Consider the following 288,358-nt stretch of genomic DNA (forward strand, 5'->3'; position numbering starts at 1 on the left):
AAGCAATTAGTAATATATAACCCTGGCTAGGTATAAAAAGATGCATTAAAGTAATAGAAAAAGTAAGTTAAATGCATCTGATATTTCAAATGGTTCATTTAGTGACCAATTTATAAAAGTATTAAAGAAGTTGTAATTTGTGTGAGGACACTGAACGATCAGTTGATAGCAAGGGTCAAATTTAACTGAGATTTCCTTCAATTGACAGAGTCAGATTTCTGCTTGAATGACTTGCATGTCATCATATCAAATGGTAAGAATCTAAAGCTGGTGTTGTGAGCCAGAACTGAAAGGAGAATCTGGAGAGCAGAATACAATCAGCCCTGGGATGTGCAATTTATCAACATGAGGTATCTTCAAAAACTTTAAACATGTCAAGACAACTACTTGTATTGGTATTTTGAGACACAAGTGAAAATTTCCCAAGGAGATTCATAGAAACAGGGCCCAACAGTTTCTTAAATCTCTCTGTAGCATCCTCCTGGGTGAGATCTCCAGAAATGTGTACCTTTGGAAGCATCCCCTTTTAAATGCTAAATTTATGTCTTCTGATTTTTTTTTGTCTATACTTATCAATTCTATTTTTGCACTCTGTATATTCTGGATATTTCTGTCCAGGAAAATTGTCTAAAACAGGAAGTGCCATTAACCAAGCCCCTATGTTGACTCCTTACAGGTCTTTTGTTAGAGTCAATAAAAATCAGTTCTAAGGTATATCACCCTGCTCAAGTCTAACATTGGAAAGCCACTTGAAACTGCTCAGACAGCTTGTAAGTAATCATATCACAGAATATGATATAAAAGTGTATAAAAGCTCCCTTTTACACACTTCTGCAAAGCTTACTGTTTAAGAATAAAATTTTAATTCAGAAGAGATTATCTTCCTGAAGTTAAATAAAAGTGAACATATAACAGATTTCTTTTTTTTTTGCATTGTAGTTTTAGCTTAGCTTAATTTTAACTTCTAGTGTAGCCATAAGGTGCAAACTGAAGCAACCTGAGCATGAGTTTCAGAAGTGTTGTGCCTCCTATGAGAAGCAGCTCGCCATTACATTTTCATGACTGTGCGTAATAATCAAGTTCTAAAGCACTGAACAGCCAGAAAAGACAAAGCTCTGTAACTTTTGTGGCTCACAATTGAACAAAAGGCCCCAGGAGTAAAAAGGGCAGCCCACAACCAACCAAGAAGGAAAAGCATATCTTACTCTGACCACAAGCATCAAATCAAGATTCAGTGCCAGGTGTTTCAGCAAGAAATCCCAGCTATGATGAATTCTCATCAAGGTGAGAATTCTTTTCAATTCTCAGGCTTCTTTTTAATTTACTGTTAATTTGCAGTCAATAAAAATTCCCTTAATGGAGACTTCTTTGCCAGTAACAGGAGGCCATGACGATGTCGTGTCCTTTTGGGACCAAACCCTCACATTGGACACTGACAGGAGGCTGAACAGGAGCCAGAGTGTGCCCAGGTGGCCAAGAAGGCCAATGGATCCTGGCCTGGCTCAGGACCAGGGTGGCAGCAGGTCCAGGGAAGTGATTCTGCCCCTGGACTCAGCTGGTGAGGCCACCCCTGGAGTGCTGTGTCCAGCTCTGGGCCCTCAGCTCAGGAAGGACATGGAGGGGCTGGAGCAGGGCCAGGGAAGAGCAACGAGGCTGGGGAAGGGACTGGGGCACAAGTGCTGTGAGGAGAGGCTGAGGGAGCTGGGGGGGCTCAGCCTGGAGAAGAGGAGGCTCAGGGGAGACCTCCTCACTCTCTGCAACTCCCTCCTACAACAGGAGGTTGTAGCCGGGTGGTGGTTGGTCTCTTTTCCCAGGCAGTGATCAGCAAGACAAGAGGGCTGGGTCTTCAGCTGTGCCAGGGGAGGTTTAGGTTGGATATTAGAAAGAATTTCTTTCCAGAGAGGGTGCTCAGCCATTGGAATGGGCTGCCCAGGGAAGGGGTGGATTCTCCATCCCTGGAGGTTTTTAAGGTGAGACTGGATGTGGCATCAGTGCCATGGGCTGGGAACCACGGCGGGGTTGGATCAAGGGTTGGACTCAATGATCTCAGAGGTCCCTTCCAACCCAGCTGATTCTATGATTCTATGATTCTCTGATTCTCTGACACACGGGGAGCAAGGTCCCCACAGCCAGTGCACTCTGTGAGAGGGACACCCTCGGCTTGCTGCCTCTTTCCAGGAATGCACAGGGGACGCTTCATCTCTCCTGACTTGAATGGGAAACTCTAGCCTGAGGAATAACAAAACAAAATAAACAGCCACTTCAAACTGCAAGACATCACTCCAAAACATTTAGCATTTCTTGTTAAAAAACAAAGTACAGAGCAACTGACTACATCATGGTGACCTCTAAAACATTTCCTTGATCTGTAAGGGCAGGGCCAAACCTGATAGTCTGGGCTAAGACTGTTAAAACTGTGAAATCTATTAAAAAGAAATGTTTCTGCAGACAGCTGATACACCATATTAAGAGGAAGGTGAGTTTCTGTTTAGTACAGCAAAGTCTTTTCAAGTTCAGGTCATATTTTCAAAACGTCTGGCAGCTCAGAGGCCAGAACATTCCAGAAAAAGAGTTTTGTTTCTAAAAAAAGGACTGTGCTTATATTAGTTCTGGCATAAAACATCATACAAAAGTTTACACATGCAAACCTGTATGAATCCAAACACCAACCACCTTGGGAACGATCAGATAAAATGCACTTTGATGTTCTGTTCATTAGATCCATTGGCAAGTGGAAGGTAGTTTTACAAGGAAAATATATTCAAATAATAACTAAGGCTTCAAAGACACACCAGGAAAGATAATTGTTCAAGTATTTTATCTGGTCTCTGATTTTTTTTTTTTTAAAGAATAGAATTCAAAAGAAAAATAATAATGTTAAAGCACATTTTCTGAGGGCAAAAGTAAAACATCTTTTGTACAGACAATTTTACATAACAATGGCCATGATACAGATAGGGGCAAAAGGCTCTGTTTGATGTTGTCAAATATTGGCTAAAACATGAAGCAAGAACAGAAATAGAATGTCAGCAAAAAAGACAGACACAACTTTAAATGAAAATGTATTTCTGAGTCCATTCACCTCTTTATACAGTGATCTAAATGAGAGTTGTTGCATTTTCATTAGTTGATGGAACCTTTGGGCCATAGGAATAGTGCTAAATATCCAGCAAGAGACTTCAGAGCAGCTCTTCTCGTTGCATCATAAATGCTACAAATACTTTACATTTATGCCTTGAAATTAAACTTTTTTTTATGCCTGAGTTTTCCACATTTTAAAGTCAAACTTACACGTTCACATAGTTATAATTTCATCCTTATAGTGGATTTTTTTTTCAGAGCTGAGCTTCTACCTCACTGAATTCCTGGGGAGAGTAGCCAAAGTTCTTTTGAATATGTATCTTTGTATGGTGAAAACTGGGATATTTTAAAAAACAAAGCCAAATTGCCTTTCAGCATAAGTTCAGGTTGAAAGATTTATATTTGTTTGTTTCCCTACCTTCAGTATCAGGGGAAAAACCTGTAGCCTGGTGGTGAAATTGTGATGATCAACTATGGGAGCCCAAAGTTGTTTTCCTAAAAGCTGCCACTGGTAAGTGTGGGCTAATTGCTGTTGTAGAAACTTTTCCTTCATCTCATATCATTCTTTGTCCAATGGATACAGCAAAATCAGTGAAACATTCTGGTCATCTATAATTACGGTATTAATAACCCCTACAGATATAGAAATAACAATTTCAGGACAGCTGAACCCACTTTTAGGAACAATGCCTTGGGTTTGGCCCTCTGATTTTTGGGTAGCTTTTCAGAATCAGTATCTTCACGTAAAAATAAGCAAGTAGTATTCCATCATAAAAATGCCATTTACCGGGGGGTTTACATGCATTGATGCAACTACAGAGTAGCTGGAGAATAAAACCCAAATACTGCAGAATCTGGCTAAAATCTGAGTAAGAAACAAACCTAACTCCTGCATTTCTTTCCACTGTGGCTATTGCAAAGTAGCCCCAAGGGTAATGCAGAATAATCCTGCCAAAGCAAGGTCACAATGACACAGAAATGTGACCAACAGGGCACCAAGGAGGCAGAGCTTCTGCTCATTAGGTTTTTAAGAAACTTGATGTGCTTTAGGTTGTTGTATTTATCTTTCTGGAATTTAAAATACCATAAAAGTGTCCTCTTATTAGAACAAGTCTGAAAGTAGTGGCTTCAGATAAGGATTGATCAAAGGGACATAGATAAGACCCATCAGTCCTTTAAAATGATGGTATAAATAAGATTCTAAGTATCTCAGGTGGTTAATAGTAAAAGGGAGTGAAGAAGGTGCACGATTTAGGTTAGATATGACATGCATAAAATCTTATAATGATCAGTAAGGGCTGTGCCATTTCTCTTACAAGATTTGATGAACGCTATCTTAAATATACGATGTAAAAAATTACCTAGATTGATTCACTCCTGCAGCCTATGCATTTCTGACACAGAAGGGAAAGAAAATATATAGGTATTTCAGTCTTTTTAGGTACTTTTTGAATTCTACTGCCAGGAAGAAAGACTATAATTTTTCCTTTTTTTTTGTTTGTGTAGGTGTAAATTAGATGATTAGGTAGCCTGACCTCTCATATATGACTTTCAAAAGCTAAGCTATCAAGTGCATAAGAAAGAAAGGGATTTAGTAGCACCAATTTTGAGGAGTAGGAGAGAACTGTTGGAGGAAAAGTTTTGCATTTAAAATTAAATTGATACATTGGTCTTATCATGGCATTTTTATTTCAGAGCTGTGCATGCAGTAACTTTACACTGAATTGTTGTACATATATGTACAGACATATTTACAGACATATGTCATATATATATATATATCAATTCTACATGTCTTTCTGTATATACATACTTATCTATCACCACTAATGAATCATTTTGTCAGGTTGAATATTCACCCTTGTACACATCATAGAACTAACACTGCTTGACAAACCAAACACAATTATCCTTTAAAACAGATTTCTGAGGTAAGAACCACGGTAATATCTAGCTGGAATATTTCTTACTCAGGGGCTGAAATCTACAGGTAGGATACAATTTCCTTTCTTTGTGCCTTTAGTTGCAATTATGACTAATACAAAATTTTGAGGATTTTTATAAACTGCCCATCTCCACACAAAACTTCTACCTGAAGTTTTTTCCCTTTCTTCTTTCAGCTGACAGGTTGAAACCCGAGGATTTAATCATATGAATTTTTTTATTTTACATCTCTCGGATATGAAATACACGGAATTATTTCATTGCCTGTGATTTAGAGCACAAGGAAAACAAAATAAAGGGACATAAAAATAACACTGTATGTGAGATGTCAGCGTGGTAGCTGGAAGATCAGGAGAGAGACACTTCAATGCACTCATTGAGACCTGTTTTCACTGAATCTACACAACCAAAAGTTGGACAGAATCACAGGATGGTTTGGATTGGAAGGGACCATATAAAGGCCATATTAGAACTATTGCAAAGATATATAAATATCTTTACAACTGTATAAAGACCACTTATAACTTTTGTAACCACCTAGATAACACTGGAACAGGCTTCCAAGAGAAGTGGTCAATACTCAAGACTGTCAGTGCTTAAGAGACGTTTGGGCAGTGCCCTTAATAATTTGCTTTAACTTTTGGTCAGCCCTGCAGGAATTGTGCTTTTTACAAGTCTGTCAAGAAGGCTCATGCCCTCCTTGAAGCATAGAACCTGACACTACCTAGGGGGATAGAACTACTTAGTAGGACAAAATGACTTGATAATTGTGAGATTCAGACTGTTCAGACTAAGAAACACTTCCTGTATCATTTTGATGATTTGAATTTTGAAAGTGAGCTCTTGGTCCCATTTCTGTGGCTCTTTCTAAAATTTCAAAGGCTTTCTTCGAAAAATTTTGCTTGAAAAATTGCTTTCAAAAAAGTTCACTAGGTTCAGCTTCATTCTACAACATAAGACAAATTATAGTCTCATTACGAAGGAAAACTGCACCATTTAAATAATTATGCCATTTATTATTTTTTTTCCAAATATTTTTCCAGTGTCCATTTGAAAAAAAACCCAAATATTTATTCTCTAATAACTCAACAGGACCCATTGTTACCATTTGTTTTTAACTGCATAATAAGATGACATTGCCACAAACTGATAGCACAAACGCAGCTCTTTTATTAATGATTAATCCAAGCCTGTCATTTCAGGGACTTGTCACTGGAAGACTTTTAATCTACCTAAAAACCTCATCGATTTTTTTTTTTTTTCATTAATTGCTAATGCGTCTTCCTTGAATTTCAAGTGGCACACACACTTTTTAATGAATGAATAAGCAGCAGGAAGCCCGCTGAGGCCGAGTCTCCTGAGGTGGAGGGTTCCCTGTGCAGTGCAAATCAGTGAGATGCTGCCCATGGTGTCCATCACGGGAGCTTTCCCAGACCAAAAGAAAGCACTTCAGCCCCATAACTGTGCCCAGGGGTGCCCAGAAGGCCAGTGGCACCTGGCTTGGATCAGCCATGGTGTGTCCAGCAGGACCAGGGCAGTGATTATTCCCCCTGTGCTGAGGTCGAACCTCACATCCTGAGGGGAGTTTTGGGCCCCTCATGTCAAGAAGGACATTGAGGGGCTGGAGGGTGTGCAGGGAAGGGAAGGGAGTTGGGAAGGGGCTGGAGCAGCAGGAGCAGCTGAGGGAGCTGGGGGGGCTCAGCCTGGAGAAAAGGAGGCTCAGGGGGGACCTTCTGGCTCTGCAACCCCCTGACAGGAGGGGGGAGCCGGGGGGGGGTCGGGCTCTGCTGCCAGGGAACAAGGGGCAGGAGGAGAGGGAACGGCCTCCAGCTGTGCCAGGGGAGGCTCAGGTTGGACAGGAGGAGGAATTTCCTGCTGGAAAGGGTGGTGAGGCCTTGGCAGGGGCTGCCCAGGGAGGTTTGGAGTGCCCAGCCCTGGAGGTGTCCAAGGAAGGCCTGGCATGGACCTCAGTGCTCTGGGCTGGGGGACAAGGTGGGAGTTGGGCATAAGTTGGACTTGGTGACCTCGGAGGTCTTTTCCAACCTTAATGATTCCGTGACAACTCTGTGATAACTTACTTCAGTTCGAGGGCTGTGCTCTGAAACAGGCAGCAGAAAGAGAAGTGATCCCAGGAGTCTAAACTCCCAATCCTTGCCCAGAGTGGTGAGAACACACGCACACATCTCTGGTGTCCTGATCATTTCCTCATTTATATACACATAAACCAAATTAAAGTCTACACCTCCCTCTTTCTGCCTTGCTCAAGTCATTGCCTTATTTACATGATCAATTTGCTCTGTGACCTCTCTTCCATTCTTTCTAATATTTGAGAGGTACAGAACAGCATATTAAAAAGAGTATATAACCATCTCGCTAAAGCAATATCTTGGAAGAATATTATCCCATTCGTTACTTTAATAAAACAAAAATGATTAAAGAATAAATTATAATTCTTTATACATTACCTTAAACCATAATAAATAAAATAATTACGATAAATTATATTAAGCCCTGAATTTTTAACCCCTTGTCATTATTTCAAGTTATATTCCCAGTGCTTTATTAGAGCTGCAGGATAGGAAAAGCTTTACTTCAGCAGGAAAAAGATAATTGCAAAAAATATACCCCAAGAATTGGCTATGACAGGAGGTAAAAATTTTTGTTTGACCAAGTAAAGAAGTTTTGTTGGCTCTTTTTTTTGTTGCTTTACCATATGCCCCTCACACACAGTACACATCCAGCCACCATGAATGAACGTGTTCCTTACATCTCCTGGTGGTTTAATATTTTGTATATTTAGATTTTTTTTCCTCAGATATTTTGTATATACAAATACAATTTATGCTCATACGGTTACTTTCATTGTACAGTTTATTTAGATTTTACTAATATATTCTATTTATATTTTGTTTAATTTATATATTTATAATTTTTATGTATTTATAACTTTTATGTTTTTATATATGTATATGTTCTGTATATTTAGTATATTGTCTTTGTTGCAGAATGTCAAAAGTCTGGCTCTGTTGGATTAGAAAGATCCAATTTCTACTATGCCCTGTCAACTTTTGGGATTTTGAGTGTATCCACATTTTCCAAATACTCAGTATAATAAAATATTGCTTTTCATGGGTCTAATGTTATTCCATGCATAAATAATTCCAACATTTTTTAAGAGATGGCATTCTTAATCATATAAATCAAAACAATTTCCCATCAATAACCATTTAACCAACTTTTTCTTTGACTAAACAAAACTTACCAAACCAGAAGTTCAGTGCTTAAATACAGTCTGCAACTGAAATTGAGCCCAATCTTCTCTCCTTTTTGGAATATTTAGAGGACACACTGACTTCACAGAACTGCAGTTCAGGCTAAACCTTTGTTTTTATTGGCCTTCCTCTCCCCCAAAATCCTTAATTAAAACCTACTGAAGTTATTAACAAAAAGAAGCAAGAAAAACCTCTGGTTGCAATTGAACAAATGGTGAGCTCACCATTTGTTTGTTGCTTTTGAACAAATGGTGAGCTCACCATGAAAATCATAATTAAAAAAAAGGTTTAATTGAAGAATAATACCAAAAGTGCATTCCAATAAAAGCCTGGCCAAAATGTAGCGCTCATTAAAAGGGATTGGTGGAAAACAAGACCAAAATCAGTGGGAAATAAGAACAATTAATAAAAGACATTATTATTTTGTCTGTCCTTCTATGGTTTTTCCCAAAGATTGCTGAGAGCTGGAGGAAGTTATCACAGCAGTACAACTCCAGTGATTTTTTTCCTAAGGTTTTGTTCTCCTCTCTCAGAAATCCTGTAAAACTCAGAAGCTCGGGTCTTTATTAAAGAACAACACAAAAACCTGAAAAGAAATAAAAGCCAAGCAGATCCCTTTTTTTTTTTTTTTCTTTCAATGGGATTTTATTTTCTTCGCTTCTCGATTTGTTGATTGGTTCACTGTGAAACTATATGAGCTCTTCAATTTCTTCTTAAAATTTTGAGCCACACAGAAGCTTGGATTGGATTTTTTTTTTCTCCTTCTAGCAATTTTCCCTCTGGTTATTCTTGCTTTTGCTGGCTTGTCTTTTCCTAAGTGTGAGGCTGTTTGAGTGTAGAACCAACGACTCCAGAATTACAGATTCCTCTCTCTTTTGTATTTTCTGCTCCAGGACAAGGTGTATCATTTCTCTGTTATTAAACCACGTGCACTGACTATATGGATGGCTGTAAATAGCAGCAAGACACACAAAAGGTGGGATATGTTTGTGAAACTCCACCTGACTTTGTAATTCTTTTAACTTTTCCCACTCTGCACCTGTGAATTACCAACTGGAGAACATGCAGCCTCCTCCTTGTCTCTGATTAGGAAATGATTTCAGTGATCAGCCACATCTGAGAAACTTAGAAATGACTTAAAAAGCTTGTGCTCATTACTAGTGATGAAAGAAGGTACATCCTGCGTGGAGAAACTAAATTTGGGAATCACAAACTGATCCTCTGTTTGCATAAACTTTAAACATCTTTGAGTTCAGAAGAAACAGCTCAGGTTGCACTCGCTGGGGTTCAATACATAAATTTATTGCTTGGAAGTGATTTAAGATAGAAGGGTGCTGTTAAGTGTAGGGGAACAAATCAGTGAGGCAACGAACCCTTTCTGCCAAATAATGAGTGATTTCTGCTCCCACTAAAGGAGATATTTTTTGTTTGTAATTCGCCTCATCAGGCAACAACAGCTGTGCCTTAATTTTCACAGGTTGCTCACAGAAAATCAAGTAATCACTTAAGATACGTGCACATTGGAATGTAAATACTCTGTGCTTTTGTTCCTTCTCTTATTTATGCAATTAGAGTATCAGGCTGACTAACAAGTTTTGACAGAGAATTACATTATGTTCTTCTTATACATAAACCTCCTGTCCTAAACAAATGTTTTGGCAAATCATTTTATCAGACTCTTAAATAGTAAGAACTTTGGAAACTCATTCCTAGGCATGCCCTTTATTTCCTTATGTGTCCATCCTTGAAAAGTGCTATGGATTATTTGGATCAAAATAAGAATATAAGGCAACCACTTAATAGCCATCACTTTTCTCAAAACTCAGGAATGTCAGGCACATCATGAATTCCAACTGCTAATTTTACTGTGGAATGTATTATACAGCAAGAGTTCCCAGGAACACCTGTGTCTTAACAAGAAGTTTGAAGACATTAATAATATTATCCCTCTAAATAATTTGCTATCTTAAGGACCGAACTGTAGTTTAACACCCTACGGCAAAGTCGTGGACCATTAAAATGTTCTCAAAGATATTTAATTATTCATTAGTCATTAACTCACACCAATTGTTCTATCAAAACAGTAAGTTTTTCATGTAAATGCTGGAATTTCTTTTCATTTCACTATTGTAATGTGTATTTGGAAATATAATGAGTTTTTAATATTTAAGCCTGAAAATATTCTGAAGGGAAAAAAAATTATAATACATTGTTAAACCCTGTTAAAACAGTAGTTTTTTCATTTTTCTGGCAGTTCCTAGAATGATGGTCTCAACATTATTTCTACAAAATAGTCTTTGCTATGGCAGAAGCAGGAATACCCCTATCATTATGTTTTATTCCACTTATCACAGAAAACCGTGTTTATTTTCTTTGCTCACATCTGCTGTCATATCCAGTATGTTTGTTTTAGAATGTGACCAGTCTCCTGTCAGATCTTTTTTATTTTGTCCCCAAACTGATAATCTTTCCAGCCTTTCTGAAGTAATTGTTGTTTTTCCCTGCAGTGTATCATTGATCTAGCTGACATTTTTTTAATGTCTCCTACATTTTAATGGTTCAGTCTTTTTCTCATGCTCTACTTTCCATGAATTCAGATTTATTTTTTCTGTACTCTGTACTATAACTTGTGTTATAAACTTCCCTCAGAGTTACGCTCTTCCACGACATGTTTATTGTGTTCTTCCTCTGTTTATCTGGTTTGTCATAATTTGTAGTGATTAGATTTTGTATCATCTCCTGTATAGGAGAAACTGCCTGGTTATCATCTATTCCTTCAGGCACAGGCATGAGAAAAGCAAGATACCAACACACATTGTGTAAAAAAACCAAATAAACCAACCAACCAAAGACACCTATGGAAAAATGGCCCTGAGTTTTTTAATTATTATTTTAATTTTTAAGTCCCTTTTTTTATTTCAGCAAACTAAAATAGATTCTCTGGTAGATGCTTGGTTGTGCCTTATATCTGTGGATCATGTGCTGATGTAATTGTGGGTGAATATGCAGAAATACAGGAAAATCATGCTCATTTTCTACTATTTTGCTTATGCTTCCTCTCACTTAGTCTTCCTGTACTCTGTTTCCCCCAGAATCAGGATCAAAATTCCTCTCTTTTCACAGAATAAATAACTTTAACTCAAAGCTTCAAATGTCCCAACTCCAAAGGGAATATTAACCAGCAAATACAAGCCATCAAAATCTTTGCCCCTTACTCTAGCTAACAATCTCTGACAGAGAATTGTTATTAATATTATGATATCCTACTGGAGCAGGACTGGAGCAGGAACACAGTGTCATCTTCTACATATGATGTATTCTACAAACATAGAGTTAAAAACCCCCCAAACCAGGGTACAACCACGACCCAACCAAAACAGGTGTGTGGGGGGATGATTGGAAAATCTAAGAATAAATATCTGATGCTTTAACATACATTCAAAAGGCTCTAGTGGAAGGAGACAGAAAAACAAATTTAAATTTTTTTAAGAAGAGTAGGTTTTAGGTCTGATAATTGCTGTCTAGGCCTTTATTACCAAGTGTCCATCTGATACAAAATACGGATTATTTCTCTACATCAAAGAAGAAGTTACATTCCAAAAATTCTGGGTAGGTGCTTGTTTTCAGTTTCAGAAGATTTATTTTTTTACACTGTAAATGTGAGCTAAATTTGAGTATGAGCTAAAGCCTATCACTCCCACTGATATTCAAAGCACAGTTTAATACAAATAAAGCTCCCTGGTAAATGTATATTAATGCCTTTTTCCTTCCAAGGCAGCACTAAAACCACCTGGAAAACATCAAACTCTGTGTTACACGTGCATTTACAGCGTTTGACTCCTCAATCACTGAGTTCCAGATGTTATTGGAGCTTCTTCCCCTCGATTCTCTTACCTATTATGCCCCATCTTAAATTTTTTTCTACAGAAATCCAGCCAGATTTTTTTATATAATTCATTACAGTGTCCCAAAGCACTTGGATCTTTTCCAGGTCTTTGTTTTGCTTCTGTACTTTTGGCAAAAGAAATAAAAAGGGGAAAATTTATGCTGGAAGAATGCCGAGAGTAGCCCATTCAATCAAAATCATGTCTTGGTGCAGAGACTATTAGCCAGTCATATCCACATTCTATCTAAATAATTGACTTGTAACACAGAAATTCTAAATTATTGGAGTGTCCTTGAATTGTTCATGGAGGTTTGCTGCTCACATTGACAGGAAAAAAAAAATCTATTTTTAAAAATTCTAATAATACTTCACCAAAATCTAAAATAGCCTACAAATAGCCTACAGAGAGCATTGTCTGAAAAGTAAAAAAAAAAAAAAAATAAGGTTGATGACTGCTCTGGTGGACCCAGTTCTACAGGTATCAAGGAATTCTAGAATGATACAATTCCAGAATTATAAATCTGGAAAAATTATGAACAGAATCTGATTCACAGTGTTTCTCAGCTGTTCACAGTCTCATATAAAGCAGTGCTTTAAACATAACAAGCTATTATTGATTCTGTGAAAAAAAAGCAATATAAGCACCTCTCGTTAGTGTTCAGCCCCCTGATTAGCACTAAAGGTCACACACAATCTGATGTGTTCCTGGCTTTGGCCATTGAATTTTCCTAAAAGTTAATTCAAGGATTACAAACCTCCCTAGACTACATGAAAAGCTGATAATTATTCAAGTGAGGTCCCCTTGCCCTGTCTGTAGTCACGTTAATCAGCAGCATGGCTGTGCTAGTGCAGGAGCTGTTGGATAATTAACAATACATGGCTGGGAAGAAGTCAGCCAGCAGGGAATGCCCCAGATACCAGCCAGCAATGTAAGTAGAAAGGAAATGCAGAAATGTTTTTTGCCCTTCATCTATTCTCAAAGATCCTTTTCTCCTCTGTATTACGAGACATGATTTGGTTTGTCAATAATATGAGTATTTCTAAAATACACCACTTCGGGTGTTTCTTCACGTTGTTTCTAAATGCCAGAAACGGGCCTAGAAAAGTCTTCAACATCAAGAACTGATTTTATTCTGAATCTTCTGTGACTTGTAACCTGTAGTTCTAGTCTTGAAGGCCTACTTGCATAAATGTTCCATACACTGAGAGGCAGCCATGGACTACAGAATTTTCAGCAAGCAAATGAAGGTGAAAGAGCCTCTTGGACCAATAAAATAGCACACCAAGCAAGTAAACTTAAAGTAAATTTGAAACCAGATATAAACACACAAAAATAGCATAAATAGTGGCAGCCTGTATTTTATCAGTTGAAATTCCTTTGTAATAATTTTAAGACACAGGTAAGCATAAATATGGGGAGAACACACAATGTCTAAGGAGCGAACAGATGCTAATGTTAGAGTCAGGCAAATGAAGTATGGAAAAAACAGAGGCAGGTGATAAAATCTCCAAGATGAGAACAAAGGGTGGCAGGAAAGGTAGGTGATGGAACCAGAATAAGCAAGAAAGAGGCCTAGCAAAACCAGATCAGAACTGTTTCTGATCCTCAAGGTACCAGAAACAGTTGGGACCAGATGAAATCATGTATTTTCTTTTTAGAAGTTGTCTAAGCAGCATGGAATACCAGTGATGAGAAGGAAAGCTGGGGGAGAAGGAAAAAGCCTGCTTGGATTCCAGCTCCCCTTGACCCAGAGATCTCCAGCCTGATCCCTTTGACCTTATCAGTATCCTGCTTTCTCTGCAGCAAATAAGAAAATTTAATTATAATAATTTCTCATTCGTTTTGGAGAACGAGCTCTAGTTTAATATGGCTAAATATTTGTTAATGTTGCAGAATAATCTCCTAAACTGTGAATATAGAAGACGCCATGGCTGAAACAGCTTCATAAATTAGAAAGGAAAACAGATTTGCTTCCATGCAATAAAAGAGTTTAATTTATGTTGTTTTGTAAGATAATATAACTGTAAAACATCTATCATAGAGCGAGTTGTTCAGATCCCTAACTTATGCAGGTACTTACCTACTGAAATTTCCTGAGTTATCGTTGCATTTTGGATACTGATACGTGACTTTCACTGGGAATTTCATAGACACCTTTAAGAGTCACATCTTTCCTGACATCCAAAGGATTTTAAGATCCTTATCTATAAATAACACAGCTTTCATAATTTTAAAAGGAACATTATCTGTCATAATTTTCAATGAAGCAGGTGGCTACTAGGTAGTTAGATAACTACAGGAAGAGTCAGGAGGAGCTCTTTGAGCTGTTCCTTTTTTCGTGTTACAGGGAAGCAGCTGCACCTGGAGAGGGCATGAGAGTGCTCTCCAAAGCTGCTGGTTAAAGGGCTAATTCCTGAAACGGGGGCTGTCTCCTGGACATATGTCAGCCCTTCACCCAACAGCCATCCCACAGCAGTTATTTCAGGCTGGAACTTCTCATCAGCTCTTGAGCTGCAGGATAAATCCCCGTGCGAGGCTGCAGGGAGCTGGGTTGGTAAAGCTCTGTCCAGAGGACTTGCAGACTCCATATCAAGGAGCATTTCTGAATGTCACACAAACAACTGTACAGGAAAATCTGTGGTTTGCTTTGGATGAGGGAGCAGTGGTCTCTTGGCGTGGTTGCACACAGAGCACAAAACCCGGACATATTTTGAGGAAAATAGCAGTACTGTGCTATTTTATCTGCTGTGTGTCAGCAGATATGGCTGGGTTTGCTTCGGGGAATGAAGGAGGCAGAGGCAGTGCTGAAAACTCAAATTATCCTCTGAACTTCTGCCAGCTACTAATAAAGGTCAAGGTAAAAATGACAAGAACGTGACTAAAACAATGTTCCCCTTTTTTTGCTCCTCCATTAGACACTGAGATGAAAAGGTCTCCGTAAATCTACCAGTTACTGGAAATCAGGACAAAGATTCCCCAAAATTGTGTCATTGGTTTTTAACATAATACAGTTTTTCTTCTAGCTTCCAAACCTTTTAGACCTTTATCGCTGTTTCTTTTCAGTTAGAAGAGTGAGAAAAATTCCCTGCTTGGTTTTTGAGAACAAATAAACCTGTGACAATTGTCATACACTAAAATTCACAGATTTAAAATACCAGCTAACCTGCTGCATTCAAGAGCCTGTAGTGGTTTCTGTAGACATGGAATTAGCTGTGATACTCTTGGTTGTTTAGAGAGTCTTAGATTTCAGTAACATTTATTTTTAGAGGTAGCATCCAACAACAACATAGTGCAGCAAAAATATTTTGATTCTCTATTTCAGAGTCTGTTTCACGTCCTTTCAGATACTCACAGCATCCCCAAGATGGCACTATGCCATAGAAATATTAAGAGACAGGACACAGAAGTTAAAGTTAAATAATGGAAAGTAAAAACAGCTACAACATTTTGTGGAATTGATAAAAATAGAATTGAATGAGCATATTTAAACCAGCACATAGAATGCTAAGGAATTGTTAATATTTAATTAACAGAAATCATCAAAAGGTATTTTTACTTAGAATTTTTTTTTCCTGAATGTACTGTTGAAAGACTTTTTTATTATAATGAGATATATATCAAATATATAATAAGCTATATATCAGTTTGTTGAAGGCCCCTGGCAGTGCCAATCACATTTCTTTGGATCATCAGTCTAACAGACTAATCAGTGTTAAATACTAATGTGATCAAAAAATATGTCTTTCTTGAAAGTTTTCTGCATGTGCCTAGCTGGAAAATGCATTGAGGGGCTAAATTATATCCTAACCCTATTTATGCACCAATTAAAATTTGATTGTGGTCTGTAGGAAGGCATTCTTTCTGTTAAAAGTGCATGAACTATGCCATGAGAAGTGTGTTTATAGGGTTCTGTGCTCTGTTTTTAGTTTTTGACTGTTCACAAAATGACATGCACACGGATTAAAATGTGTCTTTCCAAACAGAAAAGTGATGCATAAAGACTTTAACAAGTGTGACAAAATGATTATTGTCTGCCCAGAATTGTTTATTTCAAGAATTCCTGATGAAGCTTCGGGAATAGGAGATGCACTCCCAAATGCAGATCATAAAAATGGAGATAAAAATGGAGATAAGCAGAGTAACCACAGCCACCTGCTCTGAGAAACAAAAGCAGAACAACGTCACTCTGCTTATTCATTACAGTCTGTGTCAATGAGCTACTTAAGCAAGCGAGTCATTTCATTGCTTTCATTCACAGAAATACATACCTGCTTAAAACAAGATGCTGGCAGGGGGAAAATATGGCTAGATATTTCATTAAACTAGATTTCTTAAACCTGGAGTGCTCTCCATTGCCTAGAAACATCTAAAAGTCCCTCAGAAAATCGTGTGTAATCAAGATTTCTGGGAGTGTTCAAGGCCAGGTTGGACGGGGCTTGGAACAACCTGGTCTAGTGGAAGGTGAGATGGACTTTAGGGTCGTGGAGCACAGATTTGATACCAGACTTATTTAATATTTATTTGCAGGCATGGTACAGTGAGGAAAAGTATCACTGACCGTACCCCAGGGTCTTGCTGGTCACCTCATACCCATGCATGGACATCAGGACAGACCTGACTCCAAGGGGTCTCTCCAATCTCAACACACAAATCTCATCAGGGCACAGCAAGTCCAGCTTCACCCTTACCTAAAAATAAGTATTTTTGCTTTCTTGTAGGCCCTTTATTATTTGTCTGCAGTGGGGTTGGAGAGGAGGGATAGAGATAGGAGGGATAGGAAGAAAAAAATCACATCCTTTCCAGCTGGGAGTTTAGAAAAATATTTTTTTTCACATATACCTGTGAGAGGTTGTGGCAGCGAGGAAACTGCTGTGAGAAATAAATAATAGCAATAATTACCCTGGAAACCTCTCTCATAACCATTTAGTCTCAACCTACCAATTAATACACCAGGTACAACACGAAAATGACCTTCTGTTTTGCGAGAAAACATTTGTTTTACTTCTGAAGCAAACCTGCAGAAGGTTCCAGTACAGAATACAGCACCAGTTTGTGGAACCAGTTGGTCTCAACAAGAGTGGAACTGCAAAACCAATGTTGGAATCAAAAGAAAGGCACAGGGTATGTCTTTATGCAGTCACTTGGCACAGATTATTGTCATACCATGTCTGCCAAAAATTGCTAACATATTTCTGGGAGATCTCAAACCAAAGTTTTACAAGCTAGAGGAAAACATTAGTTTTTATTATCTGAAATATTTTCAAATTCAGGATGTAAAATTTAGCCATAAAACTGTGACAAGTCTCCAAGTAAACAAGAGCTTTATGACAGATTTGTCTAAACCTTAGCCATAGACTTACAGAACTGAGTGTCTTTCAGTCAAAATTCTCTAAGAGAATAGTGTCCAGACTAACAAATTTTACATAAACTCAAGATTTTTGCCACTGGGCAATACAATGAAAAATAAAAAAGATTTATGCCTTGCTCTGCAGCAGAGAGAATGCAAAGATGCAGACAACTCTCCCCTTGCTGTTCTGCCTTCCCCTTTGAATTGCAGTTTGAGTTCTTGCTTCCAGATTTAATTTCCATCACTTAGCAATCTTCTGAGTGCTAATGAATGATTCCCATTCCTTGCTGAGTCTTGGGAATTCCTTCCCCTTGCCCCTAAGGCCTGGATGACACTTGATGGCAATATGATACCATTTCTGCTCATGGAATCACAGAACCACAGAATCGTTAAGGTTGGAAATGACCTTCAAGATTATTGAGTCCAACTTTTGAACACCACCAGGTCAACTAAACCATAATGCTAAGTACCATATCCAGTCATTTCTTAAACACTTCCAGGAATGGTGACTCCACCACTCCATCACTTCTGCTACGTATAAACCCCCAATATTATGCAAATAAACCAGATTTTTTTCCTACTCATTCCTTCCCACCTGCCCTTAAAAATGCATAAAGGCTGGAGGGAAACTCCCATGGACCAGAGAACCCCAGCCTAGAGCAAACCTAGTAGAGGTTCTTTCTTAAAGGAGTTTACAGCACAATGGAGATGCAGTTCCCTGAAGAATTTCCTCTCCCAGGCAGTTGAAATTCTTAATGTAAAGTAATCTGAAAGGTTAATGACCAATTAGACCAGGGGAAAAACATTAACTAAAGGGTTTGAAGGAATTTGTCCTTTGGGTTTTTTACTCTTTTTGAGATACTCCATCAAGCCAAACCTTCAGGTTTTAGCTGGATTGAATTACTCATTCAGCGTTTCTTCTAACATGTAATTTTGTCCTTGGGGGAAAAAAAAGTGAAACAGCAGAAACAGATTTCCAATACTCAGGAAAAAAAAAATTACATACATTTAAAACATCTCCCTAGGTGATGGACATATATTTTTCCCTGCAAGAGTTTAATAAGGATAAAAATATAAACACCTACATGTGGTCAGGAGAACCATGACTGGCAATGTTATTATTTGTATTTACTTCATGGGTTTTAGCCCAGTTTATGAATGAAAACTCCAGTGTGGTTTATACACAACACCCCTTCATCTATCACCCAGCTTGTATTCAATTTTTTTTAACACAAAATAAAACTTCAGTCACTTCAACTTTCTAGAGAGGCCTTGCCATCCTGAAAGGAGCCATAGATGGAGGAAGAGCCTAACATACCCCCCGTGTGATCCCTGTGCATTTCCTTTATTGGAAATATCTACTTCCTGAACTTTTGGGAAAAGATCATGGCTCTGCTGTGCTGAATGCATGGGCAAGGATGCCCTGAGCTCCATCTCCCTAAAGTGTCCAGAAATACTTTATTTACTTAGAGGGGATGTAGTCAATGAATCATAGAATTGTGGAATCACAGAATTGTTTAGGTTGAAAAAGGCCTTTAAGCTCTTCAAGTCCACCCATCAACCCAGAACTGCCAAGGCCACCCCTGACCCTTGTCCCCAGGTGCCACATCTACATGGCTTTTAAATCCCTCCAGGGCTGGGGACTCCTCCACTGCCCTGGGCAGCTGTGCCAGGGCTGGACAACGTTTTTCACCCCTGGGCACGTGCCAGTTGATCAGCACCCCCAGTCCTTTCCCAGTGGACATATTTCCAGCCCCTCTGCCCCAGCCTGGAGCGTTGATGGGGCTGTGGTGGACCAAGGGCAGGACCCAGCACTTGGCCTTCTTAAACCTCACACAGTATTTTGTCCACCTCTGTCCTCTGGCTAGGAGGTATTTAACAGGCTCCCACCTGTCTGCCTTGCTGACCTTCCTCCTGAATCTTAGTCATTCCTGTCCCAGGGAGCGAGAGAGGAGGAATGCTGGTTCTAATAATGCTGAGATATGGAACTGCTGAGCTCTCAGAGCATCATTAGGTAACTCACTACTTCTCTTCCCAAAGCATTATCATGCTTTATGTTAGGGTTGCAATTTCAGTGCACCAGAATTTTTTTTTTTTTTAATAGAATGTCAAACAACTGCTTCCATATTCCTAGACAGGGTAGAGGAGGAATTTGACATTAGATGTATATCCGTCAGAAATGCAGATACCTCATTCCTTGTTTGTTGCAATTTTTTGTGAGAATGGTTGTGGCTACACTAGCATTTTGAACTAATTCTGAGGAGACACTCTACCACCATGACTGAACAACAAACCTGTTCTGTAAAGCTCAGGATACTTAGGATAAAACTGTAGTATCAAACGCTGTGTTGCAGGGGACTGCTGTGCAGGATTTATTAGAGTTATTTTAGGTAATAGAAGCAGCTTCTGTGTCGAGGATGGAGTTCAGAAGACTAATATGCTTGTTCTTCTCCACAGGTCTGTTAAACTGCCATAAGCACTTGGTTATGTATTAAAATAGAAAAACCAGCAAATTAGTTCACACTGAGATCCACGCTCTGAGGTAATGCCTGCAAAACCCAGTGGGGAGGCTGCAGTGTGGGGATGTCCTTAGAAACACAAAGCATCTTAAAACCTTCTTGGAAAGGTAGTTTTCCTCATTCAGAATCCTGCTGGTATTGACTTTTAAACCTCATTGTCTTCATCTCTGTTTTTCATAAAGCATTTTCTTAAGGACATAAGGCATTAGGGATTATAAGATATTTAGTTCTCCACATTGTAGCAACAGAACTAACCTGATTTATAGTGGGCTGTGGAAAAAGTCTGCAGGGATAACCATAAAAATTCCAGGGTTAGGATGCTCATCTGTTATCATCCTGGAACTTATTGTAATGCAGTGAAGAATACAATTAATTCAAAAACCTTTGACTGTTTTCTGTGCACTAGAAACTTGAGTCTATTAAACCTACATAAGTATTGGTCATTTATTAGGAATGAATTTCAAAATTGTACAAATCCATTTTTTATATAAATAGCAGAAAGCACCAGAGCTGATTAATGACTAAGGAATTGTCTGCCAAATTTCTTATTTAATTAAAACTTTGTCTTTTCCACTCTAAAAATGAGAAGAAAACTACTAGAAAAGACTCAAAAGCTGTTCTCATGTTATGGAGAAATAGTTGAGCTTTACTACTAATAAAGTTTTTCTTGCTTATGTGTGAATTAGTTTAAAAGGTAGACTGTGCAATAGAATTTAAGATTCAAATTTCATCACAGAAAAAAAAACACCCATCCACTGAAAAATGCAAGGCATATAAATTATTATTGCATCACATTAAAATAAGTCATTATTTTACGCTTATTTGTTTGGGCCAGAGCAGGGTTTCAATGTTCCAGCAGCTCTGCATAGATGTCTGAAAATGCAACACTGTTCCAATAATTTTAGGATCTAAATCCGTGCACAATTGTAGAGGTAGGATTATTACAACAGACACCTATTGCACACGTGGAGTATCAAAGGAGACACCCCATCTCCCAGTCTGACACAAGGATCAGATCATCTGAGTGTTACAGCACACAGAGTAACGAAGAACAAGCCTTGAGTTTTGGACAACACAGACTTCAGAGGAATCACCCCAACATCATGAAGGTCTTCTAGTTTCTTAACATTTTTTCCCAGGTTAACACTGTGGAACTAAGGAACTTTAGAAAGGAAACAGAACCCTAAAAGTCCGCATTAAAAAATAGCTATTTCATTTTGGGAGGGGAAAAAAACAATCACACAGTTCCTCGCTCACCTCCAGTTACGTTTTACACTGTTTGAAGGAGCTGAATGTTCAATCCTCCTTCAATATGAAAAGGTCTCTTTTAACAGTTCAGAAAAGGACTCCAGTATGTTGTTTTTAGTCCAGGCACATTTGCAAAAGAATTCCATGCCCAGCCTCCCATGGGTGTGGGCAGCTGTCCTGGCCTGAACAACTCTGCCTCTGCTCCATGAGGAGCAGAACAGCATCACGAGCAGCATCCCTGTGGAACACGAGTCATGAGGATATACAACAAGATGAACTGCAAGGAGTGACACCTCCCTCAGCAACAGGAGAAAAGCAGCGTCTTCTGGTCTCTTCTTCATGTCCTTTCTCGGCCTACAGTCAGAATCCACTGTGCTAAAACTTAGAACTCTCTTTTCCAATTCTTCTTACGAGCCCCTGGCACAGTCACGGTAGTCCCCAGCAATCCCTCCCCAGGAAGATGGGTAATAGAGAGTGTTATTCGTTATTTGAAGTTCAGAATGCTCTGACAAGGAAAAATAAAGTGCCAATAAGGTTTCCTAATGGCATGATCTCCTCTGCAGAACAACTGTAAAGCTATTTCAAATTAAAGACAATTTCACATATGCAGAACAGAAAACCTGATTCCTTTTGGTTTGGCCCTCTTCCTCACCAGAAATCCTTCAAATGTTCAGCTGGACTGCAGAAGTGCTTCCATAGACGATAGGTTGTTTCTCATCCTGGTGGATCAGTACAGGGGTGTTTTTCAGGCCTAAGGAAAACATCACCCAAGGGGAGTCAACACATTACAGCTCAGGCATTTCAAGGTCACGCCAATCTCTTCATGCTAAATCTCTCTGCTCAGCTACCTGTGAGCCTTATCTCAGCTTGCCTGAGGACTTGTGAATACACTTATGAATAGACTTCTTTGTTCAGTAAGACATAACACTAGAAGAGCCACAGCTACAGCTTTAAAGGAGTGTTTCAGTAACATGAGTGTAGCTGGAATTGTAATAACTTACAGTGTTCCAGGAGAAAACTCTACTTTGTCTCGAAGAGCTACTCAGGTGGCAGGTCTCACCTTCCTCAAGAGCAGACACAGACTTACCATCACTCTGAGACTTTCCTGAGTGCCAGCTACCTCCATCTCCAACTACCACAATGAAACAGGCTCACTGGTGCTTAACACTAAATGAATTATTTTCCCAGGCGTTTTCTACAAACCGGATTGTTTTTATTCTTTCAACCAAAAAAAAGGCACAAGATGAGCTCAGGAAATGCACTGGGGGGGAAAAAAAAAGGTTTTCTGTATATTTCTTCTAAACTTTTATCTTTCCTGACAAGGTTTGTTAGGCTGTTTCCAGCCTGTTGACCTTGATCTCTGCGTTGGGAGGGACAGCCTGCACTGCTGAAGCACGTTCCTTGTCTCAAAGTCGATGGCACTCAGCTGCAACATCAACTACTCAGCTACTCATCCTCTGCCTCTACTCACTGCCAAGCTTTGACAAGTATCTTAAAGGCTCCCTTTGATCATCAAATCCCAGATCGTTAGTTTGATTTATTGTACGTGTTTCCAAAACACGATGTCTCAAGCCAGAAGCATTTATAATGACTTTTTGGCATTCATTCCATTGGGGAATTTTTATCTGCCACCCGTGTTTACCTTCCTACATCTCCTATGCTTTAATTTCAGCCACTCTGGTATATCATTCTTATATATCAAGAAACAACATACTTACTTCATTACACTGAGGTCACAAGAGACCACAAGAAGTCTCTGGTGCTGTTCAGATGAGGCTGTTCAAGGCTTTGTCCAGTCAGGGCTCAAAAACCTCCAAGGATGGAGACAGCAGAGCTTCTCTGTGCAATCTGTTCTGCTCTTTGCCTCTCCTATTTTCAAGCCCTGTGCCTCTGAAAAAAAACCAAAGCTGCTGCTTGCAGGATGCATAGAATGGAAACAAACCAGCAGTGGAAGAATTTAAGAGCAAAAGTAATCATGCATACGATTCCCAGATATTTAGCTATGAAAATACACAGGGAATCTGTTGAGGACGACTAGAGATGGAAACAGAATCTCTTTCAATGCCTGTTTTTCTTGCCCTTCCCAACGATTTGCATCTTTACAACAGATCACATTCTGAGGATGAATCAGCAGTCCCTAAGTTCAAGTGGAATGAGAAGTCTGAGATGGGAGGGGGTCACACTCCAAGAGGTGGCAAGCGCATTAATGTAATAATATTTTTTTTTTACTGAAATATTTTTTAAAAGAAGTACGTTAATAACTTAATAATGACTTAATATTGCTTGGTATATAAGCCTTAGAAGAATTCCAGTGTTAATACATGTAGAAATTCTGAATCTGTTTTCTTGATGCTCTAAAAGTACACACTATAAGTTGCGTGTACTTTTACAAAGTAAAAGATTTTTTCAAAGCATCTTTTTATATACATGTGTTTAAAATGTTTATATACATATACTCAATACAGTAGTATAATGTGATATCTACATTTTGATCATCCTGTTTACTTCCTGTAAGCTTAACAGAGATGGCTTGGGTTTTGAAAACAAGGCGTGAACAAAATACCTACTTGTTGTTTAATTTCACATTAACTATAAATTTTCCTTTCTAATAAATATTCCCCAAAAATACTGCAGTCTTGAAAAATGCAAAACTGAGAATAAATGCAACTGGAAAACTGTTTTGACTTGTCTGCTAAGAATGTCAGTAGTTATGTGGAAGCATATCACACTTAGAAATACTGAGAAATACATGAGGCAGAGCTTGGACTACATGATCTGAAACAGCATAATTAATTATTTAATTGGTACTGATTGATGTATAGCTTGTGTAGAGCAGCTCTGAGCAATCTCATTCTATTGCATCCCTAATACTGTATATTATATAAGATGTATAAACCTTTATTGAGTACATAAGCAGAAATGTGTGGATGTGTTTTTACATACCAGACAAAACAGTTTTGTGCATCACACGAAGATCTGTTTTTAAAAGAATATAGGCTTCCTTTCCCCAACCAAAAAAAAGAAATCTCTGTTCAGGCTCACAATTCCAGGGCCACCTACATTCAGAAGAGCACATAACCTCGTGCCAAGTTCACAGACTTTAGGGAAACTTCGAAAAAAGGCTGGAAAGATATCCTGAACTGCAGACTTTATGGCTCAGACACTTCTCTTCAAACCCCCCTCCCTTTCTTTAGTGTATTCAGATCAAAGTTATCAAAGAAAGTTTCCTAATAGAGAGATTTCAACTGATGAATCATTTCCCAAAGGAAGCAACAGGTCTGGTACAAAAGCTCTTGGAAACAAGCCATGGCAAAATCCTGGCACACACCATTTAGGGACGAGTCCTGCCCTGCTCCCAAGGGATCAGTAGGTGTTCTGTGAAATAACTGCACTCTTTGGATAGACACAACACAATTTGCTGGCTTTGGCCGAGGGAAAGAGACTTCTCTTTTGGACAGACATGAGAATTTAACCCACACTGTGGCATTATGTCCAAAAGATGTAAAAGTCTGTTAATGATTATAACAACGCCTTCTGACATTTTGGAGCTCCAAAGTCAGTGTTCCATCACAGTGAGCTGACAAGTCTTTTAATTTTTTCTGCAAATTCATAGATTCATACCTCACATATACACACATAAAACTCAGTTTGCCACGCAGCCAGAACTTACTGCAGCTGATGGGGACTTGTTATAGAATTCTACATCCTGAAAGAATCCTTTTAAACACCTTTGTTGAGCCAAATGATTTGTAAAGATGTGTCAGGGTTGGTGCTTTTAGCTACATCGTCTAGTGAAGATACTTTGATGCTTTGGCTTGTGCCAGAAGAGAAGATCCAACAAATTCCAACCCCCCTGGCTGGATAGAGTTTACCCTAAAATGAGGAGGGAAAACTTGTTATATCATTTTGATTTCTGCATTGTTAAGTTATCAACCACCATCTCAGCTTTCTCTCTCTGAAAATGTGCATTGGATTAATTGTGGTAAACCTTGTTTAAAATGTTAATTCTGATTTTTTTAAAGACAGGAAAGAGAAGAGGTCGGAGACTAATTAATCCAAGTGACATCCAGCTTGTATGTATCTTTTCAAAAGTAACTATCAGTTTTCCCCAAAACAGGAAGACAAGAGAAAGAACATTTAATCCTAATGACAATCCAAGGTTCAGCAATATTTTTCTGGACGGTGTTACCTAACAGAGATAGATGATGTTATTTTACCTTCTAATGGAAAACTGCAGAAAGATAAAAGGCAATTGAGAAAACAAAATTCTTTTCAGGAAGTGATGAATTTAACTCTCTCTAAAATACAGATAATTCCCCTAGTAAGTCCTTAAGAGGAATGATTATGTTTTCTGCTGCACAGACAACGGAAGGTAATCCTAGGAGATTATATTTTAGCAAATCATTAATTACATAGTTCAATATCTTAAACTATATGGTAAACACAGAAGATGAGCCAAACAACCCAAATCCGTCACTGCTTAGTTGCACTGGAAAGCCAGCAGGTTTTTTTACCCCAGGATAGATTAGTGGGATTTTGCAGCTGTTTATTGTGAAGCTGTGATATCTGAGATCAATAGCAAGGATGCATTTAGGAGGGTTTCAATAGACTTTCCCCTAATTCAAGGGCAGTAAATTGAATCTGGATCAAATACGCTTTTACAAGACAAGTGTAACACTTCAGTAACATACAAAAAGGAATCATAGATTCATATGATTTGCTCCTGACCTGGAGTGACCCACAAGGACCATTGAGGGCAATGCCTGGCCCTGCACAGACACCCCAACAATCCCCCCCTGTCCCTCAGGGCGTTGTCCAAACCCTCCTGGAGCTCTGGCAGCCTTGGGGCTGTGCCCACTGCCCTGGGGAGCCTGGGCAGTGCCCAACCAGCCTCTGGGGGAAGAACAGTTTCCTAATATCCAGCCTAAACCTCTCCTGACACAATTTTAGGATATTTCAGGAAATTGGAAAATATATACACCTTTTGTTATAATTAAGGTCTACTTGGCCCATCCCAGTGGCACATTTAAGGGTTAATAAGTCAATGAAGATCTGTAAAATGTCACAGTTACAGGCATGAATCTAACAGAAAACAAATACTAAGAGGAGACAGTAGAAGGAGATTAAATGAAAAGGTGTGTTTTATGTCTCAATGACTGCACTGAGATGATTTGTGCTGAAATAAGAAATTGGTAGAATGATTTAATATGTCTGATTGGAGGTTAAACAGACATTCAGAAACAAAACCAGGTGCAGTACTCTACCTGTTTTCTCACCCTGTGCAATGGTAGGGCTGCAGTCTTGTTGGGATCATGGAGACATGGTGGGATGGATCTCATGATTAGAGTGTTACAAGGAAGGGATACAGGTTCTTTAGGAATCCCAGGATGGAAAGAGGGGGAAAGGGACTTGCCCTTTATTGTGAGAGAGCAGCTGGAATGCCTGGAGCTCTGCCTGGGGATGGATGACCAGCCAACAGAGAGTTTGGGGCTAAGGATTAAAGGAGGACAGGTCTGCTGTTGTTATATCTGTAGAGGGCAAAAATAGTTTAAATATGTCAACTTTTGAGCTGTAGAGATCTTCTCTACAGCACAGAACAGGTTGATGAAGGCAAAGCATAAGTAAAACACAGAGAGGCAGAATACATTTTTGATTTCTTTGATCCTCCAGATTGATAGTGAAAATCCAGTACAAGAAACAAAAAAAAAAAGTACCACAGAAACCTCAAGACATTAGATATGCAACGCAAACAGACTAATCTGACCTTATAAATCACAAGGAATAAGACATTAGATGCCTAAATTAGCTACAGCGTTGTATAATTCCAATAAGCCATGGGTGAATTTTAATTTACAGTGTGTCTAAATATGAGTGAGAATTCTTGGAAAGCCCTTATGTTTCAGTTATTCTTCAGTTATTTCCTTTTTGGAAAACCAAACTCTAAAGTTCATACGGAAGAAGAGAGCTTGCAAAAATCCAAAGTTTAAAAATAAGCATTTTTAATTTCTGGTTCTTCACAATTAATTGATGCCTTTGAGATCCGAATAGTTTATAATAATAGCGGTCAGAAGCAGCCAAAATGAAGTTTTGTGATTAGGAAAATAGTGATATATTGATGGTTCTGTATGTTTATTTATGTTTGTTTTTGTAATAGCCAAAATTGGGTCTGAGAAGCAATTCTTCCCAGAGAAGCTGTGGATGCCACATTCCTGGAAGTGTTCAAGGCCGGGCTGGATGGGGCTTGGAGCAACCTGGTCTAGTGGAAGGTTTATATAGGCTTGAATGCAACAGCATAATCTGTGAATTCTGACCCCACCTAGAGCAAATAGTCTGTACCCTGAGGTGTGACATCTGGCTTCACCTGAACCTCTGCACATTTGCCTTGGGAAGAGCAAACACAGATCTCCACACTTTGCTGTGGCCTTGGATATAGCTCAACTCACGTCACCAAATCACCCTCAGTGCTCTCTTTTCTCTTCCTGTTGTTACCACGGCAGGTTTAATTTCAGGTACTAAAAAGAAACACTCTCAGGTGGACAGCAGACCCCAGATACAGACGAGCAGAAGGTCACTGGAAAATATGTAGGTGTGACTGTTAGAGAGAAACTCTTCATGTTTTACTACCTGGCTGATTTTCAACAGGATTTCAGTGAGGACACAACAGGAAGAACTGGACTAGGAACCCAGCAGGTCCATTATTCACCAGGAAAGGACCCTCTGCTTAAATGTGAGGCGCAGAGTCATCTGTTGCCAGGCTTATTTTGAGGATTCACTGGATTGCCTCGGGGCCTTTTCTCCTTTAAGAATATATAGAGAGAAGTTCTCTAATCAGCTTCTGCTGCATTTGAGCCACTTAACAGATGCACAGACTGTCCTGGCTCCAGATCTTATCATTAATCCCCCCTCTCCTCTAAAGAGAGGACAAGCACCTTATTTCAGCCTGCATTAGTGACCATGTCACAGTCATTACTTGTCCCAGTTTGTCAGCAATCCAGATTGATTCCCTTCTGACTTGCTACTCTTCCCATTTAGTTTTGGATGAGTTTCCTTCACTTTTCTAATTCGTAATGAATTATGCTGACAATTGTATATATATGTTAACAAAATAATGCATACGGGAATTAGGGGTAAGCCATATGCCAAATTCTGCCTATAATTCTTCAGTACTGCATAGCAGATGATTTTAAGTCCCTTCTCCAGCCATTTAATACACTGCCTGATTTACTTTTGTTCACTGTTTTGGATAAAGAAAAAAAAAGCACTTTAAATGGACAGTGTATAGAGAAAGCTGTTTCAAATTTATAACTTTAAAAGTTTCTATGTTTAAAAGTAATATTCAGCCTATAATACGTCAGTTGCAATAGAAAAGAATTAATTTCTATTTTTGCTACGGGCAATTTTAGCTCTTGCAGGTGTATTTTCATGTGGTTATGCACTGTATTTTATAAGGTGGCATTCATCTGGGAAAAAAGGAACATGAAAGCTGGAGATGAGTGTGGAATAAGGTCACAAAAAGACAAGATTTATTAAAATCACATCTATGCATTATCAGTAGAAGATGCCAGTGATGAGCAGTACTGTCATATTTTGGTCTAGAAAAAATATGTGGACCATAGTTCTCCGTTTATCAGCAACAACTGATAAATTCAGCCTATGGTAAGCTGAAAATAAACCATCTACACAACATAAACCACTTATATTCCTATAACTGGGCCCATTTGGTTCTTAGAAAATCACTTTTCTACAGAGTATTAAAAAAGATCCCATCATTAGAGAGGTAGGGCTAATACTTTAGCTCTGAGTCTTTTTGTGAACACACTCCAAAGCAAAGAAAACCCTCTGTCAGAGACAGGAGTGACAAGGAATACCCTAAAGGGCTGTGGCTCAATTTTAGATGTTTCCAGCCACAAATACTTAAACTTGGTACCTAACAGGAGAGTAAAGGGCTGATTCAGCTCTTGCACTGGGAGAGGGAGGACAAAATTAACAGTAAGGGATAGGAAACCATTTGACCATTTATTCCCTCTTGCATGGACACATACCCAGGTTAGAGGTTTTCCTTATTCACAGTAAGGCAGCAATTCCCTGGAGATTTTTAACATGAATATTTCTGTCTACAATCCTGAAAAAGAACACCAGAAAAATTAAAAACCAGTTAAAACTGGATCTAAATGTTCTATCAGGTATATTATTGGATTAGCAAGTTTATATTTTAAAATTTCCTTTTAAAAACCCTCAGGATGACCTATCTAAAGTAAAGTAACCCAAATAGGTCTAAAGGCACTGACATATTGCACCATAGGTTGATATATTCTTATTAAAAAGCAGCTACAGTTTTCTCAAAGGAAAATCTATGCTCAAAGCTATGGAATAAGGAGACATAATAAAGTTTTTAATAGAATTACTGGATGCCTTGTGATTTGGAGTTCTTTAAAGCTACAGTGAAAATGGCATTTAAAAATAAATCAATATTCAACTCTCTGTCATTTTCCATAATCTTGAATATAGCCAGTGCAAATAATAATTTATCTAAAAATTTAGAAGTAGTGTAGATAATATCTTCAAAGTGCATAGGGACCTCAGCTATAAAACCAACATCTACATTGGGTCAGAAGAGGTTTAGGCTGGATATTAGGAAATTGTTCTTCCCCCAGAGGCTGGTTGGGCACTGCCCAGGCTCCCCAGGGCAGTGGGCACAGCCCCAAGGCTGCCAGAGCTCCAGGAGGGTTTGGACAACGCTCTGAGGGACAGGGGGGGATTGTTGGGGTGTCTGTGCAGGGCCAGGCATTGGCCTCAATGGTCCTTGTGGGTCCCTTCCAACTCAGAATATTCTATGATTCAATGAGAACTATTTATTGACTGATTGGTTGGTCATTTGAGCTGTTAATCTACCTAACAATATTTCCTGCACAACAGGTAAGTACTGTTTTTATTTATCTCTTCTCTCTCATTCAGTCTCTTTTGCTGTCTACTTCAATAATCATCATAATCTGGAAGGAGAATTAAATTAAAGCCATATTCTTGGCCAATACTGAGTAGGAAAACAAACTCTCGTGGAAGTAATTTTTCCTTACTCTAACACTGCTTATTTGTCATAAGAATCATATAATCACTGAATACTTTACGTTGGAAAGGACCTTCAAAGTCCATCTGTTTCTAATCTCCCTGCCCTGGACAGGAGCACCTTCCACTATCCCAGCTTGCTCCAAGACACTTCCAGGGATGGGACAGCCCCAGCTTCTCTGGGCAACCTGTGTCAGGGCCTCCCCACCTTCATCATGAAAAATGTCTTCCTTATATCCAAACTAAACTTATCCTCTTTCAGTTTAAAACCTGTCCTGTCTCTACAGACCTTGGTGTAAAGTCTCTCTGCATCTTTCTTAGAAGGCTCCTTCATATATCAAAAAGGCCACACTAAGGTCTCCCAGGAGCTTTCTGTTCTCCAGGATAACCACCTCAACTTATTCATCCTTTCTTTACGGGGTGGGGGGGGGGCATTTCCAGCCCTTGGATCATGTTCATGACCCTCCTCTAGTCCTGTCCTAACAGGTCCAAATCTTTCTTGTACCAGAGACCCCGGGACTGGAGGCAGCTCTGCAGGTGGGGTCTCACCTGAGGGGGCAGAGGGGCAGAATCTCCCCCATCCCTGCTGCCCACCCTGGGGGCTCAGCCCAGGACAGGGTGGGGTTCTGGGCTGTGAGAGCACATGGCCAGGGCGTGTCCAGTTTTTCATCCACCAAGTCCTCCTCCTTAAGGCAGTGGCTTAATTAATTCATTTAGTAAAGAACAAAATCACCACAAAAATCGGAGCCTTTCATCATCAGATGATGTATTTCCCAGGTGCTGCATTGTTGGAGAAGCTGTCAAGTTGCTAAGTTAGTACAAAGCAGCTGTAGTTACCTCTCCTCAGAATTTTGGTGCCTCAGTGACGTGGCCATCGATATTCCAACATCAACCTGGCCAGTGCAGTGCATCCCTTGGACAAATCTGCACTCAGTCCATACCCCAAGAATTAATGTCAGCTCTAACAGGAGGCCAAATCAAACATGGACAGCTTCCAGGAAAGCTATTTCCTGTTTCTCTACAGTGGACATTATTTACAGCTCCAACATGTAATACACAATTAGAGCAGTAAATCTGTTTATTCGCTGAAAGAAAAACGAGTGCCAAACAAACAGGAAAACTTATGGGCAAGTATTATAAAGGGGTTACTTTTGCTTGGAACACTGTTAGATATTAACAAACAGTTCTAACAAACTGAAAAATGTGCAGAGGATTAAGTGCTAAATCTGCATAAAAGCCAATAGATTTTCAGCCAGGTTGAGTTCCCCTCTGTTTTCATTGTATGCTGCTTTCAGAGGATGGGGCCACACCAGTAGTGGGGTAGAGTTGCCTTTAGTTAACACCACATATGGGTTCTAGGTGTGATTGTTTCCTTTCTTTCTCTTACGCAGTTTGCAGCTTTGGTCATTCTTATCTCAGAAAAAAAAAAAAATCATGGAATAGTTGAGGTTGGAAGGGACCTCTTTGGAGATCACCTTCAATTAAGCAGTTTGCTCACGGCCTTGGCCTGAAATAAAATTAAAGGAAATTTAAACTAAAAAAAATTATAGGAATTGTTCTCTCCTCTTCCCCTATCCCCCCTCCCCTTTTGGGAGGAGGTTCTGAACAGAAGAGATGGTAAATACTGTGAGGACTACATATATTTCACTACATGTTATTTCCAGATTTTCCTATTTCCCTTCAACAGCAGGGAAAAAGCCATCCTACCCAAGGCTGCTAAAGAGCTTCTCTGCAGAGTTCAATTTCCTTTGCTGTTTTAGTTTCGTTGGAACTGAATAAACAAATCAAGTTTATTAAAGCAGAATTGCTAACATAGCTGAACTTTGTCCTGTCTCTGAGTAAGGCTGAAAAGGGTACAAAGGGCTGTTTCAAACCCATCTGTCTGCAGGTTTCCCAGTGCAGTTTTCAGGCCAGCTGAGAAAATAAAAATGCACTGTTGATGCTGAGGAATTATTCTCCCCAAAACAGAGCAACGCGTTCATTTACTCTTGACTGAAACAGAGACACTTGGTAAAATAATTCAGGAGCAGATCAATGTTGTCCATAGAGGAAAGGCCCTTGAGTTCAGGGAACCAAGTGTTTCAGATTTTTTCTTGGTGCCTGAGAAAGGGTAATAACACCTTTGTTATCAAATACACTGCTCTTAGCAGTGTCCAGCTTTATACTATGTGGTAATTACATGTTACTTCAGAGAAAAATTATGAGGCAATAAAAAGAAATATTTCAATATCTGTCATCTCTTACCTTTCCTAACCCCCTCTTCCCTTTGAATTACCATCATATCTGCCCTATCTTAGAACACCACCAAAAGAATGAAAATTTCTGGAGATTAGGTGTAATAAAGTTGATTTTGCACCAAATAACACACAGTCCATTCCTTTCAAACCTTTTTAATTCTTTTTGCTCCAGACATTTCTGACTGTTCCTGCTTAATTTTAACTGTGATAATCAGAGACTCCATAATGACTTTTCTTTACGCTTTAGAGTGACAATTCTTTCAAAGAAAATCTACCTGTTAAACACTAAGGTTTCTTTTTATCAAATTATGAAAAAAACCCACCAGAAAAAAAAAAAAAATCTCCTTAAACCCACCAACCCTCAGCCCTGCACAGGACCCTCCCAAGGTTACAGCTTTATATTTCCTCAGTCACAAAAATGAGCGATTCTTTAAAATTTGCAGCAATTATACTGTGTTCCAAGGGGATTTCAGCAAAAGCACCTCGTGACTGGAGATGTGCTGCAGGTAATTCAAGCTGTCATTGTCCATCCAAATATGCCAAGTGTAGTTAAAGAGTACAATTCTAAATTCAACAGAACAACACAAATAAAAAAAAGCAAATTTTAAGTCTGATCTTACAAACGTCCAAAAAACCTGATATACTCAACTTGGCTGGAAGAAAATCACATTAGAGAGGTAAGAAACGGATCAGGGAGAGATCTCAAGAAATCACCACGCTGCCTGCTTGTCCCAAAATAGGATTTGTATATAAAATACAGTCAATAAATATTTGTCCCAATTTAATACAAAAGGAAGGACAAAGAATCTAACATCAAAAATTTTTCAAGCAGTAAAAAGGCCTAATCAATAAAGCCTGCCACCCCCCTGTAGCATGTCATTTTTCATCTATTTAATAATTCATTGCTCTAATATATCAAAAACAAAGAAGAAAAAAAAAAATCTTAAAGCAATGAGCCTAATGACAAAACCACTAAAATATTAAAATCCCCCCAAGTTTCCTGAGATTTTGAGCACTGTCTTATCAAAGGGTGAACAGAATGCTACTTTCAAAAAATCTTGTGTAATCACTGACATTATTTCCCTAAATATTTAATTTTATGGATCTAAAGCCATGGGCTTACCTAAACTTTGGTATTTTCTGTGTCCCATCACCCACCCCTCTCCACAGCACTGCACTGACTCTTGTCTCTTGATCCAAATATTGATTTGGATCACTGGTAGAGAGGGTGACTCCTTTCCACTGAGCCTGCTGCCCTAGTGCCTCCTCAAATCTTACTTAGATACAGGCACTGACCTGCAGATTCATGTGCAATCAGAATTTTTATGATCATGGGTGTTCATTCATATATAATAACTAAATTGTAAAATGTCGTGGATGTTCATTCTTCCTTTTCCTCCTCCCTCCCTCCCTGTCTTGTTTTGCCCTCCTTCCCCCTCGCTCCTGAGAGCCTCATTTTAATGAAATAAAAAGCAATTAATTTTCAGAAAATAGTGATATGAGAAACTGTATCTTCTATCAGGTATTTATAGCAGAAAGCACATACAAGTGATTGACTTCCAGGGAAAGGATGGCTTTGTAAATTAACACTACACATGCAATATTTTTAATCTCTTCTGTTTGCCTGCCACAGAGCAAGCAGAATTACAAGATTATGTTGCAGTAAATTTCCTTTCAATTATGAAAGAGTGAGGCTCAATTTCATCTGCAATATTCAAATCTATCACTTGGATCCATAACAAAGAGGATAATAGAACTCTTAAGCTTATGTGTCATTATTCAATCAGTAGAAAGATACAGGCTCAGTATATTCAGAACTCAATTCTCCAGTCATTTCACTCCTCTGGAGCATCAGCTTCTTACACATCCCAGTGAATTCCTGCCCGCTGCAGGGCAGGGAAGTATGCAGGAAAAATCAAGAGGTTCCAAGCAAACAAATTGTGAAATTTCTATCTAATTCCACATGACACAGGTTTGGTGCAGCTGAGAACAACTGGAACAACAACCTTGTCCTGGGCAAGCTGCCCTAAGCGGGCTCCTTGAGAAGAGGGGGTGGCAGCATCATCTGAAAGCACTGTCACTGGCTACCCTGTTTTGGTTTCTTTTGGTTGGTTTTGTTGTGCTTGGTGTGTTTGGTTGTTGGGGGTTTTTGAGGCAGAAGAATGGTTGGTTCCACTGTAATCTCCATGGTTCAAATAAACACCCTGTAAACCTTCAAGGTTGCACACGTGAACAATGATGGCCCAGAGTTGTCATTAACTGGATATTAAATGTGTTAAAATTTACAGCCTACAGCATTCAAGTACAAGTAGAAATCAATTATTGTTTCCTATTAAAGTAGGAGTTATGGACTATTAAGCAAAGCCTGAAATGGACCAAGGTTATTACTGGAAAAAATTAATGGAAAACATTCTAACTCGATATGCTCATGAGCTCTCATAGAAAGACCCTTAATAGTCAGTATTTCAAAATGATGTAGCATCACTAATCAATACAGAGGGAAGAGTGACCAGCAGGTTATATCAGACCTCTGTGTAATGAAAACTAATGAAGTTTATGGAGAAGTGACACATGTTCACATGCTTGCAGACAAGCTAAAATAAATGAATTTGCTGCACAATAATGTACAATTAACTAGCAAATCCCAGTCTGCACAAAGCTTTCATTGCACAGCTCAGCTGCTTCTGTCCAATGCACTTCAGATGGGTCTCCAGTGCTCTCTAACCACTGTCAGAGCTTTCCCAGAAAAAGCAGAATTTACAAATCAAAATGGTCACTTAGCACATTTTCACATATCAAGACAATTCAGATGAAAGCTATTTTGAATTAAATCTTCAGTCACAATTTTGAGACTTGGTAATAAAATATTGCTAATATTCAAATATAATAAATATGCTACACTTAACTTATCTACTAAATAGGATTTAAAAAAAAAATAAAATTTGGTTTGTTCATATAAATATCCCGATGCTGTAATTATTCTTTCAGTTTTAATGCAAATCCCACTTAAAGCAATTGAAAATTTCCCAGTGTCTTTGATGTAACAAGATCAGGCTTTTCTGCTTTTAAATTTAGTTTTGCCTGGGACAGAACATCGACATCTACTAAATGCTAGGAAAATGAATAACTTCTGCTTAATTTTAATATATAAAGCCTTTATCTATGTAAAATAGTGCATAATACATTTCATATACAGGTAACTGCAGGGAGATAAGGAAAAGATGAGATTTTCTTACAAAACATCAACTTGAATTGTGTATTAGATGTGTTGTTAAAAGATTTTACTGTAGTCACTGGTTAAACAGTCCTCTTCCATGCCTTTCATCAACCAAAGCAAGATGCAATTCAGAAAAATGCATCACCTTTGAGTCCAAAAGGTAGCAAAAACATCATGTTAATTTAGTGAGCAAGGCAGAAGAAATTAGAAAAAAAGGAATAACATTAATAAGGATGAGGTAGTCCCCTTTTAACCTGTGAACTGCAGTGCAGTTCAGGCAGAAGGTAACCTGGGAAAGACTTGCCTTAAGCTATCTGAAAAGTCTTTGTCCTAAAGTTCCAGTTTTTAATTCAGAGGAGGCTTTAATGAAGGAGCAGAATTCCTATCCCCAACCCCCCACCACAACAGGGTGGCTTCATGGGCTCTGGGTGCACTGACACTCGTCCTTTCTCACCCCTTTTGTCCCCTCTTTCTAAGATCTTCCATCCCAAGGCACTGTAAGGGACTGTCCCATTACAAATGTGCACTGCAAAGCCACTGTGAGCTGATTTCCTCAATTTGGCCAGGTCTGTAATATATTAAAATTAGATACTCATATAATTATACAGTTATACACTTGTATAAGTACATAATCATAGTGTAATTGTCCACTGCTTTAAGAGTTCTCCACACTCAAGAGAAAAAATAGTTAGGCAACTAGATTTTCAGAGCAATTTAAAGAAATTAGTTGTCAGCTCCTTCGAATTAAATAAATGGTGCCTGACAGGAGACCTGTGGGATTCTCCAGCCACACATTCCACACACATACTTACATGGAGCCCTTACAACAACACTGCTCAAGCACCTGAAAATTACTTTCCTCTTTTAAATGCAAAGATTATGAGAGGACAAGGAAACACAGGCATGGCAATGTTGCATAGTGTGGAAAAATTATAAGTACACTGGCTGTTTGTTCTACAGGGATGACAAAGGTTCAGCAAAAAAGGGAAGTTAAATCACTTTGCAGTGAAATTAATTTGAATTAAATAATTCAGTCAGTCCTTTTCAGGCCAAACTGGTCCTTACCTTGTTATTCTGAGATCTCCATAGGCCCAACAAAAATTCAGTGCCAAACACACAGCGTGGTTCAGCCCAGACTTCCTCCCTCACCAATTCCCACTTCTGAGGAAAGAAATGAGCTCACACTCAGGTCTCTTTCTACTTGATTTTTCCCACTTAGGAAGCTTCACCCTGCTGGTCTCACTTGGTTCTTTTAGTACCAAGTGAGCTTTTAGTACCAAGAAAAAACCACCCTGCTCAGAACAGACTGAGCAAGAAACTTCCTTTCTTTATGGTGAGTTATTCCTTTCCAAAAACGTAAGATTGATCAAACAAAACATTCAAAGAAAACGTGCACGAAAATCCCTTCACTTTTGCTCTTTATTTTTTAAAATGTTTGTAACTATCTCTACATCAGACCCACACCCAGATAAAATATCAGTCGCCCTGCAGAAACCTAGGGAGGTAAACTGCAAACGTTTCTTTCAAAGCTTTTCTTTTGGAAATATAAAATATCAAGACATTTTAGAAAATCAGGGTGGAATCCCCACGTTTTCAGACGCTAGTTATTCAACAGAACAAGGCCCTGAGCAACATGAGCTAATGTCACAGTCAGACTTGCTTTGAGCAGGGGATTGGACTAGTAGACCTACCAGAATAAATTAACCTGTGATTTTATGATTCTGCATTTAAAGAGTATAATTTTGTGACAGACAGCATCAGCTTCCTTGGTGTGCCTGCTGTAGTCCTTAAGGGAAAGCTCTGTGAGTTTAAGGGCATTTTGCTTTTCTGGAGAAGCCCATATGTAGGAAAAATGTGACCCATCTCTAGTTGTGGCTGTTGAAAGCACATCATGGGGGGCTGCCCCATGTCCTCTTCAGACAGCAAACTTAGAGAGTTCCTGAGGAAGGCAAGGAGAGTGATAGTTGTTCCATGAAACAAATTTAAGCTGACTTAGGCACTCAAGGCAAATTTTAAAGAAAATAGTGAAAACCTGACTTGCTTTCTCTACCTTCCCACTGCCTTGATTTTTAATTTTATTAAAAATATCTTGGTGTTTGGCACTCTTTGTCACGCTGGGAAATTACATGGAGGTGTGTCTGAACAACAGGAAATGTGGAAAGTGACTTTAATATTTAATACTATGTTTGGTCTTTGTGACTGGAGTGGTTTTGTTCCCTCAGGGTTTTGTTCTGTGTCAGTCACACGTAGAACAGCTGTGACTGCATTTGCTCTGTGAAGAGAATTATTGTTACATCGGGAAACGTGGAATCACAGAATTGGAAAGGCCATTAAAGCTCGTCTCATTCCACCCCTTCCACTATCCCAGGTTGCTCCAAGCCCTGTCCAACCTGGCCTTGGACATTTCCAGGGATCCAGGGGCAGCCACAACCTCTACAGTAGCAGGGGATGATCTTGCAGTTATTCTCCTGTTACTCAAAAAAGCAACCAGGCGGATTCAGGTGACAATCCCTTAATTTCTACTGGGCAGCAATTGAGGCAGGGGGGTGGATTTGTGCCAGTTTCTATCAGCTGAGTTTATCTCTTAGTAAAAGTGCAAGATGCAGAGTGCAAGAATATTGTTGTGCATAAAGAGATGAAACACAGATTACACAGAAAAGATATAAATTGCATACTGATACAGAAGAATCAACTCCTGTCCTCACCTGATCTCATTTAATCTCAAGTTAATAACTGAATGCTATATTATATCTTAAAATTCCTTTGCATAATACTTTAAGTTTTCTAACCTAAATATGCTGTTGTTGGGAAAAAGCTCCAAAGGAAATGCAGTTTAACAAGTGCATATGCAAAATGCTACACCACAGGCAGACTATAACAGAAATATTGAAAGGGGGGTGACTGGAAGATCTGCAAAGAAGGACCTGGGGTTTAGAGAGTCTTACAAACGTGTACATTAATACATTTCTGCAGTAAACAGAATCAAATGTACAATATGTGCTAAGGAATATCACATATCAAATCTATAAAACAACCCTTTCATGCTATTCAGCCCCATTGCACTGAGGATCAAACATCTTCTCTGGGGCTGGCAGTGAATTTCCAGAGCAATACGGTTCAATCTGTCTTTTAAGCTGTCCAAGGCTTTCACTGTCCAAGTGTTTTGAGAAGCTGTAATGGTGTGCTCTAATCTTGATAACCTGCTAATTAAGCGTCATCAGCCTCTGCCATCCAAATGTGTCTCATCCTTGCTGGAAGGAACCAGTGTTTTCACACATCTAAACTCTCATTCGACCTGCCTTCATGCCAGTCTTAATATTTCTCCTGCAAATCCCAACAGGGAATCTGGGCAGGCACATGTAGAATTGTCTTGTATCAACTTGGTGTGGATTTACCATACCTACAAGTTGATTTATTGTGCAAAGAGGCACATGGAGGCAAAGAAGCATGAAAAATAAAGAGGGAACGTTTTACAGGGCATTAAAAGGGTGTATTTACACAGATGAGTGAAGGCTGTTGCATGTTCCTCCTGACTTAAGATTCTTCTCATATGATAGAAGACTTCCAGTCTTTAAGAGGGAATAATTTGAATTTCGCAGGAAACGTTCTATTTTAATGCTGAACATTTACCTTGATTTTAAGCTCTTGAAATGAATACATTTGCTGGGGTTTTGTAACAATCACTAGAAGTCATAGGTGGGAATGCACAGCACTGACTCCTTGTTTTTATGAGAAATATGTCTAACAAAGGATGCACTCAGGTCCAGTCCATGGATGCACACTCATACAGCTTTTCTAGGTTTCCAATTTCTGCTCAGTCTGTTTAAAGACCACAAAGATAGAACACAAATTCTTCTTTCATGTTTAAAATCAGATTCTGGAATATCCTGTGTTGTTCCACCTGTTTCCCTCACAGAGACACATCTGTGTCTGTCTGTGTACATCAATCTGAAAGGGACTCTGCCTCTTACAGTTCTAGTAGATTTTGTTAAAAAAAGAAAAAAAAAAGCAACAAAAAGATTTCTGTTTGCACAGTTATTTTTTCTTTTATATGCTTTAACAAAACCATTTTCACTGAAGACGAAGGTTGTTTCAGCTTCTCTAAAATACAAAAAATCCTCATTAAACATGTCAGAACTGAATTAGCAATTCATCTCTTCTTCATCCATCTGCACCCTCTTTAGCACTTGACTGTATTAACAAGAATACAATACTGGAAAATTGTAAAAAGGGAGTAATATTTTCATTTTCATTTCTCCAGCCCAAGGCTCTCAGTTCAAGGCAAAACACAACCAAAAATATATTATTTACAGCATAAAATCCCTTGAAATTGAATTTCATGAAGTTGATTATCTCCGCTGAATTTTAAATTATCCTTAAAAATTGCCTGCCTAATTTATCCTTTTCATCTTTGGATTCCCAGGTTGGAGAGAAACTCTGCATCTCTCCATGAGTCTGAAGAAAAAAAAAATTAAAAAAATTTAGACTATATTTTTAGATATCTTTGGAATTTTTTTTCATCTTAATTAGTTACGAAAATCTGTATACATAAGTTCTTGTTCTGCAGGAAACAGATTTTTGGGAAAAAAAAAATACTGTGGTGTGTCTCTGTGAAGGAGGGATTTCCTTTTTATATTTTTTTGTTAAACCAGAATAAATCACCAAAATGGACACCTGCAGCTTAAGATGAAATATTAATTAAACACAGTAATGAATACAATAACATCATTCTCAGTGGCCCTAATTAGAAATAAACCTCAACAATCTTCTAACACCACTTCTTATGCTTCACTAATGTGTATCATTTGTAAAACAGTCTATTTTCAAAAAAAATCAACTGAAGCAATTAACTGGTCTCTATTTACCCACTTCTGAAGAAAAAAAAAAAAAAAATATACCCAACACAGAATATGTAACATTTTATTTATTCATTTTAAATTAACGTAGAAGACACAGTCCTGGTAATCACAGAATTCATGGGAAAATAAGGAAACAAAGGGCAAATCTGCTGACTGGTCACTGTGGAAAAGGGAACTCAGATTATTTTTGTGCCTCCTTTACTGTTCCCCTGATTCTGCAGGTAAATTACAGCAATCACCATCCTGCAGTAGTTTAGAACAGGCAGAGCTGATCCCAGAAAAAGAGTGGCCCTAAAATGCCTCTTCTTGCCCTTGACCCGTCCTCCCATGCTCCCTGCTCTGAAAAAAAGGGGGCTAAAGGCAGCTGGTAGTAACCTGTTAGTCCTGTTTCTACCCAAGACTCCAAGGAGTTCTAAGTTAACGTCTCCTTGTGTTTGATCCAAGGACTCAAATGATGGAAAACGGAGAAATGAACGATGACGAAACAAGTGGAGCTACATTGAGTCATCTCACAAGGTGTATTTTTAGTGGGACTCCTGGAAGTGGTACAACAGTTTGAAGTGATAAAAACATTACAAGTCCTAGTCATTAAATAACTGAGTTGAAAATATATGTCCTGCCAGAAGGAATGTGTCCACTTCTGGCCTGTGGAAGAGTCCTATCGAGCTCACTTTCTGCACCTGGAGAAAAGAAAGTGGCTCTTGAGCAGTAAGTGTATCCTGAGCAGCCCAAATCCCTCCCCTTTGTGCCAGAAAGCCACTCAAACCTGCACCAAGCAGAGTGGTGGAGAATGGCTGCAAACACATTTCTACGAGGAGGGGAGTCACAAAACCTTTTTAAAAGCATTTCATCCTGTGTGGCCTAAAAAGAGAACATCCCCGCAGTCTATTTACAAATATTATTGCATCCCCCCTGTTCACTTCTAGTGCTTTGAAGACTTTATTTTCAACTAGAAATACCCCTCCTTTAAACAAACTGTGGATTTTTGGAATATTTTTTGGAATGTTTTTCTGCAATGGGCAGTAGTTCGGTGGTAAATCTGCAAACCAACTGCAGGGAATTTGGGTATCTGCTTGTCATCACTGCTTCACACTGAAGGATAAAATCAGAGACAGGAGTTATGGCATATAAAAGCATAAATGCCAAGAAATAAAGTAAATGATCCCTCACCAAGCTTTCTGGAATGCTATCAGGAAGAAATTGGTGACCATGCCAGCACAGAGGCAGGTATGATATGGAAGTTACAGAATGGCACAAGAAAAAAACTGCCCTGGTTACGTATTTTAACTCAAATCAGTATCACACTTGTTTATTGATTTTTTTTTGAACAACACCTAATGAAATAGCAATCCCAGAGCTCTACATTTATGATCAATATCAGCAATATGACATCTAAATGGCATTACTACACACTCAACAGCTGTTAATAAAACTCTATAAATTTCTAAAGACTCTTTTATTGTATCTTTTTCCCAAAAGCTCGGAGTGTGCCCTCGCAGGCTCTGTCACTCAGGCACTCACACAGACCCACCCCCACACCATGTGTGCTGCCATCACACATCCCCTCTCCTGGCTGGGAGCCTTCCCCTCCCTTCCACAGATTTCACAGAATACTCTGAGTTGGAAGGGACACACAAGTGTCAAGTGAATGGCCCATACAGGGATCAAACCCACAAGTGTGGTGTTATCAGCACCATGCTCCAACCAACTGAGCTGATCTCAGGATCTTTGTTATTGTTAATTTGCTCTTGATCATAATCATCAGTGTTTGGGCAAGCAGCCTCTCAGAGGAGAGAGTTTTGGGTACTGCATTCACACACACTGTTGGTATTCCCACTCCTGGGTTATCCAGGTCACATTCCCAAGAAAAGGTGTACTGGGTGTATGTGGCAAGGTTTTGGTAGCAGTGGGGCTCTTAGGGGTGGTTTCTGTGAGAAGGTGCCAGAAGCTTCCCCCATGCCCAACAAAGCCAGTTCCAAGCAGCTCTGAGATGAACTTACTGCTGGGCAGGGCTGAGTGAAAGCAGTGACTGAGGCTCACCTGCCCTTGGCAGACCCTTCCCAGCTGCCCTCTGGAGAGGAGCCCACGCTGGAGCAACTTTTCTGGCAGGACTTGTGACCCTCCCCTGGAGCAGCCAGTCCCTGAAGGACTGCAGCCCATGGAAGGGACACACCCCGGAGTGGTTTGTGAACTGCAGGCCATGGGAAGGATTCAGGCTGGAGAAGTTGGTGGAAGACTTGTCTCCCATGGGTGGGACCCGACGCTGGAGCATGGAAAGAACACGAAGGAGCAGCAGAGACAGCATGTGATGAACTGGGCTGAACCCCTGTTCCCTGTTCCCTGTGCTGCTCAGGGGTTGGAGGTATGCAAGGTGGGAGTGAAGGTGAGCTCAGGAAGAAGGGAAGGGTTAGGAGGAAGTTGGTTTTAGCCTTGTTCTTATTTCTCATTATCCTACTCCTTTGTTAATTGGTAATAAATTAATTTCCCAGAGCTGAGTCTGTCTTGTCCATGGTGGTAACGGGTGAGTGATCTTCTTGTCCTTATCTCACCCACCAGCCTTTAACCACAGTTCCTCTCTCCTGTCAAGCTGAGAAAGGCAGAATGATAAAGCAGCTTGGTGGGCACCAGAAACCCATCCAAGATCAGTCCAACTCAGGAGGCCATGCAGATTACCAAAAACTGGAAAATAAAGAGACATGAGGAAACAGTAAGGATTTTATTAGTGACTTTTTTAACTTTACAGAAATGGATAACAACATCCTTTCAAAATGTTATTCACCTGAACGAAAAGAGTTTGGAGTTCTTGCTCTGGCAGAGCTCCATCAACTTCACTTTACACAAGGAGTACATCTTGTTACTTCTGACACTTTCTTACAGCCTTAAAGTCAGATATGATGTTCCAGGTGGGTTGCACAACCATGGTGTAACCTGACTTTATTTCTGCCTTATATCATGATGTGACTTTAACATATGCAGCACAGAAACCATATTGGCCCTTTTCCTTTCATCTGGCATTCTGCCTTACTGATGCAGGTTTAATTTGTTGCCTTTTATGAGTTCTACTTTTCTTTCATGTCTCCCACATCAACACTGAATCTCTGAAATTCTGAAATAATTCTTCCTTAGGTGTATTAACTTGACATTTTCCAAGGTCAGTCTCATTGTGTTACTCTTTCCTGGCTCCCGGTATTGCTGCATCCCTTTGCATTCCATTTCCTTGCCTTTGGTTCTGCTTTGCCTGTGAGTGATGAAGGACCACAGTGTTCACTTACCAGAGAGATGGAACAGTTAACAGGTACAGGTGGCATCTTCATCTTCATCAAGCTTCTTCACAGCCTTCTCAAAATCTCACCTGAAATTATCCTACCAGTAAGACTGCTGGGACTTAAAAACAGCTAGCTCAATGTAGTCCCTCATCAGCAATTCTGGTTTTTCTTATGGTGTATAGTTGATTTATAAAAAGTTCTAATGTGTTCAGCAAAACATATGTCTGCTTTCCAGTTAACAAATCAATTAATTTGCTAGTGAGAAAACAAGTTCTTACAGGTAGGCCTCTTGTACCTATGCCAAACTCTTAAATTAATCCAGTCTTCTGACAGAGGCAAAGTAAAATTGACATAATTTCTCACCGTTTATGGTACTGAAAGGCTTATTTTTTGGTAGGGAAATTTTCACTGAGGGAAAGGGCATATGACTATTATCTGTGAGTTGAACCAAAAATACCAAGATGTCTGTCTTTTGAAAATGAAAAGGCACCAAAAGAAAAGGAACTTCTCTCACTGGGTGATTACTGTAGAGTACATAGGCAAACTTTTTATCTGCCAGTAAGGCCAGGATTTTGTGGCTGTGCTCTGAGGAGGGACTGCAGCAAGATCAGAGATGAGATGGCAGGAGGTGGAGGAATTATCATGAATAAAACAGAACCAGCAGCAATAGGGAAGCTGAACAGCTGTGCTTAGGTACTCGATGTTGTTATTCTCTCACTGCAAGATTAATTCCATGGGCAACTCACTGAAATTATTTCAGCTGGCTGGCTGGATTTTCCCCTGGACTTGTCTGATAACTGATTTTCCTTCCTAGAGATGTATTCTGAGTTTACCACTATAAATTTAGGATAATGACTTAGTACAGACTTTACAAAAATCAGCAACAGTTGCTCAGGAGAAAAAAATAAAGTTTTTTTTTGGAGGGGCTGGAAGTACTGTAGTAGAATCTAATCTTTCAAATTTGTCTGTCAATTTTCAATATGTGTGTCCTGTGCATTTTTCTTCTTTCCTGTACTTTCCATTCCCTCTTCTTAGATGCCTTCACAGAAGACTATGAAAGACCTCTGTGGGATTAATTCTGTTTCTCATCTAAATTTCTTACATAAAAATAACCTCTCTGAAGGAGATCCCCGTAGTCTTTCCATTTGTGTTAATAGGTACATTCACAGAACTACAGGACATGCTGAGCTGGAAGGGACCCACCAGGATCATCGAGTCCAACCCTCAGCCCTGCACAGGCCCAGCCCCAAGAGTCACACCCTGTGCCCCAGAGGATCATCCAAACCCTCCTGGAGCTCTGGCAGCCTTGGGGCTGTGCCCACTGCCCTGGGGAGCCTGGGCAGTGCCCAACCAGCCTCTGGGGGAAGAACCTTTTCCTGAGATCCAACCTGACCCTGCCCTGACACAGCTCCAGCCATTCCCTGGGTGCTGTCCCTGGTCCCCCCAGAGCAGAGCTCAGTCCCTGCCCCTCCTCTGCCCCTGCCCAGGCAGTTGGAACTGCACTGAGGTCTCCCCTCAGTCCCCTTTGCTCCAGCTGAACACACCAAGTGCCCTCAGTGTCCTCCCACGGCTTCAAATCAAGGCCCTTCCCCACCCTCGGTGCCTCCTTTGGACACTCTCCAATGGCTCAATCCCTCCCTTCCATTGTGTCCCCCCAAACTGCCCCAATGCTGAGGTGAGGCCACCCCAGGGCAGAGCAGAGAGGGACAATCCCCTCCCTGATGCCCCAGGACAGGGATGTCCCTCCTGGCTGCCAGGGCACTGCTCAGGGCCAGCTGGCACCACCAGGACCCCCAGGCCCCTTTCTGGCTCTGCTTTCCAGCCTCTCATCCCCAGTCTGTCCATCCATCCAAGGCTGCCCCATCCCAGGGGCCGAATCCGGCACTTTCCCTTGCTGAATTTCCTGTGGTTGGTGATTCCCAGCCCTCGGATCTGCCAGGGTCTCTCTGCAGGGCCTCCCTGCCTTCCCATCACTCATCACTGGTGAGTCTGGCTTTGTCCCTTTTCCCCTTCCAAGCTGGTTTAAAGGTCTGTTAAAGAGCCCCACTGGCTCCTGTGCTGGAACTCTTTTTCCCCTCTGAGGAAGGTGCATCCCATCAGGTGTCAGCAGACCAGGTGTTGAGCAGATCATCCCATCGTCAACAAACTCAAATTTTTTCTGCTTACACCAACCTTGGAGCCACTCGTTGACCTGATGGATCTGCCTGTTCCTGTCAATATTATTCCTTGTTACTGGAAGGGTCAACTTACAAGGGTCCCTGCTCAGGACCATTCTAAAACTCTTGCCAGCAAAACTGGATGCCAACAGAAGCAAAGGAGAATCTGCATGTGCGTGGCTCAATTCCTGACAAAGGCAAATCCAACCAGTGGGCTACACTTCACTTCATTAGGAACTGAAAACTGAATTTACTGTTTTGCTAGAAACACAGATGCTGGTGCTTCATCACGAGTCCCTTTTACCCAGGGGTGAGAGAGAGAGTGGGATTTTTGTGAGCAGAAGCAGATGGTATTTCTGCCTATTTTAAAGCAGTCATATTAACAGATGCAGCTGAGGGCTAACTGTGTGGACTTCATTATTTTTTTGGTATTGTGTAAATTTGGAGAGCATTGTCAGCTGATTTTGTCACACTGTAAGAAACAATAATTACAATTGCTGGTTATTTCCAGCTATAAGGTGGTTCCTTTGCTCAATTCTGATATTATAAAAAGAGCTACAAAGGAAAGACAAGCAATTCTGGACTTCTTTAAGGAATGTCTTAAGTTGCTGTGCTGTGTCAAGGAGACCAGAAGAAGACACACAGATTCACATTTCTTTTTGGTTCCCCATCTGACAGTCCAAAGACAGCATTTCTTAAGTTTTTCACCACTAAATATTGTGTCAAAATGTATTAATCCATCATCTTCAGTACCTGAAGGGAGTCTACAAGAAAGATGAAGAGAAGGTTATTTACAAGACCTTGTAGTGCCAGGACAAGGGGGAATGGCTTCCTACTGCCAGAGGGCAGGGTTAGATGGGATATTGGGAAGGAATTGTTGGCTGGGAGGGTGGGGAGGCCCTGGCACAGGTTGCCCAGAGAAGCTGTGGCTGCCCCTGGATCCCTGGAAGTGTCCAAGGCCAGGTTGGACGGGGCTTGGAGCAACCTGGGCTGGTGGAAGGTGTCCCTGCCCATGGCAGGAGGGGGACCGAGATGAACTTTAATGTCCTTTCTTACCCAAACCATTCTATGATTCTATGATCTCATTCTATCTCAGGCTCAACTGTGCCTACAAATATATCAAAAAAAGTCTTTTGTAGAGAGGAATTCGGGAAGACGGTCCACAGTTCATGAAAATTTTTATATAAAGTAATTCAAGGGTTTCAACTGCAAAGAGGCCCATAAAAGGCTGAAAATAGAAAATGTTATGAAATGTCATGGATTTTCTCCTCTGGGGAAAAAAAAATCAAGACAGAATTTTAATTTCAGATTAGATGAAGCATTTTCAATACACATTTCAGCTCACATTAGTATTATTCTTGTTTTTATTATTTTCATCAGCCACCTACCATGTACTTAGTCCAAGTACAAAGATATACTGCCCTGGGATTAGTCCAGGGAATGTGTAGAGGCTCTAAGACTTAGTTGTTTTGCTTCCTGTCTTGCTTAATTAGGTAAGCAAAGCACTGACAGCTTATTAATACGTGACTAAAAGCTCCTTATTTCTCTATACCTTATTGCATGGGACAGCAGATGCCATCCCCAAACAGTGCAGGTCAGGCCATGTAATGTATGTCTGCAGCTACTTTAGAGAGGGAGAGCCACACAGATAGCTCTCTCAGGGATATAAACAAGCATTTTATGTTCCATCAGTCTTCTTGATTTTATTCTCCCTTTCTCCAAGAGAAACAGACTTTGATACCATACCTGTACTGACTTATAGCCCATTATACAGAGGCACCTGAGAAATAAATTTGCAGGCACTCACACATCCCTCAAACCACTCAGCTCTGAGATGCTTCACTCAGCGTTGCCTTCCCTGCAGAATCCATTAATTGACGAGTCTGCTGAAGGCAAAAGCACATGAGAATCTAAGCTGCACAGACTGAGTGTAAGAGAGAGGCTTGAGAGCCTTCAGTGTCATTGTCAAAAGGCTGGATGGCCCAGGCTCTGCTCGGGGGGGCCCAGCAATGGCACAGCAGGAACGGGCAGGAACTGATGCCCAGGAAGATCCACCTGGACAGGAGGAAGAACTTCTTTGCTGGGCAGTGCCCCAGCACTGACCAGAGACCAGAGAGAGGGTGGAGTCTCCTCCCTGGGGGTATTCCAGACCCCTCTGGACACAGTCCTGTGCCCTGTGCTCTGGGATGGCCCTGCTGGAGCAGGGAGGTGGGACCAGGTGACAGACTGTGGTCCCTCCCAGCCTCTCCTGTTCTGTGACAACACAGGCAATCAGACCTCCCACCACATGGGCTGCCCAAACCCCACAACACAGTGCCTGCACACACCCTAGAACTGGCATTTGGAGGCCCATAGAGCACGTGAAGGACCATGTGGTATGTCATCTTACTGTCAACCACCTCACCACTGAGCTGAGCCTGACGTGTCCACTTCTTCATCCTTTCAAGTGAGGCAGATCGTTTTAACAGTCATAAGAAAAGCAGCAATCTCTGTTGCAGCAGTAGTTTGTGGTGGCAGTATCACGGAATCACAGAGCATGCTGAGTTGGAAGGGACCCACAAGAACCACTGAGGCCAATGCCTGGCCCTGCACAGACACCCCAACAATCCCCCCCTGGCCCTCAGAGCGTTGTCCAAACCCTCCTGGAGCTCTGGCAGCCTTGGGGCTGTGCCCACTGCCCTGGGGAGCCTGGGCAGTGCCAACCACCCTCTGGGTGCCACAGAAAAACCAAGATTTTTTTTTGTTTGAAGTGTTCACGTGAATAAAAGGTCTTTACTCCACACAGAAATCTGAGAATTCATATAAACCCTCAGCCTCTTTGTGGCTCTCTTGTATTTGTTTCCTAATGTCAATGACTGTTTAAATCTTCTTGGGGAAGTAAAGAAAGGAGTATCTTGGTTTTTTTCAGTGTGCCAACAAATCCACAAAACTGATACATCTGTCCTTTTATATCATTTTTTGGTCAAAGAAAACTAATTGAGTTTAACAGCCTGCAGAGCAAATAGAATCCAGCCTTAAAGCTGACATTTATTGCCAGCATTTCCAGGCCTATCAGTGTATAAGGAGTAAAACACAATTTGATGTTGCTGCATTTGAATACAGTTCATGGCTAATTAGGTTACCAGTACCACTGACAGGGCTTAGTACTGCCCTTTTAGGACTATTTTTTTACTACACATTGTGTGCAAATGATCACCTTGAGCATTTATTTCATCCTCTCCTTCGTTTCTGTTGCTCTACAAAAATGACATGATGATATATTTGAAAGAACAAAGAAAGCAGTAGCTATGGTTTTGTCCAGTTGCAGTGTATACTGTCTGTCTGACATACTGAGAGTAACCGAAAATTTCAAGACCTCTGAATTAATCCCAGATTTCTCCTGGTCTTCTACAGATGCTAGATATTCCACTAAAATTTTAAGCTGTCTTGTGTACCAATGCTTGTTGTGTTCTATCTCTCTTTAGCTCCATAATATCAGCCTCCAGAGAGAGGGATCAGTCCTGGAGGTGGTGTCTTACAGAACATTTTATCTGACCAAGCTACAGCATGTACAGTCATAGTCATCTTTTTCTCCCCCCCTCCATAACTTTGATGAGACAGTAAACTTTAAATTACGTCAGTATTTTATCTTTTCTAAATCTACATATTTATTTTGCACTGCCTAAAAACTGCACCCCGAAGAGACTGCACTGTCTTGGAATTCCTGCACTGCAGGAATTTACTAAGTGTAAGTAAATATTTCACCACAGTCCTTCTCTTCCACAGAGAAACCCATGAGAAAGCAGAAGCTTCATATCAAAATGACATTAGAAGTCTCTCAATATGAGGCAATAAAAGAACCAAAAGACTAGTGCTGTTTCCCTTTCTCCAGTCACTGGAGACTTCACCTGGCTGTCACGATGTGATGGTTTAGGAACGGTACTCCCCAGTTCAGTGCCCCCACGAGACTCCCAAACCATGCCCAGCTCTCCCTTGGTCTCCTCTTTTCCCACCCTCCTCCCCCTGCAGCGGCTGGAAAGGAGGCACAAAAGGCAAAGATCACGGGGGGGAGATAAGAACGATTTACTGGAAATAGCGATGAGACAAGAAACAAATAGAAACATTCCTAAGGACGGACAGAGGGTGCAAGAAAGAAATGATTCACATGGAAAAACAGATAATACTTGGCTCCCTCTGCCGTGTTTACTCACCCAGAGGGAACCTCTCCTGGCTACTGCAAAAATTAACCCTGTCCTGGCCCAAACCAGGACAAACTTTTAAAATCTGACAGAGAGAGCTGCTTACAAATTACATCTGCCAGTTCCCTCAGGACCCTGGGATGCATCTCATTGGGCCCCATGGATTTGCCTAAATTCACCTTCCTCAGATGATTTCAAACCTGATCTTCACTTATGAGGAGAGGGATTTCTTTCCCCCAGGTCCTGACTAGAGATTTGGGGATTTGAGAAGTGTGAGGAGAGAGACCACCATTGAGAACTGAGGCAAGAACAGTTGTTGAGAACTCCAGCCTCCTCCACGTCCATTGTCACTGTATCTCCTGCCTTATTTATTGGAGGTGCAAGGCACTGGTACTGTTAATTTTTCTTTTCTGCACAATGCACTTGTAGAAGCTATTATTATTATTATTATTATTATTATTATTATTATTATTATTATTATTATTATTATTATTATAATAAAGGAGAAACCTGCTTCATCCATGGCAAGGTTTGGGAGGTTTGCAGGGTCACAAAATTAATGCTATCCGAGATTAACAGGCCTGGAGGTCTGTTTGAAAGTTCTTATAAAGACTGCCAGCAATTTTTGGCTTTAAAAGCTGATCCAAGTCCAGCAATGATCACACTTTCTGCACCTTGTTTATGTAATAAATAAATAAGGGAGCTTTTAATCCCTTTGAAATTGCACTTAGTTAAACAGCTGTAGTGTTATCTGAGTTCATGACTGAATTTAAAATGGCATAGAAATAGATCTCTGGCTGCAACTGTATTTCTCTGCAAACCTTGCAGATAAGAAAGAAGTAAAAAAAAAAAAGAGTCATTATCATCTACTACACAGAATTCTCATGTACTCTTTAGTTAAATGGCAAAAAATATTGTCTGGTCACCTGAGAATCTAATTATTAATCTGGTCATGCTCTGGAATTAATTTCTGTGGTTAATGGGAGGACTGTGTTTTCCTTTCTAGATTTAAAAATATAAGTCCTACAAGGATGTAAAAGCAAAACCTTCTACAGAGTTTTCATAGAGACTAGAAATGTATTCATTTTTTTTCGTCCATTTTAACTGTGCTTTTAAACTCAGGAAAGTAAGCAGAACAAGAAACAGAAGCTCAAACTGTTAAATTTTCTGAATAAGAGCGTTGCTTGATTGTCATTAAAATACCACAAACCCATCACATTGCGAAACACTGCAACACACAGCACCCTTTGGGGGTCAGAGTGCCTTGCCTCAGAATTATCAGCGCTGCAGAATGTTAACTTGAGACATATTAAGCAAAATCAGCCCTAAACTTTGTGGCTTCACTGAAGTCATGCCTGCGTTTCCGGCTGAACCCTCCCTAAACCTTGCCTGAATTTTTTGTTATTGAGGAGTTGGTAAAGACTTTTTTCCCTCATCATCCTCTCTCTCCCCCTCAGAAAGGTCCAAACCCATTAAAACACGATCCTTTAATTTTTTACCGTAGGTTAATTAATGGGATAGTAGAGGTTCAAAACTAGACATTTGTTCTCTTCTTCACCTCTTCTCATCCTCTATTTTTCATTGCTTGAGATATCAAATGCCTAAAAATGGAACTACCTATTTAAAGCCAAGCAGGGAAACATTATTTGCTATTGACTCAGATAATAATTTCATTAGAAACATAATTTCACCTTTAAAGAGAAGAGAAATTTTGTATGAATAGCCTAATAAGTGAGGGCCCTAATTTTGGCCAGTGAGTAGTGCAGATCTTGAGACTTCAGTCTTCACAGTCTGTGTCCCTCCCTCCCTCTATTACTGCACATTAACATCTATTGATACAGAAATAGATCTCACCTATTAAAAGACTGCTTTATGCTCTTATGGCATAAATTTCAGTTTTGTAGCAGATGGTGCTTCTTGTCACTGATGCTGATCACATTTGTTTTCTAGTAGAAAGTGCAACACAACAACAAATTCCATATGTAAAAATAAAATCAATTCCTTCATTCGACACAGAGATGTTAAAGTCCCAGGAGATCTGGCTTTGTCTGACAAGGCACAACCTCAGATGCACTTTATTTTACAGTTTAATTGCCTAAAATATTTAATCACAGCTTTCATCTTAAAACCTCAACTTTTCTTCCCCCTGCAATGCCTCTGCAAAGGCAAGCTGTCAGAGATCATCAGACCTAAACACTTTGGGAGTTCCACCTTTTCTTTCAAATCTTCTCCCCACCCCTTAAAAGGTGTATTTATTCTATAAATCTAACAGAAACATAAACTTTTCTTTTTCCATCTGCATGTATAGTGTTTCAAGTGGACATGAAGATTCCCACTGCTGTAACCGTAAAGCCCTTTTGTGCTCTATGCCTACATTTAGGTATTTCAAACTCAAATACAAGAAAAAGGTATAAATCAAAACTTCACAAAAGCCAGAAGATGACAATTTGCATGCAAGATGTCAGGACAAGTCCAGAGAGTACCAATTTACCTGTAAAAAGGGAAGACAGGTGACAGGAGTCCCTGGTGCCAGGTGGACAGGAGCAACCCCCAGGATCAACGTGGGCAAGGGGATGAGCTGATGGAGCAGCCCTGGGAGAAGGACCAGGGGGTGCTGGTGGGGGACAGGCTGGACATGGCCCAGCCCAGCCCCCCCCGTGCCCTGGGCTGATCCCCCAGCGTGGGCAGCAGGGCAGGGGGGGATTCTGCCCCTCTGCCCCTCAGCTGAGACCCCCCTGCAGAGCTGCTCCAGCCCTGGGGAACAGCACAGCAAGGACATGGAGCTGCTGGAGAGGGTCCAGAGGAGGCCCCAAGATGAGCAGAGGGTGGAGCAGCTCTGCTGGGAGGAAAGGGGAGAGAGCTGGGATTGTTCAGCCTGGAGAGGGGAAGCTTTGGGGTGACCTTATTAAAGAGGGTTTATAAGAAAGATGGGGACAGAGCTTCTAGTAGGACCTGTTGCAATAGGACAGAGGGTAATGTTCTTAAACTAAAGCAGGGTAGATTTAGACCAGACATCAGGAAGAAATTTTTTACAATTATTGGTGGGGAGGCCCTGGCCCAGGTTGCCCAGAGAAGCTGTGGCTGCCCCTGGATCCCTGGAAGTGTCCAAGGCCAGGTTGGACGGGGCTTGGAGCAACCTGGGCTGGTGGAAGGTGTCCCTGCCCATGGCAGGGGGTGGGATTGGATGAGCTTCAAGGTCCCTTCCAACCCAAGCCACCCTGAGATCCCATGAGTCAAAGGGGTAGTTCTTATGCAAAGAAAAGGGAAAGTGCTGCCCCTCTGCTTCTCCCACCCTGTCCAGAACCCTCTCTACTATCTCTGCAAAATTTGCAAACAGCTCTGCCAAGCTGTGAACCAGATCTGCCCAGATGGACTCTGCCAGAGGAAAACAGCACCTACCACTGCTTTTTTCTCAAAGTGTTTATTATTGCTAAGAACAGGAAGCTTTTATTCCATCCTTTTTCCTTTAACCCCTGTTCTGCTAGTTGCTGGTTTTGGATTAGAAATTGTAAGACCTGAGAAGAAAACTAAGAGAGAACTCCATTTGGGAATTAATTCTTCTTAAAAGGGAGAGCAGATCTCCACCTGTTTCTCTCTCAAAATCTCTATTGCCTCTGAGCTCTCATTAAAAAAAAAAAAAAAATACTTTTTTCATCATGGCAGTCTGGTTATGTGTGGCAGCATCTAAAGTAGTCTCTATATAACTAAGATGTTTTGCTTTGGGAATATCTCTGAGCCATAAATATTTGCCTAGAGGTTTCAGGAGAAGTTTCCTTTTGTATCCCATCTTATAAAGTTCAATTGTTCTTTCCCATCACCCCCATCTCCTTCATTAAGTTTTACTGCAAGCCTGTCTTTTGAAACAAGTCCTCAAATTTTTGTTAGGGATGCAGTTCACTGTTGAACTGCAGATTATGTCACGTGTGTGCTCTGCATCACCAGAGCTGAATTGAATCCATTCCAGAGAAGACTTTTTGAACCTGTTAGCAAGGATAGGTTATCAGCAAGATGGGAAGATAAATTTATTTACTTTCCTAAAGTTCTTTCATGGCACAACCTGGCTATAATCAGTAGCTAAGTGCTGCTTTGAGTTGATGCACAACCTTTTTTTACTCTGCAGCATGAAATAGCTATTCATCCACATCCTAATTCCAAATTACTTCAGGCTGCTAATCTCTACCATCATTTAAACTCTAACATCTTTGTTTTTCAATTAGCTGTTACTGTACCTAAATGCCCTGCCCTGGCATCTGTCTTTCCTTTTTAGGGTGTTTTAGATTCCAGATTTTTCTCCAAGGCCTCAGTTTCCTTCGTGCATACTGACAGAGCCTCGTTTCTCCTTCCTTATGAGGCATTTCCTTTAATTCCAATGTTAGTCTGAGTACCTTTTAAAATATTTTTCAACTTCATGTAGTCTTTACATAATATTCTAAAAAAAAAAAAAAGCTCCGGGTATTGCAAATGAGGCTTTGCTCTGTCTATATGTGCGAGTATTTAAGTTTTGATTTATGTATCTCACTTCCAGAGACATAACACATGCCAAGACGTTGTTTACCTTCTTGGTGCTCCCAGACATTGTGCAGATGGCTGATGCATTATCCTTAATCACTCTCAGGACTTGCTACTGCTCAGTTCTGTAGATTAGTATTTTTATTTATGCCGTAAAATTTTCATCGTATAGTTCTGGCCTCCATCTCCACTTTTCCATACAGAGGGATAATCACATCCTGCTGAATCAGGTCGGAATTTAGGACCATGGCACAGGGATGTTTTGCAGGACAGTTGCTTCCTTACCACTGCAAGAAAAATTTGCAAATGGTGTTTCTGCACTTTATACTCTGTCTCCTCCCTAACCACCTTTTTTTTTTTTTTCATTCAGGAAAATACAAGGAGTCACTCCAACTGATGCCTTGGAGATCAAGTGGCTAGAGATGTTTGGGAACATATTCTATATCCAGTAATATAAAATATTGATATTTTATAGCTAATAAAAGGCCTCATTACACCAAGTAGTGCCAGAGGCCAGAAGTTTACAAGCCCAAACACCAGCTGACAGGATTTGCTGGATAAAGCATTCCTGCTGGAGTGCCCGTGTTTGTGCCCGTGTTTGTGCCCAGGGGGCTTTAATGTTACATTTCCACGCACAGGAGCTACCACATCATCTTGGGTCCCCTCCTCACAACGTATTTTCTCACCTAGAAGGATATTAACCGAGCATTTAAATAACGGTACAAGCCGAACTCTGAACGTGAGCTCCTTGAACCCTGTGTTTAAGAGCCCTGGGAGCAGCAGAACTGGGTGTTTGTTATTTGCGTGCCTAAAGCAATTCCAGTTCCCAAACAGATTTGCTTGTCTGTGTGGTTTCTGTCCCTCTCTTCATTTCCACTTGAGTTCCAACAGAACAAAACCAAGCCGTTTAGGAATAGGTTGCGAATTGGCTGAGCAGTTGGGTCACAAAAAGTGGTTTTTGTTTGCAAAACACCCATTCAGAGCCTCATTACTCCAAACGAGCTCCACCTGCGCTTCATTGCCACAGCTTTTTTTCTTTTGTTTTTCAAAGTGTAGGAAAATTTCACCTTCTCTAGAATCAAGTTTGTGAAACTGTAGGCAAAGGTGTTAGATGGGCAAGTTTAAATTAAGGTTTAGCCTGGTGGATGAAACGTAATGAAGAGTGAAGAAGCTGTACATGAAATACTGCAACATTATAAGTAATAGGGTCAGAGGCACATTTGCTGTCAAGTGTCTCCTGACCTTGCTCAGCTTTCAGGCTGCAGAGATTTTATAAGCACAGTGTATTATGCAAGGTTTTGGCAGGAAACAAAAACACTTGGACTATTCTCTTTTACGAGAAACTGATTAATCTCCTTTGATTCTTTACATAAAACAGAGGACGGTGAGCGGGGACACTGGAGATAAAGGCAGGAACCCCAAGGGGTGAGTGTGATTCCCCCCTTTGAGCAAGCCACTGTTATCCTGGAAATTTTGCAACAGACGAAGTTGATGCTTTGAATTTCAACAAATAGTTGATTAAGAATAACTGTCAACTTTCCTCTCATCCCACCTCATTTTCCAAACATTTGTAGAGATGCTTAAGGGGTCGTGAGGGGCTGAAAGCATTTTCATTTATGTCCTGTCCTCCTATTATGTGTTTTTCAACCAGCTTTTCTTCCAACCAGCAATCCAAACCCAAAGGACTGTTTTAATGTGGCACCTGGAGAATATTCTTGTCTTTCAATTTTCCACTTGTTTCCTACCCTTGGGATGTTTCCCTAGGCCTTGCCCACTGCAGTGTTTTTGTCTTAAAACATGACTACGTCTAAGGGTTCAGAGCAGCAGCTACACACTGCAAGGCTGAAACTTTGCTTCTTCAGGGGCGTTTTCCAGTGCATCCTCATGTTTTCTTTCAAATGTTAAAGAAATGCCCTGTGATATTTTTGAGACGTTTTCATACAGCCCCGGTGAAGTCTCCAGCAACCAAACAATTACTTATTCTCTGACCAGGAAGTCTTACAGGAACCCTCTCCAAGATCTTTCACTGTGGAAGTTTAGCCAGAGCCAGCACATTCCCACTAAGACATTTTAATCTTGGGTAAAGGAACATTTTATAAAAGCCAGCATCACCATACTCACAAAGGGTTCCTGTGCAGCTCAACTTGAGTTGAGCCTGTGTAAGCAAGGAAAGAGGCTGCTCTCAGAGTCCACATGCAGGCACTGGCTAGTCAGCTTAATAACTCCTTTTGATTATTAGCAAGACTATTTGAATTGTTTTCCTTAAGCCAGCAGTTATACCCAATTTTTAGAATCTTTCGGTGCAGAAAAAAATGAAATATTTGTTCACCCAAATGCTGCTTTCCTTTATACTTTACCAATAAGATTTTTACTCCAATCTGCCTGAATCACTTATATTACATATGCAAAAATTCATTAATATAGGTCAGATTTAAACCTGCCAATCGATGCAATAACATACGGTGGTTTATATATTTTGGCTTATTGCTACCACCAAATGAAAAAATATTCTACTTGAAAGCAGAGAGGACCCATGGCATAGAATAATAGAAAAAGAGCCAAGGGGTTTTATTAAATTTGACACCTAATCTTTCCATCAAGCTTATAAAAATGAGACTCTTCTGCAGTAGTGACCTAGAGCATAACAGGAGCTCTGCTGCAAGATGGAGTGTCCTAAGCCACTGCTGTAAAAATGTGGGTTTACTCACAACGTTCTTTTAACTGTGTGATAGCCCAAATTTTCTACTTGCTACAGAAAAACCTCATCAATAACACAATGAAAGTTATTACAGAAGAACAGACGTTGCTAGTACTCCTGTTTTCTTTAGCTCTGGGCCTAACTCCCAATGTTCCTCTGTATCCCAAGGCTGGCAGCTCTGGGCTTCTTCAAGGTTTTGGGAAGGGGAGATTAACCACACGCAATTATCACCCTGAGATGTTTTCTGGGAAGACTGGGTGCCTATGGTGAAAGCTTTGTTCTCCTCAGAACCGGGGTATGCCTGAGGCTTTTACTGATTTTACTGGTAATTGTAAAAATCCCATCTATTGGGTTACAAAGTGGTAAAAACTTTGCCTGGTTTCAACAGCTAACATTTTTACAAAAAGCTGATTTTTCACCGTCCTGTTCAACACAGCGATCACGTACTAATGAAAATGTTTCAGTGGATTTTAATGAGTGTGTTTTTTCAAGATTTTAATTTCGGTGCTTAGAGTGGGCCAGGTGCTTAGTTGGTTTAATCCCTCTACTTCTGTCAAAATCAATTATTCTGATACAATACCAGTGCAGGATTGTATCCACTACACTTTTATCAACCTGTGATCAGCAAAAAAACCCTCAACTATTTTTGCTGAGGATGGAGATAAGACATTAGTTTCAAAGGCTTTCTATTTTTAACTGTGGCTCTTGTGTTTTCTTCCCTCTTCATGGATGAATTTTATGTGCTGCTGGATCTGTCAGCCGAAATGACAAATTTCTAACACAGGCTCTGTTAATTTTTTGAGATAGCTGAATGTAAAAATAGTGTATGTAAGTACACAGATTACAGATTTAGTGAGTTTGATTGCTATGCTTTTCCCATTCTAATTTCTTTTTCTACCATTCCTGTAGCATATATGTTCTATTTATCAGTTTTCAAGTCTAACAATTACTGCATGACCTTAAAGTTAACATCTAGTAGAGAATCTGTTTACCAAGGTTCCTTACAAAACTCTTAATTTTAATAGAAAATTTGGACTCTGTGTCAGTTTGCAAGTAAACTGGGGCTTTAAAATAAATAAGCAGCTGCTTTTTATGTGATGACAGAGATAAGAACTTAGGTGATTTGTACATTGTATTGAGTAAAAAAGTCTCCCTGGAAGCAACTGTGTTCTTTTCCTGCACTATCAGGTCACAACATAAACATGTTTTAGCCTTGATACCATGAGGAGACTCCATTAATCTAAAGCAACTGCCATGAAAGGAAAGTCAAGTTCACAGACAGTTGTGTGAGTCGAAGATATAATTGTAGGGTCAAGCAGAATTTGTCTGTCTTATGTTTCTAGTACTTCCTCTGAGAAACTATAAGACAGATGAATTTACTGCTTTCTTACTCTGTTAAAATGCATATTAACAGGTATATACAGGTCTACCTGGTTTGGAAAAGCAGCACAAATATTTCAGATCAGAAGGGAAACCTTTGCTGAAGGTGAGATAAGACACCCATCGCAACAAAGCTATTATTGTTTGTGGCAGATTTACTTCACTTATTTTACAATATTTCCTGTAGAGCTGGTTCTCCACAACAAGGCTCAGCTTCTACTCTGCTGTCCCATCTCCTTGCAAGGCACCTAATCGTGATGGATAACCTACCCATGGCAGAAGACCTTGGACAAGAAACACAGGGAGAATTATCCCAAGCTTATTCAAGACGGGCAGACGGTTCTTGCAGTGTAACATGGGGAACACTACTGGATTAGTGGAGGAGATTAGTCATCAGGGTATACCAATAAAGAGGAGAAAAAAAGTAACTTTAAGGTCGAAATGGATCCAACCAACTAGTTTGAAAAATATGTTACAAACAGCACCGTATTCAACCTTATTGAAGTTCAGTGTAATGTAATGTACGGGCTCCATTACGTGTCCTAAACCCTGGGCCAGAAAACCAACCAAACCAAGACACTGAAGAAAATGGGGGCAGCAGGGGCCTAGACACTTTTACCTAAGGAGAAAAGCCTTTCTGGATGGAAGTGTGAGAGGTGAAGTGCTTGAAATGTTTCCATAACTTCCAGAAAATACCCCTGAGATGAGACTCCCCGTGGAGAAGAGCACAGTGGAGCAGGGAAAAGGTGTGAGGAGGAAGGAGCAGAGTAGAGGAACTGTTATGGACTGACTACAACTTCCATTGCCCACCCCCCTGCGCTGCCCAGTGATGGGGAGGAGGCAGAGAGGCTGGGGATGAAGTAGTTCAGCATGGGAAAAAGCAGGAGGAGGTGCTGGCTTAATTTTCTCTATTTGTTTCTAATTTACCGACTCTATTTTAACTGGCAATAAATTGAATTAATTTTCCCCAAGCTGAGCATGCTTGGGCCATGACAGTAACTCCCAAGTAGTCTCCCTGTCCTTATCACAACCCAGGAGCTTTTTCATCTTATTTGAGCTGCCTGTCCTGTTGAGAGGATGTCACATTGGGGTCTGCAGCTTCCTCCTGAGGGGCAGTGGAGGGGCAGCTCCAAACTCTGCTCTGGATCTCAGGGAAAGGTTCTTCTCTCAGAGGCTGGTTGGCACTGCCCAGGCTCCCCAGGGCAGTGGGCACAGCCCCAAGGCTGCCAGAGCTCCAGGAGGGTTTGGAAAATACTCTCAGGCACAGGGTGGGATTGTTGGGGTGTCTGTGCAGGGCCAGGGGTCAGACTGGACCATCCTTGTGGGTCCCTTCCAACTTGGAATGTTCTGTGATTCTCTGCTTCCATGAGTGGGAGTGGCTGGGTGGACATCTGGCCCTTGGCCACAGTCAGCCCCCCATGAGTACAAACTATTTCTATGACAGGAGGTACATGGAGCACTTTCTGTGTGGGTCATGGATAATTCCCACCACTTTCAGTGCTGAAGAAGGAGGTCATTGGGAATGCAGTTGGATATCTTACCTTTAGTAAGGCATTTTAAAAAAAGTTTTTCTCAAGCTACTTAGAGACTAGGTTTAAATATCTGCTGAGAAGAGAGCGAGCTTATATACTTGCCTCCAGGAAAAGTTTTCTGTGACCAAATAATTGTGTTTCATACTGGTTGGAGACTTTGGTCATTATAGTGATGTGTTTTGGGAGCAAATTCTTTAAATATTACTGGAGAGCATCTGAGTAGGAGGAGAAGAATTCTGGGTGTAGAAGTAGATTTTCATGAAGCAGCAGGATCACTCTGCACGTCCTTTAGCTAACTAGAATGAAAAATCCTGTAAAAAACTTGTTAGGATAATGGTTTTCATTTTCTAGCACTGCAAGATGTTGCAGGTGATGATGCAGTAATTACTGTGCAACAAGCACATTTAGAAACAGCATAACTTGAAATGACTTCATTGTTCCAATTGCTGATTTGCAAATGGAAAACACTCCCAGTACTCTATTACTATAAACAGTAGCTGCATTGGCAGACTTTGCAGAAGAGTTCTTCTTTGCTGCTTGCCAACTTCACAGCCCTACAGGAAGAGAAATTGTTTAACTAATCCCCTGTAAAGTGCACCACAATTACCTGTGACAAGCGTTAAAACATTGCTTTGTTTATTGGTGGTGTGGTTTAACCCCAGCCAGCAACTCAGTACCAGGCAGCTGCTCCCTCACCCTCCAACCCCTCAACCCCAGTGGGATGGGGACAACTGGAGAAAGGCAAAACCCACGGGTTGAGATAAGAACATTTCAACTGTTGAAATAAATGAAATAATAATAATATAAGGAAAAAGAGAGAGGGGAATAAAACAAGATGAATAAAATGCAGTGCTAAAAGGATAGAATCTTAAAACAATGCTTGAAAGACATTTATCTTGTATTTCTATAGAAACATTTAACAGTTAAAAAAGCCCTAACATCTGGTGGCCATCAGTCCTTGGTAATAAGTTCATTTCTTTCCAGGCTTCTAAAAATAAAAGGGCTTTGTTATTTTTAGAATTTTGCAGTTTGGAGGAACTGAGAGATTTGAGTCGTGGTTGTGGTTTTTTTGTTTGTTGGGTTTGTTTGTTTGTCAGTTTGTTGTTTTGTGGAGTTGTTATTTTCAGTTTAGTGGCAGGTTTAAGTTAAATGGAGTTAAAATGCACTACTTGAACTTATGTACAACTGAAGCTGATTGTAAGTTGTCAGTGAAATGCCTGGTAAAATCTGTCAGACATTGACCTACAGAACACGAACATGAAAACAAGGAATTTTTCTCAGATCTAGACTAAAATTTTTGGTTTGCAGGCTTACTTCAGGTAGCCAGCAGTCTACAAGGCAGGGTTCAGGGGATCTGATCCAGCAACAAGTGTCTGTCTGCCCCATGTGAATCCAAAAAAGAAACATTCAGAAACTCAAATATTCAATGACAACCGAAATGATCTGGTGTCTGATGTTAGCTACTGTTCTGATTAAAACCTTGTATGTTTTGTATTATTTCTAATTTCCAAGCAAATCAGGAACAGTTTTACAATCTTATTTTGCTGACATTATGAAAAAATATGGATTTCCATGCCAGCTTGGATTTGTTTTAAAAATTCTTTTAATAGAAACACATAAAATAATGTCTCAGTCACAAAGAGTTGACCGTGCAACTACGATGGATCTCCATGGGATGGCATTCCATGATGAGCAGTATCCTCTCCTGCTGTGCTGTGGGGATACTCCAAGGCACTATTGGAGCCCTGAAGGGGCCACGGGGGCAAACTTACAATAAGCCAGAATTCTTTACCCAAAAAAGCTCCAGCCTCAGCAGGATCAGAGCACAACACGTAAGCACAAGATTCAACAGCAGGCTGGAGGATTGAGGTCCTGATAAGATCCTGCAGTTGGGCCTGAGAGGGGGTGAGGAACCCACAGACAACCAGAGCCAGTTGGGTGCTGCCCAACCACAGCCACATGCCTGGGGTCCCACGGGCTCTTACTCACGGGTGACGAAGCCTTTTCATTTCCCAAATAATTCTCCACCTGCAGAACACCAGACTTAAGCGTCGCTTGAAATGTCAAACATCAATAAATGCTGTTCCCCACCTCCAGCAGCAGCTCCACCAAACCCCTCCCCAGCTCACTGAGCCCACGCACACTTTGCAGCAAAATCCCAGAGCAAGCAGGGACACCTGTGCCTCCACGTTTCTTGGTTTTGTGTGTGTTCAGCCACTGGCAGAGTAGCAGGAGATGTGCAAACTGTGCTCAGTTCTCAAGGAAATAAATGACCAAATGAAAGGAGAAACACGAACAAACAGAACTCACCTAGCAGAGAAACGTGGTGGCAATTGATAACTACTCAGAGAATGAAACACTGCTGCAACACCCAGCTTGACAATATTGGCACTACTGATATGAGAACCTACTCCCACCTCCTTAAGGTTTTGTTCCTGTTTTCTGGGCTTTCCTACACTGGTAAGTATTTGTTTAAGAGATTTTGAGATTATTGAGAAAGGAAAGCTGCATGGAGCTGCAGTATTTGGCAGACAAGACCCTTCTCTGCTTCAAAAACTCCACAACTGCTGAGGCAGGACGACTTCCCCATTTCCAAACCTGGTCCTGGAGGCTGTGCACAGTTACCTGACTGTGCAGGCAGCTAAACCCCCACCCAGCTGCTTGGTCATGACTTCCCTCCCTCCCCACCCCAAAGCAGAATGGGAGAAGAGAATAAGAAAGGCAAAAATGAGAAAAACTCATGGCTTGAGGCGAAGTCAGTTTAATGAGTATAAAAAAGCTACCCCAAAAAAACAACAACAACAACGAAAAGAAAAAAAAAAAACCAATCCCCCAAAAAATCCAAGTGATGCCACAGCAATCCCTGAGCAACTCCCACCAGCAAACTGGAGCCAAGCCAGTCTGAGCAATGGCTCCTTTGGAAAGGTGCTGAGGTCCACTTTGTTAGTGACTCATTTCTTTTGAAGGTGTGGTAGTAGAGCTCTTTTTGTCATACTTCACTCACCTTTTTGCCTCTTACTGTGAAAGGAAAATTCATTTTTGAGGATTCCTTTAATTTTTTGTGAGTAGAACAAGTTGAATATCCTTGCCCTTGGCCTTCTCGTTTTCATTACCCAGAAGAAGAAATGGTTTACTCATTCGGAAATCAGAGAAGCTGCAAATGTTTTCTTCATTTACTTGTAACCGCATTTTTCTTTCTATTTGTGCAATTCTTTGCATTAACAGCACTATGGTGATGACAATTGAATTTGGAAAAAAAAGAAACTCCCATGCTGTCATTATTTCTTAAGAGCAGGAAGTGGCTGGAGCACTAACTGTAAGGTACAGGTCCACTGGCTGATGCCATACCAACCACATTTGGATTAACACACATACCAGCTTCTAGCTACAACATTTATTCAGACTCTAATAGTGCTCCATTGTCTAAAAAAACCCAATTGCCAATATATATATACTCCCAATATAATATATATAATGCCAATTATATAGTGACAATTAATTGTCCAATAACTTCTAGCAGCTGGTTGAGAAGACCTTGTATTGCCTCTAGACAGTTCAAACAGTGCTCAGTGACAATGTTACCTCAGGGCTGCTCTGTTGTTATGCTGTAGGGTTTTTTTTTTTACTCAGCCATTTAAAATGCACAGCTAAAGGGAACACTGAGATTATCCCGTGTTAATACATTTTGTCAGCGTTGCTTTTCGTGTCTTTATCTGAAAAAAAAAAAACAAACCCAAACAAACAAGGTAACAGATGTCTGGTCTCCTAATGCTCCAAGTAGGAACATGACTTAGTGTTGTGCTGTGTCAGAGAGTTCTGCCAAAAAGTGAATGTTATTTCTAGGGCTGAGCAACGTCAAGGCAGATAACTCAAAACTGAATGCATGACTTTTTTTTGAACCAGCTTCCGAGGTTTTATTTGCTTTCTCTCCAACATAAGTTAAAGAAATGCAACTGAAAATTTGGCTTTCTGGAAAAGACATTTGCACCACCTTAAATGTACGAATTCCTGTTGCCCTGTGATTCAGCAAAACACATGCTAAAGACACGAAGCCATCCTTGTTTACTGAGGCTATTTAAATGCGTGCTTACAGCCCAGCAAGATTCCAGAGAGCTTCACAAAAACCCTTTGTGCTGCACTGCTGTGACAAATGGAGAACGTAATCAAATAAATGATGTAAGAGACGTCTTTTTTACTGCCTCCTTTCCTCTGTGACTGAGAAGAGGATCTGACATCTTCCTGCTATGGCCCCCCAGCAGCTGGAAGCAGTAGAAATGTCACAAGGGTGATGGTTGCTGCTGACAGGAGCACATACCTGTTGTGTGCCATAATGACTCAGCCCAGGCTGCTGCAAGACAGGAACTGCAAAAAGCAAAAACCCAATACACAGCTTTATGCAGATATTGCTTATTTTTCCTATCATTATGTTTGAGTTGGAAATTGGGTAAATGGAGTTCATCCATACAAATTCTTCATGCTTTTTCTGTCTCATTAGCTGCACAGCCCAGGCAAATGATAAATGCTCATAAAATTGCTGTATTTTATTATTTTATTATTATTATTCTAGAGACTGGAAATGCATGGAACAGACTGCTCAGGAAACTGTATTGTTCTTATTCATTGTCATTGGTGGCCACGTATTTTGATTCTTGTGAGTTAATGACATATAATAACAAAGGTTATTTTCAAATTTTACTACAGATACTTTTCTTGGCTCATTTCTATGGGAGATAACAAGATCTATTGAGATAATACACCAGATGCTATTCAGGGAATGACTATCAACTTGAACCAATATCTGTAAAATAATCTCTTTTCCAAATGCAAATTACTTTCTCTACAAGCTTTTTTCTTCACAGCATAGCCACCCTAAAACTCAGCAAAACTCTGCCTTTCTAGTGTGCAATTCCTTGACACTGCAAAGCATCAACTGAGACTTTCCCTGATACCTGTTCTTCTCTTCCCTTTTTGGTCCATGACAAATTTCTTTTGTACATTCTGGCAAATACATATTTTACTTCTGCAAACATTCATAAAGGGCAGGTGCAAGACTCCAATCAGGATCCCTTACATCTTGAATACAGAACTGCTTTTCCTACAACTTAAGTCTGTCTTTTGTACCAGGTGTCAGCTGTAACAACACTTCACTGGACTCCAGCACCCCTCAAAAAACTCATTTTGTCTGAATGTGGGTCTTGATTTTTTATGTGCACCACAGAAAATGCATTGAGGGGTCTTATCTTCATTTCAGCACTGCTTCTGTCCTCCACCATTAATTCAAATGCATTTCAGATTCTGACCTCTCTGGGAAGAGATTGATTTCTGACCACACAGAAGTAACACAGCACCAACAGGTAGGTTTTATTGAAGTCTGTGTGACAACACTAAGGTCAACCGGGGCTAAAACTCAATGGAAGCTGCATGGCTTCTGTATTTAAACACAGTACACTGAAATTACACCTCAATTCCTCTACAAATCTGCTGACTCTGTGTCAGGCCAGTGCTTCTCACACTGCTTGTAAAGTCACTGCCTGTGGGAGAGAGGCCTCCATTCTGTATCCATCATATCAACTCCTGGAAGTACATATTACACCACTTCTGTAGGATATTCTTTCTGGTACTGGGGTACTGCAGCCACTGGATATTTTTCTCCTAAGGAAAACAGGCAAACTTGATGCCTAGGACTCTCCACCACAACACTTCAATATGATTTAAAGTGTAACCCCTGCTTTACTTTTGTCCTCTACAAATATCTTTTCGTTTTCTTGAAAGTAACAAGAGACTTCTGTGATTGTCTGAAGTCTGGCTACCTGAACACATCAGAGGTTATTTTAAAAATGCCTGCGTGGCCACTGGTCATGGAAACATGGCTAAGATATGTCTCAACTTAAAAAAATAAAAAAAGATTCCTCCTAGCAGTGTGTGTCTGGCTGTGTCCAGTAAGCTCATGTGAGCTTACAGGTCTTGCAATTAATACCATCAGAAAACAGTAAATACCATATCTTCAAAGAGGTTGTTCTACCTCAGAAAACTGGTGCTTTAATGATAGCAAGAGCCTGAAAAAACCCCAGCCTTTTAAGTTTATCCCTTGCTGCCAAAGGATAGAGCAAGTGAATAGGCAAACATGCTGTATTTCTTTGACTTTTGGGGAGAAATTAAAGAAATTCTACACTACTAGTTCCTTCTCCGTAAGTGAAATGTTGGGAGTTCCTAAAAATAATCTCCTCTGCAAGTGAGGAAAAACTCAGTGGATATAATTTTATTCCAGTGAATCATATCTCTGCTAAAGCAGAAATGTATAGGTCAAAATATGTTGGTGGACAAGGAGTGATCATGAGTCAGCAGTGCCTGCTGTGGCTAAAAGGCAGATGGGGTCCTGGGCTGCATCTGTGGGGACAGAGTGGGATCTTCCCATCCTACTCATCACCTGTCATGCTGCACCTCCAGTCACAGAATGGTTTGGGTTGGAAGGGACCTTAAAGACCATCTGGTTCCAACCCCCTGCCATGGGCAGGGGCACCTTCCACTAGAGCCTGTGGAAGGAACCTGGAGCACCGTGTCCAGTTGGTGTCCCCACAGCTCAAGAAAGAAGCAGAAAGACAAGAGAGGGTCCAAAGGAAGGCCAGGAAGATGATCAAAGGGCTGGAGAACCTGCCCTGTGAGGAAGCACTGAAGGAATCAGGTGTTCTCTCCTTGGAGAAGAGAAGGCTGGGGGGGAATTCAGGTCCACAGCCAAGTGCTCTTGTACAGTACACGGCATGGGGAGAGTGTCCTGGTGTGGGGGAACCTGGGAGCTCTGGGAGGAGGGGAGCAGGCTGAGGAGTATCAGGTAGTATGAGAGAGAGAGCAGCTACTGGACTCACAGCCTGCCTTCCTCTGGGACAGGCCCACCATGCAGATGGGACACATGGTTTGCAGGATTCCCCATCCTCTCTCTCCCTGGCTGAATACAGTGACTGAAGGGATTGGGGGCAATAGTGACAATTCCTGCCCAGCTGGGGTGGTTTGACCTTGGCTGGACACCAGGTGCTCACTAAGCCACTCTGTCAGTCCCCCTTCTCAGCTTCTGTCCCCTTCTCAGCCAGGTGGGGCAGAGAGAATAACTCCCAGGTTGAGATGGGGTAGTTTACTGAAGCAAAAGTTTGTGTGCACACAAGCAAAGAAAAAACCCAAACATTTTGTCCTCTACTTCCCATCAGCAAGAAATGTCTGGCCACTTCCCAGGAAGGGCTTCAGCACATGGAGTGGCTGCTCTGGAAGGTAAATACTGTAAATAACAAATGCCCCCCTTCTTCCTGCTTCCCTTGGCTTTTATCTCTGAGCTGATGTCACATGGTCTGGAATATCCCTTTGGTCACTTTGGGGATAGGTGGCCCAGCTGTGTCCCCTCCCAGGACCTTGCTCATCCCCTGGTGTGTTATCAACACCTTTCCAGCTCCCACTGCAAAGCACAGCCCTGGGAGGGACAGGATGGGAAACCAAGTCCAGCTCAGCCAGACCCACCACAGCACTGCAGTGGCAGCGTCTCCTCTGGGACTGCTCCACATTCCCAGGTGCCCATGGATAACAGGCACAAGGCTCTGCAAGAGGGTGGGAACAAGACGAGGACAATGCTTCATAAAGGTTGGAGGTGTCACCAAGGTTAGTGGTCTGTGCCCTGAGTCAAAACAGCTTCCATAAGGAGAAGAGGTTGGATTATTGTCACAGGAGAATTCCTTCTGCGGGGAACAGAAGGGCCAGTTTGCTGAGCTGACACTTCCTGGGGGAGTCTGCTGCCTCCCTGGCAGTGCCCCATCGCTGGAGGGTTTCAATATGTGAGTGAACAGGGCATTAGATAATCTCATCTAGGCTCCCTTTTCCTTCCAACCCGGGCTGTTCTGCAATTCCAGGTATCTCTGATACGATTATAAAGCAAAATTCTAAATATGGCATATTTGTTTGTGTAATCAGCAAATACAGGACTTGTTTAGACACCCAGTTCAATTTATGGATGCGAATAGTAACTAGAAATGAAACCCATGAGTATATGAAACGTTGTTTCCCAAGAAAAATATGAACACTGGACACAGGCAATTAAGCATTCCCTCTGTTTTCTAGATGAATATGCAAATTTGACATTCAAATCAGACATCTAAAAAAAAAAAACACCTCATCCCAGCAAAAACGCTAAGAACATAAGCAGTCCAAAGTTTAAGTCTTTCTGCTCTAACTTTAATTACTTGCCATAATTTCAAGTTAAGGGCAAGGCACTTTAGTAGGTTATCATTTTGTTCCTCCCAACTGTTTCAAAAGTCAAGTACAGTTTCCCCTGACAAAACACGTAGTGCGTGGAATTTTTAGATGGAGAATTTACAGCAGAGTAGCATGCAGAGAATTCATTACAGCCGGGAGAAGGCACTGCAAGAAGGTGACAGTATTGTTTGCATAATAGGTTTGTCTGCTGGAAACTAAGAGAACTACTGAACTGGCTTAATAAATTACATACATTTTTCGGTAGCTAAAGAGAAGCATAAGCAGGTCCTGGGAGAAAAAGGGTGAAAAGGCTGAATAGATGAAGAAAAATTAAAATATTATGGGATAAGCTGTTAAAACCTGCGTTTACCGACACAGAATCACGCTGCTATTTAACGCAGATTTACAGGACAAAGGAATCTAATGGCCTGTAATTCAGGGCCACAAGGCTTTTAGGATGGGAGGTCTTGAAGTGCCCCTCCCCTCTGACATCAGATGTGCAGCTCCTCAGTTCAGATTGGGTCCCAGTTTGCATTTAGTATTTTGGGGACTGATATAAGTTTCTGCCCCGTTCCATTGCTTGTGATTTCATTATTCTGCCCTAGGATGAGACTCTGTGATATCATATTCAAAGGCCATAGATTATTAACATCATTGAACAAAAAGCATCATAGTCCTCTACAACCCTTTAACTCTGCTTCAGGGTGATTTTTAAGAGCCAAAAGTGAACTGTGGCCACAATTAGGTCTTGGAGTTGACCACTGTTGCAGATCTGTGTTGTAATTATAAAGTAACTTTTTTTAACCTTTAGGTTAAAAAACAACAGCCTGGTCTAGTGGAACGTGGCCCTGCTTGTGTTAGGGGGCTGGAACGAGATGATCTTTAATGTCCCTTCAAACCAAACCATTCTGTGATTCTATAATTCTAGGAAGTGAATAATATCAGAATGTTCTTATTAGATTTAAAGTGGAAAAGGGCCAGCAGAGGTTATGCTAGTTGAGGAAACCAAGTTGTACTGCTCTTCGGGTGAAAGAAGGTGGCAGTGAGGGAAAGAGAGCACAGTGAAATAAAGATCAGACCGTGTGCACTGCACCTCTGGACGCTATGAAATGAAAACACCTCATTGCAAAGCCAAAGACTAATGAAGTCGATCTCTTCTCTTCTGTTGGGAGGGTGGGGTTGGTCAGACTCAAAACTCTCCTTGGCTGATTCAAGCTGCCTTTGGTGTGAAGGAGCTGCAAAGCAAGTTCAGCCTAAGGACGTCGTTAGAGAGAGGACGAAACCTAAAGAGAAGAGCAGAAGAGCATTAGCATATCAGCAAATCTCTTTTCACACCTTCTCTCTCACACCCACACACATATAGGTACATACACAGCTCCAGTGGATCTTGCCAACATTTGCAGCACCAAACACTGCTATGAAGACACTGCTGCCCGTGTGCACCCTGGTGCTGGTGACCTACCCCAGTCACACGCTACGGCTCTTTGTCTTCTGTTTTGCCTGGGATTTCATCAGTCCTAGAAAATGGACAGTGCTCTTATTGAGTGTCTTGAATCCCAAGTCTATTTGATAGTCATTGCAGGCTTGATCTGCAGCGGTCTTTGTTAAGAAACACACAGTCTTTACATAAACAGGCTGACCTTTATAACTGGCATTTTGTCAGGAGGGGCTGAAGGGGAGGAGAAAAGGGGAGAGAGGAGCCTGTGCTACTTGTTGCTGTGAGAGAAATCATATTCTGAGGCAAGGAGGCAAGATGGCATGTCTTTCATTTTTATAACTGCATAAGGCAGCATACATATGCCTACATATTTAACAGCTACTACAATTGAAATGGACACTGCATTTTTTTCACAAACTGTAACATCCTTCCTTCAGTCCTTTTCTTACCTCCTTGCTAATGAAAAAGTCAATAAAACCCCAAGCAGGGCAAATCATTACTAAGATCAGCTCATTTAGCATAAAAATGATCAAACATGCTGGCAGGAACAAACCGACGTGATGCCAGAGGAATCTTGGGTTTCTGTGGTTTCCGAATATTTCGTGACAGATTCTGGAAACATAAAACTGCCAGACTGGCAAACGGCCGTGAACTGGTGCTTACAGAGGTAATGGAGAGAAGACAAAAACTTTCTTGATCAAAAAAATCCGCAAAAATTACCATCTCTTTTTTGAAGACCACATGTAGCACAGCAGACAAGTGCTGGTGTAATGCTGCGATCACTCCGTACTGCCCAACGTATACATCACATAATCGGTATGGTTAGTGTGCTTATTGATCCCGGGAAGCATGAGGTGAACACAGCCAGGCTACACCGCAGGGATGCCAAAGCTCCTGGTTGATCTGCAGGCTGCTCCCGGACACGGACTGGCTTTCGGTTTAGCTCTCAGCCCAATTATACACAGGGAAAAGCGTTTTTATTAGCCATGAACGCGTGTCTGCTCACAGCACGGATGGAGGAGAGGGACTAGGGGTAGGGGGGGACACACACCAAGCTCCATAAAATGCTGGCACTGCCTCCCTCTCCCCCACACACCTTGAGATTCCGCACACATTCCAGAGGCACTATGCGAAGAAAAGGGAGATTTTTCCACCGAGCCAGCTCGTGATTTCCATACAGAGAGCCTGGAAGCGCCGAGAAGCAAGGGGGGGAGGATGAAGAGGGAGATGAAGGGGAGATGCTCCTCTTACCCAGGGCAGGAGAGAGGCACGGGTGATGAGCAGGGGCATTTCCGCTCCCCCTCCCTCCTCCGCAGAGGTTCCTCGCCGCGGTGTCGCCTCCCCGCGCCGCTCCCACAGCCCGTTCCCCGCTCCAGGACTCGCAGCCCTTCCCTGCCGGGCACGAACGGACAGCGGGGAGGGGATGCGGGGAGAGCCCCTCCGACAGCCGGGCTGCGGAATAAATAAAATAAAAGGCTGTGAAACAAAGGGTTGGCCGAGGGTGGGGGCCGAGCAGGAAGCTGGGATGCTCTTACCCGGTCGATGTCGCCGCTGCGGCTCGCTGGAGCCCTACCCGGCTGTGTCGCTGTCCCCGCTCCGCGGCTCCCGCGCCCCCTGCGCCACTCCCCCCGCACCCAGGCAGGTGGCGGAGGCCCGCGGACCCGGAGCCCCGTGGACTCCGAGCCCCCCGAACCCCCGAGCCCCGCGGACCCCGAGCCCGAGAGCCCGACCAGCGGCGTCCCCAGCGCCCCGGCCGGTGGCTGAGCCGCCCCCCGGCCCTCTGTGGCCCGCCCGGCTCGCTCCAGCCTCCCGCTGCTCGGTGCTCCACCTGCCTGGGCAAAGCCCCTCTCCATCCTGCCTGCTGCTGAGATCCCGCAGTTTATTATTCTTTCCTCGAGAATCGCTTCCATCACCACCAAAAAACCCCACCTCAACCCCAGCAAATCCCATTCCTCCCCGCAACTCCTCTCGCTATTCGGGTTTGCTTCCCTCTCTCCTCCTCCTTCTCTCTCCTCCCTCCCTCCTCCCCTCCTTTCCCCGTTTTGGGTCTGGAGCCTCTCTCTGCCCTACACACACACACAGACAGGCACGCACGGTGTAAATGGGTTGTTTCACACACAGAACTGCTGCCGGTTCCCCAAGTCCCCCCGCCCTGCTCAGCCCTGCTCTAGCCTGAAGCCGCAGAACATGGACTATGTGCTCGGAGCCGGGACGCGTTTTGCTCACAGCCGCTTCGCCTCCTGCGATTTCACCCGGTGAGTAGGTTTGATTTCGCGTTCAGGTGGCGTGTCTCCGACAGAAAGGACACTAACGACAGGGAGAAATAAAAATAATAAAAAAAAATAAAATGATAAAAAAAGTATTGCCTCGCCTTGCTCCTGGCCGAGCTGGCTCCACTTTCTAAACTCGAAGGAATTAGGAAGCACCAGTCCTGTGCCCACATCCATCGCCAGCGCCCGGCGCTGTTGGCAGCGCGCACCGCAGCACCGCTCCCAGAGCCGTCCCCATCTCACCGCTTGCTCACCACATTCGATTCATGTTTCCATCGGGCGCCTCACCTGCTCCATTCCCTGGTTTAACCCTTGCAGACAAAGCCGTGGATGCTGGAAGGGCTCAGGGTTCCCCCCCCCCCCCCGTGTAGGGGAAAGGACAGAAATGCTGGTGGCTGAGGGAGCCGTGAGCATGCCTGAGGAATGTCTGGGAATCCGCGGGGGGAGATCAGGTGGAAAAAAGTTCATCGCTCTTCCTGATCCCCTGAAGAACTCGGATTGGATTGGAGGTGGGGAAGGATTCTCCAGAAGGATAGGAAAGGATTTCCAGTCCCGTGGAATGTGCTGGGAGGTGGCAGCGGCTCGAGCGAGGGCGGCCGGGCGTGCGGGGGAGCAGCGGGGGCTGTGGGGGCTCCTGCCCTGCGGCTGCGGGGCTTCTGTCCTGCCGCTGTCGCTGCTCCCTCCGTGCCCTTCCCGCATGTCTCAATCCCAGCGCACCTGATTTTACTTACTACTGTTTTGGGGAATGCCTGTATTTTCGGCCGGCCTGAGGAGTGCAGGGTAGGAGAGAGGCGTCGTCTTCCCAAAACGTACACCCCGTATATCTACCTGGGGCGCGGAGTGTCTCTCGGATGAAGTAGGGGCTTCTTTACTTTGAAAGAAAAATAGAGAAGAACTAAGGGAAATAAACACTCTAAGTCAAAAAAAGGACAAGCGCCTTCAAGAGTGCTATTTGTGGTTAATACTTTGAGGATTTCTGTGTCTCTAATTAGCGTCAGAGATCCACCCACGGTCAATAGCAGAAGGTAGGGAGGAAACGTTCCCTCTCGCTGGGAGGTATTGACTGGCTCGGTGTAGCTGTCATTCGGGTGCAGGGGAGGTGTGTGTGTGTCCGTGTGTGCGCAGCCGTGTCTCCAAAGCAGCGCATGCAGAGATCACAAGGAGGCTGCTGAAGGTTTGCAAGCAGGTGGAGATACCAGGGAGAAATACACAGGATCCGAATTTATTGCTTGGAGGTAATAAAGCAGAAGACGGGAAAGCCCAATGGCCCCTTCAGTGCCCGAGTGTGCTACCCCCCTGCTTTTCCTTCCACCTCCCCTCCCCCCCACTCCCGACCTCCAAATTGCTGGCTGATTTCGAGAAAGGGGAAGTGAAAAAACCTTTCAAGCGTGGGATCCCAAATCCACCCTTCCTCCAGCTCCTCTCTTCTCCCACCAACTCGAAGCCCCCATGCCCACATCTCCTTCCAGCTGAGTGTCCTTCTCTCGTGGACTGTCCTCCGGGCGGTTTTCCCATTCCCGCCGACCTGCCCCTCTGCCCCCACCTCCTCCTGCCCCTGCCTTTTCCACGAGTCTGAGGTGATTAACCAAATCCCAGACGTGTCTCCTGAATTACCCGCCTCTGGCGCTGCTGCTGCCGGGATCCTCCCGCACCAGTCTGCTCAGGAAAGTTTCTGTGCAGTCATACTCCCCTCCCTCCCTAGGTAGAGAGGATTGCAGTGCGTTTCAAAACCTCTACCTGATTTTTAATCTTTTTTTTTTTTTTTTTCCTTAGCATTGAGGGAAAAAAAAACCCCAAAACAACCAAAAACCAGGAATCCTGAGGGATTTAGCTTGCGATGGGAATAGCTCAGCCGGTGAGCATCTCCTCGCCGTGCTGCTTAAATGCGAGCGCTCTGCAGGAGAGATTTATGTGCCCATCAGCAGAATATTTCCCAGGTTTAAGAGCACTCGATATTCCCTCTGCCGACGGGGGTGGGAGATGGTAGGGCACAGGATGAGGGCAGCGGAGTTGCGTAGCTCACAGGCACTGTGACGGATGGCAGTAAAACTGTGTCTGGGCAGCGAGTGACACAGGTTGGAGCGGGTGGCGTTTCTATACTCAGCAGAAGGCGAGGGGACACACACCAAACCCTTTGCCTACACCACCAAGTAAATTAATGCAATTAGTATGGGCTTAATGGGCGATTGCAACAAGCGAGCGTCAGGCATGCTTAATAGAGAAGATTCCTATTACCCCTGATTTCCAGCATTCCGCACTCCCAGCCCAGGGATACCTTCTGCTCGTATCGTGCTGGATGACTCAGAAAAAAAAGAATACCGAGCAGCAGCCAGGCGGTTTTTTCTTTGCTGTAGTGGTTCTGTTGCTTTTTGTACAACAGATTGGCGGCGTGTAAATACCTCCCGAGCCCAATGGCCCATTCCCGAGGGAATGCTCCCAAACAGCCCTCTTCCCTGTGCTTAGGTGTCCAGGCTCCCTGCTTGCCTGTGTCTGTCACTGCCAAGGATTACCTCCACCTCCTCTGCTGTCTCCATCTCCCCCGAAGCCGTGTGGCTTTGGGACTCCCATTTGGCCGGGAGGTAATTTCCCAATTTCCAATATTGGCAGTGGCAGGCGGACACGCAGGGATGTGGCTCTGGCACAGGGAATACCTTTAAGGATGCGTGTCAGCGTCCAGCCTGCGTGGGCAGCCGCTCCTCCGAGCTGCGTGTCCCCGGGGCGAGGTACCAAAAAGGGGCGGGAGGGGACTGGGAGAGGCGGGGGCTGGAGGGGACCCGTCGCCCGCAGCAGCAGGAGGGGCTCCGGGTCCGGGCGGAGCGAGCACCGACAGCGCCGGTCCCGGCTGCGGGACCCCCCGCCAGCCGCTCCCTCTCCATCCTCTCCCCATCCTCGGCAGGACAGGGCAGCTCGTTTTGCAGGGAAGGGAAATCAGCCCCCGGAGCGGCGCCCGCCCGTCGGTGCGGGCTCGGCGGGGCTCCCGCAGGGAAGGGAGCCCTCCCCGCAAAGGGTTAACGAGGCTGCGGGTGCTCCAGGCACGGTCCTGTGTGCGCCTCAGAGATGCACCAGCCAATCCCGGCGACAGCACCATGAACTATATGTAGCGTGGTGGAAGGAGCGAGGGGAAGGAAATAGGGTGTAAACTGTCACCGTACATCGGAAGGCAGGAGACCTGCATTTTTCGGGCTACGATTTCTGTGCCACTTAAAGAGACCATCATGCGTTTAAAAAGGTAAGGGCTTTGTTACCAGCTGTCTGTCTCGTGATTCACTGCCGAGTTCAAGTGCATTTTCTGCGTACCTTTCATTAAGTGCTAAATTCTGTAGTGCAGAGTGGGAAGAACGTGGGATATGTCGTGATTTACTGTTTGGGGATCGTTCTGAAAGAGTACGTCAGCTTCAAGTTGTAATGATTTCGTGTAGAGATTAAGCAAGTGTATGCATGTGAAGTAGAGCGAATTCATGACTGGCAGAAGAATGTGATGTAGGAGGTAAGAAAAAGCTGTTCTGTTGTAGCACCAAAATCAGTTATGGGTCCATATCAAATGAAGGCTAATATGAGATAGTATTCTGAAAAAATACAGAGGCACATCTGACAAGCAAGTCTGACAGAAGAAAGAGAAATGACTTCTTTCCTAGAAAAGCCCATGTCTAACTTTATTTAAATACAGCCTCACAAAAGAATGCTATAAAAAGAAATGAAGTCAAAACCTTACAGAATCTGTATGTTGAGAGATGAGTGACTCTGACTCGTTAAGTGTACAGAGATAAAGCTGGAAGGGCCCTACTTACATTTACAAGATATGAGAAAAAACTTCAGAGAAGCAATCCATTTAGATATCAGACTTCACAGACTTCTGTCATTGCTCGACTCCATCCCTGTGAGGAGTAACTCATTTTAAACAGGTACTCTATCAGCTTTACCATAAGACCAGCTTTGGGAATAGAAACATTTGACTGGATGTCTTCCTCTCTGTATCCAAGCATAGCAACAGACCCTGGGTCTCAGATGCTGTCACGGTGCTGTTTAATCAGCAGGGTTCCATAAAGAAACTACCTACAGATTCTTGCCTCCAACCGTTTTTCTCTCTAAGACATGCACATAATTTAAGCAGGAGAGGCATAAAAAAAAAAAATCTGCGATGTTTTCTGGAAGTTGATCCACCTCCAGTGAGAGCAAACTCCCCACCAGACACCGAGTCCACCGGAGCTGTGCGTTTGTGGCGATCGTTCACGAAATGCTGAAACCCTGTGAGTGAAAACCTTAACTAGGAAACGTGAAAACAAGCAGCTGAATGTTTTTACAGAGCTCACTGCAGAAGGCAGCATTTGTACAACAAGCCAACAAGCCAACGTGAGGATCTTCAAGTGATGTAATCATCCCGTCTCATCCTTTCCCGTTTTTTCTTCCACTACTGTCTGAATGCCTTTGTGAAGAATTAATTACAGGAGTCTACTCACTGTTTACACCAACGTGTGTCTGAAAAGTTATTTCTTTAGTCACATAGATTGCAGTGACTTTTCATTCCTCTCAGTCCCAGACAATGATTTAGGGGACTAAAATCTTTTTATTTCATTTGGATTACTTTGAAATCGAGTAATCGTATCTGACTGTGACCAGTCTAAGATGTTCTTTACTTGAGATGCAACACCTATTGAAAACAAAAGGAAGCTCTTTTTATCAGCAAGCTTGCTTCCTCAGCAGTTTGTCTTGTTTTTTTTTTTTTTAAATCTGAAGGAAAGATTGGAAGATCAAACAACTCACCTAAGTTTTTCTTAGAAGAAAAAGAGAGTAGTGGGAATTATCAGATGACAGTTTCTAGAAACACAGTTTTCTAGCTGCCATTTATGCCTAGTGCAGCCCTTAATCATCCCAAAGCTCCGTCTCCCCTCAAAACCTGAAGAAGACACCGATTTTATTTTTTATTTTCTCTCCTGAAACACTGGTGATCTCATATGGAGAAAAATCACCAGCAATACATTTTGACAAATAGAGCTCAAATGCTCCTTCAGAAAGGTTGCACTGAAGCAAACTGCCCTGTTGGAGCTGCAGGTAGCACCTTACAGTCATTTCATGAAGAAGTTGTCTTGCTGTTCTTTTTGATCTCATCTTATACCACCATAAGAGAGCATTTTTTAAAAACAAATTTTCAGCCACGTTCTCTTCCTAGCTTTGTTCAAGATGTGTATGTTCAGGGAGGGCCTGATCTTGCGCAATTAAAGGAGTTCAGAGCATTGCTATTAACTTTGGAGGCAACATCAATTTCCTAAACAATATTTAGGAACTAAGACGAACTTCAGATTTAGAAGGAAAAAACAAAAAAAAAAGAGGGCATCATGAAGTTACCTGCTGCATACTGAGCAGTCTGAGGCTTTGCATATCTTGAGTCAAATAATATTAAACTACTAAAGAAGTGAAGGATTTTTAACGTGATCTTACACTGGTTGAGGCCTCAGTACTCTTACCACCAGTGATAAATCAACATTTTTTGTTTGAAGCCGAGGAACGTTAAGAGAGACCCCCCATGAGCTGCAGGCAGGCAGCACCTTGAAACTCAGGTCGTCATCCTGCTGAAAACTGGAATGGGAATAATTTGGTCTGGTAGCTCTGAAGTTAGTCCTTCATATGCACCACAGTTTGTGTGCACACACAAAATACAGTCTGTAGGTACATAAGCACGTACAGATATAAATGTGCATGACATGCACTGCACATCTCTCCACACCCAGAGGCTGTGGAGTTACTCTTTTGCCCTGCCTTGCACCATGGCATGGATTATTTAAGCCCAGGCTGTTCCCCAGCTCCCATTGAAAGGCTTCACCTCCTGTATGTGCCACAAAATAACGCCCTGATGGGAGGAGAGAAGGACCCTCTGCCACGCCAAGGCTTTTCCTGTTTGATTGATGAGCCTCTCACAAAGGCCACAGATTCTGTCCCACCTTCAAAAGAAGATTGGCCAAGCACTATATACTGTGAGCTAAATTGAGACTATTAAACTGTAGTGGTTCCTCTTATAATGAGGTGAGATTGTAAGGCTCGTCCATCAGATGCCTTTACTCTAACAGTTACATTAATGGTGATTAGCAGATTCTGCTAATTCACAGTAACACCTTCACTGCCACATCTACCAGCTCTTGATTAATGAGAAAAGTGGTTTGTAAGGCATTTATTACACGTTGGCAAGTAAAGAACTTAAATCTGGGGAATCAGAACACTGCTCTATACCTCTAATTCCATATTATTCATGATGACTATGAGAGGTCTGTGGAGCTAATTTAGCTCTTTCAGTACTTATAACTCTTCTGGAAATAAAAAAACCCCACCTGGTTAACTGAACGTGGGTGACCACTCTGAAATCAAATGGGAATATTAAAATCTGTTATAAATGTTGCTACTTATTTTTTTATTATTATTATTTCCCCCCTTTCTCTATTTGAAATCTCTGTTTCTAAGGAGATGAAAAATACTGCCACATACTGAAAAATGGTATTGTGGAGGGAGGTGGTAGCCCAAGCATATATCTTAATTAGCTGTTTTTCACCTAAAACGTTATTGATCCCTATTCATTAACAATTTGGTGGACACAGAGAACAAATATATGTTACAGTTTTTATCTTCAGTAATTCTGTTTGGTTTGTATACTTAATGTGCTGCCCTAAAGGTTAAAATCGCCGTATTTTAGGTCACAGCTGATACCAACCTCTTTTTCTCCAGAATGGTCAGCATTTCTTGGATGAATCCCCTTATTCCTTAATTCTGTACCACCATTTCCAATGAAGATGCTTGTTTAGGTAAAACAGCAATGTTTATGCAGGTGGGGACTCATCCTGCTGCCAATCTCTGGAGACTGTGGATTTATTTCACACAGAGCCATTAGCTGGTGATGTTCTCTTTTTAAAGTCACTGCTCCTGTGGGATGTGACTCTGACTCATTGGCTTGAAAAGTAAAAGCTTTCATAACTACCTAAGTACCCTTTAAACTCTCTGTTAGCTTAAGTTTATTAGATTGATTCACATTTAGTTGAAGAGATGGTAGTGGCTTTTTTTGAAAGGTACTCATTTATAAACCAGCTTAATTTCTTCGTGCTGGTTTGTCTTGGCCAGGCAAAGCCTAGAACATTGTCTTTCTGGAGAGACAAAAAGACTTTTCTATTATAAAGAAAAGTGATGAGCCTCATACTTAGAGAGACTGCAGTGATCTGTAACTCCTGATAACCAGACCGTCTGTCTCTCATTCTGCACTGTAAAGATACTGGCTGAGAGTTTAGAGCTCTTCAACATTAGCTTTGCAACTTTCTACTAAATAAGGATGTGTTATTCTACGAGCTACGGCAAGAAATAGTGATAATTTGGTACTAATGTGGTTTTAGAGTGTCTCATAGCTGAATTAAAACAGTGGAGAGATTGCAGTTCCTGATGAGACTCTAAAGGCCAGACTTTCTCTCCTTGTAGCATGATGTTCACAAGAAAGACATCTTCTAGCAGACCTCTTCTTCTCTGCAATTTTTTAATTTTTTGTCAACTTGTCTAGAATCAAGCCTTACAAGGCAGCTTTGGTGTTAGATTTATGTGAGACAGAGGGCTGCCCAGTACACAGGACATAATTATTACTTGTTACAATCAAGCTTTATCCATCCTGAGCTGCAATTAGGCCCAGACTGGCTTGTTGCAGCTCGAATCTTTGCTCAGTCAGCCATTAAGTCCCTACTCTCACTATAAAAAATTAATAGGTATAACATGAACATTTAAGAGGATCTGGCTACTGCCCATGTACCAGCTACAGGCTTAGAACACTGTGCTAAGGGACTTAGGGAAAATCATGCAACAGTTTTCAGTAGGAGCAACTGTGAAACCATCTCTTGAAGCTTCTCTGAGTCCTGTTCTAGGGAGTTTGCACAACAGGTGATGTAAGTTTGTTGTTTTTTTGTTTTTTGCTGGCATAAATAGTTTGAGGATGAGGAACCTGAAAGGAGTTTTAACCATTCCATTTATAGCAGCTGAAAACCACCTACACCACCTGTGAAACCAGCTGTAAAATATGCCGTGAGTTCAGGAGCAGTTTTGTCTGAAAGACATAATAGAAGGACAAAATAAAAGCATTACCATTCTATGAGATATCCTTGTTAAGAAATAAAATATATAAAATAGTCCATTCTCCTGACAGTGCATCCAGAAAGGTGCATTCATGCCATTAGACCTTTATGGATGTTATTTCTAACTCCTGATCTGAGCTGTAACCACTAATTTTCACATGAAAAATAAAGTCCAGAAGAGAGTAAATCCTTGATAGCTAAAATTACAGGGCTCTGTGTCATGCCTGAGCCAGAACCTCTAAACAGAGAAATTCATTCTTAGAAATAAAAAACCCAAACCAGCCACATTATTTCAAAATATGAACAGGATTTTGGATTAGCTCAGGTAATATCTGAGGGGATGGAAGTACATGAAACTAGGCTGGATTTTTTAAATGTCCCCACTGCAATCAAAATAGTTCGTTGCTTTTTTGCCCCTCTCATTAAGTCCAGAGAACAGCTAAATACCACTCATTATTGTACAAACAATATTAGCACTCCAACAGCTTCAAAGAAACTTCTATTTTTGCCTGAGACTGACAATTCCTTTCCTCTCCATCCTTTTCTGAGCATTTGTTGCAAAATCTCCAGAAACAGAATTTTTAAGCAGCAACAAAAATAGTCAGTCCCTCTGTTAGTGCAATGAACATCTTCCTTTTACTTTATAACAGTTTTGCCATCCAATAAATTGAAAGTATTCTATAGGCATTGATTGTTCAGGCTTCACACCACCTTTTTTTCCCCCTGATGTTAGGGACAGAAACTGTAATCCAAGGAGGCTGAGGGACTTGTCAAGGGTTATGCAGTAGAATCAGAGCTGTACTTCAAGGTAACTCAGCTCCAAGTGCTCTCCTTCCTCTCTGTAAACCAAATCTTCAGTTCAACAGTCTGTTGGTGAGCAAAGTTTCCTCCCACCCCATCCCATTTTAGTCCTTCTGCATTAATCAGTTATATTTGGATTTGTCCTCAGGCTGGAAAGGCTCTAGAACCAGAGTTTTAGTGCACAACGTGTAAATAGCTGCTTCCTGCCTCTCTAGATGGCCACAGCTGTAACAGCCCTGGGGTTAAAAAGAGTACAAGGATGAATTTAAAGAGGAAAGGGCTGTTTGTTACTCTGCTGTGGTTTCCTGGATACAACCAACTCACATGTGTCTTGGTCTCTTCATAGCCCACTGATACTTAGCTGCTAAATTGGGTCAGGGAACTATCTGAGGACTAAAAGTCATGGGTGAACAGGAGGCATACTGCTAGAACTAGTGTGTCATGACTTCTTAGTGATCAGTTATTATTTAATTTTGGGGTGTGGTACTCAAGAATCCCTAAGGACCAAATTTAATTGCCATTAAAACACACCCAATGAGATTATCATAGCAGAGAGTGCTGAATGATTTCGAGTTAAGAGTTGAGTTTAAAAAAATTCCAGTAAGCTGGAATTCAGGCTTCTAAATATCTGTCTCCCCTTGTGATTTTCTACTAACTTCAGTGCTCCAGTATGCAAAATTGTGTGTCACAGCAACACTTGTTGGTTTGTACCTGAGGAAATGCTGGACCAGAACCTCTCCCTACGTTGTGATTTTTCCGTAGTGCAGCTCCCAGAGTTACCCAAAGGGAGCTTGTTCTGTTTCCCTTCTAACATTTTTCACACCATCAGGTGCTTTAGCTGAAAATTTGTGGGCAGTTTGGGAGAATGTTCTGCATAACTTGTGCAAGGGAAGAGTGACTTAAGACTGAAATGTGCAGTTTTCAAGCAAAGAGTTTTTGCTGGTGGGACCGTCCATGTGCGCCTGTGGACTTGCAAAGATGGAGATTTCATCCCCTATGAACTTTCATGATCTGGAATGTGCAGTCATCCAGCCTGGAGGAGAGTTCAGGCTCTCAAAGGAACAGGTTTTTCTGTGGCTTTGTGGCATCCTGGGTGTTGGTCAGTTGAAATCCAGAGCTCAGTCAAGGTGCTGCTCAGCCATTCCAGAAATGAACTTCATTTTAGCTCCTTGTGTGACTGGCCGATGTTGTCTACCAAGAATTTAGGTACTAGTACCCATTTAAAGACAAGGAACTGAGGCATCAAAGAGACTGGGTGGATTTTACAAGATCATGTAGTGATAGGAAAATGGGGAATGGCTTTAAACTGAGAAAAGATTTAGATTGGACATTGAAAAGAAATTGTTCCCTGGGAGGGTGGGGAGGCCCTGGCACAGGTTGCCCAGAGAAGCTGTGGCTGCCCCATCCCTGGAAGTGTCCAAGGCCGGGTTGGATGGGGCTTGGAGCCACCTGGGCTAGTGGAAGGTGTCCCTGCCCATGGCTGGGGGTGGCACTGGATGGGCTTTAAGGTCCCTTCCAACCCAAAGTGTTCCCTGATTCAATGATTTCTCCCTTTCAGTTATTCACCTACACAGTCACACCAGCACCACACCAGCTGGGACTGGAGGTCCTGGAGCCCCTGGTCAGCCCCTAGAGGTGGGGGGAGGACCCAGATGAGGCTGGTCAGGTCTACTGAGGCCTGTGTGTGCACTCAGAGCCTTGACAGCTAATTTCTTCCCCCCAGTAGGTTCCTTGCAGGAACAGATTCACTTGTTAAGGCAGAAAGACTGTAATGGTAATTTGGGGATGCTGCTCTACATCATCAGCTAAAACACATAAGGATCCGTTTGCACAGGAGGATGAACTTAGATTAAGGCATTTAAAAAGTGCCTCAGGGAATTTATACATCATGATTTGGGCAGCAAAGGAAAAAAATCAGGTCTTTTACAAATATCAGGCATTGAAACAATTACCTGGGCACGCCTGCCAGGCAGCACGGGCTGCACGGGTGAGGGAGATGGCACTGGCTGTGCTGGGAGGCAACAGAAAGCACATGGGTCCGTCCAATTCCAGCCTCACAGGCACTTGCAGGAGTGGAATTCTGCAGGGACAGAGCAAACACCCAGGCCCACTCCCCGGGCAAGAGCTGGAACCTTCAGCAAGCAGCTCTCACGTTCCAGACAGAGCTGGAGATGGTGGCAGAGGTCGGGCTGACAGATACTCTCTCTTTCTGTGCATGCATTTTATTTTTACTCCTCTGCTCTGAAGGCTGGGATGAGGAAAAAAACCAGCAGGATCGTTTTAAAAAAATATTAAAAATCAGACATCCCATTAGTTCTCTGTTTCAGCTTTTGAGGATGTGGTTACAGGGGTCTTGTCCTTGTCTTAGACAGGGGAGAATAAAGATCAAATCTGGCAGTGGATGAAGCTCTGTTTGAACAAAGGAAAGATGCTGATTTAGGGTGCATGTAGTCAAAGCTGATACCAGGACCTGATGTGAAGACCTTGCTTATTTTTAAGCCTGGAATGTGAAACTCACTTAAGGCTTTTAGACATAGAATTATTTTCTCCTTTCAGATTTTTTTTTTTCAGAAGATCGTAGCTCACAATGAATAACAGAGAACAAGGTGATTCAATCCTCCTTGCTGAAAATCACCTGGTGACAAAGATACTTTTTGTGTCCAGGTGCCACCCCACAGTGGCACAGGCTGGACCCTGGAGCTCACGTGTGTCGGATCTGATGGCAGGGAGAGCTCGCCATCCTCCAGCCTGGTCCATGGTACCAGCCTGGGCTAGTGGAAGGTGTCCCTGCCCGTGGCAGGGGGATGGGCTTTAAGGTCCCTTCCAACCCAAACTATTGGGTTCTGTGATTCCAACTCCCCAGACTCCTGTTCTTTGTGCTACCAAATGTACACGTCGGGTCTCTTGTTTTTGGGACTCCAAATCTGAGAGAGCTAAACCTCTGCCCAGCATGTGACTACGAGCCCAGGGCAGAACAGCCCACCCCAGTCCACACATCCTTTTGCTATCCTTCAGGAAGTTCAGCTGGGGAGAGTTTTTTTTCCTGTGGATTTGTGTCTCCTCCTTTGAAGAGCAGAACCCCTGTGATGGCTCTGAGCCCAGAGCAGAGCACAAGGGAGATGCTTTTTTGCTCTCTGCTCTACCCTTCTCCTCTGTAGCTGATACTGATTGCAGCATTTTCTGCTCTTTTCTTCCACAGCACATCATCAGCTTCGTGGCTGTTTCATTTACACTGGGCTGTGTGAGAATTCCAAGGGCAGATGCCTCCCAGGTCTCATTCATTTAAAATTGGTAGCAGTCGAAAAATTGCTCCTTGGGAAAAAAAAATAAAGAATCACTGCTGATAACAAAGTAGGTCCTGTGGTTCTTTACAAAGGTGGGCAACATGATCATCACACTTCAGATGGGGAAGTGAAAGCAGAGACACATAAAGAGATAAACCCAGGGTCTTTGAGCAGATAAGAGTAATCTCTGAGACTCAGGCTATTACTTTATTCTTTATGCAAAATGTCTTTCCATTTTTCAGTGTCAAAATACCTTTGGAAAAAAAATGGTCTCCTGACTTATCTTGCCTTCTCTGAGCTTCACTGCTCCCCATTCAGCTGCAATGGAGAAAATGTTGCTTCTCACCATTGATTTAAAGTTGTAGCAATCTCATTTCATCACAGAGGATCCTAAATTTTCCACTGAGAGCTGGGACGTTTCATCATTTTCTTGGAATTCTGGTGAGCATAAAAAACGAAGGACTTCAGAGAGATCCTGGTCTTCTGCATTTCCACTGGCAGAAGGAAATCTCTGTGGGATCTCAGACCAAAGCCTCAGATATGTCCCAGGCTTGCAGAGTAGAGAAATATTGAAAAAAACCCAACCCTGATCTTATTAAATTATTGTACAGTTATTGTACAGTTATTATACAGTTATTTACTTTGATTCTTGAGAACTGCAGGTAGATGTGGCCCAAAAAAGGTACTGATGAGGCCTAACATCAACTTTATTGAGTCTTCTATAAAAAATTCCTCCACTGGTGAAGCAGTAATTTAGCAGCTCTGTCTCTGCTGTGTGTCAGCACATCTGTTTTATAGGAGACTCTCACCTCTTAGAAAAGAGAAGGCTGCCTGCACTGAGGGAACCACAGTTTTCTTTTTCCACAATTTCCACTTACTGATATGCTTTTTCTTGAGCACTGCTGTGCACACATCTGAGCTGGCTGCACGTTATTCTGTATATCTTGGTTTACATGGTTTATCAATTAATGTTCTGTGAGCAAATCAAGCAGACATTCTCATTTGCACTATTTTAGCTGTGTTAGTGAGTTCATAAGCTACCCATATGTAATTATATGCAATTTTTAATGTTAAAAAATATTCACATAAAAAGGGAAGACTCAGGCAGGTGGGGTTTGCCCTACAACACGATGAAAAAAAAAAAAAAGACTACAGACACCCTGTGTTTTTGTTCCCAGCTGAAATTTGTCCCAGTGACCACAATGTTGGCATTGCACTTGCCAGCACCATATTTTCTGATGACATAAATACATGGATTTTGCCAGTCTTCAGCACCTTTACGTGTTCATGAGAGCTGGGACTCAGCTGTGGTATTTTCAGAAAGTGCTGAGTCAAATTCCTTCTGCACTGATTTCAGTGAGGAGACGAGATTTCTGACAAAGAAGAATTTAGCCCACTGAGCTCCTCGAATTCTCTCTGACCTCAGAATTTAGAAGAGGGAGGACTAAAGACTTAACAGCATTTACAAGTGTTAGCTGGGTGAAACCATGGGGATAACAGACAGCAACTGTGCAGAGCATCTCTATGTGAGGATTGTCCTCTAAGCCAGCACTTCAGTAACAGTCTGTTGACATGACAGCTTTTATGGCAGAATAAATATTGCATCAGTTGTTCTCTGAAGAATGTCTTCTGCACCTGAAAATCTACCAGCTCTGGTACTTAACAGGTGTTTTAGTTCCCACCCTTTGTCTACAGCGAATTTGATTCAGGTTGATTCTTCCCTGGAGCTCTTTGATGGCTGTTGGAACTGCAATCTTTGTATGTTCCATAGGACTGCAACAGTCTTTGAAAAATGTCTTCAGGGCATTTGCATTCACTAGAGAATTTGAGTATTCAAAATTGTGAGATATTTTTCCTACTCTAATCTTCGCAAAAATCCTTTGTCTAGAATTTTCTGAATTATTTTTTTCATAGGAAATACACATTTAACAGCTTAAACCCCCACTTAGCCTCGGTCTTTTCATGTTTCAGTCCCTTTTTTTGTTAAATAGAGGTAAAAGTTTCCTTCTCAAGGGTATTATGGGAATTAATACTATGCAGAGTGATTTTACAGTGACTGGACAACACAGACAAGTAGATAAGTATCAGTTAGAAGTGCACACGTGATTTTACTCTCCTTAAGAACTGCCTGTATATTTATACTCTTTTGAGAAATACCTTCACAGATCTTTAAAACAGTGAGATTATTTTCTTCTGTAACTGCACAGGTTCTCTGGAGGTATTTCACCACTGGTTCACTTATGACACACCACGAGGTGCAGCACTAAGGCAAGAATAAAGTCCTGGCTCTTCATTACTCCTTTCCAAGTGCTCATTTGGACTAGTTTTAGGAAGATGCTACATATACAAAACAATTCATTTTCCAATCCTAATATTATCATTTTAAATTCAAAAGGGACTCAATTAGTCATCATTACAGTTTAATGACCTGAAACAGTTTGAGTGTTAATAAGTACCTGAAAAAGCAAACTCCTACCTCTTCTCATTCAAACAATTACGTGACTTTTTCAACAGGAAAGTTTGAAATTCTATAACAACAGTTGGTATGAAAATTAAAATTCTCATTACACTCTCTGTAGCTCCACATAATGGCAAGAAGTGATGCCCAGGGTCTGCTCATCTGTGCCAAGGATGATGGAGGGTAATGAGAACGCTATGCACTGTATTTTTCCCTGATTAATGATAAGAAGAAACAGAAGCATTTGTGGATTTTCTCTCTGTTATCATGCAAAGGCTGCTCTGGCCTGTCTGGAAGTGACTGACATGTTTTCTCCATTGACACTGAGCTAATTTTTAACAGGAAGTGGCAATGAAATGATGATCATGGCATTTATGGGCCAGAAGAGCAATCTATTCCTTTTCAGTTCTGCTTCTGATCTCTGCAGACTTTTTCATGCACTGGGAGGAAGGTTACGTGGTGGTGTAACCTCAAATGTGTGAACTTCCACCTGTGAAGGAAAAAAAAAAGCACCAGTCTAGGAAGGTGATACTCAAACTTCATACAGTACACAGATATGCAGCTTTTTTGTGTGGAGGTGATGGCTTGGGAGTATAAGTTAAAGGGAGCTCTCTGTTGTAGACTTGTGGAATCTCATTTCAGAAGGATTTATAAAATTAATGCAGTCTGTGTTTTATGGTCATAAACAACTGCATGGCTGTGACTGCTTATGGTTACAACTCAGTGCCTGGGTAAATGCTCAGCATGAAATATGAACAGGGGCTTTCCTTACACATTTATTGTTTGCAGGATCACGTCCCAACCGTGTTACAAACAATTACATCACAGAAACCTTGAGTATTTCTCTGGGTGCACAGACAGGCTGTTATATTCTCAGAGTGTAAATTCCTGTTGGTTCATGTGAACCTCTGTGCTCCTGTGGAGGCCTTTACCTTCCTGCAGCTGATCTGTTTCTAATTTACACAAAAGACTCTTCGGAATATTAATGTCTCATATTAATGATTCAGTGGAATTAACGGGGGGTGCTGAGTGTGCAGTTGCAGGAGTGTCCTGTTGGAGTTATCCTTCTTTTGGGGGGGCACTCACAGATCAAATTACTGGCGGTAAGGAAGAATTTCCCACCGAGTTACAAAAGTTACAGCAGTGGGCACTGTAAAAATGTCATGATCAGTGCTGATTTGAATGAATGTGAATCAAAAATTTTGTTCCTTGTAAACCCATCAGCTAGAGAAATGAAAGCTCTCACATTCATACATTTTAATTCATTATGTGCTGTTTTGTCTTGGACTGAAAACTAGAAATGATTGCTTCTATATATTTAGGAATCTACATGGCCTTTTGTCATTTCAGCATTTCTGAGAACCTCATGCTCTTGCATAGATGTTTTCACAAAATCGGAGCAGGATGTAGAATCATTATCCCATTCCACAGGTGTGGGTCTGACGTATAGAGGGAAACTCTGGCTTGTCTTCACTGAGTTCCTACACGAGGCAATCAGTTCTTGATTTGTGATTGGGCACACAAAAACTTGTTTAGGGTGCATTTAAAAAGTGTTTCTAGGCTGAGCCATTGGGTTGGAGCGAATTGGACTGAAAGCAAAATGCTGCTGTCAGGGATGCTCAAACTTGCAGTGTCTGGAGCTGGAATAACTCCCTGAACTCCTCACTGTGGGCAGCTCCAGAGCTGTCAACCAGAGCAGTCACTGTCCTGCCACGCTGCTTTGAACACAGCAACCACAGCCTGGTAACTACAGGTGGCAGTGAAGACAAGCCACTGCCTGGCTTTTCCAAGGACATTAAAAAACTCATTCAAAAAGGAGGCAGCTGGGTCTTCTGAATCTCCCCTATTTTCTGTCCAATATGTGAACTGTGAGCTTATGCACTGCCATTGCTGAATGATTTTGTGCTGCTGCATCAGGCAAGAGTTGTCATGTTGCGTGTTTTTCATCAACGACTGGCATGGCTGGGAAAAACCCCCAACAATCCCTTCCCTGATGATTTGTGAAGGTTTCCCTTCAACAGTAAATATTATCACTGATGATGTTAATGAAGACATTAGTTTCACAGCATTTGAAGTACTGAAGCACTCCGCTGTTAACTAGCCTAGTGGGGTTTATGCTAATGTAAAATGTAATAAAGTAGAGGCCACTATCTCTTTAAGCTGAAAGAAAGGAAACTTGTTTCTACTTCCAAGGGATGCCTAGTGTGTGCTTATCTAATTGACTGTGTATTTTGTCTAGGTGTTGAGGGAAAGCTAAGAGAATGAAGGCTCTAAGTCCCCAGTGGAAGCATGATATGGCGCTGCAGTGCTGGTGCTGAATTGCTCTCTCTGATGGCTCTATGGGAGTGGATAGCACTGAGTCTTCATTGCTGGGGTTTAGCGGTTGCTGCTGTCTCGGACCAGCATGTCACAAGCCCCTTCGACTGGCTCCTCTCTGATAAGGGACCCTTCCATCGCTCACAGGAATACACAGATTTTGTGGACAGAAGTCGACAGGGATTTAGCACAAGATACAAGATTTACAGGTATGAAGCAAAGGGAAAGCAATTACAGAGGTATCATCCTTGGAAGCTGTAAAATTATCGTTAAGGGTTTCCTTAAGGAAAAGATTCAGTTGTGGGAACGAATCCGTAGACAGCAAATTCATTGTTGAAATATATGCAAGGCCATTTGCAAGGCCGCTGTCTACCACGGGAATGCTGCTTGTGTTTGTTTCTGTTTTTGATGACTGCTTATGTTGCTCTGGAAAACTTTGTTGTTTACTACCTACCTCTGCTCTGTCCTAATGGCACAGTCAAAAAGTGCCTCAGGGATTATTCAAACACCACCTTTGGTTTCAGAGCGCGAACGTGGATCGCCTTTGGTCGTGCACCAAGTTCTGCTGCTTTCAGTGTGGTTCATCAAGACGTAGGCTGAGGCTTTCAGAATGAAATTGTGGCTCTGCACGTGCTGCTGACAGAGCAGGGGTTTCATGGTACAAATGAGGGCATTTCAAAAAAGTGGCTCAAAAAAAAGTTTAATGTTCGTTTATACCAATGTTTTGAGGAACGGTTTTCTCTTCCCTGGGGGACTGAGTGGTAAGAGCCACCATGATTTTTAACAGAGGTTGCAGGTGTTTGGTCCATCCCAAAACTCAGCATTGGATGGCCCAATTCAGACCCAGAAACAAAAAACCAGGGGAAGGCTTCGAAAGTATAGGTCTGGTTGAGAATTTGGGCCCTGCTGTGGAATTGCTTCAATGATTTGTTTGTAACCTGTGAGTTTCTGCTCTTTTGAGACAACACTGGTGAACTACCTTCTCAATCACTCTGCACAGGGTGCACCTCAGTGACATCCAATAGCATTATCAAGGACATGGGAATGAAAAGGAAAGTTCAGTCTAATAGGAGTGACCTAATGGCAGATGGACAGAAGGGGAGAAATGAGAGACCAGGAGAGATTAAGGACTGAGAAAGCACATCTCTAAGCAGAGATATTTTTTGCTTCATATTGTGACAGTTCCCTCCTGGCAGCCAAGAAAAAGTGGGGCAACAGGGCAATACAGGACAAATTTTCAGCTTCCCTAATAACTGTCCATGCCACGAACACAGGCTATTTTGGTATGGGAAGACACACACTGATTTCACTGAAAACCATGAAAGAGTCTGTACAAATTTCATACCTATTTTAAGCTATTACTCTCTAGTGATACCCAGCCCTTTAGAACAAGGTAAGAGTGATATATGCCTACATATATATTATATTCAGTTCAGTGTCCAGTGGCCTGTGAGAAAAGTGCTAGCCTCAGTCTGGAAAGATTTTATTTTTAAGAAACTTGCTCTGTTTTCCTTTCCCAAATACATACGGTAGAGGGCACTCTGTTGCAGGTCAATTTTTCAATGGGCTTCTTTGCCATATACAGACAAATTAAACACATTTTGAAAATAAAGTGTGATCTGGAAATATGCTTGATGAAGTGGCTTGTCTTAACAGAACAGCATTGCCCAATATTTACTGCATTTTAAAAGCCAGCTGTCAGGACCAATAATGTAAAGCCAATAATGCAGAGACTGAGGCAGCATATTTTATTCCCATTATTCTGTATTAGTCAACACTGAACCGAAATTATCTTGCTAAAAACATGAAAGATGGAATTGTATTTCATTTCAGCTCTTACAATCGGGTCCTTGAGAATTTTTCTCCTTTCAGCCATCATTACAGCAACATTGTTAAGTTTTATAGATCTGTAATCATATCGTTAATGTTTATTTGGGTTTGTGCATAGGTTTCAATTTAATTTACACAATCCCACAGAAAGTTTTTCTCATGTTTAGTTCTATTCTCTGCCTGTTCTGTTCAAGAAATGAGCTGAGAAGTCAAAAGAGCTATTTGGATCGAAAAAAGCTGCATAATTTTGATTTGGCCCTTCCAGACCAAACCTTACTGCAAAGTTTCCCCATAAAATATGATCCCATTAGGAAGCAGTGCAGAGCATGGTGACTTTGGTGCGAGCCACACGCTGCAAATTTAATCCCAGTTGCTGTGCTATGAGCTTTCCAGGGCTGTAGGATCTGGAGCCTAATTGGTCTGTTCCTTCCCTCACCTGTCTTTTACCTGATGGAAATGTTCCCTCAGGGACAGGGTCGTGATTGGAATGGAGAGGGAAGGAAGAGCTCCTGCCTGCATTGGCTCGGGATTTGCATCACCAAGGAACAAAGTGGCAGTGCAGCCCCTCCAGTCCCTCAGCCCTGCACTGCAGCCCTTGAGCCACACCTGAGACCTGGCATGTAAAGACTGAGGGGGAAGGGAAGTCTTCTCCCTTCACTTTAACATCCGTGCCAGGTCAGAATCCACGGGGCTGAGGATGAGTGGGATGTGCAGGGTGAAGGACTCCAGTGGGTTGTCTCCCATTTTGAACTCTTCCTGGGAGGATCTTGGTAGCACAGTGGGGTCAGACACAAAATGACTGAAGACAATTTTATTTTTTTTTTCCTAATATCCAATCTAAATCTTCCCCTTTTCAGCTTAAAGTCAATCTCCCTGTTCATATGCCAGTGAGGCAAAAAGCAACTGCTTTGTATCCACACCCTCTGGTCACTGTTGCCAAGTGTCCATCTGACCATGACTCTGTTATAAATTAAGGGATGAAGCCAAAGATTTGCACCAAGGAACGCACTGATTGACTGAGCCCAATTTCTTAAGAGAGCTCATAACTTCAGCATAATATGAATTTTAAACATAAAAGTTATACTTTGCCTTATCTCCTCATCTGGCTTTCGTAGCATAAACCAATCGTGATGAAACAACTGGTGCATCAGTTATGGGGAGACAGCAGTAGAAAAATCCCCAGTCACCCATATTTTACTCTGTGAATTAAAGATCAGTTATGTCCGTGGGCAAACAAGTTGATTTTGGGGTGTATATGTCCACAAAGCCAAGAGTTTCCAGTGTTACAGGACTGAACTGAAAGACACAATAATGTTTTAATCTGTATTGAAGAACACTAAACAATTCCACCTGATGGTACCAACTTTAAGTTGGAAATGGTGGACTGGTTGTGGTGGTGATGTGGCATTCCTTATAGTGTGCTATTCCCTATAATTCTCCAGAGGAAATACCCCCCTGCAGGAAATTTAATAACTGCCACATTTTTTGGTGGCATTCATCATGCCTGATCTGTGAAGAAAAATGCCAAGAAAGTATCTGGATGGCTGCTGAAAACCTCTAGATTCATGGGAATGCTGTGTCAATATTTTATGGAAGGTGACTCCTGTACTTCGTATCAATAAGTATTTTGGCAAGAAAAATTGAGTTTATAATTTGTTATTTAATACACAAAGGGAACGCTGTGCCTCTTATGTAAATCAGCAACCCAGACAAAGGGATTTAAATCCAAACAGAATGAGATGAGAGGTTACCAGGATGGAAAGAGTGATTGTGAAATTATGCAAAGGACCTACATTGTATCAGAAGAGGTAATTTCTGCAGAGATAGGGAAGTATTCATGCTGTCAAGTAAGGTGCTGAGGAAATCTCCTCAGGGATGCTGTGGAGTTTTGTTGAAGCAAAATGATTTAAAATGTGAAACAGATGTGAAAATCAGGGGAAGGAAGAGCCTAGCTTTTTCTTTTAAGGTGGAAATTTCCCCCCCCCCCCTAAATATTGCCAAATGAGAACTGAAAGTGGGTACAATCCTGTCAATGTACATGTTATAAAGCGAGGTGAACTATCTAAACCAAAAGCCATCACTGTCTTAAAACCAAACTTGTATAAACTGGCTATGAATAAATTTAGGCTGGCTATTTAAAGGAGGTTTGTAATCATTAAAGTAATTCTGGGATATATGAAGTTAGAGAACCTTCCCAATCCTATGAATAGGAGGAAAGGTTTATAAGATATGATGTGGATGAAAGTGGACTAGGTTTTAGTGACCACTGAAATCCTTCTGAAGTAATTACACCTAACAAGTGTACAATTCCAGTCTGCAAAAGGCAAAAAAAAAGGAATCTCCTGGACAAGTGAGGAGCTCTTTGCAGCACAGTGTTCATGTGGTTTAAGAAGTGCTCCTTTAGAGGCTGTTTTAAAATGGGTTGTGTTCATGAACAGCTGCAAAAAATGAAAGTATTGGAAAATGAAGCTATTGAGTTAAAGACAAGACCATGTTGGGTTTCTCTCCTGTGTTCTGAATCCCTTCGTGGCTGAATGCACAGGGCAAAGTGAGCAAGACTCCAGACTGTAATAGAACACTCACTAATATGTTTTAACACTTGTGTGGGAACTTAACCACTTAGCTTGGGTTTGGTATATTGTTTTCCCTATCAACTTATTTTTTAGCCCGCAGTTCTCATCAGACTTATTGACACAGGTGTGCTCCTGACAGACAGTGTTAGTAAAAATCCTGGGGGATTCAGTTGTGGAGGTGCACATCAACATGCTCTGATTTACAGTTTTCACCCCAGCATATCGTCTGGAATAATATTTCCTTACGCTCTTGCAAGGTTTATTTGAGCTGATTAATTTGGAATTTCAAATTATGGAGAAGAACCTATAAAAGGTCTTCCACTATCATTTTCAATCCAGTGGCTCACAGGCTGGTAACAGGGAAGAGCAGCTCAAAGAGAGGTTTTGGGATTGTGAGTTGATAAATTTCCAGTAGAAAAACCGTATTTGTAGCCCAGTACATTTTTTAAGAATGTCTGGATCTGAAAAACATCAATGAGTTTAATTTCTGATAGTGATATACTTGAACAGCCTCTCTTATTCCAGTTAGCTGGGCATAACAAAGACATGACACCAGTTAAATGACTGGCTTTGGTGAAACTGCGTGCATAAGCAAAGCAAAATTAAAGCTTTAAATGACCATCTTTCCAGGTCTAGAAACATGGACCTGGATAATGTCCTCCAAAATCATTGAATTTCCAGCCCTTTATCCCAAATGCAAATCCCCTTCGTAGGAAATCATTTTTGTTTGAACTTAAAGACCTAAACACATATCAGGTTGTGATGCTTTACAAGTAGCAATTCCTATTATCAAAATTATGTTAGTTTCTTGATCTATTTATCTGGGGATGGTGTGGAAGGTATGTGCTTGTGAAAAGGTGTAAATGAGGGAACAGATAATTTAGACAGAGAAGCTTTGCATATATAACAGAAAACTTAGGAACGTGTTTTCAGATGAATTCACCCTGCCCTGGGCAGGATGGGGGGCACAGGGCTGGCTGTGCCAGCAGGATTGGGAGCGTTCTCAGGAGTCAGTTTGACAAGAACACGAGCATGTTTCAGCCTGGCAACACAAGAGAATATTGGTGCCAAGATTGCCTTCTGTATATTTTTTTTTCATAACACACTGCAGGAGTCTGTGTTTTGACAATCTCTCTTTGTATTTCTCCTTATTTGTTTGGTGTATTTAATGAAAGATCCTAAAGAAACTCAAATGGCAAGAGGAGGTGAATCTTTTTTTTTTTGTAAACATTATTATAATCTATTTCCAGAATGTACTCACTTTCAAAATCTAATATTTTAAGGACAATTATTAGATCAAACCTCCTACTGATATGTTTCCCTAGAACAGAGAACATTTATTTAGAGAATATGGTGTGTCATCATTTCAGTTAGTGAGTTCATAAATCATTTAAGTTGCCCTAAAAAAATTAGGATAATAGAGGCTGTAACTTAATGGTTTCATGCAATCACTGAAGTAGTATAAAAGCTGTTTAACACTAATAATAGATACATTCTTCAGTCAGCAGGGTAGACTGCTAGGATTTTGGGCATGAAATCAGGTAATTTTCATTAGTCCTTTGAAGATTTTTGGTTAGTTGGGTCTCTGTTCTTTCATTTGCCCTTCCTTTTCATTTTTGTTTCAGAATCCCTGCTGGTACTATCAGTGATGTTCAAGATGTAGGGAATATCAAATGCTCATGACTTTCATAAAGGGGAAAAACAATTACTAAGATTTTTTTTTTTGGTTGAAACAAAAAAAAAGAAAATATTTTTTTTTAATTACTCGAATCAAATTCTTTGTGCTTTTGTTTTAACCCCTATGATGTTATTTTCTCTTACTGCTGCTGAGTCAGTAGCCATGTCCAAACAGAGTGGCTTTCACGTTTTTCTTTGTGACCATATGTTAAGTCTGTATGGGTGGCACGTTATGGCTTACATAGAGAAAAATAACTGAGTAGCACAGAAACTTTGTCTGTATAAAAAACCCGTGGTATTGATTGGAATGTGTGACTCTTTGTATGGAAAGGTATTTGTGTCTCTTCCACACAGAAAAAGAACAACTGGCACCAGATGTGCTCACTCAAGAATTTCTGCCATTTTCCACTGACTCTCATTGACTTCGGGTCGTGGTCGATATCTCCAAATCCAAATCTTAGTTGTCTTCTGGCTTGGCTTGATTGATTCTGCAGGTTTTCACAGTCATTATGCTGGTTGGGAATTTTTATTGTGTAGCTACAGATTCATTCCAGCAGAGACCCTTGTGAAGAAAAGCAATACTTCAAAATAATGTCTCGTTGCTCGATTCTCCCCAGAATCCCAATATGATTGTTATGGATAACAGTGTTCTTAAGGTCATTAATGGCTCTGTATCTCGATTCATCTTCTGATGCTCTCCATTTCTACTTTATGCAACTTGAGAAGAGAAGATATTGTTACTGCCCGGACAGTTTGATACACACAGAGCTCTGAAAAATGCACCCCCAGGGCCCAGCAGCAATTTAAAGTTGTGTATGCGGGTCTCGTGTGCACGGCAGGGACTGCAGCTGGCTTCGAGGAGGGAATGCTAATTTTTCCAGGGAAAAGCACATATAGGGGGTTTGACTTACATGAGTAACGTGATTTAAAATCCAAACATAAAAGACGTTCTGCCAAATATTCAGAAGGATCAACAGAATCCGAGACCTGAGGGAATGTGATTGATTAATTTAAAATAAATATTTGTATTTTAAAAAATTCTGAATTATATTCTTACAGTTCTTGCAAGTTAGCTAATATGGATTTTTTTTCCTTATACCCTGCCTGCTAGCAGAACTGGATGCTTTGCTAGGAACTCAAATACAATATCAGCTTTGTCTATTGATAAATATGATTTAGTAATAGAAAATAAACAAAGGCATCACATTATTATCAAGTTCCATCTAATTATATTTTATTTAAACTACATCTTTAACCATTTACATACTTACTGGCTACAGATTGTCATAACAAAACTAAAGGCTAAACATTACAGCCCAAGCAATATTATAACCTGCATTAACAAACAAAATGCAGTCTTTTGTCTACATTTTACATATTTAACCACACAAAACAAATGTTAAAAATAATTAATAATTCCAGCTGATTAAAATGAAGAACTTTTATTGAGGTCTCTTTCATTCTTCCAATTTTTGCAGTGAGAAGAATACTGTTCATTAGAAAGAAAAACCTATACCTTCAGTCAGGTGTCTGAACAAGAGCCTTTGACCAGTATATTAATGACGTTTGCTGTGGACTCTTCTTCATGGATCAGACATCCAGAAATTCTTCATAACACTGGCAACGCCAAAAGATCTTTCCTGATTAGATCTTTGTATTAAAATGCCTCTGGCAGAAACGTTCTGTCAGATCTTGCTCCATTTTCTTATGCTTTTGGTCAACTCCAGATCACACCTTAAACTTATTCTACTTTGACTACAACAGATTTCTGAGAATCTGAAGCTGAAACACATTAACATGAAACTTCTTTTTCATACTGGGGCTATTATGACTTTCCTTCATTTTTCTTTATCTTTCCATATGATTTTGGGTACAGTTGTCATCAGTTTGTGATGATTTTTGCCTCTGCACGTTTACACTGTCAATCAGTGTGTATCTCAGCAGTTTATCATTTCATGATGTAGCACTGAATATCTCGCCTGTTTGGTCTTAGCAAAATGTTCTGCAGAAAGTGGCCCATAGCCTATGACTTAGAATCAAAACAGGCCCTATGTTTTCTGTTTGCTGGAAAAAAAATTAAATTATTTTCCTGCCACAAGGCTGGATAATACCTTTTAATCATTGCAGAAAAGAAATAATGGAGCAGAATGAAAGACTTCACACTTGTTATTTACACTTTGGCTGTTACCAGCTCTTGAAAATCAGGGACCACTCTATCTCTGTAACACCAATATTATGCAAAAATGACATGACCTGTGAATTAGACTTGTGGAGTATTAAACTCACTGTCTGAGATGAAGTAATCCACTTGTGGTTAACACAGAGGGTCTGAACTGACAGAAGTTTCTGGGCCTAGACTAGCATGAAATGGTATGTTGATCTTCATTGTAAATAGACAGGCTTACACAGAGGAAAATATATAAAAGTGTAAATGTGTCCACTGTGGGCTTGATGCTGAGACTAATCCAGCAAAAGGATTAGGATTTTGGATTTATTTAACTCCTCTCTGACACAAAGAGCGATGATGGTTTTGTCCCTGATAGCGAAGGGTGGAATTTGGAACAGTAGTATGGAGATTTAATTCTCCTGCTGTGAAATGAGGAACAGTCACGCTCCTCACAGGCAGAAGCAGAAGGTGGCCTTCACAATCAGTATGTTCAAGGACTACACATTTGCTTTCTATGAGATCTTCAGCTACTGCTGAGTGCAGTACGAAAACGTGGATCTGCTGTTGGGCAGGAAGGCTTTGCAGAGGGATGTGGACAGGCTGGATCCATGGATCCATGTGCCGAGCTCAGTCATGTAAGGGTCAACAGGGCCAAGTGCCAGGTCCTGCCCTTGGGTCGCAGCAACGCCCTGCAGATCCAGGATGGGGCAGAGGGGCTGGAAAGTGCCCAGTGGGAAAGGACTGGAGGTGCTGGTGCCGGGGCTGGACACGATCCCAGGGGTGCCCGGGGGGGCAGGAGGCCAATGGCCCCTGGGCTGTGCCAGCCATGGGGTGTCCCAGCCCCAGGGCAGTGCCCGTCCCTGTGCTGGGCGCGGCTGAGGGACCTCCAGGGCCGTGTCCAGGGCTGGGCCCTCAACAAGGGACACACGGAGGGGCTGGAGCGTGTGCGGGGAAGGGAAGGGAGCTGGGAAGGGGCTGGAGCAGCAGGAGCGGCTGAGGGAGCTGGGGGGGCTCAGCCTGGAGAAAAGGAGGCTCAGGGGGGACCTTCTGGCTCTGCAAGTCCCTGACAGGAGGGGGGAGCCGGGGGGGGTCGGGCTCTGCTGCCAGGGAACAAGGGACAGGAGGAGAGGGAACGGCCTCCAGCTGTGCCAGGGGAGGCTCAGGTTGGACATCTGGAAAATTTCTTCACTGAAAGGGTGGTCAGGCCCTGGCACAGCTGCCCAGGGTAGGGGTGGAGTGCCCACCCCTGGAGGTGTTCACGAGGCACTTGGGGACAGGGGTCAGTGGTGACCTTGACAGTGCGGGAGGAGGGTTGGACTCGATGAGCTTAGAGGTCTTTTCCAGCCTTAACAAGTCTATGATTCCATGATTTCTCCAAGGTATTTCCAGGTTATTTGAACACCTTTTCATCCTAAACAGTATTTTAAACCACTAGTTTCACTGAAGTCAGTGATATAATTTACGTCTTACCAAAAGAAATAAAACTTTGGACAATATGTGTGAATACATGTGTGCAGATTTTGGAACCTATCTGGAGGCAAATAGGATGTTAGACACACACACACTGTGTTCCTTGTGAAATAGTTGGTAATCATTTCTGGTTTCAACCTTTTTTTGTTTGGTTTTTTTTTTTTTTTGATGCTGATAAGCTTAAATTAGAAGTTCCAGGAAGAAAACAACTGTCTATTATAAACACCTCCTATTTGCCAGTTTTTTCGAATGCACTCATGTCATTTCTGCTGTGTAAATCTTGCCATGTTGGTGGTATTTGTGAAAGGATTAGGCTTATTCCATATCTGTCTCCACTCTAGTGCCAGGGGGATTTGATGGTACAAGATGATTTTTTAATTCCAATCCTGGCAAAGCATAGAGGAACCCGAACACACTCCTTGCTATCCAATAATACCCTGAAAAGCAAAGAAACTCACTTTTGCCATTTTACTGCAGTGCTTGTTCCTACTTTTTTTTTTTTAATTATTGTTAATTTTTATTTTTGCCACAGCTGCAGTTTGCAATGGGCTGCAGAAGTGGATTCCCTCCCCCAGCTATAATTGGCATTGCATTCTCTGTTTCAAGATTCCCAGTCTCGAGGCCATGCTAACTGTGGCTGCAGCACTTCCAGTTGGTGTGGGGGCTTTTACACATCCCCTGGTTCATTGGGGAAAGGGATCGAATATTTCATGATGGAAATTGTCCAGTTGTGCCTTTACTAAACTGGAAGAGTTAGTCAGACGTGTCAGATGAATAGTGTAAATTCTAATTTTTCCACTTATGTGTTTAGCTGGCTTTGCAGGAAGGGGGATACTCAAGTATTAAATATTCTTGTATCTCACTCCTAAAGTACAAAGTATTTTACGTTTTCACACCCTTTGCTTTCATGATACTAATAAAGGTAGGGTAACAAAGCTGGCTGTGAGTTTTGTATTAATCAATAATAAAAAGAGGTCCATGTAAATTCTTCTATACACTAAACCATCTCTTACTGTCAGTATAGACACAATTCACCAATCAGCAGCAATAAAGCTCTTTAATTGCATACTTTTGTTGCACATATTTCTAGGTAAGCATCTCCAAAGCATAAAAAGCGTAATTAAAATATGTAATTCAACTATCTGGGTCCATTGATAGAAATATAGCCACATTTTAAATGAGCTTTAACAGTTTAACAGCTCTGTGCTTCAAAGAAAAGTAGATTAATACAAATAGCCTGCAGGGAAAGATAAAGGTTCAGATCTCAGCAATCTGAAAAACTTTGCATTTCTATGGAATCCAATTTCAGGCTGCACAAATAAAGTTAAGAGGATGAGTAAACTTGCTGCATAGAATATTTTGTTATCCTAACCATTGTTGTGCATTGAATTAAATTTGATCATTCTGCTGAAGTTCCATTTTTGCTTCATTCCTCACGATACAGATATGTTCTGGCTTTGATGTTCTCTAAATGTCAGTGAAGCTAATGCCATATCAATTAAATATGCTGTTTAAGTACTATTTTTTTCACTAGTCAATCACTGACATTTTCTATATGGCTTAGCATTAGAAGTCAGAAACAGATTTTCAAAAGAACCTCGTATTTTCAAGACTATAGTCCTTGGTGTGCCATTTGTTTGTTTAGGTACCTAAGGAGAGCAGTGGCTGTACTGAATAAGGTGGCTTAGCAGCTTCACATTAATAACTGGGATGGTTCCACTGTCATTAGTGGAAAATCGTGTGAACAGTTGATATTTTTAACCAGATTATACCCCCTGGTTTGGATTAGTAGGTTCAGGTCCTGATTGCAAAAGCTTTGAGACAGAGAATGAAAGAGGAATAAAATAAATAACGATGTGAGGCTATAAAAATAAAAGCAAAAAAGCTCAGTCTAACAGGAGGAAACCTTGATGATTTGGTGAGTTAGAGGAATGTAATACATGGGGATGAATTCCTTACAGGAGGTGACAAAGCACTATGGATGTGATGATGAGGGAGCACAGAAGGGATTTGCAGAACAGCAGAACTGATACAGAACAATGAAATCAGAGGTCCTTAAACTGAAGTGGGGGAAAATTTACAGGTGACAAGCTCAGACAATAGATCTGTGATTGAATTCAAAAGAGTTTTTTGCTGTATATCTTTGCATAATATGAAGTGTATTGGTTCAACAAAATTTTATATAGCTTGTGTCATCCTGCCTAGAGTAAATTTTGCCCCCTGTTGTGGCAGTGAATGACACTGTATTGCTCATCTAAACACAAACGCTTTTCTTTTGTAAATTCCTAAAGTGTTACTTTCAGTGTTGCCATTAACCACCTTTTGCTATGGAATTGGGAGGTAAGGTTTCCCTTCACCTTTCCTAGGGCTCTGAACCCTTGGTGTTGGCTTCTGACAGTGGCACTGGCAGTGACCTACTCGGCTTCCTTGCAAAGAGATGTCAGTGTCTGATGTGGAAGAAAAGAGGAATCCTCTTCCCTCTGGTTCCTAATGGCACACTCTACATTTGAACATCTAGAATTGCAAATTAACTGCTCTTCAAAGACATGAGTTATTATAGGTTTTATTATTATATTAACTATTACCGTAATTATGGTTTGTACTTATTTAAAAAAGACCCATCCAACACCAAAAGCATTTCAGTTCTGTGATCATGTGTTTGGTTGCTTACTTTCTTCTGGGGACTGGTTTATTTCTCAAACATTCTGGACAGGTCGAGAAGTGTTTTGGAGAGGAGAGAAATATTTTGGCTGAAATTCCACTGTTATCTACTTACCAGATCTGTGCCTCCTTTATTTCCCTGGTATAGATGGATCCTAGGAAAAATTTTTTTCACTGAAAGGGTTGTAAAGGGTTTGGCACAGGCTGTCCAGGGAAATGGTGGAGTCACCAGCTCTGGAAGGGTTTAAAAAGCTTTAGATGTGAAACTTAGAGGCATTAGTTTATTGGTGCACTTGGCAGGGTTATGTTAGTGGCTGGACTCGAAGATCTCAGAGGGCTGTTTCCAACCTTCATGGTTCCATGATTCTCTGTTTTATGGGCAGTGGTCTGTAGTGCATCCCCTACCAAGGGGTTAAGAGAGCATTCTGCATAAACAGTGCAGGGGCACAGAGGCAGGAAAGAGCCCTGCACGTCTTTTCCATTCTCTAGAAGAGATTGCCACACGGGAATGAGGGACTAAACAAACCCAAGAAAACTGACAGCTACAGGACTGTGTAACAATCTTTTCTGCATGTGTCGGTGAATGTGGATTCAAACAGGGATTGTTTAGGCTTTTAGTTTTTGGCAAATGGGTTCTAGAGCTGGATTCAGCAGGGTTAGTTATAGATGAGACTGTGGCCTGATTGGGGATTGCACAGTAAAATATCCCTTTGTGGTACATTTTTCTTCTGTGAAAACCACTGCTTGGTTGTAATTGTCATTAAAAAGTCAATCTCTGTTTCCATATTGAATGGGAGTGAATTGGGCTATTCCTTTCATGGGTACTCATATGTAAATTAGATTAGAGCTGAATTCGTAGCCCAGCTAAATAACTGGGTGCATTAATGGCAAATCTGTGGTTGCCTGACACTGGAGCATAAGCAGATAAGTGAACCCTGTGCTCTCTCTGCACAGGATGTGTCTTGTGAGGCCAATGGGGGCCATAAACAAAGTGCTCTGCCAACCTGCTACACCTCGTTAGCGGAGACAAATCAGGGGGAAAAGGTTTATCTTGAGCTTTCTGAAACTGAATATTGCAGGTCAGTTCCTTTTGGGGAGAGCAGAACTGAGGTGTCCCAGTATTTTGCTAAGAAAATGTGAAGAAAAGCAGTAGCTTTGTTGGATCTGTGTGAGGTTGGTGCTGTGCTGGGGACTAACCAGGTCAAGCAGAAATGTTGGTCAATTCAGTCAAGCTTTAGAGGTGTAACATTAATTCATAAGTACCCTCAGCTACTCTAAAGCATTTCCTCCAAAAAACTGAAGCGAAAAATTGTGCCAACGTCACGGCTTTGTTGAACTGCTTCAGGTACTGTCAGGACTGACATTTGCTTTGGAAATCTGGAATAAACATAATCAGCTGCCTGACTGCCATCTCTCCCTTTATGGAACAGGCTGTGATGCTAGGAATGCTCTAATTCAGAATGTCAGATATGCAATGCTGATAATTCCAACGGTTATAGAGCTTTTCCCCAGTGTCTTTCTGCCATTTAAAAGTAAAGTTATACTGACAAAATGCTGAAATAAATGTATTAACATTTCTCTTGAGTTCATTAGGTTAACTTCAAGTAAAGAGTTGAGACTGATAACATGCAGGCAGAAATAGTTACAGAAAGTCCCAAAGAAACCAAGTTTATTAAAAATTTCTTCCTGTCAAATGATGAATGCCAAACACTTCCTTGTGCAATGGTTTTAGTTCTACCTGAAAGGAGGGAATAGTCACTATATACCCAAAACTTCAGAAATGATGCTGCTGTAACCTGTTATGCTCCCCCAAATCCCTAGATATAGATTCTTCTCTGCAACCATCTGGATGCAGCTTCCTAGAGGTTTTTATAAAACACACTTTCACCTCACAGTTGAATTTAAATATAGCCTCTCTGTTGCAGGCTTGCAGGATAAGTGTCATTTCCCTGTAACAGCCAGCATATGGTGCTTGGCGAGGGAGAAAGGAAATTGAAGTTGAAGCCAAGTTGTCAGGAAGCTGCGAGCGTGTCCCTGAGATAAACTGCAGAGTTCCTTCGGTACTCTGGGGCTCCTTTCTCACCTTACCAGTATTCTGGTATTTATATCTATATTTGACACTTTTAGAGCGGTCACAGGGTATCCTTGGAGGGGAAAGGAAAAATTATTCCAACACTCCGGTGTGTTGGCATATGGAATTAAAAAGAGGTTGAGACTATTGCTGCAGTTAGTGAGCAGCTCTTACAAATTGCAAACCTTGGATGAAAATGGAGTGTGTTGAGCAGAGGGACCCCTTTGAGCAAGGCTTATAGGTTTGCTTGCCCATCTGGCCTTTCCCAGTCACATATGCTCCAGATCTCACAAACCACTCGGCAACAACAGGCGAAAGGACAGGTTTGACCCAAGACATCCTTTGGTTTTCCATTTATCTTCTCTTCTGAAACAATATTTTTTACTGTCTGCTTCTTATCACTTTGGTTTCCTTACAAAAAAGAGAGAGAGGTAATCCAACAGTCTTTTTCAGAAGAGATGCTGCTCTTATAAGGGAAAGAGCATTGCCTGGCATTACTAAATCACAACATTACTCAACATCTCTTTTGCTGGATGAAGAAACCCCACACGTTCAGATGCAGCCACCCAACCTTCCCATCGTGCATATAAAGTTCCCTGAAAGGGACAGAGATGGTGTACTGCAGTTTTAAGGTACTTTTATTAGTTATCTATGTTGTGTAGGTTGGATGGAACAGGCTGCCCAGAGAAGCTGTGGCTGCCTCTGGATCCTTGGAAGTGTCCAAGGCCAGGTTGGACGGGGCTTGGAGCAACCTGGGCTGGTGGAAGGTGTCCCTGCCCATGGCAGGGGGTGGGACTGGATGAGCTTTAATGTCCCTTCTAACCCAAACTACTGTTCACAAGATTTGGTCCCAAAACTACATTAGCATTTTCTTAAAATTTTCTTAAAATTTTTCTTAAAATTATTTCATTTATGCACTCATTTGAATCAGTTGTTGAGAGCTAAATACTACTGCATGAACTAAAACTGGAATTCTTTCCTAAATGTTTATTCCATAGCTTCTCATGGTAGTTTCTGGAATTATCTAATTCACTGTAAAAACATCAAAAAGAGTGAACTTACTATGACGTAATGGTAACAAAAGTGAACCATATATAAAAGATGTTTTGTGATTCTGCAGAGATTTAGACTGTGAGAAGTAGTTACAATACTGAACAAAAAGTAATTAAAATCCTAATTTCAGCGGCACTCCAGAGAGAAAAGCATTCCACCTGCTTGTGTTAGTTCAGATTTTCATTTTGTGAAACTCCTACAGGTTGATTTACTTAAGAATTAAAAAAAAAAAATAAATCACACCAACCAAATAATCTCTTAGATTAATATCTGGAGAGAAAACTAATGATTAACATCCAAACTCTTCCCTTTCCTTTCTAAAGTTATATGTAAATGAAATATGCAACTGATCTGAAGTCTGAAAGTTTCCCACCCTCGGTGCCTCCTTCTGTCTTTAGTATGACACTTTTCATGAAAGAAGGAAAAGTGAAACTCTTGTGAGGAAGACACAGTACACTGTCTGTGCTTCTAACAGATGAAAAGCATTTTCTTGTTGCAAAGTGTTTTAAAGCAGAAAACCCCTTGTCTAGCTTCGTTGTTCATTTCTTTCAGAGAAAGGATATTCCACTGTATTTTCTTTATGTAGGGCTCAAACATATCTGCTTCGTGGAGTGAAAAAATAGGCAGTGGTATATGTATGTGTTCTGGGAGATTTATCCCTGTGGGTTTAAAAGAGTAGGTCTGGTCTTTCCTCATTTAGTTCTAGAAAAATGCTGATTTATACATCTCATTAAGAGACTCAGAACTGGCTGCTACCTGAGAAAATATGAGTGACTGTGCCTTTGTTTGAAATAGGTTCTGAGTCTAGGGCTTAGAGTGCTTTTTGCAACTTAGAAAACTTATGCCCAGATCCCTTTTTCCTTGTAGAATCACTGTGTGACCATGCACAAATCCTTTAGTCTGCTTTTCCACAGATAAAACCAATTTCCTGCCTCGCAGGAATCCGTCAGAAGGAATACATGTAAATGTGCCCAGGTACTGTGGCAAGGGTAGGGGGCATGGAAATTACCTGAACACCACTTTTGCTCAGCCTGAACTTGTTTGACCTTTCCCACTTAGAATTTAATTTTTATACAGGTGTAAGGGGGTTGTTTCCCATACGTGTCTGTGTGTATCTTCTCATCTGAATCCTCTAGAAATGAAAAACATGGTAGGAGACAGTAATAGTGATTATAAATTGAGTTTATGATGAACAAGTTTCCCTTCTGTTGGCACAGAGGGAGGAATTTAATTTTTTTCAAAAGCATAACAACATGTTGCATGATTTAGTTCTCGGCATTACAGCACTGTTGGGATTTTTGGTGTACTGTAGGTGTGTTATAATGTGCACTGTAGGTTTGAATTCTACTCAAGGTGTTGTTTGCTCTTTGTAGAAGGAAAAGCATAGTGGTGGATGAAAGATTTCAGGACAAATTTTTCCAATTCTTTCACCCGTCAAGAAATAGGATCTGGCTTCCACGTGATGGCTTTGGGAGATGGGAGCTGCAGGGGTGTTTCCAGCACAGCTCCACGCAGATCCCTGGATCAGACTCTTGCAGCTGAAAATGGGGAAGTGCAGGGGCACAGGGGAAATACAAATATCAGAATAGTCTGATTAGAGCTTTCCCTGGGCTAGAAGGTGGAAGAAAGGAAAGCTGAAAGGAACAAAGGGTTACTGGGGATTATCCAATAAGCATCAGTTCCCAATGTAACCTGGCTGCATAACAATTTGTAGGCATTTATTGGACTCCATCACTGTCTTCAGTGTCTTTTGGCACTGCTAGCAAGAATTAGATTTAGAGTGCTTAATTTATGATTGGATTTACTTAAGATAGTAAGTTCAGCCGTGGTTCCTGAGGGAATGCCATTCACTCACACGGGAAGGAGGAATCTTTCTCTCTAAAGGTGATGACAACAATAATAAAGTCACTCTAGGAAAGTTTCTCTCATTGATCTACTCGGACAACAAGGATCAAGATTTTGCAGCACAGGGTCTTAACTTTGGAGACAGGCAGTGATAGTTAAAAAATGTGCATGAAAGGTAAAAGAGTCAGGCAGTTCTTCAGGCAGATTGAGGAGACTGGTAAGTGATTTTCATAATTGCCATCAAAATTTGAATATTTCTTCAGCAATCAGATGTGCAGAAATAGAGCTGGGTGTGGAGATATTCTTCCTTGTTAAAAATAGATTTCAAATACTGGAGAGAACAGTTCAAATAAAAAAGTGTTTGTGAATGAACAATCCATTGAGGAATTATTCAGTTCAGCTGAAGGTCTTTATTACATTTTTAAAGTGTTGAATTTTGACTTTTTCACCTCATTACTCGTCCCATTTTCAAGATGACTTGAGAATATGCTGAACAAGAGAGATCTATGTGGGACCCAATGATAATCTCCCCTGTGCACAACCCATAGTTTCCCCCCTGTTTTTGTTTCCTGTTTTTTAGCGAGTTACTAATCCACTAGAGGACCTTTTCTCTTGTCCCATTGCACCACAGCTTCTTTATGAGATTTTGGCTGGGAAACTTCTCTAATGCCTTTGGAAAGCTGAATGCTCTAAGATTAAAGCGAAGCTGTTTCTGTTTGGGTAGAGGAGAGAACACTCTCCCTCTGGTAATCCCCTCCAGGAGAGCTGTAATGGGACCAAGCACAGCCAGTGTCATTACTACAGCAAAATCATCAAAGCCTGCCCATTTCTCTCTCCACACTGCAGTGGTATCCTGGGACAAATCCTGCCACGGGCAGAGCAACTATTTGTGCCTCACCAGAGACATTTTGCCTTATATCCACATAACACTCCCTGCTGCAGTGTTCAGACCCCACTCCTGCTTTCCCGGAGCCTTTCATCACAGCTCACATCCTCAGCACTAAAAAAAAACCAAAACCCTTTATCAGCTGAGCCAGCACAATCCAAATTCCTGGATTTAGATCCTGAACCAAAGTGAGGAGTCAGTGCTGGGTGAGCATGTGTCTTTCCAACCTCCTCGGATCACGTCTGTCTCGTTTAGTTTGGAGCTGTATGAGATTTAAGCTGTAAATGAAAAGTGAAAATTGAATTTCCAGTTCTCCTCAGTAGGCAGGCCAGATTGCCTGTAGGCTTAGCAGCAGACGTACAATAAAACAGGTCTCAGTACCTTTCCAGTCCCGTTTATGGTGCACAGAAATCTGCAGGACCCTTGGAATACCATAAGGCAACAGTGGGGCAAACAGGGAACAGAGAAAAAAATCAAAAAAAATTCCATGGAATGTGTTGTATCTTTTCTTCTCCAGAAGATTTCCTGCAAATAATCTTGGGCAATACAAAGAAAACACACTGAACAACTACAACAGGCAATAGTGTAAAACATCCACGTATTTTCATGTGCCCTTTGATCCTGGTTAAAAGATGGCACATGGAATTTTCACAGCATTGTGAAAAAATTGCGTTATGACACTTTATACAGACTGTTTATAAAGACTGACTTATTTCCATATTTTTCTGCCATGGATCTTGAAATCTCTTTTAAAAGTGAGTCAACTAAGCCCCAGTTTGATGCCAAATTTATCCTTGGGAAATCAGGCTTTTCTCCAAAGCAAAGCACTTGTTTGTGTCACATCAAAATATCAGTTGGTTTTTATTTTGCATGTTATCATCAGTCAGAATATTATTCATACGGTACACAATGATCTCACTGAGTAGAAATGAATTCCATCCCCTGGATTTAGAAATGAAAGCTGCAGTTCTGCACAAGCTGTGCCAAAACTCATATTGTTGCTGTCTTGTGCCTTTTGCTGCCTCCAAGGGGGTACTTGTGGCATTAAGTTAGTCGTGTATTTAAGATATCAGAGGGGCAGGAGCCAAGGCAAAGGTTGGAAGGGACCTCAAAGTTCTTCTCATTCCACCCCCTGCCACGGGCAGGGACACCTTCCACGAGCCCAGGGTGCTCCAATCCCCACCCTTGAACACTTCCAGGATTCCAGGTCCTTGGATGAAAAAAAAGAAGGCAGGATATTGAAGAAGTACAAGTGACAATATGCAACTGGATGGTTGGAATGTGCTGCCACAGGATAGCAGAAGGAGAAATACTTGTGGGAATGTTTCTGTGAGTGACACTGGCAGCTGTACATTTTCCTGCATAAAACTGACAAAGCTGCTGGTGTTCCTATTTTGGTTTTTAAACTGGTAACCGACTGGGCAATGAAGAAATTTGCTCCCATGGTAAAGTATTGCACAATTAAGGCTTCTCAGTTGAGTGTGGAATGCCTTCAGCTTCCAGGGAAGCTGGATATCTCACAGGCTTCATTCCCTGCCAGATGCTCTGTAGATGTTAATCCACCCATCTGTGAACCATCCACTCTACCCCAGCTGGAGGTGGGACACAGAAAACACTGGAAAAACAGCCTGTTAAACCCTGGTCATTCCCTGTACTTGCACTGAAAAAGGACAGAGAGAGGAGAGATTTAAGAGAGTAACATGTTATTTTATTTTTTTCTCCTAACATTAATGTTATGAATTTGCTGTTGATGCATTGTTTTTATTTAGCTCATTCGGAACTTTAGGAAGTGACAGACTACTTAAAATATCATCCTATGTATTAAAAGGTGAGGCTCACCTTACAGTTTGAGCTCAGCCAGAAAAAAAAGCAAATAAAGGGTCTATCAGCCACCAATTTTCAGAACATCCAGAATATTTCACAGATAAAATACTTGGATTTTGAATCGTCGTCAACTGCCAAACTTTCAGGAGATTTGAATGTCATTCAGACTGCCTTGTGGCACAGCAGCAGGTGTGTTAAAAGAGCCACTTGACCTTGGAGAAAGCATATGAATTCCACTGTTCAACTGGTAACATTTATACTTTCTGCAGAAACCAGCTTTTAATATATTTCCTGTCTCGCTCTGTCTTTTCCTCTGATGCTTTAGATTTTGATATTTGTCCTCCTCTAGGCAAAAGTAATATTTTATTTGGGTGTTAAGAGGAAAATATACAGATTTTAAATGAGAAGAAAAACTGTTTACAGGCTTTAGACTTCCCTTGGTTTCCAGCCCGTGCTGCAAAAAGCAATGAAGGTTACTCAAAATACAAAATACCGTTTGCCTTGGACATCTCACCTCCATTTCAGGTAGTTTTGCACCTGACACTGAGGTCATGATTAAAAGCATATTCAAATTGCCTTTTCCAGAATACTGTCCTAGCTCAGTAATAATTCTCCCCAGTCAAGCAAAGAAATTCATACGATGTTGTCCTTGGTTTTTTTTCAATAGAAATTGAGAAATGCTGTAATAGGTTATATGCTTTAATCTCTGTAAGTCTTGCAGCTCATCACCACTGTAAATTGTTTTCCCATTATTTTTCCATTCCATTTATTGCCCCTTCTGAGCATTATGCACTAAACATGTCCCTCTCAGAGTTTGCTGGATGTTTATAAGATATCAAGTAAAGTTGCTGCTCTGCCCTTTCCAGCTGAGAGCCTTGGTCAGGCTGTTTGGAAGCCAGGAGGAGGAAAACATTCCAATAATTTTTACCTGTGGGACACAGCAGAGGAAAAGAGAAACCTTTGCACTCTGCCAGGACACTGAGCAGAGCCAGAACCAAACAGTCTCATTCCTTGGGTTTCCTTCCCAGTAAGGTGTGACTAGAGCAGGGAACTCTCATCTTGCAGGGCTGACCCCTCAGTGTGAGAGGAGGAAAAGTGGTATTCCACTTTTTATTCCACAAAAAACTGTTCTCTGAAGTGAAACCAAGCATCTCTGTGTTTTTGACAGGCTGGAGGGCCTTTGGGTGACTATCAGTGTCTGCCCATGAAAAATGGAAATAAAAGGACATTTGCAGCAGAGGAATTTGAACAGGCTCTCAATTTCTTGTCTCCATATCAGATGATTCCCATACATGCATCCATAGTTTTCTCATCTGACCAACTCTTTTTCTTTCTTTCTAGCCTCTGGTAAACATAATTGTGAGCCTATAAAATCCCTCTCCCTTTATCTTTTATGGGGATGCAGCCACAGCTTTCAGCAGTTCACGTATTCTCAAGTCAGTAAGTGATACTTGTTCTAATGTAATAAGCTTAGAAATTGCATTTATTTAAGCAGTTAATGACTCTTGCTACAGTAGCTTGTTTTTTATTTTCATTTCATTTTCAAGTCCCCTCTGTTGTGCAAGGAATAATGAAGCTTGGGATAGTGGCAGAAATTTTTGCTTCACTTTGCTTCACAGCAGCAGTTCTCTGAATGCCCTCAGGTTGCAACAGGAGGGGTTTAGATTAGCTATCAGGAAAAATTTCCTCACAGGAGGGGTTGCAAGGCATGGGAACAGGCTGCCCAGGGAAATGGTGGAGCCCCCATCCCTGGAGGTGTTCAAAAAACACGTGGATGTGGCACTTGAGGACACGGTTTAGTGGTGAACAAGGAGGTGGTGCTGGGCTGAGGGATGGACTTGATCTTAAAGGATTTTTCCAACCTTAGTGATACTGTGACTCTATGATTCTACGAATCCTCAGTTTTCTGAATGTTCTGCCCCATTCTGCCTTTCCCAAAATCCCGTGGGTACCCTGGAGGTCAGTGAGGCACATCCTAATCAAGAACCCCTGTGCTCACGTAGAGTCTCTTGGAAGTTCTTTAGGACATGATCCCAGTGTACAACATTCAAGGACTTTGCCCATGGAAGCATGACCCTTCTCCTCATCCCACAATTAGTGCACTGCAAATAAAATTGGTTGTTGTTGCTCTTTGGTACTCAAATTGCTTTTCTGGGATACTTACAAGTGCCTCAAGTGGCGTGTGCAAGGGCTGCTTCTGTGACCCTCCTTTGCAGTGATTTTCTTAGTCCTGACACTGGCAGGCTGTCAATCAGTCCTCTCACCTTTCCCACCAGCAGTTTCAGGTGACCCCAGAGCCTCTGCTTTGGAGGCTTGTTCATCACCAATAAGGAAAGCAAGAAAATGAATTCCAGCCAGTATAGATAGATGTGTAACCACAGTAACAATTTGTTTGTGTGAGATGTGGAGTTCAGCTGACTGTGACTCTGCTGCATCTAAATCACCCTGCCATTCCCTGGAAGTGGATTTAACCAGCCTTTTCCTACATGCTACGCTGAAAAGTCTTAACAATTATGTAATGATTACACTTTCTAGGCAGGTAGAGCTTTAGTTGCTGCTTTTCTATATAAAACCTCATATACTTCAGGACATCCTGACAGTTTAAAGCAGGGCATTCTTCACTAAATGCTCCCTGCTTTGGAAGTGTCCTCCAAACCACTGGGATTTTGTGTCTGTCAGAAATGCTTATGCATTTCTCTGTGCCTTTGTGAGGTTAGAAAGGTTAGCAGGATAGAAATATGTAACATGAGACTTTTAAAAACATTTCTTTAGATCTCGGACGTAAAAGTAGATATTTGTTTAGGGAACAGGTAATGAACAGTGGACATAATAAGAAATCAAAGCCTGCTTTGAGCAAGTATAGCCAAGAACCATATAAATACTGTAGGAAAATGCAATGTGAGCTGCACTGCAAGGTCTCACTCTCAGTTTTAGCCATACTGTGTTCTCTCATTAAAACAAGGAGCAAGAAGTAGGTTGTGAAGCGACTTCAGAGTGTTTCCTGAATTGACCTCTCCTTTGGTGCCAGTAATAGAACTGGGTCTTTATTAAGCCACTGAGTGTTCCTGCCTCTTAACGTGCCCAGCTGGGCCATGTCTTTTTGAGCACTTATGCCATTTGCATCACAGTGGCAGGACATGTGAAAAAAGTCCTGGGGCCATGCAGCTGTCATTTCTTTAAACTGCTGCCACTCCAACACATTTAAGGCATTAAACAGAATACATTCCCCTCTGTGTTCAGACCACAAAATATAAGCTGACACGTTGGACTAGAGCGCTGAAGACCCCTTTGTACCTGCTGAGATGGAAGAATCTGGAACAGAAGAGATGAAGGAACATCTGAGCTCCTGGGCAGCCCCAGCTGCTGCTCCTGGGAAGAGTGAGCAGCCTGGACAACCCACTTCTTCCACGTGCCAGCAGGGAGGGACATCTCCCTGAAATGCAGGGGAAGGATTTACTGTTTTCTTGGTTAGCAAATGTGGTTCTGCTGTGGGTTGGAGGCTCTGAGAGAACTGGTATCTGAGATACCAATTCAGCACATCTCTCAGCGTGGGCTGATGAATAAACATACCAACAGGCCAAATTACAGCAGATGGGGTGCAAATCAATAGTATTGAACTATTGCTGTAATAGATGTGAACACTCCAGTCATTTCTTATTATAGATAGAGAGAAAAAAGTGTTCATATGGTTGAAAAAAAATCCATCTGTAGAAATAATCACGTAGGACTGGAAGAGACACAACCTGTAAGCTGCCTGCCTTGACCCAAAAGGCCAAGAAAAGTAGAAGGAAAGGGATGTGGGCCCCAGAGCCTGGATCCCTTTCCATTCCTGACGTTTATTTTCCCTTCAGCTCTAGATGGAAAAGCTGTTCTTCAGTTCCTTTGCTGGGCCTGACTGTGCTGCCATGAACTGAAAACCTCTCATGTTTCACAGCAGCAGAAGTTTCACTCCGTCCCTGGAGCTTCCATATACCTTCAGGTTTTTCTAGGACCTCAGCACTATTTTGGATTTAAAAGCCTCTACATAACTGAAAATTGTTATTCCATGTTTATCAAAGTCAAAATGTTTACTTACTTTAGTTGCCCTATTCTCAGTGAAGGAAAACACAAACAGTGAAAACTTTAAATACTGTCCTTCCTGGAACAAAATATTGTGTCTATATCGAGGTGTTCTGTTTTTCTCTTTGTCTCTTTTCTCCACATGTCAATGCACTGCCCCATAACTGCATCCCTGTATCATTAAATTGGCTTGAGCCAAGACCAGACAATCAGTAAATGATGGTTCCCCCTGCTTCCTAGTAACTAGAAAAAAATATATATAAAAAAAGTTGCTTGTGTTAAAAAAGAATGAAAATTATTTTAGTTTATGGTAGAGATTAATTAAAAGAATAATATGGAAGAGGGTTATAAGGTTAAATTGCACCTGGTACAAAAGGGGAAAAGAAATCTCTTGATATTTCAAATTAACAGAGCAGAAAAAGATTTGTTTTTCCTTTTCCTTTTAATGTCAAGATAGGTTAAAATGAACTATCTTGACTGTTATTATAATCTTTTCTGTACATCTTGAAGTATATGCTGAATACCTCATTACTCAGGTTAAAGAGGAGCACATAAACTGAGAAATGAATGCACAGCAACCAGGAATCCACTCTGAAATATGAACTGTATTTACAAGAGCATCTGGGAATGTCTGGGTCTCACTCACCTATCTAAGGGTACTCTCAGAATTAATTTGTGGGATCCTATAATATTTCAGTTAACTTGGGATTTATCTTTGGGCAAAGATAAATGATAAAATGTTGGATAAAATGATTTTAATGGGATTGAATGAATTGAAATATTGAACAAACATGCACAACAATGTCCTTTATTTTAATAAAGTTGTGGGCAGTTTTTGTAAGTTCAGTCTTCCGATGTTGCTTTATTTTATGTAGATCATGCACATACCTGTGCATGTGGATTTTATTTTAAAACAGTTTTTTATTTACTCACATTAAAAAAAAAAAAAGCAGGAAACACATCTTTTTTCTCTCTACAGTTCCAGTAAAATTGCCAGACATTATATAGGACATTGTATATGACATTGTTTTCTGCTGTAGGACAAGTTATAGCTGTGACAAAACCATATGATTGCACAGACAGCTCTTTATAAGAATGGAAATTTCTTTGGATATAAGGAGGTTACAGAAAAGGTACAATATAGAGCTATAATAAACCACAGAAAATGTATTCCAGGTGGTATAAAACAAAGAGCAGAAATTACTGAAGAGTGGACAATAGAGATGTAAAATGCAAAACCTGGAAGGACTGTTCCACCTTTTCTCATTTAATTGCACTATATGTTTAATTTCTTCATCCTCTGTTAGACTTCAGTTATTTTTATGGTTTAATCTCTCTCCCTATAGTAACTAATGGGTGATATTATAGAACTAGACTATTTAACAAGAAAAACTTTAGGGTTGTTATTTTAAATGTGCTGACAAGAGAAAATAATTTGTTTTGTGGGAAAAGAAATGCAAAGAATTCTGGTTTTGGTGTTTATTTTTATACAGATATTCTTGCGTTGAAAGAGAATTACCATTTAGAAAAAACATGGAAAAACTGTTACCAGACAAAATCAATTTTACTGAAAATAATTGGAGTTAATGTATAGTAGGATACGGCAGAAATGGAAATATATTTGGAAATGCATTGGTGTTTCAAAAGGCTTTATTTCAAATATAGTGTTTACCATCCCATATAAACTGACAAGGCTTTATTTCTGTACTTTATGGTTGAATCTATTAAACTCCAATGTTCTAATATTTTTATATTTGGAGACAGAGGACTTTGTTATAAACTTCTCTGCTTAATGATTGATTACAAATTTGTTTGGTCTCCCTTCAGACTTGCAATGATACGTTAAGCAAATTTTGGATATTTTATTTGAAGATTCTGAAGATCCTAATTCTAAATATTAATTAGGAATTAATTATAAATATTTTTTATCCTTATTTTTGAGACAGATTTCAATGTTTGCCTTTGCTAGAGTCTGCCATGTTTTATTTTGAACGTCCAGAGTCCTTAAAGGCATATAAGGGATTCCAGTCAAGAAAAATTAAAACTGGTGTTATTTTTTTAAAGATTATTATGAAATAAGTTTCCTACAAGTTTTTAAATTAATTTATTTTTAAATAGGAACCTTTTTGTCCTGTATGAACACCGTGTTTCATCCTACTGCACTTTTATAGAGAAACCAAATGTGTTTCTACTTACAAGATAGCCAAGACCAAGCTCTGCTTAATGGATCCTGACGATGAATTTCCCCTGGTTTTATTCCCCACCCCCCTATTTGTATTGTGCTTTTGTAGAAGAAAACCATAGGTCGAACCCTTAGGGGTGAGGAAGAGATTGAGAAAGCTGGGAGAGAGTTACTTTGAGAGGGAACAGTCAAGTGAGTTAAGGACTTTCGTGACTTCTAGTGGAAGGTGTCCCTGGCCAGGACAGGGGGCTGGATCTAGATGAGCTTTAAGGTGTGATTCCTTAATGAGAAACTAGAAGCATGAAGGGGGCAGCCAGACTGTGGAGATGAGGGAAACCCCCTGAAGATGCTGGGAAATCTCTGAGGGGCTCAGACTCAGCGTATCAACGTGTGCTTGCTGAGAGCTGGTAAAAGGAAATTAATTTGTCATTTCTGTCTTGCCCTTTCCAGTTGCTCTGAGTTTTCTGAAGGCAGGCTTGGGCTCAAGCAACTGCTCAGTCTCCTGCTGAAAGGTACCATTAATTTTCAGGATGAATTGGAACATTGCAGGGGTTCTAGTGTTTTTTTTTTGGCAAATGCAGCCTAACGTCTCTTTTTGAATCTGAACAATATCCCGGCGCGTGGTCATCTGAAGGGTCTTTTCCAGCCTTAACCATTCTGTGATCCTCTGGAATGCCATCAGCAGAAGGATAAGCAGAATTTAACTGCTTCCAGGGTTTTAAAGCAGCACCCAACCTACTGGTGTCGTCAAACCATAAAAAGGAGGATTTTCAGCAAACTGACATTAATCTCATGCAATTTACATTAATTTTCCTTTTGTGCACATACTTCTCCTGGGCTCCAGGCAACACAGGAGGTTTTCACGAGAAACATTAAAGGCAGTAAGTTTTTATTGCAATAACAGTCCCTCTACCAGCTCTTATCACTTTTTAAGCCAATTTCTGTTTTGTAAAATTAATGAACACTGACCTCCCTCATCTCTTTGAGGGAGATATTGCAGATAACTGCAGGTTCACTGCAGTTATCTGCAATATCTCTACTACTTTTCTCTACTACTTTCTAGTGCTTACCATGAAAAGTTTTAATTATTTCTAGCAATACAAGATCTTTGGACATTTAGTGCCATTAGATAATTTTTAGAGGACATTCCAGTCCTTTTGCTTTCTGCCTGCATGGACTGTAAATATCCTTACTAGAGTTGAAGTTCTCTCAATCTCTTGTTTCCCCTGTTCATTTATCTTTCCTACAGCAGTTGAAGTGCTTTTACAACATACTGATAATTTTTATATATTCAGCTCATATGTGTTTCAAACATTTCCAAGGGTTTTGCTGATCACTCTTCATTGCAAATATTCTTTTTCATGGACTTGCTTGGAAAGGATTTCTCATTTTATATACACTTTTGATACAATTTCAGTTATTGTGATATTGTCTCTGGCTCTCCTTGCCATACTCTGAAACCCAGTGAGCAGGACCTTGCTCCAGGCATGGCTCACTGAATTCTTTTGGCTCATCCTGGGAGTGGAAATTTGAATGGAAAAAAATGCTTTTCTTCATGGCCTTGCAATAATTCAGGAATCAAAGCAGATGAAACTCTTATCCTTGTTTTCACCACTTGTCTGGATAAAGGTCTGGGTAGCCTGGTCTGACCTCAGAACTGCCCCTGCTTTGGGCAGGAGTTGTCCTGAGAGATGTCCTGAGATCCCTGTGACCCTGTTCATAGAAAAATGTTGTGTGTTTATTTTTTAGTACACTCTTATCAGAAAAAAAAAAAATTAAATCAAAACCACTTAGCAAGACTTTAAACACTTGGGTTGTTTGAATATTTTCCTGTCTATTTCTGTAATTAATTTTTTATATATATATTTTTTTAGGAATATATTTCCCCCCGCCCCCCCAGTTTTTGTACACTACACAACAGGGGCTTAATTTTTCTCATGTCTTTTCTTCAGTTATTAATTCCTGGATTATTCACAATGATCCACTGATCCTTTGGAAGTAGGATTCAGAATTAATGTATAAAACAGCTTTTGCTTTACGAGATTCAGGAGTTTTGTACGGTGGTTATAAATGACTTTTTTTTTTTTTTTTCATTAATAGAATCTACGTTTAAAAGTTTACTTCTTCTATTTTCTGCTTAATATTTCGGCCATATCCTTTCCCATCCAGGATTCTGAGTGTCTGGTTTTTCAGGCTCTCTCAGTTCCCACCTCAGGAGGGGATGTTAAGGGTCTGAGCACCCCCCTGTTACAATTCCTGCTTTGAAATGTGTATCTTTCGGTGTCATTACATGATATTTATGTGCATGAAATTTAATGAATCTGTCTTTGGGAAAACACATTGGCAACCGTGGCACTGCCATTTCGGGATTTTCATCAGAAGGAAGCACATTTCTGGGAAAAATTGTTATTTCTCAGCTGCCTCTACCACCTTCAGTGCTCAGAGCAAGAGCAGTGTGTCATTTTGAGCCACAAAGCAAGTTCTGCCAGGTGATGATTAGTTCACCAGCACAAAGGTTAAGTAGACTGCTTTAGTTTTGTGTTTGATTGTGTCTACTTTTCACACTGGAATAGGGAGGAAATCCACAGGTTACTTACACCTACCCAAAAAAGTGGAACTCAGATTTAAGGTGTGAAACTGGGAAAAGCCCCACATTTAGTTCCTCAGTTTGGGATGTGATTCACACAGAATGACACATGTTCTCAGGCTTCTGCTGTTTGTTTTCTGTTGGGGATGAAAGATTTCAGCAAATAGACAAGACTTACAACACCATCAAGGAGGGGAATTACATGGGAGAAGGGATATTCTGATTTACACTTTCAAAGGTGAGATAATATTTAAAGTACTTATAGCTGAGTGCAGTAGGATAAAAGGTACCAAAGCTCAGTAACTAATGGATAAACCTGCAATGATCATGCCCTAAAATTCCACTATAGTCCAGAGTGAGCTCCACACGCTCTGAACACATCCTGCTGCTCCACTTCCAAAGGGACAAATATCATCACAATCAGGCACCCAGAAAGAAAGACTCCAAATCCTAAGTAATCTCTTATAATTCATAGAATAACAGAATATCCTGAGTGGGAAGGGACCCCTAAGGACCATCCAGTCCAACTCCTGGCCCTGCACAGACACCCCAACAATCCCCCCCTGTCCCTCAGAGCGTTGTCCAAACCCTCCCGGAGCTCTGGCAGCCTTGGGGCTGTGCCCACTGCCCTGGGGAGCCTGGGCAGTGCCAACCAGCCTCTGGGGGAAGAACCTTTCCCTGAGATCCACCCTGACCCTGCCCTGGCACAGCTCCATACCCTTGTGCACAGTTCTAAAGTTTCTCATTCAGATATTCACTCCAGCATACATTTCCCATTTGAATAGTTTCAATTTTTTTTCATTACAATATTTTTACTTTTTCAAGAAAATTTAATAAATAAATAAATTTAAAAATATTTTTAAGCCCTAATGTTATTTGGTAACTGATGCTATAATAATTAGCTTATTAAAAAATCCAAAGTTTAAGATATAACATGAATCACAGAGTCATTAAGGTTGGAAAAGACCTCTAAGATCCAGTCCAACCTTTCATTGATCACCAGACTCATGCTATGAGACAGACTAAATAAAAGACAATTAAAGACAAATAAAAGATAGTAAAGATCTTAGATAGCAAAGGTGACAAGGTTTTCACATAACCAAAATATGCCAAATGAAGTAATGTCTTTCACTTAATGAAAGGTGTGGCTACAACCATTGGGAGACTGGTTTTGTGGTTTTCAGCTGCTTAATCTGCTTCCAGTTGTCAGGACAGATGCTTTACCCATCATCTCTTGCTCTGCTGCAGCAGGTAAATAGTGTTTTATTACCCTTGAAATTAAAAAAAAATTGTAACTTTGGATCCATATTTTACCAAAGCAGCTGATTTCATATTCAGGAGGGTTTTTTTTAACCTTCAGTTTTATATACTTTCTAGTTTCTGAGGATTTAAATATAATGAGTTTGAGAATCTGTTATTACAAACACAACAAATTATTCACAGGATAATGGATGGAAAGTGATGAATTACTGGAACATAAATCTATAACATTCACTCATGGTTGGTAATAACAGAGGAATGGCAAGGCTGATTTATTACTTGCTGGTGTATCTATTCCTGTTTTTGATTGTTAAAATTATAGTACATAGAAAAATTTAATTAAAGTTATTAAAATGAGAAACCTATTTTCCGTTTTCTATTCCATAGCTGAAAAAGTTTTTCATTTGCTCATAAATTTAGGAACAAGTGTAACATTCATCAAAGTGTAAAGAACAATGTTAGGCAGGGAGCTTATTGTAAATCTCATATTTCATCAACAGAAAGGAGAGAGAGTGCAAGAACTCGGAGCTTTAGAAAGCCAAGCAGAGACAGAAATCATCTTTCTTAAATATCTGAAATCCTCAGACAGACAGAACACATTAAATCCATTTAGATGTTAAAATAATGCAGATAATATTGGCATGGATTTTACATCCTGTTTGAGCCAGGACTCTTCAGTACACTGGAGAAGTCTCCCTGTAGTACATTTTGGGACCTCTGTCTCTACTGTGCTCTAAATTCTCCCAAAAAACAAGAAAGCCAGCAGTGGTCACCTCTGGTCACAGTTCCATAAGTGACTGTACCTGAGAGGGAACAACATATCCTTTATTTGATGCTCCAACATGATCCAGATCTACAGGAGAAAAGACACTTGCAAGGAAATCCTTCTAAACCTACTACAGTCCCTTTTCTATCAGACTATTCAAACAGGTCATAGGAAAAAAACCCCCAGAGTTTAGAAATGGGTTTCTCCTTCCTCGATGGGCTTTTGTTCACAGAGATTTTATTTGATTGATTTCTAACCTCTAGGTAATTTGAATGATTTTTGCAATGAACCATTATGAAATCTCTCTTGAAACAGCAATTTTGTTTTACTCAGTGAAGGGAAATACAACAGGCAGTTAGATCAGCTTTCAAAGCCTGGAGTAAAAGACAGGCCAGTTAAGATTTATCCTCTCAGACAGTGCCCAGCTGTGATTGGTTATCCAGAGGAAAACTTCAGCTCAGACTTAGGAGATATTTTGCCAATTCAAGACTTTTCAGCTCTGCTTAGATGGTGGAGCTTTTGTTCTCACAGAGGGGATCTTTCTGCTGAGCCAAGGACATAAAACAGGCTTTAAATTCAGAGCATTCCCAGCCCTGCCTGTCCCCCCCCCCCTCAAAAATAAGATTTATTAGCTTTTAGTACCACAGATAGTTATCCAAGCTGCACTGGCAGAGCTCTGGGAGGAAATGCAGCTCTGATGGGCAGCCTGGAGAGGAGGGAAAGAACGAAGAGTTTGATAAATCCAGGCAAGATCAGGGAGCTGAACAGATGAAACAAGGTCCTAAGGAGTGAGTAAAAGGGTGTATTTGCTCATACCTGACCTGAAACAATTAGCTGTGTTTCCCAGGAATGTGTGTTCCCGTGGTGTTTGCCCCTTTACAGCTCCTGGGGGATCAGGGGGGTTTCCTTAGAGAATTCATTTCAGAAGATGATATTTTAAATTCAGTTGATAATTTCCCCTGGAGCGATTTCTCTTTTTTTTTTTTTCCCTTCTTATTTCCTGTGAGATGTTTCCTAGTTTAACCTTCTAAAAAGTCTTTTGCTCTACACTAAAACTACTGGGGATAAGGTTCTCCTACGTTCTGGCAAAAAATGTTGTTGAGGTGAGGAGGAACAGCTCCCACAGGCAGCCAGGAAGAAGAGGGGGAGAAAATCAAGTGAGCTGACAACAGTAGAATAAATCCAGGGAAAGCACCTTGAATGATCCATAGTCTTAGCTGATGAAGTGAAGATTTTGACCAGAGTACAGATGGCACAACTCTGAGAGCTGCTTAAAAACTTCGTGTAAAAACTCCAAGTGTGGTGCATATCTCTGTTAGAAACAGTGCACTGTGCCTTGCAGGAAACCATCTGATTTAAACATGATCATTTGAAGAGGATGTAACAGCCTATTTGTATTTACAAAATGTTCTACACTTTTGCAGTTTTATTTAAGGACAATTTCGCATCCTTGGTTGTCAGGAATAATTCTCACTTGGATATTTGGGCACTCTTGGGAAAGAGTGGAGCAATAGGATATTAGAAATTGATGTAAATATTCCCCCCTTTTAAAGGTAAGGGAAGTAGGCAGAACGAAAGGACCTCTTGGCTTACTGTGAGCTTCTGAGTCTGCTCAAATCTAAAAGAAAGTGTCCCAGAGATGGACAAGCAGTCACACACCCACTGAGAACTTGCCAGGGTGTGCAGAGCTGCAGTTAGAAAAACAAAAGCTCAGCTCAAATTGAAATTGGCCAGGGATGTCAAAAACTACAAGAAAAGGTTCTTCAGGTGTTTAAACAACGAGCAGAAACAGAATTAAAATATGGTCCCACTGTTAAACAGGAGAGGTGAACTGGCCACCAAGAATGCTGAAAAGGTGGAGGTTCTCAACACTTCCCTGAGAAAGTCAAGGAAAGTCCTCACAGGTACAGTTTCCTAAAGGAAAAGCCAAAGGTCATGCATGCAAGCAAAGACAAACCAAGATTTTATTCTCCATTTCCCCTCAGTAACACACATGCATCATTCTTTTTTTTCTGTGTACCATCCCTGAAATTTCTGTTAAGAGCCAGATTCCTAGGCCCAAATTCATAACAAATAATTATACATTTCACAGGTGTCTCTCCCACCTACAAATACATATGGTATTTAAATCAAGAGTCTACTGAGACACGCCGTGTGGCTGTTACATATTTGATGGCAGTGAAAAAAAGCACCAGAGAGTGTCTCCCAGCTTCCTACAATAACTTAAACAAGCCTGTGATATCAACATTGTTTTCACACATATCCAAGCTCAGCCCCATACCAGGTGTAATGAAGACAATTAACTCTGTCCCAGCCAGACCCAGCACAGAGACACATTCACAGTGGTGAAAGAGTCATGGAAAACTTCTCTTTGAAATGCAACTCCCCAGTTGGATGCTTTATGAGGGCCACCTAATTCAAAACATGTCTAATATAGAGCAGCATCTGTTTCTGCAGTAAACAGACACACACTGAGAGGGCTCATGGCTGGCTGAGGCTACAGAAGAAGTAAGGAAGGTCAGTACATGGATTTGCGTGGGAAAACTGTCCTGCTTTGGATAAAAAACAAGCTGAAGTTATTGAAAATATACAGAAAATAAATAGGGCATAGACTGGACACCATGTGTTTTCCAAGGGCAAGATTACTAGAAGCTACATGGATTCCAGACTTGCTCAAATTATGTTCATTTGGGTTTGTTTTCTCTGTGGATATGAAACATTTGCTTTTAGATACACTCCTCAGCGTTTCAGGATTGGCTTTTAAGGGCCCTGGATGAAACATTTGCTTTTAGATACATTCCTCAGCATTTTAGGATTGGCTTTTAAGGGCCCTGGCATCTACCAGGAGTAGACCACTGCCCTCTAAGAGGGTTTAATTTAGCCTCTGGAGGCATGGCTGTAGTGTCCTTATGACCTTACCCTGCTCAAACCGGTGGGTTCATCTGATGAAGTAATATGCTTAGTTTTGATTGCCATTATCATCCCTTTGACTGGGAGAGAAACAGTGCTGGGATGCTCTGCTGGATTGCCTGGAGTCTGCCTGGTTCTCAGAAGGGAGAGTTGTGAGAAGTGAGCTCTCAGCACTGAGATGATTGTCATCTGTTCACAAATTTTACTTGGGGGAGGAAAGCAGCTGAGAGAAGCTCTTCAGCCAGAGGATGCTGATAAATGGCCTCCTGGATAGTTTTGTCCCATTGTCCAGCTTTTTTTTTTTTAGCCATGTACCTGATTCCAGCAGAACTAAGCTTCAAATTGAGCCTGGGATCATTAACACTTGATCATGTTACACTTTGGGGTACAATGGAGTCTGTTCTCTCACCTGGGGGACTGATGGTGTTGCTGAGACATCTGAAACATCTGATCTGGCTTTGGAAAATCACTGCCAAGGAGTCCCTGATTAGTGACTGACCAAGTTGTAACTTAGGAAATGCATAAAATTTGACAAACCTTCAGAACTGCTGAGGGTGTCCTGAGGTTGGGCACATCAGTGTCTTGGTACCATGAGGAGTTGCACTGGTTGTGCCAGGAGGACCTTTCCAGGTTGAAAGTTGTCCAAATGGTAATGAATTGGAGGCAGCAGATTTCATTCATTCCAAGAAGAAAAAAACCCCCAAACTGATGGGGATGGACAAGGACTATATTTTCATGAAATAATCCTTTCTTGGCTTCTCTGCTAGAGAAAACTTGCCTGAAAGCTCCAGAAGCAGATTAAGTAGAAGTTAAAGGCTCTCCTCAGTTTTCAGTTGTGCTTATTATTGAATGACTTTTAGTAGGTTCTGGGACTCTGTTCAGACACACAGCCATCTGCTGACAATCCAGCAAAGATTTACACTGCTGCAGTCTCACAACTCAATTATTGTAATCCTTTTATGCTTGGTTATTGGTGAGGCTGGTCCACTGAGTCAGAGTTAGTTCCAAAGACAGCAATTTGATTCCATAAATTTTTATAGCTAACTCGGCCTAGTTTGTGTATCCATCAATTGAAACTGCTGTTTTTGATTGTGAGAACTATGGAATGTTTTGTTGGAGACCTTTTTGTGTCTCTACCTGGTGCTCCTGTATGAACAGCTGAATATCCATGATAAAAACTCTGTGCACTTTGGAAACAGATGTTCCTTGAAATCCAGAAAATTCATTTTGCTATGCTTCTAAAAAATACCCACCATGATTTTTCCAACTTACCACCTCATTCACTTTATAGTCTCTTTGGTTTTTTTTCTGATTTCTTTACAGTTTTGATGACTTTAAGAGTGATATGTAACAAAAAATTTGGTGTTTGCTTTTGTTATTCAGCATCTCAAGTACAATTACCCTGTTAAGAGGAAAAAAATATTAGTTCAGGTCTGTCTATAGATGTGGCTGTTTTGTGTTCTTGTTCAAGCTCCCAAGGTGAGACTTTAACAAAAAATTCTTCTGAAAAGAAAAAGAAATCCTGTGAAAGCAACAGGGTTTTCAAGAGCAGCGTATCTTTCTCCATTAAAGCATGTCAAGTCTTATCTCAAGTGTATTTCTGAGTTTGCCACTTTCCATTCTTGTTCTAGTGTCACTGAATTAACCTTCTACACACAGTATGATCTAAAAATCAAACAGTTGTTAACACCTTGAAGGTAAAACTCTAAAGATATCATATGTCTTCAGAGAATTACTTGTCTGAATGGAGCTGTCTTCCTTTTTTTTTTTTTCTTTTCTTTTTTCTTTTAAAGAAAGGGAAAAGTACATTGTAAAAATACTGAGCTTCATAGTTGGGAACCCTGTAATTGTTCCATGCAGAAACCAAGTGCTCAGCTCTTCTGGAAAAAGAGATTGTTTTGCCATTAACAAAAGAGTCATGTTCAGGACTCAGTCCATGGTCACTAACACTGAGTTACCCCAGCAGCCACTAGCCTTGGTTGTACAGCTTTGCCTTGGGAAGGGGTATAAAAATAAGGAATAAGTCCCCAGAGTTCTGTTTGTGCCCTCCAGCATTCCCTCTGCAGCCACTGCTGCCACACAAACTGTCTGCAGGAATGACTTGCTAAACCTCTCAATAATTTAAAACTCAGTGTTGTGTCTATGATAGAAATTAAAAATGTGCCCATTCCTGCAGCATCTCAGTCTTCAGTGCAGACATCCTCGTATTCCTTGGCAAATAGGGGACTATTAGGAAGGCCTTATGAAGGGATAGTCAGTGATTGACTGGCACTACTATCCTTGATATAAATGAAATTGTTTATAGTTAAAACTAGCTAAAAAAACCCCCAACGAAATAAAAAGAGAAAATAACTCCTCCTCATAGAGCAACAAGGAATGTCTTGGTTCTCAAGACAGTTGAGGAAACACGGATTGGTCACTTTTTTTCCTTTTTATTTATGTTTGAAGTTTGGATTCTCTTTGCCAGAACTGGCAGCTTTGTCAGCTAAGTCCAGAAAACTGGGCTGAACAAAAATTATTCTTAAGCTTTATTGTTTCAAAGAGGGGGCTGTGGTTACCAGACCTTTCTCAGAAGAGAAGTAAAACAGGACAGGAGCTCTGGCAGGGGAGACAAGATCCATGCCAGTAACCATGTGTATGGAAAGCTGGACATGGGTAAATAATTTGAAAATTTGGCCACTTCTCTTAATATTTGCTTCATAGCTTTCCCTGGAACATCATGGAGTTTGAAAGCTGATGCAAGGCTGGTGAAATAAAGAAAAAATTATGTCATTCATTTCTATAAGTTGCCATCTAAAAAGAATGTTTCTAAAAAGAATGCCTACACAGAAAGGGGACACGCAGTAATTGCTCAAGTCCCATCATTCACAAAGAAATACTGAAGGGTAGTGAAAGCACAAATTTAGAAGAAATTCTCTTAAAAAGGGCATTTTAACACCCAAATTTGTTGTTGCTGCTACCTATGATTGAATATGAGCTGTGTAGCATTAAAAGATATCAAAAGGTCCCAGAAGTGCTATCATCATGTCCCTGGGGAAGAGATGTCTCTCAGTTTTGGACCTTTTTCAAACAGATGTCTAACAAACTGATCCCAGTATTGACTGCTCCAGCAAAGGCAAATGTTTGCAGGACTTTGAATCAGAAGGGAAGGATTAGGGGGTTTGATGCCCTGTGATGTGCAGCAACAACCCCTTTTTCTTGGCATTTTGTCATCCTTCAAATCCTACAGTGAGTCATTAGCATTTGTCACATCTTTTTCTTGACCTGGGCACCTCTATTCCAGTATTTGGTCAGTCTCCAAAAACACACAACTCACCTCTTGCAGCTGAAGGTTACTTTAGTAAAAAAAAAAAAAAAATCAATTTATATATTGAGATCCTGTGTCCACCGTAAAGGCTGGTGACAAGAATAAGAAGAATTGAACTTTAATACTCAAGTTGGCTGAATTACGACCCACTTTCCTGAGAAATTGTATCACTGAGTATTCCTTTGCAGTCCAAAGAAAAATTTATAATGCTGTGCATTCCCACACCTCCGTGCACACCACAGAAATATGGCACGAGGGTGAAAGGTGCAGCTGAGCCTGAGGCGTGGGTTTGGAGCAGGGTCAGACCACAGGATCTTCCACAGATCTTTTTTCAACCCCCAGGGGCTGCACTCAACTGAGGGGCTAGGAGCAGTGGCTCCTTGCCAGTTCATGCTGCTTCAGGAAACAGTTTTACAGCCGATTTTCTTCTGCTTCCAGCTGAAGGGAATTGAAACAGAATGTGAGAGAAGCTGATCCCAAATATTTTGCTTTATTTTATTGTCATGGCCCATTGAAAGAGAAAGACAACTTTAGTTCGGTCTAATCCTCCCTACTGTGAATTTCTGTCAATACACCCCCCCTTCAAAATGCTTTTTCATTATTTACAAGTGATGGAATGCACCCTGTAATTATCAGTTTATCTGTTGCAGAGTTGACCTGGCTGAGTTGAAAAGCTGTTTTCACTGACACAGACAGGCAGAACTAGCCTGGAAATGTTTATGGAACAATCTGGTGTGTAGAAGTGCTCCGACTGTAAACATTTTTCTACAAGGAATGCTCAGATCCAAACTGTGGGCTTCCAAAAGCAGGCCCTGAGATGTTTCAAGGCAGTTGTTTTAAATCTGTGAGGTCACTTTTTGATACAGGACTACAACCACATTTAAGTGAATCTTTGTGCTGTGGTTTACTGAGCACGGTGGGATTCTGACCAGGGTTGGACTTGATGATCTTGGAGGTCTTTTCCAACGTTAATGATTCTATGGAGTGAGGTAATGGAGCATTGTTTTTTCTTGCAATCATATATTAAAAGTGTATTTTTACTGCCACCGTAAAATATCCCCTCCTTCCTGCACAGTGCAGCATTCCTGAGCAGGCATTTCCAAAATGGGAGTGTCAGGAGTGCAGACTGAGCTGATGCTTTTGATGGGGTAAAAGTCTTTCACCCCATTTAAAATTGATTAATGTGTGTTAATGAGTACAGAGACACAAATCCATAGTTTTGAATACAAGCAGACAGCGTTTCTCCCAAGAGAGAATTCCACGAGTTCAAAGCTTTGTCCAGCTGGCTGAACCAAGAACAGCTTTCTTTTCCTCACCACTGTGCACCATGTTTTATTCAAGTCACACTTGCACAGAACTTTCAGACTATTCCCTTGTTGTCTGAGATAATTTACTTTCAGCTTGATCTCAAATAACTGGCCAGAGCAGGTTTTGTTCATCTGTGGAACAGAAGGTATTACATCAGGGCTACAAATGCTTATGGAATGCAAACCCTGTGGAAATGCCACCAGAAATAGGCATGCAGGGCAGCAGTAGCACTTTAAGTTTCAGCTGCTGAGGAATTCCACATGAGCTTTTCAGGTTCTTTGAGCAAGGGGGAAGTTCTGCTTCTTCCTAAGAAATTCCCAGACATGTGCAAGTGAGACAGGGTTACACTATATTGCAGAATATATATGTTGTCACTATTTTACAGCGAAGGGGAAATGGAAATTGTAACTGCTCAGCAGTGTCTGTAAGGAATTGTGGAGTGCCACAGCTTTGTGGACTCTTGTAGAACTGCTCATGGTAGTAAGACTCCGCCCAATGCATTGTTTGTTAAATCTTGTGTTTGGTGGTTTTGGCTTTTTTTTTTAATATTTAAGCACAAACATGTGTTTTATTTACCTCAAGGGGTACCATAAAAATTCCCCAACAGTCCTGTTAATGTGATAACAGATAATTGGAAAGGCAGATTTTTATGATGCCAAGTTTCTGCTATGGATTTTATATCTTTTTTTTGCCACTACTGACTAAGAGAAGAGAAGGTTCGGTTTAGGTATTAGGAAATTCTTCCCTGTAAGGATGGGGAGGCCCTGGCACAGGTTACCCAGAGAAGCTGTGGCTGCCCCTGGATCCCTGGAAGTGTCCAAGGCCGGGTTGGACGGGGCTTGGAGCAACCTGGGCTGGTGGAAGGTGTCCCTGCCCATGGCAGGGGGTGGGATGAGATGAGCTTGAAGGTCCCTCCCAACCCAAACTATTCTGTGATTCTATGACACTTGTCTTATCCATTTTTAACTCCCCTTGCCTCCCTTCCTCACTGCCCATCTCATCTGATTTTATTTCTCAGTACAAAATTTTGCCACTGCTGCTTCTTTTGTCCTTCTTTCTAATTTTCCTCTGCCTTGGGTCTTATCATCAGAGACTCCATCTGCAGTGACTCATCTTAGGCTGTGGCTTTCTTTGAACTTTGCCTTTGCCTTTGTTTCTCACAACAGAAGAGTTGGGATTATAGTCATGAAAATGTTCCTGGGGGTGGGGGGCACAAGCTGATCTTCATTAGGAAGAGAAACTGGAATCCTATTTTTTAACACACAGAGAAATCTGTTTGATACAATCCTATGTAATCCTTGCTTGAAAAAAAGGAATATGAGTCCCCTGTTGATTCTGAAGAGTTATATCTAAACTGAAACTCAAAAGGGAGAAAAAAACTTCCAGCAGTTTCATATGCAAAACAACTTTTAGTGATGCGATTTTAATTAAATTCTACCATATTAAAAAAGAAAACCCTGTTTTTTCCCCCAGAACTTCAGAATTCTGAACAAGATACTTCATTGCAAATGTCTTGCAACAAGGTTATTCATAAGCAGTATTTCCTTGGACTTGTTTAAATGGGTCACTTACAAGTTACATAATTCCACTTTACTAGTGTATGTGAGTTCCCATTCAGGAATGCAAGTACATTCCAGCAGGCCATGGATGGCACTCACGCAGCACATGAGGAACAAGCCCTTCCCCAAGATCCCTTTTGAGCAAAGCAAATCTCACAAAAGGTTGTCCTGTCTCAAGGAGAGTAAAAGATGAGGGTGTGGAAGTTAAATCGCAGTCTCACAACAGCTGCACAGGCTTTGAGTGACAGAGTGGCTGCTCTTCTGCTGGATGACCTGCAAGATAAACCCCACGGAAGAGAACTGCAGAGCTGCAGTGGTTTGGCATCCTTTGTTACCCTATATTGTGGCATCCTATGGAAGCTGTTGAACTGGAGAGGGAGGTCAAGAGATAAGGAGACCCTGCAGTCGTGTTTCCAATTAATCCTGTTAAAGTTTGTCCCGGAGACAGTTGTGTTCCCTGTACAGTCCTTGTGGGTGAAAATTAGCTTCAGTTCTCTTTTTACAGAACATTTGGCAGACTGGAGTCTTGTCCTACAAGTGAAGTGTGCAGACACTGGTCTGATGATGGCACCACAGAACTGAGCAGCACCGTGATAACAGCAAACCTTACCCACACCCAAGGGAGCAGAAACCTCACCTTCATCCATGCCCAGACTCCGTATTTTTGGGAAAATAATGTTAGCAAGTTTGCAAAGAGAGAACCCAACTTTACTCCTCAGACACCCCAGAGCTTTCTTTTGGTGGCTCAACAAAAAGCCCTTCCACTTCTGTGCTCTCAGATAAATCTCAGCCACAAGCCGGCCTTGCTTGGTATGAGAGCGGGGCCTTTTCACAGTGGATTTTCTTCTAAATCCAGGGACTTTCCTCCGAGTTCATCCCTACAGTTACATTCTAGAAGATACTGTGCAAAGGAAACTCTCTCAGCAATCATCCCAAATGATTTATGAGATGTTGGAATCCAACACGTATCTCATTCACGTTAAGCCTTGATGCAGATCTGTCTGAGCAGAGAGCAGGCAAATGCATTCACATGCACCGTAATAAGGCTTCCTACTCCTCCAGGAGCTTTGAAAAGATGTAGACTACTTATCCCATTTTTGTTCATTGAGGCATCCATCCTCGAAGCAAAAGATATTACATTTCATAGCTTCAGCCACAAGGACCTCCAGCCTCGACGAGGAATTTTCTGAACCACTGACTCTAATTTCCATATTCTGGGGAGAACAGTAGAATGCATTAGATTAATATCTGAACTTAGTAAAGCATTTGATCTCGTAGTTCACAGGAATTATTCATGAAAATAATCTGTCTTGGCTTGACTATGATCCTTTGGAGGAATTTATACTTAAAAATGCTTAAATGTAAATGTCTGTGAGGATGTAGCTGACCTAGGGAGCCATCACGTCAACCCCAGCCCTCAGAACGAAAATAAAACTAATGTCATTTATGCAGTCCCTTATCCTACTCAAGGGAGGAAGTTTAGGGTCACTACAGTGCTTGAAAAGTGCTTTGCTATATATTTTGGTTGGCATTCTGTTTTTCAGTAGTCTCCATTTTCAGCTTACTTGCATTTAAACACACGCTTATTTTCCCCAGGAGGCCTCTGGGTGCATTTATATCAATTAAAAGAATATTATACACACATTAACAATGCTTTGCCGACTAAAATGAAAGCTGCCACGGTGCCACTAGTGCAGAGCAAAGGGCACCCACATCTTTTTTGTTCATTATCATTGCAGGGAAAGAGAGACCAGCAGGTGCCATTCCCATGGGCTTCTGTGCCCATGGCAATGCAAATGCCATGGAACTGGGAAAGGGAGGAGATTTGCTATGACCAGTTCTGGGAGAGAAGCTCTTGTCGTCTCCCGAGGTGATGTGGAGGAGGAGGAGTGTCAGGTCATTCCATTTGGGAAGGTCATCTGGGAGCCACTGTTCCATGTCACAGAGCAGGAGCAGTCTGGGAGGAGGAGGAGGATGTGCTGTGGTATCGGGGTTGTGGCTGGGAACCAGTAACACTCCCAACCTGCCATCTGCTGCTCCAGGGAATTGTTGTAATCCGGGAAATCACACCAGAAATTACACACTTCATCTTTGTCATTAGAGCAGAAAGAAGCAGGAATAAACGTGGACACTGGATTTACTCCAGCTCTCAAGTAAAAAGGTGAAATTATGACCATTGAGAATTACTTAATTTAATTAATTTATAACTAGTTGCTTTTAGCTTTTTTAGCTTTTATCCTTGCTGATGGATAGAAAGGCATTCATACCCATTAGCTTAATCACTTTCAGGAGTTTCTCTTTTCTAAGAATTCCCTATACCCAGAATCACCTCTTCCCAAAATCCCCTATAGCCCATCTACCACTAACACAAACTGGAGAATTCCGGACTTGAAACTTTTTAGAATGAAGGCTGAGCATGAATTTGCCTTTTCTTGGGGCAGTAGAATTTGGTGCTTGCTAGGCTGTTTTACTGATTGAGATAAATTCTGTGCACCCCATGCCTTAAAAAGATAGGAATTATCAATTTAAGGAGAATTCCACTTGCTGTAACTAAAGTGCTTTGCTCATTTTTTTGTGTGTGTGCCACGATCAAGAACAGCATCAGGGACACTCATCTGTATCTTTATATTTTAATTGCATGTCCGCATATGTGATTGACTAAAACAACTGATAAATTTGACGTCCTAGAAAACAAATAGCTTTAAAAGAATGATACAGACCAGATTTTCTGTTTGTTGCCTTATTTCCCCTGCAGCAAAACTCTGTGCAGCCCTGTCAGCGAAGATACAAGGTCAGTGGAGATGCTGACATTTAATGCCAGTAGTAAACATTTCAGCATACAGAAAGCAATTATTTACAGCCCAAGCAGCGAGAAATTACAAAGCTTGCCACTAGACCTTGTGGCTTCTTGGCTGGTATTTGGAAAGGAGATGGATACACAAAGGGATTTCTTCGCTGCTGTATTTTCTTTACTGTATTCTCTGCAGACATTATTGTGCCGAACTTTCTGAAGGCTAATAGCTCACAGAACACAATAAAAACTGGTTATTTAGCAACACTTCAACAGCTATAATACTTTCTGTCCCCCTTCTAATGCACCTTTTTAATAACTTCCAGCTGAAAATACTGCCCTTATTTTCTAAGAGCTCCTCACATTTACTAAATCACCAGTAGGTATTGTTCTTTTTACAAACCTCCCCACAAAAACGACCTGTAAAATACTGTTATTTCAAGTAGCAATTCATGGGAACAGAGCAGTCCCTTGCACTGAGCAGGAGAAGTCATGTAGTAGAATGCAAACTTCTTATTCTTTTAAATAGTAAGTCTTTTTTAGCAGCTTCCATAGTTGTATTTTTTTCTATAATAGTATTTTTGAACTCTGTGCTGCACTGGTGGAAATTGCCAACACTGAGAATTTTGGGAGCTTGCCTTTTTTTTACTTTACTTTTTCATTCCTTCCATCTCTGAAGCACTCTGGACAAGGAAAAGGTCACAAAGGATAAGTGACAACAGAAAGGGCCAATAAAAAGGTTGAGCATAGCAGGGATGTTGTGTGGTTACAACGTCTGAGAACTTGGCAGCTTGGTACAAGTCATTGAAATGCAACACAAGAAAACAGGAATCAGGGGAACTAAAACTTTTTCTAGGTTAAGGAAGTGGTGTATAAAAAAAAGCAAGAACTATTGGGAAAGCCAGGAAAGTTGTGGTGCTCTTCAATGCTCCGTTAAATCCGTATTATAAATTATTTTGAGGTTTTTTAATGTGGTGGTTGATTGACCTTTGGCAGCTCCCAGCTGCCCCCCCTCCTCAATACAACAGGGGATGAGAATAAGATGAAAAAGCTCATGGGTTGAGATACAGGCAGGGAGCCCACGTACCAACTACCATCACAGGTTAAATAGGGAAAATTAATTTCTTTTATTGCCAATTAAAATAGAGCAGGAAGGTGAAAAACAAAGACAAAAACTCTCAGACAGTTATCTGAGAACACTTTACTGTTTTGTTCAAAAAAACTGTGATTTGTCCTTGTGTGTGGTCTGTTCCATTCAGGTTTTTTTCCCTTCTCTCTCACTAGCAAACACCTCCTCCATCAAGAAGAAAACCCCACCAACACTTCATTTCCTTCCAGCTTTTGAAAAGCTTGAGGTGGCAACAGTAGAGGGATACAGCTGGATATTCCCTTTTGGGGAAAGAGGACTGGGACATAACAGTCATAACCCTTCATCTTCAGGAAGGACAAACCTGGAAGTCTAGAAAAAAGCTGTACCACCCTTGGCAGCTGTACTTGGGTTCAGTCTTGGCTTCCCAGCAGTGGGTGCCCCAAATGGCCAAATCCCACCTCGAGTTTGCAAACTGGATGCACAGGACAGGTAATTCAGGCGAGGAGGTAAAATACAGACAAGACAATCTACCTTGAGCTCAGGTAAAGATGTCGTGAGCAAATTTTGGCCCAGGTGCCTGACTGGGGGATAATCTTGTAGCTCGCTGTAAGTTCTGCTCCTCCAAGAGTTATGTGGTTCTTCTTTCTATTTATTTGCATGTGGAGTTATAAATTTCTGAGCTTATTTCTTGCTCGTGGGATAAATTCTCTCCCAGTGCGTTTTTATTCATGCAGGGCTTTCATTTGATCCTGCTCTGAGCTTCTCTCCTTTTCATGGACTCAAAAAAATTGTAGCTCCAGCAATTTCTCTGGGCGTGTGATTATGCAGCTGCTCAACACTCCTGTCTTTCTTGTCGTGCTTATTCTCCTTCCCGGTGCAATCTCAGGGACAGGAGTTATGACACTGGAGCCTCTTAAATCATCAGCCAACACAAGCGCAGTTGGCAGAGTCTGCAGGCTGAGATCAAAGGCACAGGGTCCCCTCACCGGGTGTGTTCTGGGCTCTCCTCGGGCTGCCCAGGCTGGGGGGTGTCTGGAGCTCTGCACTGGTGGGAAACAGCCACGTTTGCTGCTGAATTTGGGGCACTGAATGAATGCAGCATTTTCAACTACCACTTAAAAAGCCCAGCTAACAATTTGGACAGATTCCTTGCGCTGCCTTTAAGTTCTGTGCAGGCATTCCTGGAAAGTTGCCTCAGAACGCTCCCAGCTTGGGAGCTTCCAATCCTCTTGCTGTCACTGACACTTAGTTGTGCCACCCCCCCTTCAGGTGGCTGAAAGAAATGGAAATAACGCTTTCAGAGAAATAAAGATGAAATTTCACACTCCACTCCCTTCTCTCTGCCCTTGTTCTTATCCTTTTGAGAAGCTGCTGTCTGATTTGTCAAGGTTACACGCTGGGAAGTACCTAATGCAGGTGTTGGGAGTTGTCCAGCAGCCTGGAAACATTTATTTGTACCACAAACAAATTGCTCATTTAGTCCTCAGACTGTTTAGCTCCCTTGCTCCTGACATTTTCAAATGGCAGCAGTAAAAAATGAATGTGGTGAGTGGAGTGGAGTTGTAGCTGCTGGTTTATGTACTGCTTGAACAAAGAGGGTAATGAATCCCTTTTCTACGGTGTGAGGTTATGAAGTAAAGCAAAGAAAGGCTTGTGGGGGTGGAAAAACACTGAATAACACAAACATCATAAATCAGTTCCTGAAACATGACTGGTTTGAAGTGTTCTAGGAAGAGGTTCTGTCTTCTGAGCTAAATTTGATAGCAGAGTACACTTCCTCCAGTGTTAAGAGATCCAAAACAGATCCAAACTAGGACATAATATTTTAAAGGACACTAAGAAAATTACTTAGATAAGGAAAGGAAGGAGAGATCATGAGAGAAAGCTTCTCCACTGGCTATACTATTGATTTTTTTTTTCCAAATAAACCTTCTGTCATAAAGGACACTCGTCCCACCTCCAGCTTTATCCCATATAACCAACCCCATGGGCTTCAGAGCACCTGGTGCATCACTGACACAGGTACACCTGCTGCAAAGCAAAAGTGGTTTCATGAGATTTAAATCAATTTGAAACTGAAAAAGTGTACTGATGCTAAACAGTTCACTGTCAAGATACATTCAGGGTCAATACTGGTAATGCAATGGTTAAACAACAGTGCCAGACACCTACAAGTAATAAATACAGACCTCTGATTTCCATAATTTCCAGGTATTCTTCTACAACTCATCCTGGGAGCTTTAACCTGACACAGACACAAATATGCCCCTGTCCCCCAGCAAAAAGTGAAGTAGCACATATAGAAAAGAATGAATTCTTTGGAGGAAACTGTAGCCAAAGTAATAAATAGTAACATTGCTATTGCTGGATCTGGAAAACAAAAATCATATTCAAGAGAGCAAACCAGAAAACAGATACATTTTAGCAGCTCATCCTGAATTATTATATAAAATAAAAATATTCTTATGATAGAAAATATCTAAAACTTTAAGGAAAAGTTGAGCAAATGAGGGGGGAACCTGTGGGATTATATGTATGAAGAGGCAGAGTAATCAGATTATTTAAATTATCGTTTAGCAGCAGATTAAAGAGGTGTAGGGTGCTGTTCTTCTATAAAAACAAAGTTAAAATAATACATTTGTAGCAAAATTTGGTATTGTTGCTACAATAAACACAGACTGATCAAAGCTTACATATCCTGTTCCTTGGACATAGGGAAGAAAAATAATGTCCCTACTACTCAAAATGCAAAAAAACCCCTCAAAATAAAAAGCTTTTTCTATCTATTTCTGTTTGATCCTTGCTTTTAGTCTCCCTAGATTATTTTTGTTTCAGTTCATAAAACCAGTAGCCCCTTTAACACAGGAGACTGAGCAATTATTTGTATGACTAAGCTCCTACAAGGCTCGTAAAAGGAGTGAAAAGTAATTATTTATGCCAGGTAAACAGAGTGGTAATCAGAGAAAAATTGACCTTATACGCAGTCTGCTTGGATTTTAAAGGGATTTCAGTGTTTTACTTTAAAAAGCAGAGAGAGATTAATGATGATCTTTTCTAAATATGAAAGAACATATGTTTTAAGTTTGGTTTCTTTTTCTCTCCTTCTCTGCCCAATAAATGACTCATCCCTGGTCACTTTTTCCTCACAGAAGTTATTTTTCCTACATCAGCACAGAAATTGGGAATTCTCAACAGCATCTCCAGAGTAACCCTGGTGTTGCTGATCCGGTTCCCTGGGTGCTGCTGGCCTTTCACACTGTCTCCACAAAAGGTCCCCAGTGCTGTCTTCCAAATATTTATGAAGATTGCCTTTCTCTCACATAAATCCCATTAAGCCCCCGAAAATCTGGCCATTCCTAACAGCACTATCTGTAACTATTTTTCTCTTCTCACTGTGCTATTTGTTACAGCCAGTAATTTCTCATCTAATTCCTGGTGCTTTCCCAGCCCTTCTCATTCAGGGCTTAGTCATTGACCTGTGTGCCTTAACACTACATGTCCTGTTCTCTGGGCTTTTGGAAAACATCAAGTTAAAAGAGCTGTAAAATTAGAAGAAAATTTGAAAATTAAAATAATGATTAAATTTTAGTATCTTTTTTTCCTTTATTGCATACTGATACACTTACCAGAAAATACCTTGGTAAGTCCAATTTAATTTTATTCTTTGTTCCAACCTCGTGCTATACCAAACCTCAGAACAAACTGCTGTATCAGGAGGCTGAAAAAACATGTCTGCTAAGGATATAAACTGAAAGTTACTTTCTTTTGCTTCAGAAAAATTCATGAATCCAGTAAAATATCGATCATATTATATGTAATTTCCATCATAAGCAATGAATACATGACAAATTGATTTAAAACTGCAAAAAGCCCTCTCTATGTGTGCTCTGTTGGTTGACATGGCAATAATACTGGAGCACATTATTAACCATGCAGCTGAATGTGGTGTCCCAGTGATTCAACAAAAGCCACATGCTTTGGTACAGCAGAAAAAGCTGGAATCACTGGCTTCCCAAGCTTTGTTCTGTCACATCAACGCTGAAGAGTTAAGGACCTCAGCGTGACCACCCGATCCAGAAAGCTCAAATGTACAATTTGTGACTTCACAGAAAATGTACAATCACCAGTTTGAAACCCAGACATCCAACCCTCAGGATCGACCCAGAGGGACAATGGCTTTGAGCTTCTTGACACTGAATTCCCACAAGGACAGCCTTGGATTAAGGAGCTCACTGGGCTTGTGGCTCGTTACCTTCCAGTGGTGGTTGTTGAGCCATTGGCTTGCAAAACATTCCCTGTCATCCCAGCAATCTACAGATGCTGTTCCTTTGACCTCAGGGAAACCTGTGTGTACTCAGCATCCCCTCAGGAAGAGGTGCTGAGCCAGGAGTTTACTGCAGTCCTGGGCTGTCACCTCCAGCCAGCAGGCAGAGAATCCGAGCTGGAGCCATCCCAGGGGCCTTCCCCTTGCCCCTGGTGCCCAGTGCCAGGGACACACATCAGCCTCCCTTGGGATTAAAATATCCCTGACGTGCCACAGATACCATGGGAGGCTTTGCAATGAGCTGCAGCTTATAACCAGTCACTTCACAAAGGCCTGACACCCCTGTGAGCATCATAAATATTCGACTGCCACAGCAGCTTTTGCCTTGGATTTTTCCCAGCAAGCCAGTGAAACTGGAATACCGGTCTCCTGGCAGGCTGTTTCCTTGGGCTGTCAGATCAACAGGCATGAGCTGAGGAGGAACTGCACTGACAAGCCTTGAGCTCTGGCTCAAGCCTTAAAGCACTGCTGATCCCCTCGTGGGGTCCTGGACCTTCAGGCACAAACAATAAGCTGAGTCTCACAATAAGCCTGGTTTGGGCAATATTTCAACAAATAAAAGGTGTTAAACTTGAGGCTGTATAGAGGAGGTCTGGACCTTTGAAAAGCTCCAGATATGAGGTCTGCTGAGGTGCCCTGTGCCTGGCAGTAAACTCAGAATGAATGGAATGCCAAATGCCCAACCTGAGGAACACGCAGTTAACACATGACAGCTGCCCAGATGGTGACCATCCTTCTACCTGTGCTTTGGCCAACTTGTATCTGTGTATACAGCTTTGACAGCTATTAAATTCTCTTAGTTTTAACACTGGTTTTGGAATGCATTTAATTTTCATACTAAGAGGCCCAAATTGCTGATGTGGGATAGAATCCAAAATGCACTGAACTCAGCAGAAAAAAAAAAAATTGCAGACTGTCTGTATCTTGGAAATCGTAATTAGTGACTGAAACTATTATAACTGACATCACACTCTATAATAAATGCAGTAGAGTGTTGATAGGAAAGACATGGACAGAACTGCATTGCCACATGTGATTCTTCTCCATTTATTGTCTTGTCTTACTGGGACTAAACGTGACTGAATGTGAGGTGGAAGGTATTGTGGTAGGATACCCTTGGTTCAGTCAGCTTATCACACCAGGCAGTTTAACATCAATATACTGTGCAAATAAACACCTTTGTAAATGGAAAAAAACCACATTTCTACCCTTTTAGCACTCCAGAGCCGCAGCTGACAGGCAGCATTTTGGCTTCCTTGATGTGGAGAAATTCATGCTGTGCAACCGTACTGCATCTCATAACCAGGACAGAGCTTTTAAAAGGTGTCCACTGCTGCAAAACCCTGTGTTTTCACAGCCCCAGGAGCTGACAAAGGTGTTCACAGTCACCTACAGCATTGCCTGTGTTGGCATTTGGAAATATGGAATCATAGCATTGTACGATCACAGGATGGTTTGGGTTGGAAGGGACCTTAAAGCCCATCCAGTGCCACCCCCTGCCATGGGCAGGGACACCTTCCACCAGCCCAGGTTGCTCCAAGCCCCGTCCAACCCGGCCTTGGACACTCCCAGGGATCCAGGGGCAGCCACAGCTTCTCTGGGCAACCTGTGCCAGGGCCTCCCCACCCTCACAGTCAACAATTCCTTCCTAATATCTAAACCTAATCCACCCCTTTTCAGCTAAAAGTCATTCTCTCTGTCCTGTCCTTCCAGGCCCTTGTCCAAAATCCCTCTCCAGCTTTTTTGGAGCCCCTTAAGATACTGGAAGGGAGTCTAAGGTATCTCTGGAGCCTTCTCTACTCCAGGCTGAACAGCCCAAACTCAGTCTGTCTCCAGAGCAGAGGTGCTCCAGCCTCTCCTATAAAATTTTATTTCATAAAATAAAATTTTTTTTAATTATTTTTTAATGTTTGGATACAGCATTTTCTTGTTCAAAGTGTTTCCACCTATACTGCAGCTACCAAGGCAAAGCTCCCAGGAGCCTGGCCAAGTGGTGTAAATCAGTTCTCTGAGTCACAGGGTGAGCTGGAACTTGGAGGACTGTGGGTCTCTCAGGCCAGGCCAGGCTTGGTTTAGTTTTCTGTATAAAATCCATTTCAATTAAAAGCCTTGCTGACAGTAGCACCATTATTCAAGCTGGGAAGTCATTCTGTGTTGATAAAATTGGATTTCTTTGTCACAGTCTTTCAGACTCTGTCCCCACAATGTGTAGCAATTTTGCACAGAAAAAAAAGAAAAAGAAAAAAAAAAAAAGTAATTTAATCCACTGTGGTTATTGCAATTACAAATAGTGTTCACAAAACTGAATTCATAATTCTCCAAAGCGTCACACTGCCATTCAGCCACAGCACAGCTGGGCAGAAGAGTGCTGAAGAAGCTGAGCAAAATAACTGCTTTGGGTGATTACAATGCAAATGGTTTATTATTGCACACAGCAGAAATTACCCACTTCCTCCCCTTTGGTTTTTACTGTGAAGTCATAACACAAAACACTGAGCTCCTCCTGAGGAGGCACAACAGTTGGGAGCTGAAAGTCTGCAAGGAGATGTCACTGCTGGTGTGTCCTCTGTGGTCTGGGAGCCTAAAAATGGCAGCAAAGCCTGAGCTGAAGTTTAAGGAATAGAGGTGGAAGTGTGAGGGATTTGGGCATTTGACTAAATCTTAAGATATTTATGGCCATTCCTGGAGTATTAATCTCATAATTGTAGCTACATGTCCAATCCTGGCCTTGGACACTTCCAGGATCCAGGGGCAGCCACAGCTTCTCTGGGCAACCTGTGCCAGGGCCTCCCCACCCTCCCAGCCAACAATTCCCTCCCAACATCCCATCTAACCCTGCCCTCTGGCAGTGGGAAGCCATTCCCCTTGTCCTGTCTCTTCAGTTCCAAGGTCCAAAGCTGCTCTCCAGCTTTTTTGGAGCCCCTTTCTGGGACTGGAAGGCCACACTAAGCTCACCCCGGAGCCTTTTCTCCTCCAGGTGCCCACTGCCCTCTCCCAGCCTTTTCTCCCAGCAGAGCTGTTCTGTCATTTCACAGTCATTGATGCCCTTGCTGGTCGTGTTAGTTTTACATGTGGACATGGAGAATCTCCTTTGCTTCAGGGAAATCAGAATCAAAATATACTTTTAAGCACAAATTAAGCAAGCCTTTTGATTTCTCTTATATAATTGGTCCTTAGGACAGCAAAGTGGGGCTGAACAGGCTCTGCTGATGCTTCACTCCAGCTGGCTGAGGTTACAAGAAGCTCCTGCCGCAGTCAGAGTGTTGTGGGATGAGTTACCTTGTAAAGAAAACTCCATTTTTGGTGAATTTTTTCGTTCCTGTAACATAAGCAGGGGCAGTGAGGCCATGGATGTAACTTCTGAGAAGTACCAATAATCTGCTTTCTAGAGCAAGCCATTGAAGCACCGTGAGGATTAGTATGCAACCTGCCAAGGGTGTTGAAGAGGAAAATATATGTTTATTAATTATTATAATTATATTAATAACTATTCTAAGAAAGTATGTCTCTCTCTATCAATAAGATTTTTTCATTTAATAGGATTATTTCTGTTTCTCCCATAACCTTATTTGGAAATGCAAACTGCCAGAGCAGAAAAGGAAAAGACCAATTAGATGGGGAAAAAATTTGCCTTCCAAACCCCAAGTTCCTGTCATTGCTTAGACTTCATTAATTCTCCTCAGTTTGCCTCCTCTCCCTGCTCCTCCCACAAGTTCAAGCTTTTTCAGAGTAGCAGAAGCTATTCAAGCTCTGATTGATCAGCAACAAACATAAGAAGAGGTCAGAACCTTGAGTATCTCAACATACACTTCACATAACCACAACAATACTACTAAAAATACAAATTTTAAGGATCATAGTGGATATCTAAAAGCTTTCTGTTTCTCTGAAGAGCTACAGAGACTCTACCTCTTATTACCAGGCATTTTAAACCTTTAAAGGACTTTGAAAGCAGCCATTCTTCTATGAAATAAAAACTTCTGCAGAAATTAAGCCTCTGTTATAGCAGTGCAACAGTTCTGGCTGAACATCACCTGTGCACACACCTGTGTTACAGAGGCCCCCAGCCCAGGGTGCAACAGCCTTCTCCCCTGAATAGAATTATTTTAAAGTGGTTTTTTGAGCACTTTTGTTCCTTTGAGTATTTTTAAGCTTCCTTCAGACTCTGTTACCGTTGCTGTTGAGTTTTTGGAAGCTGGAAACCACCTCCTGTCTCCCCTGGATCCACGAGGGACTGGGATCTGATGGATTCAGCCATCTAGTTTGATCAGGGTTTCCACAGTGAAGTCACACTACTTGTGTCTGATGCCATAAAAACAACAGTCCTGCTTTTCTCCACAGACATTGTGGAAACCTCAGAGTTACAAGTAAAATACCCCCCACCAACAGCTCCCCAAACATGCAGGGGCACATTTGTGTTCTCTAACCTTGGAACACATTTTTCATGTCTTGTTGTTGAATCAGCATGAGCAGTGGTGCAATTATTAGATGCTCTTCCCAGCACCCAGTGGTGCTAAGAAGAAGAAGAAAAGAAAGCAGAAGGGAGAAAATCCCTTTTTGGAAAGTGTAATTTAGTTGACTTTGTCCTCCAACAATATCTCTGAATATAACATGCAGGGAATATGTGTCCAAGGCTGAAAGTCGAATTGAAGTCTTACCATCTTAACTTTTATGAGCTAAAATTAAAACTAAGCCCCAGCTAGGAGGGCATTGCAGTTCTGTGTCTGCCAGTTGTCCCCTGCATAGCCATGGTCATTTCCCTTACTAATATCTCCCCCTTTATTAAGGGGGGTACTGCTGTTACAGGTAATAAATTGATTCACCAATTAAAAATAAAAGAAAAAGCAGTTAAAGATGTGAGAGGAAGGTCAGGACTGATACTCAGGGTTGTCTATTTAATACTGATTTGCTGGGTAACTGAACTTGGAAACACACTTCCTGGTATTTGGTATAACATTTCCAAAACACATAAGCTAAACCCATCAGCACCTCAACACTGCAAAAGAAGAGGGTCATAATTATAAGAACATAATTTGTATGAAAGAATACATCCCACCTGGTACATCCTGCGTAATTTCAACAGCACCAGCTTTTCTGCTGCACTATGTCAGCACTTCCATTGAAACCCTCATTTTAATGGAAATGCTGTTCATCTGCAAAAAGTGTGTTCTAAGCAGAAAACAGGAATATCCGGGATCAAACACAAGCACACCATCCCTTAAAGTAGTATTCATAATTTTAAAAAGAGTCACTCGCCTCTTTCTGAAAACACAACCATTGAGAATTGAATTTTAATTTTAGAAGATTTGTTAAATCTTGTCTGGAAATCCAGCCGGTCCATGAACCACTTTTTAGAGAAATATCTGCTACCAGGGAAAGGGGTGGGCTTGGGGAAAAGATCTATTAGACCTGTTCGATGTTGTTAACACAAATCAGGAAATAGTGACAGTCTGAAAATGCAGGATACAACAAAAAACAACCTAGCAAAAAAGAATGAGTATAATTGGCTCTGATCCTAAGATGCCACTGGGAATTTTCAAATGGGCCCCAGGGGATGTGTGAACACTGATCTTCAAAGAAAGAGCACACAGGGCTGGTACAAATTATGTAGAACCTGATAAAGCAAGTTACATGGTCTGATAAGGCAATTATCTGGCAAAAGTACCATCCTTAAATCCACAGCAGTCCAGAAAGGCACTGGCAGGAGCATTTTGGCCCAGCTCCACCTGCTGCTAAGCAGGAGGGGAGGAGGAGAGAGGGCTAAGCTCGGGTTCTGGCACCCAGGACTATCACAGCCATTAATTCACTGTGCTGTCAGCTGGTGGTTTCCAAAGTGTGACCGCCCTAGGAAGTGTTCATGTTGCAGTTGTACAGGATGGGCTTCACTCTCAAGTTTCACATATTCGAATGCTGATGGTAAGGAAGTCACTCCAGAGGAGTTCGAAGCTGAGGCAGCACCTTCAGCTGCCCCTCGGTGTCCCTGGATCCACTTGGGGCCGACCTGTGTGGGCTCCACCTCTCATCAGGGCAGCCAAGAACCACCTCCTGCACAGAATGTCAGTGCCTCCCACCCATCACAGCTTGTTTCTCAGCACACAGCTTAGGGACACACTTCCAAAATGTTTTTTTCCCTGGCTACAGCCACGAGAGCACGGCCACCCAAAGAACAAGGGCTGTGATTGCAAATGGAGTGGTTTCTTCAGCAGGAACTTTTCTCTGAAATGTACCCATTAAGCATCTTTGCTGTGATTTGTAGCAGCTGGTGTGTCTCCATGCCAACTGAGGGGGGAACGGGGAAGGGCACCTCAAAGTCAGCTCGGAGCTCTGCAATATCTTACGAAGAAAAGCTCATGATTATAATGAGAAAATAATTCCTCGCCGTGAAAGCTGACTGAGAGCAAATGGAGAAAAGTAGGACTTTCAACTAAAGAAAACCTGACTAGGATTATCACCGTACATGAAAAAGGTGGAATTGCTTTGGAGATGAGACCTTCCTCCTGCCCCTGAAAGCAGCTCCTGGGAAGGGCTGAGAGTTAGCTATTGTGAGTAATCTTTGTGCCAGTGCTTGTGTGGGGATAAAAGACACAAGGATTTTGAGTGACTTTCCTTGCTTGATAATCCAAGCCTTTTACCTGAGGACAATGGTGAATTTTTGGCAGAGGTGTGTGTGTAATTGCCTCAATGCTGATGGCAAGTGGGGACCGGGGAAGTAACACACGAGTCCTAATGACGAGGGAGAGCAAGAAACTCTTCAGTGCCTCCATTAAGGCCCAAGTATTTCAGAAATGCAATAATTAAAACAGAAGTTCTCTGCTAAACTAGAACTATGGTGACAAGATAGACACAGAGAGCAAAACAAACCCGGGGAGGACAAGCTAACATTGAAGCAATGACACAGTTGCTGCATATGCAGCAATCTCAGCACATTCTCAGCTGTGTCGATGTTGTTATCCCAGACAATGCATTTAAGTATTTGCTGCAATGCTATTTAGCAGATGATAATGAAATAGCAGGAAAATATGCATGAAAGAAGATGGAAATATCTTGTGCCTCCTCACAGGGAAGCTATCAAGCATAGGAACAAGGAAATGACAAAGAGAGCACTCAGAGGAAGGCGATTGCTGTTCGCTGCTTCTCTGCTCTAAATTGGGCACTGGGGAAAAAAGGCAGAAGTTCCACTGAAGTGTAACAGAGGGCAATGTTTGCCACCATGTGTCAACAGTGCACTCAGGGAACGCAGAGGCATGAACTGCAAGAGGCACCAGTTTTAGAAATTCATCTGTAATTACTTTCTGATGCAGAGGACAATAATAATGAATAGAAAATAATGAGGAAGGTAAAGAATGATGCCCCTCTCATTTCACCTTCAGTCAGCCCTAGTTATGTGTGTTCTGCCCCCCTCTCTGTAGTCTCTGCTCTAGGTCTGGGATATAGAGTTAATTTAAAATATTTTTGTGGACAAATCTACTGACATAACAGTCAGCATCAGCATTTAGATTACACTGTCTAATGATACCTGTAGTGGAGGGCTTGACTTTCTAACTTTAATAACAGATGACAGTCATTGGTCACATGAGATCATAAGACCTGCTGAAAGAATTGCCTTCACCAGTGGATTTCTGCTACATTAAGCTCATCTTGAATTTTGCATTCACTCTCAAAGTTGAATTTACAGAATAATAAAAAGGATGCGTGCACAGAAAATGCAGGTAATATAATTGTGGTATGAGGTGGATACAACCAAGTGGACTTCACAGTGGCCTAGAAGCTCCCTCAGCTTTGTATTTTGAGGGTTATGTACAGCTGTGACTTCTGCATTTAGTCCCACTGTGCTTCTAATGAAAGGGTTTGCTTTTTCCCCCCTTTTTAATGTCAAAATACACCTGGTATCATTTTGTCCATTTACATGAGGTTTGATGTGCCTCTCCTTTACCATTCTGAAGTTGCTGGACAACTTTAGCTCAGGAATTACAGATCAAAAGCTCTGTAAGTCCTTCCCTGAAAACAAAACTGTTGTGAATGCCCCACGTACATAAAACTCGTTGTTCCACGCAAAATGGAACCAGGCAAAGACTACACAGCCTTACTTTTCCTTCCCAGTAGGTTTGCTCGTTGTCAGGGAGCTTCCAGAGGACATTCTGACCAAACTCTTCTCCCTTTTATCTGCTTATGGTATTGCTTAAGAAGAGGTGTGAGTAGCGTTGGGAAATACTTCTAACAACCCACAGTTCAGACTCCAGTGGAGAAATGCACAGATTAACTGGCAGTGACCTTTCTGAGTCAACATTCCTGCACTTTGAAATTCAAGCATTTCTAGTTCTGCCTTTTTGCCTTTGATTCTGACCTGGTACAGCTGGAACTAAATATAGATGTGTAAGGTAAAACCCCTGATCACTGTACTTCAAAAGTGTCTTTCAACTTCCTTGCTAGAGGCCTCAAAAGCTGTGTGGTACACTGGTGATCAGTGGGCAATATTAATAGTCACATCTCCTCAGGATAACTCAGGATAAGGACACTTTGGGAATGTGTTTCATTTGACATCACCAACCTTTTTTTGGAGAGACAGTGTCCTACCATTCACATATATTGTAGATGCATATTGTATCATCTTACGACAGTGGCACAATATTTGTAAAATAAGACAGCAAAATATTTTACTTTTGCTTATTAGTACTTATTTTACTTATTAATAGAAGACTGCATGAATTTCAGTTGCAACTCACCGTGGTGTGTAATTTATATAACAAACCTTGTTAGTAATGTAGCTTAAGGTTCTGGGACACTGCTAAAATATAAATAACAAAGAAGAACAAATCATATCTGAAATCACCAAGGCTGATATATTCAGAGGGTAATAAAAAGTCATTAGTTATTCTGTTAAAGTCATCTGAGCCTTTGGTTAATAAAGCAAAAACTTACCATTTGTATTCAAAAATGGATTAACAAACAGGTACACAATTTTCATCACAGAAAATCAAATTGTTGGTTAAAGTCGAATTTCTTATGTACTTCAGATGAAAAAGATCTAATACTATACTGTCCTCTAACAGGAAGAACTGGAGTCACATCTGTAATGAATGGGGTACAGCTCTGGCTGTTGTCCAGCTCTCCATAAATTCTCATAGATCAACAGGAATAGACAAGTGAGCCAAAACCAATGCAGCTAATTTTAGTTGGCTGAAAGCAGCACCATCTGGATTTCTGGCCTTGGTAACTTTCTATTGATCCAATTCTTGCAGAACAATTTGATACCGAGTGCACAAGGTGGTTTTTCAGATTCACAGCTTGCAATGCTCAGACATCATCCCCTTTTGAGGGTTTCAGTGAATTATCCCAGCACAAAATACAAGGGAAATATTCTCACCACATTCAAATATTGAATAAGTGACAAAAAATAATCCAAGACTGGACACACCGTGAACAAAAAGAATTCAAATTGATCAGACATGGATTGTGAATAACTTACTCAGATATAGTTTGAAATGAATTTTAAGACCAGAAGGCTAGAAATACCAGTTAAAAGTTTCATGGCTTGTGGATTTATTTTCTCTCTCTTCATCTACTTTGTATTGAGCTCTCACAGAGTAGACTTGGATATCATGAAATTTAGGGTGAATTTTGCCATTTTCAATAAAGGTAATTATAATTTTAGGACTTGATATGAAAAATAATTTGCATGTGCCGACTTTTTCATCTCTTTTAAACTCTAAATATAGTAAATAAGATGCTCTAACCTCTGTGGACTGTCAGCTTTTCAGTTAGATCTGGGTTTTAATTTACTTACAGAGAAGTTAGGGTTATCAACAGAGCTCACTAATTGCATTATCTGTCCTTAATGTGGGTGTTCCAGTGTATCATTAAACTACATATCCTACACAAAACCTAAGTGTACATATACACTTATTTATACCTATTACAAATTAATAAATAGGCACTTGTAGATTAACTTTTTTTCTGGTGACTTGATGTCCATTCAGGACGAAAAAACCATTTCAGCTGCTGGTATTTCACCAGCGTTGGGTAACTTTGCTTTTGCACCACGTTATTCAGCGTCACAACTCCTTCTTAACGGTATCAGAGGGTCTTGAATCCTAAGGCTCAAAATAATCTTTGCCCAGCATCAGTGTCCTGAAGCTTATTAGATGTTTATTAGACACTGCACCAGCCCAGAAAGTCGCCTTTCTTTGATGTTGATACAAACACCCACTCGTGCCTCATTACTGAGGAACCTCCAGGGGCTCAGGCAGATTTGCATCCTAACAGCAGGTGCACAACCAACCTTCTTCACTCCTCATTCCCCAGCCATTTCTAACTAATCTTTGTTTACTTCATTAGCCCTGCTTCCAAACTCGTATTTAGAACAATACTGCTTTTATTTGAGCTACTGAAAGGATTTTGAAGGCTCGTCCTTGTAAAGATGCCTCTGGGAGAAGTTAGCTATTCAAATGTCTAGGTGTAGATTAAAACAAAGGTGAGCATTTACAATTTTTTATACCTATTTTAGATTGTCTTTAATCAATTAAGTCAAAAGCCAGGTGGGAGATGGAACGGAGAAAGAGAATTATAGACAGTTAGCATATTTACTCCTTACTGAAGCAGATGCTGAATTTAGAAGACCAGACTCTACCTTAAATTAAAATGACTCTATCTTTAATTTTAATCATTCTTTTTGACACATTTTAAATGCCTGGGTTTTCCAGAGGGGTTAATTTCCATAGACTGTCTCTATTCTTTGATTTACCTTGATTAAAGTAAGATATGGGCAAACTGATCCCCCTCGGATAATAGCAAGTTTACTGTTCTCTGGTCTTCTGCACAGCTCTGCAGTGCTTCTGGCTTTTACCATTACTTCTGTTTGTATTTGTGACATATATAGAGAGAGAAATTAAAGTCATCACAGAAGCCCCTGAAATATCTGACTTTTTTTTTTTTTTAATTGTGTCAATAACCTTGTCACAGAAGTGTCCCACGTGTGGGTGTGAGTGTTTGGCCACCAAACACAAAGTGCCAAGCAGTTCTGTCTGCTCTGAGGTAAAAGACTTGTTGCAGTAAAGAGCAGATAGAAACCAAAAGGACTTAGCAGGCAAAGGGTTGTACTGCTCTCTCCTGATTCTGTCTGTCCTGCATCATCTGTTTGAAGGATCCCTTTTTGTTCTGGACAATTTAGCTCCGACAGCTCCAGCTGCAGTTTACAGTAATAATGTACAAAATTATAAAATACAGCCATGTCAAGCAGCCCCCTAATCTCAGCTCTGGTGCTGGGAATAAGATGCCTTTGCTGCTGTCAGCAGTTTGAACACCAGCTTGCAAGGTGTTCAGACCAGCTGAGCCATCCATCCAGACTCATGTGCACCTTCCCAAAAATGTTCAAGGCATGTGTAAGTTCGACTTCAAGGTGAGATGTAGAATATTAGAGTCTTGAATTCTAGAGACCAGGGTGTGGCTGGAAAAGAATGGGTGGATAGGTTCCTCTCCAAATTGTCCTGGTTTTCTTTTACTAGGTTCTGTTATTCCTGAGTTGCAGCTTGTAAAATCCTGCTCCTCTTGTGTTTGAAGAAAGGCATTAATTAAATTCCCAATGCAGACATTTCTGATTACAGAGTGTCACAGAGTTGTACTTTGAATAGTATTTTACAGGTAGAGGTATTATGACTTCCATAAATGTCTCAGTATCTATCATTTTCCAGATGGGAAAACTGAGGCTGAAAGGGGTTTTTCTCTATGTTTAAACAGGTGCAATTGGCGATGACCTTATGACAGTCTTAAAACATATTTTGCTCTTAAAACCCCTGAAGGTGCTCAGGTCAGGTATATACTGATTAGTCACATAGCTTGTATTCCCGAATACTGCTGGAAAAATTAAAATGTTTTTTTCTGCTAGAGTGTAAAGGTGTAAGGACATAAAAAACCTACAGAGAGTTTGCTTAGTTCCTCGTGAAAATGAGATCAGAGCTCTTACAGAGATGCCAGGTCTTGTCCACTGCACAAAAACATTTTCATTCCAGTTTGTTGCCTGAACAAATAGAGTAGAAAAACGTGTTGAAAATAAAGTCTGAAGGTTATTTAAGATAAACACAACCTTAAAATAGCATTTCAGTTATAGTATCCCGAGATATTATAGTGGAAGATATAAGGCAAAGTGTTCCTGGAGACTCAGCACCTCTATAATGCTCTCACCTCTCATCTTGTCCAGCTCCCTTGCAAGGGTTGTGAATGTTTAATGGGAGGTCAGTGCCCTCTGTTTGCAGAAATGCTGTGAGGGGATCACAGCCCCCACAGCCCTCTGAGCACTCTCACAGTGCTGTGCCAGGGAGAGCAGAGCTCTGGGAATGCTGCACCCTCACCTGGCTGCTGCTGCTGCTTTTCCAAGCTCTCCTTGTCTTCTCTCCTGGCAGCACATCCCAATTCTACCAATGTCTCCACTGGAAGAGCTGTTTGTCAGCCCACCTCCAACTCTTCCCTGAGATCCAGGCACAGGGAATGATCGTGGGACTGAAAGGGCAGCACAGCTACTGCAACTGAGTTTATAAAACACCCATGGAAAGTCTGCAAATACTGTTTCCTAATAAACAATTCTCCTCCAGTTTGAAAGAGACATTTTTCCTTCTGTTTTCCTCCCCACTGAGGTCACCAGCTCCCAAAGAGTCACCTGTTCTCAGAGCATTCACCAGAAATAATCCTTTATAAGGATTAATCCTTTACAAGGTTTATGATATGACTTCATTTTCATGACTTGTATGATCACTGCTAACTGTCAGTGATGGAAACAAAATCAGCACTTTGCATGGTCATGCTTCAAACAATTACTGAACAGTGTATTAGAAGGATGCAACGACAAAACCCAAGTAAGACCTGAAGGAAAAAACCACTTCATGCAAATTAAGTTTTGTGTTGTGAGGTTTCCCTCAAATCCCCCAGTAATAACTGTTTACTTTGCAAGGGCAAGGCCGTGTGGGAAGGACAATGTGTGTCAGGAGCAGGGCTAACTGCTGCTCTTTCTGGGGCTTCAAACACAAAGAATTCCATAGTTTCAGAGACAAGGGGCAATTTCTTTCTGAGTGCTGCTATTTGTATGAATATACTTAATTTGTTTCCCTCCTCTTCCTGGGCGTGAGGTGAAATGATAAGTCAGAATCTTAATAATAACTGAACTGATTCTAATAACCTCAGAAACTTAATAGCAACTAAAAAAAATACACACATATGTGCTTTTTCTTATTTTTAATCCCATAAGGATAAAAATTTACATTGCGTTGCTTTCAATTGCACAACCTGTCTGTAATTAAACTGACATCTTATTGGTGTCTCTGAGCCAAAATATGTCAGGTTTAGAAAAATATTGGTCTCAAGAGAGTGATAGTTGATTAAAATATAATCTTGAAATAGTCTTAATATCACTGAAACAAAACATTTAATCTAAGCATAGTAAATCTACCAAAATGCTGAAACAGGCATTTAGTACTTCACATTTGACATTTTCAGAGAAAATAACATTCTCAAATGCATGGCTCCAGACTCCAGCTCCGCTCTGGCACTTCAGAAACAATTCTTCCTTCATACTGTACCATCCATTACACTTTTTGAAACATAACAATTACAGTTAGCACTTTAAAATTTCTTTTATTCTATATTCTTGTGTCAACTTGCAGCAAAACTTGCCCCGCATAAAATATGATTAAACCCAATTCTTTTGCTGACAGTGCTCTCAGCTGCTCCTCACACGGCTTCAAATCAAACTCTTCATATCAAGGGCATCTTTGGTCTCATCCAGCTTCAGACCAGGAAAAATTGATGTGAGATTTATGGAAGGAATTCTTGGCTGTGAGGGTTGGCACAGGTTGCCCAGAGAAGCTGTGGCTGCCCCTGGATCCCTGGAAGTGTCCAAGGCCAGGTTGGACGGGGCTTGGAGCCACCTGGGCTGGTGGAAGGTGTCCCTGCCCATGGCAGGAGAGTTGGAACTGGATGGACTTTAAGGTCCCTTCAAATCCTATCTTTGTCACCCAAAATTAGCCTGGAGAAAAGGAGGCTCAGGGGGGACCTTCTGGCTCTGCAACCCCCTGACAGGAGGGGGGAGCCGGGGGGGGTCGGGCTCTGCTCCCAGGGAACAAGGGACAGGAGGAGAGGGAACGGCCTCCAGCTGTGCCAGGGGAGGCTCAGGTTGGACAGGAGGGGGAATTTCCTCCTGGAAAGGGTGGTCAGGCCTTGGCAGGGGCTGCCCAGGGCAGTGGTGGAGTCCCCATCCCTGGAGGTGTCCAAGGAACCCGTGGACGTGGCACTTGGGGACAGGGTTTAGTGGAGAACACGGTGCTGGTGCTGGGCTGACAGTTGGACTTGATGTTCTCAGAGGGCTTTTCCAGCCTTAACCATTCCATGATTTTGTGAAAATGCTGGCAGATGCTGGCGGTGGAGGCAGGAATGGGAGGGAGCAGCTGCTGTCAGCGGAGCAGACACTACAAACTGACAGCTGGGGCAGCCCCTGAACTTTGCTCACATTTACAGGTCTAGATTGGCAGAAATGTAGTGCTTGCTGGGACAGATCTGTTGTTCAGCCTTCTTTACCCCAAATAAGGCTTGTTTTTCCTAACTGAGCAATTGTTCAGCTCCTGTTGCTGAGTAACATATTGCAAGTCTGTTGTCATGTCCCCCAGAAGCTTATGTTCCCTCGAAAAAATCCTGGCCAGCCTTTCCTAATAACGATTTTCTTCCACTGCCTGTTGTTTTGAAAAGGATTTAAACAGGGTTTTTTATTTTATTTTATTTTCATTTATTTTATTTGATTTTTAATTCATTTATGACTCTTCGGGGGCACCATGACTGGGATCTTAGCAGACCTCTGGAACATGACATTTTGTCACACAAGCTATTTTGTTGTTATATATAAAACATTCTAGTTTTATGCAAGAATTTTTCATGATTGCAGCGGAATTCCAAAAAGAATTAGTGGACCTTTTTGAAATGTGTTCTATTTTACCATGTTTCTACTCGTTTAATTATTTGTTTTCATAAAATCATAGAGTCATTAAGGTTGGAAAAAACTTTTAAGATCATCTAGTCCAACCTTTGCTCAAATGCCACCATGGCTACTAAACCATATCCCTTAGCACTACGTCCAGTCATTTTTTGACATCTTCCAGGTTGATTGCTCAGCCTCTCTCAGTGAAAACATTTTTTCCTCCTAACCTGGACCTCCCCTGGCACAACCTGAGGCCGTTTCCCCCTGTCCTGTCACTAATTGCCCTGGAAAAAAGGCTGGCCCCCCATTTTGTGTGTATTCAGATGTATTTTTCACCACAGTACCAGGCCTTTTTATCCCATGCCATATTTTCAATTTTCAGCCACTTCTCTGGTATCTGTAAATCTTCCAAAGCACTTGCCAAAGCCCTCAGCTCAGTGTATTTTATGGATATAATTTCTTTCATTCTACTCAATAATAAGAATTTTAAAAAAAGACCAGGTTCAGGATAATTTCTGCAAGATCCCCTGTAATGTGATAATGTTCCTCTAACAACAAACCCTTTGCAGGGGATCTGGGTCTTACTCCTGCATTCAGACAAATGACTGTAATCACTCTTCTGTGCCTGGATACACAAACCTTCATCCTTTATTGGGGCAGTGGATGGACAGTAATAGATCAAATTGCAGCATGAGAGACTCCAAGCTGATCCGTAGCACAGAGGTTTTTCCACTTCAGGATGATTACTGGGGCTAAAGTGTTCCTGTGGCAAAGGACAAGATTGTGGAACCTGCAGTGAGGGCTTAAATTATTCTATGCAACAATCTTTTCTCTTTTTGCATGTTGTCAAAGTGCAATTTGTGTATACAGAAATAATTTGTGTTTTATATTTTTAAATATTTTAAAATATTTTTTATATTTTTTAATATTTTTTCACATCAGCCAAAAACTACTAAACTATTAACCAGATAATAGATTAAAAGTTACAGTATAATTGAAAGGTATTTGATTTATAACCACTTTAATTTTTTTTTACCTTTTATACTTTTAACTTTTCATTGGTTCAGTATGGCATGGATGTAAAGATGTGGAGGATATTTTTTCCTGTAACTTTCTTCAGTTTCAGAAATCTCATTATTTATCACACGATGCAGCAATAACACATAGGAACGACACTTACAACAAAATCAAGCCTTTTAATAACAAAAAAAGGCTTGGATTGCTGCAACTCTTTTTATTTCTGTTTCAAGGAAAAATCAGAGAGGAAATTAAATCACCTGCTGTCCCAATTAGCATTTAAATAGTCTGTGTTTGGCAGTGAATTTCATGCTCTTATTTAGGTTAAAGGGGTGAAGAAAGCCTTTGTTCCTGTCTGTGCAGCTGCTGCTGGGTGAAGTTTCTCCTGAAAGGATGCAGGGATTCATGGCTGTGTTCAGAGTCGTTGGATCTAAGACTGCTCTAAATTCTTCAGATCAAGGGCATCTTTGGTCTCATCCAGCTTCAGACCAGGAAAAATTGCTGTGAGATTTATGGAAGGAATTGTTGGCTGGGAGGGTGGGGAGGTCCTGGCACAGGTTGCCCAGAGAAGCTGTGGCTGCCCCTGGATCCCTGGAAGTGTCCAAGGCCAGGTTGGAGCATCCTGGGCTAGTGGAAGGTGTCCCTGCCCATGGCAGGGGTGGCACTGGCTGGGCTTTAAGGTCCCTTCCAACCCAAACCATTCCAGGATTCTATAAAGTAAGATAAATATGGGCCTTACTTTTTCAGACAACACATTTAGCACTTGACTGTTCCTGTGGCAGAAATTAGTAACTCGTCTCCCATCCAATGCTTTTATTTAGTTAAGAGCATTAGGAAGTTCTGTGTTTGTAAACTGGAACTATATTGACAATTTTATTGCCCTGATTCTCTGTTCAGCTCACTGGTGTAATTCCACTGTTTCTTTGAGATATTTACAATTGACTCCACTGGAAAAAAGAAGAATGCCAGGATTATTTTTAATAAACCAGCACTCCAGATTTATTCTGGAATCAATAAAAATAGTTGTGCTTCAGTAGAAGCATCCTTTGTTGTGATAGAAAAGAAAACTGAAACATTTTTATGTGCTGAATAAGAATTCCTGGCTTTATTTTTTTGTGTACCAGGAGAGAACAGAGTATTTCCTTATACCATTGAAACAACACTTAGATAGGTGGATAACATTTAGATGCAAAGAAGATAAGCAGCACATTCCTCGAAGAGCTAAGCCATAAACAAAAAAATAACACACCGAAGTACTTTCAGAAAATATTTTGTTTTACATTCTGCTGCTTTCAACAATTTGAATTGCTACAGACAACAATAGTGCAGCTGTTATATTTCACAATATCAAGACAGCATTTATGCATATATGTGTGAGATTTACACTTGTGTGAAGCCAAACTTATCCCAGGGTGTTGGGAGAAACAACTGCCTTCATAAATTCAAGTGCAGGTTAAGTGACTGCCATCCCTCCGTGCTGTAAATAGCACTGCTGGAATGTGCTCTGCTGGAATAGGGGTGGAAATAAGGGGGAGACAAAACCCCAATTCTTTGGAAGGGTGAACTTGTGAATTGTTTAGAAAAGGAGCCAGATAATCTCCACTGTAGAAGACTAAGTCTATATAGTGTTCTTTCTGGAAAAGGAACAGTTCTAGACATTATGTACGGATTCATAGATAAGGCTTTGGATCAGTGTTTCTTTGAGAATGTATTTGAGAATATATTGAGAATATATGTTTTGTCTGAACCATTTAGGAGGTTCAGACAGTCAGGAGGAACATCAGCTTTTCTGTTGAGTAGATTGGGAATTTGGTGTCTCTGTGGCACCAACCATGAGCACCAGTAACATCCCAGAAACAAGCAAACCCTTTCCAAAGAGAGAGCTCGGGCTCTCTGCCACACTATCCAGGTCAGAGGGTGTTTTAACTGGTTCCAAGTGTGGGACAGGAGGAGGTTGTGGCTGCTCCCTGTGCTCTGTGAGTGCCCTCAGCACTGCTGGGCCTCACTTCTCCGAATGAGAACCGAGGTGAACAAAACACTGCCTCAAAATTTGAAATCACTTCTCGCAGGGTGGGTTTCTCTGTGTTCCTCTCCGTTGCCCAGCACTACAGAGCAATTTGTAGTTCTGAAACAGCAATTATAAAAACAGTGATAAAAGACAGTTCAAAGACTTTGAGACCACAAGCACACCTCGAATATGAAGAATTTTAGCAGTTTGTGTTTCCCCTGTGATTCATCTGGGAGTATCCACCAACACTGAATCTATGAATCCTCTATTATGTTTTATTTTCTCCAGCAGATCTTTATGCTGATTCATTCTTCATAAACTGTCTTTTCATGTGTTGATTTATGCACTAAAACACTCCACAGATTCAGCTTTCTTCCTTGTCTCTACAAGAAACCTGGTCCATTCTTTTTATTTTTAGTCAGGACAAGAAGAGAAGGAAGAAGAACATGATTTTCACGTTGATTTTGAAGCAGTAACAGGTATAGTCAAATCTCTAAAGCCCATCCTCAGAGAGAGCTCCAGAGATTATAAGTTTCATTTTCTTAGAAATTTCCAGAATCATCAGGTTTTGTTCAGGTTCAATTAACTACAGGGACAGGACTATGATATCTATTGGCTCTGAAGGTCAGGCAAAAAGGCTGTAAATAGACCTTTCTGCTTCTCTTTGTCATAACTCTTCTCATTGTGTCGAAAAACTCTTTTCCAGGGCAGTCTTCTCCATTTTAAAGGTTAACTGCTGTTTTAGCTCGAGGTAAGATACCTGCTCCTCTGAAAGTGTTCTGGGAAACAGAGTGAAGGTATTTAGTGCATTGTGGAAAAAATGGGAAACAGTTTTTACCCCATTTACGAAGTTGAAATCCATACCTTCTCCTCCCATTGAATGTCAGACAACATTGGGTTTTAAAACAGTTGCAAATAAATTGAAAGAAACACAATCTTCCAGTCAGAGGGATTTTTTGGATTTCATTTGTCTTCTGCCAGTCTAAACAAATGCACCATTTTATCAGTCATGTCGCCTGAATAATAAATGATTCCTATGAGCAGGTGTGAACTGAGAGAAAAGGATGTTTTGAGCTTGCCAAACTCTCCAACAGACTGTAGTAGGATTAGATTAGTCTGAGCAATGCACACACAAGGCATTGGAAAGTCTCTTGATATTGTCAAGGGGAGAATGAAAAGTTTTCTTGTCCCTCTAGGACCTGTGATAAACCATGAAATCAATATTTCTTACAGGGAAGAATAAATATACAAGCCAGTGACAATAGATATCTTGGTGGAATTTGGTTTTCTTATATTGGCAATATTATATACCCACTAGAAGGTACCTCCCATATGTATTCACAGGGAAAAAGCTCTGATTGCCATAACCAAGCCACATTTGGTTAAATGTAACCAATTTGAATGCATTTGGTAGAATGTGACATGTAACCTGGACTATTTGTTGTTGTTTGGATGGACAGCTACATGTGACTCCAAAAATGCCCCCAGCTTACCCAGCAGGCTGTAAAACCACATTTTAATTGTCGACAACACAGAATCCCACAATGGCTGGGGCTGGGGGTGACCTCTGGAGAACATCCAGACCAACCCCCTGCTAAGGCAGGGTCACCCAGAGCAGGTGGCACAGGGTCACATCCAGGATGACACTTTGAATGTCTCCAGAGAAGGAGAATTCAGTCTTTGTGGGCAGCCTGTTCCAGTGCTCTGCCCCCCCTCAAAGAGAAGAAGTTTTTCCTCATGTTCAGGTGGAACTTCCAGTGTTTCAGTTCGTGCCTGTTGCCCCTTGTCCTGTGGCTGGGCACCGCTGAAAAGAGCCTGGCCCCGTCCCCTTGACTCTGCCCCCTCCAGAGATTGGCACGCACACAAAAACACCCGCAGGCCAGGGCACATCTGAGTGATCAAAGCCCAGAAATATAGAAAAGCTGCAAAATCTGTGTCCTGCTTACTCAGGCTGTGAGAAACACCTCCCAGGTGTGCCGGTCGTTTTCCATTTCAGATGTAGGCGCGGGTAGCTTTCACTAGGAATTCTCCCTTTCCTCTCTGCTCCCTGACACTGTTAACAGATGCAGAGCTAATGAATCATTTCCTTGGAATGTAATGCCTGTCTTAAAAGCCTGTGCAAGCTGGTGAGATTTTACAAGCTCGTTCACCAGTTCCTCACTCTTGGGTGGTTCATACACACACCTTTCAGTCCTGAAGTGTTTGTGCTCCGCCTGTACTCGCTGTTTAACTCCTGTGTAATCACTACACACTCCTGGAAGTGCATTTCTCCAGGCCAGTCATTCCTCTGCACTGCTGGCGTGATCGAGCTGCTTTCCCAGGCAGGAGGTAAATAAGATTAAGTCATTAAGAGCTGTCAGTTTTGTGCAAATGCCTTTACGTGCACACAGGGCCAGCTGAATGTGGGGATGGTGAGTTCCTGAAGGAGCACTCACAGAGGTGTTTGAAGTGTATCACAAACTCATAGTAAAAGGCAAACACAACACCACAGGACAAGATACGGAAATAATTCCCTCTTGGATTTCATCAGAGGAGGAATTTTTCAGTACACGTGTTATGGAGACATGGAAGAAAAGGAAAGCCACCTTTCTTTCTCTTGTGTCCCTTTGATGCTCATGACAGAGAAGTTTCAAATCCCTGATGTCACAGTAGCTGACACAGTAATCTGACTATGAGTAGTCATAAAAAAGAAATACATCCGAGTACATTCTAGGTATATAATATATGCTTTTTATTAAAATTCATTCATTCATTTATACATATTTCATATGCATAATGCAAGAAGATAGTGAAGCTGATACTGATGAATTGTAGTTCTGGAAGTAGAATTTCAAGTGCTAGGCGAAAAAGACATAGAAAGGCAAAAAATGACAAAGGTGCTTCAAAGGGATAGTATATTAAGATAAAAAGAAATCCTAATGATAGTGTTTATTCATTGTCAGGTAAAAAAACTGTAAACAATAACATGGAAAACATACATATGTTCAGCAGACTTTTCTGTTTTGACCTTGGGAAAATTCCAGACAATTGTGAGCATATAGTTAACGAAGAAACACTTTCCATTTCAGCAGGGGGAAATATGTTTAAAAGATCTTATTGTATCTTGAATGTTTTTCTTTCTGATCACCACATCTAGATAACTGAAATTTTAAGGGACATAGATGAGATGTGTTCTGTACTATCAGGCCCAGCTTCTTCTCTTCCCCAAGGGAGGCTGCTCTCTTTGCTTTGCTCATATTGGTGTCTTTTTCCCTATCAGCAAGATTTTGTACAAAGGTAGGTATTTTTGGAGGGCTTCTCAGTCACTATATAACTAAATCCCTTCTTCTTCACCTTGAATAGAAAAATGAACCGTAACAAGCATTTAGTAAAGGTTGTGGCAGATTTCTGATTATTATTATTATTATTATTATTGCTTACCTGATCATAATAAACATTGAAAGGTTTATGACCTGTGCTGGTAAGGAGAATGTTTTCACTTGACAATCTGTGAATAACACAGCCTTGGTTACTACCTGATCCTGGGTGAATCCTCTCTTTAAAAGCCTTTTTTTTTTTTAATAACAAATATTTTCTGTACTTACTATGTTAGAACTGCCAGTAGGTAGCTGTGAGGTAATAGGATATTGCTGCTATGAAACCCTCTTTTATCAAACTGGTAGGACTGTGGTATAGCTGGGGCCCAGTGCTGCAATATAAGGAAGGAATTGAGCCATTGGAGAGTGTCCAAAGGAGGCAACGAGGATGGGAAGGGCCTTGATTTGAAGCCGTGTGAGGACACTGAGGGCACTTGGTGTGTTCAGCTGGAGCAGAGGAGACTGAGGGGAGACCTCAGTGCAGTTCCAACTGCCTGGGCAGGGGCAGAGGAGGGGCAGGGACTGAGCTCTGCTCTGGGGGGACCAGGGACAGCACCCAGGGAAGGGCTGGAGCTGTGTCAGGGCAGGCTCAGGTTGGATCTCAGGGAAAGGTTCTTCCCCCAGAGGCTGGTTGGCACTGCCCAGGCTCCCCAGGGCAGTGGGCACAGCCCCGAGGCTGCCAGAGCTCCAGGAGGGTTTGGATGATCCTCTGGGGCACAGGGGGTGACTCTTGGTGATGGACCTGTGCAGGGCTGAGGGTTGGACTGGATGATCCCGATGGGTCCCTTCCAACTCAGCATGTCCTGGGATTCTGGGATCCTGGGATTCTGTGATTCTCTGTACCTACACAGCCTGTCTCCTGTGGAGGAATTGGCCTGGGTACAATTTCCCCCAAATGCTACAGTCATACATGGTTTTTGTGTTGAGTGGGACGGAGGAGATGTGGTTGATGGTGCTCTGACCCATCAGTCAGACAGCTGAGCTGCCCCTGGCTGTGTCTGTGCAGCTGCCAGCCCACCCCACTCCAGTCCCACACCGGGGCCTGATGCAGATCACGAGCATTGTAATGTCTCATTGACCTTTTTCTTCTGCAGTTGGATATAAAATGAAATGTATCTCATCTTGCCCTTATTCAAGCCATGGCTTCAGGCACTAGAAATCCTCGAGCTTTTTAGGAAGGTAGCAGGAGAAAAACACCATATATTCTCTCATTGTGCTCTTCTGCCAACTTGCAGCTGCAAGGGAAAGCACTGGATTCAGAATCCCACTGTCATTCCAGCCCAGTCAAAGCAGACACGTTCCACCACCCAGGTGTGAAGCTGCCTCATTAGGAGAAAGCAACACAGAAGAGTTCTTTTGTATTAGAAGTGATGTGGAGTTCATTTTCCCAGAGTGTTCCCCACACTACGTCACAATGTTGTTTGACAACATTTATGCTTACTGGCAATGATACTGTTTTATAAAACACACAAGTTACTTACAATGAAGCCTAACATTGCTAATTTTGCCTGGGCTCTCTTCTGTGTGTGGTTGACCTTAGGAGAGGCTGTTGTAGTGAAGAAGAATCCATCAGACTCACAGTAAACCTCTTTGTAGGCTGATTCAGTCGTCTGCAATAGCAGAGATTATATTCCCATTTTAGATCTCCTACACACTACAATTTTAAAGTTCAATGGTATTTTTAAAATTTCTTTCATCTAGATGTTTTATACAGAACTTTCCCTATATCTCCCTGTACCTCTATGATTTAAATGAGTGCAGTGGTAGAAGCAAATGTATAATTTATGTACACATTTGGAAAAAAAACTATAGCTTGAAACTCAAAGGACACATTGACAGCCCTTGTTGGCCTGCTGCCCTAGCAGTCCTCTCAGATCCACCTGCAATTTAAGCTTCTTTCAAGATAAAATCTTGTCCACAACTTGTATGGTACTTTACTAGGGAGTGTTTCATGTCAGAATGTTAATTGTTTCTTGAGATTAAACATCACTCTCAATGTCTTCGAATAGCAACGGGAATCAAAAACGTTAGGAAATAATTAAAGAAAAGAGTGTTGAAATGACAGCTGTGTTTTAAATTGTGCTGGTTTTCACCCCACGCTGACTCCCTGACTGGTCATTCTTCAACCCAACCTTCTCTGAGTAGAACTGATGGCAGGAGAGCCCCTCCAGCAGCCAGAGGCTGTGCCATCCTGCAGTCCAGCTGGTCAGAGATGGCACTGCTGGGCTCCAGGGCTCCTGTGTGTGCATTACCCAACAGCCAGGAGGCAGATTTTGGGTAGGACATACAAATCCATGGTTCTGGCGTGCAGGAAGATGGAGAGAATGCTGCCCATGGCCTCTGGCACTGCCTATGATAATAACAGGATTCCATTATGGGCTTCATCCTGGGAGCCAGACTGACTGATTTCCTCTGTCCTGTACAAGCCCAGGAACTCTGAGCCATCATCCCTCTCTGCACCAGGCTTTGCCCTGAGCATTAAGAACTCCATCCAATGGGTAACATATTGTTGGGGCTGCAAATCTCTGGGAAGCACAGGGGGTACCACCTGCTATTCACTTCTTGAGCAGCTGCTGCTCTTGGCTCTTGCACAGCAGAGGAAGAGGAGGAGTAGGAAAGAACGAGCTTCTCATATCTGTGGTGTTTGTTCTCAGTGGATAATTGGTTTTCTTGTCCAGCAGCCAGCACTGATGCCATGCTATGCTGTGGGAGGTGTTCTCCTGATGAATGGCACTCCAGCCACTTTGGAAGGCAGGATTTTCTCTGCTCAGATGTTTATTAACTCTGCCAGGCCTGCTAGCCTGCCTCTGGCAGTGGGCAGGAGCATGATTTCCACAGGGGAATAATGCACATTTGGTACCAAAAATTGTTTGAGGCTGGAGAGTTTGTGCTGAAGAGACTACAAAGGGTGATGAGAGAGAGGGAATGAAAACAGGAGAGAATATACCACTGCCTGCAATGTGAAATTAAAATAAAAGAGGGAAATTATATGGATAGCTATATAAATAAGCATATTTCTGTAAGTCATACAAAAGAAACATAAGGATATGGTTTAACTTACAGTGACATGGCTAAAAAGAGAAAATAGCTCTAGTTTTGGGATAGTGGTTACTAGTGACTCTCACACACCCAGGAAGCATTTGTGAAAAACTCCCTCAGCATTCTAGAAATGATGCAGCACAACCCCTCACCCTGAACTCCAACCCAGCTTTCCCTGCTCCTGCACTTCACCCTCATAAACCCAGTTCCTTCTGAAATCTGAAATGTTTTCTCGGGTTTCCTGTTGGGGAAGCTGCTCATCCCTTCTGGCTTGTCCACGTCCAGCATCCCTGCTCCTGCAGACAGGCAGCTCACTCTTGGTGTCCTGTGTCCCTCTTTTATCTTCAGAGGTGAAACTTCTTGTATCTCCCAGAGGATTTAGGGCTTCGCCTTTCCATATTCCAAAATATTTCATTTAGGAAAGACTTCAGCAAAAATAGAGAAGCTGGCTTTTAAAATCTCTAAAGGCTTCAGCTGAGTCTGTGGCAGAAATATAAAGCTGTCATCTTTTGAAAAAGTCCCATCTTCCATATTCTACTCCCCCAGATTCCTCGGCAGTGAATTTCCAAGGATGATTACTTGCTGCACTAATAATTTGTTTGCACTGATATGTTCTGAGCAGAAAATATTGACAAAACTTTTACAAAAGCATTAGCCTACTTCCTCTCTTTGATATAACATAAAATAAAATAAAAAAAAAAAATCCTTCCATAGCAAAAACTGTGGAAAGAACTCAAATTTGCTTCAGCCAAACAAATTTCTATTAGTGCTGGAATAACCCAGTCCCTGGATTAGGTCAGGGGAGCCTGAACTTGGAAATTCTTCTGAGTTTGTTGTGGATGAGGCCATTGTTTCCAGTTTAGCTCCTCCAAGAAATGATTTGCTGCTTCTGGAGAAGGGCTGCAAGACATGTCTGAGCCCATTGTGCACAAGGACACACAAAGAAGGCAAAGAGCTCGGTCCAGAGTTAAGAGGGGATTCAGACTGGAGCTGGAATTAGTTACTCAGCTATTATGTGTCTAATATTTAGAATAATTTTCAATTGCCCAACAATTGCCAAAAACTGGCACCTGAAATTGGCAATGTTCAAACTGAAAATGAAATGCACTCTGTGTAGTTAAATACCACACCAGACTGGTGAGAAAGTCTGAGAAACCCTCAGCATCTAAGGCAGGATGAGATGTTTTTTTTCTGGGAAACAGTTTCTTCTTGAGTCCCAAACGTGTGGCATGGGCAGCCAGAGGGGTTTTGGTGAGATTTATTTTAAGTGCATTGAAAAGGGGGCAGGTGAGGGGATGAGGGTGGTCTTCTCTGTCCTTAAATGCTCTAAATGAAAGTCGAATTAAGGGTGGCAGCAAACCAGCTTTTGTAAGAGTTGCATCTTTTCCATTAATCTTGTGGTGGAACCTTAGCTCAGTGAGCAAGTTTAGAAGAAAAGGTTTCATCAAGGTATAAAAAATGAGTATTTTACATCATAAAGCTTGCATTATTTTCTTGGTGTCAAAGCAATTCTATCTCGATGGTCTCTTCAGGAACTACAATTAACCTGTATTTTCTGACCTGTTCAAATGGATGATATGACTAGAAAGCTCAGAATTTAAACAAAAAAGCATGGGTTTTTTTTTCCTGTTTGTTTGTTTGTTTGTTTGTTTTTCACATGAAAATTGCATTTACAGTGCAGGGTAATTCACTGTTTCAGTGTCTGCATTAACGTGGTCAAATGCCCATCTTTGATTTCTTTGCTTGTGTGAATTTTTTAAGTGAATGTTGCTCTGTATTTAGCTGGGACCTTGGTAAGGTCTTTTAGGCTGTCTTATCTCTTTGCTTTCCTACATCTTATCTAAGAGGAATCTTGATTGACATGACTGTAGGAGTGACTCAACAAAGTGGGACCTAAAGCAGGGTCTTCAGTTTGCTTGGACTTAATTCTCAGAGTCTGCAACCAAAACAGCTACTGCTGTACCTTGGAAAAGCAAAGCTACTGCCAGGGCTGTGTGTCTTGTCTGGATTTTGAGGACAAGGAGTCCTTCTCACTAATAACTCTATCTGGTATCTTAATTGGTAAGTAAATGAATAAAAGATGTGTTTATTGCTGTGCAGTGAGCTTGTTTGTTTTCCCTGCTGTCATTGATTTATTTTGGAGAGGGGAAGGGGACAAGTCTTTGAATTCATTTGTATCCCTCCTACATTTGAAAAGTTTTTAGGAGTCAGTCTTGCTGTCTGTGTGTTTCCTCAAAATGGAGGCCAGAAGTACAGAAAACCTGAATTATCATAGTAAGGTCAAGTATGGTGTGATAGTGTTTCTCTAGGTTATTTAAATTATCCAGCTGTGCACGCTTTGTTCTGCAGAGAGTTTGGCCGCTGGAAAGTGAACAACCTCGCCGTGGAGAGGAGGAATTTCCTCGGCTCTCCGCTGCCGCTCGCCCCCGAGTTCTTCCGTAACATCCGGCTGCTGGGACGGCGCCCGACCCTCCAGCAGATCACAGAGAACCTCATCAAGAAATATGGGACGCACTTCCTGCTGTCAGCCACCCTGGGAGGTAGGGCTCGTGCCTGGAGGCACTGGGGAGGAAAGTTTGGGTCTGTGCTGGTTTAAAGGTAAACCAGCAGGGGAAATGAACTCAACTCAAAGGAGAGATTGTAAGATTGTAAGTCAGAATAACAATTTAATAAAATAATACAATAGGATTATACAGACAAACAGTTGGTTTTAACCCACAAAACCCAAATGTATAACCCAGCACCCTGGGGCATGAACAGAGTGGTGTTTGTTGGGCCCCCTGAGTCCAAAGGAAAAGGAGAGGGGAAAACCTGTTGGTGAGAGTGCTGGTGCAGTCTGGTTGAGAGTGGTGGTCTGCAGTCTTCCTCTGGATCCCACAAGTGGCTAAAAAAGTCCCAAGACTCCAAGATTATCTATCCTCCAGTTCAGGCAGGAATGCCCAGTACCTCTCTCAGGGCAGGGAGTTCCACAATGGGTGTGAGGACAGAGTATCCTCCTATCTCACAGGCCTCTTAACACCCAGTTTACAGCCTGAGGAGTCAGGGCTGCTCTGGGCAGAGGGTGTAAATGGTCTATTGATACCAGTTTCTGGGAAATGGCATGGAAGGCTCTAGAATACCCAGTTTTGGGTAACACCCATGCAGTGCTGAACTGGCCCCAGTTGTTCTGACTAGGACAGGGTCACTGCTGGTTCCTGTGTAGAACCGGTGGCTCCTCAGAGGGGCTGGGATCAGCAGCTCTCCGGGCAGCAGGTTTTGTTACAAGCCTGGTGGCTCCTTCTGCTGATGTTAAACTTTGCTTTACTGATGCTGTATAAACAGTTTCATTATGCACAAAAAGAAAAGAAATACGGTTGCTAAGATTGAAGTGCTTCACCCGAGTTCCTGGTGTGCCCCGTGGCTTTTGGGGGATGTTTCTCTGCACTGAGGTGGTTAAGGGGAGGGATGTTTTTTCTGTAAGGGGTCCTTAAAATAACAACAGATTACAGAAATATCTGGGTCCTTTACAGCCCCGCAGAAATAAAACCAGAAAACCAGTATCAACTATTTCCATCGAATCTTTGAATCCATGAGACTTTTAAACCACTTTGCTGGGAAATCCCTATTTGCCACTCTGCCCTTTTTAGAACTAGTTTCCACTTAACCAGTGGCACTGAGTTTTCAAAATGGGCTGATGAGGCTTTGCCATGTGATTCCCATTATCTTAATGGGATCTGCGTGCCTCGGTCCCCACAGACTAATTTGGAAAGGGTAGCCTGATGGATAACTGGGATCCAGTCACTGAATGGATTGAAGAAATCCAGTGAAGAGGCCTAATGTTCAAGGGAGAGCATAAATTGTTCCGAATGAGAGATAATTAGTACCTGTGATTACCCACCCAGGCATTACAGAATGAACTGACATTTCAGAAATGCAGCTTCATCCCATGGTGGGCGATTGTATTAAAGGCAATTCCGGTGATTGAGTGTCCTTCCAGCAGGACAGGCTTGTTGAAATCCTTTATTCACCTGAGGAATGGTTTTCTTTAGTGCATCTCAGGACTGAATCCCAACCATTTGTGAAGGAAATAAAAGCTTTCCTGGTCTGGCTGATAGCTGAGACCTGTAACGACCAAAATGGCTCACAGAGGCCACCTTTTGGAAGTGACCATCCTAGAAACAAGGTGAATTTCTGTCTTGCTGTAGTGGTTTTAAAAAATAAAGAGCTAATTCCTATCGTTATTTTGGGAACTGGTACCTCTACAGCAAATACGTTCCCATTAGAATTTTAAGAACAAATCACACCTGTTGACCAGCAATTTGAAATAAAAATCCCATAATTTATTTTAATTACTTTGAATATTTTTGCATGTGAATATACCTTCTTATAAATGACTGTGTGTTCTCTTAAGTATATGACACATTTGCATAGGAAAACTAACTGCTGAAGATAAAGGAAATGTTTATTAAAATACAATAATTAAGGCTTTGGCTGCAGCATGTATTCTGCTGCAAAGATTATCCAGTGGTTAAAGTTTTTTTTCAGTGTTACTGGCTATCTGCTCGTTACTAACTCATGTAACTAGCAGTACCTCAGCCATACAATGAAATTAATTTTCAAGGTGCAATTGGATCTAACAACTCTAGGAAAACAGTCTAACATGAGAATAACTGATCTTTAAAATCAAAGCACCGGTATCACGCTGATCATAAAAGAGCTACAGAGTTGACACCCTTTAGGAGGTCTGGACCTAAGTAAAAACTAACACTGAAATGATATTTTTTTTGAAGACATTTGAAAATCGGAGCTCAGACATTCAATATCCTCCCCAAAGTGTCAGGAGGCACACCTGCTGCCTTCCATTATCATTGGATGGGTGCTGAATACTTAAAAAAATTGTTTCTATTACAATAATTACAGGGAATTAGTGATTTCTAAGAGCTTTCATGAGGTAGCTAATAAACCCACACTTTCCTGTATGTGTTAGCTCTCATTTTTGCCTAGATTGAATGGGGATTCCCACAGATGCTTGTCCACACTTTATTAACATGTAATTAGATTTTTTTATCTTTCAGTAATGTATTAGTACTTACCCTTTAATTACAAGTTGTTTTATTGTGAAAGCTTTGTCACTTATGCAGCTTGTTAAAAGCAGAAGACCAAACTGACTGTGCACAGTACTTTCAGCTAATGAATCCCCAATCATCTGTATTCATGGACAGAAAGGAAAACTTGGCAAATGAATGAGGATGTGGTAAGATTTGTGTGCCTCTGTGACCATTTGGCTCTCATGAAGATCCCTTTTTGAGCATAAAGGGAACTCTTGCACGTGGTTGGTTGTGATCCGTTCCCGAGCCTTTATTCACAAACACAGAAATATGCTCCTCAAGGGCACTGGGAAATGAGAACTTGGGGAAAAGGGTTCTATATTTCTTGCTGCCACAAAATAATCCGGAAAGTGACATTTCCCAATGCTTTTATTTCTTGTGGAAATTTTCTCTCGTGACATAAGCCCATCTGTCCCTAATGGGCAGCTCAGTCATGTCTGACTCTACGAACTGTATTTCTAAATTCTTCATCAGTGTTCAGCTACAAGTTCCAAAAAACAGAGGTTCTCCTTTGAATGGGAGACAGCACACAGTCTTACATTTCCTCCTTTTGTTTTGCATTGATATTTTTTTGCCTGCATCAAACAGTGATGGTCCAGTTGGCTGGAACTGCATTTTAATGGTTTGTAAAAAAGTCCTGTGCAGCAGTGAGTTCAGAGCTGGAGGGTATTCAGGAGCCTGGGGCCCCACTGCAGGAGAAGTGTAAGAGGACAAAACCAACAATGAATCTCACCTTAAGGTGGATTATCTTAAATGATGACTTAATGAACCTAAACGATTCACTTTAATGTTGTTCCTACATACAAAGGCTATTTAGCAAACCTACAGAGTTGGTGATGAGATAATTACAGATAATTAACATACCACAATGAAATGACAGGCCCTTTTTCCAGGCATTTGGGTGAAGTGAGGCTGATTTGGGTGCTTTGCAACACTCAGAGAGTGGTCTTGATGATCTCAGAGGTCTTTTCCGACCCGGCTGATTCTATGATTCCAAGATCCTGTGACTCTGCAATGAGTCCTCCTTGCATCTGGAAACAGGGGGACTGCTCTGAATAAACCAGTTTGCTGGAGAAAGCGAAGGATGGTGTAAAACAGTGAATCTGAATGAATTCTGAAGGATTTATTAGCACTTTCACTCGCTGCTGCTATGACCTAGGCTTTCTATATTAGAAATTAGCATTATTTCTATAATGCTCCTTTCAAGGTAAGATGCAAACTACTGGCAAATATGAGAGGGAGAGGACAGTCTCAAATGGCTGATGTGAGAAAGAAACTTGAAAATTTTGCATCAGACTTGCAAATATCCCCCCCTCTGGGGATGGAACTTTCCCAGCATTTAAGATTATGGAAGCCAAGGGGAAGAAAAAGAAAGCACAAAATATATTAACTTTCTTCTCCTGCCTCCTCAATGAAGAAAACAATGAAATCCTCAAACAGATGGTTTGTATGGAATTAATGTTCCCTGTTATTCACCTGAACCATGGCAATGATACCACATCTGGCCTGGCATGAATTTATATCAGTTTGGAAGCTGTGCATTTCCAGCAGCATCTGCTGAAGTTTGGGAAAATGACCTGATAAGACCCTAACAGTCCATTTGGTGATCCAGACAGGAAGAGATTTTGCATGAATCTCTGAAGGGGTGAGAACTGCTTGGATCACTGCCTTTTCCTACCACTACCCAGTCTACAGATGAAAATATGAAAGATCAAAGCCTATAAACCCTTCATCATTACAAAGATGTGGGTACAGGCAAACAATCTCTCAGTAATTGAGGCAGAAAATAGCACTAAGTATTTAAATCACATGAATATGTATTATTATGTGTAACAAAGTATATTTACTCTTTCAATAGATGGCTATATTTAGTTACAGTTGTTACAGCATTATTCCAATTCTACCATGTTGACAGTGGTTTGCATTTTTAATTTAAATAATTCCTGAATATGTTCTTAAGATGCACACAAAATTAATTTCTAATTTCTAAATGCCATTTACAAACTGTTGGTTAGGAGTCTTACATTTAAATGGCCAGAGATATATCGGGGTAAATTTCTTTATATATGTTTTATTTCATATTTCTTAAAAAAAACCCAGCACGTGGAATAACTTTCTCAACTCAGGAGAGTGGCTGTCAGTGGGAGCCTCTCCATGGCCATAAAGCATCCGTGCAGATACTCTGCTAATTTCTGGAACCAGTCAATCCTTGGATTACGTGGCATCATTTTGTGAGCATAACTGAGTGTTTTCATGCTATTTCCTTTAAACCTGAGAAAGTGAAGTTAACTGGCTCTTGAATTTCGTGCTGGAGAGTAAACTCTGCTTGAAGAGCTTGTGAAAAGCACAGCTGGGAGAATTCCATGCTGAGTAATCACATTTTCTTAGTATTCACTGTCATTACTCCTTTTCAGTTCTTAAAACTCGTAACTTTCTAAATCACACTTGGTTTTTTAGCTGATGTTTGGACGTCTCCTTAGCCTGTTTCATGGTGGCAGACTGTAACCAGTGGAAAACAAGATTCAACCACGCTTTCAATGTGACAAAAGAGCCTCTTCTGGCGTGGGTTTCATTTTCTAGAAATTAACTTCAAACTCAAATTGTCTTTCCCAAATCAAATCTGAGTCAGTGGTGTTAATTCCCAAACCCAGGAGTTCTGGGTGCAGTTCTGCAGGGATGTGGGTGCCTGAGCACCACTGTATGGGGCAGTTCTTGGGTTTTTAGTCCACCTTTTCTAACAGGAGCTAAATTGGCTCTGACAGATGAAAAACTCTGTCAAAATCCTTTTGAACAGCAACTATTTTTGAAACCCACTTGACTGCACAGCTACAAGTGCCTGGGAATGGCAGTGCTGAGCCAGGACATGCCTGTGTGAGATTCCACATAAATGCCATGCAGGAATTTTTGAGGGGGAAGAACTTCTTCCACACTCACACTGAAGGCCCTTCACTGCAGCTGCCTTTGCTCAGCCTTGGGAGATGGGAGTCAAAGTAAACATTTCAACCTGGTCACAAAGGATGAAAAACAGAACATCTCTGTCAGGGAGTGGGACTGAGGCTGCAGGGCTGGGGATGCCAAGGGAATCCTGCCTGCCAGAACACACCCACCACCAACTGCCGTGGAAAGCATGGGATCAAATGGGACTGGGTTAGTAGGATGATGTGACAACTGTGATGGGGTTTAAAGGCTGTTTTCCTGAGACTTTCCAGTCAAAACAACACAGCACAACACAACACACAAATGCTTTTTCAAGGTTTGTTTGTTTGTTTTTGAAATGGGAATTTTTATTGCGGTTTCGCTCTCTGCCCCCTGGAGAGCAGGGGATGGGAAAATCCCTGGAGGTTTTTTGACAGTTAAAAACAAACTTTGTTTTAATAATAAAACTTAGCAGAACTCTGTTGAAGTCATCTCATTATCTCTGCTAATGACTACACAGATCAATCAAAAGTGTTTGTAGCAGAGAAAGATGGGGTGGATGCTCAGAGGGCTGGAGCAGCTCTCCTTTGGGCACAAGCTGAGGCAGCTGGAGGTGTTCAACCTGGAGAAGAGAAGGCTCCAGGGAGACCTTATTGCAACCTTCCAGTGCCTAAAGGGGCTTATAAAAAAGGAGGGAGAATGGCTTTTTACATGGACAAATAGTAACAGGACAAGGGGGAATGGTTTTAAATTAAGAGAGAAGAAATTTAGGTTAGATGTTTGGAAGGAATTCCTGTCTGTGAGGGTGGACAGGCCCTGGTACAGGTTGCCCAGAGAAGCTGTGGCTGCCCCTGGATCCCTGGAAGTGTCCAAGGCCAGGCTGGACGGGGCTTGGAGCAACCTGGGCTAGTGGAAGGTGTCCCTGCCCATGGCAGGGGGTGGCACTGGATGGACTTTAAGGTCCCTTCCAACCCAAACCACTCCATGGTTCTGTGGTATCAGAGAGGACAACATCAGAACTCAGAGGGGTAAATATTGTGTCAGTGACCAGCTCAGGCTGTGCAAATTGGGTGCAAAATTTAACTAGGAGATTTTTCTCCATGTTTTCTCCTCTTCCAGAGGTCTTAGGTAGTGTATTTAGAATAAAGGGGCTTTTGAAAGCTCAACCACCTTTCTAGTAGAAAGATGAGTTGTAAGGGCCAAGAAAACAAGCACTCAAAGCTGCAGAAAATCTCTGAAAACCGAGGGGAGAGAGAAGTTTTCAGGTTCTTTGTTTTTTTTGTTATCACAGAACCACAGATTCGTAGAATGGTTTGGGTTGGAAGGGATCCTTGGACCAGGCTGCTCCCTCTAACCTGGCCTTGAGCACTTCCAGGGATCCAGGGGCAGCCACAGCTTCTCTGGGCAACCTGTGCCAGGGCCTCCCCACCCTCACAGGGAAATCTTAACATCTGTTCTAAACCACATCTTTACAGCTCCACAAACAGCTGCACGAAGCCCACATGAGCCTCTGGCTCAGCTCTCTGCCCACTCCATTGCTTTTCATCTCAGGAACACCTTTCCCGCTGGCTGGATCCCACGGCAGGTTGTGCCAAGGCAGGTTCTGTCGCACGGGCAGAGTTGAAAGCCAACGGTGCCGGAGCCTGGATGTGGCTTTGGTGGCACATTTCTCTCGGAGTACAGGTCATTAGGGTCTGCTGTGTTTTCCCAGTGCCCTGCTCATGGCAGCTGGCACAGCTGCAGCACAGTGTGACAAATGTCCCACCTGGCCACAGCGCTGGCACTGCCTGAGGGTGCAGTGAACCCTGTGCCCATCCCCGCCCTGCCAGGCACCTGGTCTGCTTTGCAGGAGGTTCTGGCAGTAGTTAAGTAAAACATGAACCCCTGTCTAACTATTACAGCAGAAAGATTGGATAACTGGGCGGGAGAATCCTCGTCTTTATGGACGCTGCTTTAACTCCTGGTTCTTCGGAGCTCCAGGCAGTGAATCCCTGCATTGATGGCTGTGTGCACAAAAAAAAAATGACCCATTGTGACACCACAGGAGGAGAAGTGTGAGTGTAGTGGTGGAAACTGAGGGAAGCTCCAGCTGGAATAGCCACCTGTCCTGGGCACAGCTGTCCCTTCCAGGACAAAAGGAACAGACTGGACAAGCCCCTTGCAGGGCTAATTAGATAAAAGGCTCCTGGGTAATGGCAGTTTTGCCTTTCTGAAGGGCCTGACTGTCCTCTGAATTTCTGAGAGATTGGGAAGCACGGAAGGTACATTGGGGAAAGAGGAGTGTGCTCATGTTAATTAAAGACAAAGGAGCTCTGTGAGCCAGACTTTGCTGACAGATGTGCTCCCCTGCACGGAGGCAGGAGCGTTCTGCACTCAGCACTGCTCACCACCAGGATTATCTCCCTCTAAAGATGATGTCATGTTTTCATCCTGCATTTTATCCCTCTCCAGCTATTACTTTTTGGCACATAAACTCATGTGAAGCTGGCATCCCATCCCCTGCATGGGCACAGTGCCACTGTAGCAGATGGGTGAGCAGTGAAACGAGCACAAGTGGCAAGTCAGACCCTGTCAGGGTAACTTCCTTTCCAGGAACAAGGAAACAGCATTCAGTGGAGTTGTTCAGCACCTAAAATACAGGTATAATGACATTGTAATGACAGCATAATCCATCCCTGAGCTAAGTTTTGAAGAATGCAAGTTACCAAACACAGGCTCAAAAAGTGAGAAAAGTGTTTTTGTAGTGACTTCGGACATAAATTGCACAGAAGAAAATCCTGAGTCAATAAGTCACTTTTCTAATTTTTTTCCTGAAGTAAGGAGTTTTGCCTAAACCCTTTACTAAATGAATGAATGCTTGCTTAGCCTGGAACACAGGTAAAAGTATTCATGAACTAGACAATAAATGTGGAAAATCTGTCGGTATTAGACGGTCTAATCTGGAATGGTTCCTCAGAACTAATTCAGTTAAGCGAGTCAGATTTTTGGTTTTCAACAATCCTACAGAAATTAAAATTTCGGACTTCAACAGTATTGATCCATGTCTCTATAAAGAGAGAGGAAGTGAAAAAATCCACCACGGGAGAGGCCGGATCTTCTCTTTGCTTTTGGAAGAGCAAGGGCTTTCCAAAGATCCCACACTTTTCAGCTGTATAAGTCTGGTTTAAGACAAGTGTTCTATCACATTTCAGGCATTTTAGCATTGCTGGATTCATTAGAAAGCACAGGGTTGCTTATAACCAGTTGTAACCTTTCTTCTGATATCAGCTATGATACAAAAGAAAGAAAGAAACAAAAAAAGAGTCTTGTGTATTACACTGGTTTCATTTTCTTTTAATTTACATTAAATTTCATTTACATTAAATACTGTAAAACGGACGTATTAAACCTTGGAAATAAACATATTTTTTACGTGGTTCTGTGGGTTATCTCTGTGCTGCTGGGTGTTGCTGCTGACTGCTGGGGGGTTCCTCTTGTCTCCCTGCCCAGGAGAGGAGTCGCTCACGATTTTTGTGGACAAACGGAAGCTGAGCAAGAGGTCGGAGGGGAGCGAGCCCGGCACCAACAGCTCGGCGGTGACGCTGGAGACGCTGCACCAGCTGGCAGCCTCCTACTTCATCGACAGGGACAGCACCCTGCGCCGCCTGCACCACATCCAGATCGCCTCCACCGCCATCAAGGTAGGGCAAAACCCCCCGCAACAACCTTCTTCACCGGCTGCTGCCCCCGGGGGAAACGGGGCTTGATTAGTAAAAAAAACACAACAACCTAACAAAAAAATAGTTCCTAGCAAAATAATGATTTTTTTTTTTTTTTATTCCGAGCTTTTTTTGACCTGAATCGAAGCGTTCTCGATTTATAAGGAAGATTCTAGTTTAGAAGAGGGTCTGAAGATGCAGCAATGATGTTAGTCTGGGTGAATGGTACATAATTTGGTTGATACACCTTTATAGGTGTGTTTGGTCATTGAGGCAACCTCGTGTACATGTATGCTCAGTAACTGCTCTTACAGACACATTTCTATTTCTCCTACTTCTTTTCTTCTTTTAATTTTTTTTTAATGTGGTTATTGTACTCCTGTGCCTGAAACATTAATTTTATTAGTGTTTAGTCATTGAGGCAACCTCATGTACATGTATGCTCAGTAACTGCTCTTATAGACACATTTCTATTTCTCCTACTTCTTTTCTTCTTTTTCCTCTTCTTTCAATTTTTTTTTTAATGTAGTTATTGTACTCCTGTGCCTGAAACATTAATTTTATTTAGTGTTTGGTCACTGAGGCAACCTCATGTACATGTATGCTCAGTAACTGCTTTTACAGACACATTTCTATTTCTCCTACTTCTTTCCTTCTTTTTCCTCTTATTTTAATTTTTTTTTTTTAATGTAGTTATTGTACTCCTGTGCCTGAAACATTAATTTTATTACTGTTATTTTTTTTTACTGCCCTTTGGAACAATCTGGAGCTCTTGGCTCTACAGCTTTAGGGAGAGCTGTTATTTTCTGCTAGGAATTTCTCTTAGCTCAGTTTGTCAGTGAAAGCATTCTGTCTACTGACTCTGCAGGTCACTCATAGGAAGTCTCCTCACAGGAGGATGCTTGGCTAAGATCAGAGTCCCCCAGGTACAGTACAAAGCAACAATTTTCCTTTGGAGTAGCTCTATAACTTTATTTGAAACAACCTCTGTCAGTCCATTTCCAGCACGGAAGAGCAAATAAAATTTTAGCTTGCAGTTGAATATGCAGTAATTATGGAAGCCTTAATGTAAAATGTGATTTAGAATCCTTTCTGCTCGTTGGATCTTTCCACTGGTAACCAAGATCTTCACTAAAGACCACCTGAAGCCAGATGTAATTTCCAACTACCTTGGCTGTTAGTCAAGCCAATATGAATTTGTGGATTGACAGCACCTGTTCAGTTTGGCTGCTGGTACATGGAGGATATTCCTCCTGTCCCATCCATCCAGGAATGGTGGCAGGGCAGCTCACCCAGCTGGACTGTACCATACTAGCAGAGTTGTTTATATTTTAGGAAGAGAGAACTCAGAGTATTAATAATGTTTCATGTAACTCATCCTCTTCCTAGGAAGAATATAACTATCCTTTTGGGAATGTGTATGTGAATAAAACGAAAAAAAACCCAGTATGCTATATGGAACAGAAAAGGCTTAAAACACAAATCAAAAGCCATGATATTTGCAGTTAAATCAGAGCACTTCGGTGCACAAAGGAGATCTGCCACTCCAGTTCCTGCAGGTTTGGACTTCGACAGGAACAGGAATAATTTGCTTTGCTGTTTGACTGGTTGGTTCGTCACAGTTCCTGTGACTGGGCAGCCTGAAACTGTGACAGGAGTGAAAAAAAAATTGCACAACTGTTTGCACAGCAACAGTATTTGGGGACTGTAGTGTCCAGAGATGGCTTTCTTCGTGGCTGGACACCCCTAAAACATTATTTGAGAAGAGAGATTAAAAAGACACTCTCTTTCTTTCAGAATTATACAGACACCCCCTCTCCCTCCCATAACCAAAGCCAATATTTTTTCCTTTTTTTTCCCCCCAAATCAGTATAAGACTCCCTTTTCAAGTTAAGCTACATCACTCTCACACCTCTTTCTTTCTCTATTCATATGAAAAAAATGGCAGGTTTTCTCCTAAAAAGCAAAAGGATAATATTTATAAACACCACAGCGTATGTTCTAAGCAAGTTACTTCCTTCATTCTGTGTCCTTCCTTGTGATTTTTTGTTTCTCCTGATTTTTCTGTGTTTTAGGCTGTCTGGTTTGTGCAGTGTAAACCAGGAACACCTTAATAAGGTTTAGTGATCATTTATTTATCAACAAAAAAAAAATGTAAAAATAACAATTTGGAAAGAAATATTATCTCATCTACAGCACCATGAAATAGTAAGGAAAAAAAAAAAAAGCATTCAGCAGCAGAACAGAGTCTTGAAGCTGCCTTAAAGCACCCCCAAGGATGGATTTATTTAGCACAGGAAAGAGGATGAGCAGCTCACCCCCTCACAAATCAGGGCTGTGTCCAGGTTTGGCCACTCAGTTCCTAATGTTTCCATCCTCTCAGACTAATGAATTCTTCCTTAATAGATTAAGGTCTAAGGTCTTTACAGATGGGACACAGAATGAGATCCATTAAGTCTCTTGAGTTACAGAGCCCAATCAACAAGGCATCAAATATTAGGTGAGAGTGATCAAGCTCAATTAGTCTTCTGGAAAAAAAAAATAAAATCAACAAGAGATGTCTGTTTTCCTAAATTCTAAGGATGTCTCTTTAGAAAGCAACACATAATGAATAAGTTTTTTCTCGCTTATGGAATTGAAACAATTAATACTGGAGAAGTTCTTATCTTCTTTGTTCAAAGTCACTGAGATATGTGATTGCTGAATTTTCTTCTCACAATTCTTGTTATATTATTTTGTGGGACTGATGCAGGAAGACAATATTTTGATAAGTTCTATAATTAAGCTTTTCTATCAAAAAATGAAGTTGTCACAGAGAAAGGAAAGCATTAAGAAGAGGAAAGTGAGAATTAACATTAAAGCCTTCATATTTAGTTTTTATTTATCTCGGGAGAAACAACGCTATTCATAGCAAAGTCTGCTAATGTGCAGTATGAGGAAAGGAGTGGGAGAGATGAATTTGATGAGTCAAGTTTGTTAATCAAATTTGCCCGTAATCAAGTTTGTTACTGTGACATAATTACCCTTAAAAGCAGCCCTGAGGCTTTGCATTAATCACACAGACAATACATTGCTTAGTCCACATTTAAAAAGGTAACATCATCCTGCTACAACATTATCTGACTGGAAATCAAAATGTCCATGGGAGAAACCCATAGCTTGTATCAATATTTAACTTATTTAACAGTCCCTGAACGTGCATTCCTTTAGTATTGTATTAATTCATGCATTTTAGTGTAAGGCCTTGGGCTCATGTGCTAAATCAACAGTTTGGAGCCTCAAGGGCCTCACTGGAAACTCCCCAAGCTCCCGAGGGCTGTGCCTGGTTTGCAGGAACATTTCCACGAAGGCGCATCCCGGTGTGTTTGAAATATTCCAGGTCCAGCATCGCTTCCTCCGCGTGCTCCTTTGAGAAGCATTTTCCCAGGAAAAGTCCCTTCAGGTGCAGGGATGGCTGTTAGTTCTCCCTGTTAACATCCCGTGAGGATGGTGGGGTGTGCTCTAAGAAAATCCCGGCCAGTTGTGGCAGCAGAACACAGGTGAAGGCAGGGAATTCTTCCCTTTCCCTGGGGGGTGTCGTTATGAGAGACATTCCCGGCTCTTCCCACCCGGTGCTGGTGGGACACAAGCACAGCCAGGCTGGTTTGTACCCACTGAAGGTCCAAACAATTGTGCAGAGCACAGAAAACCCACGTTGGTTACGCAGTAAATTGAATATTACTGAACACTCTCACTGCGTTCTGCAAAATTAGAAACAGAGTTATGTTGGAACACGGCCATTAATAAAGTGAGGCTGTTACAGTATTTGTCTCTTGGGGGATTACAGTATTTTTCTTTTGGAGGATATCACCTTCCATCCCAGAATTCATCTCCTTTCATGGGAGCTGGGCCGGGAGGCCACAGAATACATGTTATTTTAGGGTCCAAACAGTTGTAGGACAGCCACAGTGCAACAAAAGAACAGGAGGCAACAGAAGAACAGATGCATAAATTGAATTTTCCACCAGCTATTTACAGCCAGATTACAGCCCATTTATTCCATCTGAGTGAGAAAGAATAAACATCCCTGAGAATGTGCCCTCTAATTTCAATTAAATTTTATTGTGCAATTTGCTTTTTACTTTCCCCCAAACACTTTTTTTTTTTTCTTTGCTATGAGAGATTTAAGCATTTTGTTGTCTTTGAAAACTTTCGATTACAATGAACAGGGCTCTATTGTGATGGTAACTGTATCTGATTATCTATAATTAACCCGTGAATGACTCATGGTGGGCTGTTAGAGAGGAAACTTAAGTGTAATGAAATTAGTTTCTCACTCAAAACTCAGCCTGAAATACAGACCTTTTTTTTTTTGTGTGTGTGTGTTTCTTTGTTTTGGAGCTTGCTTGATTCAATATTTTTTCCTTTCATATCTCACATTTGAAGGTGCTTTTCCGTGGGTTCCAATAGTTGCTGTAATCAAAAGTAGAAATGCTGAAATACTATAAAGCCATGTGCTTTCGTCAGGTTTCTGGCAAATTCAAAATCTCAATTGTTTGCACACTTTTGTACGAACGGCCAATTTTTTGGAAGCTTTTGAAATCCAGATCTTGAACCCTTCTTGCCCTCATTTTATCCGTTCAATTTGTGGGTAGAATTTAAGACTGTGCAGCTGAGAAGCCTCGTAAACAACCAAATATTGAGATACAAAATTGTTCAAGACCATTATGAAATTCCCAGTTGTCCACATCCTTGGGAGATCAGAACTGCCTCCATCCGAGACCAAAGCTTGGAGTTTTTCAAAGGGGGAGTTAAAAATTAGGAAATACACAGAAATTGTGATCTCGAATCTCTGCCTCCCATGACATTTCTGTGAGAATTGAATGCTTTTGCAGGTTTCTTTGGAAATTCCACTCAATATTAAAAGCTTCACAAACCCAGCTCACTATTTCTGTAGCTAGAATTTTAAATTTAAATTTAGGTCATTATTTAATCTTACCAGAAGACCTGCAATTAGACCCTGGGCATCACCCTTCAGGTAGCAAAGAAGTCTCTGTACCATCTTCTACAGCACAGGGTTTGTGCTTGTCTCATTGTAAAAATGAAATACAGGAGGTTTTATAGATTTTTCTCTGGAAGCTGTTGGAAATCTTTGGGTTAAATTCATCACAGGTGTAATGAAATCTTGTGACTGCCACGTGTGGATTATTAACTAATTCTGAGAACACGCTAAATATTATTAAGGCTAGGGATTTATTTCCATATCTTATGGAGGAATTTAAGGTGATGATATTAAGAACAAGTTTAAGTCATTTGGACAGCTGAGTTTTAATTAATCTGAATCTCCAGGGCTGCTTTCTCTGAAGGGTGACAGAGAGGTGAACTCTTCAGTGGGTAAAGCAACACGAGTCCTGGGAGAACGTGGCCCTCACTGTTTGAGACCATGAGAGAAAAGGGGGGAAAAAACCTAAAGTATCTAAAGAGGGCTTTCAAGAAGGCTGGAGAGGGACTTTGGAAAGGGCAAGCAGAGAGAGGACAAGGGGTAATGACTTTAAGCTGAACGAGGACAGGGTTAGATTAGACATTAGGGGTAAATTCTCCCCTGGGAGGGTGGGCAGGCCCTGGCACAGGTTGCCCAGAGAAGCTGTGGCTGCCCCTGGATCCCTGGAAGTGTCCAAGGCCAGGTTGGACGGGGCTTGGAGCAACCTGGGCTAGGGAAGGTACCCCTGCCCATGGCAGGGGGTGGAATGAGATGATTTTTAGGGTCCCTTCCGACCCTAACCAATAAAATAGCACATAATAGAGATGCTGGGATATGCCTTTTGGAGAGAATTTAGATAACTGTTCTTCTTCGCTTAGGAAAAAAAAAAACCAGCATCACGAAACAACAACAAAAAGGGATAGATCATATGACATGATAAAGCAAAACAAATTGAAGGAGTCTGGTATATTAATTATTTAGTTTAGTCAAGAGAGAAGAGTAAAAAAAAAACAAAGCCAGGGAAATAAAGACTGCCAAACCCTGAGCAGGCTATAAATATCCATATGTAAATGAGAGACCTTAACAGCACTCACACAACACTTGGCATCACAGTTGTCAAAAACCTATAAACAATTCATATCACAGTTCCTTAAATGTTCCATATTCTTTCTTTTTTTTTTTTTTTTTCCCTAAAAACCCTGAAACTAAAGTAAATAAACCCAGAGGATGGGGAAGGGTTTTAATACTGAGAGATGCACAGTGAACATATTGAACAGTGCAGTTAGAGCAGAGCACTCCAGCACGAATGTGGAGGCACTCAGATTTGTATGGATTTTAATTTGATCTTTATTCTGGCTGGGTTGAGAAACTTGAGCACTCTGCCTGGCCTCCGCTCTCTAATTGGCAGCTACTGCCTGTCAGCAGGTCAGAGAATGTCAAGCAAGGACTATAAAATTCACAGAACATTTCCCTGCCTGTGAACTCTCAGAAATACGAGATATCGTGTATCAACAGCTTGTATGAACACAAAGGTCAGATTAGGAGGAATATCTCAGAGGAATAGAGACTATGAGGCAGAAGAAATCAGAGCAGAGAACAATAAAAGGCTGTGCCAAGTTTTCCGTGTACGTGTTATTTTTCCTAGAGAATTTTTGCCCATAATACATTTTTGCATGTTTGCTGTTATAGTTTGGGATTCAATTTGCAACCATCCTTTTCAATCTATCCACTTAGTGTGAAAAAACCCTGAAAATATCCTTTGTGTGAGAATCCTCCGTAGGTAACTGGCACTGAGAGTCACATCATTCTGCACTCCACCCTCATTTCTATCCTATAGACCTCCACGAGGTGCTTCAGCAGGATTTCCATGTCTGACAGCAAAACTGTAACCTAATCTCTTACAAGATGACACATATAATGCCTCTCTACACTGTAGCAGGAGCTGGGTTTAAGAAAGGTTCAATTATTCACCCAGGGGACTTTGTGTATTATAGAGTGATCTTTACTTTCAGATCTTTAATGTCTTAAAGGTTGGAAGTTTCATCACTGTTCTCTAGACTTCGTAACCGAATCGGGTGAGTAAAATAAAAGGTGTTTCTAATTTTACCTGGTGAGATTCTGACCTTTTTTGATGAACAAACTCCACTGATGTCAGAGGAGTGCCTTTGCACGCACATCCCTATCACTGAGATCAGAGTTTCACAGTTCAGCCCCAGCTATCTCTTCCCAATCTATCAAAATACTGTTCATTATCTCTGTAGATAAGTAATTCAACCCTCTCATTCCCAGGGAAGAGTTCATACATTTCATGGCCTTTGGGTATTTTTCCTTTGATTTCTATTAGAAGTAATACAAAAATAAATAATATCCCCCCCCTTTTCTTTCACTGTCACAGTAATTCATAATTTTCCAATATTTATAATAATTCCACCAAATGGAGGATATGTGTATGCAGTCTCCCACTAAATAGGTAGATTTGTAAGGAAACTTAATTGTATCTTCTCCAGGAGTACCCAGAGCCTGGAAAAAGAAATTTCATGTTTTTCCTTCAACTTTTCAGGAAATCCTTAAGGTGTAAAAATAAGTTGACAATAACAGAGAACGTGCTTTGAAGGGGACCATATTTTCCAAATATTTTCCCTGTCATGTTTTAGTCCACTGAAGAACTTTGTTCTTACTCTGGTTCCCTGTTTGAAATCTGACATTCTCAGCAATACTGAGCCATTTGTATCATTGTCAGAAAGAAACAGCCCATGTTCCTTCAAGCACAGCAGTTTACAGACTTGGTTAAAGAATGGTGCTTAAAGATGTGGGTCTGCTTTTCTGACTCTGATGTTGGTTCACACTGGGGAGGATCTGTCCTTCCTTGATGAAAATGTACAAAACTGCCAAGTCTACAGTGTGTGATTTAATTTCTACCCTGCTGTCACAGTGTAATGGCTTAGAAAGAATTGTGCACTACAGGCAAGATAAACTTTCTGAGAAGTAAAAGGGCATGAAGAAAATACAGGGTGACACACGTGAATTTACACATGTTTACTTATGTATGACATTTAATTGAGAACAACTCCTGTCAATAGGTTTTTCACCTCCCACATCATGAAAGGAGCTGGACACTTGGATACCTAGAAGTGCCCTAACTTCCATGTTAGTCTGCATGGGAACAAAACAAAACCTGCTGGTGGTTGAGTTCCTTTCGATTCTGAGCAGAACAAAGTCCTTTCACTCCACAGGACTTCTGCAGTCTGGATAATAAGTGCTGCTCTCTTTTCATATGTTACCTCTTTTTCCTTCTGAACTTCCCTCTTTCCCTAAATTCTCATGCTCATAGGAGCTCGAGCTCTTTCTTCTTCTGTTTTTCTGGTGGAAGAAATGCTCTTGCCCTTCTGATGCGTCGTTCTTTGCCCTCGGCGTTGTCTCATCCATGTCAGGACCAGAAAGAAATGAATAAAACCCTTGGACAAGATTCTGTATTCTAAACATCTTTTGCAAAATTCGTATCAATGCAAGACCCATAGTAGGACACATTCGTGCACGTTTTAATGAACAGATCTTGATATCTGATAGGTCTTTCTATTCCCACGAATCAGGATGATTTGAAGGATTTGCCAGCTGGGCACAGCAGTCTGTCTGGATAACATTGCCCTCAGAGCCTAATTCTAAGAGCAGGCTTCTGTGCATTTAAATATCTCTTTTTATTTTGTGCATGAAATAACAACGTTGAGAATCACTCAGTTATTGGCCAAAACTTTCCAAAGAGCACTCAGCTCGTTCACCCACAAGTCTTTCAGGATGGTGAATGAGCTCAGGTCCAAGAGCAGAGTTTGATGAGCCAGAGCCTCAATGCCAGAGGTATTTCCACCTGCCAAAAACATGGAAATGCCCATGGTGCAAATCCACAATGTTCCACTACAGGCAATGTTGATTTGCACTGGGGAGGATCTGGTATTTTCTTGAGGAAAATAGAGGATCTCGGTGTGTCTGCAGGGGTTCCCCACCCAGCTGTAATTCCTATCTCTCCAAATGGCTTTTATGTTTGAATTCTTTGTGTTCCAGTTTCCTAATGGTCTCTATTACTGTAAATTTGCAGAAATACCTGAGTTACATTTGCTATATTTGAAGTTATGAATATTTTGATTATTTAATCAAAGTCAGCAAATTTATGAATTCAGTTTTTGCTTTTATTCTGAGTAAGACTTTAATTTTTATTTTATCTATCATAGTGCTTATTATCACAGCAACAAAAATTGTTACCTGAAAAGTAATTTTTACTTATATACATATAATTGATAATTAGAAGGGTTGTTTGGTTCACAGTGGAGAGTTCTAGGTAGAACTGTGTGAATATTTGTATCTTGATCAAATACACCCTCAGGTGTATTTGCCCTCATCTCAGGCTTGCAGCAAGTTGTCCTAACACAGGAGGTTTACATCCCAGATAAAACACCTCCTTTCCCACTCATTCTTACCTGGTGCTTCCTCAGCTACTTCTGTCTGCAGCCAGGCTGTAAATGCTGATGGTTCTGCATTCCAGACTTAGCAACTGGAATAGCAACAGAGAGAACTTGGGAGAATTTTCTTCTGCTGTGAATAATTTCAATACGAAGATTAAACGTGGTAAATGAGAACCAGTTTTCTTCTTTTCTGACCCCTGGGGTTTAAACTGTTTGCAGATAAGCCCTGAAATTATAGAATCCCACAATGGATTGGGTTGGAAGGGGGCCCATCCAGTCCCACCCCCTGCCATGGGCAGGGACACCTTCCACTAGCCCAGGTTGCTCCAAGCCCTGTCCAACCTGGCCTTGGACACTTCCAGGGAAGTGGTTATGGGCATTGCTCCTTTAACTCACTTAAATAGTTTAGAAAACATCAGTGTATGTGCAGGCATCAGAATAGATTCAGCACTAATCTGTTTGGTTCACTGTTCTTCAGCTAATTCGATATTGGCCTTTGGAGTTTCAAATGCAATTGCAGATAAATATTCGAAGATGCTTTTTTCCCCTATCAAATAATAAGAAAGCAACACATACATTTTCATGGTAGGTGCCAAAGATTTGGTTTCTGAATCTTAAGTCTGTTATGATTTATACAGCTCTCAGGCCCTGGCACAGGCTGCCCAGGGAGTCCCCATCCCAGGAGGGATTTAAAAGATGTGTAGATCTGGCACTTGGGGACATGGTTTAGTGGGGGAACTGTTGAACTCAATGGACTCAGAGGTATTTGCCAACCTAAATGATTCCGTGGTTCTATGATTCAGTTATTCTATGGTTCAATTATTGTATGGTTTTATGATTCTATTGTTCTGTGATACTATGATTACATAATTCTGTGATTCTATGATTTGATGATTCCATAATTCCATTATTCCATGATTCTGTGAACAAGTTTGTCAATCCTAATGGCCTACTTTGAGTAAGATTCATATAATGTGGCCATGCCCTATGCATGACATACATACTGACTGCAGCAGTGTTTGCACATCAGATTCCAGTCTCACACCTTCTTTCCATGTTTTTTTATGAGTCTGTGGGATTTAAAGGCAAAGATTTGCTTTCACCACAGATTAACCTACACAATCATCGTGTAACAACATAATCAATCAAAGTTACAGAACAACAGACCTAAATTACTCATCTACCACTGAGAAGCATCCCTGTGAAATGAAGTTTAGAGCTTCAGTATTGAATTGCTTTTCTTTTCTAATACAAATTTCACCAAGCTAAACTCCCTTTAACTCAAACATCTGATAGGGGTTTAATGGTTAAATTATAGATCAGTTGTAGCTGCTGACTCTGTAGGTAGGTCTTCAAATGTGCAGGAAAGCATTAAAACCAGCAGCATAAAAATAACAGTTTAGCAAAACTATAAATGGAGAGTTGGCAGTACCAGTGAGACAGAAAGGGCAAATGTGTTACAGTCATTTACCAGAGGGAATAAATGGGTGGGAAGTAATGAGGGTAGAACCTAAAAATAAATCCCTACAAACACGTATGTGAGGCAGGCAGAGCGAGCCAGCAGAGAGGCATGGACAGGAATGTGATTTCTTTGGAGAGGTTGGAATGACAACCCCACGAGGGGGAGTCTGACTGGAGGATGGGAAAATAAAATGGGCGTGCAAAATGTCCTGCTGGGATGTCACTGGGAGAGGGGCAGAGTGTTCAGGGTTGGAGTGCTGGGAACTGCAGAAATAAATCAGGAGTTTACACGTGCACCCAGGCAGGAAATGTTAGAGCTGGAAACAGCTTCAGCTAGGAAATTGTTAGAGAGATTGCTGAAAAGGATAAGTGATGCCTTAAAATCTATATTGTATAAAGTTTTAGCGTGGCTTGTTAGTACCTTTAGCCTGCTAAACGTCTTTGTACCAGATTTCTAAAAATGCTGTTTAACATTCTTTGTTAAGGGTTTCAACGCACAAGGGATTTTAACGAGGTGAAGAGCTCCTTGTCTGTGAAAAATGCACTGGGAAAGAGACCCACCAGAGACATAACACTTGGTAAAAGTAGTCAGAGCCATTCAGGGGCCTTGAAACCATTCCAAGAGGGTCAGAGGAGACGAGGTAGACAAAGAAGATGAAGGGGTGGTCATTGTAGGACCACAGACTCAAACTGGGGAGGCGTGGGGAGGGCAGTGCTGTGGGAGGGCCGGTTTTGGGAGTGGGTGTAACAGATGTCCAAATATTGTAATCAGAAACTGAATATTGTAATTAGATGATTGTATAAAGTTGCAAAAAGCCTCTGCAGGCGGGGTGTGCAGTATATTTTTGTGCACCACCGATGCCATGTTAAAGAAGTGCTTTTTTTTGCCTTTCGATACTCAAAAATAGTCCAGAGAATTATTTCTCTGTTTTAGAACTGCACAGAAACATATAATCCTAATAGGATCTCCATGGAAAATTGGGTTCTTAATTAACCTGCCCTTATCATTTTGATTTTTGAGCTTCAGGTCTTTAAATGCGTTATTTTTAGGATCTAATGTTAACCTGTCACACGTTTTCATTAGCACAAGTTTCTTCTATTTTTTTCCTCTTAAAAAATAATGCATATATAATTTTTGAAACTGACCCCTTTGGAGGTAAAATGTTTGCAAATGATCTAAAGCTAGTTTTCATATTTACCAACATGATCTTTTTCCTTATACTTCACAGAGAAAAGGAACATTTGAACTATTCATTGTAATTAAGGAAGGATTACAGTTTTTCTTCATACTTTCCCAACTTAAAAAAAAATAGGTTTTTCATTCAACTGCGGTATTATTATGACTAATAACCTCTGTGAGTATTATAAAGGGACAAATCATCCTGTCTTCCTGAAATTAATGGGGACACAGTGAAAAATCCCAGTAGCCTTAGCACTGGATATTGGAACTGATCCATGAAGATATGAATCCTATTCCTAATACTCTTGGAAAGTCCTTGCCTGGGATTTTGTAGTTAGATGTAAGAAGATGGCCTCCCTTTACAGTCTGTGCCCCAAAATTTCTTTGTCCTTTGTATAGTAATGGAATTATGTTTGGAAAAGGATGCAAAGTTAGGAATTGGGTTTTGCTTCAGTAGGCAGCTTTGCTTTTGCTTTCTGCAGATACCTTGAGGTTTTTATAAACATGAAATATCATTTTAATTTGTATCTGCACTGTCCTCTCTGCTTCTAATTTTATCTTTTAAACCAAATATATAGATTTCATTTACTGTTTGTTGCTCAGCTCTCTCTTTAGGCCATAAAAGCCCTGAAAACATAATATTAGTGTTAATTTAAGTAAGATATGAGCAAGTAGAAATAGCTAAATGGAAACTGAGACAAAATAGTCAGTTCTTATTACATTTTTGCCAGCTCTGCTGCTTGTCCATAAAAGAACTTCACTGTCATCTGTTCTTCAAGATTAATTAAAAGAGATAACCTGTTCTTTCAGAGAGAGTGCCTGTCCTCATTCTCTGTATGAGGCTGATGCACCTTTGATTTCTGAAAATGCAGGAAATAAAGGCTCTGGCAACACTGCCCTGACTGGTTTTCCAGCGGCCTCATTTCCTGCAAACTTCCTGGTTGCATTCCAGAAGGATGCCACGGGAACGTGGCATCTCACAGGCGAGGGATTAAAAATGTCCTTGAGAAGGGGAAAACTGTGGCTGTGATACCAGGACTGTCAGTGCTGCCAGACTCCTTTCAGTGTTCTTGTGGATTCTCTGGGAATTCACAGACAATAAATTACTCTCTATGATAGTGGGGAATAGACTTGAGAGATGATTGCTCCCTATCACACGAACCTAAACAGCCTTTAAAAAAATATCATCATATTTTTTAACAAATGCAACAAGGGAGCAGAATTCAAACAGTGGGAGTTTATTTCTAGTTCCTAGAATATTCTGATTTCTGGAGTGTTTAATGCTTTATGTAAGGAGAATACATTTCAATCTCATTGTAGTGGAACAGCCTGGTTCCCAGTAAATTCCCGAGAGCACAATAAAAAAGGAGAGGGAATAGAAGGATTAGACTGATCTCTTGGGAAGCTTAAGTGTTGCATTTGGTAAAATTCAGCATTGTCTCCTTGCCCAAAAACTTGAAAAAAGTCATTATTCCTCTTGTAATGAAGTTAATGGAAATTTTGCAATTACTTCTCTTGCAGAAAGATCAAGTTTACTGTTCCTATTCCGTCTTACAGATGACAGAAAAATACAGTGGGAGCATTTCCAGGTCTCCTGAGTTAGTGGGCTCTTCAAACTGAAACATCAGCCCTATTCTGGTAGAAAATGTGCTGAAAGCATTACATGCCTATGAGGTATTGTTTTAGAATGCTGGCAATTGGTGAAGTGATATTGAAAACGTGAATCCAACCCCTAACATTGTGAATGCTGCTGGTTTGTCTGTACCTCCTTCAGAAAAGCCCATAGCAGGAGAAGTGTCCTTGGAACACTCAGAAAATTTGATTTATTTTAATTACCCACTAATTAGCGGGAGTTTTTTAATACGTTCAATGACATAAGTAGGGCAGCAGAGCAGCAACTATTGTGTGGCAAAGGGAAGTGCTGGTAGAAAGGTGCTTTTGTGAAAAACTGTCAAGCCCGGGGGAAAAAAAAAAAGAAGAGAATTGGCAGGAGATCCACATCTAACCAGAAAGTACATTTAGTGCCTATTCATTTGATCACTTTTTTTAAGGTGAAATGAGCATTGACTGCAGAATGTGCAGGGATTCCAATTTGAGGGAACAGGGGAGGGTGAGGTCCAGGGGAGAGTCATGGAATCATTAAGGTTGGAAAAGACCTCTAAGATGAACAAATCCAACCATCAACCCAACACCACCACCATGTTATTTAGGAGAATCCTGAGGACTTCAGGTTTTCTCCCCACTCCAGACTTTACCCTGCCTTCTGCCTGCACTGGTTGCTCAGAACAGACCTTCTTCCATCACGTGTGTACAATGAGTTTGCTTAAATAATTATTTGAATGTTCAAAATATTAAAGAGGTTTATGGGGATGTGAATGTGGCTGCCTGTTCTGAAGCGACCAGCATTGTCTCATCCTCCTTTGTGTTGGTTAAGTTCTCTTCCTTAGAAGCCAAATACCTTTTTAAAGAGTCTCTCAGAAGAGGACAGTGCTTTATGAAGGCAGCACAGCGTTAGGGATGTCAGCTCTGTGCATGGAAAAGGACACACCAGGAGCAAAATCTCCGCAGAAATACATTTCTCTTTTATTAGGAATGTCTTCTCTAGGCTTAATTATCATGGACACAAAAAGCAGACTATTTCCCAGGGAAATACTACCCACTGATATCACAAGAATTCAGCCCTGCTGAAGTGCCGGGAGTTGTGTTCTCAGTGCACTTATAATCGGGTCGTTATCACCATGGTTATGAGATTTAACTGACTCAAAACTGTAGGCATTTGTCTCATTAATGCCAAATTGTTAGAGTTTATTTCTGGGAGCTGAAAGCCCTGCTGCCCAGGGAAACCTGTTCTGTGCTAATCTCTGCAAACAAGGCTGGAGAACAGCCTGCCTGGCTCGTGGCAGAGATTTCACCCTTGTTTTGTTACCCCTTCTTAGGGGGTTTGGTTATTAAATAACTTTGTTCTGTGGTGTTTGGCTTTGTGAGTTCGTGTTCTTTGTCTTAACAAACCAAGGATGTGGTTCTGGTGCTCTTTGTGCATATTCAGTCCCCTTTGGACCATCTCAGCATAATCTGCATTTAGATTTTACCTTTCCCTCTCCTCTTATTGGTTCATCTTTTTTTGTGCACTCTCAGACAAAACAGTTTTCAGCTGTGATCTCGGGACTGAACACAGTCACACTTCTCTGCCTGGAAGATAATTAAAGACGTGCCATTGCCTCTCCAATTTCACTTCTGTTGTTCCTGAAACAAAAAAATGTAAAATCATCTGTGATACCAGTAACACTAAGATCAAACCAAAAGTTTAGAAAAAGTCCTTGTTTATTGTCTGATTCATTAAGCATTGTCTTTTATTGCTGTCATTAGAACTATATTTTATTACTTCCTTGTAACAGTCATGAACATCTCTAAGTCACATCCAAATTTAACTGTCCTCGACTTTTTTTCATAGAATCAGTTTTCTTCTGAATCAATGTATTTATATAACCAGTCCCTAATAGTAAAAAAACTTTTAATGGTGATTTTTTTCCCCATTCTGCCTCTTGGCACACCTAAATACACCAAGTGCTCTCACTCAAACCACTGGTAGTCTCTACCTATGTTTTGCATAATTCAGATGGAGTGAAGAAACATGAACAAAAAGGGCACAATAACCAAAAAGCTACTTACTAACCTTCCTTATTTTGTGATTTCAGGAGACATAAGAGTAATAACAATGGATAGGAATTGTAAGATTTGCTTTACAGTTTATACATTTCATTTGGCTTTGTGAAGCTCCATTGCCTTATATTCAAGTGGTTGAAAATCATAATAATATACAAACAAAAACAACACTAAAATAAATGGAGCTTTAAATAAAGAATTGCACAGATGAAGGCTGAGCATAATATTTCTGAGCTAGGATAAAACTCACTGCAACATTCACCTGCCTTTTATTGTCTTCTGGCTGTTCTTCTTGTTTGATCTGGGTAACTCTCTTTGTTATTGTATAAAGAGATTGGGATTCTGTAAACGGGCTGGGGGTGTTACCAAAAAAGGAGATTTTAGAGTGGAATTTTGGACTCCTTATTGGCAGAGGACTGAAGGATCCCAGGTAAATCACAGCTGTCATTCCAGCTGTGTCCAAGCCAAAATGTGATGCCTGTGCAAGAGTCTTTGTGTTGCTTTTATTCCACTTCCACTTTCTTCTTTCTGCCTGGTCTTGATATAAAGGAAAAGGAACTACAAGCCAATGAATTTTCCACAGCACTCAATCCAGTTTAAAAATTGTGAGACCGTGGTACATCCACCTCTGCTGAGGGTTTGGGCTTTTTGTTGCTGCCTGTTCTGCTGTGGTGCTACCCAGCTGCCCTGGGCATCACAGCCCTGCTTCACTGCTCAGAAACTACATTTTCATTTTAAAAATAAATTCCCCTTTATAATCACTTCGTTGACGCTTAAGAATTATCTACAATATCCCAGGAAGCACATAAATTATTATTATTTTTTTAATTTTAAATATATTTACATGGGAGGGGTGTGTGTGTGTAAATATACCAGGGGGTATTTAGGTTGGATATTAGAAAAATTTATTCACTGAAAGAGTGCTCAGGCACTGGAACAGGCTGCCCAGGGCAGTGGTGGAATCACCATCCCTGGAAGTGTCCAAGAGAGGTGTAGATCTGATGCTTGGGGACGTGGGTTAGCGGTGGGTTAATGGTGGGACTTCACCACCTCAAAGGGCTTTTCCAGCTTGAATGATTCTGTGATTCTCTGATTTAAGTCACTGCTCTTTTCCAAACACAATCCTCAGCTGTGAAGCCAGAGCTCTGCTGGTGGTGGTTCTGTTTGATAAAAGCAGCTGGACTTTGGTTCTGTGCCCATGGATTTGGTGACTACAACGGACAGTGTCTGGAATTTTGTGTCTGATTTTACCTGACACCCTTCCCTGATGAAGAATATCCCACCACTACCACCGTTATAGCTCATTAAAGGTTTTTACTTCCATATCCTGCTGGGCTTCACTGGAAAAGTCAAAGTTTTTTCCATGATTTCAACAAGGAGTTGTCACGTGCACAAGTTTTGACAGAGCAAATCCCAGTCTTCGTGTTTGTAAACCTTGTAGTTCCCACAGCCATGAGAAATAAATAGTGTTTAGACTGTTGGTTGGCTCTTGGGATGGCATTACACTGCTACAGCACTGTACTATTGTAGTATTTGTATAGTGTTGTGATGTTATAGTGTTTGGGAGGATTCCCTGCGATGGAAAGATCCCTTCCTGCAGTTTGTGGCATCGGTGAAACATTTGCAGTCCTCCTTTTTGCAATTAAAATGAGTTATTTCGCCCTGATTAAGTCTGAAATGCATTGCTGGCCTGAATTAAAGGGAAATTTCACGAAACAATTTTCTGAACTCCTCAGTTCTGCTTCGAATAATCCAGCAGGTGCTTCTCCCTTCCCCTGCCACAGGTGACAGAGACACGGACGGGGCCTCTTGGCTGCAGTAACTATGACAACCTAGATTCTGTCAGCTCAGTTCTGGTTCAGAGTCCTGAAAACAAGATTCAGTTGCAAGGTACGGAGGTGCAATTTCACTCATTTGTTTTGGAACGGGGTGACATTTATCACACTGCTTGTTTTTCTCTCTTTCCCCCCTCCGTGAAAGGTCATTTTTCCTAATTTCTGTGTGTGTGTTTGTGCAATGAGACAAAGTGAAGGAAATGTCAGTACCTCGTGTTGCCTTTGAAATAGAAACAATTTCTGTACCCGTCAGAAAATAATTTGAATGGCCCTGTTAACATTTTGCATCCCTATTTAGCCTCCTCCACTGGCACACTTTTTAAACAGCCTGAATTCCCAGATTCCACCAAGCAGGGGGGGACATTTGGAGTGCACATCCTGAGCAGGACCTTGCACCTCATGCAGTTGTTCCACCAAAATTCAGGGAGTCGCCAGAGGGGCAGGATATACATTTTTAAACACTCCAAATAAGGAGGAGTCCAAAAGGCTCCTCCTCTGGGGAATTTGGAAGGTTAAGCATCTCACTCATTAGGAAAGTAGTGGTAATTATACACATATAAAAATGAAAAAGGAAAAAAATAGAGGGAAATGGAAACAGAAAAAGGAAAAGGAGGAAGAGAGTCATAATTTTTAAATATTTTCTTTTTCAATTCCAGGAGATGCATTTCCCAACCTGCATTTTAGGCAGATAAAAATTTCCGATAAGTCCCCTTGTACAGGATTAGACTGCTAAGAATTGCTATATCCAGTTACACAGGTGAAGCAGGAACAACTTATTGCTATGAAAACACACTAAATTCTCTTTAATGTATGTATTTGTGCAGACCTCTGACTAAACACCATGAGAAAACAATGCAATTCTTAATTTGCAGTTGCAGGGAGATATGATTTCCAATTTTTAAACGTTTCTGTATTGATTTGTAAATCAATTGGACAGAGTGTGAAGTTGTTGGTGACTACAGAGAACAGCTCTCAGGGATGATGATCCTTGTGGTCCCTTCCCTCTCAGGATATTCTCTCTGAGTCTTGCTTAAAATATCCATGTGTTTTTTTCTCCTTTTTCCTTTCTGTCTCCTCAGAATAAATAAAAAAACATAAAATTATATTTTTTTCCCCAGATAGAATGTATATTTAAAAAAAAATTCATTTCCCTTGGGATGTAAGGAGTATTTTCAGAAATAATTTGTGATTTTTAGTGGTTTCCAGCACATTCATGATGTTTGTCTGTTCAAATCCAGAAAGTAATCTTCTCATCCCTCAGGCAGTGGTTGGTTGCCATTGGATTGTCTTTAGCAGAAATACATTGTCAGAACTGTGTAAACTATTTAGTGGAAGAATGGAACAAGACTCATGTTTGTTTGTCTGGGCTTTCTTTTCCTTTCACAGCTCTTCACAACCATACAAATACATTGAAAAATTCACTCAGGGAACAGCAGAGTTTTACAAATTTTGACATGAGATAGAAGAAAGAGTCAGACCTGGTTTCAGCAATTGTAATATGAGTTTCATCTTGGAAGGGTTATGAAATTACTGTTACAGTTATATTTTTGTATAGACCTAAAAATATGGGATGATTCTATGAAACTGCCCAAGTGCTCATGTAAAAAAAATCTTGCATCAGAAATACCCAACTCATATGCTGAGAAATTACCTGGAGCACAAATAAGCTCCACTGCTTCCAGAGAGTTTATTTTTGTCACAGAAAATAAGAACAAATAGTAAATAAAAATGCATAATTTACCTCGCTGTGGCTCTTTGGTAGATCACTAATGTAGCTATAAAATATTATATATGCGTAAGATACTCATTCCCATCACTGGGGTCCTCATAAATGATGGTCAGAGTTTTCAGACGAATAAATCTAAATTTCTGGTCGAGATTTTGATCCACCTGCTCTGTTCTGGTCCATCAGTGTCACATCCAATATGTCATGGCAGGGTGAGGGCACACAGCAGAGGGATTTGTGTTTTGAAACCCCCTTGGAGCTGAAGTAGCCCCCTTTCTCCTTAAGGAGATTTAAGAATGTTTATTTTCTCAGGGTTTTGTAGCCCATCACATCCAGTGAATTATCCCAGAGAAAAAATGAACAGATCAGCTAAATTTTATTTTTCAAAAAGTCCCTCCCATCCAATTTTTTCCCATCCTTAGCTTACCCCTACAGAAACATGAGAGATAATCAGAGTTCTTTAGACAAACTATATCTTGCTGTATCAAAGGGAACATGGCAAACAAGCCCAGTTTAGGATGGCAGTGTTCACCCTCACACCACTTGTCCTGGTTATCTCTTTCCCTTCATCAGTATTTTTGTTTTTCGTGAGTGTTTCTCTGCTTGCTACACGTGCTGGGGAAGCTGCTTGGCTCCAAGCATTCCTTTGTGTTTAATAACATAATATTTTACTCCATTTCCTTCAGGCCTCCAGGTCATCCTGCCCGAGTACCTGCAAGAACACTTTGTGCAGGCAGCCCTGAGCTACATTGCCTGCAATTCCGAGGGGGAGTTCATCTGCAAGGACAATGACTGCTGGTGTCAGTGTGGCCCCAAATTCCCCGAGTGCAACTGTCCCTACATGGACATTCAAGCCATGGAAGAAAGTTTGCTCCGCATAAGTGAGACTTGGAATGCCTACAACAGTGAATTTGAGGAATCTGGTGAGATTTTGGCATTCTTTTTTCCCCTCTTTGGCTGTATTTTGTACAATGGTTTGGGTTAGAAGGGACCTTAATCTAATTCCAACCCATGCACAGGGACAGCTTCCACTAGACCAGGCTGTATTTATTCAACAAATGTCTCCAGAATTCACACATCTAAAGGTAAATGTTTTAAAATTCATCCTGGATCTGAGTGGAAGTTACAATAATAACAACTTTCTAATCATCAGCTCATGATGATCCCAGTCTGTTCACTCACCTCAGGATTTGGGTAGATGTGTTTGACTATTCTTCTACTGTGCTTTGTGGCATCCAGGGCTATGAGAACTTGGTCCCTATTGGAGCAAGAAGTGTACTGGCAGAAAGCAGAAAAATGGGAACAAAGCCAGGTTACAAACTTTGGATATGCATTCTGAATATTTGTTCTGTACTGCAGCTGAAACAGCTGCTTTATTTCACATCTATTTTTCAGTGTGGGGTCAGAGTTTCTCCTGCACTTCCCCTTTATCTTGTCCCTCCAGCAATGTCATAAAGCTGACATGGAGAGCAAAGCCAGCCCTTGATTGACTAAATTCATCCCATCACAGATGACAAATTGCTTCTTCCTTTGATTTCTGTTTGAACTGGCCCTGTCCATGTCGTCTCTACAACTTGCTTGTGCCACATTAGTTTTTCTGTAAGGCATCCAGGTTTGTTTCATACATCATTTCCCCTGTCCTGATCATCAGAACTCCCAGTCCCACAGAGAATGGGAACTACAGGTAAAATCAGTGTCTGAACAACTGTTTTCACAACTCACTTGCTCAGTGGTATCAGTAACAGCTGTCTAACCAGATGGTGGGAAAAGTTAAGGAGAGCTCAGCAGACCTGGGAAAAATCACTGAGGAAGAAACAGAAATGAGGGAGATAAGAAAGAGTCAGAAAAAAACATAAAAATCAGAGGTTCTAATGATTTGTGTTGGAGAAAGAGAACAAATCAGTAGCAGAGGGAGGGAAGAAGACTATACAGTGGTCATGGGAAGAGCAGGATAAATATCAGTACAATACTTAACTGTGAATGGACAGTACTTTAGATACAATCATTTTTTGTATTTGTTGTTTTATTACTGAAGACTGATTCCTCAATTCAGGAGAAGTGAGAATTTCAAGAGACCCAATATCAGTGCAAATTTCAGCCGTTGCAACTTTTAGCGAGACTTGATGCCTAAACCTGAGTCTGTTTAGAAGATCTTGGGCCCTTTTCCCATCCCTGTTCTCACTTTTAAGCAGGACACCAGGATTTACAATGCTTCCCCTTGGAGGATCACAGACTTCTCTGATTGTAAAAGCCTGAATTCATGCTTTTGTTTTGTGAACGTTTGGGTGCAGTTTCCCAGTGACTGTTTTGACCCCTTTAAGTATTTATGGAGCTGTGCTGTCATTTATTACTCTGCAAACTAGGACAAGTGCACTGGCTCTACAGAGGGACACATATTTTACCATATTTTGGCCTGTTTGAATGGATGTGACACTGTTCAGTGCCCGAGGAATGTCATTTGAAGGAACCTTCCTAAGAGGAATTTTAGTTAAGCTGGAAGAGCACACACACCTGAATCTGTGCAGGATTCTTATGGCAAGCCCTATATGGGCATCAAGTGAATTATGAGTGGGAATTGTTGTCAGTCCTGTGTTCAGGTCTGTGACATGAATGTCAGGGGAAAATTGGGAAGAGTTAAATCCTGGGCTTTTAAAAAAGACTCTTTAGCTGTGCTGTGTGAATCACTAAAATGCCAACTTCACATATATCTGTCAATTAGGTAATTGGTGGTAGGTGTGGTTACTAAGAAGTGTGAAATTTAGGTTATTAACATCATTAAAACATATGCCACACTCCCCTCTTTAGTCCTTGAATTATTTAAATCATTTTTAACCTAATAAATATACCAAGCATGACTTCCATATCTCAGAGGTAGCTGAGGAAATTTCTGCTTTTATCTTAGAAACTGTTTTGCATAAAGATGTTCATGGGAAGGTGAGCTGGGTAACCTTGTATGGGTCTGTGCTTGTATAAAAGTCAGCATGGGAACTTTTGATAGATGGTTTAGTCCCTGTGCATTCAACTCCCAATAGAAACTATGTGTTTCCACCTGAGCAGCTCTTCCAGTGCTGTCACACGTGATCTGAGAGCATTTCCAGCCACAGTGATATAGATACAGATATTTTTCTAACCACTGAGACATGTTTTGAAACGTTTGGAGATTGAGCAACATTTAAATTATGAAAAGCACTAAAATATCAGTGTGCTCTGATTCATGTTAATGGCTTGTTCTGGGAAGGAGAGGGTCCTTTACGCAGCAAAACTAAGGAACTGTTAAACCCAGTCTTTGTCTAAATCAGTGGAAGTCAGCTTTTGAGTGGAGTACGGTGTTTTATTCTAATCTATTTATAATAAAAATCAATTAGCTAGAAACAAAGCCAGATTATGTAGTAATTTCAGTCTGAGTAGCGAGGGGCAAGATAATCCAGAGCACTGACTGCTGGCCCAAATAGACTGCTGTTAACAGCAGGGGCACGAATGAATTCGTGAATTCTCTTCTTTGGCACTCTGAACTCCAGATTCAAGCAGAGTAAATACAAGCGAATTAATTCTTTGACTTTTCTGCCTTCCAAACCCTTTCTTATCTTACATATTACAAAATAGTCCCCTGACTCCAGAAACTAATCTTGTCCCCTAATACAGACCTGTAAGACTTACCAGGTTCACTCCAGGTCGTGCACAGTGCCTGTGGACAGAATTTAGTTTAAAGAGGAAGGACTAAACATTCCATTTAAGATGGTTTGTTTACCCTGGGTGTTATCTCTCCTCCTGTCTGTTCAAGATAAAACAACTGAGGGTTTTTTTTGAAGGGTGAGAAGGCTGGGATGGTTCACGTGGAGAAGAGAAGGCTCAGGCACCGCGTGTGTCAATACCTGAAGGGAGGGTGCAAAGGGGGCAGAGTCAGGACAAGGGGCAATGGGCACTAAAACACAGGAGGTTCCCTCTGAACCTCAGTAAACACCTTTTCACCATGAGGGTGACCTGGCTGGCCCAGGGAGGCTGTGGAGTCTCCATCCTTGGAGTCATTCAAGGTGACTGGCCATGGTCCTGGGCAGCTGGGTCTGGGTGGCCCCTCTTCAGCAGGGCTTTGGATCAGATGTTCTTTCCCATCTCATCCTGTTGCTCTGTGACCAAAGAATTTTCCTGTTTTTCACCCTGGAGGACTCTGGTCTGGAATTTGGGCTTGCTGGGAGTGACAGCCCTCTTTTGAGCCACTGTGACTGTCACAAATTAGATGACTGGGCACTTTCCAGTTCAGAATGTGTTGTTCATCGCTGTGTGCAGATTGGATTCCACTCAGGCTCTTCAGGAACTTTTTAACTACTCAAATGCCATTTTGGAGGATGTGGAGCAGTATGTTATTTATCTCTCAGTAAATCTGGCTGCCTTTTTCACCTCTCTAGATGCCCTCCAGCAATAAATACTTGATCACTATTAGCTCAATGAGCTTCATATCAGTTCTTTAAGTCAGGTTTTGTGCTAAGTTCTCAACGAAAATACAGGAGCTACTTCAAACTGTTTACTCTGAACCATCTGCTTATTTTTTTATCAGATCTTCTGGCCTCCAGACTCAGCTACAACCCAAGCAAATGAGCAGCTGTTCAACCTTTAATAACAAATTTCATTCGTTTCTCGAGGCCTTGGAATTACTGTGTAAGCAAAGTTCTCCCTGAGACCACCACTCCAAGAAGTTGCGCTCTTACCATCCAAAATGAGGTCTAAAAATGTCCCCTCTCATGGAATCAAGCAGTGTTTCATTTACCCTCTCTCAAAGTGCAGGAAAGTGGCCTTCCAGGGGGATCTGTAGCCTGAGACACAACTGGATAATGCAGTTGAGCTGCTGTTACCACACGTCCCTGGGTTGCACTGACATTTCACAGTATGGAGCCCACCCATGTTAGTTGGATTAAAGATTAAAGCACTGCAATCCTCGCCACACTTCCCTGTAGCCTCCCCACCTTTACACTGTGTTATTCTTTAACATTGCCAATTTTCTTGTACCCCTTCTGCCCCCAATACCAGCAGCATGTACTTGTCCAGGTGCTCCTCCTACCTCATCCTCTCACTAAACTCTGTCTTCCCATTTCAGGAGGAAGCTTTGCCCTAAGCACTCGAGTGCAATTAGTTTCCCACAATAAAGAGCATCAAAAGATTCCTTGGAAAAAAAAAAAATCTCAAATTTTGGAAGTCTGTAGGACTTCCACAGCTTATGGTTGCAGCAGTGTTGAGGATGGTGTTGGTAAATATGTTGTCTTGTTACACATCACTGCTCTGGGAAGTTTTTGAGACTGTCTTGTCAAGCCAATGTACAAAGAAGCAAATTCTGACCCACAATTGTGACTGGCAATTTAACATTTTGCAGAGATTATGACCCACTGCTCTATAACACACAAAAGTCAGGAAAATCCCCAGAGACATCCACAGGCTCTGGATTCTGACAGCAGGGATGAGAAGATGATCACACATTGCCTGTACAGTGATCTTAGTTTGGTTGGCTGCTGAGTGCCTTTGGAAATCTGAACACTTCATTTAAACAATTTAAAGGACAGCAATTTTCTTTTAAGGTGATCTGCTTGTTGACATCAGAAAGAAATTTGTAGCAGTCCCTGTAGCAACTTAATTTCATTTTTCTAAATAAAAAAGGCCATCAACATAAAGAAGGACATGGATGATGGGGTTGCTCAAACAACAGAAAATGGTAAAAGTGCATTTTCATAATTTCTTTTTTTTATGCCTGGCATTTATGAGGCCTCCTGGAAACATGAAAAGAAAATCTTCCATCAGGCATTTATTTTCCCATATCTGGTATTCAACGGCAGCTTCTGCCTTCCCTTTGCACATTCCCCAAGTGCTGGGAGTGGAATAACTTTCTCCCCCTCAAAGGTAACAGAATCTCTTTGGGAATGTTTCCTTGATGTGCAACAAATATTGTGAGATATCATTTCAAAGGAGCTTTGAAATTAAAACCTCATTCTTTCAAAGGTAGTTTAAGCACAAAATCCTGTGGAAGGAATAGCAGGCCTGCAACAAACTGGACACAAGTTTTACTGCCACGGTTGGGCTTAAAGGGGATTCAGTGATGCACTGAAATATGTGCCTTTTGGAATCCTTTGTAGTCCATTAACTTTGGATTTGACTTGTGTGCTTGGATGTCCAGCACCAGCTTAAGCAGATCAGAGCCAGAGCCATGGAGGACTTTGCAGAGCTGGGCCAATAACACAAACTCTGTTTACTCAACCAGACATGTGGCTTCAGACATAATTAAACATCAAAAGTCACCTTGTAAATATTTTGAAATGTATCCTTCTACAGCCTTAAATGACAAACAACTCCTCAAAATGTCGAGTTTGATTTTTTTTTCAGTCACTTCTGTGTCTGCTTTACAGAGATAATTCAAAAGGTAAATTTCAGTATCACAGAAAGTGCCAGTGATAGAAGTACAGCCAAAGTAAATTGATATTAACTTGCACATTAATATTTGCTGAAACTATTTTTCATTGTGCATCCATCCTCAGTCACTGCTTTGATTGCAAAAGCACTATCAGAAGTGAATTGCTGTTGCAAGCTATTCTTAAATCCCTAGATTCACTGCCTTTGGATTTCATGTCTAATGCATTTCATAATTCCCTAATAACTCTGGGATGTCTTGCTGTTGGTCATTGGTTACTTTTTACATGTACTGACTCAAAATCACCTGAAAAAATCCACAGTTTTGAAAGGTTCACCTAAAACTTCAGTCTGAATCCTCAGTTAATGTGTAGCACTGCAAAGCCGTTCCCAAAGTTTTCTTGTTTGCATCAGCAGAGATTGCTTTTGAGACTTTGGAGTCCTGCTTCCTCAGTTCAATTATATTTTTCCATTTCTTTACAATGATTGAATTAATGATGTTCCCAAAATCTCTTGTATAAAAGAATTGGATTTAAAGGGCTGCAGAAAGTGAGTTCTAATAGAGGAGATGATAAGCTTATTACTGAATTAAATATCGGTAATACTAAAGATGAGCAAGTTCAAGCATGCCATTTTTGGGGGGGGGGTAGCATTTGCATCTTCTATAATTACTTTTATGTAAAATCCACAGAAAGTAATAGGAGAGATCATCTCCAGCATTTCCTAGTCCTAGTCTGCAGTGAGATTTAGAGAATTATCCATTTAATAGTGTCATGAATTTGTATCTCCATCTTCAAAACTGCAAAATGTGGAAAACCACCATATTTTGATAATACACTTCCCGAACTCTCTCCCTTCTCCTTCAGCTCACATTTTCCCATGTGAAATATGGCCATGCTGTAAAATGCCAACCTTGGACAAGAAAGGCTCTTTTCACTAAGCACAGATCTGCAGATATTTTTTTTTTTTTTTTAGTAAACCTAAGCCCAACAAGAGCCCAAAGCTGCTCTTGGAAAAAGTGAAGAATTAGTTTTCTCTCACTCTTGAAGTTCATCTGGCCCTTAATCAAGAGAGACTCCTCTGCAAATTCGGCCGGTATTTTTGCTGTTGAATCTTTCTAAAAGACAAAACATGTTAAAAATCACACTTTGGTGGGATGGGTGGTGGTCCTGAGTCGTGATTCCTCCAAGGATTGACCAACCCTTCGTGCTCCCACTCCAATGTCTCTATAAAACAGGACCGTGCCCTCACTCCTGGCTCCAAAAACTGCTCTGCTCTTTCTTGTGAAGGACCCCGGTCCCCATTTCCACGGTGGAAGTTGTTCCCAACACCCAGGCTGCACAGGGCTGTAAAATAAAGCAAAATCCAGACTGAAAACTGCAATTGGCTCCGAGCTGGAAGTGCAGCTGCTCAGGGGAGAATTCTCTGCGCTCCCTGCCAGCCTCATGGATTTGTTACAGATGGACAGCATTGCCTTGATGGTTATTGAGGCTGTAAAGAAGCTGTAAAGGAGGAATTCTAAGATTGTTCCAGAGTCAGAGACAGTCACACAGTCAGTCAATACATCCACCCATAGCAAGTGATCAAATTTGAGCTCAAAATCTGCACAAATCTCTCTGTACTTCTCAGAAGAGAGAATTGCATAGTCGCTTTTCGTGCATGTAGATACTCTTGGGTGCTGAGCACACTGTAATACAGAGTAAGACATCTGTTGGGGCATTTTCTTCTGTTCATTTTATGTAACAATCAAAAAATAACAGCCGCAGCCAGACTTACTTAATTTGCTAAAAATATATTTATGCTTAAATAAAAAAAACCCCAAACCAGGCAGTTAAACAAAATGTGAGGTTAAATCCTTGACTTAGATTTAAATAGACTAAATTTAAAGTAAAAAAAAACCCATGTAAATAAATTTAAACAGATTGTCCAGTGCTGAAGATGGAAATCTTAGATGTCTGGTGTACAAAATGCATTGTGATGAGAGCTAAAGACAAACTCATATCTTCAAGGTCAAACGTGAATCACAACATAAAGATGCAGGAAACCTGGGGGCAAGAATTCCACATCATCAGTTAGGTACTGGCTTTTTCATCCTCTCATATACCAGTGTCAGCTGAAGTTCTGGAATCAATTATGGGTCATATAATTCTCTCCTGGCAGTGCATTAAGGAATGCAACATTGTCCCTCAGGTGGAGCTTTCTTTCTCCTCCTCTCCATCAGACAAGTATTTTAAAATACTGCTGTGATTATGGTGTGTTGGGTTCTTTCTGATGGAGGGCTCCAGAAAAGCTGCAGCCAGTCTGCATTTCGCCTGTGATGTTTAACCTCAAAAATCCCTCTCTCTAGGCAGAAAAATCCAGTATAACTTTGTTTGCCAGCCCAGTTAAGGCACAGATTTTTGCTCTTGCTGTGGCACAAATTCTTTCTTAAAATCGTTTTAGCAGAAGTGGACACCACGGGATTCCTTTTGATTGCCTCTCACTATCTTCAAATCAAAGTCACCTGGCTGACAAGTAAAAAGGTAATTCTTCCCAGCTGCCAACTTGCAGATTGACTCCATCATGTAGACACTGACCTGGGTTCCAGCCTTCTCCCTTCTTACCAGCGGTAATAATGTTCTTAACAGTGCCCTCAATAACTCCTGTATAAACTACAGTGATATTGCTTTAAAAAATTTCAGACTGCCATTTAATCACTAGCTAAAAATTATCTTGGCATTGACAGTGTTCTCTGTGATTCTTCCAGCCCAGAAGAGAAAATAACCAGCAACTCCCCCACCTAAAACCCACAAAAATACTCAAAGAGAAACTGCATCCTAGGACAGACATTTTAAAACATAGTTAATGTACCAAATGTCTCGTTTATATCTGTTCCAAATGACTAAAAGGCAGTAAAAGGGCAGAAGGTAACTGCAGGCACGATTTGGAAATGTCAGTTTAAAGAGAGGTGTTACCGTATGTACACTCTGAGCAGAAGAAACTTATTGCATTTATAGTGGAAGAAAAGTGCCCAGACTGACTCTTGATCTCCATGTTGAGATTTCAAATCTTAAATAACGTCACAAGATGACTGGCTTTGGCTTGGCACCCCAGCCAGACTGTAAACTCAGAGGCCCACACTACCATTTGCACTGAAGACAGTTCCCACTAGGAGTTCTCTCTTACACAGTCCAGTGACACGTTCCTGCTTTTCCAGCTGCTGTGATTCAATTAAAATGCACGTGAAAGGAGCTTAAAAATTAAACCCGGAATTAAAGCTCAATGCTGGAGGATTTCTTCAGTTTATAAACTCGGCCAGTTTGACCTTGCTGTCTAAGAAGCTTTGTGTTCAGTGACGGGGGAGCAGGGGAACGTGCCCCTCAGAGGGTCCTTGGCAGCTCCGTGGCAGGGACACCCCAGGGGTGCTGGCCCAGGGCACTCAGGTGGCACAGCCTGTCCCTCTGCTGACCAGAGCAGACCCATTGCCATGCAAAGTGAGTCTCGCCCAAATCCTAATTGAAGGACTCCTGGTGAACAGCCTGGACTGACTCACTGGCAGCTGAAGGTGCTTTTTTAATCAGGGAGAATAAAGACCTCAATCAATACGGTTCAAACCGTTTGCCCCCGAGCAGGAGAGCCGTGGTTTGCTTTAAAACAAGTGCTCACAGCTTCGGGCTCGAGGCCAAGAAAACTTAGCCCTCCTGAGTTCTTAATATAATTATTGTTTTCGCTATTATCTTGCAAGGGTGTTAATTTGCCTCCCAGTAATTAACTTCCCTCTGTGGTTGTCAGGAAGTTTAATCAATAACATGAGCAGATACACCAAGCTGCCCTTCCTTCTGTGACCAAAACTCCCCTCCCCAGCTCTCCCACCCCCGTGGAGGTGTCACTGTTTTAATCGAGTGAACAGGTGGGATGTGCATAATTTCTTCAGAGAGTCAGTGTCTCAGTTGTGCCTCTCCTACTCCAAAAAGTAGGGTACAGCCAATACAATTGCCCCTGTTCCAAAAGTAAAAGCGCTTTACAGCTCCTGCTAAAGCAGCACCTGGCAAATCAACTTACTGAAAGTTTTACATGGCATTGCACTCCCAGATCCTTCAAACATTGTGGTGACATTGTAATAAGAGGAGGAGCAGAAGGCTTGATCTAATATAATTCTACTTATGTCCACCATGTACAGGACATAATGTAATTCCCTTCAAAGCTAGTGACAAAACCCCCTCATTCTTGGTGGAATTCCAATCTGCCTTGGCAGCTTTGGGCTTGCTTTATTAAGAGTGATGTCACTCTGTGGCCTCTCTTTTCTTCCAGGGCAGTGTTGTCTGTTCTGATTCATAGCTTCTTAAATCTTCTCCTGGAACAGCTTAACACTGCTTATTTACTTCAATGTGTTTTCCAAGAACACTTTTCAGTTTCACTCATTCTCTTCCCTCATCTATCCTTCTGTGAATCATTACATGTTTATTTACCCTTCCCAGTTTGCAAACTGCAGGAGTTCCCAGCATGATCGAGATCAGAGAAGGTAAATTTTGGACTGACAGGAGTTATGCCTACTCAAAAGAATTACATCTTATGCACTGAGTGCATTTATAGCTCTGTAGAGAGATAATGATAGACACTGGAACATCCCAGCTGCAGGACTACTTAGAAACAATACTGAAATCATCAAAGTGTTCACAAAAAAAAAAAAAAATCCAAAGTAACCCATAGATAGATTTTTGAGACATTTTTCGTGAAAGCTTAGTGTGAATTCCAAGGAACATCCCTTTGAAGGGTAGCGATAGAAACATTTTTAAAAGAGAGATGAGCCAAATTCACACCCGAAAGAAAACCTGACAGGATGAAGGGAACGTCCTTCAGATCCTGGGATTTACAGGGACAGCTGTTGGAGTCTGGCTTTTTGGCTTCTGAAAAGTCAGCTTGCTGTCAAGGTCATATTTATATTGAGAATAAGAAGCGAGTCACTTGATTATAGGAAATGTGAGTCCTTCCAGCTCGTAGCAGAGCCCAGGGAAGGTTGTTTGCTGCTGCCCAGCAGAACTTCTGAATTAATCCACAATTTACAGGATGATATTCTGGTTTTACTACCAATTTCGACTCTGCCATTTTTTCGCCTTCATTTGGCACCAGGAGAGTTTCAAAGCTTGCAAGGGGAGGATTTGTGGTTTCCTGTTCCTCTCACAGGTTGACATTACCTGCATTAACTGTGTAATATTCATATCTATGCACATGTGGGTATGTATATAACACATGTAACATATGTCATAGGATCAGAGAATCATTAAGGTTGGAAAATAACATCCATACGTTTCCTTCCTTCCCTGTGTCCTTCAGAAGGTTTAAAGTAGAAATCCTTTGCTTTGGAGAAGGAAACATTTTAATTATTGGGGGAGCTGACTAATTTAGCTTAACAAGGGGGAAAGGGGGAAGGAAAATTCAGATTTACTATCTCTTCTATCAAGAAAGAAAGTTGTTTCAAGCTGCAGTCTTCTGCTTCTTTGAGTTGGATTATTTTCCAACATATATTTCTTGGAAAACAGCTGCTACTTCTTTGACAAATTGAGTAATGCATCATGAAGAACTAAAATTCACGGCAACATAAAAACAAATATATGTTCATTTTAGGACTTTGTTCTCCCCGGGCTTTTGACTCATGGAAGGATGTTTTTAAAAACATCTATCTTTTATAAATCTCTTTAATAACACCTACACAATTTGGAGGCAGCCCTTTAATGAACAGCAATCCTGGAAATGTAGGTCCTGCAGCTTTACATCCTCTCAGGACACCAGCTTTGTGGTTTGATTTACAGCTGACACTGGCATTTGACTTGCTGTCATATTTATTGCCCTGATTACAATTTGAAAAGCGTTGTTATGGGAGGGGAATGATAACACCACAGTCACACGGTGAGAGCTGCAGGTTTTCACAGCCAGGACAGTAAAAAGTGTGATAAAAGGGGGATTATGAGATCATTCCTCCCAGAATTCTTTCTCCTCACACTAATTGCAGCTCCCACAGAGGGCTCCAAGGAGGGGGCAGTTGCCTGGAGCCACAGGCAAATTTATTGTTATTATTTCTAATAAATTGCAACAATTAAATTTGGGATCTATTGTGCTAACTGCCCTATAAAGATATAATAAGAGCCAGGCTCTTCTCTGAAGAGCTTGCAGTCTAAACAGAAAATGCAGTTGCACTGTAGCAGAGATAAAGATTTATATCCAGAATATTATAAAACATTGAGGCAGCTGCTCTGAAAAAAAAACAACCAAACAACCAGGAACAATCTTCCAGTAATTGCAAAATTATGGGTTTTTTTGTTTTTCTGATTTTTTTTTTTAAGAATACAGTAAAGCTTTTGACCTTCATTTTGCAATGTTTATTAATTTTTGTCATTTTTTTACCTCATAACTTTTATGTTATAACACAAAATTAAAGGTTGACGTAACCATAAAAAAATTTCAGTTCTGCCAAAATGAAGCATTTTGACTGATTCAAAGCGAAGTAAAAGAGGAAAACTTCGCAGTGTTCCCTTTAGGAGGGTTTCAGAGGAATTAGATGCATTTGGAGAATTTCAGAAAATCTCCAAAGATTTAAGACAATTTTGGAATGCTAAAAATCCTTTCACAAGATGGCTTTTCTTTTTCTTTTCTTTGCACGGTTGTTTGTCTTTGTGGTGACATGAGGAGCTCTAGCAGTTTCCCTGAGCTTTGAGATGGGATTAATTGACAATTAATTCTTTCCAGCTTCTAACCTGTGAGAAAAATCACCCCGTATTTATATTAAATTTAGGCTAATTTACAGCCTCAGCAGACAATCAGCCCTGAGATGGACACAGAGCAGGGCTGGATGGTTTGCTTTGCTCCTCTGTATCACCTTCCCTGTGGGTAAATAAACTGCTGGAGCTACTGGAGACACTTCCAAAGTGCTTCTCAAGGAGAGCTTTTGGTCTGAATATTCTTCTTGGTCCTGACTGTTGCTGCTTTTCCTTATGCAGTCCTATCTGTTTGTTTTGGCTTGGAATGAATTGTGCCAAAGGAAGGCTGGAGTGGTATTAAAACAGGGTGTAGGCAAATGATTAACACAGGCAAGGAGGCAGGTTACTGTGAAGGAAAAGCACACCACAAATGAACTAAAACTGCAGCTGATTCTTTTTTTTTTTTTTTTTTTTAATTAAAGTTTCAAGTTCCTTAAGTAGTTTTTCCTGTCTCAGGCAGGAATCTGGAAAGACACCCGCCTTACCTTTGGAATATCATCTCATGTTGGAATATCATCTCCCTGTTCAGAGAGGGAACAGAATTCCCTCTACAGAGCCCCGGGGAAGAGGGAGAAAAGAGAGGGGGTGGCAGAGCCAAGCACGAGCCCTCACTGCACGGGGTGGGGGGTCTGTGCTCCTTCAGGGGGCACATGCAGCCTGTCAGGTGGGGGAACAGGAGCCTTGTGACTCCTGGCACCGGGAAAACGGCTCCTTTTCCACCCCTGGATCTGTGAGTGTGGAAGAGGTTGAGTGTCCTGGGGAGCCACTCGAGCCAAGCTCCTGGGGGCAGCAAGTCAGGGGGAGAGAGCGTGGTGGCCTCACAGTACCCAGGGCAGCACATCCTGGGGGGGACCAAAGAGGTGAAGAAGGACCAGGAGATCAAGGAGGGGAGTAGCCTCAGCACTTCTGAGCCCACATTCGGACACTGCAGCCAGTTTGGGGCTCCACAGTGCAGGAAAGGCATCAGCAATCCAGAGGGTGGTCAGTGATGACCCCAGGGAGGTGGGGGCTGGAGCAGAGGCCCCAGGAGGAGGGTTTGGTCAGCCTTGGGCACGGAGACTTCAGGGGACTCAGAGCATCCCCCTTGTGTGCAGGGAGGGATCCAGAGGGAGCCAGGTTCTGTGTGCTGAGAGGCAACAGGCACAAACTGAAACGAGAGATTCACACTGGGGATAGGGAGAAATGTTTTCTCCATGAGGGCAGTTGAGTCTTGATTACAGCAGTTCCCAAAACCTCACTGGACCAAGCCCAAAACCTGACTGGGCTCAAGCAAGCTCAGCTGCTGTCAGACCTGCCTGGAGCAGGAGATCGTGTTTCCTTGGAAGTCTGAACTCCCACGTGCTCCTCTCCTGGTGGTTGGAGAGCAGAGCTGGTGTCCTGCAGCAGCTCTGGAGACAGTCGATGGTCATTTGCAAGTGATTCTCATCAGGAGAGTGGGAAAAGATGAAATGCCCTGGAGAACATGAATCCACTTCGGCTGAGTTTGAAATTGGTACAAAGCACACTCATTTTACCAAAACATCATCTTTGTTCAACAAAGTATCACACCCTCCCTTGTTAAAGTCGATTTTTGTCCATTGGCCTTAATCCTCCTGTAACACTTTTGTTAGAGACAAAGCAAAACAGTTTTTCCACGAGGTATTAAGCCCTTCTAGACTGGGAGGGCAGAACTTTCATACCTTTAGAGCAAGTGGAAGAACTCGATTAAAACCAGAGGATTTATGCACAGATGACAGATGTACAGATTTTTAAGGGAGAAAAATGTTTTGTTAAAGCATCATTTAGAGAAATGACAAAGCAGCCCATTACAATTGCTGTCTAATGGTGGATTTTGACAGCACAGTATGATGTGAAAAGTGGTTTTCTCCTACAGACATACTTTTACTGAACTTTGCTAAATGGAAGAACCCACTAAAGTCCAAATTGTTATAAATTTTAGAAAGTACATAGACTATATGTAAGCCTGTTGTGAATAGTATGTTTCAGTCAACAAGGGATTCTTAAACTTTTTCAGTTATTGTCAGGCTACTTTTTCCAAATTTTGGAATATTCTTTTAAAAAAAATAAAATTAATTTTGGGTAGGTGATGTAATCCACTATTAGACAGGGTTATATATTTACTGAAAATTATGTTGTAATTCACAATGTTAAAGGTTTTGTCTCCATAAGATTAAATTATTTCACTTTAGGTAAAAAGGCTCATCAGAATATGACATTAAATTAAACAGCAGAATAAAACTTGATGGAATGTCATCTTCCCAGAAACTGTCGTTTCTGGAGACTGAGAGAAGGTGGCTGACATTTCTTTCAGTTTACTCTGCAGTGAAACAATTTCTTTCCCAACATATCAGCAAATGCAGATTATTTTCAAGCTGTGTTTTGCTTTACGTTCTCCTAAATCGTATCTAGATTTTCCCCTCCCTTTTTTTTTTTCACATGTGCACATATGTCATCATTAATTTCAGCCAGAATAGGAGCCAACAGGAAAAAAAAAAGAAGAAAAAAAATAGACATTTGGTAGCCTGGAAAAGTTCTACAAACCACCCAACCTCAGCTAGAACAAAACCAGAAGTGTGCGTGGTCTTGTAGGTGGGATAGTCCTTGGGGTAAAATACCAGGGCTATGTAAAATATTCCCTGCAGAGAAATCAGGAGATTCTCTTGGTTCTCTTCCAACACAGAGCAGGCACCTTTTTTTCCATGTAGCAGAGCACTATCAACCCCCTTGATGAGGCTTCCTGTGTTTTTGTGGCCTTTGCCAGCTCCATGTGCAGAATATTAATCACTGCCTTGAGCACTGAGCCTGCTCTGGTACCAAATAACAGCGAGTTACATCCCTGCAGCTCTGGGTATTTATCACAGCCTAAATATGTCTGATACCCATCTGATTTTAGCAGCACTCTTCGGTCCCATTATGATATTTCTCATTTATTCTTTCCCCCTGAACTATTGGATGCCATTTCAAACTCCAGACGCTGTTCATACGAGGAAGATTTACCTGGCAGAAAGGGGGACGTGACAGACAGACACAAACAGTCAGAAAATGCACTTGTTTGACCAGCCATTTTTACCTTGTTTGCAATCAGTTAAGAATATATAAAATTGACAACGAAAGAGCAGGTGCAGGAATCAGATTGCTCGTGGCATCAGGTGGCAGGGTGGGATTCTTGGGTGTCCTGTGCAGGGCCAGGAGTGGCACTCAGTTATCCCTGTGGGTCCCTTCAGCTCAGAGTGTTCCATGATTGTGTGTTTTAGAAGTATCCGTTCCTACGGCCCCCAGGACTGTAATACTGGCTGTTAATCCTCAGGAATGGCTGGCACAGTGTGTTGATTAGAGTGTAATAGTTTAATCATCTCTCGGTGTTAGGAGTTCATGTTGTAGTTTCACAGATCATGAAATGTGTCTGTTTAAGATATGGGCACATTATCTTCCCCTTTTTTTTTTGCATGCAGCAGGCACTCTGTAACAGTGCTCCTTTTATCTCTGCCTCTCCTTTACCTGCACTACAGAGCTCATTAACAGGATCAGAGAGGGCACAGGGGTAGCCAAAGATGATGTTTATTACAGGGAGAAAAAGAAACCTTTTCTTATTGGCAATGCTGTTGCAGTGCAAGTGGAAGAGTGTAAACCCTCCTTATCGCTCCTAAACACTGCACCCAATGAGTTGTTGGCTGTAGAGCTCAGTGCAGGGGACAGCAAAGTGACAGTGTTCCTTAAATAAGTGATTACAGCAACATGAGAGCTGAAAAGGCATCTTCTGAGCCTGTTGTCTCTTCAGGGAGCTGGGTTTGTTTGGGCTTCGTGGAGCTCATTTTAAGTAGATATCCCAGTGTCTCAGAGGGGCAGAAGGGAAATGAGAAGTTAGTGATTAAAACAGGTAGTCAGGAGAGTGGCTTTGGGACCTAATCCTCCCAAGGTGTCAGAGCACATATATATACACACCCCCCACTCCTCTCAGTTTAGTAGAACCTGTCTGATTTTTACAAACTGCAGATCTGTGCTTAACCAAAGGACATACTTTGTGTCTGTTCAGTTAACTTTATTTGCTATTATTTTTTTTTTTTTAAAAATACCAGTTTTTTAAAATTATTAAATCTTTAACCTTGGAGGACTTTACCAATGTGACTGTGGTTGCTTCAGACAAGCCAGATATAACCCTCTCTCATATCTTCTGTGCAAACCCTGAGGGCAATTGAGGACTGGAAGGGCAGTGTGAGGAGACAGCGACTGGTCAGGTTGATTGGGGCTCTAAACAGCCTGATCTAATGGAAGGTGTCTCTGCTTATGACCCTAAAGGTCCCTTCTAACCCAAACTATTCTATAATTCTGTGAAAGGCATGCTTGTCACCCGGGAAGGAGAAAACAGGCAACCAGTTTTCCCAAAACTGTACTAAGATTCACAGAGATGCTTGTCTGGTAATGTAGATTTTCCAAGTGTTAAGTTGCCAGGAAGAGATCCTCTTGTTGGACCAAGAAGGATTAAAACCAACTTAGACAAAATTAAGGAATGGGAAAAGCAAAAGTGGGACTGTTCTGCTCCATCCGTGCCCCGTGTCCCTCAGGATGTGGTCAAGGGCCTTTACAGCTTATTTACAAAAGATGTTTCTTCTCCACCACTAAAAAAAAGAAAGTATTTTTGCCTGCTTTGTGTAAACATGTTAAAAAAGCTGAAGTAAAACCAAAAGACTTATGAGCAATGATGGTAAGGGAGTGTTCTTTGATGTGAGCAGACATTTTCCCCACTCAGCCCTCTCCCACGAGCATCCTAAAATTACAGCAATGTTAAATATTATGATTATTTTAGTTTTAAGAGGGAGGCTACTTCAGGCACTTGGATCACTTTTTGTCACATAGTCTGCTGAAGTGCAGACTACCCAAAAGGAGCATCTGGCAGGGTGAAAGCCAAACTGTGGGATGAGTGACTTTGCTGAAAGAAAAAAATGGATTGTGAAGGGTGGAAGGAGAGCAGGAGGCAGGAGGGCAGACAGGGAAATGGGCTAATCCATGGAAACAAGGAGGAAAAGGGATAAACGTGCATTCGAGTGTGCTACTTGTTCTCATATTTTCCCCCCAGTAATTAGAGCCCTTTTAATGAACATTTATTTGGGTTCAGAAGTTATAAATCAACTTGCAAATTATCCTACTTATGAAAACAGACTCACTGATTAATAAACTTCTGTTAATAAGGTTCTCTCCACGTGTCTTATGTGAACTGAGCTACCAGAACAAATCATAAAGCAGAGCAGGTTCCCAGTACCAGTGACCTTGTGATTGAAGAGCTCCTTTTCACCACTTTGGAGTCAAAAAGAAGTTATGGGGACATTCTTGAAGTGTCATAAAATTCTGAAGTATCATAAAATCCTTTGAAAGGCTCCATTTTAATTGTAAATGCTTTTGAAAGTCTGATTTAATGGCTTGTCTCAGGTGAAATAACATGTATATAAGAGAAATGGCCTGTAAAATCACATTTATTTGCATTTCCTAAGCATTGGAATACACTTCTTTTAAAACAGTTTCTGATCCTCAAATGAGTCAGTATACATCAATCATTAAATGGGCATTTACTTTCAGATCCTAGATTTGAAGGTAAGAATCTCTGTTTCTTACTTCATCTTCATATTGTTCAGGTTTAGAAATAAGTGCTTGTATTTGTTTTAATATCAGGTTAAAAATGACATGAATATTAGATATTAGAATGGCTTCATTCTAATATCACCAACAAAAGTGCAGTCACCCTTCAGCTTCGAAAAAGTTAAAATTTCAGAAGATCAAATTTATAAAAATTAGCTCAGGAAAAACCAAAGCAGACATTAATTTCCGCTGCAAGAATAACCACGATACGTCATTAAAGACCATTAATTGTTTCTTTCAGATGAATTCAAGTTGTTCATGAAGAGGCTGCCCATGAACTACTTCCTGAACACCTCCGCTGTCATGCACTTGTGGACGATGGATTCCAACTTCCAGCGGCGCTACGAGCAGCTGGAGAACAGCATGAGGCAGCTGTTCCTCAAGGCCCAGAGGACGGTGCACAAGCTCTTTGGCCTCAGCAAGAGGTGCCACAAGCAGCCCCTGATCCGCATGCCAAGGCAGAGGTAAGGGAGCCCATGGAATGCCGGGGGATCCCAGCTGCTCTCTTGACCCTGAAATCTCCTCGGGGCGCGGATGCGGGAGTGGCGCAGGCACAACGTGCAGTCCTTGTGGTTGTGGGGAGTCCCACCTTTCAATATCCCTCTGTTTGTGTTTTCCTAAATATGGTGGCAAGGTCAGGATAAATCCTCATTTGTTTGTGGCTGTGGAGTACATGGGGCAACTCAGAAAGCACGTGAGTGCACACATTCATCCCACTTGGTCCCCCTGTTTTCCAGAGCCGTGTTTTCAGTGGCACTGGGCCAGATGTGACGGTGCCAAACACTCTCACAGCGAACACTGAGCACCTCTCCTGGAGTGAGCAGGGCTATTTTGGGACCTTTGTGGGTCGTTATCCAGCGTACACTGCACACAATTGATTTCTTGTCTCGTTTGTCAGATATGAATTAGGTTCGAAAGGATGCCTAAGGAAAGAAAAGTGTTTCACTCCTTCCTAGAAACAGAGTTCCTGAAAGGCAGCCAGTCAGATCTACATTAGCATAAAGTGGGGAGAGGTGATTGCTGGTCGAAAACTGCTTTGTTGAAATTAGTGGAGTGACACTGTAGGAAATGTGGAATGAATGAGCTTTTAAGGACATTGTTCTTCTGAGCACAAGCATCATGGGATAGTCCAGTAACTCCTGCATTTAGCACGTGTCTCCATTGATTTTAAAGAAATCTAGTTTTGGGTCAGTGTTCCAGAACTGCCAGGGCTACTTTACACTCCCCTGCTTTCAGCTCTTCATCTATTGCAAGCTCAGGCTCCATCAATCCCTCTTTGCCTGCTGGTGGCCCTTCCCCTTCTTTCAGGAGACAGTTGTTGTGGCTTTCATGCTGCCCTTCTTCTACATGTTGTGCTTTGTGCTTGAAACAAAAAAAATGTGGTTTTCACTTGTAGGGTCATTTCATAATTAGAAAACATTCTGCTCAGAAGGGTTGTGCAATCACTGCAGTGCTTCAGTATCCTCTCCTGTGTGTCTTGGGCACAGCCTGGATGAGCATCCTGCCAAAGAGATGATTCACTTCAGCAGGAACCCAGAGCTTTTTAAAGCACAAGAAACAACCCAGCCTCAGTATTTTTTTTTCCCCACCGAAATTTAATATAATATATTAAAAATGTTTAAATAATCAGGTCTTCCAAAACAACCTCTGCAGGGTTGTGAGGCAACCTTTGGCTGCCATCAGTAAAGCAGTGAGTTTGACTGTTTTACAGGGAATTGCACCAAACCTTCATCCCAGTTAAATTTTGCAAGGCATCTCTAGCTTAGGAATACCACCATTTTTTAGTTAATTGTGTCTCTTTATAGAGATTATCTTAATTTTTTTCTAGTCAGCACAGAGGGAAATTGGTTGTATGATGGAATGATGATCAGCAGATGACTCAAAATCAATGTTAAAGGCAGGCTTGGGAATATGTAGCCAGTGGGATGTGTTTGCTAAAAGGGAGCATGTTCAAAGTTGGATTCCATCTGCCTATCTGGGAAAATTGCCTTCTGACATCCAGGCTTTTATGGCTGATAAGAAGAGCTTTAAACTGAGAAGCAAGGGGAAAAGGTCAAAAGAAACTGGTTTAATGTCCAAACCTGGTTAAAAAACCACTCTGATAGACCAAGATAAAGAGTGGCTAAAGGATTATCAGTGGTGAAAAGACTGAGAGGGAGGAGGAAGGAAACACAGGTATTGACAGAAGAGTTTTCAGATACTGCTCATGATGAGGATACATCTAACCCAAATAAGGTCCTGAATTTTTTGATACCTGTCAACAGGTAAGCAGGCAAATGAATAGCAGGTGATGCAGTGGAGAATGAATCCCTGAGTCATGCCAGGGAGAAACATGAGCCATCCCTCAGGCTGTAAAATCAGGCATCTTGGCAGGCAGCGAGTGTGAGAAGAGAACCAAACCCCAGGACTCATTTTTTTTTCCTTTGTGTTTACGGGAAGATAGAAATAAAAGCAAAAAAACCCACAGCTTCATGATCTTTAAGATTCCTTCTAGCCCAAGCCAGTCTATGATTCTGTGTGCCACGAGTAGTTTGGGCTTCAAAGAAACAAGAAGGGGGAATTGGAACAGAAGGTTTTCTAAACAGCTCCTTCAGATTAGTGTTTGGGCTCTGCTAGTGATAGTTAAGGGTGAATTTTATTATGGAAAGGGAAATTAGACTGAGCTAATGAAGGTGTAAATACTATTTTAAATTGCATTTTTTAGGCACTTGTCTTTTCAGATGCAGATTAAACAGGCAATGCTTCAGTTTTCAATAAAGGTCATGGTGCTGGCAGTGAGTAAAAAACAACTCTGCTGATGTTGACTTTTACACTGTATTTCACTACTCAATAAAAGACATGTACAGAGGATTTTTAAAGGAATATGTCAAAAGTGAGAGTTGATTTTTCCCTCTCATGAAACTGGGAGGTATGTCCTAAAAGTTTAATGTAATTCATGAAAACTGACTCTGAGCCTTGAGTTTTAGTGGGGTTTATCTGTGTAGTCTGCCAGAAATCGTTTGGTCATGCTTGGAGGAGCTCCTACACACAGTCAAGGTTATCATTAATTACTGAAAGTACTCTTCTCTTTTCTCTGGCCACAAAACTTTTTAACTGAACATAAACCAAATTGTTGGCCTGATTGTTTTTAAATGAGACTTAATTAATGAGTTAGACAGAAATTCTTGTAACTTATTTCATGTTTCCTGAGTTCCAGGCCACTTAATAATCATGAGACTAAATTGCATTAATATTTTAATTTTCCAATCCCGAAACCAGAATAGCATTGAATCCTCTCCTAATGTCGTTGTTCATAGCAAAAAAGACTCAATTAACTTGCAAGCAAAGAAACTCCATTCCCGTGTCTCATTTTTGAAACAGTTCATGTTCTTCAGCTGGAATAAAGTATAAATAGTTTTCTTTCAGTTTCTACTTGCGATCAGAGCAATTTACTGCAGCAGTTTTGTGTACAGGGGGGTCGGGAACAGGATTAGTATTTTTGTTTTATTCTGTTAATTGCAAATCTCTTCAAGTTCCAGATGTTCTGCCCAGCTTTTAAACTTGCTTTCATTAACATGTTCTTTTTCCTGAAAGCCAAGTCACGCCAAGATCCATCAGAAGTCCATAGATTTCCATTATAAACCATTATGGCACTGCTGAATGTAACTCTTAAAATTCACCTGAATTAATGAACCCTTTTCTGTAATCAGTGCAGTATTTAGTGGTTGTCTGAGCTCAAGGAAAAGCACCAACTGAAAACTCAAAGCCAACAAGGAGCAGGGAATTTGCTGTGCAGGTAACCCGTTCCCATCTCGTGCAGAGGGACGGAATGATCAAACGTTCCATTTTGAGTGATAAAGAGAAAAACAAGATTAAAAAAAAAAATAAATAAAAGAAACTCGTTCTGCGGGGTAATAGGATGAGCTGCTGCCTCCATGAATTTGAGGCTCGGCTGCTTCCAGAGGCTGGAGCGCTCGTTACCGGCGTGTTCTCGTCGCACTGACACATCAGCCTGACAAACCTGCAGTGTCACCGGGTTTTCTTGGCCAGGGGCCACCTCATGCAGCAGTTGTTGTTCCACTAGATGGCCAGCTCCTGCCGCAGTTCTGGGCAGCGGGGTGGGTGGGACGGGGCTCGGGGTGCTGGGCAGGAGCCCGGAGGTGCTGGGGAATGCAGGTGGGAGGGGGGTTGGAGCAGTGCTGGGAGCAGGACGTGTTTTGGTGTGCAGGAATCCAGCTGAGGTGTAAAACCACGCGTGTGCCCCGAGCTCCCCGCGCCGGGTTAGGACCACGTGTGAGGAACTGCAAAGGTCAATAATGCTGTGAGGATCCCAGGGAGGCAAGAAAACTGGAATCCTTTGTTGGACATAAAACTTTATATTTAAAGGGTTTAGGGCGTACATATTTAACGGAGGGGTTTACATATTCATGTATTAAAATTGGGGGGTTTCACAAGGATGACATGAGGGGAGAACCGAGGTTAATACATCTTGGGGTCTTAGGAGTTACCTTATGGGAAAAACCTTACTTTATCTTGAGGGATTTTACAGGGGGGTTAGGTGTTGGGTCCACAGGATGCCAGGGATGCAGAGTATACACGTGCAAAGGGGGGAACACAATGGGTTTTATGCAGAGGTCTGCTGAGATCAGGATGTAGATTCTCTGACTCAGGCAGGGCATGTGATAACATCATGTAAGGAGTCTTTTTACATCCCGTTGAAGAAGGCAGGAAGAGCCCACAGAGATGAAGTCTGTGAAAAGGGGTTTTTCCATCTTCTGTTCCCCATGGCCTTCTGCAGAGACCATTCAAATTTCTGTCTGCAGATACCATATTTTGGAACTCAACAGGGAACAATTATTAATCTTGGGAAACAGTTTGCACGTGGTGTCTGTTGTCAAGTGCTCCTACCCTGAGAAAAGGACTATCCTGGTCCTTAAGTTAGTCCAAGCTCTCCCTCCCAGCAGCATCTTTCTCAAGGGAGGTCAGAAAGTGGTGTTCTAGTACAGGCTTTGCTGCCTGTGAAGGGGAAACCTTCTCACAGCTTGGGCTGAGCACTGGGACTCCACCAGCACTGCAGGGGCACATCTGGGAGTGTGTCATGCCATCATCACCTGCAGGTCGAACCTTTTCGTTTTTCAAAGACAAAATAAGTGAAGGGAATAAGGAAATATGATTGAACTCCATAGGGATGTCAGCACAGGTCACACGTGGCAAGGGGAAGAGGTAAAGCAGAGTCATGGCTGTACCTTGGTCACTCTGTTATGGGGAGGGAAAGTTGGGTTTCTTTCTGTTTGGGGTGACACCGCAGCAAGGTTTCGTTTCAAAGGCAGTGACTACGTGCTGAGAAGCTGAAAATCCCAGGAACAGACCCTTGAGCTGCTGGCAGTGCCTCAGAGCACCCACACCCACCCACGTCGTGGAACCAAAGGGGGAAAACCGGAATCTCTGCGCTTGAGAGACTTGGTGGGGAAGGAGAATCTTCACTTTCCCAAATATTTTTTTGAGAAGGAGAGCAATGGTTTCCTCTGATTTGATTTAATAGTCAAACACTACTGAAAGACATTAAAGACTGGGGGAAGCTTTCATTTCTTCCTTCAGAAGTGCCAGTCTAGCACTTGATTTCACTCTTTTTGGTGTCATTTCAGTGGGTTCCTTGACTAATGTCATCCCTTTGAGTGAGTGCACTCAGTCCAGTACATTGCTCTGTGTAGGAACCTTATCTGTATGCAGTTTAAATCACTTCATAATGAAAAAGCATCTCCTGAGGCCAAATTTAATCAGCACAAACTGTGATTTAATAAAGACACAAACAAAAATATTAAAAGGAGAAACATAATGTAAATCCAACAATAGGTCAGTGCAAAAAAATTTGCATCTTCCTTGCATAATAACAAAGTGAAAACCCGCTGCAACAAACTGCAAATGAAGGTTATCTTAAGTAAATAAGAATTTCCATCTTAAAAGACCAAGGTATGACACGTGCACACAAAAGCATGAAGTCTTGAATAAACTGTTGGTATTTGAATTTTTGAAAAGTCTGGATGCTTAATATTACCATCTAATTTACAGTGAAGGGGGTGGTTCTACCAATAGTCCAGCCAGATATTTAAAGGATCTTATTCTGGTAACAGAAGCTGACAATAAATACAGACAAAACTCCTTAATAATTTTGAAAAAGATTAATAAATTATTTTAATATATAAAAAACTCTCTTTCTGAAAGAAAAGTCATTCTTGGCAGCCTTATGTTTGAAGCATGTCTTTGTCTCCACAAAGGTTATTTTTTTTAAGGAACATACTCTGAATCTAATGCAGACTTAGAAGGAGTTCATCACTAGAGGCAGTGAACAGCCCCATCAAACAGAAGAGCTTCAGAAAGAATTCTGCTTTTTAAAACCAGATTTTTATTTTGGAATTTCCCCCAGAATGCACCACAGGCAGCTATGACAGGAGGAAGAGCCAGGAATTTACATTTTCTCATTTTTCTCTTCATTTTGAATTTCACAGAGCAAAAATTTCACATGCCCTAGAAGGGCAACAGGGCCTGAATACTCTAAAAACACGTCAGAGAAGGGACTTGTATCTTAGTGTTCCCTTCAGTCCATGTGCAGAAAAACATTTAAAATGGATGACTTTTTTACAGCATCTGTAACACGGTCCAGAAGAATGTTGAGGCCTTGAAACCTGTTTCCTTCAGAATGTTTCAGAACAAAATACATAAAAAATAAAAAGGATAGTGCAGATTAATCCCATTCCCTCAGGATGTAACCCAGGATTAGTTCCTTACATCCCAGAGCTGGTTATCAGCTACTGTAGATTGCTTTGCTGTGAGTGTAATTGATTCACAGGCACAAAATTAGTAAGGAATAAAACCTTCCACCAGGGTTCAAGATGTGAAAATTTCACAGTGCATCACGCAGAGAGTTTTCTTCTCAAAGCACATTTGTGGCATTGGATGTAAGAGAAAAAAAAAAATCTAATTATCCATCACTTAACAAGCTGCTGGAATGAGAGCGAGCAGTGAGTCTGGATGAAAATTGTTATGGAAAGGGGGTGTAAGGCAGCAAAAGCTCCTCTGGTGTAGATGATGCTTCTGAACAAGAGGTGCTGAAAAACCAATATTTTGTCTGGTTTTTGAACATCTTTTAATAAAGTACAAAGGGCCATTGAGATGTTTCTAAACAAAAATCGTTCCAGGAAAGAACAAAGAAATAATAATAATAGATTGTGTTATTATAGTATATTTAATAATAATTATTGTTAATGTTCCAATTAAGAAACTTCATTTGGGAGTTAAAAATGGATTTCCAAGTTTCAGTGTAAAGGAATGCCCCTGGCTTGGATCTGCCAGCCCAGGTGCACATCTGAAAGTCGTGTGCCACGGAAGAGGGAGGTGATAAGATGAAAGTGTGTGACATAAATGAAGGTCAGTTTGGCAGTGGTTGCTTTACTGACACGAATAATAAGTCAGCATCTGTTCTCAGAGGAAATCAAATGATCTGCTTTGAGGTGATACCTTTAATTGGATTGGGGATTAGAGTTATTTAAAACTAACGTGACACACATAAAAATATGATCCGGAGCCCTGCAAATAACAGGGCTGATAACAGTGAGGAGATAAACTCTTGGGGGTGTGTGTGTTTTCACACGTGGTTTAGGAGCTGTGTGTACATGGGGCAGCTGCTCTTGGCCTCTGTCCTTGTAGGAAATTTCTCTCAAGGAGATTTGGTTTCCTGGTGTTGCAGCACTTTACTACGGCACTCAAAGAGGCTGTTCTTGACCACCTGCTACACGTGAAAATGTTTCCAGCCTCCCCACCATGTCACTTTTGATGTTTCTGATGAATAGCAACGTTAGAATGAAGTAATTTCAGCACATCAGAAAGTGCTGTGAAATGAGGAGGCACTTTATATTAATGTCACAGGGCAGGAGCATTCCTGCTCCCGTGCTCTGGAAACACCATCTGTGCAATATGTGGAATTAAGTCACGTTTCCACGCCCAGGTTTTGCCCTTTTAAACTATAAAATACTTACCAGTGCAACTGTCCCCTGAGAGCAGTGCTGCAGCAATTGTGGTTTACATTTTGTCCCAGGATGCTCAAAAGAGAAAATCATCTCGGTAGGAATCATCTGACAGGAAAGAAGTTCTACAGGTATAGTCTGATCTGATGTGATATTGATTCAATACTGCAGGGTGCTGTATTACAGCTTGTTCCAAGGCTTGCAACACTAAAATCTCATTTCTGAATCTCCAAACACTAGTGCAGTGGCAAACAGTCTGTCCTGTAAAAGGACAAAACGTTGGCACAGCAGATGGGACTCGCCTTGCCCACGCATTTCATATCACTGCTGGATATTTGGGCATTTTGAAGGACACAGTGCATAGAGGTGCAACAGCAGAACAGGGCTCAAGGAAGTAATTTCATGACTTTCTTGTGGGCTTGTTTCTAAGAGTAACAGGGTTATAAGAAGGGAAATCACATATTCTGTTGAAAAGCGAATTTCCTCTGTACAGTCCAGTTCTGAGAAGCAGAAAGTTGGGCTTTGTTCCCCCTTCTCCCTCGTGAAACAGTATCTGGAGTATCCATTTATTTCATATCTGCTGTACTACTACTGTAACTAATTCACTACCACTGCAGATCGCCTCTGTTCCTTCCACAACAGGAGGTTGTTTCCAACCCAAATGTCTAAACTGTCTTTTTTTTTTTTTTTCCCCAGACAAATTTTGTACCGGAGTCTGAAAATTTGAAGAAAATTAAACAGAAGGAGCTTAAAATAATATTTTATTTTGTAGATATGTGGCATAAAAAAAAAAAAAAAAAAAAAAAAAAAAAAAAAAAAAGCCTGGGTTAAGAAAAAGAATTTCAGCTATAAAGTATTCAGCACATTTAATCCCCAGTGTAGATCCACAGTACTGAAGGTCTTACTTTTAGCCTTTGCTGTGACCAAAGTGCTGCAAAAGACTTTCCCTCAGGCCAAATTTAAAGATATCTTAATCACCTATCCACATGAATCATTTGCAGAGCCAGCACCAGAGCCAGCACTGCGGTGACTCACAAGGCTTGGAAGTCTACGCTTTAAAATAATTACTTGACACGTGGATAGATCCTGGCACACATTTCTGGGCTTGGCAGCTTCTGTTTGCTCCTGGCCTGATGACCATCTGTCTGTGCAGTCCTGCCATGTGACAGGATGGCCATGAGCCCCTCCAGACAGCACCACCTTGGAGCTTTGTGACCACGGACACCACAGACGCAGCTGGAGGTCAGGCAGGGACACCACAGGGACATCCTGGATCTTGGAGCACCCTGGGCTTCAAGGCTGTTACCACATCCAGAAAGCTGGGGTGTCTCCCAGGTTCCACCAGCATTATTTGAACAGACAGATTAGAAAATGTACCACAAGGGCACATCTTTTCTCATCTCTGAGTTATTAAATAAGACATGTATGGACTCAGAAAGGATGGGCTTTGTCTCCAGCATCAGGAATCCTCTGTGGAGTCCCCCAAGTCCCTCAGCCTGTGCCCAGCAAGAGCCTGACTGTATCCCATCCCTCTTGCTCTCTTTCTTCCCTTGTGTTCCTTCAGAGTGTGAGTATCTGTGCAGCTCCTGTCCCAGCTGTGACAGAAACACTTCTCTGGGCTGTGCTGTTCCAAGGAAAACCCTGTGCCCTCTGTGGGATCGTGGGATTGATGCACAGCACAGGAAAGCTCTGCCACGAGGGCGGAGTGAGAGGAGAGATGAAGCCCAGGTTGCTCCAAGCCCCTTCCAACACAACTATAAACAACAGATATTTTTGTATCTGAAAAGATATTCCAAGTGTTTAATAAGAAACAGATTCTCAGATCTTAATCTGGGTCGTATCTCTGTGGCAGTTGGACTTGATGATCAGAGAGGTCTCTTCTAACCTTTACAGTTCTCTGATTCTTTGAATTTTGGAGTTAGAAAACTTTCAAGAGTAGGTTCTGCTGTCCTTCTTTGGGTGGACCGAGTTGCTTGTACCTGCAACAGGATCAGTTCCTTTCAGACTAAGCAAAAAAGAGAGTAGAAAATCTGTGTGACACAAGTTGTCCCTTAGAAATGTTAATTGTCAGTGCGATCATTAACTGTGATGGGTGTTTGCAGTATCTAAAAACTCATTGTCATATTGATATGTAAACTTTATCATATGTTTATATGGTCCTGGAAAGGAAAAAAAAATAAATCCTTGGGACGTTCCATAAATTGTTATTGTAGCAAATTCCCCCCAGATATTTCTCAAGGTTTTTATTCTTTTGGAGAAGTGCCATAAATATACCACAGAAAATGAACATAAAGCACCATGTTATCAGTAACATCCTTTATAAAAATGAAATTTTCAAGCATTTTTTTAGGCAGAAAACAGGAAAGCTTCAGGTTGAGAGAATGCAAATGAAGTTTTATTGAACCAACAAGTGAAGGTCAGGACCTTAAAGCAACATTTGAAATGAAAACAAGATTGCCTTGCTATCAAGCTTCCTTCCTCCACATTCACATCCTGACCAGGATTTTGGAATTAAACAGTTATGTCCATATTCTACAACTGCACAGCCAACAATGACGAGGAGAAAATCAATGTCTAAGACATCAGAGTGCCTTTGCTTCAACCCACACTTTGCTGAGGGAATGGCAGGAAGGGTTTTTTCACAGGAAGGTGTCAGAATTCACATGAAGGAATCAGAGAAATCCCATCCTGGGATCCCATGGGATCTACCCCGTGTGGCTGACTCAGAATTTATCACCTGTTTACTCCTTTTTTGGGCTCTGAGACACATTATCGAGATACAATCAATACAATAGTTTAAAATGGACATCCCCAGATCATTAAAAAAACCCTTAAGTAGGAGATGATAGAGCACAGCTGCAGAAGGAATTAATTCCAATTAATTTGTAAGGAATTTATCCTGGTCAGAATATTATCAGGGTTCTAGAAACCCATCTCTGAAACGATAGATGATGATAAGTATAAAATAAAGGACTTATATATTGCAAGGAGCAGAAGTAATAAAATTTGTTGGCACTCCAGACAAAAGGTGACACTTGCTAATTTTCTAATATAGTTATATTTTATTACCTTTAATGACTGACTTCTCTCAACTGTCAAGATATTACAGTAAGAAGATGAATCAAACCAAAAAAAACCTTCTCTGAAGTCCACCCAGAATCACCTTCTCTTTGCTTACTTTGCAATAATAAATTATTTGTTTAAAACTCAAGAAATCACAAATGTAATTACAATCTCTACTGAAAGGAAAGCTTTTTGCCCCATTGTGAAGCTGCTGCCATATGTACCCTAAAATTTATTTTCTCCAGGTTTTTGTTATAAAACAAAACCGAAGTTTCTACTTCAATTCTTTTTATTTTCCTCTCTGGCTTTTTGGGCATTCAAATTCTTAGATAATTAGTTCCTGTCCTACCCATAGGACAGGAATAACTTCAACATACCTTCAAACCTGTCCTGTTACATAAAAGTACAGCCAACTTAAGGATTTGTAGCATTAATTAAAATTAATATACACAAAAATATACACAAAAAAGTGTGTTTTCAAAAAAGAAATTTGGAATGAAATTAACTTTTTGAAATGCATTTCCCTCTAAAAAGCAATTGGGAATCTCTCTCCACATTGCATAAACTCTGTTCATCATATTTCCAAAGACTCCCCTTCCTTATTTCAAACAATGATATTTTCAATAGAATCTGAACTCAGGATTTTTATCTTTAACATTTATTAGTTTGTAGTGGGTTTGTTGTTTTTTTTTAATCTTCCAAATTAAAGAAACTGCTCCTTGTTAGTTGAGAGGAAATCCTGACAAGCTCTTTAAAGTGACCACAGAAGAACCCAAAGGCACCCTGCCCTTGAAATTGTGCCTCTATTGTTCCACGGATTTTTGAACAAAGCTGCCTTAATTTTGGAAAAGCCCGGGCCCAGTAAGTGATGATTTCTGCGATGTGAGCTGATGGCTCACCATCTGCGGAGATGCTTCAGGATCTGCAGCAGCACCACCGGGCTGGGAGGGCTATAAATACAAAGCAGGCAGGTGGCAAATGTGCCCGGGGATGGGCAGGGCACCGGGCAGGGCACGGAACGGAACGGAACGGAGCTGCTGACGGGGCTGCCCCACCGCGCTGCACTTCAGCCAGCTCTGAGCACAGCCCAGGGCAGCAAATCCCCAGCCAGCAGGAGACTTTGTGTTCCATCAGCTCAGCCCTCCGTGCGCCGCAGAACGCTCGAGCAGCAGTTTTATCTCGCTGAGCCCAGCCCGCGGTTTAATGAGTCTTGCCACTGCTATGAGGTTGTTCGACGTTAAGTGATTTTTTTATTTCTTCTGCTGGCCATCTGCTGCATCTGCCAACTGCTCCTCTCTGTGCAGCCACGTTCGGGTATCACATCGACTGTGGCACAGCAAACGCTTCGCTCGTGGATTGAGAGACGAGCAAAAAGTTCCTAAAAGCCACGATCCTCAGCTCTGAATGGCAGAAGCAGAGGAACGAGTTTGCAGCCGTGAATATTTAGAGGAAGTCTGTACAGAATAACTGCATCTGGGCTTCCAAGCCTTGCTGCAACTTTGGGTTGGATTAACTTCAAAGACAAAAATAGCCCCTCTGTCCAGGAAAGGCAGAATTTCTCTGTGCTTGAACAGAGGTTAGTGTCCTGACACTGAGGAGGGGAGCTTTGTAAAGAGGGTTTCTGCAGGAGGCACCTGTGAATCTTGGCAAGTGATGACTCCAGAGCCTGTTCCTTTTTGGTTTTTTTGTGCTGTTGTTGTTGTTTTTTTTTTTTTTTTCTGAATAGCAGGCAGTCATCTGGTTATAGAGCTCTATAGACAAATTCAGCTGAATGGTGCCATGCAGTTGTGAAATCCATGACACTGCAAGTCTCATAGTCTATGGGATCACAGATCTCACACAAGCTTTCAAATCTAATTTACGGAAAAAACCCTCTTTTAATCTATTTCACCTTTGAAGTTTGCAAGAGCGTTCACCACATCCTTGATACCCTGTGTTTGATGGTGATAGTGAAATGGAACTCTTATTCTATGGCTGTGAAATTCACAATGTTTTTATTTAATTCCCACTTTAAACGTCTATCCCTCGTAGTAAACATAACTAGAAATTCCTTGCAATGTTTGCAGATCATCAGCCCTAATCATAGGTATAAAAAAATAAAACTCTGCAGACACAAAATCGTATTCACGTGTTCACTGAAATTTAATGAATAAAATTAAGGAGAGCATTTGCAGCACTCTCTCTCCAACAAAACTGTACAATTTTCCTTTAAAATTCTCAAGGAAAAACTTCTTGAGCACACAAGTTAAAATTCACAAAAGTTTGCCTCTTAAAAAAAAAAAACAACAAAAAAAAACCCAAAGGAAATTATTTCCTAAATCCATCCCCACGAATTTTATAAAACTGCCCTGGTGTGGTTTCTGCTTTTACACTTGAATAAGCTTTGTTTTAGCAGGTACATTGCAGATTGATCCCTCTGAGTCAGAGAACTTCCCATACTTTGGAAGAAAGGGCTGTGTTTTGGAATTCCAGAATGGTTTGGGTTGGAAGGGACCTTCAAGCCCATCCAGTGCCACCCCCTGCCATGGGCAGGGACACCTTCCACTAGCCCAGGTTGCTCCAAGCCCCGTCCAACCTGGCCTTGGACACTTCCAGGGATCCAGGGGCAGCCACAGCTTCATTTCTTTATTGGCAATATCAGTCTAGCACGGATTCATTCCTTTAAACCCCAGATAATCCAGTCTTTTCTGCCCCCAGTGGTGTAGGTTTACCACGTGCTGATTTTGGGCTTGGTACCCTCATGGGAAAGTACAGATCCTAAATCAGTTCAGATGATCTGTAATGAAACAAAATAATTGACCTATGTGTGGTTTTGTTTTTGTGTTTGGTTTTTTGTTTTGTTTGTTTTTTCTGTGGTTAACACTCTATGTTCAGGTCTGGGAGCTGGCACACTGCTCGGGTTTCATTTGCTTGCCCAGATTTCCAGGCTGTTCTGTGAATGTTGTTGACATCAGAAGGTGCTGAATTAACATCTCCACTGGAGGAAGGGAAAAGATTGAGTGCTTAATTTCTTGAGAAGATAGCTTTTAAAATGCAGTTAAGGTGTGCAACTGCCAGCACTGAGGCACCTGAATGGCAGCAACACTTTGCATACTTTTAAAGCTGTAAAGTAAAACTGAGTGTGATTAATGGGATGGCTTTGCACATAACAGCACAGCTGGGGATTATGTTATTTTATATTCATCTTCCAAACTCCCATAAAAGTAGATTGTTGTAGCATAGCACTTGTGAATAGTTACGTGATGACTGGAGTTCTCACAAAGGAAATGCACTGCAGAGGAACTCAGCCTTCCTCTGTGGAATTCACCCTTCGAGGGTGAATATAAACAGCTGGAAGGTTGTCTAGGGAACATTGGGGTCATCATAAAAGTATTGGAAGAGGTGTAAATATTTGGCTGAGCGTGGGAATATGCGAACAGGGCATCTGCTGAACTTCTGTGGCCCGGGGGGACTGTGGAGAGGTGAAGGTCCTGCCTGGGGTGGGGGTACCAGCATCACACTCTTCACAGCTGGACATGAGACACAAAGCCACGGTGAGGGTGTGCAGAAGGTGCCTCTGTACTTTTAAGGAACATATCTGAGCCTGAAGACACGCCCAGGGTGTCTGTGGGACTGGATATCCACTGATATCATGGCATGAGAATAAGAGTCCTCCTTTAAAATGACTATTTAATTAAAATGCCTTTCAATAAAAAAAAAAAAATCAATTTTTCCTTGATTCATAGTCTTTTTTTCAAAGATCCTGTTATTTGTGACCAGTTGAGTCACAGGAAGAGAAATTTCTCATCACTTAAGTTCTTTGCCATTCCTCTTTACTCTTATTTGTGAGACAGTATAAGGTTACCAATAATTAAATAGTAATACTTTAATTTCATTTATTTATTTATTTAATATTAATACTTTAATTTCATTAATTTAATTTCCATAGCTAAAAGGATTCAGGCTGATTGTGCAGCAGCAATTGTATCGATCTGCACAACAGCTCACTCTCAGCCTGGCAGGTATCAAACAGATACAAAGAATATTAACAACAAGCAATTTAAAAATGTCTAAATTTCCTTTACACAAAATTTATTGAGCAGGACTTTAATTTTTTTTAAAAAAACTTATTTTTAGTAAAAGAATAGTACTCATCAAATCCACATTTCTGGATGTTAAGGACCAAACCAGTCATGGGCTCAGATATGACTTTCCTGTACTAATTTTTAATTTGTCATGGATATGTTACAGGCACTTTAAGTGAATGAATAAGAGAAAATGTTAAATGCATTTTAAACCCCCTACTTTTCTACGAAAAATCTCCTTTTTGCAGCTGTTTGTTTGTAAGCATATGGTATTGCACACCTTTCCCAGGGAATGAGGGTGTGCTTAACTAAAGCTAAACACTGAAAACTGCTGTTATTTTCCACATATTATTGCAGTGCCACTTCTGTGCTCCTAAATTTCTTAAAAGGATGGATCCTGCTTAAAGAGAAACTTAAGTTTAATAAGAAATACTTGGCAGGTCAGAAGGAGATGAATAATAATTGGTGATATATAGCTTTTCCTGACAACAAGAAGAAATAGTGCAGATATACAAACCTTAACATTGGAATGATAAATAATGTAAATGCATATTAACAAATTGAGATCTACAGTTAAAACTATATGCTCTTATTCCTTATGCTTTAAAAAAATACATCACAATAATAGTTGAATTGGGGGTTTTCAGGAACCTTTGTGATTTTTTAAGCAGTTGTTGCAGAAAAAAGAAAAATCAAGGAGGTGTAAGTTTGACAAGCAGTTATGTGGAGATTTAAGAGTAAAGGTAAAGAGAAAGAGCAAATGTACCTTCACACGGGTATGGAGTAATTGTGTCAGTGCTACAGCAAAATTCCTCTTGTCTCTACAAATTCTTGGATATTGAATGGAATGATCCATCAAAAACAGACACACAGTTAATAGGGAATGCAAAAGATCAGTTGAATAGAAAACCCCCAAGCTTTAAAAATCATCACATCTCAAAAAAAGCCACCCCAAACTGTAAGTCTGAAGAAATAGATGAAACTGGGAAACCAGCAAAGTCCCTCACAATGTAGATGATGTAGGAGCAGAATCTTAGTCATCTTCTTTAATATTTGTAAATCAAACCATCAGGGGAGGCTTTGCCAAGTCAAAAATGGAAGAATCATTTTGCCTGTCTATAGTAAGTTCTCTAAAGTAACAAACACAAATCCCTTCTATATACCTAGTGATCTGGTGGAAAATTGCAAATTTAGTGGCAGATGGCAGGAAATGGAATTTGCTGTCTTATCAGGACAATAAAGCTGAAAATAGTTGGGGTAAACTTGTTACAAAGAAAAAAAAAGTTGCAAAAGAAAATAGGACAGATCCTCTAGTTCACATTTATAGATTCTATTGAGGACAATCTGTTTTTAATTGGAGAGGGCTCCCTGAGCCTGAAAATGTAGTGTCTGAAAGAGCATTTGCAGATTATTGTCATGCTGAACACGAGTGCTGCTCATGCACTAAATTAGATTCACTGCTCAGAGACTCCACAGCTCTGGTAGCAAAGGAGGAGAATCATGAGCAGTGTCTGGAACAGCATCTCCACAAATCACTCACCTTGCAGTGGAGCCTGAGGAGAGAAGCTGCTGGTTTGTCCAGCTGAGCTCAGTCACTGCTGCTCAGGGGCTCCGAAAACTCCCCCCTCAGGTGACTGACCTGCTCAACGTGGCTCAGCACGGGCTGGAAGGGCCTGAAATCCTCTCTCAGGTGGAGTGAGACATGAGGAATTCATGAACCATTCTCAGTGCCAGTGAACTGGCTGCAGGGAAAGAGGAATAAATAAATGATGACTCCCAGTATATGCAACAATACAGGGACAGCCCAGTTTTAGGGGCCACCCCAAATGTTTGCGCTTCTAAACGTTGCACGGTTTCTCCTCTCTTTGGTTTGGGTGTTGCTGTTTCAAAGTTGGTATTTGATGAGGAAAGGGAAGGGGAGGAAAGATGCAGTGGTAGCTCTGAGTTCACTGTGATGTGACCTCATATGACCCTGAGAAGGAGCTTTGGGTCTCTGTCCTGGGCAGAGTGTCCTTGGGGGGCAGAAAGTCCCATCCATCAATCATTTCTGAGGAGTAGCTCTGCTCAAGGAGGAAAAGAATTGTAGCTGTGTCCAATGTCTGAACCAGTCACTGACAAAAGAAAAAAAAAGTCGTCTTTTATCCATCCCTTTCTATGTGATGTGAGGGCAACAAGCTGCTTCCACTCCCCTCCCAAATAAGGAGCTACTCCATAATTGCTCTGAGTCTAAAACTTGAATAGGTTATCTCTCAGCACAATATTTTCCTCAGTATTTGCCAAGTTTCCCTAGAAAAAGCTTGTAGACCATCTTTTATGCATTAGTAATAAATCTCCCAGTGACATTTAGAGGAAAACCTGGTCACTGTTATGTACAAGGTGTTCATAATTAGCACTTTGTTTATAAAAGTTATTGTCACTCTGTGCTCCGAAGGGATCATACATAAATAAAAAATAAAGAAATACATAGGAAACAAACAAACAAAGAGAAATTAAAATTAGCCAAGGAGAAAATAAAAGAATGCTTTCCAATACTAAAAAGAAGGTAATTTTCCTGCAGAGCAGCAGAGAGTTGAGAAAGGTTATTTTTCTTTTTTTGATGCAAAAATGCTTTTGTGTTTTTGGTCATGTGTTCTTCACCTTGTGTCCATTTCACCTGAAGTCCAGTGCTCTTATTCTGCTCCTAATTCCTAATCTGAAATTCCCTGATTCCAAATTGTGAGTGCTTTAGCAAAGGACACGGGAATCAGCTCTCAGAATTCAGCCACTCTCCTGCTTTGTGCCTTCTGTTCCTGCACATGAGAACTACCCTTGACTCCAGGATTACCTGGAGGAAAAGCACCTGGATTTGAGGGTGGGAGATTGTCTTGGCAGTGCAGGTGTTGCTTTTGAACTCCCTCTAATGGGTTTATGTTTTACGTGCTGAGCAGCATTAGCTGAATGCAAGCTGGCTAAAAACCACAGTTGTGATTTTCATGGTTCACAATGTAAGAGACAAAAAATATAAACGATGTTAAACAGTTCAAAGTGTAAAAGGTCTATAAAACAACCTCCTCAACACCCGTGCTCAGCTTCAGCAGAAAATTTGAAGTAGAAAGGATCAGTGAAACTGCAGATCAGGAGGTAGGAAAGCAATGACCCCCTTGGCAAGGCAGTTCTCCAATAGCAACCCTGTCCTCCTCTCTTTATAATAGCTATTTTTACCCTGATATCATCTTCAACTAGAAGTTGGGAAATTCTTTCTATCCTCAACCTGCAGGATTTTGCAGGATGCACTGAGGATTATGCCGTGGCACTTCAAGTTTTCTTCCCCAGGCTCAATCATTTCGTGCTGGGAAACGAAATGGTCTTTGAATACCCAACAAACCTTTATTTCTGGAGCCGAGGGTACAGATATTTCATTTGGAGTTCAAGTACCCGTATGTGGACAGGGTGTCTATGCAGCAATTCAGTCCTGTGAGACAAAATAATAATTGAATATTGTTCCCGTAGAAACTGAAAACAGCCAGTGGAAACTGCTATAGAGTATTAAAAGAATTCAGTCAAGTTATATTTGAGTAAATAAGGAACACTGGCAATATACTACAGGTTACAGGACAGGTGGTGCTCTTAAAATTACTTTTAAAATTACATCCTAGAGCTGCAACTTCTGTGGTTTCTCCCAGGGTCACAGATTGGTATTAAGTAAGTGATTGATCATGAATGCTCTCAAGTTAAAGGGGTGTTTTCTACCAATGCCATCATTTTTCTTCGAGCAAGTCCATGGTGAGGTAAATTAAATAGATTAAGGGAGCAATAAGCATTCAGCTGACAGTAATGTTTGACAGAGCTATGTTGCAATAAGCAGCAGTGATTGTAAAACTCCTGCCAGATATAAAGCCAAAGTTAATTTGCTTTCCTTATATCCCAGACAGTTTGGGTTTTTGAGGGATGAGTGTTTGGCTGTTAAGAGTTAAGTTCAAAATTTAAGAGACGAGAAATATTTGGGCAGGGTCAGTTTAACTTTATTGTAATGTCAATTCTGACTGTCTCGTGTGAATTTGGACTCCTCAGCCCATTTGCCAGCAGAGATTGATTGTGGGGCAGAGGTGAAGTGACAAACCAGTTCCTTTTGCTGTCCCTCAGCAGCACCACCAGTGGCAGCAGCCAGGGAGGAGGGGAAAGGCTTTAATGCCTTGAATCCACGTGCCCTGGCAGGCAGGCTGAAAGAGATCCCCCCAACATCTGCCTGCCCCGTAAATGCTCCTTTAATAGAAATGCTAAGTCACCTCATCCATCAAAATCCATGTGAAAGATCCCTTCCAAGGCCATGGGTATGGATTGTGTGCTGGACAAACAGGAGGCATCATGGATGGTGTGTTTGCCTGAGGGCATGAGTGCTGTTTTTGTGGCTATTTCTTATTATTCAGTGCTATTCACTGGGCACAGTAGGAAACCCTCTGCAGGACAGAGGGAATATTAAAGCTCCAGACTTGTATTTTAGCTGGTGGCTCTGCAGTTACCTCCTTCAGTCCTCCTCCTCATCCCACAGCTCCAAAACCTCTGTGAGCACATCCTACAGCCTGTTTCTATTTCTATTTCTATTATTTCTATTTCTATTTCTATTTCTATTTCTATTTCTATTTCTATTTCTATTTCTATTTCTATTTCTATTTCTATTTCTATTTCTATTTCTATTTCTATTTCTATTTCTATTTCTATATTTCTATTTCTATTTCTATTTCTATATTTCTATTTCTGCTTCCATTTCTATTTCTTTTGTCTGGTTTGCACTTAGATTGGAAACTCTTCAAGGCAAAGACTCTTGTGGCAGATTGGCTTTTCCGTAAGGATCCTGACTTCAGGCTTTTGTTTGTTGGTGCTTTTATTATAAATACAATAGAAGGTGCAATATCATTTGTGGAGTGTTGAGAAAAAATGGATGGAATCCTCTTGGATTTTGGTAGTGCTGTTACCCTGGTAATTAAACAGTTAAAAACTATCACTGTGACATTCCTCATGTTTCATGACCTCATTCACAATCTTCCAATCTTCCTTTTTGAGCTTCATGAGTTTAAAATGAAAAGATACTGAACTACAAGCGTAGAATTCTGTACAAGGTGGCAAAGGAATCGAGCTCTTTGCTCTCATTTCTCTTTCCCCAGGGGAAAAAAAAAAATCAGTTTTATCTCACTTTCTCATTCCTTTCCGTTAATTAGTATCATCATCATTCCCCTAATCAAATCATGACCTTTGTTCCCTTGGTTCAGTTACAGCTCCTGAGGCTGGGTTTGGGAGGACTTGTTTTTTCAGGGGAATTTCATAGTTTGTTTTTATATTTTTTTTTTTATATTTTTTATATTTTTTTATATTTTCCCCACATGCCCAGGGTATTAGGGAGGAGTGTGTGCTTGTACCTATATATATATATACATATATATATATATAATATATATACATATGTATATATATATATAAATTATTAGAGCCCTTGTTCATGATAGATTTCCTCCAGAGCCTTTGGTATCCCACTGTGCCTATGATCAAAGATTCTTCAAATAATTATTTTGGAAATGCTAATTATGTCTTAAACATATGCTGTTGTAGGCTCTGAAACGTTGTATGTCACTTGTCAGAAGAATATATTCTCTAACAGATCTTTTTTTTTCTTCTTCAAGGAAATCTTGTCTACTCCAATCCACTTTTGCTTATTAATGTTAACTTTTAAGAATTCTTTGTGAAAGACAGGGTCCTTAATTTAATTACTTCCAGTAGCAGCCTGTTACTTTTACTAAGGAAGAATTTAAAGGGGACTAAAATGTTTAAGAGTTTGATTTCGGGTTTGGTTTGATTTTTTTCAGTTTTGTTTTGTTTTGTTTGTTTGTATGTTGTTTTTTTTGTTGTTGGTTTTTTTTTGTTTTTGTTTTTGTTTTTGTTTTTTTTTTTTAAATAATTCTCCCTTAAATAAAAATTGCAAGGTATTAGGGAAGCTGTTCTGCTTGGGGAGATTTTCTTTCCACCCTTTAATATTATGGCCTATAAAAACAAGTAATACCAAGCAGAGGATCATCTCATCAGAATGAGGTTAACTAGATAAAGAGCATATCAGAAATAACAGGTTATTTCTTTGCAATAAGAGTTGTCAGTGCTTCAGGGTAGGATTTTTAGCTGATATATAATATGTATCAATGTACATATTCCAAAATAAATCTGTCCAGCCTCCCAAGGCAGGACTTTTCTTCCTCACTGTTTTATCTCTACTAATTTTATGCAGATCAACATGTAGAAAATGGTTCTTTTTCTGACCCAGTATCAGCCTTTCTATCACCTTCTATGTTGCATTTCAGGCTGAGGGTTTGATTGTTTAAGGAAGACAAAATGTCCAAAGAGATGCAATCACTTGATATTTGTTAAAAGCATCATTTTGTTCAGCCTGGAGAAGAGGATTCAGGGTGACCTTCCAAGACCTCAAGGGAACTTACAGGAAAGATGGAAGGAGACTATTTACAAGGGCCTGGAGTGACAGGACAAGGGGAAAAACGGTTTAGATATGAGATATTAGGAAGATTTAGATATTAGGAAGGAATTGTTGGCTGGGAGGGTGGGGAGGCCCTGGCCCAGGTTGCCCAGAGAAGCTGTGGCTGCCCCTGGATCCCTGGAAGTGTCCAGGGCCAGGCTGGACGAGGCTTGGATAGTGGAAGGTGTCTCTGCCCGTGGCAGGGGCTGGGACTAGATGGGCTTTAAGTTCCCTTCCAACCCAAACCAGGCTGGGATTCTCTGATCACTTGCTGGTCTTCTGTACAGTTGGTAGTTTTACCCTGATTCCTAGAAGAAGACTGCATTCACATAAAGACCATTATCAAATTTAGTAGCAATTACTGCTCCTGTTTTGAATCAGAGCACAGAAACCAAGTACTTGGAGCCTAATTTGTCCTTCCCGGGAGATGATCCCACAAGATCAAGAGTAGGACATTTTAGAGAAGCCTGTGAGTGCATTTGGTGTTGATGTTGCTGTCTTACAGATTTATATTAGACTTGGCCTCCAAAGGAGGGGAAAATAGGTGATGGGTATTTTACTGCCCATCCACTTCTTGTTAAATTGTCTTCATTTTTTCACTTAGCATCTGCCTTGCTGAGTACTCATCATCTGCTCCTGAGCCAGCTGATGTACAGCAGATGTTAAGCACTTAGTGAGGCAGAGAAGGAGGTAAAAGTGTCATATCATGATTAAATAGTTGCTACAGCTATTATATAGGGTGACCATACTGCTCTGCTCTTACATTTAAAGTCACAGTGTGCTGAGCAGGAGGAAGCACATGTTTTGGATCAAGCCTGCGACTGCTACTGGAAAAATATATATTTTTTTTAAAGTAAAGTTTTTTCGTGATTTAAAAAAAAAAAAAGAGGACAAATATTTTAAATATGATTTAGAATTAACATTTATGTTTCTCACTAAGGTGTTTCTTGAAAGAAACTTGGTGATTGTTGATAATTCCATAGGAGGGACATGTTCATCCACACAGGAGACGTGGTTTGTGGGACTGGGAACTCCTTGCAGTCAAGGAGGAGATTGAGAGCCCAGAATAAAGGAGAGCCAGTTTAGGGGGCTTAACTAAAGGACAGCAGTGTGTGGTTTGTGTGGGGTATCTGGCTCAGTGCTCATGAGTCAGAGCAGTGTCTTGATCACTTATTTCCTATAAAGGCAGCATGTTTTGAACTAACAGGACAATCAATATTCATGTTTTCATAGAAACTCCACCTGGACTTTGCGTGTTTTTTGTAAATTTGTGCTGGTTTTGAAGGGTTGATTTCAATGACTCAATTTTAATAAACAAAAGAGATAGGATAAAAAAGCTTTTGGGTCAGGATCAGAACAGCTTTGACTGGAACCAGCTGGAACTGGATGGACTCAGCTGTGTCTGGGATGGGGCAGCCCCTGGCTTCTCCTCACAGAGAACATCACTGTGACAAAACCTTCCCAGTGACACCCCACACACCCCAATAAATCGATATTCAAATATTCACTCATAAAATCTCTTCAGTTGTTTGTCCTCCACTGAGATGAACTCAAACCCACAGCTGTAAGCTCAGAGTTGGTCTGTGTAAATTGAGGCTTTCTGGAAACGTGTTCCATGGATTTCTGTTCCCAGCAGAGGTGGAAGAGGATGCTAAAATTCATGGTTACAAATCCCATTGATATCAGCTGCTGAACATGCTCAGCCTCGATAGAGGAGTCCTGTGGTACCACCTGGGTGTAACAATACAGGCAGAAAACTTGGAGATTAAAATGCAAATTACATAGTCTTGCCCTCTGCCCAGTTATCTGTCCAATGTCATAAATCAGAAGGTAACAACTTTATGAAGGCTATTGTGAAGCAAATGGCATAACCAAAGATTTACAGGAAAGCAAATAAAGCAGAGTTTTCTATCTTACATCCAGCAGCTTTTGGGACTCAGCATCAATTCTTTAATAAGCACAGAGGGCCATAAAGAGTTAGGGAGGAGCTGTAATGAGAGATTTTTGAAAGGTGAGTTTTCCCTCCTTAGGACAAGAATCTTCTCTGTTTTGGTTGCTGGGGGGCCATGGCAGTGAGAGCTCATCCCACCATCCCAGGTCACAGCACCCCTGGGAGCTCTGGGACAGCTCAGGAGGGGCAGGTCACTGTAAAAACAATCCAGAGCTTCCCATTCCACCTGGGAGAGCACGAGCTTCGAGTCTGCTCAGTTTTGGAATAACTTTTAGGTTGCAACATTGACCTTTCTTGTAGAATTGTGATTTTTAATCAGGAAATGAAGGGATAAACTCGCCAAAACCCTTTTGGCTGATTCTGACTTTCAAACAAGCACAAAGAGGAATAGTGGTAAGGCACTCAAGTCCTGGATGTTAATATATGTACTTATGCTTCTAGAAAACACCTAGTGACTACATGCATATAAAACCCAACCCTAAACAACCAAGGTTCCAAATCAAAAAAAAAAAAAAAAAAAAAGGAGGAAAAAAAAAGAATAAAAAAGTCACCAGACTATAAGTCTGACAATTGATGTAATTTTATTGAACTTCATTTTCATATTTCTAGAGAATTACTAGAGAATCAGACTTTGAGATGCCATAGATGTTTAGTTTTATCATTGATTTGAAAGTTAGGAAAAAAGAACAACAAAAAAAAAGAAGCATCTCTCCTTGAGACAAATTCAGATGTGACTTAAAAAGTAAGTCAGCAGTAAATGAGACTCTTGCCTTTTCTCACTGAAACAATGCAATGAAAAGGGAAGAAACTGTACAACCATCATCATTCATGTGGCAACAATAGATCTGACTGCAGCAGACAAAACAAGTTCTTTAAAGTGTGCATTGCTGGGAATAATAAGAACTGAAAAATACAAAGAAAGAAGATAATTTTTCTGACTATTTCCATGTAACTCTGCTGTTCCCATTGTCTTTCTTCTAGTGACTCTGTCTCATCAGCCTGAACCGTTGGTTTCAGTCTGTTTTCCCAGTGGGATGTAGGACATTAACTGTTTCTTCTGGTGAAACCAAAATGAAATGCCAAGAAGAACATGAAAGTGATATTTTAATTTTGTCTCCAAAGATGCAAAATAAACACAACATGTTCATTCTTGTCTTCCTGCAGAGACATTGTAGTGCTGGAAGTTATCAGAAGAATTAAGGCTGAATTTGTCTGGGAGGGGTGCAGGGTCCTATTTGCTATTCCAAGGAAGCATTTTGGCTCGCTGTCTATGAATCAGTGCAGCTCCAGCCAGTACCCAAAAAAACCTTCAAAATAAAATGGAGGGACAGCACAGTTATAGACACTTAGATACAGACAAAACACCTTGTGTCCCAAATGGAATGGGGAAAAATCATCTCAGCTGGGCAGGATTTCAAGAAGTTAATGTGAAGACAATTACAGAAAAATGGCTCTTCGTCAGTCCTCTTTGACAGAGGTACAGAGACAGAAAATACACCAACCAACTGTTTCTGTCGTGCCTGTGAGTTTGTAAGGAAACTTTTCCTTTGTGATTTTGCATTGTTAAGAGGCAATTTATCCATGCGTTTATGTGACAGCAGATGCTGTCATCTGCCTATGGTGCCTTAATCTGATACTAAAAACAGCTTTATTTTTCTCTTTCTGATCAGCTCTAACAGAGTTGTGTTTGTCGTGTGCGGGTCTCTCTTTGTGTTAAACGGGCTCTTTTCCCGTTGCAGGTCTTCCAACTATTGGCTCAACCGCATCCAGTCCTTCCTCTACTGCAACGAGAACGGGCTCCTGGGAAGCTTTTCCGAGGAGACCCACACGTGCACGTGCCCCAACGACCAGGTGGCCTGCCAGGGGTTCCTGCCCTGCACGGTGGGGGACGGCCCCGCGTGCCTGAGCTGCGCCCCCGACAACCGCACCCGCTGCGGGAGCTGCAACGCCGGCTACATGCTGAGCCAGGGGCTGTGCAAGCCCGAGGTGGCCGACTCCACCGAGCACTACATCGGCTTCGAGACCGACCTGCAGGACCTGGAGATGAAGTATTTGCTGCAGAAGACGGACAGGAGGATCGAGGTCCACGCCATCTTCATCAGCAACGACATGCGCCTCAACAGCTGGTTCGACCCCTCGTGGCGCAAGAGGATGCTCCTCACCCTGAAGAGCAACAAGTACAAGTCCAGCCTGGTGCACATGATACTGGGCCTCTCCCTGCAGATTTGCCTGACTAAAAACAGCACCTTAGAGCCCGTCCTCGCTGTTTATGTCAACCCTTTTGGAGGCAGCCACTCTGAGAGCTGGTTTATGCCTGTGAACGAAAATAATTTCCCAGACTGGGAGCGGACTAAGCTGGACCTACCCCTGCAGTGTTATAACTGGACGCTGACTCTGGGCAACAAGTGGAAGACATTTTTTGAAACTGTGCACATCTATCTGAGGAGTCGAATAAAGTCAAACGGTCCAAACGGCAATGAGAGCATCTACTACGAACCCCTGGAATTTATCGATCCCTCCAGAAATCTGGGCTACATGAAAATCAATAACATCCAAGTGTTTGGCTACAGCATGCACTTCGACCCAGAGGCAATTCGAGACTTGATTTTGCAGCTGGACTACCCCTACACTCAGGGCTCACAGGACTCGGCACTTTTGCAGTTGTTGGAGATCCGGGACCGTGTAAATAAACTCTCTCCCCCCGGCCAACGTCGCCTGGACCTCTTCTCTTGCTTGCTCCGTCATAGACTCAAGCTGTCGACCAGCGAGGTGGTGAGGATCCAATCTGCTTTGCAGGCCTTTAATGCCAAATTGCCAAACACAGTGGATTATGACACAACCAAATTATGTAGTTAACCATAAATGTGAAGCACAACACAAAACCTTGAAGGAGTTTTTACAGTGCTTTTGTGGAACAGTTTATGTTTGGAAGAGTACATTTAAATTGTCTTTTCAATATCTGTCTTATATCAGTCAATACTGTTGGATGGCAATTTACACACATGAACTTGCTGACAATGAATATATTATACCTGCAGTTTTGGTTTATGAATGAAATAAATACTGACACCAGTCTAGAAGACGTTCTACTTTTTACAATAAATTTCATTTGTAATTTTATATGTTCCGTGGCAATGCTTTTGTGCATTACATCCTCTAGAGGGAACATAGAAGGATACCAATAAAATTTTGTAGCTGAACAGTTATTACAAAGAAACGCTGTGGGATTCTTCTTTCTTACACAAAAGTTGTAACGTTGATACACTTTTGTGTGGGTTGAACCCAGGAGGGGGAGGTAAAGACAAGAGAGTGACTCCAGATTTTAACAGGAACTGCAGGAAAGTCAAAGCCATAGAATATTTTATTTTTAGAACGTGCATCTGCAAAAAGAATTAAGCACATGCATATGTTGGCTCCTCCAAATTCACACACTATAATATTCAGAATTATCTCCTTTGAACTATTTACCTAAATACAATCCATGCTGTTTAGATCCAAATTCATTTTAAACATTTCCCTGACAATGCAACTGTTTAGTAGGTGGATATATTTTTTCCCACTGGTACAGATATACTTTCACTGCAACATTTTTCAGTTTTAAAAAATAAAACTTGCAGATACATGACAGCTATCAAAATCTAGATCTAGTTTATAAAGACTAAAGTGCAAATAAATGTAGTTTTAAATTAATGACATTAATTCAGTGTGCATGTCTGTGGGGCAGAATCAGGTTCTTTGCTATTTTACACATCCCAGCAGCAAAAAATCCCATCTAAAACAGAACTTGGGACTCCCAAGAAGCTTTTGTTACCTCTTGCAAGAGAACAGAACAAATGGCTGGGCTCTCAGAAGTCCTTGTTAGTAACTACAGGGAAAAGTGAAGGAAATTGATACAAAATGTTTTAATAGCACCTCCTTACATTCAGTCTGAATCTGTGTCAGAAATTTAAAAGTCAATTTGTGTCTTTAAAATGGGAAAGAATTACATATGAAACTACCATTTTGTGAGCAAGCACAGAGAGGAAAAAACCCACCATATTTGGTTCATACACAATTTTAATTCATCTAGACATAAATTGATTTCAATTAAATTCATTTTTATTCCTTTCAATTGGTTATATTACAATTTAATTCAGGTACACTCCTTACTTCTGGCTGGACCACAGCAGCACCAGAAAGGCAATGCTTCAGAAGTGAATGTAAGCAAATGAAAATACAAATGCACAAATACTTTAGAAAGCCACTGCCAGGGGAAACCTTCTGTTCTTCAGTGATTCCTGTCTCTCCTGACTTCACCAATTTTTTAGAAGGATTCCTATTTCACCACCACGCCTTCAGATAGTTCCTCAGACCTTCTATACTAGGAAGTCCCCAGAATTAAAAGCAGCAATTTTGGGGTTTTTTTTGGCAATCAACCTCTAGATGAATTTCTGTTTCTGTTCTACTTACAGCTTTCTTTTGCTGATAAATTACATATCTCAGCCCCTCACCTGTGTGTCCAAATTTTGGCCTGCTCTTGCATTGGCAAGACCTTCCCAGTTCAGATTCTCACTATTCCTGTTTTCATCTCCAAGTCTTCCTTTTGCTCTGTCTTTGGCAACTGTAATGACTTGTAAAATTAGATAGTTGGATTTTACTACTCAGTACCTCATATAGTGTTTTTAAATAAATGAAAAACTCTGATGTTATAAAATGAACAAAAAGGGAAAAAAAAAATAATCCTCTTCTGCTTATAGAAAGTAAAAGTTCCAATAGAAATGTGGGGCATTTGTTATGTTTGTTAGGAAAAATGCTAACTGTCACAGGAAATGGGCTGAGGGGTTTTCTCCCCTTCTTTCGTGCTCCTTCCTAAAATAGTTCCTCAGTGTCTATTTTTCCTTTCCTAGTTGGGTTGGATTTTGGAACCTGCAGGATCATGGAGTAGGGAGAGTTTCTCCTTTCCCAGAACTGGATTCCATAAAAACAATAGGAGAAAAAACCCCAAGGGAACAGTGAGAACGAATAAGTCACAGCTTTATCTGGTTCTCAAGTACAAACAGGAGACAATAATATTTCCCTTTTGGTATTTTTTTACCAACTGAAATCTTTCTGTGTTCTCAAAAAGAAACTCCCAGCGGGTGTTAAAAAAAGAGCAGTCAAAGCACTCAGTGACTTGATCCATAAGAAAATTTTGTACTAATCTATGCACCCAATGGTGGGGAAGAAAGAACTGTGGCTCCATCTGTGTGCTCTACATATCTACTGTGTGCTGGACATCAGACCCTGGTAGTTTTTAATTATTACACTCTCACCATCCCGCTGAAGTGAAGGTTTGTCTGATCCAAAACTCTTCTAACATCATTTTCCAAGCACATGCAAATTCAGGTCATGTCTAAAGTCTGGGAGCCAAATTAATGTCTAGAAGCTTGATTGTGGGAAGAGACTGCAATAAGGATAGGGTACCTTATCACTACCTGAGAACCAGAATTAGGTTTCTCAGACTGATCTAAACATCTGGGTGACAAAATTCAGGATACAGTGGCTGATTTGAATCATATTAAAAGCATAGTAAAGAGAAATAAACTTTCATTTCTCTCATTTCTTACTAAAAAAATATAGGCAGGAGCCCAATGTGTTCAAATTCCAGTTCCTGAAGTTGGAGAAAGCTAGAATTGCATTTCAGGGTGTTTCTTCCCCAAATTTGAGGGAGGGCATTTGCTGCCAAAGGTGTGCATGTGCTGACTGAACGTCTTGGGAAAGTGCTTATCTGGCAGATACTTCAAGTCAGCAAAGACACAAAAGCCAAAAAAAAAAGTCAGTTTTCCTCAGGCTGAGTGAACAGCTTGTGCAGGAGAGAGGATGGAAACAGGAAGGAGAGTGCCACAGCTGTCAGAAGGTCTTTTGTTTGGAAATACAGCCCATATTCCAGGGACAAAACAAAACACTGTAGAGCACCGAGGAGGAAAAGGGCTCAACTCCCCCATCACTGCCGTGCTGAGCTGCATCTAAACTTGGGACAGCCCAAGGCCCATGGGATGTGGGGAAGGAGCAATCTTTTGCAATCCAGCAGCTGTTGTTTCTTTGGCGGGCAGTGACAGAATGGGAACTGTTGTGCCAGCACAGTCACCCTCGGGAACAGGAGCACACTCCGGGTGGGGGCAGCTCCTGCCAAGGCAGTTGGAGTGCAAGGGGGAAACCAGGGAAAGATGTGGAGAAAAAAGGAACCAGGATCTCATTTCACTGTGCTTTTAAACAAGGAAGACAACCCCTGTGTCCCACTGCAGTTAAACCCAAGATCTCCCTGGAAGGAGTTTGGTACCAAGGAATGTTATGGCTCCTCTTTAGTGAAGGTCAGTGACCCCAGAGTTGGTGCTGACACACCCAGCTCAGTGCCACCCAGCCAGAGGCACTCCAGGGGCTGCACAACTGCCTTTGGGTCTCTTCACTCAGCTTCATATTCTGAGCACGAAATCTATTCCAGATGTAGCACACATCCAGCACTGCTCTGCACACACAGAGCACTTGTGGAGCAGCCCATAACCCTGGGTCACAGTGTGTAAAATGTCAGTTCTCCACAGGGCACAGGAGCGTAGGGATTCCTCAGACATTCTGGGTTCACAAATTTGGCAGCGTGGCCACACCACAGATGACACTGCCTGAGTGCACAAGGAGTAATAATTTCTTTCTTTCCCTGCCAAACCAAGAACATTAAGGTGTGAATTATGACTAAGGAAACAGTTTTGCCTCCCAGAAATGGTGCAGATTTTTCCTTGTCTGCAGATTAGTTCTTGGGTGGTAACATGCATCTAAAAATATCAGTGTATCTCGTCAACACACTTCCACATTCCTCTATTTTATGGAACCTTTTGGTCCAATATATCCATATTTGAAAGAGTAACACAAGAAATGACAGTGGGAGTAGCACCAGGTGATGCTGGAGTGTCTTTCCTCTGGACACACCAGGCATTGAATGTCTGCCTGTGCTCTCCTCTCCAACACACAGAAAACAGAAAAGAGCTTAAAACCACCTGAGAGGCAGAGACAGCTTTGCTCTGAAAACAGTGCTCCCCCAAAAGGGACTAATCCAGAGCGTGACCAGCTTGGTTATTTCAGTTTACCAGTTATGTCTTAGGGCATAGCTCCTTTGCCTGCCTCCAAAATTAAGGCATCAGAACATGAGAGAAAGTTATGTTTGTCTAAGATGTCCAAATAGTGTTTAAATGACTATTTGTCTTGCATATAATTCTAAATTTTCCAAGTGAGTCCTTCCTCATCATCAAACCAAACCAAACCAAACCAAACCAAACCAAACCAAACCAAACCAAACATACAAAACAACTAAAAACCCACAAAAAACCCCCAAGCCCCCACCCTAATAAAAAAAAAGACAATTTTTAGAAGGACAATATGATATATTATATATAATCTTGCTCAATGAATAACTGACTCTGTTTGCAGAAGCTGAAAGTGGTTCATATTCTATTCTAGGAGCATAAGCAATATATCCCATCATTTTGTAACAACAGAAATTGTTTTGGTATATAGGTGTGGTTTTAAAAGATGTGATAGATTAGACAGTAATTCTACAGTGTATCAGTTCTTTGAGATTTTTTTTATTTATTTATTATCAAGCTGGTTTGGTACCACTGACTTTCCATGAATTTAATTCCCCTCTTGCTGTCCAGTGTTTAACATTTCCCTACCAGAATCAGTATTTTTTGAAGGGACTGGTTTAACAGCTTGAGATGTGCAAGTTCTTGTTTAACAGCAGGACACATCACAGCTACCTTTTTAATATTTAGATGTATGAAGTTGAGAAGAGGACTGAGCGTTTTAAAATGCTGACTTGTCAACACGAAACAGAAAATGGAAATTCTTGGCTATAAATTTTATCTGGACTGCAAACATTAGAGTCTCTAGTCAATCAGAATTTAGTTATAAACATGTAAAACTGCCAAGCATTTATTTTCATACATAATTTCTCAGCTTTAACAAACTCAGAGAGCAAAATGAACAGATGAACTGACTGAGATCGAAAACATGGGTGCTATTTCTAATAAGCCTTAGGTTAAATGGAATATATTGATGACAGCTTTCTTTTCTTCATCAGAAAGATGTAATATCCCTGTCATATCCTCTTACTAGAATAAACCGGAGCAACTCTATCACTTCAGTTCAACCCACAAATATATGATTTTTTAATGTGATTATTTACTAAAGTAGCTGGGTTATATACACACACACACAGACACACACACTTATTCAGTGAACTTACCCAGTTACTTTTTTTCTTTAAGAGGTGACTTTTAGTGTCTTTGCTGGAGTTGGGAAAAGCTATTCTGTGAAGAACTGGGAATCACTGAGCAGTAATCCCCCTGCAAGGCCAGATATTTGACTTTCAGGTTAATAGATGTCATTTCCACCTGAGCACTCTGGGAACAAGCAATTCCTGAGCAGCTGAAGTGGCTTTGTAAGCTCTTGGTCACCCTTGGGAGAAGGTAACACACATTTAGGGTGGCTGAAGCCATCCCTGCTCACGTGGAGCCATCCATGGGAAAACTTATGGCATCTGTAATGAAGGGTTAAAGGTAGAAGCTTCTTCTATTTGCAAGAAGGCTCTGAAGGGCAATTACAGACATCTCAGGAGCCTACAGCTGTCCATCAGCCATCCAAAGGTCCAAGGCTCCTCACCTAGATCAGGTGTACAGTGCTGGGCAGTCACATCATTGACACGTGCAGAGAAAGAGGCAGAAGCACTGAGGGTGTTACAGGAAACTCTGCTGAGCCTGGGGCCATCCTCTGGGAAAAAAAATCTGCAACATAAGTAAGAGATTGGGGGGAGGAAAAGCAAAAAAAAAAAAAAAGGAAAGAAAAAAATACACCAGTCATATATATATATTTTAAATAGCACTTATTAAAAAAATAGTAAGAAGTGATTAAAGGTTACATTTCACTACTGTGTTGAATCTCAGGATGTTTTGGGTTGGAAGGGACCTTAAAGCCCATCCAGTGCCACCCCCTGCCATGGGCAGGGACACCTTCCACTAGCCCAGGTTGCTCCAAGCCCTGTCCAACCTGGCCTTGGACACTTCCAGGGATCCAGGGCAGCCACAGCTTCTCTGGGCAACCTGTGCCAGGGCCTCCCCACCCTCACAGGGAACAATTCCTTCCCAATATCAAACCTAAACCTCCCCTCCTTCAGTTTGTACCCATCCCCCTTGTCCTGTCACTCCTGTTCCTGCTGAACAGCCCCTCTCCACCTTCCCTGGAGCCCCTTCAGCCCCTGGAAGGTGCTGTGAGGTCTCCACACAACCTTCTCCTCTCCAGGCTGGACATTCCCAGCTCTCCCAGTCTGTCTCCATAGGGCAGATGCTCCAGTGCCTTTTATAAACTTTGTGGCCTCCTCTGGACTCACTCCAACAGTTCCATGTCCTCCTTATGTTGGGGACACCAGAACTGTCACAGTGCTCCAGGTGGGGGTCTCACAAGAGCAGAGGGGGAGAATCCCCTCCCTCGACCTGCTGGGGCCACACTCCTTTGGATGCAGCCCAGGATTCCATTGGTTTCTGGGCTGTAGGTGCTCACTGCTGGCTCATGGGGAGTTCTTCATCAACCCTCACCCCCAAGTCCTCCTCCCAGGGCTGCTCAATCCCTTCTCTGCCCAACCTGTCAGTGTGTCTGGGGTTGTCCTGACCCAGGGTTAGGACCTTGCACTGCACGACAAGGATGTGGAACAGAATCCTGCAGGAAGGTTCTTCAGTCAATGCATTGAAATTCAGCGAGGTGTGATGCAGGTTAACGTGAAGACTGCAGAGCCAGACCTCGAGGAAATATTTTCAGCGCGTTAGGAGAAAATGTAAAATCCTCTTATGAAATATGATGTTTGGATTTATAACTGAGTTTCCCCTGGTAAGTTCTGGGAAATTTCCCTAAATCAAATTAAACTCAGGGAGCTGAGCCGGCCTCATAAATCAGTTGTCTGAACTAGACTTGCTTCAAGTGCTGCACGTCCCAGTCAGGGAGCGTGACGATAAATTTGATGGCACGAAATGAGCCTGTTAGGCCTGGATAAACTGAGAAGAGGCACTTTTTATACCTTGCCTAGACAACTACAAATGAGGCTGGTGTTTGTAAAATGCTCGATGAAGTGCCCACGTGTGCAACTACGGCCCCACTGGGTCTTATTCAAAGCAATGAAAAGTTTTTCTGCTCGAAGAATTTTGGAGGTTCAAAGGTGAAAATGCTCAGATTGACATCAGGTCTTGGATATCCACTTCTCCAATGTCTGTGCTGTGAGGCAGGAGGGAATTCAACAGGCAGAACTCTATGATTAAGGGACTGGAGCATTCCTCAAGAGGAGAGCCTGTGGGAGCTGGGCCTGGTTGGTCTGGAGAAGAAAAGAGAAGACTGAGAGGGGATGCCATCAGTCCATACAAATATCTCCAAGGTGAGTGTCCAGGGGATGGTACCAAACTCTCCTCAGTGTTGCCCAGTGACAGGACAAGTGACAATGGACATAAAGTAAAGCACAAGAAGTTTTACCTCAACGTGAGCAGGAATTTCTTTCCCAGAGAGTTGCAGAGCCCAGGAACAGCTGCCCAGGCAGGGTGTGGAGTTTCCCTCTCTGGGGACATTCCAAACCCACCTGGAAATTCATATTGTGTACGAAAAAAGCCTGCAACAAAAGCTTCTGTTTCAGAGTCTGTGATTCACTGGCTCCAATTATAAGACACGTTTTACAAGGAACTACCAATTTCAAAACACAGTGAGAAAGTGCAGGAGTTCTGCAGAGAAAAATCTGGAAGGTTTCATTGGAAGAACTCTGAAAAAGTCCTGTTGTGTGTGAAGTGTTGCTGCCATGAGGAAAAAAGGATAGGTCAGTGATGTATTTTTTGTAGTGTACAGACATGTTTTTTTTCGGGAAATCACAAAGTTCTACTGAGGAAATTATCTCTTCCTTCCCCTGCATGAGCTGGAGCAAAGGCTGGAATTGGGACTGGAATTGTGGGTGAGCATCTCCCCCCACTTTCTTTAGGGCCTGTGGACAAGAAGAAAGAGGAAGTGTGTGAACATTGTTGAAATACTTGTATTCCAAGAAAGTTTCAGAGCTGAGGGAAAGAGTAGAGTGGTCTGTTATCTGAGAAAATAATTGAATCACTGTCAAATCATTCCTGCACGCGTGACAAGGGACATACAAATCCTCAGATAATGCCTTTTTTCTCTATTTAACAGACAATTTTCCTTAAATCTTGGTCAGAGAATGGTGGCTGGAGAGAATAAAGCTGAAGTGTGAACAGTCAAACATTGGTACACTCAAAAAGTGCACGTAAGGACACAAAGGTACAGCTGAATTCTACCTGAAGTAGCCACTTGGTGTGTAAATCCTCTCCAACAATCCTAAATATGAAAGAGCCCCAAAATCAAACAAAACTCAAAGTGTCCTGCTGAAATCCATAACTTCCTCTTCGTATCAAAAAAGACAAAAATAAGAATTCAGGTGGCTTTCTCAAACCATAGAATTCTGTCCTGCCTTCTGTTTCTACCCTAAACAATCAGTCTGCAGTCCAGAATCCCAGCATGGATCAGGTTGGGAGGGCCCACAGGGGCTCATCTGGTCCCACCTCCCTGCTCCAGCAGGGCCATCCCAGAGCACAGGGCACAGGACTGTGTCCAGAGGGGTCTGGAATATCCCCAGGGAGGAGACTCCAGCCTCTCCCTTGGCAGCCTGTCAGTGCTGGGTCACTGCCCAGCAAAGAAGTTCTTCCTCCTGTCCAGGTGGAACTTTCTGGGCATCAGTTCCTGCCCGTTCCTCCTGTGCCATTGCTGGGCCCCCCCGAGCAGAGCCTGGGCCATCCTCTGCCATCCCCCATAAAGGATCTGTGTGTGTATTTAATCAAGAATTTGGGCACCAATGGAAAGAGTTATGCTCTATGATTTCAATCCTGGACTGCAGAAAAGCCAACAAAAGTGTGTGCAAAGTGGATGGGAACAGCTCCATATTCCTGTGACAGCATCTGATATTTTAAGGTCTGCCCAGTCCACAGCTTGGACTGGGATATGGAGCAAACATCTTTTTGTGATTCTTATGGGTGATCTCCCTTCCCACTTTTCCCGAGGGAGAGGGCAGACATTTAACCTCATATTCCCAAGGCACTCTCAAGCTGTTTCTGCTTTTCCAGACATCCCATTGCATTGACTTTCAAAATCTTATGAGGAAAAGTCAGTGACTACAGAAAAAAACTGTTGCTTTGGCCCAGTGAAGCACATTAGAGACCTTTTATGTAGATACACCTGGGCCAATGGAGCCTCCCCAAGACATCCAAGATGCTAGAAAACCTCGCTGTTTTATGCTCTAAACCACAGAAATTTGAGTCTGTTTTCTGAAGAATCATCACTCCACCTCTACAAAGTGAGTTACAAAGTCACCCACAGAAACACACACACAAAGACAGAAATTCATCTTCCTCCTCCCACCGGGAAGAAACTGTGACTTCTCCAAAGTGTTTTATTGCTGAGACGTCTCCACTGCAAAGGGTTAGGAAAAGACAGCCCAAAGTGATTATTAGTTGCCTCTGTTATCGCTCAAAATCTTATTATGGGCAACAATGGAACAACATTAAAGCAAAGAATTAGTTACCAGAATATTTAAAACCTTAACAGAATAATCAGAGAATTAGTATTAGTTCAGACCAAAGTATCAGAATAAAAACAAAGAGGAGAATACTATTACACAGAAAATAATAATAATAATAGCAAAACCAATAATAAAAATAATAATAGTTAAACTTATTATCTGGCTTCAAGTTCTTGTATGTGGCTGGAGGGACATCAAGTTATCAGCATCCCATTTCCTTTGCTGGGAGAAAGAGGATTTGATTTCCCCCACCCCCAGGGACAGACTTGGTGTTCTCATATGCTTTCCAACAAGCTTCTGTACCTTCCTCTTCCTTCCCAGATGGGAAGGTTCCTACTCCGAGTGAATTCTCTGCATGTGGTGCATCTTGTGTAACTGGGATATTTGTGGTTTGCTCTCTTGTTACTTCTAAACAAGTTTTGTCCAGCTCCAGTTGGAATACAGAGTGCAACATGAATACCTGCATCTGACTGAGATGTATAAATATATATATGTATATATAAACATACAAATGTATATTTTTATATATTATATATATTTATATATGTAAATATATAAAGATGTATAAAGATTCTAAAAGAAGAAATAAATTCTCTCCTGTAACAGGATTTCTGATGCTACCATGATGTACCCTATGAACACATAAAAAGCTCAGCTCACTTTCAGGTATTTCAGTGGGGCTCTGATGGTCCCGTTTCCATTTAGAAGGATGTTGGCTCGCCTTTGTTTTCATTTCCAGAGTGCTTCATTAAGTTTACAAATGTTTCATTAAGTTTTATTAAATGCATTAAGCTGAGAGTAAGGAGCTGCACTTTGCACACTGGGTGAAATGGACTCCCTGCAAAAAGCCCATTATCAGGAGTGATCAAGATTGATCTCGGAATGCTTTGGCCAATTTGTGGCTGGAGGGAGGCTGATTTTTACTTGCTGCTTATTTAAGGGAATGAATCATACGAATAAAAATAAATCACCATTTTAATGGGCTGTTTTCTATCCCTCTTTCTTTATTTTTAATTTTTTTTTTTTAAATTTCCCTGTGCAAATGTCTATCTCCCTGTTAAGAGGCAGGTTGCACTGACTCCTTTAGGAAGTACTGAAGTTTTGCCAACTCAGGGATTTTCCTGTAAGTCTGAAGATACTGGATTTATATTTTAAAGGCCGGGTCTTGGAAAGCTGTCACTGAGTGAGGCTTTACTATGCACACACGGAAAATTTCTCATCCTCAAGGCTAGAAATGGTGATATTATTGGTGATATGATGGGAATGTGGTGGGGAACAGCCTTCCAGATGGCATGTTCTGCACCAGGCTGAGCTCGAAGACAAATCCGAAGATTTTCAAGCTGCCAAAGGCATCAAAGTTTCTGATCTATAAAATCCCCCGTTTCTGTGGCAGATAAAAATCTTCTCACTGTCCTTGCTCTGAGCACAACTGGTATCTGGGGGCCAAACTCCCTGGTTGGAAAAATCACAACCAACACACTGAACGAGTCCAAATCCAAATTTACAAAGCTTTTTAAGGCAGATTCCAAGGATCAAATGTGTGTTGTTTTTCTTATTATGCTAATTCTGTGTAATTTATGCTAATATATTTCTGATTACTGGTGGGCTTTTTTTACTTCCAAGCTCACAATTAATCAAAAAAATATTTCTATCCTTGGCTGAACTTTAAACATTATACTCAAAAAGTGGTACCTGCTATAATGTCTTGGCTCCTTGAGAAGACACTTGTTTAGAAGAAGACAAAACTCTTCATTCAACATATTTATCATTTTTGTCTTGGTCACTTATGTGACACATTTGTGTATCAACATGGTAAAGCCTCCTTGTCTTGTAAAACATATTTGTGTATATATATATATATATATATACATGTATATAAATATATAATTTACATTGAAAGGATCAACACTACAATCAGTAATAAAGACTTTTGAGATCTTTTGCCTTGTGCTTGCCAAAGCTTCTAAACATTTCTGCAGCATGATAGACTGCCTGAAAAGCACAAACAGCTCTTTCCACAGGGGACCTCCATCTAAAATTCAAGAATGGTACCATTTGCAAGTTCCATAGGATAGAAGATCTATGGTTCTCATGCATAAAATAACTATATCTCTCCTGTCCCGTACCTCACATCTCACAGCCTGTGTCTTATTGTTATTATTGATGTCTCTCTCCAGGCAGCTGCCACTTGAGCTAAATCAGAACTTTTCAATCATTGCCATCCATGTCAACTCTCTGTCAGACATTTATTTGTAGATGGACACATTTTTACCTCGCAAAGTTTCCACCAGGTTCCAAATGACGCTCTGGGGGTGTGTAAGGGAGCACGGATGTTTTAGATTCCCCTCTGCTCGTGGGTGTTGCTGTGTTTAAACCTCTGCATTTGAACACAGCCACGGTCCCTGCAGTGCTGCTGGAGGCTGGGGGACCTGGGCACGTCACCCTCAGGCTCTCACAGGGACTAAATTCAAATTCAGAGGGAGAGTCTCTCACTTTTCTCTTCCTCTGTGAATCGCTATTTGAGCCTGCAAGCCTTGCTTGAAAGAATCCACATTAATTACTACTCATCAGCTTTTAATAGGTGACAGCTCCTGTTGGCAGCCCTGTTTATTTTGTGACCACCTTTTCAGCTCTGCTGTCAAATGGAGACTTTTTTCTTGTCCCCAAGAAAACAACCTTTCTCTGTGACCAGCTGCTGAGAACAAATCTCCCCTCCCTCCCCTATCCAATCCTGAATATGCCATCCTTATTTCCTTGCCAGTGAAATTCTGACTTTATAAATAGGCTAGAGTCAGAGACACAACATTTTAGGCTGCTCAAAGGAGAGAAGGTCTGCACTGCTCCTCTGGTTTTCCTCTGCCAGACATTGTGATCCAATTGTCAAAAAGTTTTTAATTTCCTGTGACTGTGTGAGGTTTCTGTCTCTACAGAAATATTTCTTTTTGTAGTGGTTTGTTTGGAACTCTCTCTACCAGCCTACTCAATGTGAAAGTCCTTTCTGATGGAGGTGATATTCAGTAATTACATATTATTTATTGAGTAAACCGAGCCTGAAAAAAGAGTGCCTGGAAAGCTATAAAACAAAATATCTTTTACCATCCTTTTCTCATTAAAAAAAAAAAAACAACAACAAAACTCTCTCAATATTCAAATAATAATATCCAAAAATGTATCAATATTAGCTGAAGAAGGAAGGAAGGAAGGAAGGAAGGGAAATCAGAGAAAGCTCTTTTAAAGCAAAACAGGAACATATTAATTCTCAATCCCTCTACTCGTGTGCATGGGTACAGGGACAGATGGGGGAAAACATGATCATTTCTTACATTTTGAAACCTTAAACCTCTGTCCTAAACACATTATGCAGTTCAGGTTAACCCACTAGGACTTCCACAAACTCAGACTGCTTTGGTTGTTGCATTTAGGTTACTCCATAATGGTGCAGAGGTCAGAGTTACAGGCCAATCCTACTGTGAGAAGCAACTTATATGAGACCAGTGACCATTCTTTTTCCTTTTGCTGTCCATGATTTCAAGCAGTTAGAGCAAAGATTTTGACACATTCTTTTATATTTAAGTTTCCCCCTTGTTTCTGTCAAATTTTCCACACTTACTTCGTGTTTTCAGTCACTCAGAACTCTGTCCTTTGTCTTTGTCCTAAGAAAAACTTCAGGTAGCACCCTGAGCAGGAAACCCCAACATGTTGTGATTCCCCCTTGGCAGCAAAATCAGAAAAGCAAAAGCACTCAGAGGGAGTAACAAACCGAGCAGCAAAAGACACTGCAGCATTTTAGTCTTAATGTGCTTCACAGTGAGAACTGAGAATTTAATTTGGGCTTTACTACAATGCTGCATCATTAACTTCCAAACACCTCTAGAGCTCCTCCATTTCCCTGACTCCATTCTTAAGTCTGGAATTAGGCTGCATTAGCCTTTAGTTCAGGTGCAGCATCTACCTTAGTCTTATGCAGCTGTTCCACTTCTCTTCCTTCGGATGAATGTCCTACTTCTCCTCCTCTCTTCTTCCTGGTTTATTTATTTTTTTTTATTTCTGGAAAGTCTGAGATTAAATCGTCTGTATTAATCCTTACTGTCACATCTGAACCACTAACCAAGGACTGCAGGAAGATGCTGTTCAACAACTATGTGAATAAGAGAGATGACTAACAGAAGAAAAATACAGTTTAGTGATGTTTCCAGTTTTTTCCTTTCTGCTTTGGACAAAATGTTGAACCTTAAAATCTTAAAACCAAATCAACATAATTTTGCAGATCCCCGGGGTTTGCTTGGAGGGGTTTGGTTTTCATTTCATCTTCTCCACCAGTTATTTTTACCAATACTACTGCCACAATCTCATAAAACTTTCAGTGACAAAGGCTGTCAAAACAGGGAGAACTCCATGAGAAATTTAGCTTTCAATGAAATGGATTTTTCTACCGAAAACCACCTTTTTTTTCTGACTAGCCTTGGTGAATGATAACAATTCTGACAGATCTCTCATGTGGGAAGATTTAAGACAGTGTATGTGTCATATGTACATTCACCTCAGTAACTCCTTGTTCTTGTAGTAACAAGATCTTTCTGATTCTCTCACCAGGCTCTCCATCATCACCTGAAAGGAAAGCTGGGTGTCAATGCCAAACCTGAATCAATAAAGAGCTGAAGTACCTGTAATGGTGCCAGAGGTAATGTTTCAATTAATCTTTCAAAATTAATGTCTGCTTCATTTCCAGGAAGTCCACAGGGGTACGTAATGGACCCATTTTGTGCTGTTTAAATAGGATGAGAAAAATGTTGCCTCTCTAATTTGGATTACACACCTGTGTTGGAGAAACATCACCCTAAGCCACTTTGATTCTGGAAAAGAGCAGAGAAAAGTGCAATTCCTTTTTATCCTCTTTTGCAACCAGGCAGAAAAGCAAAGAGGAATCCTGTGCCTGCACTGTGCTGCCCCCAGGAGCAGACAAATTTGCTGCTAATTCAGCCTGAAATAATCACTGCACCTGTGCCTGGTGGATTCGTGACATTGCAGCTCTCCAGCTGATCTCCTCTCAGGGTCTGGAATATTTGGAGCATCAAAATCCTTTGGAGAGAGGGAGGGTTGTTGAAAACTGTTGGACATGTCCAGGTTCATGATGGTGTCTGCAAGAGCCTGGTGCCCATGAGCTCTATAATCACCTCAGGGAGAATGAGCATCCTGTATAGAATGACAGAATCCCTGGAAGGTTTGGGTTGAAAGGGACCTTAAAGCCAATCCAGTCCTACTCCCTGTGATGGGCAGGGACACCTTCCACTAGCCCAGATTGCTCCAGGCCCCGTCCAACCTGGCCTTGGACACTTCCAGGGGTGGGGAGTCCACTTAAGATGAATTTGCCTTCTAAAGCTGTTTGGAGTAGATGCCAAAATCTGGCCTGTCAGGGCACTTGCACAATACACAGGCATTTCCTAAGAGGATTATTTTGCACAAAGCATTTCCAGGGACACAGAAACTTTTATTAAGGACCAAATCTATACCAAGCCTTCCTTTCAAGACCGGGAACTTCTAGAGCAGCTCTGGGCCTTCATATTTTCTCACTGACAATCTCAGGGGCTCTGTCAGAAGTAATGAAGTAATTAACTGTGTTTTTTAAGTGGTGACATGCTTGTGAGTAGAGAGACACTTATACAAATAACAGTTCATGAAGGCTGGTTTGGGACAAGGGAGCGTTTTTGTCTATTTTTTAAAGATCTGTTGAACTTTAGTGGGTGCTTTTCTGAGGCTCTGTGCAATTACTACCAACTTCTGTTCAAGGCATTGACATTTATGAACATTCTGAATTCACTTACGAATTCTGTACATGAAGTGCTCTAGCTCAGACTCATCCTAACAGGAATGTGAGTAGGGTTAGGAGTAAGCTCAGATATTTACTCAGCAATAAAGAACAGTTATTTGAAATATATATAAAAAAAATCTCATATGGGGCGTTTTGTGCAATTCTAAGATAGTCTTATATATTTTTCTTATTTAATCTTTGCAAAATTTGGCAAATTGTATATAACTAGGAAAAACAATTTTGGGAGTGTCAACATTGTTATTTCTAGAAGACATTTCACTTTTGCTACTCCCATTAATCAGGGTGATACACAATCCTGAGGCTACAAATGACCCAAAATCCAAATGAGAGATTTATCCAAACATCAGCTTTATTACAGTGTCTTAAAAATACAGCCAGAACTTTGTAGTGTGGTTAATGGTCACTCAAAAACTACCCCTCTCAACTACTCCACTCTGTCCTCCCAGGACACGAGTTTTCTCTCTCTTTTTGTGTGTGCAACTGATGGAAGCAACTCATGAATAATTAGCTTCATGTTATTAGGTTTCCAAATGCAATGATGAGAGACAGAATGGTCTGTCTGTGTGTTCCTTGGAGCTACACCCTACTAGGGTGGAATTAAAGCTTGGTCCCAAAACAGCCTCACATCCAGCAGCGTTTCTTCCCATTTCTGATGTTGCCACTGATCCCACAATTGATACCAGGATGTGGCCATAAGCACTCTTAGAAAACTCAGTTATGATGTAGCTCCACTGTAGTTTGCAGCCTATAAGGCAATAAATGTTTCCTCCAGAACAGCTTATAAATTCTGACTCTCACAAATAAAAGTGTTATCACTGCTCCATGAGGGAAGGCCAATAAATTTTGACAATAACCAAAGCAAAAATAACGCCCTAAAACCCAAGTGAATGAACTGTTTCAGCAGAGCTGGATGAAAACCAAGGAAGCACTAAGAAGCATAAAAACCAGGACAGTGCAGTGCTTACAAATTTGGGTTACTTCAATCCTCCAAGAACCAAAAAGCTTCCGAGTTGTCTCTGCTTTATGAGAACAGAATCTCTCCTCAGATCTCACACACGTGCAAATGCACTATGGAACAAAAATATTGACAGTTAAGTACCAAGGACACCAAATCCTATTGTCAGAAAGACAGATCTGGTGGTTTGAAAGTTTAAGTACAATTTGGTCATTCCAAAGCTCTAAACATACCCTGTACCTCGTGCTGCTTTAAACCAAACCAGTGCAATGTGCCCCCACCCCCCAAAAAATAAATGACTGAGATTTCTCTCTTGTGAGGGGCAGGGCTTATCCAAAACCTGCCAGAGAACATGCACTGAGTGCCCCACTGAGCCTGCCTTTGCAAACATGTCACTGTTCAAACGAAACGCTTTGAGGGACAAACAATTATTGTTTTGGCTCACTGTATCCTGTCTATAAACATTAATCTGCTTGCTTGTACGTTTTCTTGCGTTGGACGAGGTCACAATGACTGGCACATCCAGAGCCACAGAAAATGGGGCTGCTGGAACACCTTTTAGTCCATTTTCCTGCAGTGAGGCAGCACCAACCACCCAAATGCAGTTGCTGGCAGATGGTGGGTTTTACTTTGTTCTCACGGAGCTTCAGTGGGGGAACTTCCCCAACTCTCCCCTGGAATTTATTCCAGCACTTCACAGCTCTTGCATTAGCTAACCAAACACGTTTTTAATATCAAACTGTATCACAAAAAGGTTATGGTTTAAGCCATATGTTTCTACTCCCTTCACAATGGACAGGAGAATGGATAAGTTCCTTTCCCTTTGAAGTTTGTTGTGGAGGCCATTGTTTTCCTTCCAGAGTAAATATGTAGAAGAAAGTTACAGAGAATTAATGATCTCATAGTCCCTCTAAGGACATTGAAATAATCCAGGTAGCTCTCACTAAATTAATTATTGAACTTTCTCTAATTAAAAATTGTTCATAAGAAATACCTCCCAGCAACCCAAGGGAACCTTGACACGCCTGGTGAAAAACTGTGCTTGCCCCTTCAGCATTTGATTACCAAAACAGAGTGAGAGGAACATTTAAAATGCCTCATAAAAACCCAAACAAAGTTTCTCTGCAAATACAATACAGTGCTTTCTTAAATGTATTGATTGCAGTTATTCAGACAGATCTCCTCATCCAAGGATTAAAAAGCTTCTCTGTTTCACCTCTGCTAGTGCTGGAAATGGTTTGCACCCAGGGCAGGCCAACACTCCTCTTTTCTCTGAGTCCCACTGCCTGTTTCACTGGTCCCAGCACAGTTTCTTTGGCAATTCTTGATTTCTCATGTTCAGCATCAGCAGGGAAGGGCGGGGGCAGAGTGGGAAAGGGGAGGCTGAAGTGGTCACGGCCCCGATGCTGCCAGAGCTGGGGAAGGGTTTGGACAATGCTCTCAGGGACAGGGTGGGATTGTTGGGGTGTCCTGGGCAGGGATGGTCCTTGTGGGTCCCTTCCAACTCAGGACATTCTGTGATTCTGTCCCATGATTCTGAATTGCTCCTTTGGCTCAAGTTGTGCAGGAGGAGGTGTGGTGCAACTCTCTGGAATTGTAACTGCTGCAGATGCTGCTGGATCATCTGAATTACGGGTGGTGTGAAGCTCTGCTCCCAACAAAAAATAGGAATCCACTCCCAACGTTATTGTTCCACCTTAACCAAGGCTAGAGCTGCATGACACTGGAAATGGAACCAACAGCACCATGTGCAAGCAGTAGCATTTTGGGGTTTTACCACTGCTCTACCAGTATAACCAGAACCATACTGGTTGCACAGATTTGGAGAAGGACGAAATTTTGGAATTGCATTTTTTTTTTTTTGAGAACTCATTTTATCATTCAGCAATCTAGAGGATTGTGTAATGTCTGGTTCTCCTCTTCAGCGACACAAGAACTCACAGGAAGACTGAGATTTAGACAGTTTTAATTTTTTTTTTTATTATAGTATTGCTATCAAATCACTAAGGTTGGAAAAGACCTCCAAGAGGGAGTCCAACCTTTGGCCCAGTCCAGCCTTGGACACGTTGGGAAAGCAAGAGAAGGGGGTTCCAGGTGAAGGACTGAGGGTATAAAAATCCAGGTAGTGCTTAGAAATGCTGCAAAAAATGTATTTAAAGAGTAGAAAGGTGGTTTCCAATTCTTATTTAGAGAGGAACACTGTCTACTGCTCTAACTTTATACTTGCTGGAGAAAATATTAAATATACAGATGAAACTGAAACCAGTGGAGGCTGGTGGTTTCCTTGTAGTAGCCAGAATAGACACATTTATTCAGACTGGAAGGGCACATTGCCTTTTTAAGGAGTTGTTCATATCTCTAACATGTAAAAAAATTTATTTAGGAACAATTTACATGAAGAACACTTTTAATTATCCTACATTCACTGTTAATTTATTTAGTGTAAGTGCTGTATAACTGATAACTATTTGACAAAAAAAGCTCATTTTGTCTCTTTAGCCACACAATCATTCCTCTAATACATGACAAAAGGTGTCTAAAAAGAGATCAAAGAAGCTATGAGGTTAAAGAATTACATTTCTTCTTCGGTTTCAGGAGAATTAAATTTTCTTCTGGATGTTTAAAACTGACACCTTTTAGGCTAATAGCAGGGATAGAATATATATCGAGCGTAAAAAGGAAAGAAAGTAGCCAAAAATATTGAAAAAAAAAATATTAGACTCCTAGAATGATGGAATCATTAAGATTGGGAAAGACTTGCAAGATCATCAAGTGCAGCCTTTGCCCTGATCCCACCATGGCCACTGACCCAGAGCACAATGTGCCACGTCCGTCTGAAACGCAAAATATTCAGGTACATTTTCTAACCTCAGTTTCTCTGATAGCGCCTCAAAAATGTAGTTCCTCCTGAAGGAGGGCTCTGGAAGTCTGCAGGGATTGTATTCCCGAGGAACATTCTTGGCAGAGTCCTCTCACAGAGGTGCTCCAGTCTCTCCCTACACACGAGGAATGGAAACCTCAGGCGGCAGGGGCTTCGAGGAGTTGCAGAAATCATTCTTTTGGTTTAGAGTCCGTGTTTTCAAGAGAAAAAAGATTGAAATATTCGCATCAGAAATCCCATGTTTTATATTATAAACCCTCCAGTCGCCCCTGGGGAGAAGCTGCAGCTCGTGAACCTGTTTGCCAAGTGCTCAGCTCAGTCACAGCTGAGATAGTCCTGACTGAATAAACCCACAATTTAGGCTTAGATCAACCCAGATCGACCAGGGCAAAGCTTTGGGAATCAGCACGAGATTGCAAGAACATTACAAGCACAAAGGCAAACCCTTCCTGCTACCCCATCCGTCTCCCTGCAAGGAAAATATTGCTTCTTTTTAATTCACACAGGCTGTTTGATCCAACAGTATCATTATCATTTAACAAATTAGCATCGGTAATCAAAGGTTGTTTTTTTTTTCTCTTGCAAATTCTCTCTAAAAAATGTGCATATTTAATGTGTTTAGTAACAGTTCAGATGAAAAAATAAAGCACAAGTCCTCAGTCTCCAAAGCTATACAACTAAAAGCAGTTTAGCTCTTGGAGTGGGGTCAGTACACAGTACAATGAGTATGTAAATCTCTGTTTGATGGCTCAAAGTCATCCCGAATTATTTCCGTCTAAAACACACTGTCAGATTTGGTCGACCTAAATATCAAATTAAAACAGGCTTTAACTTCCCTAATAGTTGGTGGTTACCAGTTCTAATCAGGAGCTTCCACGGTTTCTAGTGAATGGAATTTCCTGTTTAATGCAGAAATCAGAAATTCATGTTAACAAAAGACATACCCTTGAAAGAGAATGTATATTTGCTAAAAATATCTCTCCTATTCTAAAAAGAATATGATGAAAAGGTATGTGAGAACCATGAGAAGATTTTCCCACAGAACTCAAAGCTGTAATTTTTTGTGCACCATCGAATTTCCAAAAGTTGTCATCAGAGGAAAATATTGTTTCAACAATTGGCATTTCATTTTCAACCGATTTAAGCAAGAGGTTTAAAAATATTGTGAACTTGCATATATATTTTATATTCTCTCATGCTTGTTCAGCAAGTAACAAGATCCTAAAAATGACATATCAGAATAATATAGTAACAGTGTTGGGATGAATGGCTCAGAGACTGTGACATACTGAATATGTTATGTATTTTGGATAAACACTGATACAAAAATATGCTCCTGTCAGTGCAGCAGCAATTTTTTGCTGTTTAAAAAATATATATTGACTCATTATCTCGCACTCTGCCATTGTCACAATGTGCACCACTACAATTTTATCACAAAATGTAAAAAAAAAAATAAAAAAAAAATCATTAAATTACTGAATACTAAAAAAATACCCTATTTTCACCCCCGACTTATCCACAGCTGCCTAACTATGGGAGTTTCATCTTGCAAAAAGCTTATTTTAGCAAGATCTTTCCTCCCATCTGAAGCAATTTATTTTTCCAGGGAGAATTTGAGGGAAATGGTGCTGTGAGCAGTGTCTGTAATCCCCATGCACAGGAGCTGGTGAAGTCTGTGGTAAAATCCAGTTTACCTCGGGGCATTGTCTTGCAGAGCTGCTGCTGCATGGTTTGGGTTAGATATATCCTGAATTATGTGAAAATGCATTCATAACTTTTAGGTTTCTCGGTAAAAAGAGAACCTTTCAACTTTATTAAATCCTGCACATCCAGACTAACAAATCTTACAGGCATGGTGCTTTAGGGCTGATTGAAAATACCTCCAAGTCAACAGGAGTCATTTCATTGACTGTAAGTGGGGTTGTAACACCCACTGGGAAAAAAAAATGGACCTTGAATTTAATATATTCGTTTATTTTATTTTATTTTATTTTTATCATTAGATAATTTTCACTTACTATATTTGTATGCTGAAAAAACAGCAAAAGTATTTTCCTTTCCATTTCCCTCTGTTCCATCATTGCATCCAAACTCTTTTGCTGGGGTTCCATTCTTCAAGGTTTCATTGGGATTTGTGCTGATGCATGACTGGCATATTTTTTTTTTCTCCTTTCTATTTCTTCTTTCCCTTTATAATTAATGTCCAATGATTTATGAGTAACTCAAGGAAAGTACATAACTAAAGCAGACATTTTATGGAAACTCTGGCTTTCCTGTTTTAGAAGGCTGAGAAGGGCATAGAAAGAATAATGGAGGCTGCAAACAGGTAACAGAAAACTGTGAACTGAAAAATGGGCACGTGTCTACAAAACTAATATCACACAGTCAAGGAATCACAGAATATCCTGAGCTGGAAGGGACCCCCAAGGACCCTTTTCTCTTAAACCATCTTCTCCTCAACCCCTGGGTTTTATTTCAGGTGATGAGAGGAACAATAGACACAGTAATTAATAAATTAGAGCAGTGCAAATTCTTGTGTTTTTTCTCATCAGTGGTGTCTCCTGGGGAGGGTTTGTGCTACAGGGATGTGGGGTTTATTTTTTGTTCTCGTTCTCTCCCTGATCCCACCGAGCAGGGAAGGAGTGAGCAGCTGTGTGGTGTTCAGCTGAAACCACAACAGTCCCTTTTAGCACCCAACATGGGGCACAAAGGGTTGGGATGACGACAGATCTAATTAGAAAAAAATTTGTTAGACTCATTCATTCTATTATTTAAATAGGTTCTGGTCACAATGTTGATTTAGTTGATGTCAGACTTGCTGTGCTTACCCTCAGAGCTGTGCCAGTGCTACATAGCACCTTCCTTGCTGTACATGTTCCCTGTTGTGCTGTTTGTCACCTCTGGGGGCTGGATTAAGGTTATTAATTTCCTGTACTGTGTAACACTGGCTTATTAGATGAGAAAATTCCTGGTTGTGAGACTAATCTGTGTTTGTATTTCACGTTACCATCATCTCTGCAGCTCAGGAACCATCTCTTGGAAGCTATTCATAGTTACTCTCTTTACCTTTTCTCCTCAGAGAGCCAATCTGTGGGGGAGTCAAGGGGGACACTTTCTTCCACTCCTTCCCTTCTCCTTCTCCTCCAGGCCAGTTACACCGGCTCTTGAGAACTCTGAGTGTTCCTGGGATGTTCAAACAGCACATTCCTGTTGCTGTGTTCCCTGAATGTGTCCTGCTGAGCCTGATCCTTCAGAGGTCTGTGAGACAGGCAAAGATTTCGTGACTAATCCATGTGAGAGTAGGGAAGCCAAGCAGCTGGAACCACATTCTAGGGAATGGGGCAACGGGCAAGTGAATGGAAAGGGGGCACAAGCCACAGCCTCTGGAGGTGACTTCTGTCAGGTGTGAAGGAAAGGTGTCCCTTCAAGGGAGATGTGTCCCCCAGGACATGGAGAGAGGAATTCGGTACCTGAGGGAATCAGCCCTGCTGGGGGTGATTTAGGATGACCTGGACAATGAGCTGTTATCCAAAGGTATGGAAGAAGTCAAGTGTACCTGACCCGTGTGACAAAAGTTTGCGTGGAGGACACTGTCCCTCTGTGCCAACTCAGTGGCAGCAATGACTGAGAGGGCTGAAAACATGGGATTGGCCAACTCCAGCACTATGGAGAAAACCTTTTCCTCCCCGTGGTCTGAGTCTTGGCTGTGGAGAAACTGGCAGGGCAGACCCAGCAGTTCCAACAGGATGAGTGCTGCTCCCCACCTGTATGGAGCAGAATTCCAGCTATCAGCAGTAAGGTTCCTCTGCCAGAGAAGCTCCAGGGGAACTTGGCAAGATAAAAGCAGATGTGGTGAGATGTGTCCCTGTGTGTGGCAAATTCCTTGGGAGTATTTTTCTCATGGAAAGCGGATGCTTAACTAAAAAGTAGACATAGAGAAAAGTTACTAAAAGGAATTTACTGCTGATGTAACTGGGGCATGCAAGGGCTGTGTCAAGTTCTCCCCCACAAAAAACCAACCAACCAAACAAAAAAAGGTGTTTTCAGGCACAGAAACAATCAAGGTTAAACACTGTGCTTTTTTCTTGCTATAATGCTAGTAGAGAAGTGTTATCATTCTACCCACAGTAACTATTATCAGATTTAAAACATTAAACCTACCTTTTAAATTCTAGCCACTGCTGAACCACACAAAAAAAAATCCCCCTTTTCGCTTGCTGTTACTCAGCCAGCACTTATCTACGTGCATGTAAAATAAAATGCAGAACAGGATCTGATTGCTGAAAAATGAAAGCCTTCTAAATCACTCACAATGAACAGTACCTGCAAATAAGCACCTGAAAATATCCACCACGTGTCATCTTAAGGCACCTCAAATTAACTTTAATTTACAAAATGAAGACTTTACCTTTGAGCTCACACACTGGTCCCTTTTCTCTGATCTCTCCCTGGTCCCAACTGGGCAATGGCTGAGCTGCCACGTGGGGTTTGGCTCCTATTTTTATAGGAGCAATGCTTTGGGTTTCTTTGGGTTAAAAATTATAGAGCAAGATTGCACAGACCTTATTCAAAATGATCAACTAAGAAAGGTGTTTAAAATACCAGGAAGTTTTTGAAGTTCAGCCTTTGAGCTCTATTCCTGATTTCATGCTACTTCTGCTAAAAAGGGACTTTAAGGTACCTGATTTACAGTACTTTTAGTTCTAAATTTCTCCCATTTGAGTACAAGTCTGCTTTTTTTTCTTTTTTCCTTCAAAATCAGGATCTTTATGACATCCGTACCAAAAAAACTTTAAATCAAATTTCTCTTACAGGAAGAAAAAGAAAAAAAAAAAAGAAATAATAATATTTGCTTGCCTGGGGCACTGTTTAACTGTGACAGCACTTTACTTACTGTGTATGGACAATTGCATTTTCTAATGCAGGAGCAGGCAAATATTGATCTCTCACTGTAAATAAAATTCAATGAAATTTTCATCCAACAGAACATATATGAACAAAAATACTAGCACTGAAGAAAGTCTCTGACTTTATTAGACTCCTCTTAAGACAAAAAGAGATCAAATAATCCACGATGGCAGCAGTAGGAGACTGGTCAAAGCTTTATGTTTATAGGCATCAAGACAGGATGTGGAAGCACTGAAGATTAGGTTTTGTCAGATTTGATCTAATCAAAAGGATGATTTTTGTTGAAAGTTTTGAAAAAGAGCAGAAGAACAAAGAAGTAAAGATTTCATTAGAGTCTCTTTTGTTTAAAAGGTGGTTCTGGCACAGGTGCTGCTGAGAATTTGGGCACTGACTGGTTGGGGTTTTTTCCTTTCTCCCAGGTGTTGAATTTACTGCAAGAAACAAAGATAAACTCCCACAAAATATCATGCAAGCACCTGTTTAGGAGCCCTAAGAAGTGTAGAAATGATACCTTAGTTTTATTAGAGTGAGTAACTGGCAGACCAACAAACCTGATCACGGAAGAGATGTATTTGTGTTCCTGCCAGTTCCCTGCATAAATTGGTTCACTATTAAAAATTCACCCTTTTCAAGTCACATTCTTTACTCTTCCTGTTATTTGTCAGCAAAGATGGTCTTGACAGGGCAATGATTTTTCACACTCTTGTTTGACATACTTATGCTGGTAAAACCTCCAAGCACAACTCAAGCCAGGAAAGCCCTGGGGAATATTCCCTGAGCAAAACAGAACCGAACAGAAAATTAATAACCCTTCGTTAGATGAATTCAACAGAGGACAAGAATTCAATATTTTTCAGTGCAACAGCTAAAGGAGTGATTCAATGCTTTTATACTATTCAAGGATCTTTAAACAGCCAATTCATTCATTGTTTAGCAGGAGCCAGTGCAAGTAAAACTTCACTGGAATTCCCTCACAGCCTAAACCTGTGGGTCCAGTTCAGACAAAGTGCCAATTGACTTAAAAGGCAAATCAGAAACACTCTTATCCCTATGTTTGGTATAAGAAGGAGCAATATTTTACAAGGTCTGTTAAAGCAGCTCCCAGTTCCTGGTGCAATATTTCTGGCCTCTGTTACTTCAGTGTGACGTTTCCATTGGCACCGTAACCCTTCACACAGCCATGGAAAACTGAAAAATGGCTCTGTGCAATCAGAATGACAGATACAGATCTACAGGATCAGCCTTCAGCAAGAGTCCATGATCATAAATCCCGTGTTTCCATCGTTTCCTTGCAAAACTGATGGTGTAGTTTGGCTCAGTTTGTGACTGAATGCCGAACACGTGGTCAGCAGAAGAATTCCACAGCTCTGTAAATGATAATCCCTGGGGTTCTTTTAGATCCTGAAGATTTGTCCCAGTGGGAAGGTTTGCAGCTTTACAGAAGCTGACTGGGCAGTAATTTACTACTTTATTTAGGCTGTCTATTGCAGTTTTATTGGGGTTTGGTTATTTATGATTTATTCCAGACGTCTAGAAAAGAGCTGCTAGAAAAGGCTGCTGGACCAGAGCCATGTTGTGCAAACCAATGTGGGAGTTCTAAATCACCAATATACTGAGGTTTTTACACTGTAAAGGTTAAATAAGTAGCAGGAAGGGAATGCATATGGTAATATGAGAAGATTTTCCTTCGACAGGAAAAGGGTAAAAATTATACAAACCACAGATAAACCCAGGAATACTCCTCGATTTCCTCTCCCATCTCTTCCATAATCTTATTCATAATGCATGTCAATCAAATCCCTAAGCCCCCTCTGATGGAATTTCCTCTGTCCCTGCTGTGTGTTTTCTGTTGGAAGGAAGGAATCTGGAAGGATTCTGGTCATCTTTCCTAAGCCTCCAATTCTGCTCCTTTGCTGAACTCACTTATTCCATCTGACTCCTCTAATATCACACATGGCATAAGGGAAGAATTCACAAGATACTCAAAAGATTTTATTTAAAGCAAAGCCGGTCATGACCTTCACTTTTTGTGTTTTCAGATTAAAAGCAACATTTCGTTGAAGAGTAATTTTAATACACCAAAGAAACACATTTAAAATACACATTTCCTGGAGCTGTTTTCAGCGAGAGTTACTCACACAGAATCCATTCTCTGGGATGGACAAAGAAAAACATTCAAATTTGTATTAAGAAAGGTCAAGCAATCTTGACCATTTCAGATGGGTGCACTATTTTAACATTATCAGTGCCAGTGCTTTCTTGTGAAAGGCCTCTCCTGCTTAACTTGACATCTTGTGCTGTGTAATGAACCATTGGATGAGTTTCTGAGGACCCATTCCCTCTTCCATGGCTTCTAAGTGAGATTGGAAAATGCAGAGGAAAATAGTTTCCATTTCTTAATGAGGAAATTATAACTTTAAGCAAAATTGACCAACTTAAAGTGAAACTGTGGAATCCTCTGCTTTTTTCCTTGTGGGTTAGACAAGAATTAATTCTGCTTTTCCCATCTGTTCCAATATTGGAATTTTTCAAGATATTAGACACTACAAAGAATACACATCTATGTGGACAATGGTTTTTCTTCTATTCATGAAAAACACCCAAAATCATAAGATCAAAAATGCTACAGAAATGTTAAAAATAAGAAAACAAAAAAAAATATCCCACTGTGAACTGGTAGGGCCCTTAAAAAACTTTTTTAAATCTTGGCAGATTGAATTTCATCCCTCTCTGAAAAGCAGAGAAAAAAAAAATACACTGCTTAAACCTTGTTGGTGATTTGTATGAACAAGGAAAATGCAGAAATATTGTTGTTCAGAAATGTGTAGGCAGAAAAGTCATCATCCTGGTAGCTGGATTTGCTGAGGGCTCTAAAATCCTGCTAAGCTTATTTCTTCTGAAGAAAGGATATTAAAACCAAAAGCAGGATCAGTACCTAGGCAGGAGAAAATACTGGTCCTTGGCAGTGGCAGAAAGCAAAAATCACACCAACAAAATACTGAAAAAAAAATTTACAAGTAGGGAAATTATCAAAGAGAGTCACAACAAATAAACATTTAACCAGAAACTGCAGGAACTAGAAAATATTTTCAACCCTATTCGGTCTGAAAAATGTGCTTCGTCAAGATCTGTCCTTGAAAAGAGTTGTCTGATAAAGGTTAGAAACCAAAAATTCCTTAGGAATGGCACACTGATGCTTGTCTCCCTTTAGGAACAAGGACCAGAAGTATTTGTGGTTCACAATTACGTTCCTTTCAGATCTGGGCTAAAGGCTGTTCTGTATATTTTGGTTGACACCTGGCTGGACATGAGCCCAGGTGTGCCCAGGTGTGTCCAGGTGTGTCCAGGTGTGTCCAGGTGTGCCCAGGTGTGTCCAGGTGCGCCCAGGTGTGTCCAAGTGAGCCCAGGTGTGTCCAGGTGTGCCCAGGTGTGTCCAAGTGAGCCCAGGTGCGCCCAGGTGTGTCCAGGGGTGCCCAGATGTGCCCAGGTGTGCCCAAGTGAGCCCAGGTGCGCCCATGTGTGTCCAAGTGAGCCCAGGTGTGCCCAGGTGAGCCCAGGTGAGGCCAGGGGTGCCCAGGTGCACCCAAATGTTCCCAGGTGTGCCCAGATGTGCCCAGGTGTGCCCAGGTGAGCCCAGGGGTGTCCAGGGGGGCAGGAGGGCAGTGGCCCCTGGGCTGTGCCAGCAATGGGGGCAGGCTGGAATGTCTGTCTGGGGGTGCTGACCAGGATCCAGCTCAGTGGGTTGGATGGGGCTGAGCAAGGGCTGGATTTGGAGAGACAGGGCTTTGGAGAATCCCTCAGGTCCCTGAAAGTGGCCTTTGGGTGCAGCATCTGTTTCTTCCATGAACTGGAGAAAAGGGAAGAAAACCCCTGAATAGGGCAGTCAGCAAACAAAACACCCCTCCATGGCAGGGTTGCCTTTGTTCTCTGCCTAATGGTCTTTTTTGTCATCGAGGGCTTTGCCATTCTCAAGCCCTTACAAGTAAAACTGAACTTTCAGTTCCTTTCTGCTAATTGCACCCTATCTCTGCAGCTCATGAAATTACCTTTCCTGTTTACATGACAGCACTAACCAGAGTACTCTTTTCCTGTTGGATGTTTCCTATTGATCCAGCAGTATATTGCTTACAACGATTGCTACAAGCCTTGTTATTGTCATTATTATCATTAAATATTTCAACAGCGGTGAAATCCAGAGGCCTCACACTAAGGTGGGAATCATTTCTGGGGGATGCTGTGACAATATAGAAGAGGATTTCATGGAATCATAGGAACAATGAGTTTGGCAAAGCCCTCCCAGCCCATGGATCCCCCCTGTGCCCGATGCCCACCTTGTCCCCCAGCCCAGAGCACTGAGTGCCACGGCCAGGCCTTCCTGGGACACCTCCAGGGCTGGGCACTCCAAACCTCCCTGGGCAGCCCCTGCCAGGGCCTGACCACCCTTTCCAGCAGGAAATTCCTCCTGATGTTCCACCTGAGCCTCCCCTGGCACAAGGGATATGTGTCTTTCAGGCTGGAGTCCCTATGGTTTCCATAGAAGATACTGGAAATTTTTTTTTTATTTTTTGCTTCTGTACTTTATTATCTCAAAATCAGGTGTATATATATATATGTTTTTTTTAAAAACAAGACTGAATGTTGAACAGTCTTTACTGAATGTAAACAGTAACTTAAATTTCCAGGTGATTTGACAGATTAGATTTAATCTGACAGATTTAGAAGGCCCCATGGTAGATAGATTTAGAATCTCACTGGTTCTTACCCACTGCCACAGTCCACAAAAGCACCTGACAATTACTGTGAATTAAAATAATCAGTTTTCCCTGACCAGTATTGTAAATGGGCCAGTTCTCAACACATGAAGTGCTAGAATGAACCTGTGATGGTCATTATAGTCCTCCCCTCAGGGTAAGAAGAAGTTCCCACTTAAATACACACCAAAAAGGCGAAAGCTTAAGTTCCACAGGCTAAAAATAATTGATGGCAAAAGCAGAAAATTATTCCCAAATTACAATATTCAGGAACTGTGTTCCTGCTGTGGTACCAGGAGGAAGAGAGGTTTCCCCACAGTGTAAACCAGAGCAGAATCTCACTGGTGTGTTGTAACCTGCTGGTTTAACTGAGCTCTCTGTGCCAGCAGTTTAAAACTGGCAATCTGACTGTCTCCTCCACCCCATCTTCTACAGACTGTTGGATAAATGGGTTAAAGAGGATGTTAAAAATCTCCTCCCTGTGACTGTGGAATGTCCCAGTAGCTCTCAGCTTTAGCCTACTGTTGTCAGGCCAATGATAGTACCAGAGAATTAAGAATATTGTGGTATTAAAAATAACAGTCCCAGGACTACGGATCATTTTTATTTGCATTTCTTGCAGCCTCCTGGCATCTTATTATTCCCCTGAACACAAGGCCAGTAACCTTAATGAAATACCAGAAGATATATTTTATATACAATTCTAGCACTTCTAGTTTAATAAAAAAAATGCTTTAAACTTCTTACTGCAGAGCAGATTATGGGCTGTTTGTAAAGAATTCTGCTTGGGAGAGCAGCTGGTGCCTCAGTGAACCCTGTGGCCTTGGCTTTATGCACTGCCTATTATCTTGGAAAGCAGTTCTGAGATACAAACACAGAGCAGACACTTTTTTGGAATTACTACCAGGATTAATAATCATTAACTGAGTCTCAACAATTATCCAGATATTTCACATGCATTGCTCAAAATATTCCCCCCCCTTCTCCTTGTGTAAACATGCCCATGAAGTCACAAATAATCCCATTTGCTGGCTCCTGCCAGCTCGGGGTGTGTGCAGCTCACTGAGGGGGCAGACCCTGCTCCAGGTCCTCTGCCTGGGCTTCTGAAAGCCAGGATGGGTGGGAGGGGAGTGGAATGAAGGCAGATGCTGCAGGAAGAAGCTGGAGAGAACAGCTTTAGACGCAGCAATCCTGCCTCCCTCAGTCTCCCACCAGGTCTCCAGTCCAGCTCTGGGCTCTTCCTCACGTTTTCCAAGTGATCAGAACGAACTGGAATTCATCCCAGCAGTGACTGTGTGGGACCAGCTGTGGGAACAGAGAAAAGTTCAGGCCCTAAATAAGTTGGAAGGTAACACATAGAGGAATGGCAAGGGAAAAACACAGGGACGTGGAATTATTTCACTCTCAATCACGGCACAGTCCACTGGAGCTACTGTGCATATTGTACAGAGATGGAATTTATGCTGTTCTGCATTCCCTTAATTAGTTAGAGGTGTAATCAGGTGCAGCCCCCCCACGACCCACCAACACATCACAAAATGTTATCTCTACCTTTAAGGTGCCTGATGTAGCGGGAGAATTTCCACTGAGCCGCCCGTGAGTTATTACAGCTTTGTGGCTGAACATTTCCAATAAGTGATCCTCTAACTTCATGGAAAAAAGATCTCATATTTCTTAAACGAGCTCTTCCTTCATGATGAGCGATTTCCCAAGCTCTGCTGCTGATGCCCTGCGAGTTCCAGCCAGCACAACAGTGACACAGCTTCATTCCATTGATGAAGTCTTTCAATAATCACCTTTGCCACCAGATTACTCTTCCACTCCCCCCCAGGATACTCCATTCTTTCATTATTTTCTGGATTAGGACCAGATTCTTTGCCAGCCAGGGTTTTCCAGGATCTCATCCGTAATACTCTGAATTAACAGACTTGATACCAAATGAGGTCTTTGATACTCTCCGCAGAGCATTGGATACCCTTCTGTAACAAATTTGGAGAGGCACTTTATGATACATTGTCCTTCGTGAAGTGAAACCCTACAAATTTTAACCCATCTAGAGAAATTTTAATTGTATTTTCCATTTTATAACCTTTTGCATGAGAAATTCTTTTTTTTTTTTTTGAAAGGGAAATGCACAGTTTAGGTTCTTGGCACTCTACTTAACAGATAGTTCCTGAATTTTGAAAGGTCCTGGAGAAGAAAGGTGTCTTTTTATAAAACTTGCAACCACCATTTGAAAAAAAATGAAAAACAACAATGGATTTTTTTTTTTTTTGAATAATGGATTATGTCTGGGAAAGGCTAAGCAGCTGATTTGTTATTCAGAATGAGTGACCTACTGCACTTCTTCAAACTGAGCATGGAAAAAAAATATAATTGGGCTTCCTAACAATGGTATTTAGCATCAATATACAGTTAGAGGCTTCATTATTGAAGCTGTGCATAGAACTGACATGGTAACACTCTATTACCACACTACCATTCTACACAACATCTTGAAGTTCAACTGCAAAATAGCAGGAAAATTCAGTGTATAAAAAAATCTATTAAGTCTGTACAACACTTGAATGAAGATGTGTTTACAAAGGCACTACTCAGAACATGGAATATTTTCCTTTATTCACAATTCAGAGCCCAGAGCTGATGCATTTCTACCCTTTCTCTGAGCCCCCAACTTTATAAACATCACAAGAGATTTTCCTCTTATGTCCTTGACTCTCCACTTTTCTAACTCTGCCTTCCAAGTGCACCCCGGAATTTCAGTGTTTAAGGGAATATGTAACTGCTGGGTTTAGTATTTGGCCTCCTTCATAAAACACACAGTCTGTAACCTATCCTGCAATTTAAATGCAAATAGTATTTAAACAAGGCTAATCTGGGGAGCTTTTGTGTGTAGAGTGATATATGGGAAGGAGCTGTCTGAGGTGCAATAGTTTACTGCTCTGGTTTCCTTTTCACATCAATCATCTCTTCAACAATTAAAATGGCTCATGGCTGCAGGGACTATGACAAACTAACTCCATCATTTAAATACCCCTGATAGTACCTCTGAGCACGAGAAGCCCATGGAAAATGATAAAATGTTAATTATAAGTTGTAAGCAAAATGAAGTACCTCCATTCAGCAGTGACCTGCTGCTTATAAACGGGACTTGTTTGTACAGCCAACATACCCACAGAAAATATGCTTGGGCTTATTGAATGTTTTCCTGTGTAAATCAGCCATGGCCAGGTCTGCCTGTTGCCAGGGGAAACCCACTTTGACTCTCCTTTCCCATCTTGTCACGAGGACATAACAGAGGAACTGTCCCTCCACCCAGGGAAGATATCAAAAAGTTAATCACCAAAGAGGGATTTTTCCTCCTCCCCTGCACCAGGATCACAATGGATGTGTCATGATCAGCCGTTGCTCTGAGAGGCACTCCAGGCTCTTGTCCAGTTCAAAGGGATTGCTGACACTCCTTTTTCCATCTTCCCAGGTGGCTCCTTAGCTTTGCAGTGTCAATTTAAATTGATGCTGACACAACCCAAAGAGGGTATTTTTTTCCCCCTGTCCTGCAATCAGGGCAGTGATTCTGAATTGTGTTTAAAATGATTCTCCATTTTTCTTTGCCTTGGCTGTAAACCAGTTCTCATTATTTCAGAGTACACTGTGACCATGTTCTAAAAAATATCATGAGTCACTTGGTGTATTTTATTTGAACTGTAGAAATGAACTGTAGAACTGTAACAGGAATTAGAGAGATAGAAACATATTGTTCTTAGAATTTGGACTTAGAATGGGATTTTTTTTAAGTAAAAAAGTAGGCTTGATTGTAAACATGTTTATACCTGTTTTATATAATATGAACTCATTTGCTACAGGATTATTTTTATATTGTACAGTTCCATGTGCAGTTACATAAACTGATGCTAAATCTATGTAACAAGGTGACCCTTTTTTAATTCCAAGCAACACCTGTGAACCAATATTCTGTAACTTTGCCTTAGTATTTCCTCTCTATTTTTAAACCTTTTCTCTACTATTTTCTTTTTTAATTAAGCTGGCCCTTGCCTCACTGTACTTCCTTGTTAAAAAAAAAAAAAAAGGCACCTTTCTGCTTATTGTCATGTCCATTTTCTTTTTTTCCCCCCTTTTTTCTTCCACAACTGCTTTCTCAGAGGCTAATCAATAGCTGGAATATAAGCATTCACACTTCCAAGCTGCCATATCCAAGAGCTACCTGTGAAACTGGGGGCAAAATGATGAACCAATAGAGAGCAGCAGGAATTTTCAGGCTCATCCCCTGGACAACATGAAAAGGAAATGGGAGCTCGGAGCAAAATGGAGAGAAGCCTTCCCTTTGCTTCAGTCTCAAACACAATTGTCCAAATGAAGAACAAAAGAGGCAAAAACCATGTGGCAAATCTGGAAATGGAATGTAGGCTGCGAATTTTTTTTTAGATCATCTATTCTTTTGGAAGTTCACTCCTTTTATTCAGGAATATATTACAAACTAAAGCTACAATACTGCTGAGATTTTCAGCTGAGGTGTTTTGTGGTGACTGTTTCCAGGCCTCTGAGTTGTTTGGCTGTTGGATTCTTAGGAGAGGAAGCCAGATTGGTATGGTGGGCTCTCATTCCTTTATTATTGCTCTTACATGTTAGCCTGACTTACAAACATGAGACCAGCAATTTGTTCAAATTATCTGCAATATGCACTGACATCTCAACTATTCACAAACCTGTTGTTCTAAAACATAAAGGGAAAAATAACTTCCACGAGTCCTCTTTCCCACTTCCAGCAGCAACTGAGAAAACGGGAGTTTACTGATGTGAACCCTAATGTAGGAAGTGTGTATAAAAATGCCAAGTTTTGCAAACAGAATAAATTCAACCACAGAAAGATGTTGGGAATTGTTCAGTGCCCAGCTAATACAGCTGGACAGCAAAGCACTCAATGCTCTTGGCTCTCATGTGGAATTTGGGGTTATTCAGGCTGTAAGACAAATGTTTCCTCGAGTGAAGACTCCCAGCAGGTCCATAGGATGCACTCAGTGGTTTTCCTAGAGGAGAAGGAAGAGCAGAAGAGGTGAGAGAACCTGATCTCTTTGGAATCCTGAATCTGCTCCTGCACCATCATTCTTGGAACCTTCAGTTTGGGGCAGAGTATTTCGGGCACGTTCAGAGAACCACCCTGTCTGTTGTCAATCCAGAATTAGATTTGTTGCTGTTACAAGTGAGGTGAAAATGAAGAAATGGATGATTTAAACCACATCTTAATTAAAGCACAGCAGGTTGTTGGGTTGGTTTGTTTGTTGGGGTGTTTTCAAGAACCTCTCAAGTCAGGCAGGATCATGTGGATTCTGTTTGGATATGATTCCCATGCAGAGCAGCAGCTTTTTCTTCCTTTCTTGATATTTATTTATTTATTTATTTATTTATTTATTTATTTATTTATTTATTTATTTATTTTAAACATTCAAACAATAAATCATGTAATTTTGTTCCCATCCAGCTTCTGCAGCAGAGGATTGATAATGGTGTCATTTAGCAGTGGATGCCCTTCCCTCTAAAATAACTGAAGGAAATCACTTGGTTTTGAGTTTTACTGTGTTAGGCACAGCAAAGACAGACCAGCCAGAAGTATTGTGGCAGTAAAAAAGGCACTTCAGGTGTATCCTCAGAAATAAAATATTCATTACCCTCACACAGCATATTTATCAAACCAAATTCATTGTACACATAATTATTTTCTGCAAGTTTTATCTTTCCAATTTCATCTTCTGGTTTCAGTCTGTTACATAAAATGCATTTTTGGTCATCATCTGCTGGCATCTGTTATGTCCAGAATCTGAGAGCAGCTACTTCAAAAATATTCATTCCCTTTTGTTCTTGGCAATCCGAGCACAAGTGTCTGAACACATTTTGGATCTTGTTCAGCCTGAACAATGAAATCTAATGCCTCAGGTTTTCCAGTGGGGCCACCTTGGTAAGGAATGGAAATGAACAATTAGGAAAAAGTAGTTGAGAAATGAGGCACATCTCTGGTCTTAATATGATAACAAATCCAGCCTGTGAGAAATCAAGGACTCCATCATGTAAATAGAGAGGATGGGCCAAGAGCAACTGGGTCCTGCGCTCCAGGCACGGCCTGACCAGTGCTGAGGGGAAGCACCACTCCCTCAGCCTGTTCCCAACACTCTTGGGGGGAAGGTGTTTTCCCCTGAGTAACCTTTTATGACAGTCACAATATGTTGTTCCCGCTGTTACATGAAGTTAATGATAAAGCAAACAAATTCAGAAAAACACGAAACCGAATCCACGGGCACATCAATTATTTACAGTCTAATGGGGGAAAATTCTCTTTAAGCTGAGACGGATCTATGGCATAAGTATAAAAATCAGTATGCTGGAGTCATAAGGGAGAGGGGCTGTTTGCAGTGCTGAATATTTATGAGCTCTCCAGAATGAATGAACTCTGCCAGCTGAAGGAATTTACAGATGGTGGAACAATCCAGGAGCAATCCTGGGATTTGTTCCTGTGATCACAATGTTTGAACATGAAAGGATGTGTCTGTTGTAACTCAATATACCTGGTCTAGTGGAAGGTGTCCCTGCCCGTGGAAAGGGGTTTGAAGTGGATGATCTTTAAGGTCCCTTCCAAGCCAGGCCATTCTATAATTCTGTAACTGAGTAGTTTTTCCCCCAAAATGCTTCCTTCTACAACCCCCTTGTCCCAAATGCCTTTGTGTCCTGCTATTGCTTGGAAACCACCTTGATGTTTTCTTCCAAAGGAAAGCATTTTCACAGGACAAAGGGTTTTTCACTTGGGACAAATGTCTCTTGATCTACAGCACCTGCAGATAGAGTTATTTCATTCTTTCGTGTTCCTTCAAAGCTGACAAATAAACTCACTTGGATTTTGGCACTAGTGGCTTCCTCTGCCACTTTTCTTCCCAAGGCAACGATGTGTTCAGAAGATGTGCTTTGTCCACTTCAGTGATGCAAAGGTGTCAATAATCAGAGATATATCCCTGATGCTGGGATGCCAAACTGATGAAAGGGCCTTTGGGTGACAGAATATCAGGAAGATGGAATTGCTGAAACATAAAATTGTATTCCAAGTGTTCCAAGTGCTGACCTGGCAGTAACTGGGCAGAAAGGCCAAACCCTCCTTGCTCCCAGAATTTCATAGTTCTGCTTGTGACCTGAGGGATTCATCAGGTCACCAGGATGAAGGAGAGGTGCACAAGAACTTTAAATTAGTCTAGTGTGACACTGTGCTTTTAAAAGCTTAATGTGACAACACACAGAACTGACTCATAACCCCAGGTTTCCTGCACTAGAGAATTATTAATAAAACTGTGTAAAATACAGTCCAGATATATCAATTCCCTCTACTCTCCCAATCCTCCAAACATGCACAAAATGTGGGATTAAATGGCTTTAAAAGCAGTATTGCCCTCTTTATTTCTATAAGACCTTTTTTAAAACGTGATGATTTTTTTCATCCACACAACCTTCCAGAGGGGGTGCATCTGTGGTTGGGAGGGGTGAAAAAAGACTCTCTTTTTCATGCCTCCCTCCCAGGAATTTTCAGTAACACTGAGAATTTATCCCCACTTTTCTGGACAGAGCAAATGTTTCTCATAATCATCTGCATCTGGATGTTGAAATTAGGCTCAAAAAGAAAACAAGGAAGAAACAGACAAATCAGCAATTTCATTTTTATTTCTGTAATCTTTAAATAACCTTTAAAAAGATGGAGTTCTAATGGAAAATATCTGCCTGGCTCTAATCCTGTGTCCTTCTTCGAGTTCTACCCTCCCTGTATTTTCCCCCCATTTAATTTGTACTCACAGTGCTCCATTAGTGAAACCTCACAAAGAGTTTGGGTGGCCCCAAGCCCCCCATTCCACCCCAGAATTCCCATTTTCCCGCTGTTTTCCCCCAGTTCCCTGGCTGTTTTAGCAAGGTGCATCTGTCAGTGATCATCTGGGCCGGGATCCTGGTGGCCCCTGCCACTGCCCATGACTGTCACTCAATCCAGGTGACCCCAAATCCCTTCATCCACCCCAGAATTCCCATTTTTTCCCCATTTTTTTCCAAGAGAAAGACGGAGTGTAGAAATGGGCAGGACGCACGTTTTGGAATCCAAATATAATTGGTAGGGTTTGTGACTGAAGGCTCCTCACCAATGTTTCTTCAGATTCATGATGATAGCCATAATAATTAGACTAAAGATCTTAATCAGAATTATTTACTGCACAGTGTAGAAAGCTCTAACTACCAGCACAGTGCACGGGTTTATTGCAGCAAGGATATTAAGGCAAGCAGAATAATTACTAAGTAGAGATTCATGTTACTCCATTTATGTTGCTCCATTCATGTTACTCCATTTGTGTTACTGTCCCGATGTCTGTGGGCAAATCTGCCTCTCTCAGCCTCCAGGAGTGACCCTGAGGGGTGTCCCCACTGCAGGAGGAATCTCCCCACGCTCCCAAAGGGGGTGTCAGAAGATGCCCTTCCCCCTAAGGCAGAGCCTCTGTTACATCCCACACAGATATCCCACAGGGAAACTTCAGTGCTGGTTAGAGGGAAGGAGCAGGATCAGGCCATGCCCACTGTTTGTGGGTGGGATGTGTGTTGCTCCGTGTGTGACAAGAAACTAAAAAGGGCATTCATTCAGCACTGATTCAACACCAACCTGTCTCACTGGCACCAAGAAATTCCTTTTAGTAGCTGTGAACCCCTTTTTTGGCTCAACTGAATGAGCCCCTATAGCAGTGTGAAAAAGCCTCAGAAACTTCTTGAGTTCTTCCAGCCACCTGCCCACTGTCGGAACCCAAAGTCCTACAATTATTGCCTTTTCGGGGGTTGCCACAGATCTTCTTCCCTGGGTACATTCAGTCGGTTCCTGGAGTTGTTCCTGCTGGGTGTCCTCCCCCCTGTCACAGAAGAGCTGAGTATTGAATAGGAAATCAGGTGTCTTTCAGACACATGTGCCAGCCTAGTTTACAACTTCTATTATACTCATTCGTTTTTATGAAGCAAGTCTTTGAAATGACTCTCAGGTACTTTTATAAGAGTAATCACAATCCCATTAAATGATTAATGTGATCATTTGGCTAGAAAGTCAAAGCTTACCAGGTAAGGGGACATAGAATACTCTGTTGTAAAAGAGGTTTCAGATTTACAAAGGTGAACATTTATGTGCTGTCGTTGTTTAGAAACACACGGCTTCAAATCTGGACAAAAATAAGGTTCAAATATCTTTTGTAGAATGGTTAATTCCAGCCTGGATGAATGAAGACTTTTCAATAAATGGATGTGAAGAGAATCTTATCCAGTGCCATGATTCCTTCCTGAAAAGATTAGAGCTATTTCACAAATTACATTATTTACCAGGCAGTAGAGAAAGTTAAAAACTTTGCTTTCTTCAGGTCAAAGCACTTTTCCACCCGGTTCTTAGTAACATGATTTTCTCAGATGAAGACATCCTTTGCAGGTTAGATTTTACCAAGGAAGAAAACCAGGCAGAAATCATGTTACATAGAGAACAGCAACAATTTCAGTAGAACTGTTTGGTTGGGGTTTTGTGTTTTGCTTGGGTTTTTCTTTGGATTTTGATGGTTGTTTGTTTGGGATTGTGTATGTTGTTTGTGTTTTTGGTTTGTGTTTGGGGTTTTTCCCCCCAGTTGTCTGGGGCAGTTCAGTTCAATGTCAGAATCAGGCATATCACCACTTTTCCTGTTAAACCTTCCAGATCCTGGTTTCACAAAACATTGGCTTTGAGCAGCAACACCAGAGAATAATGACAAAGTACCTTCTCTGGGTTTATGCTTTAGGTTTTTGGGTTTAGCCACGAAAACTCCAGCACTTCATTAATGTTTTGACTTGAGGGTTCTAAAATCACATCTTTCAATATTCCTTCTAGAAAGTCTCTTTGAATTTTTTAGCATAAAATGGATGATTTGAAAGAATCCTGAAGAAGGTCTTGACAGTTACAACAAGACATTTTTAAAAACTGAATTAACCTTTTGCCACTCTTGAATAGGACAGTTAAAAAAAAAAAAAAGGTAGGTTTGGTAGTCAGTGAGCATAAACCTGTCCTTTTATAATTAAATTATATGCTATTAGATACAAAGAGAGAGAAAAACACATTTCCCATTTAGAAAACAGTTTACAAACTTGTAGACTGGTAGAGAACTCCACAGTGCCAGAAGAAGTTTTCTAGTTAAACCAACTATTTTGACCCCTGATTCCTTTTGTTCTGTCTACTCAGAAAACATTTTAAGCAGAAAGACAAGTTCTTATTTTTTCCCTCCTCAGCTTTTTTGTTTTTTTTCTTCCGTACACTGAAATTCTTCAGATAATTTAAAAAAGTTTCTCGGTCAAATTTTTGTCTGAGCTCTTCTCCCTCTGAATTTATTGGAAAATGCCTAAAGCTGAGCTGTGCAGCTCAACTTCTCAAGAGAAAAAGATCTACTAGCAAATGAAATTTAGTTTGACAAAGATTCCGAATACCACTTTGGAGCAACAATCAACTATAGTTGAGAAGGTGTTTGTTTTGGGGTTTTTTTTATGAACTAGAGTTCTTTTGAATGTTTTCTATAATAAGCAATAAATTTCTTCTGCAATGAGTTTCTCAGTAAGTCTTCTAATCTTCAGATATGCACAGACCTCCTTAGACTTCTCATAGGAATTATCACATGACTTAAAAATATGAGCAGAAAAAGAAAGGTTGAACTTACACTCAGCCTAAGAGAGAAAGGGAATTTTAAGCAAATCTATTGTTTGATTCTTTTTTCTTCCCTAGTTGATTTCTGCCCTTTTTCTTTCCTGCTAAAGGTCTGCTCCAGAGCCTATTCCAGTCAATAACAATCTTTCCCCTGATTTCAGTGGATGGTTCAGTGTTGCTAAAGCATTTACATTTTCTGAACTAAATTGGTTGCTTACAGCTAATTTATTGCAGTCATGAAAACCCAACCCTTTCCCAATTCCTGGCTTTTACAGAGCAGCCAGCATTTGGGATTGAGAGGATAAAAGCTGCTGAAGAATCAATTGGCTGAACAAGTAGAATCTACAGAAAAAAACATTAGGAAAGCTCCATGATCTCCTGCATTACCAGTAAACATCAATAAGGACAGGGAAGCAAAGCACAAGCAGTTTTCTCTGCATGGAAGAGGGTGGATAAAACCCAAAGGTAGGAGAGACCCAGTTTAAGTCCCTTAACTCTAAAACCAAAGGAGTAAGGAAACTTCTCCACAATTTGGCCAACCCTCCTTTTTTCCCCTTCTTGCATACGAAAACAAAATCTATAAACTAAAGAGTTTCAGAGTGTCTTTTGTATATTCTAAATATTATCTCTACATTCCTATATCACTTTATGAATATCACTTTATGACTTTACACGTTACACATTCACCATCTTGCTGCTGCTCATTACTTTCAATTTAAGGCAAGACGAGCTCTTCTCCATCCCTTAATTAGCAGTAATGAGGTAATGGCAAGAGCCATCTGCTCTGATTAAGGGAATCAGCTACAAGAGCTGCTGGTTCTCACCTCATGTTTGCTCAGTGGTCTCGGGTGCTGCATAGTAAGAGCCCATGGAGAGGGAGTTTCACCTCTCCTGGTGGAAAACATCTACCACACAAGCTTTCCTAGGACTGGTTTTGTGCTCTCACACTTCCAGGCTGGGATTCAGATCAGAGGAACAGGGGAGCTGCTCAGCACCAAAATCACAGCTGCCCTACCTTGCCTTTTCACAGCTGCTTCAGAAGAAAAACTCCCAGTAACTTCTTAAAAATCTTTGAAAATTCCCACATAAATCAGTCTGTAGATAGACCTCAGTCTAAAAACGCTTCTTTTCTACACCAGTCAGAAAAGATGAGGCAGGGGAGTCTCAAAAATCCTTTTCTATATTTTTACCGTTCCTTTTCACCGCGGGCAGGTGAGAACAGACTAAACCTGTTCTGGTTTCTCACTTTCTTTTGAGTGCCTGGGAGGGTGGGGAGGCCCTGGCACAGGTTGCCCAGAGAAGCTGTGGCTGCCCCTGGATCCCTGGAAGTGTCCAAGGCCAGGTTGGAGCAACCTGGGCTGGTGGAAGGTGTCCCTGCCCAGGGCAGGGGGTGGGACTGGATGGGCTTTAAGGTCCCTTCCAACCCAAACCATTGTGGGATTCTGTGAAACTTACACTTTGATTAATTCCTTTTCAGTTATTTTAATATACATCATGTTTAATTTAATTGTGTAGGGATGGATGTTTATTTTTACATACTTATATATGAATCACATATAAATTCTATGAGTTTTATCCTTAGTAAGAAAGATATACCCATCAGGCACAACTGTGTAGGAAGTGAAGGAAAAGTCTAAAAAGCTTTATTTCTGTCTCTCTTTGTGGCCTACAGAATGCTGCAAAAGTTACTTTCTGTGGTGTTTTTATTCTAGGGTAAACTGGGATAACATTTAATTCTTAAATAAAGAATTTTGCTATTTATAGAAGCTAATACTACTTAGGAGGAAAACTTTTAGTTTCATTTATTTTCTGTGTAGGCCTTGCACTTCTTCAGTATCCAGAATGCTGGAAAGATGACTGGACCCCAGAAAATCAAGGCAATACATGAGTTAGACTTGGATGTGCTTATTTGGTTGAAAAATGTGGGAAAAAAACTTAATCATCTCCCTCAAAGAGAATAATTTCTTGGTAATTCTTGATTCTTATTACACCAAGAGTAGGATGGTAACTACTAATTAATACATCTCCAGTTAGTTTGGAGCTTCCCAGTGTGCTGTAGTGATTTGCACATCAGCACATATTAAGACTCTAAACCCATATTTGTATATTAAAAAAAATATTACAAGATCTCTAGAGAGTACAGAGAGGAATGTAATTTTTTATTTTTTTACTTCCAACAAAACACGTTCAATTGGAAAAATAAAAGATGACACTAAGAACTGATTGGCATTACATTATTCAAAGTGTATTTCTGCCTACATGGAAAAGGTGTTCTTCCCTCTGACCAGCTTTGTGGATCTTCTCTGGACTTGCTCTGATGATTCTGTTTCTTCCTATAATTAACAGTCATAACACAAATGTTATTTACAGATTTGAAGGAAGAACATACACAAATGAATTTCATAGAAGCATATTTCCTTCCCTCATCATAGACAGCCCAAAAGGAGACTGAGATGATTCCCATTTCCAGCTCCAAACCCACTGGTAATTTGGAAAAGCTTGTTCAAAAAAAAAAAAAAAAAAAAAGAGAAGTGTCTCTATCCTCACTCTAAGAACATGTAAAACTGTAATAAAATGTTAAATGCTGGTTCTGAGTTCTACCGGTTTTTGATTTTATGGTTTCAAAACTACTTTAATAATGATATTACCCATGTAAAATCAACCCCTGAAACAGAGTTAAATATAGAATGTGGCAATCTATACAGTTCATGTTGTGGTAATCTATACAGTTAATGTCATTAGCAAACCAGGGGAAGCTGATAGACTTAATATTGGCTTCTTGTCTGAGAAATACTTGTTATTGAGAAACTTCCAATGCAAATCAGTGTAACATCAGGCAAAGCAGATGCCAGGCTGAACTTTTAACAAGCTATATAGAAATTTTGATATATGGCAAACTCTATAATGAAACAAATGTTAGATGTTAATTCAGGTCACAAATAAAAGCTACTTGAAAAGATTTAATGCCAAAGTTGAATTCTAAGGTGCTCTTGGGATGATTAATGCCTGGAAGAATGTATGAGACTGTTCAGTGGTTTAGATGACCCTTAAAAATAACAGCAGTATATGGAGAGTAATTAAATTTCTCTGTCTCCTCCTCCTTGTCTGGTACAAACCAGCCAGTTCATCCTTCTGCTTTCCCCATGATGCTTTATCTCAGCTGAGGTCTCAAAAACCATCATTGCTGAAGAGTTTGCACTTGTCCTGGATGAGATTTGTCTACAGGAAGGTAGCTATAAAAAGCAGGGTCAGATGTTATGAATAACCCAAACCAGAAGGGTGCAATGAAAACGTCTGTTTTCATACCCATGCTAGCCAGCTTCTCTCCTATTGCTCTAAAAAACAAGTGTACAAGGACAGAGTTATCCATTTAACTTATTAAACAGGATGTGTTTTGGACAGGATTCATAATTAGGAAGCCATTGGAAACTAAATCCTTCATTCAAGTTATTGGAAATGGACATTAAGCCACTGACACTTTGTCTTGTTGATAAATACTAATTCATTTTTTTAAATAGTAAACATTGAACCTATTAAATGTACCAGAAGATGAAGATTGAATTATATCTCTCTGGCAGCAATGAAGTGACTGATTTTTGTATCCCTGTTGATCATTAAGCCGCTGGGGACATTTGTGAGCAAGATTTGTGTAGGTGGGGGGAGAATTTGACCCTGGAACGTTTACTGTGCTGAGACAGGAGGGAATATGTTTATCAGGAGGTGATATTTCATTAGACCTGGCAGCAACTCTGTCTCTACAGAACTTCTGCTTGCAAAGGATCCCATATCCCAGGGGTTACTTTTTTCAAACCAAACCAGTTGCTTTCAGTGTGACAGAAGAGCTCAGGAAGTGACACAATTACAGAACCTTTTAGAAAGAATAACAATTGGAAATACTAAATAAAAAATAATTCTTAAGGAAAATGCTTGTGGAAATGGGTCAGTATCCCAAGGTGGTCTTCATTTAAGGGAACACCAGTCCTCCAGTATGACATAGAATCACAGAATCATCAGGTTTGGAAAAGACCTCCAAGATCATGAAGTTCAACCTCCTTAGTGTCAAGAACTCAAATTTTCAACTCATTGCAGAAAGCAGTAAAGCAGGAGAGAGGTAACAGATTTATTTTTCACCAAAATATTATATCTTCAAAAGAGGAAAAGAGTTCTCTAATGGTTTATCTTTAGGAACATGCCAATTGTTAAATAATTCTTAATACACTCTCTGAAATTCAGGCAGAAATAACACTCCCTTGTGAATGTGGGGGAAGCAAACCTGAAGTGAAATAAAACCCAGTGAGTAAGTAATAGCAATAAGTTCCTGATTACACATGGCTAAAAGGAAAAAGGTAAAAAAGTTTGAATTAATTAATTAAAATAAACAGCTTTAATATCCATTGGGTAGTATCCTGCTGACTTCGCCCTGGTTTTCTCTTGGCAAACAACTTGAGCAATTAAGGCTAAAGACAAGCACCACTTCTTCCTTTATTTGTCATGTCAGTTTGGGCACTCTGTTGTTCGTACAAGATGAAAACTAAAAAACTAGATGTTCAATAAAAAGCAGAATCAGGCATCAGGTCATAGGGTGGAATTGCTGCAGGTTTAAAATGGACTTGGCAGAATGTCAGTACCTGTCTTTAAAACTGGGCTCCAGGTCTTCTCCTCCAACTGCAGCACAATCTGCTGCACACCTAAATAAATCTGGCATCTCCATTTTGTGTCACAGAGTTCCCTGGGGACTTGTATTCAGTTTTTTTATGCATCTTAGCCTGATCTAAATTCGTTTGCCAATAGGACACAGGGAAGAGTTGTGCCCATCATCTACAGAACCATAGGATGGTTTGAGTGGGAAGGGACCTTAAAGATCATCCAGTTCTTACCCTGCCCACTAGAGTGGAATGTCTGTGTGTATCCCTAAGAGCATCCAAGACGTGTCCAACCCAAAGTCATCACCCTGCAGACACATCCCCTCATGGTTTACACACTTCTCTGTAAAAAGCTTCTGTCTGGCAGCCCTGAAGAGCTGGATCCTTTGAAACCCACGGACACCTTTCCCTTCAGAAAAACCGTGTGCTCACCAAGCTGTCAGCTGGTCTGTGCAGAGAGAAAACCAGTCCCCTGTGCCACCAGCAGTGGGAGAAGGACAGGAGGGAAAAGGGAACCCTATTGGGGCTTAGTGGGCACTGCAGTTGGGACAGAGGGCTCTTGGCTTCTGAGTCCAGCCCTCTGGGATGACCTTTAATCTGACTGCTCACCATTCCGAACTCTGGAATGCAATGGAAACCTCCCAGACTTGCAGGTGACCCCCAGAGAATTCATGAACACCCCTGGATCCCTGGAAGTGTCCAAGGTTGGACGGGGCTTGGAGCAACCTGGGCTAGTGGAAGGTGTCCCTGGCTGTGACAAGGGATGGGATTGGATGGGCTTTAAGGTCCCTTCCAACCCAAACCCTTCTGGGATTCTGGGATTCAAATCCATGCAGAAGAGGAGTATTTGTTTTATCAGAGGGCTACATAAATCGTGAAAGTGGTTCACATTTTGTAAGAGTTTAAATTTCCCAAGTGTTCACAAGAAAACTGACGTGTGGATATGACAGTATTTTTGTCTGCAGTAATGGTGGCCCACAGGAGAAATAATACTGGGAATACAACAACTGGGATGCTGCAAGCCCTTGAAACAAAAATCTACTCTTTAGAACAAAATGTAAATTCGAGCAGTGGATGATGCTTCTTTTCAAAGAGTTTGACAGAAATGGTTTTACTGTGCATAAATGAGATTTATTTCAATCGGGAAGAGAAGGATTTCATAAGAACATACAGACATAGAAAGACACTGTTTTACAGTGTTCTTGGATTGACTGCACCATTAAACCCCAGTAATCTGCTGCAGTGAGGTGCTGTCAGGGTACTAAACACAAATGAATTCATTTCAAATAAAATGAAGCAGCTGCTACAATGATCATCAAGATTTATATTTTTCTCCCTAAACAAATAAAAAGTAAGATAAACGCAGAGAAACTAAGAAAAAAACTGATGTAGATCACTCTGCCATGATTGGATATGTGAAAATTAGAGTAGAAAACAAGCATATTTGTGATGCTAACAAAGAAGAATTCGAAAATATTGCACTAATATTTTACCAGTAGCTGACTTCTCCAGAGGTCTAATAGTTCCCATGATGTTTTGGACATGAGGTGTTCTCTGTGATTTTTTTGTACTCCTCTCAGATATAGGAGACCAATTAGTTTATTTGACAGCTCTTTCTTTGGAATTCTGTAAATGTTATTTCTGCAGAAATGACAGACAGAAGTCCTTGTTTGTTTTCATAACAATGACACTCGTGATGAGTTTATTCACAGAGACTGTCAATATTCTTTCAAGCTTATCAGCTGTGACTTTTTTAATTCTAAGAAAAAGCTTCAAAAACGTGGAGATCCAAGATTAAAGCGTTATTTGGAGTTTGGGAGAACAAAGTGTTACAGGAGATGATTCACTTCCAGTTTCCAGAGACGTTTGATTTGTGCTGCCAGAATCCTCATTAGGAGGCTGACAGTGTGTCTCACCTCTCTGACAGACACAGTGCCAGGGAAGCAGGGAATATTCACAGAGTTTTGTGTCAGAGTCATAAATTTATAAATACCTTTATGGGTTTGCTGCTTAAGATGCAGAAACTAAAGATACAGAATGTTATTACTTTACATACACTGAAAGGTGAAGCAACGCTGGTAGCAAGGCTTCTGGATCTTCACTGACATGCCAGGAAAGATTTGTTTTGGCAGACTAGATACCTCAATGTGTAAAACTGAAATCTTGATTTAAAGAAGGGCAGCCAGGAGCATTAAATGCACTGGGTAAGAATTGCTTGTAAGGATCTGCACAGCTGCACAACCCACACTCTCTGGGTGGATATTCACACACTGAGAGGGATTTCCTCCAGTGAGTCCCCTTTCCTGGGACTGAGCAGGATTTGCTCAGGGTTAAACTACTTCAGATTGTCACTTTGGAGCACAAATCTGATGAGGAACAGCTGAGGGAGCTGGGGGGGCTCAGCCTGGAGAAAAGGAGGCTCAGGGGGGACCTTCTGGCTCTGCAACCCCCTGACAGGAGGGGGGAGCCGGGGGGGTCGGGCTCTGCTGCCAGGGAACAAGGGACAGGAGGAGAGGGAACGGCCTCCAGCTGTGCCAGGGGAGGCTCAGGTTGGACAGGAGGAGGAATTTCCTCCTGGAAAGGGTGGTCAGGCCTTGGCAGGGGCTGCCCAGGGAGGTTTGGAGTGCCCGTCCCTGGAGGTGTCCAAGGAAGGACTGGCCGTGACACTTGAGGACATGGGTTAGTGGTGACAATGGTGGTGGCACTGGGTTGATGTCTGGACTTGATGATCTTAGAGGGCTTGTCCAGTCTGAATGATTCTGTGATTTTTTTTCCCAAGCTGTGTGAGAACCTGACTTTCACAAAAATCAATCAAACACACCGACCAAAATCATACAACCCAAACAATGTCTGCACACTTTTTCTGGGCGTTTGATCTGAGCTGTGAAGGGATTAGGACCAGACCAGCTGCTGTGGGATGTTTTTGCTGTTCAAGCATGGCCCTGTCACTGTGTGTAGGTGAGGGAACTCTCTGGTGCTGGTTCTACCCTTAGTTGTGGTTTTGAGCTGAGAATCCACCAGAGGAGGGGCTGGGTCAGAGGCAGAGCTTTGAGTCCCCTAGAGAGCTTTGAGCCTTTCTCACTCCCAGATATCAGGGACATCAGCACTCACTTCTCCAGCTCCACATCTGTTCTTCTCAAATTTCCTGCCACTGAGAGCTGCCCAATGCTCCAACCTGTCCCATCTATCCCAATCCCTCTGCAGGGCTGTGTTACCCATCAAAACAGAACCACTCCAGCCTTGCAGTTTCCAGTAACTCTTGGCATAAGAAATACATTTTCTCCTGTGACACAAAACGTCAGAATATCACGGGAAAGTGAAATCAAAAGTAAGAAACCTTACACTAAAAAAAAAAAAACCAAAACCAAAAGCCTTTTCATCTTTGACTTCCTAATAAATGTGTGTGTTTTGCACCTGGTAGGTGAGAAAATAAATAAAGCAAGGATATCCAGCTAATTGAATGCCGGGGTTTGTTACAGGCTAAAGCTTATTTATAAACAAATACCTGTTGTTATACATTGAAGACAATCAGGAATGAGAATAGCCTGGGGTTGAGAACATTGTTAAGCCTTGTAGGTACATAGAATGTCAGAGTTTTCTGATATTCACTCGAACACTTTCAAAAGGTACTTTGAAAATCCCAATAAATCAAGTATTTGATGTGCTGCCCAGGTACCTGACTGTCAAGGTCCATGAGAAGTTGAAAGAACACTGAAAACATCAAAAAGACATAATTTCCCTAAATATGATTTTTCATAAATTTAAGGTATTTTCATATTAGAATATATTTTACCCAATTTACCAAAAATTAAATACTGTCGGGAACATAAAATTTCTTGAAATTGAGTTGAATGGCTCTCTTTGCAAAAGCTTGACCTTTTTCTTTTTCAAAACTATTTGAAGTAAATCACTAGTAAAAAAGCTCAAAACCTCAGCATTCTCAGACAGGTTTTTCTCAATTTTTGCTTAGTTTTCATTAGAAAAGAATGGAAAATATAAGTTGTTTCTCACCTGTGCATCTCCCTTTGAGTCCTTCTTGGTCTTTTCTACACCTAAAGCCGCCAAATATTTTATTTGCTTTTGTGTGATGACTTTACTGCACTTAAAATAAGTGCACTGAAGTGCATCCCATCCCACAGCAGGGGTGGGATGTTTGAGGGATGTGGCTTGTTTTGTTCACAGGGGTTTAGAAATGTTGGAGGGCCAAAGGGAACTGCACAAGAAGGGGATCTTATTTTAGATTTGCAGCTGGATGCTGCTCAGCCCAGCTGCACACGTAGGAATTTTACCCTCGTCTCCATGCATGAATTGCATGGATTACTCTTTCTAGAGAAGAAGAAGAAAAAAAAGGAAAATATTGAAGAGGAGGCTTTGATTTCTTTGCCCTATTGATGCTCTGCCAGTGCTCTCATTATTACAACCACTTGATAACTGGAGTGAAAATGATCATATTTATGACTCAGAGTTTACTAAGGACTTATATATACTAAAAACATATTATATATATATATATATATATATATATAAAATAAATACTGCTGTGCAGGAGTGACACAGGTAAAGAGATTCACAATATAAAAAAGCTTCAAGTTTTCCTCCCGTCTTAAGGTCCACTTGGTACTAAGCTACACCAGAAAGCAGATTATCAATGATATTGATTTCTCTGCCAACTTGATTCAGTGCCCAGATAGCTTGGACCCAAATATAGATTGTTATCTTATCTTAAAAGTGTTATAAATATCGAAGTGAGTATTGGTTTTTCTCTTTATTACATAAATATGAATGAGCTACTGGCCTTTTTGAGCTATTCCCCGGAGTATTTATATTTTAAAAAGCCAATAAAATAACTGTGTTCATATGTAAAACACGAGTATTCTTTATGCAGTAAAGAATTAAGCCACTAAGGCACTGTTGGCCATATAATAATTTCCTTGTATTTATTCCCATTTAAATGTTCATAGAATCATAGAACAAAAAGAAAACAGATAATGCATATATTCACACAACATTTTTCTTGCATACTCATTTATTTAAATACAAAAACAAATTTTAAAAAAAATCAAGCCTTGTATGAATATCATTGGCCAGTAAAACTCACTCTCAGTTTAGCAAGAGAACTGCTCTCATTTCTAGCCCAAGACAAAATAGCAGTAAATACATTAAAATAATAATATTTCCATCTTTGAAACGTTGAAAAAAAATCCTAAATATTCTTTGGCAAATTCCTGAAGGATCGAAGGAAGTTATCCCAGAGGGAGTTCTGGAATCTGTGCTTAAAACTTAGTTCATGGGCAAGGTGCTGGGAGGTGTTCACAAGAAATATTTGTCAGATTTTTCACAGAGTTACAGAATCACAATTATGATCCTCAAAATCATCTCTCTAAAAAGCAGGCACTGCACTGGATTTCGTATAAAACTTGTAGCAACTCCTGCCCGAGTTGAAGCCTGAGAAAAAACACCTTTCTTGCTGTTTTCTAGAAATTAATCTTCACTATCAAACACAATGGCAGTAATCCTGTATGTATTTATACAAAAATGTGTTGAGTCAGGCTCCCTTCAACTATTTCCTTATTTATTTCTGCTCATAAATCCTCATTTGCCCTTGTGGATTGTAGGAGAATAAAGATGAAGTGAAAATGTACTTGTACTTTGTCCTCTGAGCCTTAAGAAACTTTCAGTGAGGGACGTGAATAATTCTCAGATCTTCACATTATATTGAATTTAACTCCATTTATTCTGTGCATGGAAAGCCTCTGTTGCTGTTTCTCAAACTGGAGTGAAAATATTTAGCCATTAAAATTATTAGAAATAATGCAATAAAATTATTGGGAAATTATTTAATAAATTATTGGAAATTTGTTAAGACTTAAACAACAACTTACGTCTTTTATTG

General features: G+C 41.2%; 2 protein-coding genes and 1 long non-coding RNA gene across 16 annotated transcripts; 1 reads left to right on the forward strand and 2 right to left on the reverse strand.

Moving 5' to 3' along the window:
- Nucleotides 1-68,466: 68,466 nt before the first annotated feature.
- On the reverse strand, nt 68,467-73,556 carry LOC120323439 (spidroin-1-like). 13 transcript variants are annotated; one of them, XR_005563865.1, is made up of 5 exons: nt 73,299-73,556; nt 73,065-73,204; nt 71,599-72,370; nt 69,997-71,515; nt 68,467-69,908 (listed from the first exon to the last, which is right to left on the reverse strand). XR_005563865.1 is itself a non-coding variant. In XM_039382286.1 (5 exons), the coding sequence occupies exons 2-4, from the start codon at nt 71,971-71,973 to the stop codon at nt 70,137-70,139; spliced, it is 582 nt and encodes a 193-aa protein (XP_039238220.1). In that variant the 5' UTR covers nt 71,974-72,370; nt 73,065-73,204; the 3' UTR covers nt 68,467-69,908; nt 70,088-70,136. The 13 variants fall into 13 exon arrangements, 4 of the variants coding, with proteins under 4 accessions (XP_039238220.1, XP_039238219.1, XP_039238218.1 ...); XR_005563869.1 differs by lacking the exon at nt 73,299-73,556 and having other exon boundaries at nt 70,088-70,142; nt 71,160-71,515; nt 73,065-73,287; XR_005563867.1 differs by lacking the exon at nt 73,299-73,556 and having other exon boundaries at nt 69,997-70,142; nt 71,160-71,515; nt 73,065-73,287.
- On the forward strand, nt 71,981-238,364 carry LOC113983912 (BMP/retinoic acid-inducible neural-specific protein 3). 2 transcript variants are annotated; one of them, XM_027713513.2, is made up of 8 exons: nt 71,981-72,318; nt 89,206-89,491; nt 164,205-164,395; nt 173,348-173,538; nt 191,059-191,164; nt 193,522-193,758; nt 211,829-212,051; nt 236,898-238,364. In XM_027713513.2, exons 2-8 carry the CDS (start codon nt 89,256-89,258, stop codon nt 238,012-238,014), a joined length of 2,301 nt encoding a protein of 766 aa, XP_027569314.1. In that variant the 5' UTR covers nt 71,981-72,318; nt 89,206-89,255; the 3' UTR covers nt 238,015-238,364. The 2 variants fall into 2 exon arrangements, with proteins under 2 accessions (XP_027569314.1, XP_027569315.1); XM_027713514.2 differs by lacking the exon at nt 71,981-72,318 and adding an exon at nt 75,165-75,562.
- On the reverse strand, nt 182,210-183,655 carry LOC113983915. The gene is made up of 3 exons (XR_005563870.1): nt 183,547-183,655; nt 182,986-183,100; nt 182,210-182,378 (listed from the first exon to the last, which is right to left on the reverse strand). It is a non-coding gene; the product is annotated as an uncharacterized LOC113983915 (long non-coding RNA).
- Nucleotides 238,365-288,358: the final 49,994 nt, after the last annotated feature.

This window comes from Pipra filicauda, unplaced genomic scaffold (genome assembly GCF_003945595.2).
Source record: "Pipra filicauda isolate LSUMZ 115617 unplaced genomic scaffold, ASM394559v2 scaffold263_size1117673_pilon, whole genome shotgun sequence".
NCBI classification, from domain to species: Eukaryota; Metazoa; Chordata; class Aves; order Passeriformes; family Pipridae; genus Pipra; species Pipra filicauda.

What these genes read in the sequence shown, in the direction of transcription:
- LOC120323439 (XM_039382284.1), bottom strand. Translation starts at nt 71,973, where the DNA reads ATGGAAGCGATTCTCGAGGAAAGAATAATAAACTGCGGGATCTCAGCA. An exon ending in GCAGCGGCGACATCGACCGG is followed by an intron (nt 71,516 to 71,598) that starts GTAAGAGCATCC and finishes TTTATTCCGCAG; the next exon opens with CCCGGCTGTCGGAGGGGCTC.
- LOC113983912 (XM_027713513.2), top strand. Translation starts at nt 89,256, where the DNA reads ATGATATGGCGCTGCAGTGCTGGTGCTGAATTGCTCTCTCTGATGGCT. An exon ending in AAACAAGATTCAGTTGCAAG is followed by an intron (nt 191,165 to 193,521) that starts GTACGGAGGTGC and finishes CATTTCCTTCAG; the next exon opens with GCCTCCAGGTCATCCTGCCC. An exon ending in ATCCGCATGCCAAGGCAGAG is followed by an intron (nt 212,052 to 236,897) that starts GTAAGGGAGCCC and finishes TTCCCGTTGCAG; the next exon opens with GTCTTCCAACTATTGGCTCA.